At 36.3% G+C, this 233,729-nt stretch overlaps 6 protein-coding genes, 1 long non-coding RNA gene and 2 other non-coding genes across 12 annotated transcripts; 6 read left to right on the top strand and 3 right to left on the bottom strand.

The window, feature by feature from the left end:
* Positions 1–2,903: 2,903 nt before the first annotated feature.
* LOC148672997 (lipoxygenase homology domain-containing protein 1-like) lies at positions 2,904–93,785 on the bottom strand. Of its 3 annotated transcripts, none has more exons than XM_088629119.1 (47): positions 93,658–93,785; positions 89,817–89,925; positions 86,680–86,838; positions 85,786–85,937; positions 84,860–84,997; positions 84,494–84,667; positions 83,486–83,684; positions 66,827–66,941; positions 62,195–62,275; positions 60,465–60,649; positions 58,715–58,813; positions 57,850–57,998; positions 54,986–55,109; positions 54,120–54,370; positions 53,556–53,691; positions 52,895–53,055; positions 52,676–52,762; positions 50,807–50,942; positions 49,705–49,859; positions 48,694–48,854; positions 48,397–48,473; positions 47,923–48,119; positions 46,900–47,092; positions 46,588–46,748; positions 45,436–45,745; positions 44,485–44,636; positions 43,480–43,613; positions 40,082–40,230; positions 39,209–39,313; positions 38,686–38,814; positions 37,851–38,015; positions 36,637–36,818; positions 35,938–36,054; positions 34,632–34,794; positions 33,990–34,144; positions 32,062–32,271; positions 30,536–30,680; positions 28,947–29,155; positions 26,583–26,768; positions 23,748–23,875; positions 22,958–23,075; positions 19,292–19,469; positions 10,372–10,557; positions 9,577–9,747; positions 8,698–8,836; positions 8,173–8,334; positions 2,904–7,048 (listed from the first exon to the last, which is right to left on the bottom strand). In XM_088629119.1, exons 2-47 carry the CDS (start codon positions 89,914–89,916, stop codon positions 6,568–6,570), a joined length of 7,464 nt encoding a protein of 2,487 aa, XP_088485245.1. In that variant the 5' UTR covers positions 89,917–89,925; positions 93,658–93,785; the 3' UTR covers positions 2,904–6,567. The 3 variants fall into 3 exon arrangements, with proteins under 3 accessions (XP_088485245.1, XP_088485247.1, XP_088485248.1); XM_088629121.1 differs by having other exon boundaries at positions 37,851–38,003; XM_088629122.1 differs by lacking the exons at positions 83,486–83,684; positions 84,494–84,667; positions 84,860–84,997; ... (2 more) ...; positions 89,817–89,925; positions 93,658–93,785 and adding an exon at positions 72,658–73,406.
* On the top strand, positions 78,186–87,985 carry LOC148672998 (uncharacterized). The gene is made up of 3 exons (XR_015935906.1): positions 78,186–78,343; positions 87,207–87,373; positions 87,835–87,985. It is a non-coding gene; the product is annotated as an uncharacterized LOC148672998 (long non-coding RNA).
* A 7,329-nt stretch (positions 93,786–101,114) lies between the features above and the next one.
* On the bottom strand, positions 101,115–132,205 carry st8sia5 (ST8 alpha-N-acetyl-neuraminide alpha-2,8-sialyltransferase 5). 2 transcript variants are annotated; one of them, XM_088629117.1, is made up of 8 exons: positions 131,380–132,203; positions 122,874–122,981; positions 116,278–116,370; positions 115,739–115,825; positions 113,634–113,778; positions 111,943–112,055; positions 111,394–111,486; positions 101,115–102,067 (listed from the first exon to the last, which is right to left on the bottom strand). In XM_088629117.1, the coding sequence occupies exons 1-8, from the start codon at positions 131,544–131,546 to the stop codon at positions 101,605–101,607; spliced, it is 1,269 nt and encodes a 422-aa protein (XP_088485243.1). In that variant the 5' UTR covers positions 131,547–132,203; the 3' UTR covers positions 101,115–101,604. The 2 variants fall into 2 exon arrangements, with proteins under 2 accessions (XP_088485243.1, XP_088485244.1); XM_088629118.1 differs by lacking the exon at positions 122,874–122,981 and having other exon boundaries at positions 131,380–132,205.
* An 8,250-nt stretch (positions 132,206–140,455) lies between these two features.
* Positions 140,456–144,779, top strand: rpl37 (ribosomal protein L37). The gene is made up of 4 exons (XM_088629116.1): positions 140,456–140,612; positions 141,430–141,565; positions 142,715–142,799; positions 144,673–144,779. Exons 1-4 carry the CDS (start codon positions 140,610–140,612, stop codon positions 144,740–144,742), a joined length of 294 nt encoding a protein of 97 aa, XP_088485242.1. The 5' UTR covers positions 140,456–140,609; the 3' UTR covers positions 144,743–144,779.
* On the top strand, positions 141,261–141,342 carry LOC148672995 (small nucleolar RNA SNORD72). Its single transcript, XR_015936244.1, has one exon. It is a non-coding gene; the product is annotated as a small nucleolar RNA SNORD72 (small nucleolar RNA).
* LOC148672994 (small nucleolar RNA SNORD72) lies at positions 143,894–143,971 on the top strand. The gene has a single exon (XR_015936243.1). It is a non-coding gene; the product is annotated as a small nucleolar RNA SNORD72 (small nucleolar RNA).
* Positions 144,780–147,267: 2,488 nt separating the features above from the next.
* On the top strand, positions 147,268–169,468 carry prkaa1 (protein kinase, AMP-activated, alpha 1 catalytic subunit). Its single transcript, XM_088629115.1, has 9 exons — positions 147,268–147,425; positions 155,350–155,491; positions 156,093–156,186; positions 157,242–157,386; positions 158,661–158,748; positions 159,249–159,473; positions 159,698–160,193; positions 165,767–165,893; positions 166,708–169,468. The coding sequence occupies exons 1-9, from the start codon at positions 147,329–147,331 to the stop codon at positions 166,971–166,973; spliced, it is 1,680 nt and encodes a 559-aa protein (XP_088485241.1). The 5' UTR covers positions 147,268–147,328; the 3' UTR covers positions 166,974–169,468.
* Positions 169,469–173,463: 3,995 nt separating this feature from the next.
* Positions 173,464–214,530, top strand: ttc33 (tetratricopeptide repeat domain 33). The gene is made up of 5 exons (XM_088629114.1): positions 173,464–173,735; positions 175,380–175,595; positions 200,560–200,641; positions 205,661–205,792; positions 214,064–214,530. Exons 2-5 carry the CDS (start codon positions 175,381–175,383, stop codon positions 214,427–214,429), a joined length of 795 nt encoding a protein of 264 aa, XP_088485240.1. The 5' UTR covers positions 173,464–173,735; position 175,380; the 3' UTR covers positions 214,430–214,530.
* Positions 214,531–226,988: 12,458 nt separating this feature from the next.
* On the bottom strand, positions 226,989–233,008 carry LOC148672990 (prostaglandin E2 receptor EP4 subtype-like). The gene is made up of 2 exons (XM_088629113.1): positions 231,735–233,008; positions 226,989–228,860 (listed from the first exon to the last, which is right to left on the bottom strand). Exons 1-2 carry the CDS (start codon positions 232,518–232,520, stop codon positions 228,267–228,269), a joined length of 1,380 nt encoding a protein of 459 aa, XP_088485239.1. The 5' UTR covers positions 232,521–233,008; the 3' UTR covers positions 226,989–228,266.
* Positions 233,009–233,729: the final 721 nt, after the last annotated feature.

Below are 233,729 nucleotides of genomic sequence, written 5' to 3'. Positions count from 1 at the left end.
TGGTGATTAACGTGTCATCAACAGGTTTGATTAATGTTTTTTTTTGTCACGTGCCAGTTCACTGGTCTCGGAGCTATAAATGCCACATGTCATTCCAGGTCATAGCACAAGTGTTGTATGGGCCTAAGGTCTGTAGGGTACCTACAGCATGATAATCCTATTCTTATCTGATAGGAAACCAGTTGCTACATGATCGGAGGACATGCTGCTGCTGCTGAAATGTTGTAATTTCAGGATTTGCTTGCAGGAAGGACAGCAGATCAGGTTCCAGCACTTGATCAAAGTGATGATGTGGGGTCAGGCTGCCATCAATCACCTTGAAGTTGAGATCTTTTCGTCTGTCGTAGACAACAGTTAGCACATGTTTTTGTACATTTGTGTCACACTCACTAATGTCCATCAGGGAGGTCTACACACCATGATTGATCTGAGGACTGTTCAGTTCCCCACTTAAGGTGGTGCTTTAACAAGCCCACTATAAAAAGCAAGACATATCTATTCCTTTCTGCTTTTTTTATCTTGATTTTCAATTACTTGACATTCTTCAAGCTAAATTGCCTTATCACCTGTGCCCAGTCAGCTCTGTCACCAATGATTTAGTGCTTGAGTATATCATAGTATTGAATGCCTTAAATGATCAATTAATAAAATGAAGCATTTAACTTATCCAAATTTCACATATTTAATTTTTTTTAAAGCAGACATAGTGCAACACGTTTATTTTAAAGTTCAGTATATTGCAACATACAGTACAATATATTTCAATGTTGTATGTTCAATAAACCTCTTACCTGTACATGTGGGAATTGAACACTGCCTTTCTAAGTGTAAAGGGGAACTGCAACACTATTTTTATATTTTGGGGTTTGAAAGATTGAAAGCCAGCATTGATGAGTCCATTTCAAACCACAATAAAAGTAAAATGTACACATTAACTTGTAAAACATCCAATTTAAATCATAAAATAGATTAGATTTCCAGGCATGCACAGTGCCACATTGTGAGATTCAGAATGAGGCAACAAGACGTCTGGTGACATGTTGCAGCCTTATTACATTATAAACAAGCGGGCTTGTGAATACATTGCTTTTAATCCAATAGAAATATTGATTTAGATTTTGAGACATTTTGCTGACTGTTACGTCCCAGTGTGTGGTCTGTGTGTTTTTTTATGTTCCACACTGCTGACCCTTGATTGTTCTCCCTTCCCCATTGGCCCACCATTACACCACACTTTCTGTATGACATTGTGATCAATTAGCTTATCAGCCAATCAGAGTGCATCTTATTCAGGATATAACATGGAGGTTTTCTGAAGGAAAGAGCCTTTCGTTTGACTTCGGTCCTACAGTACTTGGTTTTGGTTATTGCTTCGCTTTGCTTTTGGTTATTGCTTCGGCTTTGTTGGTTTGTTGTTTTGCTTTGTGTGTGTGTGTGTGTGTGTGTGTGTGTGTATTTTTGTATAGCTTCAGCTTTGTTTTTTTTTATTGGTTTCTGTTAGTTTCTTTGTACTCTTGTTTGTTTGTGTGTTCATCCTTGTTTTGCCATTACCTTGCTCTAACGTGTTACATGTTCAACTTTTGTGTTCTTTGTACCCTGTTCCTGTTGATTACACTCGTTTTCCCTTATTTGTATTCCTAATTCACTTGTGTTTTTGTGTGAACTTGTGTATAAGGTTAGTTTAGGTAGTTGGGTACATTCTACACACTTAGTTGATTTTGTGTTAGTAACACTAGTTTAGTACGGGTGAGTGCTGTTTGTCTTGTATCGTTTTGGGTAGTCAGTGGAGGTTAGCTAGGGTGTTGAAGACGCCGAAGACTGTGTGTTTCGGGTTTTCTTTTGTAGTCAGGTTAGCTTTCCCTCACCTTCTTAGCCAGCTCCATTTTGTTTGTTATTTTCTTTTCTTTGGCACCACTCTAGTTCCTTACCCTTGTTATCACGCTTCCTAGTCCCTCACCAGAACCCATCTGCTTCCAAAAGAATTATCCTTAATGTTACACCCCTTTACCCCTAGACACTTGGGGTCGTAACACTGACAAATACTTACTTGTTAAATCTGTATGTAAGATCATGTTGGAACATTTCCGCGGTGAAATGTCTGCTGCACCACCTACAGTATACGTATTCGCCTGTACATTACATTACAGTGACTAGTGAGCAGGAAGGGCCACATAACAATCTGTTGAACTTGAATGCGAGTTTGTAACAACATGGTGATTTACAGTACTTTCACAAAGTTCACGATTTTGTGCTTCATTGGAAATTCGTAAAATATTTCTATATTGTCACTGAATTTGTTTCATTACCTACTGTAGATTGAATAACTGGTCTGAGAAATTGGGACTGCAGTTCCCCTTTAACAACCATTCAAGTGATCCAGGTTTGGTCCCTGTCCCAAATTCTTTCCCCTAAAAGATTATTTTTAGTCTTAGTCTGAATTAATTGGGAACACTGAAAGTGAAACAATGTTTACTGTTCAAAAATGCAAAACCTTGTATATACATGTCTGTTTGATTGAAATGTGTCTTCTAATTTATTTTAAGCTTAACTGAGAAGTGAAAATGTATTTAGCAAACAACATTTAACTTTAAAGTTTTATTTTTTAAAAGAATATGATTAAGATATTAAAAAGCACCTGAATAGAGTTAACTAGAAGTATTACAAGTACAACCCCATTTCAGGGTTTGTACAGGATACAGGTCTTGTTTGACTTTTCAGGACTACCATTAAGTTGGCGGATACTTTCACTCAAAAGCACTCCTGGTTATTCAAAACATTGCAGCTACAAATATACTGTATATATTAATATGAACTTATTATTTTGACGTGCTATTCTCTTTGATATATGATATAATACAATATAAGCCTCTATAAGGTGAAAAAAAAACCACAAACACCCCTGGTCTCTAAATAATTTGATAATAATTTTAATTATACTTGGCAAGCTAACATTTTGGCAGCTCTATCAACAGTCACAAAAACATCTACTGCTTTTAATTATAAATAAGTAAAATGGATGATATGGCAACAAGACAGCACAATTTAAAGTTTTTCCATGCAAGTCTAGACAATGAATTTGCAACAGAAAAAAGACGATGTCATGTTTTAAATATATTCCTAAAATGAGAGACTACTCAATTTTTTAATCTGGGTTTCTCTTTTGTAGTATTTCATTACACAACAAAATATGTTTTTTCACACTTTTTCCCAGACCAAAAACGGTAACAAAAAAGAATACTTGGCATCTCGTACATGTCTGCATTTAGTGTGATAATGCAAACTAAAAACAACAAAAGCCCAGGGGTACATTTTATGCATGACAAATCACTTTTGCCCCAGCTCATCTAAATCATAATCAATGTCATTTTCCGAAATCTACACACACCATAAACAAACCTCTCTTGTCACATCTAACATATCCTTCCTCCACCCCATCTCTGGCTTTGCTACCTCTTGGTTAGCTCTTCACCATGAAGGGAGGTCTGAGCCTCAAACACATCTAATTCTTGAATCATGTATTTCTTAAGAAATGCTACAGTATTTGTGCATGAATGTTGTGACAGAATCCAGATGTCAATTAATGTCTTTTCAATAAACTCTGTAAAAAAACTTTGGTTCAGTAATATCCACACTGAGAAGCTTCATCCCACATAATGTCTGCTCCTACTTTCTCTTACAGCCATGTCTTTCTTATCACCAAAATCACCATGGTACAATGCAGAGTATCCCGTAAATTCTTTCTTTTTTCTTTTTTAAGTTAGTTTTTTCCCACTTGCTTAACACAGTTTAGGTTCTCTCACATGTTTTATGAACCAGGATTGGTTGCCTTCACAGCAACTGCCTTTAGATGCCTTTCCAGTCATCAAAAAGATAAAACTGCAAAAATGTTATTCATGTTTTTGTTTTTATTGTTAACCAGTCTCGGAGTTTAAAGGAGGGTTTTAACATTTGGAATTACCAAGTGTTTTTCCTTGGATTTGCCAACAGTCAACCTACTAAGCTAAGGTAGCAACCCTTGGAATGATACGTAAGGCATGACGACTGTGCTGGTTGTTCTCTGAAACACACTGTTGGCACCTTCCCCTTCTCATTCGCACTGCGAGCTCACAGAAGGAACTGCAGAGTTTGCACTGTCTGGAGGAGTGATGTGACTCTCATGAAAACCCCTGCAAGCTAACGGCACTGTAAGTCACACTCAGAACCTGTGATGAATGGAGTATAGGGCATAGCCTGTCCTCCAAAAGGAAATGAATTGCTTCATCTTATACAGGAAAATACATAGATTATAAGAGTACTTCTCAAGTTTTTAATGAGAGAATAACACTGTGGGGCAAACAAACCTGGAGGATCTTAGCAGCAGATTATAAAAGAGAAAATGGAAATGCAGGTACCTTTAGGCCTCTAGACTTTAACTTTTCTATTCTGAACTGTCAGACAATATAGAAATTTCCATTATTATCATTAATTCATTTCTACACATTCATTTAAGCTTTTGTTTTATATATGTTATTTCATCTTAGACTTTGAAACCAACGGCAAATAACTGAAAAGTTTCACATCAGAAAGTGATTTTTTTCAGTTCATCTTTCATTTTAAGGGAAACAATATTGAATCAAGAAATAATATTGATTTACAGCAGAACAGACTTATGGTGACAGTCTGCAGACTAATTCTCCAGAGCTTGTTAAATTGTGGTAAAAAAACAAATACAGTGTTTAGGAAAACATGCCAGTTGAAAATGTATCTTATGACTGTATGTCATGTGGTTGGTTTAAAAGTTATGAGTGCTTTTGTTTAAAAATCGTATTTCAGCCATATTCCAATGGCACTGTCTTCAGAGACAAGTGTGCAGTCCACATTTTACAGTCTATGAATGTATACCATTTTATACAGTATATTGTCAGATTACCATTAAAGTAACTTGAAAGTAACTGTTGACTCTGCCTTCAAACATGCCTTTAAATAATTGCTTAGCTGCCTCCCCAGTGTAAAAAACATACAAAAGCATGAAGCAGTAAAATCTAATATAAAATTTAAAAGCAAATTTCTATTCATGATATGCAGTTACAAAACGTAGCTGAGTTATTCTGTCTTTTTTCAAGTATCAGGGTTCAACAGGGTCTTGCAGAAAAATATTAATATTTAATACAAAATATCTTGAAGCCCTTAAGAATTGTATTAAGTATAATAAATAATTTTAATTCTGTATCATTCTTCAACCATTTCAAAATACGTGCCATCACTGTCTTTATGTGGCATAATGTCAATAAAACTATTGTTTTTCAATGGAATTAAACCTAATTTATTATTAAATCCTGATAATGATATAAAAGCACAGTAGCAGTAACCCCCTGATGAATATTTTAGGAAGGAGTCATACATACTACACGTGGTGGCACAACAGAGTGTATAGGAGTGTAGAACAGAGTGTATAACAGGCAAACCATTAGTTTAAATTTTTATAGATCCCTCTGAGACAGTCATTGAAAAACTAATGAGAACATAAAACATAAGAAGGATTACTAGTGACAGGCTATTTGTCCCATATACCTTGGTTAGTTAATTGTAGGTAATTGATCTCTCATATTTCTTTAAAGAAGCCAAATTGTACAACATAAAATGCCTTAACTGCCATATTATTGCTATTTTAATATCTATGATTCTATCCATTTTTCAGAAGGCTGTCAGATTCATACTGTAATTTTTTTTAAAAGAAAAGGCTCTAAGACTTTCTATCCCGTTGATTTCATTAGACATTGGAGTAAAACAAGCTTTAGGCCTTTGTATGGGAAAATCCAGAATGCATCTGAGAAAATTGTAAAGGAAACAATCAAAGGGATTTTAGTCATATATAATAAATAATAAAAAACTATTAAAGGTCAACATGAGCCTTGAGCTACTGTATATACATTTAGCTTTGATGGAAGTGGGCATTTTCATGTCTATATTCATAGCTATGTCCTACCAAATTATATTAGTGCCCTGATGGCACTGATTTTCAATAATTAATAATAAATTAAAAATAATTAATTTTCAGTCAACACTATATAACAAAAGATGATGGTTTTCGGTAGTTTCTCTTAACATGATGTTATAATAATGTACAGTTAAACAAGAAGTACTGGTAGAAATGCACGCTTAGATTGTACTTATAAAAGATGGGTTACAATTGCCTTGGAAAGGCTTTCATGATTAATTTCACAAAATGCTAAGGTCTTCATGTAGTTTTTGACATCAAGCACAAACCAGACCAGACACAAACACATACTGTGTACTGTACAGTATATCCAGCAACATGACCCTGAGAATCAGGCAGACATTTATGGCAAAGATGTGAAAGTTCCACTTTTTGTGATTGCCCTTTTCATTCTCTTGTTCAACATCATATTAAAATAAGTGCTCCCCAAAAGAAATGACACCGTCTTTTTTGAAGTGCTCCTGACAATCTGCCTTGCATTTGCAAAAGAGGAGGTGAGAAAAGAGAAAGATATATTTTGAGTATTCCTGACTAAAAGGGTGTGCTTAGCGTTATCATAGAAACAGAAGAAAAATATTAAAATAACCTCTTCAGTATTTGGGATAAATCACTTTATAAGTCTGCCTGTCCGCCCTTTTGGTGTCCAGCCACTTTCCACATAGGAAGATGGTGGTGACACCATTGGCAGTGTTTGTAATCTCCACACGATCCAGCAACCAGCCGGGATTCAAACCAGTATTGTCATGCTCCATTTTCACTTTCAGGAGCTCGCCCAAGTCAAGCATCTCCAGTAGAAAGCGGTCAGTGCGTCCACGCTCAAACAGGTTCCTGAACTTTTGCTTGAGTGCTCGTTTGCCTGAGTCCCCGTTTGAACCATAAATGGTGATGAAGACATTGGCATCAGTCCCTGCATCCTTCTCATCTGCTGTGATCACAATTATCTCATATTTAACAGGTACCAGGCTCCGGGCTTTGCTGGCAAAGCTTTCCATTACTTTCGAACACTCGAAGGTTTTGAAATCATCCCTTTTGGATGAGAGTGGGATTTGTGCATTGCACCGGAACACATACCTAAAGAGTACAATAAAAAAGAGAGAAAATAACAGCATGATATTTAAATAATTCACAAAAATAACATAATCCTGACCTAATTATACATAAGCACATGTAAAGTCTAGACTTTGCTGATTCAGTGTTTGACTATCTTTTATTTTTCCCTTCCTATTCTCTCACAGCACATTAAGGCTGTGGTTAAAAATATGTCTAAATGCAACACACTGTCTGAGTCAATGAGGACCTCTCACCTTTTGGTGTAATAATGGATTGCCTCCTGGGCATTGACTCAACAGAGTCTAGTAAATCCAGCTATTTCTAGTTTTTTTTTTGGCAATTTTGTGGTTTTGAATTTGCAGTGCCTTGAAAAACTGTTTAACTGTCCTGCAAAGTTTTCAGGTATTATTGACATCTGAACTTGTAATCATGACACTTTCAAATAAGACTTTCTATTCAGAACATTTGTAATCGAGTCAAAACTAATAAAGCTAAAAGTGCAGAATAAAGCAGAATTTAGACGATTTCTAACATAAGCAGTTAACCACTTTGCTACAGGGACATCAAGCCAGAGGGATCATTCACCCCTCATTGTTTTCTATGAACTAATCCTTAATCCAAACCATAGTGTCCCAGATGTCTTCAGACATTTGCTTAGGTTTTTCCAGCTGTCCTGATCACATTGTGCTGTACTGACATCACTGACATGATTAAAAAACAATAAAATAACTATCTGGGTGGACACTGTAGCCAAATGATGGTACATCTCAGTATTCACCACTCCAAGATGCCAATATATCTTTTCTGTGAATGACTGAATTCACCAATGCCTTGTTTTCATAGGGGTTAGGATGCACACAATGCATGTGTATCACAATATCCTTTTTCACACAACAAGACAAGTTAATTTCTTAATACCTCTAAGAGCTATTAAAAGTTAATATAAATCGATTTTACCATTTGATGATAATATTAATAGTTATTATTATTGTTGTTGTTATTGTTTATTAAAAGTTATTTTTCAGGTGTTGAAAGCTATTTGAGGATTTACTGGATGATCTATATAAAGATAGCATCATTACATTTGCCTCTCAGCATAGAAAATACACATTTCTTCCCTGACTGCTCAGATCAGGTAAACTCACTTGTTTTGAAGCTCCTTTTCTGTGACAACAATCTCCTGCACGTGCCAGAAAACTTCATTTTTGGATGAAACTTTTCGGCCATCTTTTGGACAGTGCCCAACACAGATGGTGGCAACGTCACCGATTGTTTTAGAAGGAAAATCAAATCTGTCAGTTGCTCCCCTGAAAGAACAATAACATGCAATGAATACAATAACAGTTAATAGAAAAATCAAATATTTTTTGGAATTTGTACAATTTATTTTTCGTCACAATAAAACCACTACAAAAGGCTTGCAGATTACGTGAAGGGTTGCAAATAACATCTGCTAATAATAAGCAAGAAAGGTAACAAAAAAAAACTAAAAAGCTCAAATGCTGAAAAAAAAAAGACATAAGATAATACCCTGTGGATAGGGCTAAAGTTGGAAAACCCTTTGATTCAGCTTTTACCCTTTCTGTGTAATTTCATTTGAAAACTGCCAACATTATTTTTTAGTGAGGAATGAAAAAGGCACAGAAAAGTTAGGTTTTCATTAAAAATACCGTTGAAATTTCTTTTTCTTTGAAGAGTTCTCCAGGAGGAATTCTTTAGAACGTCCCTTCTTTCCTTCAAGCACAATCCACACATTATCTTTCGTTTCGGCGTCATCTGTGTCACAGGTTGTTGTAACAATTTCATATCCTTTCAAAGAAATACAGAATTTATTACTCAGTAAATTAACGGTAACATCTATCCATTTTTTTTAAATCATGCTTAGGTTGTTGATTCTGTTGTCCAAGAAGAATCTTAAACAGATATTTTGTGGCTATTAAAATATAACTGAGAACTTAAATGTTGCTCCTCCATTATTTATAACATAATACAGTTTTCATTAACATTATAGTAAATTGTAGTTAAAAACATCTAGCATTTTGATCACCTGAAGAATATTTCCAGTAACCTAACAAGGACAAGCATACAGTATTTGTTCTGAATAATAAAATCATACCTATTCAATATACTGTAACTGAATGAAATCCATAAAATTAAAATTCTTTCATGCACCTTCAAGGATCCATCAGGTGTTTTTTAGAGTTCACAAATATTCCTGAAAGAAATTCCTGCCTTATGATAAGAGCAGGATTAAAACCCTTGCATTAAAGCTATCAAGCCTAGCCTTCATATCTGTGGATGTGGAAGCAAACATAAACTCCACATAGACAGTTTTCCAAGCCTGGAATTGAACCCAGGTTCTTCTTGTTGTGAGGCCGCAGTACTAACCACCAAACCACTATACAAGTTTAAAATTGCTTTTTTGCTTATAAAGTAGCTTAATTAAGCTTAATAATATAAAGTAGGTGTAACTTCACATTTACAAGGCAGAGCATTACCTTTATCTGACTTGCAACATTAACAATTGAAGGGGAAAACAAGGGACTTACGAGTTCGTTCGTTGAGGTCTAAAGTGTCGTTATTTGCACAGGCAAGATCCCGAATAACCTGGCCATCATCCTCATCCTTTGCCAGCCAGCGATCACAGGGGAAGCGGAATGTTTTATTCATGACTTCATCTTGTACATCTATGAACTCCAAATGCCAGCCTGCACCAGCACCTGATTGTGATACACAATTTGAAAGAATGTTGTGAAAGCCACTTTTATGTTCTTGAAATAAATTTTCTTGGTAATAACATGAGTTTTTATACATCTTGAAATGTATATATAACATACAAATTGAACATACAAATTGAAAAAAAAATGTGTCTACACAGGGGGTGAATACTTTTTTAAGGCACAGTGTATAATGTCTTTTGTGTAATTGATTTGTGTCCTAACTGATTTATACATAAGAGGGGACTCTCTTCAATCAGTGCTGAAGTGTAATACCCGGGAACCGAGGTAGCCCAGATTGTGCAAGTTCAGAATGGAATTGTACTTAGGAGAGATAATGTTACCACACAATTTTAACTAATCAAAAACATTTGCATTCACTTAAACAGCATATGATTGATAGCTCGCTCAATCACGTGTCGAAAAAGGCGCTCAGTTGACTGATACATTTTTTTCAAAAAATAAGTTTAAACATGTGGTATGTTTTTTTTGTCTCAATAGAAAAAAAATAAGAAGTTTGATTGAAAACAAAACATTGTATAAAAAATAAAAATGTGAGTTTAGGTTTCATTTTAAGTCTACACTAGCCATTGTTCTTAGCAAGGGGCTGTACTGACTTAGTTTTACCTTTATTATCATGCCATACTCTGATTTTGGATAACTCTCCCAGACTCAGCATGTCAGGAAACTTGAACACGTCCGTTTGCTTGCGCTCAAACTTGTTGCGCTTATTGCTCTCTTTCAGAGCGATAGTTCCTGTGTCCCCATTCTCTCCAAATATGATGAGGAAGACATTAGCGTCAGTACCAGCCCCTACAAGCCAAATTGGAAACATTAAACAAATACATTCAAACATTCCCACAAATATTTTTTTTTCTATTGCAGAGGTCCATCTTGTTACCTTTCCAGGCTCATACTGTCTGCATTAAGAGAGTTCTGAAATTGGTAACAACAAATTCCATTTAATGTTGAAAGAACTGAAAAACAAATGTAAATACATGTAGCAATCAAAAAACTGAAATGAATGAGCCTGTGATTAACAACATTAGCAACTGGAGAAAAAACTCAGAGAGATCCCCCAGGGACTGGGCTGAGAACCAGTGGTCTAAACATGCCCAGTCCTGGATCTGCATGGGCCTCTTGTGGAAAACCTGTCACAGTTATCTTAGGACACGGCTCGGGTTCAAAACAGGTTGCAAAATAGGGCTCAATGTACATTCAGAATCTTCAAAAAACCTTATAGTGTTTGTGGGGTGCTTTTGATCTGATTCCTAAACAGTGTTCTCTAGCATGAAGAATGACCAAAATTATCTGTTTCATCTCTACAAAGCTTTCCTCTCTGCTTCACTGATTAGGTAGCTCCATAGTGACCTGAAATGCACAGTACTGTGAGTCTGATTGATGCTAAATAATGAAGATGTTTACTGTGAGTGACAGGCCACAGTGGAGTAATTACCAGAGATGGTGCTTGTACTGTACGTTTCCCTTTACTAAATGACCTGTTCATAGGAGTGCACATGGTACCTTCCTCTGTTGTGTTGTAGTCAGAGAGAAATGATTTGTAAACTAATTTTTGAGTGCTCTAAACTCAAAACTCAAAAATTTTTGAGTGCTCAAAATTAAGAACTATAATGTTGATGCATGGATGGAATCCAATTACTTTTTAAAAACAATATAGCTGTTCATAATTTTAGAAGAGCCTTTGCTGAAAAGTGTCATTATGACCATTTCTCTCTGATAGATAGCTCACACGCCAATACATGCCTCTCTATTCAAAAATGTGTAATTGGTAGTTTTCCCACTCTAAAACACATACTTTTTAAAAGTGCTACTTACATGCAATATTAAAATGCTTTTTCAATTCCCCCTGTGTGATTTTAAGTGCTCCCTATAGACTGCAATAAGGATACACCACTCTGTCAGCTGACACCCCCACACATCTACCATTATGGACACTTTCTACCTCCTACACAGAGACAGTCTGAAAAGTGTTTGACAGCTCACATATACATGAACAGATGCAGTGTCTAACAAGGAGATATTTCTCATGAAATTAGCCTTTTATTTCTGCAAGGTCAAAGATTACAAGGATGAAAACTACTGTATGTTTCAGTTTCCTACACTGACTACACCAATACTTATGCTATTCTTGTTTGTTGATGATTTACCTTTCTTCCTTTCTCTCAGAAAGGCTTCTTAGGTCCATCTGGCTTAAATTAAAACTATGATTGATTCCACATTATAGAGTAACAGATAGCAATGATGGCTGCCTATGTTAGTAAGGGATGGGCATTGTCTGTCTATGGCATGGAGCAATGAATGAAAATGTAAATTTGCTTGACCGCGTCCTGTATAACCTCTTTACAAATCTGTGCACTCCATACTACATTAATTAATAAAAGGAGGAATCAATAGCCAGTCCTATAAACCCTTGGAATCTGTATAGAAATAAAATGTAAGATGGACTTTATCACTGTCATCATAAGCATGCTTTGTGCATGGATGAGTAATATTATTGCAATAATTTTATATGATGCTGATCCTACTGACTTTTTTCTTGCTTTGGAACTGAACAGCCATACAGTATCTGCCACTTCAGGCACAGACACTGCTTTTCCTCTGTGGTGCTTGATATAACTGTTCATTTAACACCTGCTCACACAGTGAGGATCTGTTTATGCAAATCTGCTTTGGAGGTGCTTTACAAATCGGTCTCTACCTTTAAGTTCATAGTTTCTTCCAGAAGGAAAAATACAATATATTGGGTAACAGTAAAGTTAAAACAAATCGCAAGATATTGTGTATGATTATTATTCACTATTGGAAAACAGAGAGAAATTTGCACATAATGCAATAAGAACACAATCCAAAGGTTTTCAACACACCAACAGAAAAAAATATGCTTCATCGTGTCACAAAATGTTCTGGAAAAATTTAGCGAAAGCATTAGACTAAATCATGTACTTGATGTAGTTTTCGTAGCATTGATTAATTTCAAATGGAACACTGAAATGCTTTGTTTGATTTTATTTGCATGAGATCAGATACTTAAAAATGGTGAAAGAAAATCTCGACAGACAGAGGCAAAGAAATTGCTTGAGCTAACAGCTTCTACTCTTATAAAATTCATATTAAGCAAATACTTTATGAGGTCTGAGTCATTGAAACCTCAGTTTCATAAAAACACATTAGACCTATTCTTACCTTGAGGCTCATTAATTCAATTATAGTGTTCACACCATATTTTTTCAGTTTAACTTCCTGGATTGGGATTTCTTCCTATATTATACCTACCTTTTCTATGTTTAGCTTGTTATTAAATCCATTAACAAAAACACTTCAACCAGCACTTAAATTATAGCACTTAATTAATGCCAGTGATGAGAGCATGATTACATAATTGTTGTTTTAGCCGGTGTCTATATTTGTATGTATTCATGTACTTTTTTTTTCTGTCTACAGTAAATTAAATTCAAACCCATGTACATGTTGCAATAAATTAATGATTTATTAATGTTTTAAGGCTTTAATTTGATACATCCATGATAGGAATAGCATGATGGAACAGAAAAATGCAATGAGTTAATGAGCAAAGAAACATAAAAATTAGCATAGGTTGCTACACTTGTGAAATGAGTGCCAGCACTGAAAGTATAATGGAAGAGACATGGATTCAAAGAGCCTAAGACAAGGATCCACAGAGGGACCTTAGAGAGGTCTTACTGCAACAGCTGGGTGACAAGAGCTGATGACAATGATGAGGACGGCTTAAACAGGTATGGAACGCTCCAATCCTGTTGAGTCCAATCTTCATGAATTTGATATTGTTCCCACATTGGAAACTGGACTTACTGGTTATTGCTAACATGTATGAATAAAGAACCACTAACCATATTTCTTGGTTCCTATGTGTGGGTTCTGCAATGGCCTCAAATTTCACCCATGCCTTACGGTAAACATAATCCATCTACCTGCTTTTAAAGAAACAACATTGCACATATAATGTTGTTGCTCTTGCAGTTAAGAACCAGACCCCTGCCATGGTGTGGCCAGTCACTGGATACAAACCATATTTGAGACATATGGACATTTTTGATTAAATCCTGCTAAAATGGACCCCAGTATATTGCCATTCATGTTTTCACAGATTTAATAGCAGTAATGGTCCCTTTTACATGCTAATTTATTTGAATTCTGTCAAAGCTCAATTGTTTACATGAAGCTGTCATTTTTTTCAATCAAATCTCACTATACTTACTGCTTTTACGACTGAAAACTGTCAAAGTGATATTTTCAAGGTTTCACTGTCACATTAGAACTTAAAACTAAATGAATCAAGAAGCTCCAGATCTTTTGCTTTCAGAGCCATTCACAAACCTCACTGATTTGCTTTAAGGCTGCAAACAACCAGCCGCTTTCCCCACTTATTTTTTCCAGATAATAATTATCACTTTCTGAACATAACAGATTACAAATAACATGAAAAACATGGTGCTCTTAACTTGGAAAGCTGTAGTAATTAATCAGACTCCCTAATCTAAACTGCAGTGTCACAGGGTGTTGGCATTCATACATATATACAGTAAATGTTGCCATTAATTGAATATTAATATGGATTCTACATTTGATTTTGTGGTGCAATTTTCATTGTTACAATAACTTTTAGTTTTGATTAAAATGTATCTGAAAGTAAATACAAAAGCTATTCAGTTGCTTTTTTGTTTTTTATTTGATTGCTAATTCTGCTGCTTTTGTATCTTTTTTCTTGAATTTCCCGAATAATGTAGAATAATGATCACAACTTTATGGTATTTTGATCAGTCAAATATTTAATTACATCACATATATGATGACATCTTGCCCATCTGTTGCTAGGGTTTATAAACACTTTCTTTGTTCTTCTCTAGTGACCAACATTTGAAAAAGAAAGTGCTTTTATTATTTTGTTTGTATCATACCACACGCCGATCCATTGAAATCCTGCAGACAAGCCAGGAGAAGAAATTCCCTTCTTGTTTTTGTCTATTTTCCTCATACTAAACAGGCAGATATTTCCCTGTCTGCAGCATTTTGGTGGTGAAACCCTGACAATAAGCCCTTGTTTTTTTATTATCTCCAATGAAACTAAATGGATGAGTCCCCATTTGCACATCTCCTGGCTCAACTAAGGGAACTGTAAGCATATCAGGCTACCCTGGGGGAAAGTAGCCTGATGTGCTTGGTCAAAAAAGTGGTTCACTCCCAGGTTGTTGTCAGGAAGGTGCAACTCCATCATCTTTGAAAATATCCATGGTGTTACTAATATTTTTGATGCACAAACAGCAGTTGTTAAATATGGTGATATTGACTCTAGACGTTAATAGAGCCAGTGTGAAATGCCAGTAACTGCAAGATATATGCTGACTGCATGCAGGACCATGCGTCTTCCATCCCACCCAATTTTCTTCCAAACCTGACTGTCCTGAGACTGAGTTGACTTGGTTTGAGTCAATCACAGAACAAGAGCTATGGATGCAAGGACAAGATGCTTTTGCCACTAACATACTCAGTGCATGTACTGTAGCTTCTGTCTTTCACAAGTCAATGACATAATTGTAGTGATAACAATGGTGAAGATTTCAGCCTCACAATGCCACATTTTGCTGGCACTCTATCATTTCTTGCTCAGTAACTGCCTAAACAGACAGGAGCTCTAACATTTAATACAATCTCTCTCATATAATGTTCATAACAGGTTAATGTTACATCATTAACAATGGGGAGTGAAAATGCGCTGTTTTTAAAAGTGCTGCAGATTTGACTAATTACTAAACTAAAAGTGCCTTAAGTGTAACAGACAATTCTGTGAGATAAAGGCTGTTTTCTACAGATTAGTAATTTCCCCAAACCTCGGTGAAAATTCAAAGCCTTATCCCTCTCCCAGCAGTCTGGATGAAAGCAAAGCCTATCTCATACCCAGTAGCTCCTTAGAGGAGGGGCTCCAAGTTTTGTACTTCACCTCCCCAGAATCCACAATATAAACATATTCAGTAAAGACGGCTGCAGTCAAGAAGTACCAGAAACGTTTTCAGCTACACATAGGAAATCAACAGAGTATTCAGCCAAACTGGTTCAATGAAAAGCTCTTATAATTAAAATGTAAAGTTTTTTAGTCATTATTTTATTTATATTTTTTAATTGTATTTTTTTGTGGTTTTTGACTCCTATTGACCCTTATTTTCTGTGAGGCCATCCATTGTGCTAGTACTAACAAATGGAGAGACTCGGATGTTTGATGCACTGTTAAACTGAAATGGAATTATATGTATTCCTGCTGGGGAGGAGATAAGATGAATAAGGACATCATAAGGAGTGAATGGGCTATAACCTAATAACCTAATATTTACAGTTATAGCTTCTATTTTCTATTCTTATTAATAATAGAATACTGTATATTGTAATATTTTATTCTATATTGCAAAGAAGTTTCAATGTGAAATACCAAAGCTCCTCAAGATCAAATATTCTCTTTTTATTCCTCCTTTCTAGCCTTTACCTAACTTACAAAATTAATTCTGATCTACAGAACACTGCAAGGCAACACTAGATGAGGAATGTTATACCACTGCAAAGACATTAAAATGAATACATGAATCACTTACTAACCAAAATGCAATTTACTGACGATTACGAAACACCCAAACATTTTCCAGCCTGATATAATTATTATCAAATCATTGGTAAAACCCTATAATTGTAATAAAAGTATCTTTATTCAGTACTTTTAATTATTTACAATCTCTGCCATATCAAAAGAGAAATAAATTAACTTTGATCTCCTGTTTCTTATAGTTGATATTAGAACACTGTTCAAGATGGGGTGTTAAATCCCTGTTAACACCCCATGGGTCCTGTTAAATGGGGTGAGGGAGACACTTCACTGTATGCTGCATTTTAAGATTCTGTACATTCCCTGAGCTACCAATTAGCCCCAAAACAAGTAAACTGACAGTTACCTAGTTACTGATCATTTTTACTTATTCACTCTTTGACTGTCATGTATTATGCTCTTGGTGTTTTAGAAAACTATACTGGGTTTTTAGCATGGCTCTCGGCACAAGGAGAAAATGTTTTTTCTGGGATTTTCTAATTACACGTCTGCATTGCAGGATGTACCTGCAAAGCATTTTTAATGCTTCAGATGACAACTGATTAGCATCTCTACCGACTGATGAGAAATTGCAGAAGGCAACTTCTTTAATTATATAATCAGGGGCGGCTCGTGGGTATATAAATTGGTGGGACACAAATGAGGATGAGAGGATTGATGTATGTTTTCTTTTTTTCTTGGTGATGAATAATTTGTCATAGAAGAATAAAGGTGCAAGCTTTTTTTAGTATTCACCTTTGACAAACTCAGGTATAACAATAGAATCATGTCAAAACAAGCTATATTCCCCTAGGAATGCTTGAATGTTTATTGCATTATTATTTGTCAACATGGATAACTTACAGCAACATCACATGTCACTGCTTTTTCATGTAAGAAAGGCATTTTTGGAAGACATCCATGGCAACTACAAAAAGTACTAAACTAATTAACAAGTGGAATAATTTATTCAGGAACCATGCATAAAGGCAAAAGCCATTGTGTTTAAAGTACAATTGGGGATGTGGAGCTTTTGTACTCTGGAGAATTTCTTACTCTTCGGAGAATGAATTACTAGCAGTTAGATGTTGTCTTTTAAAGATGAATTAAAAGACACAGCAGAAACATTCAAATTAAGAAATCTTATCTAAGATGGCAAAAAAAAATCCAAGCCCTTAAAAATGGATACATGAGAATAAGTAAAACTGCAATAAGATGGTTAGGCTTATCTTTTTTCTTAAGAATGGTCAAATACTTTTCATGATACACCTATCCTGGTATTGTATAAGCCTGTGGAGTCATGACTTTAGGTTATGGCTTCATGTCCTTACTGCAGACACTGCAGTTGGTACCCCTATTTACCCAGATTGCTCAAGTCGACCCATCTTTATGAATAGGAAAACACATTAAAGGGGTTGTGCTCTTTAGGTAGTTTAATGGTACTGAAATCAGGATGAGCTCTGGTATGGTTTTTCCTTTTGAAGAACTGTATACATCCAGCCAATGAGGAAGTGCAGACTGGCTCTTTGTCCCACATACCCACTGAGCTGGTCATCTTTTAACATCCTATAAGCTAAGTGCTAACATATTGTATAAGATGCCAGAGCTGTAGTCACCTGGTATTTCCTAGGACTCAAGAGAGCCCTAACTGACAAATCCCAACCCTACCGCCAGCGCTGAACCAATTGTGAGTCACTTCTAGGAGAATTCCAGTCATGTAGTGACTAGAGCTGCACCGATGTCACAAACCGGTTTTTGAACAACAGCTGTCCGGGGCTTTACTGTTCACATTGGAAAACCAGGTTGAGAAATCAAAGAAAAATGAATATGAGCATCCTCACTCCCCTGGAAACTAACCTGCTAGCACGTATGATGTCTCCGTAATGTGCAGTAACACATTAGACAAAGACCCTAGTGCAAGGGGCTCCTTTAGTCCCAAGCTGAAGAAATAAGGCACATGAATGAGTGTTAATAACTGCTGTGCTAATGCCATTACTTCAATGCAGTGTTTAGGAGACAGACTCTGTCACCCAGTGGTGTGCAAGTAGAGGAGTGCATGGTTGTGTGTCTGATTGTGTACTCATAGCTAGTTTTCCTATGAAACTGTCTGAAATACAATTTGAAGATGATGTTTAGCATCTTTAAAAGGGGCAAGATCTTTGTTGTTGTCTTTTGCGATTTCATTCTACATTTTCTTTCACTTTTGTCTGTAGTGGGGCAATGAGCTGCCCCTCCATACGATCATCTACAGTAAGGGCTGAGAGGACAGTTTGGATGTAGTGCAAGAAGACTAAAAAAAAAATCCTGAAATTGTTAGGAACACCTGAATCTCATTAAATACATAGAAAAAAAAAGCTTTTACCAATGCTAGGAAAACATTCTCAGGCTTAATTGTATTGCATGTGGAGGAACACAGATGATAGTTGACAGGTGTTTTTTCTTTGCAGGGAAAACAAAGTGGTGCAACAAATCTGTGTGATAAGAAAGGCAGCAAGGAAAACTTACCATTTACTTAACATTTAACATTTAACAAACTTAACATTTTTATCCCTGATAAGTTTCATTCTTAACTGCCTCAACTTTAGCACTACCTTCTAAATATCGTCCTGAAATCAGGTCAGTACATACAATTTGCATTTAAAACCCCTAAAAACAGAAGGAAATGGATGTGTGCTCGCGCTCTTCAGATGAAATTGAAAGGAGGACACCACCAAAAATAATCTGTGACCCACTGTTATCTCTTCCCCGTTTTTAAATCTTTCTCTAAACCTGTAAATTTATTGCATTTCATCACAGATGCTTCCGAGATAAATCTGCAGGAGTCTGTTACTGCAAATTAATTATCTTTTTTATCACAGAATACAGCGCAGTTTAATTATTTGCAGTAAGGGATACTTGTCAGGAGATTGAAAGTCCTACCTGATACATCACTGGTTTTCACTTGTATGGTGTAGGTTGTTTTCTCCACTAATTGCTCTTCATCCACCACAGCTGCTAGCTCACATACAGTCGTCCTCTTAGGTCCCTTTGTCTTGGAGAGCCACTCATTGTAGGTGAAAACTGACACTTCCTCTGTGCTCATATTCCGCAAAATGATCTGCAGAACAGCCAGAATTAAGTCAAACTTACTGTGAACCCCACCCTTGACATCCATTTAGTCTCAGCAGCCTAAAGAGTTTGCCTGTGAAGAGAGGTGTGCCACATTATTTATAATGAGCTGATTTAAAAAGTTTAAACATTCCACAATCATTTTCTTTTTAAAAACATTTCTTATTGGACCAGAAAGTAAAGTGAACTGTTGTAAACTGCAAACCACAAATCAAGGTACATATAAGCAGCAAAAAACAAGCTCTGTAAGATAAAATACATTTTTTGTTGTTGATTTTTTAATGTGTAAATATGTATTATAATATTTTCTCAGTCTGTGTTATACAAATGATTTTCTCCCCTATATGCCATTAAAATCACAGCCTTTTAGTAAGCCTTTTTAAAAAAGGAAAGGATTTGAAAAAAACATATTAGAATGGTAAGGACATACAGTAGGGGTGTAAGATGTTCTGGAACCCACTGGTGAGGCTGTGTGCTTTTTGTGCCACAACAATCAGATGCTTTCCTATTTACATTACCCATTACTGGTTTTCACACACATTTCAAATAAATTTTTAATTTTTAAGGGCTATTTAAAAAATAAATTACTTAATGTATTTTCATGCCATGAAGAGGTTAGTACTTTAAATCTCTATCTACATACAAGATTCTGCTGCTACTGCTATGAGAAGTTAAGCAAATAGATCTGAAAAAAACAACAACACTGTTGTGCCAACATGATTGGAATCTTAATGATCACAGAAGCTTCAGTTTGAGATCTCCATGTGTATTACAAGGGCTGAAAGGAAATGAATGACCACCCTGAGCACCCTGTTGTACTGTGATGATAAACGTCTGACTTTCAGTCTCATGTTAACTGTCAAATGACAGTTTTTATGTTTCAATAAAAGTCTTGTGGTCTAAATGATTAAAAGATCAGTTGTTGCAGGTTGTCTGTGTGCTTCCATTTCTCTCTTCACAAAGAGCCTTTGTCTGAAATGTCCTGCAACATATTTTAATCATTTAAACTTTGTGTACAAAACATTTTCGGTCTTTTATTTTGTATACAACAGCTCAGCCTTCTCTTAATCCAAGAGACTGTGATATAAAAAAATGGTTCAGAAAGGATTTGATGGAAAATCTGGAACAAATGGTTAATTAGAGGGCTGATGGCTTAATCCAGTCTCCGGTCTTATCCTCTGTGTTTACTTAGGACCATCTGTTCAGATATCCTCTATTGTAATTGTTGATGAAAATATGCAGTATCTAAATTAAAATGGAAATAATTTTGTGTTGTGGAAGTAATTCTGTACAAACGTTTAGACTGCAAAAGCTGAACACAGTGTTTAAAGCATAGTATTATGTTTACCATATAGTATGTGTTGATACTGGAAACTTTACAAGCCACATGAAATAATCCATGAAAAACCTAAACTAGTAAATCCACTGCCAGCTGAAGGTGTCTTCTTTATCCCCTTCAACAGTCTACCTTTGTAAATAAGCTATAAGAGTATCTATAGCACATCTTGCCTCTAGAGCCACAGACTATACCACTATAGACCACTATACATTAGGTTCATTCATTCATCCCTGTCTTGCCCCTCCTAGACAATCTGTCACCGTCTGCTGAGAACAATGGATTAATTCCAATTAGTGGTTTGAAATACACAAAAAAATAGTTGTCCAGATGCATTGATCACACTGTTAGACTATGAGATGGTTCACTTCACAGAACATGAATGTCTTTTTAGAGTTGTGCAATAATAAACACAGCCAGGATGGACCCCAACAACATTTTAGGTGTTTCTGTTTTTTATTTTCTTTAAAATTCTACTTGTTTTTTTGCGATGAATAATGAACATAAGGTTTAAGAAATCAACCCGGCTAAAACACATCAAACCATAAGCACACACAAATGCTGGGGAGCTGAGTCTCTTGAGCTCCATTAAGTCAGATCAATAGTCTGGTTTAAAGGAAAATGAATTACCAGCTTAGACCTGGAAAACTAGAACTAGTACAGTATGTTACTAATATTATTAATGAATTTTCAATAACATTGATAATTACATTTATTCTGCTACATAATCCTTTCCACTGAGTAATTTAATAAATACTGTAAACCTTAAGTCATTAGACATTAGGGGGTAGGTTAATTGCTAAATGTGACTTTAGAGAGCAATTTTATTACCAAATTAAGATTACAATTTTCACTAAAGAAGTATGACCTATTAGATCTTCTTTATTTCACAATGACAAAATCAATTTGTAATGACTACCTAATGTAAAGAAAACCAGAAAAATCTTTCCCTATGGACTCTTAAAGGAAGGTCCTTTTTATTGTGCATCTTGAGCTGACAAAATATCTGTGCTTTGGATAAACTGAATTTATATAAATAACTGTACTTACGACTGTACCAGAAAGAAAAGCAAAAAAAAAGTCCTGGAATACTATAAAATGATTTTTTTAACAGGAGGTGCTTTTCCACAGTGTCAGTTTCAAATGGGTCAGATTTGGTTAGTTCTATTTGAAATGAGGTGAAATGAGGAATCTGGATCACTTACAGTAGATACAACTCCAAAATTAATTTATTTGGTTTTTATCCTCCTGTCTAGACTCTAGTTATTCATAACACATTACTCTCTAGACCTAGGTTATTCATAAAAAAAATTCAGATGAGGTTAGATACTAGATCTTGAGAAAATTAAACATGTACTCAAACAATTAGCTGCATAATGTGTAGGTAATTTGGCAGACATAAATATTAAGCTTTTATATTTAGCCTTTTAAAAATATTGCTATTTACTGACCACTGCTTCGCACAAATCAATCTGGAACAGTTTAGGAGAGTAGGGCTTAAGAGAGATATAGATTGTGGGAGAGTATTTTTGCTGTAATCTAGTGATGCACAGGCACTAAGGGATTTGCAATTTGAATATTACTAAACCACAGACACTTTATTTTTCTGGGCTTTGCTTTCTGGGATCTTCATCTTCTACTATGTGATGCAGTGAACAGTTCAGTCCACATGTTTGAGTGGCAGCTTTTGAGCACATGTTGTTAACAAAGCGGGTGAATGCAATCTTCCCAGCAGACTTTGTTATACAATTTGGCACCCCAAATATATAAAAATATGTTGAACACAGCAATGATTGTTTTACTTTTTCTCAAAGTCTGATTTGACCTATCTGACTATCTGATTTTGTTTTAAATAAAAGTAAACGTGTTGTTGCAGATAACAATATTAAGTAAGGGAACAAGTAATACTGTAGGTTTATTTCACACTGAAAAGAGAAGAGAGAAAACACAACGTTTCGGCTGTGAAGCCTTTTTCAGGTGTGTCAATACTGTCAATACTTAATGGTATTAAGTACTTCCATTCAGCAATAATTTTGTTGTTGCAAAGTCTTTTGGAGTATATAGAATAACCAATAGCATGAAGCCTTCACTAGTTAATGTGACAGTGCTCAAATGTTCATGAAAAAGATATCAGTGACAACCTTATCCAAGAACCAGTCTGGACGACTTCCACTGCCATCAGTGCGAACCCTGATTTTTTTTATGGGTGCAATGTCATCTATTTCCACATTGAAGACATCTTCTTGACCTCTCTCAAACCTAGAAAATACCAATGTGTTAACATACTAATATACTGTATATCATATAGCACAAAATGTAATAGAAAAACGTCTTCTATTAAAAGTATTTTGAGTATATTTCTTTGATTCATCTTTTGATATTACTTTGAGTTACTGTATATGGAATGTACTGTATAGATTTTATACATAACATAGATAATATCCATCCATTTTCTAATTCCTTCTTCCAGTTTAGGGTTGTGGGCAGCCTATCCCAGCACGCAATGGGGACAAGACAGGATACACCCTGGACAGGACAGCAGTTCATTGCAGGGCACACACAGACACAACACACACACCTACACCAGGACAAGTTTTCTCAGAAGCCAGTTAACCTACTAGAATGCCTTTGGACTGTGGGAGGAAACCCATGCGGAGAACATACAAACTCTATACAGATAGCACCCCAGGTCAGGAATTGATCCCTGGGCTTCATGTGGGATAACTACTATGCCACTGTGCTGCCCCATAGACAATATCTAGTATATATAATAAATAAACTGTTTGAAACCATGCCCAGAATTTGAATTTAAAATGAATATAAAATGTAATAGCTGATTTTCCAAAAGGAAATATTTTGTGGTGAGGATAATGATATTTGTGGCATTAACATGCAAACACTTGTTGCAATATTGAAATAAAAAGGAGACACCTGTCTTCATTCTTCTGTAAGAGCATCTCTTCTGTGCTTCCACTGGCCCCAAAAACTGCCATGAAAATGTTGGCATCAGTCCCTGCATTCTGAGTGTCTCCAGTGACAACTGTTACTTCATATAAAACCTGGAAAACAGAAAGAATTATAAACCATGTCTCACTCATAATGATTTAATTCATTTAATACAATGTTGTTCCTCAGCGAACATCCTGAGGCTGACCCAAGAAAGAAACTGTGCATGGAGTATTAGAACATAAGAATGTTTTTAGGAGTTAATTATTTCTTACAAGTAGTAATGGTATTGTCTTTGACAACATACAGTAGTTGTGTATCTTGTTACAGCTAAAACGTACTTCCTGTTTTGAGTTATAAATCCATTTTTTGTCTGTATGTATTGTTTCTGAAGTTATGATTTTAAAGAGGGTTGGGTTTACTTTACTGATTTTTAATGGGGACTTGTTGCATTTTAAGGCTTACATCCAAATAAATCAAATTAATGTTGGATGAAAAATTCCTACACCTCTCCAAGTTTCCAGATCGTGGTCCCTATAACATCACACAAGGGGTGTACAGTGCCTTGCGAAAGTATTCGGCCCCCTTGAACTTTTCAACCTTTTGCCACATTTCAGGCTTCAAACATAAAGATATAAATTTTTTATTTTATGTGAAGAATCACCAACAAGTGGGACACAATTGTGAAGTGGAACGAAATCTATTGGACTTTTGAAACTTTTTTAACTAATAAAAAAATGAAAAGTGGGGCGTGCAAAATTATTCGGCCCCCTTGCGTTAATACTTTGTAGAGCCACCTTTTGCTGCGATTACAGCTGCAAGTCGCTTGGGGTATGTCTCTATCAGTTTTGCACATCGAGAGACTGAAATTCTTGCCCATTCTTCCTTGCAAAACAGCTCGAGCTCAGTGAGGTTGGATGGAGAGCGTTTGTGAACAGCAGTTTTCAGCTCTTTCCACAGATTCTCGATTGGATTCAGGTCTGGACTTTGACTTGGCCATTCAAACACCTGGATACGTTTATTTGTGAACCATTCCTTTGTAGATTTTGCTGTATGTTTGGGATCATTGTCTTGTTGGAAGATAAATCTCCGTCCCAGTTTCAGGTCTTTTGCAGACTCCAACAGGTTTTCATCCAGAATGGTCCTGTATTTGGCTGCATCCATCTTCCCCGCAATTTTAACCATCTTCCCTGTCCCTGCTGAAGAAAAGCAGGCCCAAACCATGATGCTGCCACCACCATGTTTGACAGTGGGGATGGTGTGTTGAGGGTGATGAGCTGTGTTGCTTTTACGCCAAACATATCGTTTTGCATTGTGGCCAAAAAGTTCGATTTTGGTTTCATCTGACCAGAGCACCTTCTTCCACATGTTTGGGGTGTCTCCCAGGTGGCTTGTGGCAAACTTAAGACGAGACTTTTTATGGATATCTTTGAGAAATGGCTTTCTTCTTGCCACTCTTCCATAAAGGCCAGATTTGTGCAGTGTAAGACTGATTGTTGTCCTATGGACAGACTCTCCCACCTCAGCTGTAGTTCTCTGCAGTTCATCCAGAGTGATCATGGGCCTCTTGGCTGCATCTCTGATCAGTCTTCTCCTTGTCTGAGCTGAAAGTTTAGAGGGACGGCCAGGTCTTGGTAGATTTGCAGTGGTCTGATACTCCTTCCATTTCAAGATGATCGCTTGCACAGTGCTCCTTGGAATGTTTGAAGCTTGGGAAATCTTTTTGTATCCAAATCCGGCTTTAAACTTCTCCACAACAGTATTACGGACCTGCCTGGTGTGTTCCTTGGTCTTCATGATGCTCTCTGCGCTTTCAACAGAACCTTGAGACTATCACAGAGCAGGTGCATTTATACAGAGACTTGATTACACACAGGTGGATTCTATTTATCACCATCAGTCATTTAGGACAACATTGGATCATTCAGAGATCCTCGCTGAACTTCTGGAGTGAGTTTGCTGCACTGAAAGTAAAGGGGCCGAATAATTTTGCACGCCCCACTTTTCATTTTTTTATTAGTTAAAAAAGTTTCAAAAGTCCAATAGATTTCGTTCCACTTCACAATTGTGTCCCACTTGTTGGTGATTCTTCACATAAAATAAAAAATTTATATCTTTATGTTTGAAGCCTGAAATGTGGCAAAAGGTTGAAAAGTTCAAGGGGGCCGAATACTTTCGCAAGGCACTGTAAGTGCATATCAAAGTCACATGAAAATGTCAGGCTGGAATACTTTTTTTTGTCATTAAATTTGTGAAAAAATGTATGAATGCAGTAGAATTTGGAAATTACAATTATTCTTACACAGTTTCTTTTGAGTCAATTTAGCGTGAAAAGCAAAACCAAAAACCACACCAAAAAGAAACTCAAAAAACAACTTGCTGTTTGTTTTTAATCTAGGTTCTTTATGTAAGTGGGAATAGTAATGTCATCCATGTGATATGGAGAGCAAATATCTCCCAGTGAAAGATCTCTGTGACCACATGACCTCTTCTCTGGGAAATCTTAGTGCTGTTCTTGACAACCCTTGGCTTTAAAATATTTCCCATCTGAGAGAGGGTTTTTGTACATTTGGAATTTTGAAGAGTGGCAGTGCAAAGGATGCCAGCAATTTAGTTTCATTTTAGAAGATTGTGGACAGAAACATGGCCTGAGTCATGCCTCCTGTTCTCTGATGGGTTTTTAAAATGGACTTTTGGAGAAAAGAAGGTGCTTTTCTTTCTTTCTAGGTCTTCATATGTCTGAATCTTGGAGGGATAAACCATATTTCATGCCTAAGGCTCATAGTGGGAAGACTTTGAATACATCTGCAAGCAGCTGACCTTGTGGGAAATGTTGATGCTTTCTGCGTCGAGAACGCTGAAGATGCGGGCTGTAAGACCGTCTCCTCTATCTTTCGCAAGCCAGCATTTGCACGGGAAAATGTACATGATGCCTTTTGTCGGCACAGCAATGGATAGCTCGTCCACCAGCCAGCAGCTTTCTGGAGTGGCCCCGTCATGACCCAGCTGTGATCAGAAATGAAGAGGAAAATTTGTGCATAAATCACAGGTTGTTCTACTTCCTTATGGAAAAAGCTTTGTTGTGCAAAATACTTCTAACAAGTTGAAATACGATACTCTACTGTCTGCTCTAGAACACGTCAAGCAAGTAGAATATAATATAGAGCTATAGAACACATCAATAAAACCATTATGATTGGGTACCTAATTCTCAGAGCCCTTTAGCTTCAAATGTTTCATACATAGTCTTGTTAGAGCTAGTGTATTATACATTTTCTGTACATTGATAAAGAGATCTAAAAGTATTTTCTCTTTGAAACATCTTATAGAGCTGGAAGACATTGATGGTTTCAAAACACATTAATTTCTTGTGTTTTGATAACTAGGCCTAAGTGTTGTTAAGACTGTGATGTATTTCATAATCTGAGCCCTTCTTCAATAGTTAAATGTGTGTAGATTCATACAAAGCAGAATAAATAAATAAAAAAATAAATAAAAAACACCAATCAGCTTTATTCAAAGAGTTGTGAAATGCTCACAGCTGAAAGCCAGAATGTGAAAAAGAATTGGTAGTTCTAAAATAAAAAAATAAAATATGGAAATAGAGTTTTTTATCCATGGCCATAATACAGTAGTTACTCTATACATTAAGCCATCAAATGTTTAATTTGGTATTGGTTGGTGTTGGTGCATCTGACGTAAACTGTGACTTGAGTGTGCTATCAAGCTGTCAAGCACTTTATAAACCTTCTTAACATTCTTTCAAAGCCTGACACAATTACCCTCCTATACCAGCTCCGGTACTGATATGCTCTTTAACTTGCCATCGACAAGAAACTGAATTGTCCTTTTGAAATAAATGCAAACATCACAACACAATTTTAAAATGGAAAGATGAGGGGACAAATAAGTAGGGCACATTCTGCCATACCCATATCTCATGATTTATTTATTTATTCCCATAACTGTCACTTCACACGGTTATTTCACATCAACGCTGTCTAATGAGACACTGATCTGTCTTCTGCATTGCTAGCAGTCAGAGAAGGCTCTATTCATTTGCTAGAGACAGAGGAAAAAAGCAAAAGAAATGCAGCCTTTCCTGTTTTTTTGCTGATCAAATCCCTGTCAACTGACAGATACTCCCCTCCCTTTAGGTCTGCATATGACGTGCAGTGGTGGCAGGAATGTGTTTCAAACTCTACAGCTATATGGCTGCTCAGATGCAACTCAGTATAATGGCAGTAAATCACTGTGCCTCAGTCACAGCGAATTACTCCAGCTATGGAAGTTTCTTGCAGGTATATCGATTTGTCTTCTTGAGTGGATTTATGAACTGATGACATTTCTGACCATCGAGCACCGTGTGGCAGGCTTGGGCTCCGTAATTCCTTTACTTTCAAATCATGCTCATTTCTTAATTTTGGAATTATCATTTATGAAGTAGGAAATATTCTAGTCTTCTTGGTGACTATTTAGAGGTAACTGATATTAAAACCACTGCACACTCAGAAAAATATCTAACTTACATTACATTAGGTTGTAATGGCGACATGTCTTGCACATAACCATGCTTTGTGAAGAGTATCAGTAAAATTACCCACCACTATATGTAAACCCTATCATATATATGGTTCTCACTACAGATAAAGATGCAGTTCAAAATGGTAAATTCACAAAAGACACCTTCTTTAAAACTATCAGACTTTTACAAGAACAAACACTACAAGCCTTTGATTGTTGCCATTGTTTCATCTCCCACTGACTGATTGACATGGTTGAAGATCAGTCTTTTCCTGCAGTAGCCAAATGGATCGGATTGTGGCTAAATAAAGCGTGTGAATTCAAAATCAATTTCTGAAACACTCAAAATCAGACAATAGTGTTCCTCAGGACAACATCACGGGGCACTACCCCAGCCACCAGTTGTGACCATCATGGCTCGTATGCATGAAACAGAGCTGCATGAAGCTGATCAGAATCCTCTGTCAATGAACACAGCAAAATATGTCCCATAGACCCACAATCAATCACTCAACACTTCACAGTTCTCAGAAGAGCTCAATACACATTAGAAACATACCGTGAAACTTCCATTCTTAGAGGCAATGTTAATGTCTCTCAGCACATGTAGGTAACATTCCGATCTTGTGTTTAAAAGCCCTGCCAAACTCAATTCCATACCTCAACCTTTGTGATTTCCCCCACATCGCTTCCTTGCACCTCGAATTTCTCCATGGTCCCTGCAGCGAAGCACTTTTTGCCGTCAGAGAGATCGAGCCAAATGCGTGCGGTTTTAGCCTGCTGGGGGCCCATGATGATAATATAGGCCCGGCTGGTGGTGCTGGCATCCCGCTCTGTTCCAGTCGAGATGGTTATGTGGTAAGGGATAGCTGAAAAGAAGAGCACAACAGCTGGATTCTTTAGTATTGAACTACACTTTTAAAAGGGACAAGAAGCCATCTAACTACTTTCCAGACTTTTCAAACTAGAGAGGAATGTGCTATTATCTTTTATAAATTTGCCTACTAGGCAAGCTGGTGTCAGGTCTAATTTTCTGACTTGAATATTTAGCCTTATTTATTTCTTGTCTTTCTGTCCATGATTTATTACAATTGGCACTTGAACTCAACCACCCTTCATAAGAATGATGAATAAATAAAATTGTGGTGACTGATTTAGGCAATACATTGCAGAAAGCAACTTGATCTCATCTTATATCTAAACCCTGGAGCATTAAATCTGCTGCACGTCACACTTTCATCATGCTTTTTATCTCTTGGGCTGGAAAATGATTCCTTCCCTCCCTCCTCTTCTTCCTCATAACAATGTTTAAGAGTCTCTTAAATTAAGAGTCTCTGATGTCAGTTAAGACATGTTAACCTTATATATAACCTTATATGTGAAGAAAAAAGAAAGGGCTGACATTTTACAAATCTTTAAATTGCTAAATCCTATCTTAAAACAGTGTACCACATGATGGAAATTCTGGTGGAGAAATGGGCCCCTCTAGTACCCCGAACATAAATATTTAGTTATGTATTAATATCTTTGGCTCTTAAGTGTCTTTAAAATGTTAAATAATAAAGTAAATGATCGGTTTACAATTACTATTTATGTATACACTGCTAAACTCACCACTGTGTTTTTGCATTATGTTATAAAATAAAACAAAATATTTTTAACACAGTCTGCATTCTGATGTATCAATATCACAGTGTGGTGTATTTCTGTGCACCCAAAATGACGTTGTGAGCTGTTTTGTAAATGCTTTGTCTAAATTAACTACTATTATTTTATTATTGCATCTTATGTTTTCTGTACCCATATTAATGTACTTGCATCATGTTGGCTATCTATACAGTATTTTAGAATGAAGAATGGAGATCCAACATTTAATTAATGCAAAATATCACTATGCATTAAAGGTTGAGACTGCTATTTGTTTCCAGCCTAAAGTGTTTCTACATGAATGCTTTAGTACATCCACAGATACATGCATCAGAAAGTATCAATACAGGTCCCTTTCCTTGAACTGGCAGAAAAAATGTATTTCTGTGGCTCAGTAGAAACTAAATGCTGAGAAATATTTTTAATATTGACAATGTGACTTATATTTTTATATACTTATAAAAAGCATTCTGAATTGCAGCTTGGTATTGCTTATGCTTGATTTTGGTTTTGCTCTGGATTTGCCCTTCAATTTCAGTTTCATAAACCTTTATAATCTCATTACATTCTTTATTTTGCAGAAGATAACACAAATCCCTTACTTGGCCCCTCCTCAAAGGACTCATCTAGGGAGCTCTTCCCCTTGTTTTTCTTGTTCATGTTGCTATCCAGACTCTTCATACTGACTGAGGAACCTTTCAGACTCTTCTTTGAGCTGTGAAGACTGGTTCTTTCCCCATCATAGCCCTGCAAGTAAGCCAATATTGAGTTCAGTCCATTGTAAGTTAAATTTAAAAAGTACTACCATTATAATAAGACAGAAAATATCAAGCATGAGAAACCCACTCAGGCTGACCATGACATTAATGTAACCTTGGAAATGATGCACACAATAATCGATTTAAAGTTACATAGCAATGGGATACAAGTCACAATTTAACCACATTTTAATTTTATGCTAAACAGTAGTGATTTACAGAAGTGGTCTCAGACTGCCTGTATGTGTTATGTTCAACAGGGCTCATTCGTACTGTGCCTGTTACAGGAGGTGACATCATTCCCTTGGAGCAGAAAGTGCTGAATTTTCCTATGGTGAAGACTGCACTTATCCCATACGACTTTCTAACAAGATTAGGAGACACAGAGATACTTGACAAATGTAATTTTTAGTAACTGCCTTCATTGTCTCATGTAAGATGTCCTGTTAATGTTCTGGATTCCATACTCGTGGAATAAAATGTAATTGTAATACTTTAATTGAACTACAAAATCACCTTTCTCTACATAAGTGCAACATTACATACTTATTACTAATATAATAGACTTCTGTAAAATAATAATAATCCTGGACACTCCATTCAAAGTGCTTTACAGGTAATGGTGACTCCTCTCCACCACCAATTTGTAGCCCCCACCTGGATGATGCAATGCCAGCCAAAGTGCACCAGTTCAACACCACACATCAACTAGCAGTCAGGAGGAAAACAGGGTGATGAAGCCGATTCAGGATGGGGAATTTTAGGAGGTCATGATTGGTAAAGGCCAATGAGAAATTTGGCCTGGACACTGGGATAACACTCCTACTTTTTTCCAGAAGTGCCCTAGGATTTTTAACGACCACAGTGAGTCAAGACCTCGGCTTTACGTCTCATCTGAAGGACGGTGTGTTTTTACAGTACAGTGTCCCCATCACTACATTGAGGCATAAGGACCCACAAAGACTGCAGGGTGAGCGCCCCCCGCTGGCCCCACTAACACCTCTTCCAGTAGCAACCTTAGTTTTTCCCAGGAGGTCTCTCATCCAGGTACTGACCAGGCTCATATCTGCTTAGGTTCAGTGGGTTACAAGTTGTGAGCTGCATGGTGATATACTGTAGCTGATTAAACTATATCATACAAAAAAAAGAATAAAAGAATATTTAAATCTCCTCAAATATACTAAATCACTTACAAATTATGTACTTAACAGCCACTAAACTAAAATACTTATTTCTAATTACAACTCAGAGGGGGCTTATATTTTTCATTAGTTGAAATGTGTTTTATGAAGTCTAAATGACAAATTTAGCATGTAAACTCTCCATGCAATACAAAAAGAATGACTGTCATGTCCAAAACCATCTGGTACCTTCACATAGAAAGTTCTTTCTATGCGTTTGTCTTCCTTTTTCTTGGAGAGCCACCTTTCACAGAGAAATAAATATGTTTCTTCCGTGTCTACATCCACAATCTCCACCTGCTCCAGGTACCAGTCAGCATTCATCATGGTGTTGTCATGGCGGATTTTTATTTTATAGACCTGGCCCAGGTCCACTGCTTCAATCGTGAACTTATCAACCTGGAAGTCAGAGTGAACCCATTATATATCAAGAAGAAGGGCATCCTGCAAATTCGCAACAGAACAAGCAGAAGCCCAATCAATTTACAGAGGCGGGGCTGTAAGTCAATTTATGCTACCTAATTCATAGTTGTAAGTGATTGTGTATGATCAAAAGTGTATTTCAAAGTCTGCGTTTACATATACATAGAAAAATATACTGTCATCAGTTGTTTAACATTTTGATTCTCTTTTGATAAATAAATAATTGATTTTACTTTGTAGATTATTTATAATATAAGGCATCATTAACTTTAGTAACATAACTTAAAAAATAACAGAAGGACATTTAGTCTCTATTATGTAAATTTACTGAATTTGACGGCGGGTAAAAAGGATGTCATTATTTTTATCTGTTCTGGGCCACATTATCAAACTGTGCTCTGGATAATTCAGATATGTGTCCCATAATCTGAAAAATGCTACAGCAGATTTTCAATATGCTGTAGGATTGCTATTGTGTTTAGAGTCGAGTCACATGTGTGCCTTAAAAGTAACCAGTTTAATATCCCCAGGGATAGTCACAGCTGTTTAACGGTTGTCTTTATTGAGTCATAAGGGAAAGACAACTGCAGTCAAACTGAAATGAATCTTGTCACAGTCTTACAATAGCATGTAGTAAAATAATTAATTTGTTACAGCACCACAACACAATTTGACTGCAGTACTTGCACTACAGCACAGCTACTTTTTTAATATATTGAACTAACCAACAATGTATTTTACTCTGGGCACAATCTGAACACTACAATTGCAACAGTTAAACGGATAAAAAGGAGAAAAAAAACAATTACTGCATATGTTAAGCAGTACATAACATATAGGAGAAAGAATGAAAAAAGGCATGGTATGATACTTGATTGGATCACACTAAGGTCTTGTTACATGGACAGTTTGATCAAAGGAACTCAGATATAAAAAGCATTATCTTCTGAATTATTTAAAATGCATTGGTGACTCTGGATATTTCAAGTATATTACACTGAATGCAACCATTCAGAAAACAGAATGGTAAAATACAGCATTAATTGAATAATGGAATAAAATAATGATTTGAGAAACTATTTGGAGATATATAGTTAACAGCCACTAAAATAAATCATTTTACAGCTTAAGCCATGTGTTAATCCTTTATTAGACTGCTAATATGGTTAACACATGATAGATAACCACTGTAGGAAGCCCAGCTAGGTAATTAAACCTTAGTGTCAGTAAGAATAAATCATGCATCCCCTACATGTTTCACTATTAAGGCGTGTACTGCACATGTATCCGTTATTTAACATTACCCAACAAGCTGTATTTCAATGCTAAAGTAGTAATAAATGTCTTACTTAATATTTAATAATACAGTGACTGCATAAAACAAATTCTAATGACATTTGAACTGTAGCATCAATTTAATTTAATTACAGGCATTAGTGATTCATGTATTCAAATGTATTTGCAATGTTAATTCTGATAATTCCAATGTATTTAAGGTATACACACTCTCATAAGACTCTGTGATAAAGTCCAATATATGCTAATCAGGGTTTACCTCGAAAGGGCAGCTCCAATATTTTGAAGGACATCTACAATTGTCTTTGGCTTCAGCTCATACTTTCTGAATTGTTTGAGTCGGAAATGTTGTCACTGTGCCGGAAATGTGAGTGTACAACAGTACTCCTTCAACGTACCTGACCTCTTTCGAACTTGTTTGAGTTTGACTCAGACTTGCTGAGCTTCCGCTCTCCAGTGTCTCCCAAGTCTCCGTAGATGGTGAGGAAAACATTGGCATCTGTTCCAGCCCCATACACATCGCCCGTGATCACAGTCACCTTGTATGTGTGAGCTGAGGACCAGACATTGACATACTATCATCCAGGCGCCTGCCTTTCATTTGTAAGGTACACGATGGGAAATGTCTTGAGACTTTTGTATATGTTATTGGCATTTCTTAGAAATTTTATGTATTGCAAGACAAAAAAAATGTCAGGTCTTCAACACATTATAGACACCCTCTATAATTATAAGAAACAGGATTAATATTCAGATCATCAATTCGGTTCGTCAATCCCTTGAAAGGTCTCTTTGTTCTTCTGTCAGTCATGTATTAGCCACTGCGAAGCTCACAGACCTGAGCTCATGAGTCTACCTGAGACTCAAAGCTGAGTTTCTTATATTTTAAATATTATATTGCAGGTGCTGTTTAAGCCTCCAGTATACTCAAGAAGTGAAAGGAAAGGAATTACATTTGTTCTGATTTAGTTGTTTGTGCTGTTAGGGGACAATTCCAATTTTCAAAGATTTTATTTTTCATGTGTGAAAATGGCACATACTTTCCAGGGCGTCTTCTACCGTAGTCTCCATGGTTTTTAGCGTTCCATCCCTCTGGAGCTTCTCCTGGATGATATCTGACGGCACCAGCTCCCGCACGGTCTCCCCGTCATCCTCGGACTTTGCCAGCCAGCGCTCACAGGGGAAGATGACTGTTTCTGAGCCCTTCCGTGGAGAAACACAACAAACAAAAGAGAGAGTTCCCCTTACTTGGAAAGGAAACGTCTGTCCTGCACAAAAATCACCAAAAATCCGAAGCTCCGTCAGATTTTATGCAAGATGTCTAGCCGTAGACAAAAGTACCATGAAGTGGTTGTTAGTGGTGCTGTATTATCTTACCACCTTGCTTCACCAACTGTTCTGAGACCTGATAGAAAATTTAAAGAGGCTGTTATAGAAGTAGGGGCAGCTTGGTGGTTCAGTGATTAGAATTGCTGCCTTGTAGTTGCAACCCTGGGTTCAATTCTGGACAATTCAATTAAAAAACACACTTGTAGGTTCATTGGTTTTTGGGATAATTGGTCCGGTGTGCGTGTGTGTGTTTGTGGACTGGGGTCCCACCCAGGGTGTAGCGTGCCTTGAATAGGCTCTGGCTCCCCAGCAACCCTGAATTGGATGAGGTTAGAAAATGAACGGATGGGTAGATGTTACACATATTAATTAACTAATCAATTTAACACTTACTGTAATTGAGGTGATAATTTCTATGACAAAAATGAGAAAACATTAGAGTATAGCGTTTTTTATGTACAATGATGGTTGGAACAGCTTGTCATTGAAAACTGCTGGGTGTCATGAACTTTCTCACTATGTGAATATTAGGTATTAACACTGCAGCAACTGATAACCTTGCTTCTTTTTTTAAATATAATTTGGGTAATTGTCTTCGTATGTGTATTATCTGTGTTATCATACTGATTAATGCCAGCAGCTGTGAGGAGAAGGCTTTGAGAATTGTTTTTTATTGCTTGCTGTTTTGCAAGTGTATGAATAATGAATGATAATGGATGTGTTTGTGAGGTCTTATTAATTTCCATAACAAAGACTCCCAAAAACACGGTTCTTGTTTTTACTGAATGTACTGAATAAAGGAATATGTTATTTATACTAGGTTAGAACATTAGGCAAACAATTAAAAATATGGCAGGTATATTAGTTTGTGGCTCCTTTAATCAAAGTAAGACATGACATTCCCAGTCATGCTAGTTCTCTATTAATCCAGAATTAGAGGAGTTATCAGTCATCCAAAGTCTGATCTGTCTCTGTGTATGGGAGAACATTGTACATAGAAATGCTAATATGAGATACCTTTCCTTTTCGCAGAAGCCTCCTGATTTCCACTCTGTCCAAGTGCCACCCAGAGTTTATTCCCTTGTCATTATGTCCAATTCGGATCTTCTCAATAACATCGCCAATATCTTCAAGCTGCAATTACAATGAATACAATCAAGTTGCCATATACTCCCAACATATACTGATGCCTTAATTATTTATTTTAAAGTCAAGAAATGTATAAAGTCTTCTTTAAGCACTTTCGTCTGCAATATAATTTTTTCTACTCATATGGTTTGGTATGACACATCATAAAAAACCCAAAAAAGGGTTTTGAACCTGAATCAATAATGAGGAAAATTAGCAGCTATAGTGAACAGTAACACAAAAGTGAAGGATTGAAATACAACCAAAATTATTTAAAACTGTGTAAACCATCAAAACAAATCACTACACAATTTGGTTATTGAAAAGAAAGACAAAAAACAACAGCACCATCTATAGTTAACAACAGAATCCTTCTCATTGGAAGTGATAGCAGCTTCATTTCACATCATTCTACTGCAGTAACTTTCCCTCATAAAGAATAGTTTCAAACAAACTGAGAAGTGCAAAGCACAAAGGGAGGTTAGCATGAGAAACAAGCTGAGTCTGTGCCACTCAACCACAATAGCTCGTAGGTTGACACTCTTAAAAACAGGAGCACAAAATTCTAAGATGTAAGGCTGAGTTTACCTCAACAATAAATTTGTCAGCAGAATCTCTCTCAAAGTACATTCGCCTTTCTCTCTTATTGACGCAGAGAGATTTTTGCTGAGTACAGACACCATCTCTCCCATAGAGAACAATGAAGACATCGGCATCAGTACCAGCTCCAAAGATGTCACTTGTAAATGTTGTAATCTCATAAGGCACAACTGAAAATAACAAAAAAAACTATTACTGCATATCACGATGCGAAACCCTGCAAACATCAAAATGTACAGCTTGTACAAGTGCTTACATACTGTATACAGTACAGTATGTGCGCCACATGTTTCCTTTTAATTAATTCTGTGTTAAGTCCTTTTCTAATAGGGCATTTATGAAAACACAGAGAATTGTGTTGTCTCTGAAATATAAAAGCATGGAAAGGTGGTCTGTGCTTGAAAGCTGAGGGAAGTAGACAACGTTGGTCTACTATAATAAACGCTGAACTGCTCTGTGACTTCTTGCATCCCTGCCGTGCATGAGTTGGCTGATCACAGAATAAGGCAAAACAATAAGGTACTGTACCATAGGTATATTCACAAGCAATCAAAATTATGATGTATTTTAAAATGGCCTATTAGAAATTGTATTGAATAGCAGAGTGCCTCGACTCTGTTATTTATTAAATCTAAAAGGCTTTGAATTACATTTTGGCAAAGTTATTTTCCTAGATGTAGAGCAGGGATTTGCAGCCCCGATCCTAGGGAATTCCCATCTAAGACATTTTTTATATCACCATTAAATCCGTTATTTAGATTATATATCAGCTAATTAATCCAATATAATTAATATAGAGAATTTTTCCATTTTGTTTAATTTAATGGGCAATTTGTTATATTAAACAATGTAAAGGTCATTCAGGACTAATACCTAAGCACTCCTTAGAACTCCTGTAAGACTGGTATGGGGTTATGAAGGAACATGGATGGAGATCTGATGAATTCTCCAGTTTTGAAAAACATTTTCAGCAAGAAAATAGTGGTATTTTCTTAGTGGTTACTAACGTTTTTCATCATTTACTGTATCTTTTTTCTAACAAAGCAGCATCTTATATGCCAGCATGATATCAGGAAGGGGAACTGGAGAAGGTGTCAACAATATTAGTTATTAGTTATGTTTACCACTGAAAGTCATAAACTCGCAAGCCTTATATGTTAAAAATAGTTGGCCTAGACAGTCAGACTGTGTTCGGGCCTTACAGGGGACGTATTCCTCTGTCTGAAGGTCAGCTGGATAGAGGTCTCTTTCAATCGCCCCATCATCCTCTGATTTGTCCAGCCAGCGGCCACAAGGGAACCGCAGCCTCTGACCAAGGGAAGGAGCGTCAATTTCCACCCAGTCCAGGAACCAACCTGCGGAGCCCCCTGTACCAGTGAGGGTACCAGGGGGTTGGAAACAGACAGACAGACAGCCCAGGGAGACATTACACCTAAAACAGAGTCACAGAACTGGCAATACACACTCGCATCATGGAGTCACAGACTGCCAGCAAGGGTTTAAATTACGAACAACATGTAGACTTTGATGGACTAGACAGATTTTAGATGGGCAGAAAGACAAAAACAGGATACAAACAGATGACACAAATGGAGCAACACTGAATAGATACATAATAATACAAACAAATAAATGAAATAAGAATCTATAGGTAACACAAGCTGCCAATATGAAGGGATATAACTGTTAATCCTTCACGTTTGCCAGTCATTAACATTATTTGGTCCCCTCTGCATATCCAAAAATCTAAAAAGGTGATGTTTTTGTATAACAAAATACAGGTCTATCAGAATTAACTAGAATTTTAAATCAAAACGGCTACAAGGTCAGTAGACAATAGCCACAGGAATGTGTTTCTGCAAATAGACTGAAAACAGTAGAGTGCCGCAATCCATACAGCTTTGTACACTGAAGTGGGTTTTAAGAACAATGCCCTGAACATATGTACAATGAGAGAGTCACATAAAAACAAGTTTATTTTATTTTTCTGTAGATTGATTATTTGTGTATTGAAATTGATTGTATTGTTCACCCTACCTGAATTGTCATGACCAATTCTCAGTTTTTTCAACATTCCAATATCCACCGCCTCCACAGTAAACTCATCAATCTGTCCTTTTTCAAACTTATTCTTGTGAGTCTTAGAGGCTTTGAGGTTTATTATTCCTGTTAAAGAAATTGTTTTTAAAAGAGAGTAAAAATATTAGTCTTCAGTATTGCTGTTTTGGATTCCCGATGTAAAGGTAGGGACTGAGGAAATAAATAAATACCTCATGTTTTCAAATATAAAATTCCTAAAGAAAATTCTCCAGCAGCATTAAATTGCAAACTGACACTGAGGAAGGTCATGAAAAGACTTAGTCACAAAGGTAATAAAACTGTTCAAAAAGTCCTTTCTTGTAAGAATTAAAAAAATAAGCAGAAGTAAAATGCACTGTATATTTCTGTTGTTATTAAGATATAGCTACAAGCTAGTATTATTTTATACTCAAGCAAGATTTCTAAGGGCTCTGCACATTTGGTATAATGTGTTTACAGAGATTGCACTGTAAATGCCTACCTGTGTCATCCTTTTCTCCATACAGTATAACAAAGACATTGGCATCTGTTCCAGCATGTTTCTTCTCCCCAGTTTTAACTCTTATGGTGTAAGTAGTAGACTGAGCTGAAAAATAAAATAACAAATCAACCGGGACCTTCGAATTAAAAAATACTAGTTTTTTAACACTTTTCTAAACACAAACTCATAATATTCTGGTAGAAAATCAATCTTTTGTCTGTGTCAGTAGATGCAGTAAAAAAACATACCACTGCAAATAGGACGGTGAATTTGGTCTCAAAATGGGAGATAGAACTAAACGTTTTGAGTCTTGAACAGGGAATATTAGGAGTGGTCCTTATACTAGTATTCAGCATCTTCAAAGGCATTGACAAAATCAAACCAGCACACTTTGAAGTGAACCATGTACTGTAACACAGGTGGACCCTATGTGGAAGTTAATTAAAACCAAGAACAGAAAGCACTTCTTCATCCAAAAGGTTATGGGAGTACGGAACAAGCTACCCAGGCGTGCTCTAGAAGGTGATACCCAGGCTTTTCTCAAGAAGCTACTGGGTGAGATCCGTGGCTTAATTAACCACTAAGAAAAAAAATAGTGAGACAAGCCAAATGGCCTCCTGCCATATGTAAACCGTTTTGAGTTTTAATCTCATTTGTTCTTACTGTATATATGTTTTCTTAACTGAGTGATCAGCAACATTTGTAAACAAATTGCTTACTAAGTAAAGCAATTTCCTTCCTTTCTGCAAAGGAACAGGTAAAGGTTCATTCCATGCTGAGAGGTAAAGAAAATAAATAAAACCTCTATTTTTGGCCTGGGGAGCCTTCTTTAGGTGTGCTCCTTTCATTACTCTATGTTAACTTAGGACCTACCTTTCTGTTCCAGTCCCAGTGTGGCCTGAGACTGCTCATCGCTGTCTGAATTCTTCTTCATAAACGCTTCATCCACTGGCACCAGCTCACGAGCTATTTGACCGTCATCTTCGTCAATTGCCAGCCAACGCTGACACGGAAAGTAGTATCTGTGGTCAAATCAATACAAACCGTAGGATCATTCAAACCTGTCTTCTGTCAGATGAGGCTACTGTACGTCCTGTTACGACTTTGGTTTTCAAATTGCATTCACATAAAGCAAGCACAAAGTGAATGTCTCTTTCACTACAGATGGTAATTTAGAATTCCACAAGGGAAAGTACATAGAAATGTTTTTGAAAGCAATGTGTATTTTTACCAGTCATTATTAATTATATTACCCACATAAACTGTGTGAACAGAACATTAATGGAACATATTATCCTTCTCGTAAAAATGTTAGTTTCGATCCCATTTAGCACTTTCTGCTACCTCACAAGTATGAAATTGTGAAACGGAGTGATGATATATGCAGGGTGATCTGTGAATTGCTTAACTGAGCTATAGGAAATCCCTCAGTTTGATGTGCAATGTCCGTGCCAGTCTCGCCTTCTTTAATGCATGAGCTGAGGAAGGACACAGGAGGTATGGATCATTTCCATGCAGGCTCCTGACTGTATATAACTTAATGAAATTCTAATTCAAATAGTTTCCCAAGTGATGAAATGTTATTACTTCCAAAACCAATCTGTAAACCTTAGATTTAATTTGTTTCTCAAAATTAATTAATATTAATATTTTTTGTATTTAATTTACAAGATATACTTTACATTAATTTAATCATTTCAAACAAAAGATAAATAAATCCATACTATTTTGAGAGACAATAAAATTCCAATTATTCAAGAGTCTGAAGATTAAAGCTTCTCTGTTCTGGAAGGTGGCTACTTGTTTTAATAGTTCAGGTGGGTAGCTGCGTCAGCATGCGTAGGCTGCAAAGGAACAAGTAATAGGTTTATTCCATGCTGAAAAAAAGAAAAAAGAGAACCGCGGAGCCTTCTTCAGGTGTGATCACCTGATCACCTTCAGGTGTGATCACGTTCAGGTTGTCACACCTGAAGAAGGCTCCACGGCCGAAACGGCCGAAACGTTGTGTTCTCTTTCTTCTTTTTTTCAGCATGGAATAAACCTATTACGTGTTCCTTTGCTACTTGTTTTAATGGTTATGATGGACATTTTCACTTAACCAAAACTGTATTCTGCTAAAGAAAGGTAGTACATTAGGGACCCCATAGGTGAATCTCCCTGTCATTGTGAACTGTTTAATCCAACTCATACCCCAAGTAATAGAACATGCAAATAAAATAGTGTTTATATAAGCAATTCAGGAGGTTTAAATCAAAGTACGTTTATTACTCTTTTGAAACAGTTAGGAAACGACTTTCCTGGGTTTTACATCTTGAATAATCCAACTCCAATATGTACACTTAATCTAATTCAGACATATTGCATTTCAACGGCAAGATCTGCAGTTATCACCTTTTGCCACCAGAGGACGCCGTAAGACTGAGCATTACCATTGACGCAATCCAGGTGTTTTCACCTCAATGTAACATCTTTTTACAGCAATCGCATTTCATATGCATTGTTTTTTGCATTCCATATGCCATGTTTAATAGTTTCACAGCTCTTTAACTGTTGCTCACAGAATGGAGAAACAATACATTTGTTACAATTCTTATTATCAAAAATGTTTTTTTTTCAGATTAGAAAATGTTTTTTGTAAATAAATAAAATGGTAATGCAAAAAGGAATAAGGCTTTAAGGCTTCTTCAATGTCTTTTATGCATTTTCTGAATCCACTAGAACATTCCTATACAGATGCCAAACTGTACCATAAGAGTCATGCAAGACTAACAGGCCTGCTCAAAGGTTGCTATGAGACACTCAGTAGAAACCTCATGGCATTTTCAAGGGGAATTATGTCTGACAAGCTTCTCTGAACTGTCACAGATTTGCTGTGCTACTCTTTGATCTGAAGAGATCTGTGATGATGAAAAATGTAAGAGCTGAATTGTTGTTTTCATCTCTGCATATACATGTTCTTGCTTCTCCATAGCTAATGTGGGTTGCAGAATCTAAAGAGAAAGTTACTCTACAAAGAGCATCTGTAAGTGACACAATCAAGAAATAATCAACAATTGATATTACGAACAGAAGCAGTTAAATTGGGCGATCTATGAGGTCTTTACTTGAATGGCTAAAAAAGATGGATTGATATATCGACCAAACATGCTTTTTAACAAACAAAAGATGTACTCATCTGAGGGAGGCATCTTCTTCAAGCTGAGTAGTAGACACATAAATGTACAGTAGTTTAATAACTCAAGCCTTGATAACTCTGTCATTTGATGGACTGCTTCATTCAGGTCTTGGACAGAACAGACACATTTCTTCTAGGAATTCTACCTATCGGCAGTGACTGAGTGACTGATGAATTTGTTATCTTCCCAAATTTAGAGTCTTGGTCCTCTGTCATAATGAGGCATGAAAAAGGCTGAAAATCCAGGTATAAAATATAACATTTTACCTTAATTAGCAGAAAATGCTTAGAAGCCTTTGACTGTCCACACACCCTGTATCTGTCAAGATTATGTGTCATGATGCAGCATTATAGCCAAAGCAAGGGACAGACCACATTCCCCCACAAAATATATCAAATACATGTCAGATACATAAACCCGGAACAATTTCACTGGGGTGAAAGAAGTGTGAATGAAAAATTAAAAAAAGAAAACTGAACCATTAGCATTCAAAAATATGAGTTTTTCTCTGCCAAGCTGATTGTGTAACAGGAGCAGAAAAAACATGATGTCAGTCATCTTGTCTGAGGTACACAAGAACTTTGAGCTTGCATTTGACTGTCAGGAAACTCAGAAAGTAGTATCAAGTTGAAGACAGTCAAGAAACTAATTTTCATTGCATCGCCAAGATTGTTAATGTACTGTAGGGCTCCACCATTGAGTTATAGCACTGGAAGCCTCCCTTGGTACAATTCAAGAACATTTATCCTGTAGTCCAATTGATGGGGGGAAGGAAAGCTTCTATAGGGTATTACCATTCTCACCTATGGAAAGAGACATGATCCAAGGTGGCAGTGAGCTATCTTAAGATGACTGCCCCCAGAAAAGAAATTGTTCTATGATCTGTTCTATGATGGTTCTGGCAACCCCTAAAATACACCCTCATAACATTTGCTTTTACTGTTATTAAATCTTCCTGCCTATCTACAAAATTGTCCTGAGGCTTTGCAGATACATGACAGTGAAACTGTTGAGTACTTCTTCAGTCTCTTATCAAGGTATGGTTAGATCTCCCTTAACTATAGCAGTTCTCAGACGTGGGCCTGCAGTACTCACGTTGTGTCATCCTTGCAGTCTGTGATTTCAACTCGGTCCAAAAACCAGGCGGAATGAGCCTGCGAATTGTCGTGGCGAATTCGCAACTTCTTCAGTGGACCCATATCAATCGCACTGATTGAAAATATATCCTCCTGTAGGTTACAAACAGGAGTGGCCATCAAGCACAGCTTAGGTACGCAGTGTCCTGCAAGTGGTTCGCTTAGAATTGTGCTTTAATTTCCATATGAAGCAGGGAACATTGATAGAGGAAATTGGAACCAGTGATCCTTTATTTAATGCAGCTAGGCAAACCTTCCTATTAATGGACTGAAGTACTATAGAGCTGAAAAAACAATTTAAACAGCAAGCAATACAGTAATAAAAAACAATCTTTAAAAAGGGTTTTGTAAACACATTTTGCTCTGCCATTTACAGTACATTACACATTCATCTTACATCATGCTTGTTGATAAATAAAATGCAGAGATGTCAATGAGATTCACTGTGTAAAAACAGGATGTATCCATTAATCCATTAAATTCATACAAGAACCTTCTTTTCTCCAAGCCTGAAATGGGTTAAACTACTATGTAATGGAAGTCTTCTTTGCCTGGAGTGTGCCTGCAGGTGTATTTAAATATATACAACAAAAGTGAATGCAGCAACAGACATACAAATCTCTACATCATGTAAGATTTCATAGCTCCAAAAAGAGCTTTTTAAGTAAAATCACCCAAATAAAGTTTCCACAGTATTTAGTATGGCCCAACAAATCTAGGTCTGCTTAGAAAACACTTCATTATTAATGTACAGGGAACACCAATGAGTAACAGTACACAAGGCAGAAATAGAATTCCTAAGAATCACTGGAGATGAACTACCTCATTGTCAGGCTTCCTTCTCTTTTTTGCAAGCCCAGCCACTTACCTGACACAGGAAATAAAAAAACACTTTGGCACAGCTATTGACATGTGTTACAATACTTTGTGGGAAATGTAAACCACAGGAGGAGTCCGTTCTTACCTGTCCTTTCTCAAACTTATTGAGGTTATTCGACTTTTTCAGGTGACGTTCTCCTGTGTCTCCCATTTCTCCATAAATATTTATGTAAACATTGGAATCTGTCCCAGCGCCCCACATGTTCCCAGTGAAGACATGCACTTCATAGGTGTTCTCTGTTAAAAAAGATAATAGCCCAGCGTGTTCTGCCACAATCAATTTAAAAACTGCGGTCCAGTCCAGTTTCAAACACAACTAAGTTGTACTAGACTTTCTTTCTTCAGCTTGTGAATATGTGGACGTGCAATCAAATGTTTGAAAGAAGACATAATGAGGATATGGACGCCACAGTGCGGCCTTGTAGTGCTGGGACCCTGGGTTAAATTTGGAGTTTGTCTGTTCTTCATGCATGTTTTCCATCTGGGTACTCCGGTTCCCATAGTCTAAAAACATACTGGTAGGTTAACTGGCTTCTGGGAAAATTGGCCCTAGTAGAAGTGTGTGCATGTCTTTGTGTATGTCTGTGTGTGCCCTGTGACAGACTGGCATTCTGTCATGGCTGAACCCCATCTTGAACCCATTGCTTGTTGAGATAGGATCTAGTTCTCCTGTGGCCCAGAATTCAATGAAGTGGTGAGAAAATGGATGGATAATGATATAATATATAATGAGGGTAATGAGGGTGCTTGCACTCTCCATTTCAAACATTTTGTGTTCTGTACCACTTGTATGATTTCATTGTGTTTCATTTTCGAATTACCTTGGAAAAGCATGCCAACCCTGCAGTCCGATCCATGAAGGTTTCACAACTTTAAGAATCACTTTTTAGGAAATGGGGCAAAACATTTAGCTGAATTCAGCAGATACTATTAGATAGATTAGGATTACTGTTAGTGCGAACTCCAAAAAAAAAAAAAAATCTCTCTCGTAGAAGTGGAGTTCAACAGCCACAATGATTGACGAGAGACTATTTACCTTCCAGGTTTCCATCATCGTCTGGTAACAGCTCCACCACAAGTTGCCCATCTTCCTCACTCCTGGCCAGCCAGCGCTGGCAGGTGAAGATGTAGGTCTCCACCACTTCCTCTGGGATGGCCTCCTCTTCTTCCTCTTCCTCCCCCTTCTTCTTTTTCTTTTTCTTTTTGTCCTTTTTGTCCTCCTTCGGCACTGTAGACATGGTGAGCCTCTTGATGACAACAGATTCCAGGTACCAACCATCTCCAATGCCAGTGCCATCGTGGCCAATACGGATTTTGAAGATCTTTCCTACCTCAAAAGCCTCAATCTACAGTAGAAACAAGAGTTACAAAAGGTGTTTTTTCACTGGATGTAAAATTCTGTCTTGCATATTTCAGTATAAAGACAACAAGTCTTTGAGCATCACTACTTCAACTAAAGACACATTCAAAATAAAATCCCAAAATATGAACTTGAAAATTTGAAAGTAATCTTAAGAGATTTACTACTAAATATTTATGTTGTCCATATGCTAGCGAGGTGAAACTACTTCTTCTGTTTATGGGTAATTGGCTAATGGGTCTTTAAGTTAACAAAGCTTTTATTAAAACCACTAAAGAAAAGGTCTACAAAATACTTTCTTTACTGTGTCCAAAGTTAAAACTCATGATCGAGACTCCTCGTGTTTTATTGCTGTGATGCACTCTGAAGTCTAAGAGTGACTTAACAATACAACAGACCTTGTTGTTAGGCTTCTATTCAATGCTCCTTTCTACTTTACTATATCTTACATTGCATTAGACAATTATTTTTATTCTGGACTTGGGGTAACCATACTTCTCCAATATGCTGCAACTGCAGTGTGGAATGGCTAAAAGCCTTCGGTTTCAATTTTCTTTTGTTCTTGGTGTGTGAAGTAATACATTTGAACAGGCTAGTCTTAATTAGTTATTTTTTAATCCTCCAATTAATCATCTTATTAATGGGTTGTAACACAAAAAACTATGAAGTGTCCTACAGATGTGACCTCAAAATATATTTTGATTCCAGCATGCTAACACCCAGAATTAGACAGAGGCTTTTTAAATAATAAAAGGAAACATTTTACAAGAAAATAAAAAATGAGTGCAAAGATGTATTGTAAGAAGGAAACTGAAGGACCACAAGCACCTTAAATATCTCGGTTGTACCCCTTTCAAAGTTATTAGATCTGCTTTTGAGGTAGATGAGCTCCGTCTTTCCACTGTCCCCATACATCTGGATGAAGACGTTGGCATTAGTGCCAGCAGCAAATTTGTCACCAGTGAGCACCTTTATTTCATAATTAATCACTACAGAACAAAAACAGAAATGCAAGGATGTTATTTGGTAAGACAAAATAGAAAAGCTTAGACATTTCCATATCACATCTCAAGTATTGTTTTTTACTTCTTCAACATAAGGAGTTAAAGTGCAAACATGAGTTAAAAGGTTCCTCTGTACATTTTTCAATGTCCATAATCTCGCTGGGGTAGATCTCTATCTCCACTTTCCCATCTGCCTCATCCTTGCAGAGCCAGCGGTGACTGGGGAACATGTACTGCTTGCCATGGGCTGGCACCTTGATCTGAACACTGTCCAGGAACCAGCCAGCTCGCAGACCTTCATTGTTGTGTCCAATGAGGAGTCGGTTGATCTGTTAACAGATAAAGAATTATTTAACTGCTGAGGTAATGGTCAAGCCAAGTTATTTTCTTAAAAGGTTCAAAGGTTAATACTGCTGGGGCAAATGTATCATACTAAAAGTAAAGTTAAAAAAGTATTTTCTGACAGCAAATGAGATTTAATTATTGAGGACCCAACTAAAATATGTTTTTAAGGTTGGATTTAATTGAAATGGACTGGATTTTAATCCTTTAAGTTATTTACCATGAATTGCTGCATTTTGGATTGTTTTGTATTGTAATCTGGAGCTGCCACCTACTGTTGCAAATCAGTTTCAATAAAATCATCAGCAAAATAAACAAATGACCACATTGGTGCTTAAGTGATATCCATTTTGAATACTATTTTATGATGCAAGTCATTTATCCATTTATCCATCCTTCCATCCATTTTGTAACCATTTCATCCAATTCATGGTGGCGGGGGAGCCAGAGCAAGCCATGAGCGCAAGGCAGGATATAACCAGAATGGGATGCCAGTCCATCACATTGCACACACAAACAAGCCAGTTTTCTCAGATGTCAATTATCAGTGAGAAGAAAACCCAAGCACCCCACCAAGAGGTTACCCACATAAACACAGGAAGAACATACAAACTCCAAGCAGATAGCACACCAGGTCCAGAACTGAACCCAGGACCACACAGCTGCAAGGCAGCAATGCTAATTATTGTGCCACCATGCCATCTGTAAGTCAGCATATTGTCATTGGAATGTTGAAATTCTTATGAATTTAGGAATTACTGATTGATGTATAAAAATGCATGTTCTATTATGAATTAAAAAAACAAAAATGCCTTACTCTTCCAATATCAAATGTCTCAATAGTGAAAACATCAACTCGTCCAGTTTCGAAATAATTTTGTAGGTTGTTGTCGGAAACCTCCAGGACCATTTTGCTTGTATCTCCCTTCTCACCATACAGCTTGACGTAGACCTTTGAGTCTGAGCTGGCACCACTGATATTGCCTGTCTTCACAGCAATGTGGTAACTGATGTCTGAAAATAGTAAAAACCAAAGCAAAGTAAATGACTTCCTTACTGCATGGTGATTATCAGTGTGTATCTCCGGAAGAATAACAGTCTTCAGAAAACAAATCCTATCATTATGTTTGTGAAACAACAAACAGTTCCCCAGGTACAGTAGGAGTGGTTAAGAAATGACAGCCTTTCTGAAAATGTATTAGCACATTTCTCAGCATCAAAACTGTGGTGCATCATTAAATAAACAACCTTTCCTGACTGTTCATTGGAAAATAAGGTCATGGTGACTCACTGTGAAGCATCTTTGCATCTCCAGATGGTACTAACTCACGCACTATCTGACCATCATCTTCATTCCTGTCAAGCCACCTGAAAAATCAAATGGTGCATTTAGTGTATTTTTCTTGCAGAAAAAGAACAGGACACCTTATATGACACATTTTAACAATATTTTACATTTCAGAAAAAAAACCTAAGGACTGAAATTTGTATTAATTGCATGCAATACCAAAACAAAACCTAAACTATGTTATTGCTATTGTGGAGATTCCACAGTATTAACTTTTAATTAGTGTTAATTTTGTCTTGCCTGTAGCAGGGAAATTCAGTGGCTTCTGTCTCTGGTTTCCCCTCCTCCCTCACCACCACTTTGTCCAGGAACCAGCCACAGCCTCCTCCTCTGCCATCATGACCAATCCTCACCCTCCTCACACGCTTCAAGGACACTGCCTCTATCAGAAACTCATCTGCCTGTGAAGGACACCCAGAATGTCGAACAAGAGGACATATCAAACACCCAGTCCACTTCAGGGTGCTTCTGTTAGAGATGGGGTGAGGGAGGTGTTTGGTAAAAGTTCCAATGTTGAAATTTGAGCTGCATTATTAGCTGCTTTTATTAGAATTTGTAACCACTGTTGGGGTGTTTTATCTGTGATTCTCAGGAACATTAGTGTATCTTCACTGGGGGATTTTTATCACATTTGATTCTTCTTCCTAAGAGTAATTAATTTTGCAACACCAAAAGGGTAGTGCCGAATATACCATTGGGGTCTCACTGATTAAGAGGCACAAGTACAGAGGATATCATCACTTTGACAGGGCTGAATTGCATTAATAATTAAAAAAATAAATAAAACAGAATACAACCCAGGCCTAAATCTGACTACAATTCTAGATGGTCCAGAGTGATAGGAACCTATGTCACTACTCTAAAAATGCATCACTAACCTGGAGAGAACATCTCTAACCTGGGGATTCCTTATAAAGTAGATCATAATTTCCTAAAATAACAGAATGGTAAAATGACTGAACTGTCTTAGTTCTGTCAATCAAATAATTAACACCCAGGGAGTCTATTTACATTTATTAAAGGCCCTTTAGCCTCTGACACCAGGTCAGTTGCTAGTGCAGTCCCTTCAGAGACCAGCCTACCACTGATGTTTTCTGGATTCTGAGTAGATTCCACATCTGCTCATACCAAGTGAACAACCTGAAGCGAGACTCACAGTGAAGCAGGAAATTTCACTTGTAAGAAAACAGCTTTGCAAAAGCATCTTAAAATGACTTTGCCACAAGTTGAAATAAGAGTTCTCATACTCACATTTCCCTTCTCAAACTTATTGACGTTGTTCTTGCTGGTGTACAACACCCGTTCTCCAGTGTCTCCAAGTTCCCCCAATAGGCATAGGAAGACACTGGCGTCGGTGCCACTCCCGCTGACATTCCCCGTGCAGATTGTGATTCTGTACTTAACAACTAGGAAACAAGACATGGTCTGTTCAATAAAAGGACTTAATCCCCATGAAGAACTCAGGAGGCCCTAATACGCGGTATTTATCCAATCTAAACAATACCTCTTAATATGTCTAAGATGAGGGTGGTTTTGCTGTTAAATGTTTCCTTTTTATTCTTTTACAAAGAAAAGGTCATGACATTCATTGTAGCAGTTTTAGAGTTTGGATTGTAGACATGATGCTAAAACAAATGTTATGACTTTTTTGCACACGTTATGTCATTTGCACATGTGACTAAATCATTATGAATCAGCATCATGAAATTGATTATAATGTTTTGTGTAGCTGTTATGAAGGAGTTATGAATCCATTATGCAGGAATATTCAAATAAGTTACTTGATGTTTTGTACAAATACAGTTGTAATCTACACCAGGGTTTTCCAGTTCTGAATGACTACACATGGGCTGGTTTTAATTCCATCCAAGCTTAATTACCTAATCAAAGCCTTATTAGAGCTTACAAGTTTCTTGAATGGAATATTTGTAAGTTCTATTTTCTACTTTGGAATTTAATTTGAATGATGAAATGCAAGTTCTTGGTGATCTCCAACATGTTTGAAAACAGTTCCAGAATTCAGATGAATTCTACTAAAAATTGCGCAACTGAGACCTTAACTGGAACACAAACCAGCAGGTATGTTACAGTATATCCTCCAGGCCCAGGATTTGGATCCTCTGGTCCATATCACAAAATACATTTTCACCTCATAACAGGTTGATTTTGGAAGAAAAGTACCGTGATACATTGATTAAATAATCAATTTGAAAATTTGAAATTTGAGAATTTGAAAAATTCTGTTGCCGGTAGACTTCACTTTCTCACTATAGAGTATGTCCAATACCTAAACCCTTCTATGACTGAAAGAATTCAAAATACAAATAAATAAAATACATTCTTGTTCTCTTACTTGAAAGAGGATCTTTGACGATTTCACCCTGAGCAGGCAGCTCTCTGATTATCTCATTGTCGTCTTCATTGACGTCCAGCCAGCGGCCACAGTTAAATGTGTACTTCTCCTTTGTCAACGTCTTCATTAATGTGACCTTTATTAAAACACAATTCATTGCAATTTGCACTGATATGCACTATATGACTATCAGTCCTCCTTCACATGAACACTATCAAAGGGTGAAATGCCCACTGCTATTTTCTAAGTTCCTTATGCAGTACATGGTTGCGGGGGAGCCTAAACCACCGAGCAACAAGCACAAGGTATGACACACCCTGGAGAGGATGTCAGTCCATGTACATGTGAACACAGTGAAAACATATGAAAATTCCAAAATCCCAGTGTCTTTTTACAGTATGCAGTATGCAGTCTTTTATAAGGTTGACATGTAGGACTAGTGTGAACTGGAATGGAAGAATGCTGGACACAAGGGCTATTGTGTTATTCTATACTAACATATACAGAATATACAGTGTTATACATGAATGAGTGTGACAAAACTAAGTAAACTAACCAATACCAATTGTATTAAAAAAGTGATCTTTGGCAAATAGGGAAGAGGAAGATGAGCGTGATCCTGGAATGCTGCCAATCTGAATAGACAGGGAAGCGTGGTACTGTAGATAACAGAAAATATTTAAGGAGTGTTCTGGTTTAATCGCTTTGAGAAAAATACACAGAGCATCTCCTTATGTTTCACTCCCATGCATGTGAAATAAATACTTCTTTTAACTTCTGAGATGGACACTGAATGTCTTTTAAGGGGAAGTAGGAAAATTCCTCCAACACCAGGAATGGAGTGCAGGAGTACAGTGCAGGGGGGCCCAGCACTGTAAGACAGTCATTAATAACCACTGAGCCACCATGCCAGCCAGTCCCATTTCAATAACAACCTAATTAAACCAAGACAACACCTACAAGAAATGTTTTGCTCTAATGTTATGTATCAATTTAATATTTTCAATTATATTCTGTATATTTGAGTTAGGAATTAAAGGTAATGTAAATTGATCTTAATTTGGAGAAGCATAATGAGAAAAAAGTTAATTTTATACTTCAATATCTTAGAAAGTGAAGTAAAATGCAACATCTTAAGAAAGTAATTTATTCTCTGTTATACAGGGTCAACGCATTTCAACAATAAAACTTAATAGTGTCACGATCGCGACCCCTCCTCTTAAGGGCGCTCCAGCCCTTCCTTGTTTGTTTCATCTCCCGCACCTGCTGCCTGTTCCAGCCCCTTTTCAGTTCCCCCTTAAAAGCCAGACGCTGACGCTATTCAAGGCTCTGCATTGGTTCCCGCATCATGCGAGCCCGGGACCTGGATGCGCCTGGCCCTGTTAAGGTTTTAGTTTCTGTTCCTGTTCCTGTTCCCGTTCCCCCTGCTGGTCCCGACCCGGTTCTGGTTTATAATCATCTGTCTCGGATGGATCGCCTGGCCTTGGACTTTTGCCCTGTTTGACTCATCCCTGGATTGTTTGCCTCGGCCACACCTCCCCCGACCACCAGCACTCCATGGACACGCCCCCCATTTTCATTCCCGTATCCTGCATGCCTTTTTCCCAGTGTTTCCTCACTCTTCCCTGGATTGTGTCGTCTGCATAGGGTCAGGAAAGAACTCTCCCTGACAGAATGCAGAGCTGAAACCCGGACCCCGCAGACGCCACTCTGGCAGCCTGATTTTTACTTTTAGGGTCCAGAAAGAACTCTCCCTGACAAATAGTGTGTAGTAATATTGAAAAGTAGTGAAATTGATGATTTAACAGTTTATTTTCACATTGTGTTGCTCGCAATGTTTAAAATACATGGCATAATATTTTTTCCTACCTTGCTCAGATGCCAACCAGCAAATGGGTGTCGTTTCTCGTGCCAAATTCTAATTTTAAACAAAGTTCCTAAATCAGGTAGCTCAATCTGCAAGACAGTAATTTGACAGTTCGGTAACCAACAAAGAGGATACATACTCTAATCCCCAGAAAATATAAAAAAAAACATGTTATGAAAGGGATTTCCTCATTAAAAATTTAAATGTGTTACTGAACTTACCATAAATTTATCGACTTGTCCAGCTTCAAAGTTGTCTGAATTATTATCTAGTCTCATTTCATCGGACTTCCCCTTTTCTCCATAAATCTGCAGGAAGACGTTGGCATCTGTTCCTGCACCTTTCAGATCACTGGTCCAGATCCACAGGGACCAGGGGTGTTCTTCACCGGTCAAAGAAAAGATCGAGATATTCTATCAGAGGAGGGAACACTGCTCTAAGAGAGATTCACTTTATTATCTAGGTTCCAGAACGTTTTAGGATTTAACTGCACTTTGGAAAGCCAGTGATGCAATCTAATGCTTTTAAAATTAAAAGACTTGAAATGCACCCACAATGGCAAAATAAAACTTAATCTTTTCAGAATATAATCTGTTTCTAGTTCTGTAAAAAAAAATCACATGAATGTGTAAGGCAAAAAAGTCAACCTTACTTTCCTTTGCATTCTGATGTCTTATACAGGAGAATAGGAATCATTACATATATTTATTATATTACATCGCAAGTGTTCCTTGTGATATTATAAGCAATCAGTGCTCCTCCTAAGACTTATCGAATTTGGTAGTATTTACTGTATGATGAAAAATTGGCTGGTTAACTTTTGATAAGTACAGTAAGATCCCTCTTCATGTCTCTGTATGAAAGCCATAGAAATAGACATACTTTTCTGCCTCTTTTGACGAAGTGACACCATTTCATAAAGCTCCCTCTCAATCAGCCCATCTCCCTCCTCTTCATCCAGCCATTTGCTGCAAGGAAATGTCTGCTCGACACCAGTAAAGGGACAGTATACCACCACCTGTAACATCATATGGCATACAGGAAAATGACTTGTGGTTTCAGACAAGTAAGCAGTTAAGTAACAATTGCAAGCGATTGTTTAAGGCATCTCAGAAACTTTCCAGAATGGTGTTCTGATGAACAAACAATGTTCTGCTTTTCAATCTGATTGGAATATTTGGAAAACAACGAAATCCTCCTAACTTAATGAAAATACAAGGTACAAAAATATTAGTATAAAAAAATCTGTTTCTGCCTTTAATGACTCCTTTTAAAAAAATGACAATTATTGAAAATAATCAATTTCCAATTACGTTAAAGACAGATGACACTCTAAAGTGTTAAGACTAGAGATGTTCATAGAGCACCATGTTAGCACTGTGCACCTGAACCTGAATATTAGGGGAAAAAAGAAATAAAATAAACAAATAATCTGTCATCTCCCACCTTTTCGCAGTACCACCCTGCGCTGACCCCACAGTTGTCATGGCCAATGGTTACCCTGCTGAGCGGACTGAGGAGAGCAGCGATCTCAACGTTGAAAATGTCTGTGAGCCCCCGTTCAAACTGGCCCCCCTCCAGGAATATCTTGCCACTGTTCTTCAGTCCCTTGGAGCCATGTAGGATAATATGAACCTTGGAGTTTGTGCCAGCACCTCTGACATTCCCAGTCACCACAGAGACATTGTAGACAATACCTACAGGATCCAGTTACCAAGCACAGTCAGATTCATTTCTGTGAGAGTGTTCATATCAGTGCAACACTCTAGCCTTGATTCAAGGCCGCAGGATCTTTTTCACTTAATAGAACATACAGTAGATTACTAAAATATAACTTGATTTGTTATACAACTCCTTAAAAGGGTAAGTTCCCCAACTAGTAAAAATCCTCTGTACAGTACATACACAGATACACCTAATGTTTTTCTTCTTAATCTGATGACAAGATTAAAAATATTAGTTTAATTTTCCATTTGATATTTAATATCCAATCTAGTTGAACATGCAGTATTTTCCATTACAACTACAGTATTTATGTTGGGTCTCCCAAAAATCTACAGCTACCTAGACAAGCACATTCTTAGTATATTTAGTTAGTGTCTTAGTATTTTAACTCAACAAGTTCATGTTCAGGCTGGCAATGTCTTTGATAACGAGTCCATGTATAACTTAAAACGGTTTCAATTTAATTTCCTCCTAATTCTTAAAATACACTGTATTACAGGACTCAACAAAGGTAGTCATTATTTCATTTTTTTAAAAAATTTGTATATCTCAATGCAGGACAAATTAAGAGGAGGTGTCATTTATACCTGTGGGTTGTGTGCCTCCCACTAAAATGTCTCTTTGGATTTTCCCATCATCCTCATCTATTGCAAACCAGCGGTTCACTGGGAACTCATACACTGCCTTATTTCCCAGGTCATCCACTATCACCTGAAGAAAAAGTGTTAGATCTAAAAATATTAAATTCCAAGACATGAAGAAAGTGGTCAATCAAACTATCATTATCTTGTGAATCACCGCACCAACTGATTTCAAACTACCATGATAGGGTTTAATCAATTTGGACCTGCTTTTGTCTCTAAAACAATTTTAAGGACATAAGAATGTAAGGTTCCAAATGAGAGGCATATCTAACCCATTTGGTTGCTAGTAGCTTATTAATTTGATTCATCCAGAATTGAAAACTTAAGCTATCATTATCTTGAAAACTAGGGACAATACAATTGCTATACAGTAAAAGAAGCATTCTGTATAACCCATTCTGGTCACTGTGCTACCTTTGTGTTCTCTTCTCGACATGCTTCCCTTACCTTCAACTACAAAACAACTGTTTTGGCAATAAAGTAATGAATAAGTGGCAACAGACCTGATTGGAATCCTTGAAACCTGCTGGCAATTTTCTAGTTAACTATTATTGTTGCCATACTTTTTATCCATCATCTGGTACCAATTTGATTTCTAACCTCTGTTTGATACTGTACCCTGGAATTATATAGTATTCCAGGGTATTCCATTTGGTTGACTGTTTAAATATCAAGTACTATCAATATCAAGTAATCTCCAAAATCCTCAGAGGTCCCAGTTCATATTATAACATGTTCATAACAGAGAGATATCAAAACTCTTAAGCCATAACAGTCTCTAGAAACACCTTGATCCAAAAAATACCACAGATGTCTTCTGTGTATGAACGAGTAGTACCGTATGTGCACAGTGCCTGTCTATAATGGCCTTCTGTTGTACCTACTCCAAATACACACCAAATAATAATTAATAATTCCTTATATAGCACTTTTCTGGATACTACACTCTTTGACAGCCCATCTTGTCTAGTATCTGTGGTACAGAGAGAAGAGTGCCCCCTACTGGTCCACCAATCCTACGTCTTGCAGCAACTAGATTTTCCTTAGGGATCTTACATTCAAGCACTAATCATACCAAGGTTTGTTTAGTTTCTGAGTTCTAAACAAGTAACCATTTATCTGAACTAAAACTGCATTAACTTCTGAAAATCAACTGAAACCTATGATATCATCTGCTGCAGTGGGAGTAATACTAAATTAGTAAAAGCTGCCAACAAGGTGTTGTTTGTGTAGCATTCCTACTATTTAATTTCACTTACGTTTATTAACATTTATGACAGCGTGCTAAGGTGGTAAGCAAAGGCCTGTTGGAAGATTTGTGTGAAAATAAAGATGAAGATTTTGAAATGAGCCATTTTGCAGACTACCAATTCCTCTCTACCACCATCTTTACTACTGACAAAATAATAGTCAATAAATCACAAAGTAGCAGTATCCTCATCAAGATCAACCTATGGTTTTATTTCAAAGAACTATTTTTCCAGCAGCATTTAAGCACATTGATATGTACAAAAATGTACAAAAGCATTAAGATAACTCTGACGGTGGATTAGGTTGTAATAATCAACTCACACAACTCCTACAGGGAGATTTTCACACATTTATTCTCTACTTGTCATGGCTTAATGCTTAATTCATGTGAGCTTCATTAATAAGGAACAAGGTCATAAGATACCAAGAGTTAAAGAGCAAGAATAGGCTAGAGGAAAACTGAGTCCCTGACTGGGTGCACATGAGGATGAAATATTATACTGTTGCTAAGAACATAAAAATAGTTACAAACTAGACACCATTTGTCTCATCCAGCCTGATTTCATAGTTAGTGGCTTATTGATCCAAGGATTTTATTTAGCTATTTCTTGAAAAAGCCCATGGTAAAGGTTTCAATGGTTTGACAACTTTCAAATTCCCAAGGAAAATTCAAGAAACAGCAGATACTTCTATAAATAAGCTAGTATCACCCAAACACGTGGAATTACCTCCTCTCATTTGTAACCTTCTCATGCTTTGTGATAAAGGGCTGTATGAAATGAACAGGTATGAAATGAACCAGACTTTTGTCATCCTACAAGTATGACATACATACTGTACAGTATTACATAAACAGTAAGCAGAGAGTGGCATGAGATGGTGCATTCTGACATCTCTTCATGTCTGAGGATATTGCACTGGAAAAGGCACACTCATACTGTACATGACCAGGACTGTGCAATTCCATCCAGTTCATCATACCTTCCAAAATAACAGTGCGGTTAGTGGGTGCTCACAGTTTTTGAAGTTTCCAAATATCCCAGGGCATGTCAGCAAAATGAATTCCAAATTCAGACCTCAGGTAAAGCATTGGCCACCCTTAAAAGCAACTGTATCTTCCTCAACTACAAGTTCTTTAGATCCCAGAGACATAGAGAATATCCAATACATTTATTCTGTATTGCCTGCTTAGTTGTATCACAGCACTTACTTACGAAAACCTACCTACAGTATGAGCTATGATAAAGTGGAGCAACATAAAACAATATCAGTACCAGATTTTCCAAATTAGTTAAATAAATTGAAAGCTATACAAGTCATGATGGATTCTGTCACACAATTAAACTAGCCTAAAAGGCACCTGATACATTATCAAAATCAGACATTATAATAAGAATGCAAAGAATATCAAGGAGAAGGTGTGTGATGAGTGTGATGAGGAGGAGGAGAAGAACAGGGGTTAATTTTGAAAAGATAATCCATTAATACAAAACCAAACAAAACAACATAAGGTAGCACTTAACTGATATTGTTATGCCAATTAGAAAACGTCATACCTTATCAAGACACCAGCCAGCAGAGGAGCCTTTGTTGTTGTGGCCAATGGTAATCTTCCTCAGACGACCCAGATTAGGGGCTTCAATGGTGAATTTGTCCTCACTTCCCCTTTCAAAGTTGTCTTTGTCATTGTCAAGCCTTCTTTCACCTTGACATAATTAATTCACAACAAAATTATTAATGCACATACACTATATCACTGGATTCCCAGTATACGGTATACTTCAAGAGAACAAAATACAGAGTTAGAGGCCAAGATAACAAAATACAATACCTGTTACTTGCATTTATTTTATACTCAGTTAATTCAACCAGATTAAGTGGGCTAGATGGCCTTGTTTCCTTGTAACCTTTCTTATTTTCACTAAATAAGTCCCTAGTTCACATGCTTAATTCATAGCTAAACAATGTATGGCTTTTTTAAGACTTCGGTTTTCAGATGATTCAAAACAATACACAGGTTACTTATCTCGCCATATATTTACAGATCGATGCATTCCACATTTCCAATGGAACGTGATGTACAAATACAGATCACTTTGCCCCCCTTTTCATAATCCCTACCTATTTTTTTTCTTTCATCCTCCCCACCACTTCATACAGTATTTTGTCTGTCTCTCTCTTCCACACACCAGAAAAAGTGTAGAAGTAGACTAGAACTAACTATACTTGTTCAACACAGTAACTACAAACTATAACATTACAGTTGTAAAGTCTTTTCTGACAGGTTTTGAGACACAAATTGGATGAATTCAGGATTCATTATCCATCTCGTTTAACAAACTAAGTCATGCTTAGCTGCCCATTGATGTAAACAACTTTTTCAATGCTTTAAAAGAAATAAAATTAGTAATAAATGGTTACCTGTATCTCCATTCTCCCCAAAAATATTAATGAAGACATCTGCATCAGTTCCACTGCCCTTCACATCTGCAGTGAATACGCTGACAATATATTTGTTAACTGAAATTTCAAAAGAGAAATTCTATATCACTTTAACTGAATAAGTAATGATGGTGACATTGCATGCATGTTGAATTGTAGTGATAAAGGCAAAATAACAATTGTTAATATAATTAACATAGACATAAGTGTGATTCTAAAAGCTTAATTTCTCCTTTGTTCTGTGTTGGAAAATTGACAGTGCCTTTGTTTTGTGTAGTAAACTGCTGGGAGTCTGTAGCTATCGATTTTTAAATTATCTTTAGCTATCTAATGAGTAAACAATACCATGTTCCTAAATCATCAAAAGGCTTCTTGCTCCAAAAGTTCAGAATATGTACATTATGTATAACTAAAAACTTTTTCAATTGACTAAAAAAATTATTGCACAGTACAAACACAATAGTCCATGAATCATTACAGCTTGAATCTCACCTGTTCTGGCTCTTTAAGAAATACTAACCTACATGTATTAGTGTACAAGCTCCACTGCACCCAATCATTATGAAATACACAACATTTTGAACAGCTGTTGTTAAATTATTTCTTAATTTGCTCTGCATTTGCCAGTTAAATTCAAATTCTCCAAGCAGTGTTTTAAATTGCAGTGCATTGAGAAAAACATTAGAATAACGGAATAAAAGTTAGAAAGGTCTTTCACTCCTGAAAGATGATACACTTGTCTTGTAATTAATTGTTAAGACGTAAGTTTACACTACCGCGAGTGACTGCTCTTTTGTCACTGAGAATCTTGTGTACTATTGTTGTGTACTATTGTTGCTATGATACAAGTGACATGTGTCATCAGTATTTGTTCAGGGTGTCTGTGACAACATGATCAGTGCTGATACAAGTGTTCAACTTATGGCGAAGTAAAAAGTATTTAGAACTTGAATAAAAGAAAGGTACTGCACTTTAAAATCAGTCTGCCCGTTTTAATTGAAAGGTGATTTGTAATTAAAAAGATGAATGTAGCCAATATTTACTTTTGATTTGGAGGCAGATCTGTTGAAAATTCAGCCATCAGAACTTACTTGCCACTTCTGTTTCCCCAGGTCTACTGGTGCAAGTAAAGCTACAACAATTTTGAAAACTATGAGTGGATTAAAACAGGCCATTTTTAGCCTCTACATACATATTATGAACAATTATCCAATAGTGATGATCACAAGCAGAAAAAAAGATTCTGGCTGTACAAATAGGAACTGGACATATTGAATTATTTCTGTGATCATTACAATTGCAGTGCACAGCTGCAGAACTGATAGGTTTTTGATATGTTGTATGGTATCCCTGTGGAAGGCTAATTTGGCAGCATATGCTAGAATCTCCATTTTTTAAATGGCCAGTCAATAAGATACGTTGCTTTAATTCATTCACTTTAAAAAACAAGTTAAGATATTTGTTAGACTTTGAGAGATGTAACTATTATGTAAGAAGATATTATGTGAACCCTATTTTGCCTTTGGCCATTGATACTGTTAATGCTATATCCATAATTGAAAATCAATTATATAGCACTTACAAACTTATAAATAAAAAAAATAACATGCATGCTAATAGGTCACTTTGAGTCAACTTGAGTAACACACCACACATTACACAACTGCAATACAATTTGTCTCTTAAATGTGAAGGATTTGCACAACAGAACATGAAAGAATAAACCTACGTTTTGGTACATCCATAGGGTTCAGGCTGCCCAACAGATCTCGTACAAAAAGCCCATCTCCCTCCTCTCTGCTGAGCCAGTTGTTGCAGGCAAAGTAAAAGCGCAGGTGGGGTCTGTTCATATCGGTGACCACCACCCTGTCCAGGAACCAGCTAGCGTTCATTCCAGTGTTGTCATGCTCAATCCTGCCAGAGACAGTTCCATTTTCATTACAGCCTCACAGGCAATGTGTGCAAGAGGAGTTAATAAAGTCAATAAATACAGTATGTACATTTAACTGGGACAAAAATATAATTGCCTAGACATAAATACATATGAACTGTCATTTTCACATGCATTATAAAATTCTTGACTATAAAAACATGCACAGATGTCTACTTTAGTGCTTTGTGCTGTGATATCTAAATAAAGACCAGTTACTTTATTTTTTTGTGTTTTATGGGTTGAAGATATTTGGCAAAAAAATAACTGTTTCCATTATGTGAGGTTTTGAGTTGAGCACACAATTTATACACTGAAGATCACCTGACTTTGAACAGATGGTGGTTATATCTAGGTGACTTGATGTAACAGAGGATATGGAGTAAAATGTACATTTGGAAGCTCTCATCAGAATGATGACTAAATATTTATTTTTAAGACAGGCTTTTCTGCTTAATTTTGGTTTTATACTGTAGCATATAAAATTCAATTCATTTTCCACATCAAATAAATTTCTAAAATATGGTTTAAGCCAGTTTGCAGTAGAAAAACATAATATTAAAAACTAGAGTTTCCTTAGTATTCTGGGTATTTCACATTACAATACTCAATCATAATGTGATACCAATAAATATGTTTTAAACAATCATAACAATAGTTCTGACCTATTCATTGCATTTAAAGATTTTACAAAACACATAAATGTGGTCTTGTGCAATATTGTACAAGTTATACCAAATCATAGAATGCTACAATGAAAATCCTAGCTTCCATACATGCATACTGTAATAAAGTACTCTCATACAGTGTATGTGTACAGGTATATATGCTTTCTGTTTGTTAATGTTTAATGCTGTGTGTCTTGAGTCCCAAAAAGAGATGACCCATCCAAAACCGATTTTGAAAAGCGCCGATGTTTAAGAAATGTTTTTAGCAAACAATAAAACTGCCATCCCATAAACATTTTATTTTATTAAGCATAATTCTGTACAGAGAAAATAAAGAAATACCCATGAGCACATGCATATGGTACTTGATGAAGGCTTGATTACCACAGTGTACATGCTCATGTATAGTATATTTATCCATTATAAGAAGATCCCTTATTCGTGGCAAGGGTCACAGCAAATCAGATCCTATCCAAGACAGATAGGGGGCATGGTGGGACCATATCTTTTAAGAGTTGCCAGTGCATGACAGGATATACTGTACATACACAGACACACGGGGACAATCAGGAGACACCAATTAACTTACCCAACATGTCTGGGAGGAAACCAAAACACCCAGCTGCAACAACCCATACTGATCTATACTTTATACGAACCATAAAAATGAAAAAAAAAATGCTATAGCTGTCTTAGCCTTTTTCTTTGTCTTGGGTTTTTACCTTACGGATAATATGTAATATATTAAGATGATACTAGTCGCCCTTCAGCCACAGTCCAGAATTAGTGCTCAGTACTTTTTTATTTCTAATTTATTTCACATCTGTGAGAGTGCTGTTGATTTTGTTTTTAATGGAATACCTTAATTTTTTTATAGGCCCAACATTATTGGTTTTGATTCTGAAAACATCAGTTTTGTTCTTCTCAAAAGCTGTCCTGCTCCTGTAAAAGAAATAAAGACACTACATCTTATTTCAGGTGAATACACAGTTTTAAAACCAATTACAAAGCACACAGAACTGACAAGACCATTTGAGCTGAAAGCTATCGTAGACGCAGTATATATGAAACCTGAGGGAGCTACTTGGGACATGTGAATACCATACCAGGCTCTTCCAAGGTAGCAAAGCCTTGAACAATTCTATGGCCAAAGCTGTAGGTATAGACAATGATTCTCTTCTTTAGAAGGGAATTCCTGTCTGCTGAGAATTAGTTATGCTGTTACAACAATGGGTGATGGGCTATCCGTTGACATTGAGCAAGATACATGATGAGGCCTTGGAAGACAAGGACATTTAATACTGAATCCCAACTGTCAATGCTGCAGCATCATTAAAACAAAGTCCATTTTATTTCACATACAGTATATATAGTTATTATTGTTGTATAGTTTGTAAGCTGCCCTGGATAAGGGAGTCAGTTGAACAAATAATAAAGGGTGTGATGTATTCCAAAAGAATAAGGATTTAATCTATTCCATCTACACAAATAATAAAGCACATAATATATTCCAAACAAATACAAAAAAGTACATAAACACAATTACAAATATTGAAATCTGCTGGAAACCAACGTGCAAACTTTGGAAATAATGCAACTTAAACACGTTTTTTTTAAAATTGCATTTAAATTCCAAAATGTTGCATTTTTTCCAATTGCCATCCAGAGTGAACGCATCAAGAAAAACAATACAGGCCTGGACTTACCTGGTCCTCTATACTAGTCTTCAGTCATGGAAGCATGAATTTACATGTAGTTTTAAAAGCTACTGTATGTACCCCATTTAACTGAGAGAGACAGAACTCTTCCAGAAAGCCCATCAGTTCAGAAGTGTTTGCTTTATCTCTGTTCTGTTATTACACAGAGTCATTACCCAGCTAATAAGAATATAATACAGCATCTGACAATCTTTCAGGAAAATGTCTTTTTAATATAAAACATAATGTAATTACTAAATGACTGTATGTACAAAATCAAAATACCATAGCAACATAATTCTTACCCTTCCCATGTTTATTGAAGTTTGCATTATTTATTTTTTTGCCTATTTCATAATTTGTTTTTGAAGTTAGATTTTTTATACTGAGAACATCAAACCCCAACAACTGCAGTACTGTACGTACGGAATACCAATACCATGTGTTGTATGTTAATGTCTCTCAGTATAACATTAAATATTAATTTGTGTTAAGTATAAACAGGGAACGAGTAGAAAGCATTTAAAGACGTCATTTATTACTCAAAAAATATTTTCAAAGGCTTTCCAAAATAATTCTGATGCAAAGGTACTGTATGTCTGTATCTAAAATGCAAAATTGGTTAATATGACTTCCTGTAGTGTACAATGTCCTCACAGGCAATTCACTTTTGTGTTGTCTGAAAAGAAAATGAAAATGAAAATGAAAATGAAAGCTCTAAACTGTTTAGAACATGGAATAGGGAAAATGTTATCTTGTCAAAACATTTTGATTTTGGAGTATTTGTTTAGAGGCATGTTCTACACTTTGGCTCCTATATCTTTATTGTACAGATGTGATAATGCTGAATTTATATATTTTATGTCTTAGTGGTATAAAAATTAAATTAAGATTTTTATTATTAATGCAGCCTTCTGATATAAAGCTTCTTAAAGACACACAGCATATGTACTGCATATGTGTGTGCTTCAAAGCTACATTTGGAAATTAATATTTTTTCAATTTCTGTAATATCATTCCGCAAAACAGTAAAATTATTATTAATTGCCTGAAATGTGATGGTAAACACAAAAAGTAGCTTAAACTCAAAAACAATCCAAATTATGGAAAATTCACAATTACATTACAAAAACAATTTTGCATTTAATCTCTATTCCTAACATACTGTACATTATGTTGATCTGGAAGAGTTTTGTCAACAGAAATTTATTTTGTATGTATACATAAAGCTGTAAATTATTCTACAGCACCTACTGTACCATTTCACAAAACAAAACCATTCACAAGAAACCAGTTTGGAGTGTAACATTTTAACCAAATACATGAAATTTTATCCTTTTTATCATGGAAACAAATTGATTTTTGTCAATTCTCTATTAAAGAAAACATACTGTATACAGTAGTGCAAATGGTTAAGAACAATTTGTACCACAGTACTGAGAAGGGTCTTGCAATTCCTTATAGATGTTATCTCATTTAGCTAAAATTACACTGAAAAATGGGGACTGTTTCTGTAGTAAATTGGTAATTAATCCTTTCCAGAAGATGTCTAAAAAGTACTGTATAAAACAAACTAGGATCTAAAAACAAACGGAATTTTGCCTTTGCAGCATTATGCAACATTTATTCTTAATATTTACTTAACTATTTGATGACAGAATTTAGCAATTGTGTTGCATGAAAAAGAACTGTTCCATGGTAGTAATCAAGGATATATTTTGATTCTATTCAGTGGCCAGAAATGAAGCCCACTTGTACCTTTTTTTGTCTTACAGCTATAATATGATAAACTGGTATAAAAATTCATGTATTTTCAATTCTTGAGAGTACACATGGCATTTTATCCTCTTATCCATGATACTAACTACATGGAAACAGGTATAAAATGCCATGCATGACAAATTCATTGAAGGCTTTAATTTCTCAAGAAACAAACCCAAGTGTTTGAAAATTGCATAATGTTAGTCTTTTTTTTCATTTCTTTTAAATGAAAAAAAAAACAGACTTAAAACACTATGAATTTCCAGACTACTTAAGTACTGTATATTAAATCTGTTCATCATCGGTACATAACTGCATACATGCTATTCTATTCTTTTACCATGTACACAATTGGAATATCGTGCATTTAGAATACATGTACTGTACACGCTCTTATCATTGCTGCTATTCTAACAAACTGATACAATATCTGTATATATGTTAGTTAAGTATTTTCATTAATACCATTATTTCTTATAGTACACCAGGCACAACATATGCGTTTACAGAATGTTTAAATCAAGCTTGACTAAAGACATAGGGAGAGAGAAGGTAAGAAAAAAATATACTGTAAATACTACTGTAGGTTTAAGTATTTAAAACCTATTTCAATAATTATTTTGAAGTCTACATATAGTATATATACAACATAAGACATGATGCTTTCAAAAATTGCAAAGGAATCAAATATGTTTTTGATCATGTTTAAATAATGTTGAAATTACTTTTCATTCTTTGAAACCATAAAAAAGCTTTAGTAAGCTACTTAATTGCGTCATCTTCTGAAATTGTCTCGAAATGGAGAATTCTTTTAAGAAAGATAGATTATATCACTGAAAGCAAAGTACTTAGGATTATAAGAATAATAATGATAATGACAGTGATGATCATTATTTTAGAAATGTTAATCACCATTTTCCTGACTCACCACTACACATCTACACTAACCTGGGAGAGATTAAGACAACAGAGAGTGCCACAAGCACAATAATTATCTTCAATGGAAGAAACATTTACACACAAAAATGTTTTGGTCTTGGTTCTGCTTTGTTTCTAGTGTTACCTGACTAACACGTTGTACTCCTATAATTAGTGCATGGTAAAAGATTCTAGAATAACATGCAATTCTAATATACAATATCATTTCAACTTGGCAACACAAGACATTACGTAGTCCTACATCAACTCCCTTTTCACTTCCACCATATACAGACCAATATAAGAATACCTCTTTTCTGTGCTGTAGGTTTGGAGAGAAATAAAAAGATTAACTGTTATAATTTCATAATATACATTAAAAAAGGTTTTAGAAAACAATATTGTAATCCAAAATGTTTTATAAAACATAAACATGTAACAAACATGTTTAGAAAGTTATTCTAAGTTGATTCAATCCAAAAATTAAGACTCAAAAATGTTATTGAAAAAAAACATAATATTAAGAGAAGATGGAAAACAATTAAGTATTACATTTAACATTCAACTAAAATATTTTCTTAGCTGGAAAACTAAGTGTTACTGATTTCTCCTGTACACTTTTGAAGATATGTTATTTAAAAACAAGAAATCATATAATCATAATCACATTTTCAGAGTGACATTTTAATTGCTAGAAAATTTCTGAAGCTAAATAAAATGTTTTTCACTCATACCTCTCTATTTTCACATCCTGTCTGGGCCTTTTTTAAAAACTACACTAGGATAATTTTTAAGATATGAGAAGTTTAAAGTTGGAAAATGTTTTTTTCAGTTCCTGTCCTGAATTCAAGAATAGAAGTCTGATTAAATTGATTAAAAATATTTAAAAATAGCTGACATGCTGTACAGCTGCCTGTAAACAATATCATAACAACATGACTGTCTAATTAAAAAATATTTTTCCCCTTTATTTGAGAAATTTCTCACAGATGCAAAATTGATCACATGATGGGTTTTGTATTTGTATTGATTGCTTCTCATTAAATGAGAAAACTCAGAAATAACATCACAATTCCTGAAACATTTTATAGTGGCAAAATAATGACAGATCACTTACTTGCTGGCAAGGTGGACTTTAGGAGTAATACCATACTCTCCAAATAGAGTGACAAATACATTGGCATCAGTTCCTGCTCCTCTGACATCTCCAGTGACTGTGACGACTTCATAAACTGTATAGGGAGAAAGAGACAGTGTGTAGAAAATGTCTTTATCTAAAACTGAGGACTGCACACCTGGCAGATAAAATGAGTGTGCTTCAAATGAAACCCACTAAAACTATTACAGGTATGTTATTCTGTATTCCATCTGAAATGCTTTTTGATTATACTGGAATCTATCCATTTTCAATAACTGTCGCGGCCTGTAGAGGAATGTAGTCTAACTTGGCTCAAGGAAGTATACACCCTGTATACCAGTGTCCATTGCACAACAAACACAGTCATTGATGGACAATTTAGATGTACCAGTTAACCCAGATCACATAAATGTGCACTGTAAGAAAAAAACTGAACACCTGGTAAAAAATCATGGGACCACAATGAGAACCACAAGGAGAACATGCAAACTCTACACATAAAGCACTCTAGCTAGAATTGATCTCAGCACCCAAGAGCCCTGAAAAAGCAATGCTTACTGCCATGCCACTATACTGCCCTATACTGGAATCATATATATTGTAATGACAATTCTAGAAATAATGTGGATTACAGAAGTTAAAGTCCCTATTTACCGTAAAAAACATTTTTCTCAAAAATATCTCCTTTTAAATTGCTTCATTTTCAACAGTCTTCACCTAGAGTGTTGATAAAGTTATTAACTTGGGTAATTCATTCATGTTCTTATGTACTGTTTCTGCAGCACTTTACTTTTAAGTGTTGTTTTTTTTATTTTGAGATATGTATGTAGGAAAACATACTGTAGATCTCTTCTGTCTTTTGAACAGATTACATACAGCATGTAGTATTTTTCAGGTGATTTTGGAGATCAACACAGAATTAAGCTTAACATGCAAAACCCCAGCTCTATTTAATAGAAGGCATGGATCTGATTGAAACTACAATAAATTCAGCAGCAACAACTACTGTAAAATATGGCTTGGTAACGTGGTAGTTACATAATGCATTTAAGATGAAGTATGACTCCCACTGAAGTTTCTTTACCTGACATGAAGTGTTTTATTGTCATATACTGTACAGTATCTCCACCATAATTACTTAATATAAAGCATGGAGCACCATGCATCTTTAAATCCCAGGTCATACTCCTAATGGTGTGACTTTGAAAGTATTGTATATGGTGATGTGAGAGAAGCAAACTCTTATTTCTTTATGATGAAGTCTTGTAAAATAGGAAAAACATCATAACAGTATAGTGATTTGTTCAACCCTTATTTATTCATCCATTTATTTATCATGATTTTCCAAAACAAATAACAATGTCCTGTTGGAACACTAGCCTGGTCCAGTAAGTGTGATGATATATAAAATGTGCAGATCAGACTGAAATACATCATTTTTTACACAGCAATAAAAAATGAACATATTTATATCAGACATAAATGAATATCAAAGTATAGATAAATGAAAACTCATTAGAATATGAAACTATGTAGTCTCATGAAGGACAAAATGCTTTCAAGCAGACAAAATATTGACAATTTATGGGATTGTATGCCACATATACTGCATGCTCACAATAAATGTTAAATTTGCTGTTAAATTTCAGTGCCATTAAAGTCAATTATGCTCACTATATGATGCTGTCAGACGTTGACGCTAAACTACAAACACTTCTCAGTGTGCTGTTGACCTCTGTCCATTCAGTCAGGGTTGTGGCTGCACACTGTATGATTCTTTAGCCATTTAAGATTAATCAGTTATACAGTAGGCACAGATCAATGTTATGCAGGAAAGATCATCTGCTGTGTGCTAGTCTCCAGGTCAAGTGAAGGACATGAATCCTCAGTTATCATTATTATTTAAAGATTAGATCCTAGGTTCTACTGATTAGCAGGTTAGTCAGATTGGGACATTTTAATTATTGCTATGAAAAGCAGAGAATGTCATTTCATATAACAAAGGTTTCTCTGAAGCAGTTTCCAAAATGGTACCAGTACCAGCAATAGTACTAGCAAAATGGTCACAGTCTAGCTGACACCATGGAGTCTCAATATTAAGGTTACTTCTGTAAAATGTAATGAGATGACCATGACTGGTGTTCTCTAATGGTCGACTCAGGACATTAAGTGCCAAACACTGCCAGAGCTGGCAAGAGTTATTTTGGCTTGCTGCCTTATAGAGACCTACTGTATGACTCCTGTAACATGCAGGACAATCATTAGCTTTCACTACCATTTCACCACACGTCAGTCCTCCAATAGATCTGCTGTTGGCCTTTTGAGCTCACAGTGCGAAGAGATGTTAGTGGGCAGACTGGACACAATTGGAAAGACACGGGCACATGTCTTCCTCCCTCCCATACTCACTTATGGGTTACAGGAGTGAACAGAGATGACTGAGATGATGAGGTGTCAGTACCAGAAGTAAAGTGTGGGGAAAAAATAGTTGGTAATTTTGATTTTTTCCTTTCGAAGCAAACTCTTTTACAGCTCTGTTTTTTTAAATGGTAGTGATCTGATAAAAATTCAAATAATCATAATGCCCTTAACAGAATTAACTGTGTTCCATTCTTACAGAAAATACATTGTAATAAAGCAATATATTTTAAATATATGGACATGGTGTTAGAATACATTCTAAATGACATAAAAGCAGTTGTGATGCTACTGAAAACTTTTCAAAGCAATGCAGCACAAACACATTAGCTAAATTACCCTGATTGCTTGTTTCAGTATTCTATAAGGTCTAAAACATATTGTAACACTCCGGGGTTCACATGGGCTCCCTCGCCACTGCCGCCTCAGGTCGGCCCCCCACCGTCGGGGACTCAAGTCAGGCCTCCGGCATCACTCAACAGGGAGCCAGCCAGTTGAGCTAAAGGGAAATCTCCCATCAGCCCGGCGGCTGCGGTCCCTGCTATTCATAGGGAAGGGCGGTGACGTCACCACGCAGGTAAGCCGGCTCTCGCAAGCAATGGAGGCCGTATGCATTACAATATTAAAAACCATATAATGCATCAACAACAAATTCAAATAAATCGGTTCTATCAAACACCACCTACTTGATGTACAAAGTAAAATATTCTTTCTTTCAAATGTATAATTTGCATGACAATGTGAATGAACTATGATGTCCTGTAGATGCAAATTTGAAACAATTGAATGTAGTTTATTGTTAGTGTCGATATTAGGTATATTTGGTAGTTATTGGTAGTGTCCCTTGTGTAATATAGGGCACAACATCAATATATATGCCAAATAAATAATGTAGCCATCTCCTTTGACTTAAGACTGACTAGGAGTCAACACTTGATAGGCAGCTTTGCAACTGTGGAACACAAGACTCACATTCACCAAGATATAATCTGTTGCATTATTGAAACTAAATCTAGATTCACCTCATTATATGGCATGGTATCCCTTACAAAATAAGAGCAGGTATGCTGCAACCATTTCCATTCTTAGTAAGCTTATTTTATTGCAGGCTTATGTAATTTTACTGTACGAAATGACCATGCTCATACTAACAGTAATATACAGTAGCACTGTATTGCAGAGAAGCTCCAGCTAATCCATGTATATCAGTTGCAACAGCCTGCTGTCATCCCTGTACAGTTTCAAGAGTTCTTCCTTATAAAACAACCCCCTTTTGCTTTATTGACAATGGTGTTCACTTGCTCTGCAGGAACAGTCATTTCCCATGGTGAAGTACTATGCAAAAGGAATATTTTAGCAGTTTGACAACTAGATACTATCAAGAACTATTAAATGTTGCTTTCGACTGCTGGAAAGTATTGCGTTGAAGAATCAAACATTTCTACACATCTTGTAACCTAGCGATGTGTAACAAATGTTGATGCAGGGTGAGTAGGTTCTTTGGTGTCACGACCAGTTTCATTTTAAGATATTGAATTACTGCTTCTGCACCAATGTCATCTCCTCTGAACACCAGGACCTGCATTTCAAGGCTGTAGCTCTATAATTAGCAACATTGCTCTGGTTATTTGTGTTCATAACTAAACAATATTCAGTCACTTCAGGGGTGTAAGCCCTTCCTGCAAACACTTCTCATACAGATGACAATACAACACAACATAAAACATTTTTTATCCATAATTATTGTTATAAGTAATGATTGTATTTTGAACACTAAAGTATTAACTAGATTTACTACATAAATGCTCTATATATATTTCAAGAAACTATACAGACAGAATTTTTCTTTAATGAAATAAAGCTTTCTATTTTTCCCAATGTAATCTAAGATTAATACTGTATATAGTACATAGGTTGAAAGTACTATATATTTACAAGATGACATTGTGTGTTTTTCTCTCTGAAGTTTAAATTCTTGTACAATTCTTTTAAAAATATTTTTTTGCAATACTTCACCCAGATATAGCACAATCCTAAAGGAGTCTTTTCTGAATTTTTTAATTGAATTGCTTGTTTGATAGATAAAATTATGCACATCTAATTATATATTATATCTAGTTATTTATTATACTTATATTATCGTATATTAAAATAACATATATTATATCATTTAATATAATAGTAACGTATTTCATTCACATTTTTCAGATTCATGTTGAAATTGACATCCATCAACACTCTGAAGCCTACTGCTATGCAATAATTCACTTTCAGTAAATATCAGGAAAACAACTATCCCCCTTAATAACTTTTCTCTCTCTGTAATTAGTTTTTTGCACATTATTTCATTGGTAATAATTAAAAGGGAAACAAAAGTCATAAACAGAAATATGAAAGAATGAAAACATATATCAGTAAACAATCTAAGACTACAAAGAAAAAGAAAGGTAGCAAAAAGAAAATGTACATTAATTACTCCTTTAACTAACTTTAGAAAAGGGGACTACTATCTATTATTAAACATCTGTATTAGACGTACTTTTAAATATGAGAAATAGAAATTTGAAATTCATACCACAAACAGAAACAAAAATTAAACATCCCATTCTCATTCTCTGAAACATTGCATTTTGTGGAGACTATCAACAGTGAAAATAATGTTTTTTCCTGCAAATTTCTGATTCAATTGTTTCCACTGTTATACAGCCCTTACATCATAATGCTGGAAGCTATAAAATAGCATTAGAGCATTTATTTTCCCTTAAAAATAATAACATACAACAGCAAACTGCCTAGAGCACTTTGGTTTATGCATTTTTTGTTTTTGCATTTATGTAGAGTGTGTCTTTTTATCATTAGAAAAAAAACATTTAAATCCGCTCTAAAATTACATGGGTGAAAAAAAATGAAAAAATATGAATTTATAGATGTTATAAATGAACAAAATTAAGTACAAAAGCAATAATTCGTTGTTGTTCATGGAATACATTTGCAACAAGGCATACAATTATATACAGCATCAACCAGATAAAAGGTGTTCTGAAGTTCAACTTCCTAGAACATGAAATGAGTATCTACCCCAACAATACTACTTATTTGCAATTCAACTGACATAAGATGTGACAAGATGTTAAGTCATGTTTTTACATTCCACTGATCATTTTAAAGTTTGCCAAAGAGTACAGAAAAGACAGTATAAGAAAACGTTTAAGCACAGATTTCAGCTGGCCTGTGAAATTCCTTCCAGCACCTTCATTCACTGTAGCCTTTGTGGTGGGCTACCCATGTGGAACATATGAAGGTATTATTCAAATGCAGTCATACAAGCTCATCCAGGCTTACTCTGAGTATACAAAGGGAACCCATGCATTCATAAATTAGTGCAGCTTTACCTTTTTTCTTGTGGTACTCATCTTCATACCCATCAGAGGATTCTGTGTGGTAGTTTTTCAACTCATTTTCATAGATCTCATTATAATCAATCTGCTTTTTGGACTTTTTGCCTTTCCCTTTCTTTTTATCGGCCTTCTCTTCATCACTGTCTGCTGAGCCTTTCTTGGATTTCTTGCCCTTTTTCTTCTTTTTGGAATCCTCCTCCTCCTCCTCCTCCTCCTCTGGTATTGCCTCTTCATCTTCTGCTTCCTTCTTCTTGTGCTTCTTGCCACCTTCCTTGGACTTCTTGTCTTTGGCTCCCATGTCTTTTTTATCCCTGGAGGATGACTTTGTCTTCTTCTCTTTGCCTTCTTTTATCTCTTCTTTTTCACTGGACCGGACGGAATGTTTTGTTTTCTTCTTCTTATCTTTTGCCTTTGTATCATTGTTGTTCTTCTCTTTTCGACTCTTGATTCCATTGTCTACCACACTGCCATCGTCTTCTGGGTCTTCCTTGGACTTCTTCTTTTCCTTCAATTTTCCATTAACCTCAGCCTTTTTCCGGGACTTGATCTCATCTGCTGCTGTTGTGTCGAGACCCTCTTTACTCTTGGACTTCTTCCCCTCTGTGGCTTCGCCGTTGGCGGTAGTTTTACCTTTGCTTTTCGGTTTGGCTTGCGCTTCCTCTAAATCATCATCCCCTTCTTCAGTTTCCTCTGTTCTCTGGGTTTTTTTCTTTTTGGGGGACATCTTTTATTTATTTACTTCCTTGACCTCTTGATCTTTCTCCGTTTCGTAACCGATTCCCCTGTTTCCAACGTAAGACAATTCATTTGACCTACGACACCAAAGCCACCTGCAACAACGAAGGAGCAAACTGATGTACATGGGCCTTGGCTTGTGCCATGTTACGACAGGGCAGATTGGACAGTCGAGGCTTCTGTCTCATGTGCTTTCCTCCCATAGCTGTGGGAGCCAACAGGGACCTCATGAAAAATTACTATGCTTGCCAGGGTCACATGACCAGAAGAGAAAGCCGAGTGAAAAAGGAGACTTGCCAGGTTAACTTATCTTACAGCCTTTGCAGTCCTTCATTATTAATGGTGTTAGGATCGCTTTACAGACAAGGGAAGTCTCAGTTTTACCTGTATATTCTGGCCAATCCACATAATATGAAAACAATGCCCAGTCTTGATAACAGACACTTCACTAGATCTGTAGCAATACATTGATTATATCCCAGCTGAAAGAGTCATACTAATTCCTTTCTTTAAAAAACCTTACCTTCATAAAACTGTTGATAGTGTTCAGATTTACAGAGTTCTGTTGCGTACATGACACAATCATTTATGACCTCCTGTGAAGACCTTCTTGTCGCGGGCATTTTTTTAGTAGCAATTAAGAAAATTAAAATGAGATAGTAAATAGGTTCATGTAACAATGTCCAATCTGTTAATTTGTTTACACAAAATAAGTTACATTTACTCGAGCTAGCTATACTTTATTTCAAAGTGTGTAATTATCAGTATCCAAAATGGGTGCCGCAATAAAGCTTTTTAATAAAATAAAAACAGAATAAAAACTAGTTTTTTATTCAAATTTCATTGTGATCAATATGTCCATGTTCAGAACACCTTTGCAGAAATTAAGCTGTCAGCATAAGCAGGATGAAGGCTTCAGAAAACACCTTGAAATAGTTTTTTATCATACAGGAAAAAAACTGCATAATTAAAATACACACTGGATACTTTGTATTAGAAATCACTGAATCAATAAATTATATTTTTCAGTGCAGCTCTGCATAAAGAGGTAGCAAAAATATTCTTGTTTTGAACTCATTATTTAGTGAGCCTGAAGGGTTTGAACATGGTGACATCTACTGTTAGATTTCAGACAAACCATCCCTGGATGTTTGTGAAAGACTATGACACCTACTGATCTCAACCAACAGGTGATCCTAAGGAAACCATGAGAAAATCCTCACATTTGTATACATTAAGCCTGAATCAAGATGTTTGGTTTTCCAGTGGGCACTTTATCAAAATATTTTTTTTCTGATTTTCCTAATCACTGCTGTAATGCTCTGAACCTCCAAAGATGTTTGATTTCAGAATCCGCCACAGTTTTCTAAAAGCATTCCAAAACTGCAAAAAGGAATTATTCGGGCTCTTAAAGGGGAACTGCAATGTTATTTTCAGCATTATTTGGGGGTTAGAAAGAATCAGCATTGATGAGTGCATTTCAAACCCCAATAAAAGTAAAATGTACACAGTCATTTGTAAACCCTCCAATTTACTGTACATCACAAAATACTTAAGCGCAATGATCCGGAATTCAGAACGAGGCAACAAAACTTCCAGTGACAAGGTGCGGCCTTATCACATTGTAACAAACAAGCTTGTGAATGCTTCTCTTTTAATCCAATAGAAATATTGATGTCAATTTCTAGATGGATTTGCCTACAAAGAAATCTCCAATGTTTGGAAAATATTATTCCTCTGATGTTTTGGAGCAGTTTTTATTACATAAAGTACTGGGACTGCTTGTATGGAATGGCAGTCTGGAATGGCTGGTTAATGTGAATCCTACTATAAAACTCAACTATATCATTCAAGCAATTTCAAGCAAGTTAGATTTCTAAAGGTGTAAAATATGCAGCCTGGCTCTATAGCAGACTGGGTAAGTATGGATCTCCAGGTATGCTCAGCCCAGTTATGGACTATTAAAACTAAGAAAATATTTTTAAAAAATAAAAAAGTGTTTCATTTACTTCTAGATAAATAGATCATCATGAGGAGTCTTGGCACCACATTAACACATTTACAAAAAGTTTCAATAGCCATGATGTATCTGAGTGGGGTTCAAATTTCCAAGAAATATAATACAAACACTTCCTTTCATATGCAAATATTATTGAGAGAAAACAGTTGCAGCAATCTGATATAAGCTTGTACATGGAAATGCGGTTTCAGGTTCTGTGTTTTAATTAGAAGGGGCAAGAACAATAACCTCTGCAAAGACCTCTGTAAACTTGTCTGCAGTCCAGGCGTAATCCTCCACTGTTTTAGGGAAGACAGTTAATTAAACACATGGGGATGACTGAAATCGCCCTCTTTCATAATAGTTGTGGCACTTGAGAAGCCAGGCAGAATTTCTAAGCCTGGTTTCTCAAGGGATGGCTAACAATCATAAACAGCAGCAAAATCACAATGCTTTCAAAAAGCATGAAGGGTCACTGCAGAATAATATAGCTTGCCCTGGCCATTAAATAGCTCATGGGCTGTTCAATTCTTGCATTGCAACACTGACATTGCAACACTGTGTCAACAGAGAAAGCTGGCAGAAAACTACGATTTGAAAAATCTCCTTTGCCAAGGAGCTCTTGAAACTAAAAGATCCAAACAACTGCAATGTAATAACAACTACTGTATGTTCAATGGAGAGAGAGAAAAAACTCTTCATTTGTAACAGGAATGACTTTTTCATGAGAATGAGGGCATAGTAAAACCACCAAAAAACACAATCTGTAGCTGGGTTTCTTAAAACAATATGTACTGACAATCGCACTCCTGTTTGAAGCCTAAAAAGAGGGGCCACAGTGCTTGTCGGGGCTGCAGAACCCTGCTATCTACTATCTACTGCCTGTCATAGAGAAAACAAATTCTCTGGTACCTCCAAGGTGATGACCAGGTGATGACATTCTGGCTCTGGCTGGGTCAACCCAGGTGACATGATCGTGGAACATCACTGCTTTTTGAGGAAAGGTTTGAGAAATGTGGCCTACTGCACCAGTGAGCAGCATGTTTACATTGTGGCCTGAAACGTGCAATTATTAGACAGGCGGACAAATACTGCAAGGCTGCCATCGCAGGTTCAGGGCTCAGGCAGTGCTGGCACAGGTTGTGTGTGTCTTTGGCTGGAAATTTATATATGAAAGAATATGGCTGAGGTACCATATTCAGGTGTGGATGGTCTGAGAAGGTGGTGGTTGGAGCCTCATTCCATTCCCATCATCTAGTTGGAACTGGGCTCCAGCCATGGCAAACAGTTCCAAAGAACAGGGCATAAGCACTCATTCAGTGTCGCCACTAGAGGGCACAAGAAACCCAGCAGCTGAATAGGAGGGGTGGGGGGGTGTCATGGTCTGATTCCACAGGAGCAGAGCTGCCACCATCTGTTAACTGGGGGCTAAGACAGACCTCCAATTTCACAGTGGGATAGTACAAGGCTAGCAAATATCTTCAGACACATCCTGGGAGAGCCCCTCAAGGTAGAGATCCATATTAAGACTTTCAAAATCGGCAGCAGAACCCTCAGTGTCAGGGGAGAGAATTGTCAAGCAAAAAAAGATTACAAGAAAACAGTCACATGAAACTCTTTTCAGTTTGATGTTTTGGGAGTATAGGGTTGTTGGAGACTGGAAAAAGCTACTCAGACGCTGTTGAAACTGATACTTTAAAACTGCTTCATTTGTTTTTGTAGATTAAACAAAATGAGTGGGCTTTAAAACCTATCAGGTATTATTATATTATATTATTAGATTATTATATGTTCTTGTGACTAATTATTTGCCCATAATAATAATAATAATTTAAAAACTTAAAATCAGGTGGCAACACAATACGTTGCAGGACAGTTAACAAACTACGATAACAGAGATGGAATTACAACTATAAAAGCTTACAATGGTATAACATTTTATTAATATTATTTTGTACAGTGCAAACAATTGTTTAAAAAGTTATTGTATTATTAAAGTTTAAAGTTATTAAATTATTTGAGGTTAAATAGCATTAGCCAACTGCCTCTTATTACAATCCTGTCTCCAATTATTTTAATAAGCATACTCACAAGTATAAAGATACAATCTCAGAGTCAGAATTGTAGAAACACAAGAAACATTATCATCAACCATGTATTTAAAAGGGAAAAAAGTGTTTAAATACAGGTATTTCAGTGGAATCTCTTAAATATCTTTAGATCTTTCCAGGTACTTTAAATAAACTGTATAAAATTAATCACGTCTAAAAAGATTTTATAAAAGTTAGAGACCAAAATCTGAAAACAAGTGAAAATGTTTCCTTAGCGCAAACATACAGTTCAAAGCATCCCTTAATTCATGTATAAATTGGAAATAAAAAATGCAAGAATACAGTATAGAAAGCTTTTAAAAGCCAACAGCTCAATCTCATAGTTGGCTAGTCAAACATCCTCTAGTAAAAAATATATATACATTCTTAGTATTAATAGTGCATATTTTATTTACTGCTTATGGAATTTTGAAACCTACCAGTATGAGAACTTGTTATCTTGAAACTTCTTCTCCAGCACATTTTAGTCAGTTTTTCTTGCTTGTTGCTCTATAGTGTTAAGTTAAGCCTTCTTTAGAGCCGTGCGTCTCTTTCTAACACCAGACAGCGATCTTAAAACTTGAATATTATAGCCTGAGCCACGCAACTGTCTGTGACGTACCAATTACCTCATGGGAAAGACAAGAGAAGTAAATACTAGATGGAGGGCACAGCACCTTTGCTCTTTTACAGTTACGGTCAGGCAATGAAGAACCTTCTGTTTGCAATCAGGCCTGTTTAAAAAATGATGAGTGCTGTGAAGGAACATGAAGTTAACTTGAAAGGAAAGAAAAAGTGAAGACAGAGCTACAGTATGTAAGCACAACTGTGATCAAAGCACCAAAAGCTGCAATACGTAAGTTTGATTCTAAAACCAATTTTGCTATTTTAATCCTTGGATTCTTCAAGGATTCAGTTGGAATTCCCAGAGTTATAAATGATACAGAAAATGTAAATGATATACTGTAAATAAGAAATAATACAGTAAATGTAAATGTTGTATACACAAATATATGTATTATTTTTTTTAATTAAAAGACCATGGTTATACTTTAAAATTGTTATTAGATTTTTCTACACCCTTTTCTTCAAATTAATATAATTGTTGTTAATTTAAACTAAAGATGCCACCTTTATATAAAATTATTAAAACATTGTTCTTTAAATCGAATGGTAATTAAAAGAAAAGTAGAGTACTTTGGGTATAGCTGGGATACCCAGCATAGTAAAGAGGAATTATCTGTAATAACATATGTTTATAGAACTGGAAAATAGTTAAATATATGAATATAGTTTTCTGATGTTGCAATCTATTTCTGTTGTCTACACATATCTATCATTTTTAATTGTTATATTTTGATTTATCATCACAGTGGTAAATTGTTTCATTATTATTATAGTAAATAATTAAACCTGAAGAGATAACAAATACCTGAGCAAGTATTTTTGGAAGAAATGCTCCTATCCCAGCATTCTTGATCAAAAGGATCAATACACTATGATGCAGTATCTTTGGAAAGCATCTCGAGCAACACTGGAAACCTACAGCAGGTTTAGTAAGCACGCAGCTGAAAAATACGTACCTATTTATAGAGCTGAGTATCATGTTGTACAGACAATCAGATTGCCCCACACTGACTAGATTAGTATTGGTTTAAGTTCTGTCAGGAAGCCCCTTGCTGTAATGCAACACTACTGAGGGATACCATCTCGTCAGGAGTCAAATTTTCCATTTATGCCGTAACACATCAATCAACTGTCATGTCCTTTTGTGGTTGTGAATCCAAGTGTTCCATTTTCTAGAATGATGTAATGCTGCACAGGAATCTCCAAGACAGGCACACCAGATTGAAAACTCACTCAATTCATTTGAGCACTTGAAAAGAATAAGATAATACCTTCAATACTAATGTGTTAGTAAATGAAAAAATATGTCAGCTTTGGTTTTTAAAAGTTCAGAACATGGGCAATTAATGAATTTTGTAAAGTGGTTCTAAGGTAATCGAAGAGGAATGACAATGAAAACCAAAAGTATGTCATTCATGAGTAATAAAACACACACAATTATAATGAGCTCTTTAAAATATAGGGTACTTTGCTATACTATGCTGTATATCATCATGAATTTCTCTTTGCATGTGCAATACACTCTTATTATTGATGTTGGCTAGGTTATGAGTATAACCAATTTACCTAATGGTTCCACTACTGTTTTCTACTTTTATTACAATTTTGATAATAAACATAGTTCAGATTGGGTGACAAGAAACCAAACTTGTCACATCAATCAGAATTTTCAAAAACTTGATCAAAAACCCATGTTGCAGTAGCTGCTTCATTACCTTTACCACATTGTAAGGTTTATCTCATCATTGATATAATTTGCTCCACTCTAAAAGAGGACTACAAAACACATATCTACCATATTTGTAATAGTCATGAGTGTAAACGTAAACAGCTAATACAATATGTCAGTAAAAGCCTACAGTACCTTACATTTTTTCTTTATAAAGAGGGAAAATATTGAGTGAGAACAGTTGAATAATGTCAGCAGTATATGCCATTGATTTAATTGCATTCCATATGTTGACATCTCTGAAAATTGAATAAGCACACAAATCTGCAGCTGATTTTTACAAACATTGTTCTCTTTAGCACATTAGGTGAAATTGCATATTTCCTTTTTTAAAAGATATTTGCACATACAGTAGAACATGGAATGCTCATAACATTACATGTTCAGCAAGGAACTATATATTGTATTTTTGCTGTATTGTCAGTTATAATTGTTTGGTGTAGACATCTATAATTGTTCATATGCTTGCATAATTCAAGTTCAAGTTCATTCAAGTAAATATATCTGTTCACTTGTCTCAGAGCAAGCCATCATTTTAATGTTTCTGTTGTAGCCTTTACTTTCATTCTGTTTCCATGGGGTTTGTTGTGCTTTTTGTTATTGGTTCCATGATGCCAGAAGGCTGTACATTTGACAGACAGGAATGCTCAGAAACCAGCTTCTCTTATGAACGCTTGTGTCTTGCTGACTCATATCTCTTCAGAAATTCAGAAGGAGGTCAAATTGTAATCTTGTACTTCTCCCCTCTGACATACAAATTCTCTGTGCCCACGACTCTGCATCAATCTTTTCTAACACTTGGCGTTGGTCTTGTCTTGTCGAAGACAGACGGTCCTTGCATTCAGTGTTGCCAGGCTTGTCTTTGCACATTCGTGTTCTCCAAGCCAGGGCTTGATTTGCTTTCTCGCCACTTCTGGTATAAGCAGCTCTACAACATCAAATTCTCCACCTGAAACAACTGGTTCTCTTCACATGCCAGGCTGTCTGCTCTTTTCTTTCATTACACCTTATGTTGTCAACCCTCCCTGGAACTCAGGAGCTACTACTGTATGTCTTCTCCATAGGTCCCTTCTGCCATTGCTGGATCACAAGAATATTCATGTGAATCTCAAGTTCTTGCATTTCCACATGTTGACAAATGCATCTTCTCTTCCATTGTGAACAGAATGGGGACTGTTTTTTTGTCCATTGACCTCAAGGACACACACTTCTTCATCTCCACTGCATAGAGACACTATTTTCCACTGCACCAAGGACAGTTGTGGCTTTCAGTATTGTGTCCTGCTAATTCAGGCACTCTTTAATGCCCAGATGTCTTGCAAAATGCATGCAGCAATCTTGCCCCTCTCTTCTTGAAGAGCCTGTGAATCGTCAACTCTATGTCCAGTCTTAAATGATAGCACATCCTCCATCAGTTGATGGAATTTGGCTGTACTGTATGTTCGAAGATCTCCATTTAGAAATAACACAGACTTCACCCTACACACCTGTCTGCTTCTAGTTTGTGAATGTTATGATATGTGCTAAAGTTTCTGTTCACAAAAGCTGGGGCATGCTGCATTCCCAAGAGGTAATGACTTCATTACAACTGAAAGGAAACAAGACTATCCTAACCCCGGAACTTTCGAAAGAAATGTAGTCATTACTCTTCTATGTTGCTGACATTAGGTTATTTGTTGTCAAAAAGTCAAGATGAGTTTTTCCTGTTAGTCTAGCAGGGAGAGGGTAAGGGAGGAGTATGATGACATTTCAGGGTCCAAATGGACAACTCTGTCATACAGCCAGATGTTCAGGATGGAGAGCAGTTATGAAATAGTTTTAAACTAGGGTTATGAAATGTAATTTAAGACTGTTAAGTCATTTCTAGATCCTAAGTAGGAAAATATATTTTCATTGTAATATTGTTTATTACAGTTTAGATTTTATTTAAACCTGGTGAAAGTTTATCAAAGCTGTACAATGTTGCCAAAGTGCTGAACAGTAGTGTTATTACAGGTTAATATGGATGTTATTTTATAGTATTTATTTAAAATAATTAGTGTTGGATACTCATTGTTCAAATGCCATAGCAGTTGGCAAATGTTGCAAAAAGTGTTTCTTAGTATCTGTTAAAGGTAATGATAAAAATTAGATGCTGTCAAGTACTAGCATAAGCATGATATGATGGTAAATATAAGAGAACTGAAGAGATCATTGGACATTTTTTTCAGATGTAACATGACACCTATCATAGGGGTAAACTTAGTAAGAGTATAATTAATGTAAATAAGGAAACCACGCTCTGTGTACGAGACACGGAACATCTTCAAATGACTGGTGAATTTAAATGAAGTATTCACAGAGGTGTAGCTTTTCTAAAGATCAGAGGTTAGTCGCAGTCAAGCTCTACAGTCAAGTACAATACTGGAAAGTGGTTTCAGTTTTCTGAGGTGTATTCCTTCAGACACAATCACTAAGAAAGCTGATACAATGTGAACCAACAAGGCAAATATAAAGTCATTCTCTCCAGTATTTACATTCCACCCTACAAATTGCCATTTCACTTAATCTGTAATCTCATAATGAATCATACAGGACTATATTATTTTATTATTTATAGAAATATGAAATACAATTTTATTGTTCAAAGAATTGTGAAACTGGTGAAATAAAATGGCAGATTATTGTTATACACAAGTGGAAATTCAACTAAAAGACAGAATGGAAATCTATAGAGCATTTGCAAATTATCTACTCATTTTCAATACTCAAGTTATTCACGTGAGGTGGCCTGCAAATTCCCATCACAAATTTCCATTTGTACAGATAATGATCAATATGCATTTTACTATAAAAGCAAGAAAATTCTATAAAAATAAAATATAGAATTGGGGCTTCTTCTGTTTATTTTAAGCTTTGTTTTTTGACTGGTTAAGTGCATTACAGTATTTTATGTTCAGAAAATTTAAAATGCCATAGTAAACTGGCTACTCTCGGCATGAGATACAAAATGCTGCACTCCTGGAAACAGGTCCCAAAACAAGCCTCTGCAGCTTGCAATTGCTAAAAATGTACTTATATTAGAAATGCCAAAATTAAACCTTTTGAGAACATTCAAGTCTAAAGCTCAGCCAGATGTCAATCAGTTCCCTACAATCGTGTGTGCTAGCATCATAGCAGCACACGCGACTGAGAGAGTGGCAATAAAATCCACATCATACTAAAAATACATATAAAAATACATATACTGACAATATTGACTACAAGTCTCAATATTGCAATAATGGTCATAAGAGTGATGCACACAAGACATTAAGTTAATGGCTTTTAACTTATATACAACAAATATACCCATAGGTACATTATGAATACTCATTTTAACAGCACAGTGGTTTCTCCTGCATCTGTTGGTGTGAGGAAAGTGGTAATGTGACTGCAAGAGTGGAACTCCATGAAATGGGCAGGGCAAACAGTGCCACTACTGAATAAATAAAGAGGTATTTCATCTATAAATACCTATAATCCGAAATAAAGTATGAATCCAAAAATCTGCTAAATGTCTGGATGCATGTACCACAATGAATTGAGAGCACATTAGAAAGAGAAAAAGGAGGGAGACATGGCACTGGGAAGAAGTGCTGGAAGCTGGAAGTGTTAGCTGACCTGTGCGCTTGGGATGGGGGTGCGGTGGCAGATCCAGGTCTCTGCTGCCCGCTGGAGTAAAGATTCGGCCCAGCTGGCAGTCCGTGTGAAACAGGGACAGCCAGCTCTGGCAGGGGAAACTCCAGCTCTTGTCTCTCACTGTGTTGGTGACAGACACCTCCTCCACAAACCAAGCCTGATCCTTCTGCAGGCCATCATGCTTAAAGAAAGAGGAGAATTTGTGTTCATGATACTATTTTGGCCCATAAAACAAATACTGGACCACTCCAGGATATTGTATGTATCCATACAATAGGTTTTAGTAACCTATTGTATGGATACAGGTATGAGGCAACAGTACACATTTATTAGTCTTTCACACTTATTCTGTTGTAGTATTTTCACACCGCAGTCCTCTGTTTTAATTACGTCAACATTCAGAACTTCAGTAGAAATCAGTTCTAGAAGAGGGTGGGAGAAGGTTTTTTAATTTTGAAATTGGGAATATGTTTTGTGTTTATGTTTTTATAGTATCGTTAAGATTTGTTCTCATAAAATAATTTAAAAATTATAAATGTTTTTAATTAAGCAGACAGGCATAAAAGGGTTTCCAGTAGAGAAAACTGGAATAAACATTGGTTGGAATGAATGCACTACAAATTGTACTGGGAAACAGTGCATAGACAGCTGTTCATCCATTCAGTTTCTATGAATACAAACTAATAAAACCAGCTAATTCAGTGAATGTGCAATACTCCCTTGACACATTTTAATGCACAGGAAATGTGATCGTTTCTATAGTAACACATCAATAGTGAGCACAGACTATTACATAAATTGACAACAGATTCATAAACATATTTGCTTGCTTCTAACCAACAAGTAAAAACTGCAGCATTTGAATAAAACAGGGAGTAAAATAAACAGCACTGGAGTTTTTCTCTGGAGTTGCTAAAATGATAGCAGCTTAAAAGCTGTGACCTCTTACTGTATATAGATGCATGAATGAGAAATAATTTATTCAATTACCTCCAGAAAAATGCTCTTGATATCTCCAATGTCTGGCCCAAACAAATTGAACGTGTGGCAGGATCCCGCAGCGAACTGGAAAGAGCTGGTGTGACTAGATTTGTTGGAGCCAGAGTGTTTAAAAAGTCTCTTCTTATTGAATTTACCTTTGGAGCCTTTCATACGTATATATACCTAAAAGGTAAAGCAAGAGACATTTTGAAGCATTTGATTTTTTACACATATTTTTTTGTAAGTAATTTATTCATAACTATTTTTGTGTCAAAAATCCTAACAAAAAATCGTAAAAAACACAAGGAGCAGATTTCATTTCATAGGAAACAAAGGTGAGAGCTGTTTATCGCAGCTTCGGCCTCTTGGCATTACCCGGGCATCTGTGCTGGCATGTTTCATGTCCGCAGTCTTCACTGTTACTTTGTAAAGCACTTTGCCCTCCTTGGTGGACCCTGAACTGGAGCTGCCATGCCGATAGTTTGGTACAGGTGCGCTCTTTGGGCGCCTGGCCTGCAAGACAAACACCAGCTGAAGTCTGAATGCCCATGTTAGTTTATGAAGTGATCACCAAAACTGCTTTCTACCAAAACTATTTATTTAAATGTTGCCTCAGGGGAAAAAAAAATTCTCCTGTCCGCACTTTTCAAGAGATCACAGATTGTCATTAGAGGTCTGGATCGTGAAATCACAATCTTAGTTCACAGCCATAGAAAATATGAAAATTTCGTTCAATACCTGTCTTGAGGTCCATGAATTACTTTAATACTCCTTTACAATTTTTACATTATACTATATAATGTTTTTTTTTAATCTGAAAAAAGACAAATATAGTCTTGAAGACTACTTGGCACTTCTATGTGTCTGAATTTGAATGGTTACTATTATTAATATACCCTGTGAAATAATATATGTTTGATTGCTTTGTATAACAAGTCTAATTGAGATTCATTTGAAGAGATTCATCTGACAGGTTTTCCTGATCTCCTCAATTTGATTATGAGGCCGACCATACAGTGATAATTATTTACTGTTACATTATAACGAATAGTATAATTAATTAAATGTATTTTTGTTCATTCTGAGGGCTTATTGGTGCATCTCCATTTTAACGTTGTACAATATTCTGTATTGTAAAATGTAAAGTTGAGATATACAGTATTCAGTATGTATAGTTGTGAACAGATAGGGAATTTGTGTAATCATTTAATTCAATCATTTAATTAGCCCAACTCTTCAACTAGTTGAATTAGAACAAATGTTAATCATTGGTAACATTAAAGGAAAACTATAATACTTACAGAAAGAGGAGGTCTAGGAGCAAGCTCAAAGCCAAACTTCCGAGCATAGTAATTAAAAAGATGAGGATCACTGAAAGAACTGTACTGGGGCAGAATGTCCATTTGTCCAATTTTTTTATTGTACCCACTGAAACCTGCACTCATTGTTCGTTCTGGTGAAAGAAAGGCCACACAACTGAAGTGAATATGCTAGTAAATCAGAAACAGAGTAATATGTGTAACTATCACACAGCAGAACTACAAATCATCTTGGAAATCACATGCATTTTCTGCATGATAAAGGAGTGTCAACCTGAAAAATGCAATGGTCATTTTTCTAAAAGGACATCTCTGGTAAGGGTCAAGAAAAAGCTCACCCCAGTATAGCACAGGACACAAGAAGGAATTAAGAACATAAACTATTCTCCCTTTGGATGGAACATCCTACACAGAATTCCCTGCAGGGCCTTGGAGGGTAGCCAATCAAATCTAGCCAGAATTAGACTGGGAAGTGAGAGAAAACTAGAGAAAACCAACATGAATATGTGGGGGGCATGCACACTCCACACAAGACATACTGCATACTTAAAACCAAACTCAAACCTGGGAATCTGGAAATGTGAGGCAACAGTACTGCCATACTGTACACTGTAACTCATTTTCCAAATGTGTCCCTTTAATGAGTGGAAACTACTTTCTTCCTTATCTCATGAACAAGCTTACCGCATGTCCAATCCACGAGGCTTAATCCAGCAAAACGGCAGTAATTCAGTACAAGTAGGATTGTGAAGAGACTTAAAAAGAATCTGCATGCTGTTAAATGATAGCTTTGCCCCACTGGTAGGTGGAAAGCAGCCGCAGGGCGTATTCTTACTACTCATTTCTGCTGCAGCATACGCAGCAAATCACACTCACCAGCAAAAGGAGCCCTCCTGCTCAACAAGGACGGCTTTGGCCTGGGATTCAGGCTCACTCTAAACTTCCTATGGGGCTTCGACCAAGCTTCCATTTTCACCCGAGGATCATTCCAGCCTGGCTTCCCACTCGGCGCTGAGACATCTCTGAAGTGGAAGCCTTAATGATATCAAGACAAGCAAATACAGCTTTGAACTCTGTCAGGTATTTAAAGCTTGACAAGGCAGTTCTGAGTATATCTAATTCAAAACCGGTTTACAATGGCAACTTTCAAGATCGAAGAAGAATCTGACAGTTTTAAAGCAATATGCGCTTGGAAGGTTCATTCTAAATAAAGAACTTTAGATTTAAGACGTCTTCTCTTACAGTATTTGTATTTGTAGTGTCTGTTCTTTAGACTGTTCACTGCGGTGGACTCCACATCTGGATATACACTTCTGCCAGCACTTAGGTTTTATTGGAGTCTTGAATCAGCATGTGAAGATCACATTATTCTTTAACCTAAAATTGATTTAATTCTTCAACAGAGCACAGCTGGAACGAAATCAAGAAGATCCCATGGCTCTCCAGGACCAGGATTGGAGTCTATGGCTTTATTTTTCCTGCATCAGTAACCTTTAACTGAAGAGTAAATACTGTGGATAAAGAGGAAATGCTGGGGATTCGCCCGATGGCAGAATGTGAAACTTGGAGGGTGGGTGGTGTTATCAATACTGAGAGAAAATAAGAATAGAAAAAAAAAGTTCTATACAGTTGTTAAGAGTCAAAAACATTTAAAGTAAAATAAAATGTCTTCTATTACTGTAGAAAGCAAAATCATTAGTAGATCTCTTTTGTCTATAATGTTGCGAGAAAAACTGTATTAGAATAACAATAAACCAATTCAAAGTTATACATCATTTAGCCATATGTGACTGTGTATTAACTATTAACTGGTATCAAGTGCTTGCTATTGCAAAGAAAATATCTGAACAAAATGGTTATGTTAGTTAGATATCTGTATGTTGTTAATTATTCTTTGAGAAAGCATTTATTTACATGTATAAGATTATATTTGCCTAACTGACTTTGAATAAGGCTGGAAATGTACTGTATTCTGCACAACATAGAAAAATGCTTCTGTTTGAAATTACTTTTTGTTTCCTATTTTTGTAGGGAATATTTTTCCAATTACAATTTCGGAAGCTGGATAATTATAAGTATCAAGAACGACACAGGGGTATGGTTAAAAAAAAGGAAAAAAAATGTAATGTTTGGTAATAACAAAGTTTACCTGGAGGAAGAAAAATGTTGAGAAAATTTTGCACAGGAGAAAAAAAGGCTTTTGGAGTTACCATGTTAAAAGCACACATATTTTAAAAACATTTTTTTTCTTTTTCACTCTTGAATGATTCTTCATATTTTATGTATACAGTAGCACAAAACCTCGATGCTTCATGGTACTAAAACCATCTCACAAAGTTCTCATCTATTTTAAACCTAATGACTTTCACCATAGCAACATGCAATTTCTGTGAAACAGTCATTCCATCCAGAATAGTAAATGCTGCTGTAATATCACAGAATTATTGCGCGTTAAGGGATAAAAGCATTGAGATACAATGTGAAGATAGAGGAAGTATAAATTTGTATGAATAATGTGAGTGTTTTTATGATCAATTTTAGAATCCAGGATTGTTACCCAACTGCATTACATCTTCCTGCAGAATGGCCATTGCTCACCAATCTTTGGCTGATAAGTAAGGCCATCAGGGATCAAACATATAGGGAAAAATCAATATGAAGGGTAATTCTTGTCATTAATAGTGCAGTGTGTAGTAGAAATTGTGTTACTGAAGCAGTCAAAGTCATTTGTTCACAACATAGTAGCACAAACTAAAATGCTGTACATAGATGGTTGACCCACCATTGGAGATCATCCTTATATAACAGTGACTAATCAATAACATTCGTCTTTGAGTTTTTGTTTAGTCGTTAAGGTGTCAACTCATGTGGTTGGAGAATGACTGAAGTATAATACAAATTTATTTAATACAAAATGTTATGTGTAAACTGTACAAATGGTACAGTATAAAAAGTGATGGACAAGTGTGTTGGGCAGTTAACAAAAGTCTGGGCAACTGAGGACATTCTGGCCAGGACTGATGGATGGGTACACGAAGACCATGCAACAGTAGACTATATAGACAAGAAGCAAGTAATAGGTTTATTCCATGCTGAAAAGAGAAGAAAGAAAACACAATGTTTCTGCCGTGGAGACTCCACTGCCAAAACATTGTGTCTTCTTTCTTCTCCTTTCAGCATGGGATAAACCTATTACTTGTTCCTTTGCAGCCTACACATGCTGACGCAGCTACCCACCTGAACTATATAGACAAGATACCTGCTCTCACAAGATGATGAGAATATTCCGGGACTTGAAACTTAAAAGGTGTGACAGCGCATGCCCACACACAGTGAGCACTTTAACATTGCGCATTTTAACATCTTGATTTTGATTTGTTACCCCACCCACATTCTACAGTACAGATTTTGTGTCATCAGATTTTCATTTTTGGCCCAGAAAATCAGCAGTGATGATAATGTGGAGGTGCAGGCCTAGCTCGGGGCCCAAGCAACTTTCACCTAGCTTGTGAAGTGATAGAAGAAGGTAGTGTGAAGGTGTGCAAGGGGCACAGTTAAAAACATGAAGCATAGTTGGTGGATATTTTGAATGGTTTTACTTTTTGACCTTTTACAGTGCCATCTTTGATTCTGAATAATTAACACAAGCTGAAGATGGCAATCAGCAGAAAATTACCATTTTTCTCCAGTCAAGAAAATAAATATACTGTTAAAAATAACCTATTTTAATTATCTATTGTAGTGACAGTATTGCAATCTGATACTCTAGACAGGAGATAAAGTATTGACAAAGTTGGCATTTATATTTCTGCTGATAGCAATGCTGGTTTAACATGAAGAATAGTGTAATAAACACAGTACACAGCAGAATTGTGTAATGTAGGTTCACATCTGTCAGCGTGTTTTGTGAAGTCAACTGTAGAATACACGTTATAAAAATAAATTTGTTAAAACATACAAGCGATAAAGATATCATGAGAAATTTCAGCAGCCAGCCAATGTTACTTACTAACCTGTTGCAGGGCCAATGCGTGGCACAGATAACTGAGAATTCTGATGGTGAAGAATTCCACTCATTAACTGGGAGTTATGGTGGTTACACTGTGTCAGCATTTTAAACTTCTATAAAACAGAAAAAAAGACATTATTATACCAAGGCACTGCTGAAAATGCATAATCCATACACATTACTTTATATTTGCAGAGTAGTGCCCTGTTCTGTGTGGCATGGTTGTACTATGGTTCAGTTCCCTAGGTGCTATCCTGGTGTGGTGTTTGTATGTTCTCCCTGTGTTCATGTGGAGTGTGGGGTGTTCCAATTTTCTCCTACAGTCCAAAAACCTTACCGGTAGTTTAAATGCCCTCTAGGAAAAATTACCCTACATGTGAGTGTGTGAGAATGACATGGGGCATTAAAATCATGTACACCCTGTGTAAGCCTTCAGTCCTGAAAGGATTGCCATTAGCTTGGATACAGCATTCAAATGGCATGACACAGGCTACAGCTGCCAAATCCTGGTCCAGGAACTCTGAGTTTCTAGGGCCTTTCTTTCATTTTGAGCAATGAAGCAAGTGATTTGGTCGATTAAGCAGTTTAGATATGCTTCGAAATGAAAATAGCAGCTCACTGTAATGCTTAAGACCCACAGTTGGCTATTCTTGACTTAATTAGACTAATTTATAAATTGATCAAAGCTCATATATGTTCCAAATTATGATTTAAAGCATGGCATTTAAGACTTGCTTAAACAAAGCATTTGTGGCCGCCCCTGGCAAAGGTTGGCAGGGACATTGCACAGAGATCGCAGGTTTGCTCCTCTATCCACTTCTGTAAGGGGCAAAAATGAAGACACTGAAGCTGAAGATATTCTGTTTTTGTTAATGCACTTTGCAAAGCTACCATGCTTCTAAGATATTGCAACACACTATGAAAACACTAGTTAATTTAATAGTTGATACTCTATCTTACTATAGGCTGCCATTCTCATATTTTCTCTCTAGCAATGTGGATTCTGAACACCCATGGCTTAAGCCCTTCTGCATCTAATCTGGTTTGTGTAAAGACATACAGTACATAGAACTGTGACTGAATGACAATGAAAACGTAAAATGAACTACCCACTAAAAAACAACAAATGTATTTATCAGGCCAAATAATGAGGGCAGTGTAATCAGATTGTTGCCTATAGAGGCAAGGCATTTAGGGAGTTGACATTGCTTTAAGAATCTGATTGCTATTTAAAGTTATTTCAGTGGTAGCATGAGCAGCATTCTGGAAATGTTTACTGACAAAGCATTAAAGAATATTTTTGATTTTGTTGAGATCAGAGCTTACTATACCTAAGCAATCCTATAGAACATGAACACAATAGATCACAAACATCTAGCATCAAGAAATAAGCAATAGTCCAATGCACTTTCTTTTAAAAACATGCAAACACCGAGAGGTAGAGGAAATGTTACTTTCCTGTTTTGATTATCTAGACAAATAACAATAAAATACAACAATGCAACAAATACAATGTGAGCATCATAATATATGGAGTGATTCGGTTGCGTAACAATAATTAAATTTTCCTCTCCTGTGATCCCTTGATTATCAGCCTTTCATACTCAATAAATAGGTAAACGTCCCCTTTGCAGAATACTGTACAATACAAACATTTACAATACTTCAAATGTTTTAAAGCTTTGGGATATAACAACAAAGGGCCTTGTCAACCATCAAGTGTAAATGAAGAGTGGGGACATAAAGTTAAGAGCAAAGAATGGAAGAGAGTAAACCAATAACCTTAGAGTATGGTATTGAATATGGTATTGAATGAAAGCAGAAGGATTTTAAAATCAACTTCAAATCTGAGAGGAAGCCAGTAAAAGGACTCCAAAGCAGGAATGAAGTGATCACTGTGTACAACCTAGTCAGGATTCTAGGTACTGAATTCTGAACATACAGTACTGTATTGTGTCTTGTTAAGATTGTTCATTGCTGTATTGTGATATTGAAATTATTTGAAAAAATATTATAACTATAAATACTATTACCCCTCATTCTATCTTTTGAGCAGTATTAAAGTGAAAAATGTACATTTGACACTTGAATGCCCAGCCTTGGTATTGACACTGTCATCAGAAAGTAACATCAGTAAATTTTTACATAACGCTTACATTTCTGAAATACCCCATTCTCAACAAACAGATTTCAAAACCTTATATTTGGGAACTGAATGTAACTCTGTAAGACGTATGTTTCCAAAAATCCATTAAAAAACTGCAGAATTATGAACATGAAGTAGAAGTTGCAAAAATGAAACTAAATTAAAGTCACTCCCAAACACTCCCAAAAGGTTGTGGAAATCAAGAACAAGCAATAGTATGCAGCCATGTTGCTGAAGCCAAGAATAAGGCTTCTTTCAAGAAACTGCTGGATGACAATTCACAACCAAGTGGGCTAGATGGCCCATACTGTATGTTCCACTCTGGTTTGTAGCCTTTCTAATGTTTTGATGTTCACCCTTCTCCCTCAAATTCACTGTCCTAGGGCTCCCTAGTAACTCAACCAGTAAATAAACGTTCAACTTCAAAAGACGTTGATAACTAAGACTCAGATATCCTCAGATCGTGTCTGGGTCTGGTTTAATGTAACTGGGTGTCTCTGACCAGGAGTTCCAAAAGTTCAACTGCTTTAGTAACACTGCTAGGGGTAAGGCTATGAGCTCTGCTCATAGTAAATCAGCCTTCCATGAGACTTCCCAGGAGCCTCAGTGATCAGGCTCTCAAGCTCTCAGTGATGTCAGTAAGGGATCAGCCTCTCCTCTTGCACTGAATCACCTGTACATCACTGTGGAGCTTGACAATGTGTCAAAAGACAGAAGGCTGAAGCCATTAGGTAAAGATACAATTAGTGGTTTCAAATTGAGAAGCAACAGAATTGACATTGTTGATTTTTATTTTATTTAAAAGGCTAAAAAAATCATCATAGTCCTTACAAAGCCTTTCATGTTCTACTTATGGGACAGATAAATGTCAGGATCCCTCTTTTTGTGATAACAAAAGTGCTTATGAATGCTCTTTAAACATGTACATCAGTACTGGACACGTCGGCATACAGTATTCCTTGCAATTAATCTGACGTGATTCCTGCAAAACTAAGGAGTGAAACGTCTACTGGAAAATAACCAGTTTGCTAGTGTGTCAGAAGTTTTGATTGTCAAAGTTTACTGTAGCTAAATGGCTACAATACCTATCAAGGCACTAGCCACTGTGGATAATAATCCATATGGGACAATGATTATATTGCACAAGGAAAAATGGCAGCAGCACAGAGACTGCTGCTAAACACCCAGACCACTGCTGATGTTCTGAGCATGTAAATTGTCCAGAAATCATGAAGAACAATGTGATTATTATACTGTTTGTTTTTTTGTAAGTTAGATTTAAACCAAATTAAAAATATATTCTGTACACAAAATCTGTTTGTTAATGAAAAGATTCTGAAGTCTTGATAATTAAACGCCTACAAAATAAACCCAAAAAAAGTAATCATACTGTATGCACTGCCACAACAAATACAGACACGATGAACTACACTCAGATATAAAATTTAACAGAGAAATCATATTATGGAATCTATTGGGGTTTTTTTTCTGTATCTAACCACATGTGTCATGGGCAGACGCTTTATATTTTACAGAACTTTTAATTCTCCCCAGTTTTCCAGTTTAAGATACTGCACCAACTCAAATGATTCAAGCGCTATCTACAGTACACGTGTAATTGAAACCTTACTGCGATTCGTTCTGTCTTCTGGAACATTGAAGTAAATACTAAATAATTATCCAACATCTTACGACTTACCTAAAATAATTATTCCACTGTTGTAGATATTATTTCCCTAGATAGCAAAGGAATTGGTTATTTATCCATTTAAAAGGTCATCTAAATTAGAAGCCGAAGATTGCCGGTCTGTAATGTTTGTATTCCACGCCTGCGGTTGTTCAGGACGCTTTCTGTTTCTATGTGAGCTGGGCGTGGAAGCTTTATGATATTATTAGTTTAACAATGAGATTTAAATATAGGTCGGATTCACAGAAACCTGCTGTAGTCATAGAGCCGTATTATTTGTGAAATGTAATCTTTGTTATTATTTTGTTTCTCTCCCTTCGATTTCTCATTTCGTATACTATCTACTGTACTGTATACAGTATAAAGTAAATTATAAGCGAGATAAAATCGAAAGTGCTGTGTTTAGATCTATTATCAAAACCTAATTCCTGGTGGATGAGGGTTGCAACAAACGGCTGGACTACAGTATATCAAGCATGTTATGAAGTCTCCCTCAATGCACACATACACAATTCAGAGGCACCCACAAAATTTACACGTCTTATGGAAGAGGGAGGGAAAGGAGAGCAATTGAGGTAAGCACGGTTGAGCACGAGAATTTTCACACGGATTTTACCCTGGTACAAATATTTAACCAAGGAGTCGAGAGTGATGAGCGATCAACGCACCCGAGCTACTTTATTAAAAGTAAAAAACGAAAAAAGACCTTAAAAGAAAACTAATATTTACGTTTACAGCTTAAAGGTTTCCAGATTAGTTGATTAGCCTTCTCCAAAAATACTTGTCTGCTATTTTTCTGCTTGTTAAACGGACAAAACCTGGCACTTGTATAGAACATTGCACTGACCGGTTACAAAGTAGAGAGTGAAATGTTCTATTATCTCTAGTATTTTATCGGATGCTTAGACAAACTGAATAACAGATACCGTGTAAAGAAAAAGAACTGTATTTACCAGTATCAACAGATAAAAAACAAACAAACAAACAAACAAACAAACATAGTTTTGGATCTTAGTTGAAGCACAAAGTACAGTATTTTAAAATAATTCTGGTTCAGTAATTTTCTTCTTTTACATTTCTTCAGGAATGACTGGTGCTTTTGTGATCAGTTGTAAGCTTAATTACACACCCTAACATTTAAACGTTCAATAACAATCACGAAACATATCAGGAGATTCTACTTGTGATGCCGTACAGATAACGTACTGTACATCAGCCCTAGTCTACAGTATATTTATAGAATATGATAATGTCTTGTCCTCTTTAGATACAAAGAACAGAAGTACCTCACAACCCAAAATTACTTCAGGGTATTCAGAATGTCTGTTTTAGATTGCATTATGAAGTCGGAGTTCAATTGCCATAGTCGTGCATGCTTCTGCGACAATCGCAGGTTTACTCTTGTGTGGTGGATTTTCGATCACGGTCGCTTCGGGGTTCACTACTGTACAACCCCACTCCTGAGACACCCACGAAGGCTACCGCACCAACATTTCTGCAGGAGGTCGACGATGTGTAGCAATGGGGGATGATCACATTTCTGTTACGCGCTCTGAGCCCTCTACACATTAAAAGCTTTGAGGGTAATAAAATGAGCGAGAAATACTAAGTACAAATGACTAATCTATCCTTTAAACAGTTTTCCACTCTGTTCATTTTGTTAATCCCTGTTCCCGAAGATACACTGCAACCATTCAATTATTTCCAGTCATAATTTGCTTTGATAAGCTTCAAGAAAAAAAAATGAACTGAATTCACTTTGAGGACATAGCTCATCGAATTAATTCGCTGCATAGATGACAATTCGAGTGTAATGGGAAATGAGGACTTTTCATCCATGATCATAACTACACTTATTCCTGATAAGTGTCATAGCAACCCATAGTCAATCCCAAAACTATAGAATTTTACGGGACCATCATCCAACCACCAGGGGGCGTCGAATCGACAGGCACCTACCTCAGTTAGGCAGGGAAGATTCAGACTACCTACTGTAGACCTCGTCAACCAATCTCAGCACCTCTTCACTACCACGCCTCCCCTTCCCAACCTACTTAAGCCAAGCTCTCTGTCCCTTCCCTGTTCACTATTAGTGAGAGTTGTAGTCTTTGCTTCCCTTTTTGCCTTTGGATTCTAGCCTTGCTTTTGACCATGACTTTTGGAATCTCACTCAGGTTATTATTGCTTTAAGACGTCTTGGCTATTGACTTACTACTTGTTTTGAGTTTGTTTTTGGATATCCCCTGTTTAACTCTGTTTTCCTCCGCTGGAGTTCCCTGGATCTGCATAGGGTCCATTCCTTACTATTTCCCTAACATAGAATGCTAGTAGGGACAGCACCCCTTAGTTGCAAGCTAGTCCATAGCAGAGTACACACACATGCACTTAGATACCAGAGACCCATTAACCTAGCTGACATGTCTTTCAGTTGTCCTAAATAAGGATCAAAATGTCTCATTTTAAACAATGCATGTTTCTTCAACCACCTGGTGATGTTACAAAATGTGTATGTAGAATTGCATGCCAAGAAAATAAACTTATAAATAACCTACCTTGATTCATGAATCTATATGCATGTCTATATTAAAAATATCAAACAAGCACATCACTGTGTAGCAGAAGATGACTTTTTTTTATGAAAATGGTCTGTTTATAATCTCACCAGAGTTAATCCTTTTATTGTTACCATTGAAATGGAGTATAAGAGACAACAAATAAAGATTCCAGATACTGAGGACAGACATCTGGCATCCAAACGCACATCCATGCACCCAGAGACATTTTAGAAACCCCAGTTTGACTAATCAGCATATGTTTGGAAAGTGGGAGTAACTGAAGCACCCAGAAAAATGGGCTAACTGTTCATTTGTCAAAATGGCTAGGACATGCAAACTCCACACAAACAGAGCTCCAGTCCAGAATCAAACCCCCGGAGCAACATCACCTGTCACAACACCAAACTGCCAGAAATGAAACGTGCCAGCCTTAATTTGTTTTATTTTCGTGCATTGATGATACTCAACAAACCACTCTATGGGCAGAATATCTTAAATAACCCTTATTTATTCAGCCAGAAGACTGTGAGGCAAGTTGCTGGTGTTTTGCATACAGAGTATGTAATTGCTTAATATATTTTCAAATAAAAGAAGCAAAGAAAATCAGGTTGCATAAAAATGAAAGTTATTTGGAGTTTAATAATGATTATGGAAACAAATGAATGGCAAGCATAATTGTAATTATCCTTGTTCACACATTGATAATTTCTAACATTGACAGCAAGTACCTGTAAAGGAATGAAGGAAAAATATGAATCAGGAGCCAATGCACAGCTGAATACCAGTGAATCCAAAACTGGTATATAGTCACCAAAAGTTTTGACTTATTACGCTTCCAAAAAAGATAAAAGAACATCCTTACATAATTGCAATGTTTGTTTACAGTTGTGTATTTGTGAATGCATGTGTATCAGAAACGTCAGGACTACATAGATCCTTGAGTATGATACACAAAGGTCTGTTATAATAATATGACTCTTTTTACTAGAGAAACTGAATAGTAAAACCATTATTATAATTGAGTTATTACTGTATATGGACAGGGTATACATACTGTTGAAAAACTTTCGTGATATGTCTCTATAAAAATAAGAGAATCGCTGTACTAATCCAAAAAAGAAGGAGAAAAGAGGTCCCAAAATTTAAAAGTTTATTTGCATATACGTCATCAAGATTTAATTTGGATTTATATTATACAACCAGATCTTGTACTTTACTGACCACACTGTACTGTGGCACTTTCCTATACATTCAGCACAGCACAACTACACAAACACAGACTTCACAGATTCAGACAGCATAAGTTGAGTGAGAACAACTACAAACAGAATTACATTATAAGTATTAAACCTTTCTACAAGGAAACCTAGGGCATATTATATACTATATATGGGAATCACTGGAGTGTATAGGTATCTTTGTAAAATAAAAGATGCAAGTATACACACATTTCGTATATTTAAAATGTTGCTACATTATCTAAAAACACATAGAAGTGTTAAAAAAATGACAGTGAGTAATCTGCCCTGCAAAAAATCCTGCATGTTTATGTAACAGACTATTTGAATAGATATCAGGCCATTTTCTAGACAGTATTAAAATCTAACCATGAGAAAAGGATTTGTGAGTATGGAAACATTTTTGCTGTCTCTGGAGAAAACATTTGTGGTAATTTTTAAGTGTCTTTAAGTGTTTCCTCTAGAGCTCACCATATGATATGCTCATCATTATACAAACATGTCAATATACACTTAAAAGTCACATCTTTCCTTAATGCATGTCAATTCTTAGGGCATTCCCCCTAATTTACAAAAATGAACTCAACTTTTTACAACTCAGTAGTGGTTTTGAGCATAATCACAGATGATTATATTAACTGACTGCAACAGAGAGCCTTTATCCAGTGTACAATTCCACTGCTACATCCACTTGTTAGTCATTATATACTTGAAATAACATTAAAATTCATCCCTGAGTCCAAATAATGCTGCTGTGCATATACTGTGTTCAAATATTTTTAACCAATTATATATTGAATCTAATTACCATATGAATGAAACATAATTTGCTGTAATATATTATACTGTACATACTGTAGGATGTCAGTGTAGCAAATTGTCTACACATGTAGAATAATAATAATATTTCTTCCTTTTTTTGTGTATTTTTCTATGGAGTTTAGGCTGAATATTAGACACCCAACATGTTGGTGCTTTATATGAAAATAGAAGAATATTGAACCCCACTTTACAGTGAGAAGGTCAGAAATGCTTCTTATTGTAGTCCAGACTTGTCAGTGGCTTCTATCTGACAATCTTAGGCAAGAAGGAAGTGAACATTTCTTCAAACTGGTCATGTGCCTGTGCTTTTCAAATAATTAGAAACACTTGTTAGGAAAGTGTCTGATCCGTACTACTACAATATATAGAAAGCTGAGGAAAGGACATTTTTTAAGTCAATTCAAAAATAAAAAATAAAGATCTTATAGAATATGAATTAATAAACAATTATTGAACAGATGTTGCTAGATCTTTTTCCTTAAGATGGTAACTTTTTACCATACAGTATATTTTTGTGTGCATTCTTAATGACTTAGAATTAAGCTTGGCAAGGGCAGAATTAAAAAAGAGTATTCTCCAAAATGGCTTACAGCAGTAATTGTTTCAGAGGTCAGTGCATGATCAGCAGTGGACATTATAAGGTAAAATAATATCATTAAAAATACAAATACTTCCATTGGGAGAGGCAGAAAAGGATCAATTGATAAAATTAATACAAAAATAAATAAAAATATACATTTTCAGAGCTTGAAACCTTCTTTAAAAAATTTGGGTAACTGTTTAATGATTTAAGTACATTTGTAAAGCACAATTGATGCACAACTTCATTGAAAGCAAAAATACCCACAACCCTTTCTCTTCTTTAACATAATATGATAGTAATTTACGCTGAATAATAAATCAATTAAGTGACCTTAACTTTATAATTTATATATGCAGGCTGGGAAAACTATATCATTTTCACACCTGTCATTGCTGTGTCCATAATATTTATTATTGACCTTTCATTTCAAGATGCAAAGTTGGGACTTCCAGCATTATGCACAGTTTTTCCATTAAGCTTGTGTAGATAGATCTATTTTGCAGTCCTAGTTTAAAGCTTTAAGCACTGGTATTTGATACTGGAGGGGTAGCCTCCAAGGAACAAATGTGGATAATGGCCTTCATGAGATGCTGCCCCACAAAAAAACTTTAATCATACATTTTCTAAATATGATGAGTGTCTTACTCTTAAGTAAATTGATATTGCCAGTTCCTGTCTCCACTCTGTTGTTAAAAACAAAATTACAAAACTGATAGAATACTCAGAATTGACACAGAGATTTAATTGTACAGGCAATATCTGTTGAAGAACAAAAAACATTTCAAAGCTGATCAAATCTAACAAGGATAAATTTTAGCATAGCTTTAGAAAAAAAAATTAAGCATTTTTGAATACTTAGTGCACTGAAAATGTGCCCAATACTTTAAAAATCAAAAGATAATTCAAATTATTATTTGAATATTAATATTTTTACTTTGTTGTGCAAGCAATTTACTCTTAAAGTAAATAAGTTAAAGTGATCATTTATTTATATATAAATAGATATTAAAACATTATACTGAAATGTAATATTTTCAAAGTATATACAAAAGTATGATTTTTCACAAATGTATTGAAATATATACTGTATGTAATTCAGAGAGTAGCCCTTTCTAAGACATGACCACCTTTCTTTTTATTTTGAATCATATTCAATTTTATACATGTTAGTTTATAACCTGAGTTTCAGGTTCAGTTATCGGTTTATTATAGTTTGCTTAGACATTAGTTCATTTACAATGAGTACATAAAAGTATAAGTACAATAACACAATAAATCAATACCCTAAAACTATTTATGGACAGAACAAGTGTCTTAGATTATTAAAGAACATGTGTTTCAAAATAAAAGCTTGCTTTTACATGCATTAAATAATATCAGTTGCAGAAGTGTGCTGGTAGTTTGCTTTTAGTCCCTTGTTTTGGAAAAGTACAGAGAAGTTGACAGAGAGACTGCTGATCAAACCACATATGTATCATTTTCTTTTCCAGTTTTTAAAGAAATGCTTATTATTCATGTTTCCTGTATGTAGTCATATCACAGTAAGAATTGCATTGATTTAATATTTCATATCTATGCAATTAAAGCATCACAGGTGTATATATTAAATGATTCAATTCAATTTCCAGCAATAAAAATAGTAATTGAAAATCAATTTGTGTGTAGTTTTAAATCCTTATTCTCTGTCTGATTATAAACATTACTCAGCCTCTCAGATTACTAAAAAGCCCTTGGTGAAGCAGTAGTAATCCTTTTGCTAACAATGAAAGTCTGTTTTAGTTGGGCAAGTATTTTGTGCTATTTTTCCATCTGTGACTTCTTAAATAAAATAACATGCAGTAGAAATATTTATAGAAAATCCAATGTTATTATTATATTTCTGTGTAATCATTTGTGTAATATTTAGCACTTACAGTTTTGTTGTTTCACAGAGCAAGTAGAATGGATATAATGTTATTGTTTCTTCTTAGAACACCAAATGATTATTTTGGATTAGGTTTTCATGAATGTCTGCCAATGTACTTCTTAAAAATATCTATGTTTACACACACATAATGAACTTCATTACTTATGTGTTTTTGACTTGCTGCACACACTGTATGAAATCAAATTTTTTAATTGAACATTTTTAAATTCTGTGCATGAAAAAGTGCTGATTAACTTAATTTTTGGATGGTCTTAATTGTTCTTAATTTGTTATTATTCATGTAAAGATGAATATTGAGAAAATGGGTCTCAGAACTGTGATGGAAGTCATCAATGTAGCAAGTAGCATTTTATTCTGTTATTTTGTTGCAGGTAATGGCTGTTTGAGAAAATCATTTTCTAAGAAGATAATCAGCCTCAAAAGTCTATGATCTGAGATTTGATTTGAGTGTCATGTAAGGTGAGTTTACAGTAAAGTCAGTGCTTTCTTGTGTGTAGGGTTTGATAAATGACAACTCTTGCAATATTCTAAAATGTGCACAGTAATTCTTACAAATGTTTGTCTGCACAGAAAAGTGTGTGTGCATACATAGATAAATCGGTCATATATTTAAGACATTTGACATTTCACTCAAAATATCCAATTATAGGTACGCAAACACAATTATTGTGCTCTATTTTTAAAAATAGAAGATATCTGCAGAGTCACGTTTTGAGGAATACAGCCTCACGCTGCTGTCGAAAAATTATCTTCCTTGAACACTGATTAAAGAAAGTCTTGATATTTGACCTAAAATACAGAAAGGAAACATCAACAAAGGCGAGCAACACGACATCACCTGCAGGGGCTGGTGTGTACCTGCAGGATGCCCCTGCTGTGCAGATGCAGGAAGCTAAAGATCTCATTGGGCATGGAATGGAACCCAGGCCGAGGCTTGACATTGTCATAGTAATGGTGAGTGATGAAGATTCCGGAAGGGTTCATGGGGAAGGCCCAGAAGCCGTAGAGGTGCACCTCCTCGCAGAGCTCCAAGGCTGCTGTGACCAGCATCAGTCCACTGCTTAGCCGCTTTGCACGCACCCCCTGCATCATCCAGAAACGCTGCACATTGATGAGGTACTGGGGGTGGAAGTAGAACACGGACTTCTGGGAGTCGAAATCGTCTAGGACGTACTTGACCCGGAAGGAGACGTCTGTATTGCGAGTATTATAAAAGGCTGGCAGCACTATAGATGCATTCTCATAAGCTTGCAGCACTTCGTAGAAGGGTCTCCTCCATTTCTCCAGCTTCTGAAACCTGACAAAGAGTGCAAGACAAAGTTTAATATAGCAACTTTGGACTTTTCAACATTTGACATGCTATAAAATGTGATGCAGAATAACCATGACTGTTTTTTATTTTCCGGATTTATGTACAGTACATAACATGCAGCACACCAATAAAGCAGTTTTATACATATGTTTATTGCATATGATTTCCTATTTAGTGTGTAAAACAGCCAATGGTTTTTAATAAGCCATTTTCATTAGATTTGCCCCTTCAGTAAGTCGATAAATTGCATACATCCATGAAAATTGAGCAGAATTTGAATACATGAATAGCAAAACACTTTGTATTATAAACTATACTGTAGCTGCATCTTGAAGTTTTAATTACACAGATGTCTGGGCTCCACATAATCATGCTGAAAAGAATCTCTTCAGTGAATGCATGCACAGGCCCAGACTATAGCTTTTATGCTTCCATCAGATTAAAATTTGCTAGATTTTATAAATCTGCATTTTTATAACTGTTACTTTGTTAATAGCAAACCAGTGTACCGTTTTTAAAGATAGGCAGAGAAGAGGCTTTTCTTTTTAATCAAGCTGTCATGGAAATCATTGTAATTCAGTTTATTTGGTTTGCTAATTTTACTAGTTTAGTTAATTTTAGGGAAAACAAAGACTATAATTTAAAGAATGGTCCACTTATATGGCCTTGTGGAAAAATACTGTGGTAATATTGATAGAATATTTATAGAAATGCATGACTGGGATATTTTTTGATATACTGTATACCCATAGTTTTTAATTTTAATTATAAAGAAGATCCATTCCCATACATACAAAAAAGTTTAAGCCAACACTTTCATTGACAAAACTATTACTAAACTCTTGGTAGGTTAAGTTTTAGTAGCTTGAAATTTAAAATAAGTATAATTAATCATATATTGTTGTAAATACAATACGCAGCTAAGTACTGACAGATTATTTAATTCAACCTGTGTTTCACAACATGCATTTAAAACAGTTTTGGGGGTTAGGGGGTTGTTTTAGTGACAGTCTCCAATCTGTTTTATTTTTCCTGAATCATCATTCATCAAACCATATTTCTAAGTAAATAACAAGAGATTAATAATGAGAGCTTTTTAACAAGCTCTTCACATTTTGTCAATATCTAATGTGAGAAGAAGCAAGAAGCCTACATTTTGGTAAACTGTAGAACACGTACGGTAGCTTTGGTCCTAGCCAAAAGCCAACACGATCTGTCTGTATTTTAGCTGTAAACCAGTTTTTATGCGTGTAAATTACATATTTCAATCAACAATCAGTTTAACTTCCACAAGGATAAACATGATTGACCTGAACATGATTTCTGTATAATGCAATAATGTTCTACAATCCACCAAACGCCCTTTCATTGTAAAAAGGTTTTTGCTTTCAGAATAGGTCAAACTGAAAACACTGAGCATCAAACATAGCTCATGTAAAGGGAAGTTATGTTTTTCCAATTATAGACCAAGTCCATCACTTTGATTTTAAGTCAGTTTCAATCAAATCAATCAGACAAGAACAGCAAATGTGACGAGCAGGAGTTGAACTCCAAGGTGTTTGGAGGCATGCTTAAAAATACCTACTTGAAGATAAGGCTTTTAAATCATAATAGACAATTCAGATGTTTATATAAACATATGTACTATTAATGCATGAAACAATTTTATATTAAAAAACAAACTATCTTTTGTTGTGTTTTTTCCTTTATTCCAGAAGAAGCCTTGAAAATAATCCACCAGAGCCATCTGTGAGTCAAATCTTCTATTTGAACATTTCTGTCTGAAGCATTCTGTCTGAAATGATAAACCACGAGGTCTTATGTGGTACAACACTGTAAAAGCAGACTTTTTGATGCCACTAGTAGTGCTAGTGCTAGCTAAATATGAACTCAATGTATCTTAAAATATACAGAAAACCTTAAAACAATATACTGTATGAGACTACACCAACAGAAAGACATCAAACAGAGACATCTCAGAAATTCTTCCTCTACTATGTCTTGATTAAATTACTCCCACAGATACAATACTTTAATAATAATGCTGATTTACAACAGAGTTATCTCTGTCTGAAAACAAAAGGTATTTATATCTGGCAAGGATAGTGATGAGATAGCCTCTAAGACATGATAGTATGTATAACGTATTTACTGTGAGAGCCACTAAAAGGGTTGAAAGGGTGTGATCAATTCAGTATGTTATTGACATTGATTGGGATTTCATTCACAGTGTCTGTTACTGTTTAATTATAGTCTATCCCTACACTTAACTGGTTTCTGCTATGTCGTCAGTCCTCAGTCCTAGATTGTGTTTCTTTTTTCTCTGGCTGCCATTCCAATGACATAACCACGAAGGTCAGCTCAGCTCAAGACAAGCTTTTTGTGTGAGCTTGACAATTACCCCAAGGTAAAACCACTGAAGTACACCATCGGATCAAAGTAGGAATAAGCTCAAAATGCCATGTATATGTTTGTTCAAAAATATTTTTTTGCTATTTCAAATTCAGTACTCTTATTAAATAATTGAACACAAATTTCAGCTACACGATGTTCTTACAGTATGCTTAGAAATTTAGATTCCACATTACATGTATGGAAATTATGTGGATTTGATTTTTATGTCCCAGACATAAATGTATCACAATACACCAATTTATTCTCATATCACTACTTTTTAACTTCACAATATGATTTTTCCAGGTAATATTCTTTACTCTAAGGTCCACTTTTGTAGTCCATTATGTAAAAACTGATTTTTGTGGCAATGTAAAATTTTACTGATGAATTTGGAGAGAAGGTAGTCAGATGTATGGCTTAGTCAGTCCAAGATTTTAAAGAAAACTGGAGTTATAAAAGTTATAAACAGGAACACTAAAAAGGTAGGATGAAAATGTTTTTGTCAATCTGAAATATGTTGCTTGGCATATACCATCTTGTCACAAACACTGTGTCAAAGCAGATCTTTATTGTCCTGAGAAACTGTAATAAAAGGCATAAACTTTCCTTATAGATCCTTCAGCATTTTGTACAGTTTTACTGCATAAGTTATGTGATAACATCAGATGCTTTAGTACTGTTACATAACAGTTGAGCCAATAGATGAGAAACAAACTGAATAACAGCCAGACCATCAACACTAGGCACAATGAGTGCCAGCATTATGTGAATGATGGTGGCCATAACAGTATATTTGCAGAATTGCATTTATTTGATGATATGCCACAACCAGCCATATACAATATCAGTTTTGGTACCTCGATTTATGAGGAAACACAAATTAATAACTACTATAAATAAAAATAATCTACAGTATATTTAGTACTGGAACTAAAGAAGAATAGTGCTTCAAAATATAGGTTTTTGTATGGGTAGCTAACTATTCTTGAAAAAGTTAAAGCAGACTTTGACAGTATATTAATTAGGGGATAGCAGTACTCTAATTCTGCAGATTGAACATTTTCACTTGTAAAAGAATAGAATGGTAAAACAGAGTACACACAAGCATGAAATTGTAATGTCCAGTGTTCTGAGACTCTGAGTTTCCCCAATCAGCAACAATTTGATTGAGAAATGTTTCTTGTCTAATTTGTCCTTTTCAAGCTGTGAAGTGTTGGGATAGTAGTTTCTAATTACAATTATGATAATGGGAATTAAAATAGATACACTGCCTTGCTTGTGTAGCGGCGAGGCTTATTAATAAGAAAGAATTAAGTGTTTCTGAGCTTTCCCAAATTAGGCCCCATTTCTTTGTTCATCTCTGTGGTGCATCCACAGAGAAACTATTCATGCATGCAGGCTGATTTAAGGTTTGATAAGGACAGCTCCCAAAGGGGGATGCACTTAGCTAAGCCTGGCTATCATGATCAATGGTCATCCATTGGCGCCTATCTGTCTAGGGAGTGCCAGTTGGACATCTGGACTGCATTCCTAAGTGTCAGGAGTAAGTGACTCATATCTCACCTTGATCAACCAATCAGGGACTGGTAGGGCCGAGTAACCCACGTGGGACTCTGATGCCCATGGAACTTTCAGCCAATCAATGAGCTGAAGTTCCTCCAGGTAAAAACAGGCAACACAGAGAGCCTGAGAGATTCAGTAAGATTCAGAAGAGATTCTGGAGAGGATTCTGTGGACTGTTCTAAAGGGAATTCAAAGGAGAATTCCAGGGCAGGACGGCCCAGGAGTAGAAGGCTCCCAAGGGCAGGACATTCTCGCAGCGCGCCTCCTGACCATCCTGAGACTCAGCCCGGACAACCACGGAACGGCCAGTGTGTCCGAGTGCCAGAACTTTCCTTTGTTCTAAGAGTCTAGAGTGGAGGTTGCCAGAGAGTAACCAGCAGCAGGCCTCGTGAACAGGTCGGAACTGTGGACAGCTGAATCACTATTCAGAACAAGCTCTTAATCAGGAACGAACCGGTCCTCTTCCTGACTTGCTGGGACCCACAGTCATCTTTTCTCCTGTGCACAAACTTTGCTAGTTAAAGCCAACAGTGAGCATCAGCAGCGCACCGTCGCAAGCCGCACAGCACAACCTGGCACCGAGCCAGAGAGCGCGGATTGGACAGCAACAGCCTGCAACTGTTTCTTTGTGCCCGCAGGAGATCTGAATCCCCAGAAATTGGATGAGTATTTAACTTCAATGCATTACAGCTCGAGAATTCAATTGTTATCCCAACCAGTTGATATCAATTTAATTCCTAAGAGTTATGTACTTGTTTTGAGTATCTAATGTAGAAGTTGTAACCAAGTTCACTTTACGAAACGGTCTAAATGAATGATATACTGAACGTATGTCCTCTTGATATGTGTAACACTTCGTAACTGATTGAATATATATCTTTTGTATTCTGATAACCCTCTCGATAAGATCTGTTAGTTTAAGGCATATTCTATGTATTAATAAATGTATCCTCGTGTATTAGTACCTGTGTGTGTGCGTTGTTTGAGTTATGTCGCATGGTTGGACTCTAAAGCCATCAAAAGAATCAACTTTGTGATTTACTGCTACAATTAATAATTGTCTCAGTAAATGCCCAAACCCTACAGAACTGGTGCCTTCAGAGAGCCACTAACATTACATATTTGGCGTCCCTGAACGGCTATGAATCACTACACTTGTAAGGAAAATTATTAGGTCATTATTAGGGCTAAAAGTAATTTCAAGGATAGACTGACCTGCGTGTTACAGTAGAAGCTTTATTCTGCATCTGCAAATACAAAGAAAACATCCACTGGGACTTTCTAAACCCTTAAGACAGTCCCCCTGGGCATATTTCCATGTTAAATAACAAGTACAGAAACTAAAATCCAATTAACTTTATCAGTATACTGTAAGATAATCATTTCTATTGTATTATATTTTAATATTTTACATAAAATATCTCCATGTTCCTGAAGAAAATACTGGTCTATAATCATAAAGAGATCTACCCTTTGCTTCTTATTAGCACACTTCTTCTTAACTCACTCACTATCTCCTGGGATAGTGCATCATTGGTTATGCTTGTTTTTTTTTAGAAAAATACATTTGTCTATTGCCTTAACATGCGTCATTTTCTTTGCTTTCATTACCATTATATTTTCTAATATACTTTATAAAAGGCTGTTCTACAGAATAGCATCATAATCACAAATAGGGAACTCAAGCATGGTAAAAGCTCAATATAGCACAGTTGGGTTGTTTTAAGATCAGAATTGTAATTTTGCTAACAGATGTGGCAGCAGGAGCTCAACAGGGTGCAGAATGAGAGAGATGGAGTGTCTCCAATCTACAAGCACTGTGACTACGAACAGATGTCCCCAAATATCCCAAATATGTCTGAGGAATCCTTTTGTGTTAGACAGCAGTCAAGAAATAACTACAAAGTAAATCACCATATGCAGTAAACAACCATTACACACATTCCAGACAACTATATTTTCTATTGTAGGGGGAGGTATTTATGGTATTGAAAAATTGAAGGAATATTAAAAATGATACAACACCAAAGTAAGGTTGTGGTGAAGAATTACACGGTCTCAAGCTTTTAGAATAGAGTTTAAATACCCTTGCTCAATCTACTTCATCTATCTAGTTTTCTTTACAGAATTGGCAGCGGGAATGTGGATCACGCTGCCCAGCCATGTTGTTGAACCTGACACCCTGGAGGAAATCATTTCATCAGAAAAAAACACACAAATGAGCTGGATGACAAGAATTCCACTCTCTTCTTTGCAACTATTAATTTGTTATGATATTTTAGACATTGTAAATCCCTTTGTATGAAAATTAAAATGAATATGATTGAGAAAATATCCAATATGTTTTTACCATAGAATTATAGAATTATCATACAGTATAGAACTTGACCAGGCATTTCACTGGGAGAGAACACCCCACAGCCTGTTTCTTTGATACAGAAATAGATAACTGCTTAATCAAGCATGAGTAGGACATACACATACTGCTGTCTTGGCTGCAGATATGCCTCACAATGTTAATTAATGTATAGTGGGGCATTAGAACGCTAAGGAAACGGACACATTTCAAACTTATGGCAAATTCTAATAATATTTGTTACATAAACCCTTTCATGATCCATTATATAAAGGCATGTTGAAACAAAGGAGGCAAATATACACCAATTAACAGAGTATATAATACAAAATTAATAGCTAGAAAAGTGAGTGCAGGTTCTGATAAGGGTTAGGAGACTATTCCACAGCTTTGGAGCAAAATAATAAAATTATAGGGAGTTAACAGTTGATGTAGTCAGGAGCTAAACCAGCCACGTGGCAAAGGCTGAGAAGGAGTAGTTCGAATTTTATTAACAACCCAGTGCAAGGAAGCTGCAATGGCTCATGCAGTATATTTTAGTTATAGGTAATATCTGAGCAGCTACATTCTCCGCACATATTGAACTTTTCTGCCTCAGATTGGGATAGATGTAGATATGGACATTGTTACAAAAAGTATACAGTACAGTACCTTCACAACATTCTTAACTTCCTGACTTCTGACATTAGAACTTGAAAATAAATTTGGGCGTCATCAATCATCAGCATGGAAATGAAAATTCATACCATACTTCTTGGCCCTGTGGGGCACCTGACATGATCACATTTGTTACAGAGGAACAATGACCACTAATCTATTCAGCAAGAAAGAATGATCAACAGTTTCACACGCAGCACTGATGTCCAGTAGGGCAAGAATGTGAGTAAAAACAGAGTCAGCAACAGATCATTATTATCCCCAACAAGAGCTGACAGTGTCCTGTGCATCGATCTGAACTGTAAACTGTAAGGTGAAGTGACTCATACAGCTAATTTGCAAATGAGTGATCTTGTAATTAAACAGCAATAGCTCTTTTTAGAACCTTTGCCAAAAATTGTTAGCTATTGGTCTTTAACCGCTTAGTATGCTGAAGTTCCGCTTTTTAAAAAGAAGAATAATAATTGCAAGATCTGAGGGGTACATTCCCAAGTGTTAAAAATTCCTTGATAATATGTCTGTCAATGGAACAAAAAATTGCAAAATATGAACACGGCAAAACACAGACAATAAGATGAACTGAACATGTGGTGGCTTTCATTTTAGTGACAGTTTCTGCTTTTTTCAACTTTGAGTGTCAGTATTTATCGATTTAACAATGTCCTCAAATATGAGAATTCAGCTATAATTCGGGCATCTCAGTCATAAAGAACTTAAAGAACGTTCCCACACTTCCAAGTGCTGGTGCAAAACATGATTCTTGGAATCAAATGGACGCTTCAAAACTAATGAACTGATACAAAACTGGAAAAACTGTAAATGTATTTTATGTTCAAATTCACCATACAAACCTGCCTTGAAATGTTCTAATTCAGTTACCATAGAAACATTGTAGGTTAATCTCTAACCTACAAGATCATACAGTCTGAATAATAAATATGAGATGGAAAGAGATATAAATTTTATATTCATCTTCATTTCAGATTCTTTTTTGACTTGAGGCTGAGTGACAAATAAAAAAGAGGGAAGAGAGAATCAGTACTGAAGTTAACAGTGTTTTCCAGGTGATGCACCTCCATATCATTCAAAAGTGAATGTAAGATACATTATTCTTTTGTCCTACTTGTATGGCTAACTACGTATTAAAAAACAGGTGCAAGTACTACACTTTAAACCAAAGAGTTTTATGCTTTAATCTGGAATTGATCTATTGATGACTCATATTTTTATGGAACCACATGTGTTCTACTGAGCTATAAATATTATTTTTTTAAACATCTACATACATTTTAAACTTGAAATAGTTCATGATAATTGAATGACCCTCAGTGTACTGTGCCTTTCACATACACTATTTACCTGAAATCACCATAGAGACACTCTTTTAGTGAAGGAGCACACATTTTGCTGAATTTTGTTACCTCTCTCAGCTCCAAAGCCAAGTAATCATAGTCTGCAGTTTAACTGAACCTTAGTGATTGTACAACCCTTTCCATATCCTAGAAATTAAATATATCCACATGCATTAAAAAAAATATTCCCTTTCACACCACCATCAAGTATTAAACATCACTTGCTGTTTTTACCCATTAGAGAGAAAAAAAAAATGTAAATCTGAGATAGTAGGGGCACTTGTTCAGCATTCAAGTTCAGTTCTACAGTCTGGGCTGTCATTTGCTGATGGTCCATAACTGGCCAAAGATTCGACATTTTTTAGCCAGTGGTGTAAAAATCTTTAGGGATATAAGCATTTGCAGAATTATTAAACCAGACAAACATCCTGCACAAGATAAAAAGTTTAGAACCGTTTTACTGTGCTTTTGACATGTGCAAGACTTTTCATAGAAGGATACCTTCAAAAGAAGAATTGAACTGGAACTGGAACTGGAAGAGGTGTTAGTGGGGCCAACGGGGGGTACTCACCCTGTGGTCCATGTGGGTCCTAATGCCCCAATATAGTGACGGGGACACTATACTGTAAACAGGCGCTGTCCTTCGGATGAGATGTAAAACCGAGGTCCACTCTGTGGTAATTAAAAATCCCAGGGAGTTTCTCCAAAAGAGTAGGGGTGTAACCCTGGCGTCCTGGCCAAATTTCCCATTGGCCCTTACCAATCATGGCCTCCTAATAATCCCCATCTATGAACTGCCTTCATCAATCTGTTCTCCTCCCCACTAATAGCTGATGTGTGGTGAGCGTTCTGGCAACCCATGGCTGCCTTCGCATCATCCAGGTGGATGCTGCACATTGGTGTTGGTGGAGGGGAGTCCCCATTACCTGTGCTTTGAGTGGAGTGCCCAGAAAAGTGTTATTAATTAATTATTATTAATTATTTACCTTTCAGTGATTATGCTTGGGTTTATTGTCACAATGCCTGTCTTGTACCCAACATCCACTGCATATTTCTCTGAGATGGGTGGTATGTTGCACCTTTGAAAGAAAAGATAGAGAAACCATTCTCATTTGAACTGAACACCTATCACATGAATGCAGCACTGGTAAGGAAATGTGGTAATACTGTAACTGGCTGCAGTTCACTACAAAGAAACCTATATTAGACATACCTGTATGATTTCTCCTTTCATGAGTAAGAATAAATAAAAAAAGAATAAGATGCAATTCGCATGAAACCCATTCCTGTTAAACATGCATTTATTACAGATGTATACTTACTATTATTATTATTATTATTATTATTATTATTATTATTATTATTATTATTATTATATCATTATTTATTATTATTATATTACTATTTCTTATCTCTGTTGAATTAATTCTGTTTCTCCCTCTTGGATATCATGTGTCATTAAATACAGTAAAATAATATTCTACTCTGATAAGGCTTTGATCTTAAGAACAGCAATTCAAATTAATTTAAATTACCTAAAGACAAAGTCTGCTGAATCAATCTCTTTCCCACACTTGCTGTTCTTTATGATTCCCCCATTACCAATCACTGCACATCGCTTGAACTGGGATTTTGTGTATGGCATATCCTATAGGAGAAAAATGAAAAAAAGAACAGCTTTACTTCTATAGTTTTAAAATTTCATGCACACCCCACTCCATCGCCAGTGTAGAGCAGCAGTAAGAGTTCTCGATTTCTGCCTGCGAGGTTATGGGCTCATACCTGGGGTAGAGACTCTGTTGCTGCACCACTACTCTGAACATATTCCTCCAGAAAACACAGCTATACTGAACAATGACAGTGCACAGCTCTTAAGCTGCACCAGAGTTAGCTAAAAAACTCACATCCATACTATAAAGTGGTGCTGATTTTTTTTACTTAAATATGCTAAACAAATAAAACTATGAAGCTGTAGGAGCCACTTACTGTATTTATTAATGCACTGGAATTTATTTCCATCTTGCCTAGATATGTAAATCCATTAATCCATTTCAACCTCCAACGAAATAGGATCAAATAATGTGCTTTGGTTTTTAGTTGCTATGTCTGTCAGAAAGAGATGAGGACCACACATTCACATCCCCCAGGACTTCTTTTCATAATAGCAACTGAATTCTAATATCAAGTTCAAGTACCAGCACTTGGTACAGCAGGTGTAAAGTGCAATAAAGAGTTTTCTGCATTGTGTTGACTTGGGGCTCCACAGATGACTCAGCATGGCTTAATTACTACTGTTTGTGGCACATAGAATGGCTTGGATTTCCATTATCAGTTAGTGGGCTTCAGCACTTTAGACTGAACCTTTTACAAGATGAACCGCATTGATGCCCTTGACAATTGGGCATTTTTCTGCTATTTACAAAAGTATGTATAGAGTTTGACATACTGTAAATGGGCAAAGACATGCTTTGGTATAAGCAGTCTAGCAATTTTTCAATCTTACATATAAGTTCAGTTCAGAAGTTAATGTAGATTACTGCTGTTCTGGACACTGAAGAGGAATGCATATCAAAGAAATCAAGAGTACTGCATGCAGTACCAGTAAAGATTTGCCGTCCCTTAAAAATCTGAAAAAGACGAATCAGCCTAGCTTGAATGATCTTGGATTAGATCAGAAGTAATGAAATTTCACACCAGCCAATGAAGTCCCAGCAAATGTTTCATTAATGTCAGAAGTCACTCATTCCTGGGTAAAACCTCAGTATAACTCCAACAGTACACAGTAATACTCCACAATAAAGTCCACCATAATTAAGCATGCTTTTAATATCTATTAATATCTAATAATATGTCCTCAACATACAGATAGGTTTGAAGGTAAAAAAAAAACATTTTAAATTGGAGCAAACTCATATTGTTATACTTATGAATAAATCAATGTTTTTTTACCAGTCTTGAAGGGATTATTTCCTTTGAGTTGAATGGACTTCCAAGCTTCTGATTTACGTCTACCTACTGTCTCATTAAACAAAAGCAATGAATACTTCAGACATTGCACTAACAAACAAAAAGAGCTGGTCATGCAAGCCTAGGTGATGGATTGCATGTCAAATGACAGTAGTCTATTTTACTGGTTCTAATAAAAATAAAACTTGCACTTATGTGATGCTATTAACACAAAAAAAGGTTTCTGGGTTTAGTATTTTTGTGTAGGGAAGCCACTTACGTTTGGAAACATTTTGAATATCTCTGAGCTGATGTGTAAGATTCCGCTGGTGTCCACCTCGTACCGAAGCTTGGTTCCTGAGGGGGTGTTTCGCTTGGTAGTAAACAGAAAGGAAGGAGCATTGCAGCAACGAGACAGGGAAGTCCTGCGAAGGAAAAAGAAACCTAAACTAATAGAGCAAGGACCATTTCAAATGACTATGCCGTAACACTGATCAGTGATTAGATTAGGAATCAGTGTCATTGAAAGTCTACTATAATGATGACTATTAATCCACCCACTTTCTAACTGCTTTATCCAATAAAGGGTAGAGGACGAGACTCGGCCTCAATGCAGGATACAGCCTGGACAGAATGCCAGTCCATTGTAGGGCATAGACACAAAAAAGCACACATTCACAGCAGGGCCAATTTTACCCAAAAGCCAAAGAAACTACCAGTATGTTTTTTGACTGTGGGAGAAAACCAAACTAAACACAGTTCTAAAGGAGAACTTAAAAACGCCACGCAGGCAGCACCCCAGGAAGTGAACCCAGTGCTGCGGGATCCACTACCGAAGAGCCCCGCATCGGATCCCAATACTCCGCAGTCAGCCCATCTCTGACACATCTGGTACCACTGGTATAGCATCAGAAACATTGCAGACATTTGATATAGAAATTAAAAACAGATTAGCTGAAGAAGATTAGAGAAGAAGGTCATACAGAAGAGACCCTTTGTACTGACTGTTGAAATATTTTGGTCAGCCACTGGGTGAGAATGATATTAAAACGACAACGTGGAGGTGCAACAGTCCGAGTTGAATGCGAGATCCAGAAAATAATGGTAAAGGAACACAGATCATACTGTTCAAATAAATGGCAGGAAACCCAAGTTTTTTATAGATTCCCATGCAATGAAATATCTGATTGACATTTTCCAGAATACAAAAGAGGGGGTATAGTTCATCAGAATCTTCAAGTTTTCCAAAACCTTGTTAATTCATGACATATTACTAATTAATTACATAGACAATTTGTTTAAATCCAGTATTTTTATATCTGAGTTTAATACCCATACTGGCCTACAGCATTATAATGGGTCTTTGCCTCTTTATGAAAAGCTGTATAAAAAAGACAGTTCACAAAAAGAGTTAAATAAGAGTTAAAGAGTTAACCTACTCACAACCTGCCAGTAACAGCTCAAGCAGAACACCACCTAAACTAGGACATCCCTGCTTCTGTGTAAATTGAGCATCTGCTTTTATCTCTTTTATAGTTACAGTATATGACCAACTCAAAGCTCAGCTTTTTTAGAGTTCAGCTGACGCAATAACAGTTAATGTGTCCATGACTGTACCAAAAACAGATGTATAGCAGTATAATAGAAATGTCTTGGCAAACCTAAATTAACTGTACAGGTTTATTATATGTATTTCCCTTGATCCACTCAAACAGAAGCCAAATAGTTGGGTTTCAGTCTTAATGAAAATAGCCTACTTGGGCATTCAGCGTGTCTATAGTAGAAATGTTTTGTCCAGTGGGATATAGGAATTCTGGACTAATACTGGTAACAATTTTAAATTCACTTTTCACATTAGCCAGCTCTTTACTAATTTGGAAGTTATATATTGTGATTTATATTTTTTGCAAATACAGTATTGCAGTTTCAAACCAAATAATCCTCTTGTGTTTTTTGTCCACATTAGAAATACAGTACAATCAGCATACGAGCTCATTACAAAACATTTAGTAACCCCACATAATGAATTAAGAGTCATTTCAGGATTATTGCTAATCTCAAAATAATCTTCCCAAATCTCTCAGAGGTGCTTTAAAAAGTCTTAATTCTGACATAAGAAAAAAGTTAAAAAGGCAGCAAATGATTCCTGGAATGAAGTCACATGAGTACAGAATCAGGCATGATATTAGTCAAAAGTAAAATAACTCATAATGTAATCTACTGTCACAGTGATCAGCAAAATCAAGCCTAAATAAGGAACCTACACTGACCCCACGGCCAGAAAGTACAGTAATTATAGCCAACAATAAACCAATCTGATTTCCTATTTGCAAAGTGATTACTGTATTAGGCAAGCTAATGAGTCTGCTGCTTAGAGATACTTACTTAAAAGCATTGGCCTCTGTTTTGTTAAGCTCCCATTTACACACCTGTAGACTCCTCCATCTATCAAACAGCTCAGATGTCTTCACCCTGATTGATAAAGGAATGATGCAATAGACAGTAGATTTTGTTACAAATGAATGTACAGTAATTCATTCACAGTGGTTAGTTACACCAGAATCTTGGATTGTTTATCCCTCAGAGAAAGAGTGGAAACCAAACAGGACAGAGGAGAATGAATGCATTAAGATAAGAATTGTCTGATGACTGAGAGAAGAGTTTACCTGGTAATCAAATATGATGTTTTTTTTTACTTTAATATTCTCTGATAATCTCTGCTACAATTTTAAGTTTTAACAGCTTCTATACTTTAAGATAAATCACACATATTTTTCTTGATGTAAATATGTGCTTTATACAGTATGTATGTAGGAAAGCATGATGTATTAGTGTGCATGTATTGAAAGTTTTTACTTTGGTAAAACATTGACAATTTTAATTCAATGTCATTTAGTCTGCATGCATATTTGGTAAATACTCACATAGAAAGAACCTTCACATTAATGATCTCCTGCCTGAGCTCCCTGCACGTTGTGGAGTTAAAATCATAAGGGCCTTCGTAAAACTCAAAGTACCTGCACAAAAAAAGAACAAGAAATGCCCAACTTTTAAGATATTAAAAACAATTGATAATACTTCACCACAGTTCTCTTAATGATTCCAAACATGAGCCCAATGAAGATATTTAGATTTTTCATTTCTAATACTACAGCAGATTATTTTCTACATTGATTCTCAACACTTCCATTTTTTTATTTTAGCAATTTCGCCAATTCTACAAATGCAACATCAAATAAATTCAAGATTCAAAACATTAGACAGAATAAAGTTAAATTCAGTCAGAAACAGAGGGAATTTTCCATTTTACACCCTCTTTACAAGCTTGGTTTGTAGTAACTGATTATTTCTCAACTCAGCTTTTAATGCTATAGCAGTTCTTGTTCCATATGGGGCAAATATGGACCTGTGATGTACTCTCTAGTATATCCACTTATTTCAGCCTTTCATTGTCTAACTCACTGTGAGCTCCACACTGCCTTATGGGAGATATACTGGAGCAGTGATAACGGAAGCAGCAAGTTTTCAACTTACCTTACTGTATGTTTTCAAGAGAGTGGCAAGACCTAGGAAAGTGTGTTTAAATTTCAAGGAAACCTTGGTCAAACTGAGGAAAGCCCTCTCCCTGGAAAATCCTAGCCACAACTAATGGCAAGGTCCAGGCATAAACAGGTGACAATTGGACCCCAGGGTTCAGAATGTGCTCCAGGAAAAATCTCTTTACTAGTTGATCCACTCAGGGATACACATTTCATCTTTCTTAAAGATGTTTCTGCACAGACTAACAAAGTTACATGAGACACTGAACTATGCAAATAGTCTGCTGCAAAGTGGCAGAGATGTTGTAAATGATGACTAAAGAGTGTTACTCAGTTCAATCTGTAAAATAACTGGCACGTCCGTTTCACTAATTCATGGAAGATGATGATGACTGTGAAAAGATCTGGTGATACAATAAATGCCTTTGAACCCAGGATGATGCAAATAGTCTTGAATGAAGCTTGTCATGTGTGGGTGAACGAAATTGCATGGAAATATGATGGAATTATGAAGTTGAGGTTTGTGTTACAATACAAATGTGTATATGTATTAATATAATGTTATGAAGTGAGATTATAATTGACAGCTCTCACTGTGCACTGTGCAACACCACTACAAAACCAGTGTCATTCCTTTCCAGAGTTCTGATCAAAGATTTTGAGCTTCTCTTGTATGCACATACAGTATGTTATATGAGACACAGAATGTGAAACACCTCCATTTACCAGTATCTAGGAGACTGTTGTAAACATTGATGAGAAAACATTCATGCAGCAAAGCTATGATAAGTTTTTAAACAAGAGGGTGCTTTATGTCTGTAATCAGGTTGCTGGATCTTCCTGATGCCCAACGGTGCTAGCAGCCGTAGAGGTTGATGTGCAGCTTAATACCTGAGCCCGTCACACACTTGTCATCGAATTGATACACATGGATAAAAGTGCATGGATTTGTTAATGAATACTTCCTATCAGATGGCAGCATTGCTTTAGTATTGTTATGATGGATGGGATAAATGCCCTTGCAAATTCTTGTTGAATGTCTCAACATTCTTCGATTGAAATGTGGGATGGTTGTGGTTGAAAATGGTTGTATATTTTATACAATTTGCATAACACCTTTCCATGTGAAGACTCAAAAGAACATAACATTTGTTTTTGAACATTTCATAATAAAGTACAAACAGGTGACATAAGGCCGACTGTTTTCTTCAGGTATATCACATAGTCTAACATATTAACTGTTTAGCATTGTCCAATAGGGATGAAGACATGCTAAGTCCCTTAAGTGTTTCAGAAGCATACTTTACATATACTGTATATACACAGCTATTATAATGTCACCTATTTTAACAGTTTAACTCAAACAGGCAAACATAGTTTTCATATTCTATACTGCATATATTTTACACTGTAAGCTGTGCCCACTTGTTCACTTCTGTTTTACAGCAGCCAAAACTGACATTCTTGTTCCTGAACAATGAATGGCACAGAACGTTATGCAAAGATTTGACAAACATATTTCTCTTGCTTTTTTTCTGCAGCTATATGGTTTTCAGATTCAAGTGTCTCTTGAATAAATAACAAAACACGTGTCTTTATATTATTAAGTTATAAAACCTCAAAATAATGCACCCCCTTGCCCATAAATGTATCCTAAAAAGATAATCCATTTAATTTGCCTTACAAAAATCCTCTGGTAACCCATAAGCCATTAATTGTACATCTTCATTTAAATCTAACTAAAGTAAAAAAAGAAATGTAACATGTCTCCCTTTAATAATAAATCAGGTAATAGTATGTCTTCTGAAAAACAAGTAAAGTTCTGTGGATACCAGACATTTTCCCATAGTGCTGTGAGAGATTTTTATGTCAAATAAAAAATAGCCTTTTCCCTAGACACAAAACGTACATATTAAAACATATTGAAATCTTAATCTGAAATCTCAAATGAATGATTGCATGTAAAGTGTAAATTTACACTGTCAGAACATCATTTTACTGTTGAAGAAGGACTCATTGTGTTCAATGACTCACTGGATGTTTCCCTGCATTGCATTTTTTTCCCCTGGCTCAGAGGCCAGCTCCTCTCACATGTGTGCTGAGGAAGCCTCATTTGTCCATCCATCCATTTTTTGACCGTTTCATCCAATTCAGGGCTGCAGGGGAGCCAGAGCAAGCAATGGAGTTCACAAGGCGGGGTTCACAAGTCCATCACAGGACAGACACAAACACAGACAGGTATACATTGGCACCCCAGGGCCAATTTTCCCAAAAGTCAATTAACCTACCAGTATGTCTTTGGACTGTGGGAGGAAACCAGAGCACCCAGAGAAAGCCAACAAGAACACAGGAAGAACATACAAACTCCACACAGACAGCACCCCAGGTCTGGAATTGAATCCAGGGCCTCAATACTACAGGGCAGCAATGCTAACCACTGCACCACCATGATACCTGGGAATTCCCATTTATATCAAGTCATTTTCCTCAAAACTTACACTGATTTTTCATAGAAAATAGTGACAAAATTACTGGCATTCCCATTGTAAATACGCAAAGTATTTAGCAATAGGTGTTTTTCTCTAGAAATGATTCCATGTGCTCGTTTCTAAGAAATAACAGCCGTTCAAACCTACAATATTTCTTTTTAAAAGTGTCTAGTAAAAATGACACCTGAATGAAAAAACAGCATGAAAATGAATAGCTGTGTAACCATATAAATTTTATGTGACTGCTGCAATATTTAAATGGGTTTGTAATGGATAATAGTATCGATCCTTTCTGGCTGTAGAAAATGCCTGGCTCACTGACATACACTGTGTGAAGGGTTGCAATGCAGATGTACTGAACAAGGTAATGGTTTCAGAGGAGATAAAGAAGCACTGATATTCAGCTTCAGATGTACATTCTGGGGATTAAATTTCAGGTTATTGCCACTTCATCCCATCATAATTGAAGGCGTGGGTCTTTTCTGTTGAACTATATACAAAGGTAAAGAGTTCTGTCTAGAATAAAAATAACTCTTTATTTCTACATAGAACATGGGTCTCTACATTTGCAATGATTGTTGGCCTTAAACACAAACAGCCTAAATATAATTTAGAATGGAACAACTACCTCCTATTTGTTAGCATTCAAATGTTGGACATCATAATATTACTAAAACTGTTCTTAGTAATGAAAGATACAAACTTAGAAATGTTAATGCTTTTTCTTTAAAAAGCTTGTACCTCTGAAGAACAACAGTATGTAAAATTTACTGAATCAAGTTTCCTTTCAGAAATGTACTGTAGTACAAATGATGTAAAACATTCAAGCTAGTCTATTAAATTGTGTCTCTTACAATAGCAGACACATTGTTGATGTGATTTACTGAGTTTAATTAACTATTGGGCAAAGTACACTGTACTGTACATACAAATTTATTTTCATGTTTAATTATGTCATTTGTAACTATGCTTAAATAATAAATACACAACCCTGTTGCTATAGAGAAAGGAAATCCTAAACACCTAAACAAATATTAATACAGGTAATAAGAACTTTAATATTTATTATGTTATTCATTTTGAGAGGATTCTGAGAGGATCTTTGTGCCGGCCCTTGTTTATTGGAAAGGAACACACTGTTTCAAATGCTGCACATACAGTACTATTATTTATGTTGATACTACTTATTTTTCATAACACATACTGTGTATAAATGTGTATTTTATATTTGCTTCTACTCCAATAGAACTGTCTAGATTCCCGATTTTATCAGAGTAGCTGTTTATGATGTTTATGAAGCACAATGTTCTAGGACTAAGTCGAGATACTGTAACTACGGTACACGGTATATTGCTCCTGCAAATAATGAAGTGGTGGCATTGTGGTTGCCGGTTCAAATCTCATGGCCAGCAGAGGAATCCTACTCCGTTGGACCCCTGAGAAAGGCCCTTAACCCCAGCTGCCATATAAATGGCTGACCCTGCACTCTGACCCCAAAAAGCTTCTCTCTCCCTGACTGTCTGCCTGTGTGTCTCATGGAGAGCAAGCTGGGGTATGTGAAAAGACAAATTCGTAATGCAAGAAATTGTATATGGCTAATAAAGTGATCTTATCTTATAAGGATCCCCTAAGAAAAAAAATAAACATTACACATGGTCCGCCGAGCTTTCTAAAGTCTGTGTCATTAATACAACAGTGCTTATACACAGTCACAGCTTCTTCTGCCTATTGATATGATGTAACTAGTGAGTTGTAAGACTGAAGAATGTTTCCTGGAACACTTGAATGTAAGTGAACATGGTGAACTGCAGTTTTATAGTAGACATTCTCTTTCTAGTTATTAGAAATTCAAAATACAGTATACAGACCATTCCTGTTCTAGGATCAACCTATTCCTCTGTCACATCAAACAATTGTCATTACACATTGGTAATTAGCTGGAGGAAGGCTACGCAGGCAAATGTCAATAGCAACGATCAGGCCTATAGCCCTGAATCCACAAGTTGTCCAAGGTCTGTCTGCAGAACCTCAGTAGTGCAGTCTTCAAAACTGACCATGTCCTAGGAAGAGTATTCAAGATCCTACTCTGGTACTTCTGTAGCAGTGGCCCCTGACTGAGACGACAAAATCGCAAGTTTCCTATCAGAAAGCCATTCCAATGTACAGCAAATACTTGCATTTGGTTTCTTTCTATCATTTCAGTTACTAAAGGATGTTCCTTTAAAATTACATATAATTTTAAGATCTCTTTATCTCCAGCTTTCAGAGGCTAAGAAAAGGGCAACAGTCAAAACCTCAATAAATTATTACCATTCTACTGAATGGGTGTCCATGCTCTATTTGCAAATTTGCAAAGCATGAAATTCACAGCTTTGAAATTCCATCTTTCTTCACAAATGCTTGCTATCCTAACACAAGATGCAAAACTGTATGTTTATTAAGGGGGAAAGTCCAGTTTAGATAGGCATTTTCATCTTTTTCTTAATCTTTCTCCATCCTCCACTTTCAGGAAGAATACAATTAACTGCAAAAGTAAATGAACGCTCAATTGCTTAGATGACTCCCAGGTACATAAGTTTAACCTGCTTTGTACAGAAAAGCAATATGAGGTGAGCTTTAAATGGAGGAATGAATGGCAGTGAGAGACAGAAAGAAGAATTCATATAGAAAAATATTTTTTATTTTTTTTAGTTCTTCAAAAAATGAAGAACAAATTAAGAAGGGAATCAGGGGCTTTAATAATAAGATAATAAATGTTACTTTATTATCTCACTATATTATATTATCTCACTTAATAGTGAGAAAATATACAGTATAGTGCAACTACCTCTAACAACAGGGTAACAGAACAGATTCAGAAATTCTCCCTGATATAAAGCATAAAAACTCCTTAATTTGAAAAGTATCGCAATGGACTAATGTTGTCCCAAAGACTGCATGCTTGCCTATGTGTATTTGTTGTTGGGGTTTTTTTGTACATTGAGAGCTCAGTGTGGAGAGTTAGTACAAGAACTCTGGTTTTTCTCTCTATTATTAAATGTGAGCACTCCAGCTCTCTTAAGACAGTGACACTTCTTTGGCTGGTTAAGGTGATATGTGGTTTCAGTATCCTCTGTATCTGTTGTGAGGGGGACAGAAGTCAGTGGAGTGTGTAGTGCTATTGCTACAAATAAAATATCTAAGCCTTGTGCTGAGAAACCAGAACTTGCAATAACAACAATGTTATTTTAATTATTCTGTGGACATTTGTCTTCCAACTGGAATCATTTGTGAACACTAATTGTGATGCTCATTGAACTGCTTGCTAAGCTGATATTCCAATCATAAATATATGACATTGAGTATTATGCAATTGAATTTAACTATTGATACTCTAAAAGGGAAAGGGGAGGAGTGGAAGAACTTCAATAACACATGCAAGGTGCCCATAGCTCTTCTCTCTCTCAATCACTCTCTTTTTCAAAAGTACAGTCATTTAATTTGGAAAGGTACCTTTTTTTTCCATTTCTGGCAGGCTTCTGTGCTCCTTCATCCGTGAAATTAATGGTCCCGGTCCAATTTGTCGATTCGTCTCCATTGTGCCGGCTAAACTGTAGCCCACTAATAAGAAAATGAGTCAGTTGGTATTTGATTTATTTACGTTTATGTTTTTAAAAACCCCCATACATACAGTGATTCATTTTTTTTAAATGTAAAGATTTCTTCTCCATCTTATTTGACATGTTTAAATTGGTTTTTAAAAACGTATTTTCAGATATGAAGGTGAGAGCTTTCAAAAACACATTTAAAAAATGGAAAGCTATCCGTATTTCTATCGCGCAATACATTTGTGTCAACCCAAACAAAATGACAGCAGAAACTGCTGCACAATCGTTGGCAATTCAAATAGTTACAAATAACAAAAATCATAAATTGGAGGTTTTTTGTATGTATTTTCAAACATTTTATGGCAGCACTGAAGCTCCCTTGGAAATGATGGGAGATCTGAGTGAAGACAGAAGGACAGACTGACCAGAAAAGAGAAAGATCAAGAGAATCAGAGATGAGATGGACTTCATGTACCAGAGCATGTGTGACTCAAAATACAAACAGGACATGGACAACACAGGCACCATAGCTGAAATAATTGTTCTATGTAATACATCTGGAATTTTAAAATAGAAGGCTATGACTGTATTTAGAGATGATGCTCTGCTGCTTTAGTAATTACTGTAACTCATCAATATTTTGTTTTTTTGAATTCTTACAATTCTGGGATCCACAATCAAGCACTACAAAGAGATTGCATATGTCTGCATACTTCTACTTTATGGACTTTTGCCCAACAAGTCTCCAAACAAAAAATCATGACATTACTCAACCTGAGTAAAAACAATGCTTTAATTTTGAGATGCTTTGTAGGAATGTGATATGTGTCTGGGCCATGGTCACAAGGGGAAAAAAAAGGATTTCTGGTAAGAGAAAAAATTGGCAGATGTCTGTTACAATTATGAATTGAATATGATCAAATCCCATATGTAAAGATTTATATAAGTACATAAAGATTCGTATTGTTCCACAACGCATGATTACCTATGATATAGTTTCATTAATTTCATCCTGTTTAGCTCAATTTTTACTTTTGACAAGTTACAACCTACAGTATACATCATGATGACCTTATACACTGTAGGTTTCAGAATTATTATTTAGAGAGTGCTGTAATGATGACAAAAAATACCATGTAAAGACTAAAGAAAATAGCTTTTAGATGACGCAGGTTTTTTTCTTTACCTTCTCTGATAGTGAATTTGCTGATGACATTTATTGCCAGTAATGTACTACATATCTTCACCTAACATCTTAAAGCATTTGGTCCATATGCAGTTCAAATTTAATTAGAAATGTACATTTATCCATAGATTCCTCAAACCATTATGTCAATAGGCAGAAACAGCCTGGTATAATTTGAAATTTCACATTAAGCAATTTCTGAAACATTTTCGTATAATTTAGGATGCAATTTTCTAAATCACCAACAACTGATCTTTAAACAACTGAGTTAAATTAAGTAGAACAGTTGTATTTCTTGAGTGCTATTTTGTTAGAGAAAAAAAGCACGTACAGTATGCTGTCAACAAATCAACATGGTTTAAATGAATTATTAACAGGCTTGCTTTTCGTACATTATGTTACAACTGCAGAGAGAACGCAAAATGCTTCAGAAACAGTAGTAAAGAAAATATGCTGTTCTGGAACAGGTAAAGGTTTATTCTATGCTGAAAAGAAAACAAAATTTCAGCTTTGGAGCCGTCTTCAGGTTTCTTAAAAAAAATGTTGTGTCTATTTTCTTTTCCTTTCAGTGTGGAATAAATCTTTACTTGTTCCTTTGCAGCCTACACATGCTACCTACTTGAATATACTCAGTAAAATACATTACTGATATTCTGTAATTCTAGAATTTAAATATTGCACATTTTTAAAAGTATCCATAAAATACCCAAGAATCTGAAAGAGTAAACTTAGATGAGTCAATGCTTTTTGGAAGTCTAAATATAGGTTGTATATGTAAAGGAACAGGTAGAGGGTTATTTCAGGCTGAAAGGAAAAGAAAAGAAACACATTTCAGTTGTGGAGCCTTCTTTGGGTGTCTTTAAAAAATGTTTCTTTTTTAGCGTGTAATAAACCTTTATGTTACTTTACAGCCTATGCAGGCTGATTCAGCTACTGTACCTATATAAAATACCTGAATATGCACTGTTTTACTTTTTACTGTACTGTTTTACATTACTGCTGTTACTTGTTTAAAGAACTTATCTTTATGTCTGTTTAAAGTAAGTTATATAGAACCTACCTTTTATTAAAGCATGAAACTTAAACAAATGACTCCTAAAATGTAAGAATAAATGAGAGGAAATGTATACAGTATGTATTTCAGACAGTAAAGCTCAGTTGAGCTCATTATTCACTTGCTTTATTGGTCACCTACACCCCATCTTAAACTACACCAGATGCGAAGGGAGTTTATAGTGCAATGGTCAATCTGACAGTTTTTAAAGATCATCTACAGTTTTTATGTGTCTCATCAATATCATGACTCTGCAGTATGGAGTTATGAGAGAGCTTTGCGTTTGACATTTCAGAGATGTCAGATCTCATAGGATGGTAATTTTTGGACAGATCATATATACTAAATTCCTATACTGTATGTGATTAAAAGGAATAGTTCTCGGTTCTGGTCCTGGGTGACCACTCCGTCTGCTGTATTTTGGTCCTACTGGGCTCTTAGTCATCAGTGCTAACAGATGCATGTAATTAAACTGCTGGCTTATTTACACTTTTTTTCTGCACTCAGTCCTTAGCTTTAAAAAAAACCTAGTTAAAGTACTATAATACTTCCAACAACTTCAGCAAAGAGAGATTTATGCTGTATCCCCTCAACTTGCTAATTAAGAATTTGTTCCATTATTTCTGACTTAATACCTCTAAGCAGATAATCAGTTTATGATTAACAGACACAACTGAAGACGAAAATGTATCAAACTTTTCCACTGTGTCTTTCTGCTGTCCACTTGGTTACATTTCAGCTAAATTAAATTCTGAGTTCTGAAACTAACTACTTGGTAGCTGAAATGTGACAGATTGAAGAGCAGAAGATGAAACAGATACTCACAGTTGGAGGTTTTGATCTCATCATCTTCACCAGGGAAGATTCTCTAATTTTTCAATTGTATGGACTTTTCATAAATTTTTCAGAATACAAAAATGAAAACTATAGGTATATAATAAATTAATTGCTTATCCTTCTAAATATCTATAGATAATACATTGCTTTTGACTCTAATATAAACCATTTTAAGAAAAATATGTTTTTTGAGACAGGCATAAATGCCAAAAGGTATGTTGGCAACTTGCTTATTGATTTGTACCTTGCTACTGAAAGAATGTTATAAATGTTATAAAAGCTAACAAACTGCTTGTCTTTTAGCTTCCTAACTGCTTATAACCCTGGCAAGAGGAAACATACAGTACCAGGGGGCATCTATAGGTCAGTGGAAAAGTACAGCTCATGTCTTAAATGTAGTAAAAAGGGAAGTCGAATGTCTTGTTTTGCGAATGTAAGCAATAATGAAAGTTTTAACAAGAAGTTGTTTTCCGCTACCCAAGCTTGACTAAAAAACTAATGGTTCGTTTTAGGGATTAGGTAATCTATGTTAAAGGTAGGAAGCTTCTCTGTTACTGTGTATAAAAAGCGCTGGGTAACGTCTTTCAGAGAGATTAGCTTTTGCAGGCTGATCTCCCGTATGCATACAAATAAACAGCTCTTCTTTCACCAACAATTGGACTCTGACATTTTAATGTTTCTTCAGTAAATTTTGATTATTCTAACATTTTCCAACAGACATATTTTATAATAATAAACAACAATTAAGCATTCAATGGATAGATCTTTATTATTTCAATATAGAACATAAAATGAGCATATTTGCCTCTCTCTCCTCAACCTGTATTGGTTAAATATTGCATATATTGATAATTGTTTATATATATTTTTCTATGAGCAATACTTTTATCATATTTGAATAAAACACTGTTTATAATACAAAGGAACAAGTAATAGGTTTATTCCATGCTGAAAAAAAGAAGAAAGAGAACACAACGTTTCGGCCATGGAGCCTTCTTCACCATGTTTTGTATTTTTCGAAATTAAACTGAATGATGGTTAATGTGACAATCACTCCACACTGCAGAAACTACACTTTAATTTGAACAAATCAATTTTCAAATCTGGAACACTTCAATATCCAGGCAATCCAGGAGCTTGAGTTCATGCTGACTTTACCAAATTACCACCTACAGATGAATTTAATTCATGGTTAACGTGTTTATTGCAAACACATAGATATCATTAGAAGTTATTTGTCCAGAGAAAAGGACAAATTTCTGCATGGTTGGAGTATATTTTGCATTTTAATGCACTGAAAGTACAAAAGATTTCATTTTAAACAAATACAACAAAGACTAACAAATATGTATTCTGAAGCTCATACATATGCAGAAGTAAGATGAATACTAATCTTTCTACATCTTAAATTTCGTAAACATCCATTCATCCATTTTCTAACAATTTCTTGAGCCCATCCCAGCATGCAACTGGCACAAGGCAGGATACACTCTGGATGGGCCACCAGACCACCATAAGGCAGAGACATGCACACACTCACTCCTTGGGCCAATTTTCCCAGAAGCAAATTAGCCTAGCAGTTTATCAACAAAGGGAGAACATACAAAGTCTGCAAAGATAGCACCCCCAGATTTAGAATTGAACCCAGGGCCCCAGTGCTGCTAGCCAGCAATGCTAAACAGTGTGCCACCATGCCACCATTTCATAAACATGTTAAATAATAATATTAGTGGCATTATGAGAAAGCAGATCTATGGTGGTCAAAGTCATTTTTTTATTCATGTTTCAAATGTACCTTGAACATATAGTTTTAGATAATACAATCTAATGGTAGACTCCGTTGAGCAGAGAAGATTGATAAGAGAACACAGAAAACATGCCTACACATGGTTTTTCTATACTAGCCAAAGCTCTTGTTTGGTTTATTCCAATAAAACACATCTATTATAAAGTCAATTTGCATATATGAAAAAATTGAGTCTGGCACTTGCTACAAGAGAGAAAGACAGAGACACAGAGACAGACACAGATAACAGTTGTGATGCAGCTGCCAAAAAAATAAAATTATCTGTAATTTCAAATGATTCTTGGCATTTGTTCTTGTTCAATTAGATAACATTTTAAAACATGATACAGCACTTAAGTACATATAATAAACAGCAAACTGTCTTTCTTCTTGAATGGTTCTTTTAATTTAAACACTTTCATACATACAGTAAAATGAATAGACCTGCAGGTTGTTAAGAGCCAGAGAAGCCAATTCTTCTAACCAGTGCAATATTCTTCCCTGTTGTACCACTTAACAAACTGAGTCAAGGTCGTAGAAATCACAGTTGCTGCCTAACCCCCCTGGGAGAATATTAGATTTACAGAGAAATCTAACATTAAGCAAGCACTTAAGAATAATACAGTACAGTACGTGTGAGAAACAGATTATAGTTTTCATTCTCATAAAAACATTCTAAGGTATATCACTATTCAAAGACCTACAGTTCATTATCTCACCCCTGAATCTCATTGACTGAATTTGTGACATTGGCAGTTATGTGTTCAGTTCCTTACTAAACATCGACTTGTACATCAAAGAGATGTTATTGAGATGCCCTTGTCAGCTTTCTGTGGAAAATGATACAGTATATCCACCTTTGCTACCAATATATAACTGGCTGTTTAAGTGGGGCTCTGTAGTGCCATCACCTCTTAAAGAGGAGACAAAATGAGTAGAAAAGCCTGCATTACATGTTCTAAGCAAAAGCTTCCTAATTAGCTCAAACAAACATATCTTCCTCGGTGGCTTAATGTGGCAAATGATTTGTTCATTTGTAAATTAATTTTAAGCTGCAGTTTCCTTCTTAAACATACAAATGCACACACTGTGCACCTATTTCAAAAGGCTAAGTATCTCAAAATGGAATGAAGCCCAGTAAATATTATACTGAGAAATGCATCCCATAAACACAGATTGATTCCCTTCCTACATTGTTAGAGTCACCAATTAAATTAATACTGTACTATCAGGGCCTTTTTGAAAGAAAAAAAACCACTATGCAGTATAACCTTTATTTAATGAAGATTTCAAGCTGTTCTTTGACACACACTTTTAAAATACAGTATAATGACAACACACATACTCTAAGAGATATCTTCAACATAATTTGTCCTACAAAGCAAGCCTACAAGGAGCTTATGAGAATCAATAAGATATCCACTCAACATTAAAACTGTGAAAGACAAATACTATAATCTACAGTTGTCTGAGAGAACATTCTCTTATTAGCATCTGTGACAATAGAAACAGTTAATATGAAAACAAGGCAATTCATTGTTCAGTAAACAAAGTCAAATTTCTATCAGATTATCATCCCACAAACCACAAAAATACTTTTTATTCTGTGAACAGAATATTCACTAGTCTAATGGATGGTAAATCACTATAAACATTCATGACCATTGTCTTACAGAATGAGGTCCTGTGCAGAAAGCAGTCAATGAGGATGACTATTTACTCCACAATCTCAAAAGAAAAAACTTGAGCCTATTACCACAAACCTACCGGAAAAAAGTAACACCTTCATAATAAATTGTCTCCTTTATATTAAGAAATCCCTGCTGAAATTATGTAATTTGAAGCATTAACTCTGCAGTTCCTGTACAGTAGATCAAAGCCCAAAAGGAATTAGAAATTGTGTCCTTGAGAGACTTGTGGTAAAATAAATGTGCTGATTGTTAGTGTTAAAGTTCAGGATAGAAAACTGAGTAGTGTCAATGCCAGGAATGGTCAACCCTATTCCTGGAAAGCCATAATCTAGCCATCTTTATACTGTAGGTTAGTCTAACTTTAATCTTCTAATCTTCAATTTCCATATACTGTACTTGAAACACTTTTATTTTAACCACTTAACCAGGTGATTTGTTAGGTAGTTTAGAGATGTAATCACACTATTGTGATCACAATGATTACGTTTGACTTACTAGAACCAATGTATTTACAAAACATCCATTTGTTCCAAGTCCTTACAAATGTGTTATAAGTTTGACACGTAACCCCTGCTAGATAGCGCCTATAGATCTAGTGTTGACCAACCCTGACCTACGGTATGTCTTACTTTTCTAACCTTTCTCCCACCATCCAAAGTATGTTGAAGAATTGCAGGACTCTTTTTTAACTGAACCTTTTAGTTACCAAATGAGCAAGTTTTAATCATCTGAAAAAAGGAGGAAGAATGCCTAAATGTTTTCATAATAACAATTTTCAACAATGAGACAAATAGCCGGCACTCATATTTATATGAAAAGTATAAAAAGAATCCATGGCTAGGACTATAAGACTGACATTTTTTCATTTCAACCTATCATATGACATGGAAGGCAGTAACAACATAGTACATAATTTTGTGTGAATCACAAAATATTAACAGAAATTTTCCTGTATTATTAAAACTCCCTAGCCAATTTTTAAATAACAATGAAAGAAAATTACCAACATTCCAAGGGCTCAGTGTATCAATGCTTCATTTATAAATACGTGCTACTGTTCAAGCGATTTAAAATACCACAAATAACAAAAATAAAATAATCATTGAAATAAACCAGAGGAAATTAACCTCTGCTCATCTGATACAAATTAGGGTGTCCAAACGGAAAATAATCCGTTATAGACATGCTTTTCCGCTTTCTTTCAAGGAATATCTTGGTAAACTCCTTGATGCATAAACCATCTTTACTATACACTATATTAGCCAAATGGCACACATGTGTCACTGATAACAAGAAGAATTCAAGAATAAGATTTTTATTTTAACTCCTTTTTATTTTATTAATTCGACTGCTGATGTTTCTAACTTAAATTAATATAAAACCCAAAATCGAAAATATTTTTCTTTTACTTATGGCTACCCAATCTTAAATGAAATTACATAAACTGTAATCGCACACTGTATTAAAAAAAATCAAAGAAATCAAAGGAATAAACGTTATGATACTGTAGATCACAGGATATCATATCCTGTGTAAACCTATATACTTACTAATTAGTATTCTATTTTCTACAATATTTTTTATACCAAATATATTTATTTTAATAATAATACATGTGTTTAACCAATTATATGTTCAAAGACGGATTTAAACCAGTCCATGTAAAACAAATGTATACATATGTTTATTATTATCTAACCTTAATACTGTGGATGTTTAAGAATACACTGATACACATTGTAATTTGAAATTTAATTCTCCCCCCAAAATAAAGTTTAATATCGTTTCGGGATGTCTTTTTTCGCGTCATTTCGATCAAACCTGGCTAACTTTTAAAAAAGGATAGGCTCAACGTACCTCTTTAAGTAGTTTTTCCCATAAATGATCTGTTGTAATAAAGTAACCAGTCCAAATGCACAAATAAAAATAAAACAAAGCGATCTGTTTCCTAGCAAATCTCTCCCGGAAGGGTCCGAGTATCCCATTGTTTCCTCTGGAATCCAGTGATTTAAGATAACAACCATAAAATAAGCGTCTATTTTATGTGACCCAAACGCGACACAATCAGACTTGGTCACTCATATTTGCCCAGTGTAGCGTTCAGGACGGCATTGCCTTAACTTCACTATACTGTACGTCAACAGCAAATGTGCTTACTGGCCACAATAAGCAATTATTGCTGTTTTCTATGTATATCTTCCGAAGCGCTCGTAGTGAGACCAAAAAAATCCGTCCCCATTGAGACAGCAAACCAAAGAAATTGAAATCTCGTTACATTAGGTTCTCAAATAAAGCCCCACTCATCTTGTACACTGTCAAATGATGTCTGGTAGGTAGGCAAATGCAAAGGAGAACCTCGGCTCGATCACTGCATTACAGCTTCTCCCAGCAGTCTGCGAGAGGAACGCAGCCAGTTCCAATTTTGTTCAGTGATCCAAACAGAAGGTATTGGCTTCCAGACGTGACTGGGATTCACTATTGCGAGTCAAAGAAGACCGTGTGGGTTGCATCTAATAAGCAAGCGCCTTTTTACCGCATTTCATTGTACATTTACACGAACATAACTATTAGCTCTCTGTAGTAAGATAGGAATGACGATAGTTTTGGATAGGATGAGTGTTTTTGAAGACAGCACAGTTCATTTAGCCTGCTCCTCAAGTCATCGGTGAAAACAAGGTCACAATTGCATCCGTTCAAGGACAGCTGGTAGCTCCGCCTGCATACTGATTTACTGCACACAATACATACAGTATATACTGTACTGTATATAGGCAACAATAAGTAATCGCTATTCTTTTCAATGTATTTAATTTTTGATTTTGTTAAATAATTTTTTTTCAGATGAAATTACAAAAGCTAAAAACAAATTACCTTGTGAAATATGAAATATTTAACAATTTCTTACGAAAACAAAATTATAACGCTGCCCTCACCAAGTGAGAAAGGTGTGACAACAGAATCAGGAATAGATGCCCTACAAACTCAGGAAGACAGTTAAGATATTCCCAAAAACCTTGAACCAAAAAAGGCTTTGGTAATATACAACAGCTTTTTAAAGCATCAATGTCACATCTCATTATTCCCAATTCACAGTGTTATTGAGTTCAATAAGTATTCTATTTTCAGACTAAAGTACTTTGTCCAATCTCCAGGGGTACAAGGAATTGTCCTATTTTGGTTAATCTAATGTCGTTTTGCAGATGATGAACATTTTGGCCTCTTTGTACATCCTTGAATGTCCAATTTAATTTTGCCCTTTTTTCCTGTTCTCCATTTGTTACATGCTGTAAAGCTCTGTATGTGTATTTATTTGCAGCTTTTCAATGACACAACTTTGTAGCATGTTTGCTTGTTTTATTACCTCTGTAACATTTACACAGATGGCAATTGTAAAGCCGTCCAAGCTATGCATCTTGAATCTACAGTATCTTCTGTTTCATTGGCAGAATTAACCAGCTCCTGTGAAGAGACATTCTTCTTCTTTACTCTGAATTCTTCATTTTGGGATTCTTATTTTTATTTTTACATTCTTATTTTTATACTACATTTTTATATTCAATGACTATGAATATGAATAAATTATAAAAGCTTCATGGTGATTCATATTTTTATCAGGTGTGCCGAAGTGTAGCAGGCACCTCGTTCATCTGTCAAATCTTCTATTTTAAAATCTTTTTAAATCCCTTCATCCCTAAGATATTATTTGAGTTCTTAGCATTTAATGAAATTAAAGGTGTTTATTTTTCAGTGAGTCCAAAATTGTCTTTCTAATATTGCAAAGCTGATTTGTACTGCATTGTATATTTTCTGATATGGACATGCATACAGTATAAAACGTGAAAGGAACATTTTAGCAACAGTTATTTGAAAGACTTGAAAGGGTGCATATAAAAGGTATAAATTCACTTATTTTCATTGATCTTTATGTGAGACTATGTGAGACACAACATTTTTTTAAACTAGCTACATTGTACAGTATATATAATTTATTAGGAACAAGTAATAGATTTATTCCATGCTGAAAAGAGAAGAAATAAAACCCTGAAGAAGGCTCCACGGCTGAAACATTTTGTTTTCTTTCTTCTCTTTTCAGCATGGAATAGACCTATTACTTGTTCCTTTGCAGTCTACACATGCTAAAGCAGTTACCCACCTGAACTATATAAATTATTGCTTAATATGTTTACATCTAGTAATGTATTAGTTAATTTGCTACTGTATGTTATTGCCATTTTATTATGTTTTCAGAAAAATGACTTATAATAACATGCATCGATCAAAATATCCTAGGTTGAATGAGTGTGGTGTTGGATGTATATTTGCAGGTGATACAGCGAGCTCTGTTGCAAGGGAAAGTGCCTGGTGTGGATGGTTACTGAGGGCGGTCAAGGGAGCTGTGAACTAGAAGGTTGCGCAGATTAGGTGCTTGGCGATATGAGATGATGGGGCGGTCACAAAAGAGGGCCCCAATGGAGGGATCATCCTGTAGGATGGAAAAGCTGTCGTTAATAGTCCTAGGGATAGGAAGTGTGTTAGGGTGGTAGGGAAGCACCAAAGGAATGCGGTTGTTACGGCGGGAGTTCCTGATTGGGTTGATGGTCCGAGGGGTGTTTTTGGCTCGGGCAAGGGCCCTGTCAATAACTCTGCTGGGGTATCCTCTGTTGATGAAAAAGGAGTACATTTTGAGGGCTTGGTTCTCGAAGTCGATGTCATCGCTGCATAATCGTCGTAGCCGAAGGAACTGTGAAAAAGGGAGAGAGGTTTTAGTGTGTTTGGGGTGAAATAACCTATACATGAGATAGCCGTGGGTTTGTAATAAACCGAAGTGGAGAGACGGGGGTAGCTGATGGAGAAGTTGATGTCTAGAAACGGAAGAGCAGTGGAAGATATGTTAACCGTATATTTGAGGGACAGGTGGAAGTTGGTGAAATGGTGCAGGAAGCACTCAAGCTGATTGTTGGAGCATGTGGTGGCACCGACGCAGTCATCAATATAACGCTTGTAGAGGTCAGGGACATAGCCAGTGTAGGAAGCGAAGAAGCGTTCTTCTACCCAGCTGACAAAAATATTGGCATAGCTGGGTCCCATTCTGGTGCCCATGGCAACTCCACTCACCTGTTGGTAAAAAGGATTATTGAAAGTGAATGCGTTCAGTGTGAGGACCAATTCTGCAAGGCGTACCAGGGTGTGGGTGGGTGGATCAAGCATTGTGCGTTTGTCCAGCGTGTGCTTGAGGGCTGTAAGGCCGTCATTATGGGGAATGACGGTGTAAAGATATGTGATGTCCATGGTAAAAATGTAGCATTCGGTGCCCTGAAACTGGAAATTATTAAAAAGTTGGAGCGCATGCTTGGTGTCTTACAACCACCTACACCTACAATCAACAATTCTTTTATTATCCTTTGGCCAGAGTCAAATCGAAACTTCAGCATATTCACTGATCGCCAACAGAAAATGTATTGCCTGATACATTTCTGAAACTTTCTTTGTGCCAAATGTTTTTGCATTTATACTTTATGAAATGTAAAATCACAAAATTGTGGGTCTGAAATTGAGATTGGCAGATGTGCCAAAGGTTCAGAAACGCTTCATTTATCTTGGTCTATCTAAGTAAAAATGTAATACACATTGTGTTAGAAGCAGAACCCCTGATGGACAAATGAATTACTCTAATATAAAAACCTTTCTCAAATTAAGGAAGACATTCATTTTACTGCCTTAGTTTTCAGTACTATATAACTGTACTATAGTATTTAAAAAAAAAAATAAATGACACATTCTCACAAGCACATTAGTTTTATTAATTTCTGTTTATATGTAATCAGGGCCAGCCCCAGCTTTTTGGGGGCCCTGTGCAAGATCTTGAAAATGTTGACCCTCCACATTGCAATTTGCGCATTCACTACTATTCACTACTATCAGCTCCCACCCCAACCTTATTTTACTATGCACTGTAGAATAATTAAATAAATGAATCACATAACTAGAAAACTAATATTAACCTCCTTTGGAGAACATATAATAAATAACTTACAAACAAGAAGAAAAAGCACACATTTTACAAACATGATGCCTTTTAATATTAAAAGTAATAACGTGAAACATAAATCTGTTAACTTTCTAGTAAAACACCTCAGTATTTCTACATGTCGAGCTAGAAAATGTGGCTTGTTTACTGTTCACTACTTACATGGATCTGATCGACTTAAAACCAAATGCAATACAAAAACATTATTACAATGACTTGATTTGGCATGCCTCAGTTTTGACATCACTTATCCTGCTCTTCTTTTCTCAGTGCTGGATAGGCACATCCTTTTGCAGGACAATGTGCGTTTACCAGTTGCAACGACCTGATTTTAATTCAAGACTATAACAACATTCTGTAGTTTGCAACACTAGGAAAAGGTCACTAGTAATGTTTCATTACACGTTAGATGCAAAGAAAGAGTAATTAAACTAATCATAAGATTTTCTACTTTCTGAAATTTAACAAACAGCATTTGGTGTAGCAGCAGCTGAAATCACACTGATTGTCAGTTTACAGAGAAGAAGACGGTGAAATAAACCACTACAGTACATTCACAATAATATTATCATTTATAACTGTATTTTACAGCCTAGATTAGCACAGCGGCAACAGAAAGAGCCACTGGAGGGGATATTTTCGCTCCAGTTTGTGAATGTGCTGATGAAAAAAAACTGTTCTGTTGCACGTTCAAGTGGCCCCTGGTGTCTGTGGGGCCCCAGGCAGTTGCCTTGTTCTCCTAAGCCAAGGGCCAGCCCTGAATATATTTAAACCAGTGTGAACTCTCTGAATGAGCATGCCTGTTCATGGTCTTTTTACAATTGGCACAGCTTAAACATAATCATCTTAAACAAATTCAGGTGATGCCCCTACTTGTAATTATTACAGGAATTTTTGAGCCACATGATGCATTCTCACAGCAGACAACTTGTGCATTTCTAACAGTGGCCAAAAATCAATCTTAAATGCAATCAGAAGAATACAAAAATGCATGTTTCACATTACATTAACAGGAGTGCAAATTAACTTGACATTTGAGTCTGAACTATTCAGAATTTGTAGCAGTGTAAACTGGCACTGTAAATTACTGTATCCCCACCACACAAACATGCATGTGTGTCTCCATTTATTTCAAACATTTGTACTAAACGGTACAACAAAATTTAGGCTACATAACATTTAAATCATGCTTGACTTCATTACAGAATATCCAATACAATATTTATGTATGAAACATCTATTCTATAATTTTATGCAATTCAAACTTTCAATCTGCAGTTAGAAAAAAAAATGATAACATGCCTTTTTACTTTTCTTACTTTCTCTTTTCACAAGCATCATGTTTTTCATAGGAGATAAAACTAGCTTCTTTTAACCGGAGTATCCAATATGTACAGTAAACCTTATTAAGCCAAGGCTGCTTCATAGTCTTTACTAAAGGCAGATCATGTGTCTGTTTCTTTGCACATTAACTCTCTCCGGGGGTAGAATGTTCCTGACAATGATATTTCTAAAAGGTTTATTGCTACTATACTCTTTTTCTTTAGGAGAAACAACCCTTCTGTTTCCGCCTCTTTCCGTTTGCTGTGCTCAAATTTGAGGTTATAAATCAGTGTTTAATTTAGTTTACAAATATGTTTTATAAATCAATAAAGATAGCTTTAAATGAATGTATGTATACAGTATATAATAGCATAATTAGCCATTTGAACCTTACATATTCTTGCAACTGTATGTACAATTCTTCTTCTGTCTAAAAATTGTATTGGTATATAAAGAACGGTTTACCTTTAGAAAACATAATGATGATATTTTTATATACCGCATGCAAGAAAAATACAAAGTCCCTTCTCATTACTAAATCTACACATGCTTTCATTAATCCAATCACTGATTATAACCTCTGCTCTCAGGTCCTTTCACTACTGCTTCATCACTTTGCCCACAAGATATATTTAATGTAAAAGCTGCAGCTCTCTGGAAACAAGAAGGGAGGCAAAATATTCTAAACTGATATAAGCATATCGCTTAAAATGTAAGTTTAGGGCTTATTACTTTCATACTTATTCATACATTATTATGACTAATTCTGTCAGTATTTGGATAAATAAAAAAACTTTATTTTTTCCAAACCAAAATCATAACAAAATGATATGTCTCCACTCCGGATACCTGTTTATGTGATACTATGCACATGTTTCAATAAAAAATAAAAAAATAAAAAAAGGATTTCATATGAAGATACACAGGGTGTATTTGTACGAATTCACATTTGTGTTCTCAGTGAATCTGTTATTCATGTCTCAAAATGGGACCTTTGAGGGTTATACTGGAGATGTTGTCTTCTTACATAAAAGAGCAACACCTCTATATCTCTGCAGGGCTGTGCTATGCTTCTCTTTGTGCTGAACCTCAGTGACTCATTTGGCAAAGAGGTTTGCTACAAGCTTGTATTCAATCTAGTCCTACTGACTTTGTGCATTAAAACACAAGCCATGTACAAAAGCAGTGCCAGTGAAAGTAAATACACATTGGAGCAAAGTGGCAGCCATGACATGAATTGTGACCTTGGCTGCTTCAGTGAAATGGCTTAAAGTTTTCTGAGACTGAAAGTTTGTAAGAATTTCAGACTGTTAGATGCCAAGTTCTGAATTGTCTGCAATACAATTATGTGCAAAGGGCTTGTATTTTGAGTTACTGTTTTAAACAACTTATACAGGTATGTGCATTGTTTTTGCAGGTTAACTAACTGGGCTAAGGGGACCTGTTTGGGGGAAGGGAAAGGAAAATTAAAGGGTCCACAAAAATATTGCATGCAAATGAGAAGACTTTGCTGCAGCTTTAAAAGCTGAAAGAATGAGCAAATTCTAGAGGTACTGTATGTGAGGATTGTTGGTTTATTTCTGAATAAAAGTATTTTTTGGAAATCAACCTTGTCTAATCAACTCACAGTACAATATTATGGTATGAAGGAGCAGTCTTTTTAAAAATACACTCATATACAGTATATATATATTACTCTATAATCTTTCTCTTAATTTTCTAGGCAGCCATGCATATTTCAACAATTTTATTATTAAGTTGGCTGATGTATAATTGTGTATTTAAAGAAATATGTATACAATGTGTGAAAGCACTTTATTAGGAAGCAATTTATTCTTACTCCTGTATTGGTATTGGGCCACACAGTTGTCATTGCACTCAGGAGTGATACTTTGCAGATCCATGGCCCTTGGTTCAATTCTGACAACGGGAAACTGTCTGTGTGGAGCTGGTGTATTCTCCAGGTGCCCAGGTTCAGTCCACCTCCCACACACAAGCTGGCTAAGATCGATTGGCCATGCTTAACTGTTCCTGAGTTAGGGTCCTGTGACTAGGGTCCCATGTGCATTTAATTCTGCCTTGGACCCCGCATCAACCCTGCATCTGGCATGCTGCAACCCTCACCAGGAAAGGTGTCTTACCAACAATGATGGATGGATGATTGGACATGGTGCTTAATAAGCAGTTCTAGAGAAGATACAATAAGCTTGACAGTGCCCTAGTTAAGCTAGAACTGGGGCATTACATTACATATTCTGTGCTCCATGCCTCAGAAAGCATTTCCTTTTTGATGCCTCATAAAAGGTCTCCAGAAGGGCAACTGGTGCTAAAGGGCTTGTAGAAGGACAAAAAACAGAATTAACTAGATCTGTACAGACACTAGCAACAGGACCTGAGGGAAGACGTGGCTGACCTCCAGCTATTATGTGTTGAACAATGGTCAGTGCTGGAAATATGGATTAATTAATTTTATATCTGACACAAAGTTTATTTATTACAAAGAAACAAAGTACATAAGCTCTGAGGTAATCTTGAATAATGTGATTTAGCGGATGTTAATGTTGGTGTATGTACAAAAGAGAAGGTGCTGGCTTAGAAATTGTCTTAGAGGGAATTGTAGCCAGCTATCTTTTAGCAATGGACACTGCCATCTGGAGGAACTTTACTGTATATTAATTTCACTTGCATATAGAACAGTTACAAATGAGAGGAGACCATTTGACCCATCTAGTCCTTTTAGATGTTAAAATCCAGCACTTCCTTGAAAGAAACTAGGGCATCAGCTAGGTAACTTGTTCCATACTCCCACAAACTTTAGGGTGAAGAAGTACCTCCTGTTTTCAGTTGTAAAAGCACTTCCACTTTTCTTTCCACTTGTGAACTTCTTTTTCATGTTTCGCTGGTCATGCAGAAGAAGTCTGCTGGGACTTGTCTTCAGTTGTGTCTTGGTTTGGCACTGCTATGTTATGTCTTTGAGGATTTTGGACTCCTTGTATTAGGTCCCCTCGTAGTTTTCTCTGTTCAAGATGAAACAAGATCATGTCCTTCATCAAGTCAATTTAGCACATTAATTTCCTCAATCTGTTTTCTCTATTGTGGTCACTCTTAACATTTCTAATATGTCCTTTTTATCAGTGCTTGCAATTCATAGTACTTCTTTTAAATAAATTTGCTGTTTCCTAATCATTTTATAAAGTGCTTTATTTTATTAAGTGAACTATGGAACCTGTTGGGATACCATTTTTATCTTGATTTACTTTTTTGGATAAGTTTGTTCAGTACTTCAAATCCCATTAAACTATTCACATCCATTCTATACAGAATCAATATTAATTATATCCCATTTAATTCGTTTCATTTCTTCGAAGTCTGCTTTCATGGAACTGTGAACTTTGGAGCCAAGCGCAAGATAAGTATGCTTTCCCCATTGGCAAGACGTAAGGGTATATATCTGCTCAGAAAGCCTGACCTGCTGTTAAATTCTTAATGTTGGTATAGTTTTGGTCATGTGTCTATTAAAAATAGACTTTAATGTGTAATTAATATAGATCAAAAGTACGTTATGCAAAGTTTTAAACAAACGCTTTTCTTACAAATATCTAACATTAATAGCACCGAATAGTAAAAAACAGACTTGAAAAAGGTGGTTCCGAGTTTCCACCGGAAGAAAACGGAATTGATTTAGTGGAACACCAGACTCTTTTCCGGTCTCTATCGTGTCAGCCTCTGGAGGAAGATGGTGAGTGTTTCACGGCTGCCTTATAAAGGATCTTATAACATCGAGAATTTGGGTTGTTGTTTGTCTCTGAAATTGTAACAATGTGCTAGTGTAAGACGCATATATGCATTTTTAAGTAAAATTTCGTAGGATGATGTCGAATTTACATTTTTAAGCCTTTCTTCTTGAACATGTTTTTTATAGTGTTTTCACTGGCTTTCAATAAAACGAACAAAATTGCAACCGTTTAGAATGTATTTTAATTACATTGCCAAAGCGCTCAATTTATATCTATTATATAATACACATACAAATGAAGCGAAAACGTGAAGTGGTAGCGTGATGTAAAAAGTTCCAATGGGGTTGGCTCCGTAGGCCTTGATGCATGTCTTAATTATGAAAGATCTTAATCATAAACTTAATACGTTGTGGAATGTAAACGTTATTACACTGTGGTGGCATTTAATAGTACTGATTTCGTGTATATTTTGAAAATGTAATGCCAGTGGCTAATATTTCATTGTGAGCTGCATTATTGTGCTTTGGAAATGTTTCGGAAAAGTGTGCAGATAATCAATATACGAAACAGTCGCGATGTGTAATAACACTTCTGTACATTTTCTTCGGGGAACGTTTTCTGACAAAAAGAACTTGATTGAAGCGCGAAGTGTCTTGTCAGTGATGTTTTTTTTTAAAAAAATGTCTGAACTTATGAAAATACACTGATTCTACGTCTTACCTGAGACGAGACCTTCACTCTTCAGGAGGTGATTTTTTATGCTACAGTCCCAAGTGGAACTGACATGGTTTTTTTTGTATTTGGCTTTTTGCTTTGTAGACGAAGGGAACATCGTCATTCGGGAAGCGTCGCAACAAGACGCACACACTGTGTCGCCGGTGTGGCTCCAAGGCCTATCACCTCCAGAAGTCCACTTGCGGAAAATGTGGATACCCAGCCAAGCGCAAGAGAAAGTGTAAGTGTGCTTGCCCCCATTGGCAAGAAGCAAGGGCGGTATTTCTGTCCGGAAAGCCTGTATTGCAAGAACATGGCTGGAAGTGCATGTTTCCAACCCATTCCTGTTAATCAGTTTTATGGTTGTATAATATACGTCTTTCACTCGAGAGCATTCTCAAGGCAGTGATGTACAAAAATGTCAAACGTGAAATTAAAAGAAACCTGATCGAAATTGACGGCCGTTAAGAACGAGTAAGTTCTGAGACGAGGTTTAAAAACATCAGCAGAGGATGTGTTTTAAACATGAAGTGTAAAGCACTTGTAATACAGCTACTACTGAAAAGGCTCAGGCCCCCTCAGCATGCTTGAGCGTGTAGTCTTTGGAACGTTCAGGAGCCTGGAGCCAGCAGAATAGAGTGAGGGAACTGGGAGCTGTGGAGATAGTAACTTTTCAAGGTGCACAGGAGACACATTCGTGTAGTGCCTGGTAGATCAACGAGATAATTTTAAAGTCAATCCCGTAAAGAGGCTGGTAAACACTGCAGGTTTTTCAGCACCGAAGGAATATGTTTGTCTTTTCTAAGCTTGGTCAGCACTGATGCAGCACAGTTCTGGACATATAGTTCCTCAAATATTTTTTTAGGTGATCCAGCTAGCAAAGCTTTGCAGTAGTCTAGTCTTGAGATGAAAGCATTAAGTGCTTTTTTTACCCTATTCCACCTAAACAATGCTCACACTGCAGGTGGTTGAGCATCTATACCTGGTGAGCCACTTGGGAAGTCTAGTCCAGATTCCCTTCTAAGCTGTTGGAAATCTGTAGGGCTGATTCTTTTTTAATACATTAATAATTTGACATAAATCAGCGGTAATCTTTCATGTATCACCCTGTTTGAGTCTAGCAAGAGAACCAGTTATCCAGCCTCTGTAAAACCATTCTGGATTCTCTTTGTCCCTTTTGCACAACTGCCATTTGACAGGATAGTTCGTCGGTTGCTGGTGATGGGAACGCCACCTTAATCAAAGCTGGCTGTACAGCTCATTTGAAGAGACGGACGCTGGAAAGGAGTACATTGTCTTCACATTGTCCTACATTGTATCTTGAAAAGATTGTTTCATGGGGTTAGGAGTAGATATTAAGACCTTTGGAAAATGTCCTCCTATCTTGCAGACAACTGGAGTGCCAAGGCCAAGAGGCGCAATACCACTGGAACAGGACGCATGAGGCATCTGAAGGTTGTATACCGCAGGTTCAGGTGAGAATTGTTTGCTTTTAAAATGAGAACAAGGGTGACATCAAGCACAGAGTGGTTCCGATGAAGCATGTTCTGCAAAATGTCTAAGTGGGTCATGTTAATTGTTCACATAATAACTGAGTAGCTATCAGGAATTTTAACACGGAAATTTAACATGGTAGTTAATTTGTAAATGTAGTTCCGTTAGAAGTAGCCTTGTAATCTGCACTTTGCTAGATGGTTTAAAACGACAATCATCTGCTGGAGCTGATATTTTAAATACTAAATCTAGCTTTTAAGTCCAGTTTAAAAGAAATACTTCTCACATCCAGTAGTGTTTTCATATTATCCATACTAGCTATATCCATACTAGCTATGGATAAACTGGAAAAATAGCAGACAGTTACTGTTAATCGAGGCATCTAGGGCTTTGTTGATGGTAAGGCATCTAATTTGCTTATCACTTAATTTCTTAAGTGTGAGTTGCAAACTAAACATTTAAGAAGACCTGTGGAGTTGCATAGGTTTCATTTTGTGAGAAATTAGTTTATCTTGCATAACAAGTGATTATGCTGTAGATAGAAAGTAAGAGCTTGCTGTAGGTTTGTGACATCTTGGATGTCAAGCTTCTGCTGTCAAGAAAAGAGCAGGATAAGAATGAAACAAATGTAAGTCAGTATACAGAATTGCAGAGCAGCCATTCATTTCCATCACTGATGATTGTTGATCACTGGCCTATTTTAATGCATAGATTTTACTTTTTGGTGGCATCATGTTTTATGCCTTAGTCAATTTAATGTAGGAAATGTAACAATTAGAAGTTGCAAGATTTTATGCATTCACTTAGACTTAAGGGTCAGTTTTAAAGCATGATGGATATGCATGTAGAATCTTGACCCTTTTTCTGTTCTTTTGCCAATCAGATGCAAACTTTTTATGACGTGTAGCTTAAAAGCTATAAGTGGTTGAGTAACATTTTACCATTTTTATCGCACTAGTACTAAACATACTAGTACTCTTTTACGAACATGATACTGATGACATTTCATGTGCATACCTGTCCCATGACTTTTTTTTGCAAACAAAATACTTTTAAGACCGCTGCAGTACTAAACAGCTTATCAATGATGTCCAAAAATAAATGTCTGAACAAATGACTTTACTGTGATTTCAAATTTTTACTGAGGTAAGCTGTAATAGTCTGCATGTGTAATCACATTGGCTTGTTGAGACTTGGCCACAGCTCTTGTCTTTAAGAGCGGTCGGCTACTGGGTTTAAGGCCGGGGACATGCACATTGCTCCACCTGGTGTCACTTTGTAATGTGACACGGTTCTCTGAGACACTGGAGCAGCACCTTTCTTCACATCTAAGTGGCACTTCTGATTTCTTGCAAAGAAATATCTCAAGCACTGCTGGATAAGCTTATAACCCTATATATACATAAAGCCATTATTTCACATCTAGTAATACTTAATTCCCTGTTGTAACTGTTGAGGTTAATACTTAAAAAAAAATACTTTCATGTTAATTCAGCTCTTCCATTATGTTTTGATATTTGCTTCATGATAGTAAAAAATCTTTTGTTGGTTAGTTTCTGATTCAGTGTACAGTCATGTTTCTCTTCTAGGAGAATACGTACAATTGAAGGTTGAAAAAGTAGGTTTTCCTCTAGAAAGGAACTTGATGTCTGGATTTTGGTTAAAGTGTTGCTGTACATCTCAAGGAGCAGAGTGCAGCAATACCCTTAGAAGTTACAAAATATGAGGAATAAAGTAAATTAGGTTTTCATCATAAGAGAAAGTCATAGAACACTAAAGGTCTTGAGGATTTTTGCAGTGATGCTAATGTGTGCCAACTTTGTAGTGACATTATGCTGTGCTGTTTTCTTTCAGAAACGGATTCCGCGAGGGAACAACCCCAAAACCTAAAAGAGCTGCAGTAGCAGCTTCCAGCTCCAGTTAGACAGACTGTTTAAAATAAATATGCTGTTTAAAAGTGATTGTGTTGTTTTTTTCTTCTCTGGTTACAAAGGGGAAACTCAATGGGGATTCATGATTATCAGTAACTATTATGAGTAAATTCGGCTATAGATCTTGAAAATCTTGAATTTGTAAATAGCCCTCTTTATGAATGTCCTTAAGGAGTAGGCAACAATGAATGATTCTCTGATAACGGTTACTATATTGTGCCATGGTGTAGGCAAAAATGACACTGAGATGAGTGTCCAGAAACAAGCTTTGCAAGTGTGAGGAATTATTACGATATACAAAGGCATCGATTAGACAATAATTCAGCTTTCCAATCAACAAATTTCAAGTCTATTACTTCTGATTGGATTGATAAAAATGTGGTTTTCTATTGGATGCATTGAAGATTCCTTAAGGAAAAAGAGCAGCAGAACCCAGGTGCATTTTGTGACGCATTTGGTTTTGGGCCAGATTGAGCCTGTAACTGAGGGAGTATTCAAACTGTTAAGGCAATTGGCTGTTGCAAGATCATCAGTGAAGCATATCCTGGACCACAAAAGGAAACGCATCCAAGGTTCAGGCTAGGAGGTACATCATAATTGGTTGTTAAGACTTGTTTGGCTGTGATGGTGAATCTGACGACAACATTCTTAAAACTAGGAGTTTCTGGGAACTACTAGCAGTTAAAGCTGGAGGAGGGAAATGTCTTCATGTTTTGTGTAGTTTCTGTTCTTGAAGGAACAAAGACATTTCCTGGACTGGTAATGAGGGTTTTAAAATTTTATAAAGGTCTGACCTCACTAATACTTATAAAATAGTTTCCATCTTTAACCCATTTTTCTTATGAAAAGCAAAGAAAAATGGGTGAAGGGGAGACAAAAATTTGCTTTCAAAGCTTCTGCATGAGCAAAGTATGATCTACCCATACATAAAACACATTTCTGCAAATAATTACATCTAAGTGTGATTTAATACTGTATCAGTCTTCACCTACCTGATTATTTTGGCTGCAGGTAGACCTATGAATGTCACACTTGAAGATTGCTAGTGGTTTGGAAATTTTCATTAAGAAGGGGAAGTCCTGAACAGCTCTGCACCAGTTGTTTCTGAAAGTACATAAAAATAGGGTTCCCATGGTCATGGAAATCCTGGATACGTTATGGAAAATGACATTTTATTTTCCACGCCTGGAAAAATTTTGAAAAATGATAAGTTTTGGAAAAGTCAAGGATTTTTTTAAATTGACCCAATATGATCATGGCTGTATCATATAATTTTGTTCACAAGTTAGCACACTTTTAAAAAGAGGATGTGGCGTTGCTGTTGCTAACATTATGCATTATAGTGTTGCATCAGACCCTCTCGCAGGATTTTTATAGTTAAAAGTTAAACAATTAAAACCAAAAATATAAAGCCATCTTATTTACAGAAATCGTATATACAGAAATGTTTTTCCACACGGTGGAAATTTTGTCTTTCACTGGAAGAAAGGTGAATTTCAATATTACCTAACTGATCCAAACACAAATATGAGAAAATGTGTTTTCAGTGATCTCTGGTTAGCAGATGAAAAATACAAGATATGGCTCCACAAAGATGAAGACCCAGGATGTGCGAGATGTAAATTATGCAGAAAAAAAGTCAATGAAAAGTTTTGGAACTTTGTTGGTAAAAATGAGTGGGAACCCTGATAAAACCACTGTCGCACTCTTATAAGGTAGGAGATGCACCCAGAATTGCAGGAGCAAGGTGTCACCCTTAAAGGTGACATCACAGAAAATGCAGAGGGTGGGTTAGCATCAGATCCTGCATGGAGTGCAGCTCGTTGTCATCTGTCACAAAGGCTTAAAGTCTGTAGCTATCACGTCTTGTTAAACAGGCCGGGACATATTTCTGAGTTGCCTTTTATTCAAAAACTTGAACACTGTGGCAGTTCAGATACAACATCATCTTTCTCTCTGTACCTTTAACATACAGTGGTCCAGCGCCATGTCTGTGGAGCTCATTGATTAAACCATCAGACTGCGACAGTCAGCGTTTTCAAATTTCTCTTAAAGCTAATCTTTTCACAAAAGCTTCTGATGTGTAATTCAGTCTTATTCTTCCTTTCACTAAATTAATTTGCTGTGCTTTTTCTTTTTCACTTTCTTCTTCTGTTCTAGTTTGTTGTACAGCGCTTTCAGAGTCCTAATAAGCAGTCAAAATACTGAATTAAAAAAATACATGTATATATATGTCCCTCCTCAATTAAGAAAACGTGCAAACGATTAAAGATTCACTTCTCATTTATATAAATTCGTACAATTATACTTATATATAAGAAAACAAATATTGTATATATTTGAGTATTGTAATATGAAATGTCTGCTCTGTTCTCAGTGCAGGTGCTCTCAAAACTGTTAAACACCAACACAAAAGTGTTGCCCAACTTCAAGCCACTTGAAATTCGAGGGCTATGTAAAAAACTAACACCATTGCGTCTCTTCTACGTCACTTCCGACGTCGTGCACTTCCGTTTTCCTGTTTATGCAGCGTCATGTCCGTCTGCCTGCAGCAGCGCAGGTAGGGCTTCTGCGGGAAGATGGCGACGGATAAACAGAAGCATGAAGGGAGAGTGAAGATTGGACACTACATTCTTGGGGATACGCTTGGTGTAGGAACCTTTGGAAAAGTTAAAAGTAAGTGTGATGATGTGATGGTCAGGATATCTGGATGGGAAAGGCGGTTAAAACAGGAAGGCAGTAGTCAGCTGTCCTATGTGCACTGAGAAGAGTTGCTGAACAACATTGCATGTTGCAATTTGCAGTATCTGTTGCTGTGCATGTTCACTTCAAACTCCCAGAAGAAAATAGCACCGTTTTCATGTGCATGTTGGCTGAGTTGTGTGTTGATTGATTACTGCTCTTTTTGCCTGTCCTCTAATGAAATGTTAGCTTGCTAAGTGGCTGATGTCTCAGCCTTGTGAAGTCAGTAATGGCTAATTTATGTCATTTTTAGTCGAACGTTCCCAATCGTTAAAACAGTGTCAGCTACAAAACTAAGCTGTGATTGTAAGCCACGCCACTCCTCAAGTTAAAACTGTTTTTAGTTTTGTCTAGATGCGTAACTTAAATTTAATAAACTTTTGAACCCTTTTAATTTCTGTAGGTGTTTTAGAGGTTGTTAATTTCATGTTCTCTTAAAAATAATCAAAATGTGGTGTGGGCAATTGCGGTAGCATCTTCGTGTCACTCTGTAACGGAAAATATTGATTTCTAACGGAAAATACAGGTGCAGAAGCCGAAGAAGAAGTTTGACATCTAACGCGGTTTTTAATGATTTTTTTACAGACGGTGTAGACTGTTATAACCTCTTTAATTTTTGCAGTCTAAATCAAAGATAAGTATGATTAAACTAGCACTGCATAGGGTATTCACATTAGACTTGATTATAATTCGTGGTTATTTGCAAGTTGATGAAAATTTCAAAGAATACCGTTTTAAAGTCTACTTTGGATTCCAGCATTCACTTTTGATGTTAAGTTTTATGCCAAATAATAAGGAGTTGGAATATTGATGGTTCTTGAAATGTTTAAGTGACATGACCATCTCTGGTTCAATAGGTTATTAAAAGTTTAATTGAAAAATATATTAAAGATAATCTTTACTTTTATTAATATAGACAAACTATTAAAGGATAACATTACAGGAGCGTCTAGTTGATATTTACAATCTTGAATTTCCATGAAAGCTTTAAAAAACTACACGAGAGGTCTAAATGAATAAATGTTCTTTGAATGAAGATTTCATATATGACAATGCTAAGGCTAATGAAATAAAAATCAGTCTGGAACTTTCAGTCTTATGCAATGTAAGTTTTCTCAGTTCATTTACTATTAAAACTTAATATAAATAGAATATGAGTCACTCTCTTCTGAAAGGTTTATAACCAAGTCTTTGCTTTCTGCAATGGTGGAGCAGTTGCATTTTCTGTTGTTTGTAGACCTCATTTGTGCCAACATTACATTCTATAAAACCAACTCTCAATTTACATATAACAAATTTGAGTATTTCAAGTGAATATTGTCAGGACCACCCAAAGCTTTTTTAGGTTATGCTGTTACAGTTGGGGTCTATAGACCTGGTTTTTATTTAATGTAAATCTTGATTATGAATTGAGCTGGACATGGGTACATTATTGAGCAAAAAGTCAGTTTTTATGTTCAGTTATTAAATTCTCTATACATGTCCTTGACAGCAAAAGGTTTCTATTTTCAAGTAACTGAGATGGCAAAATGTACTCAGCACTTAAAATACTTATCTTAGTGAAGGCCTGTGTGTTATGTATGCAGCAAGCATTGAATTCCTCTGCAGTGCGTTGACTTACTACCTGTCCAGTATAGTTGTCCAGTGAACTGGAACGCTTTGTTGATTCTCTCTTATTTATGTATGACTTTGGGGGCTACATCTAATGTTTCCAAGGCAACCCTGAGCCATTGGCAGTTCCATGGCTACCCTGAGACATTGTTAATCACAACTTTATCTGTTAGTTTCAGTGGTTATGTCTCACGGCTCGTAAAAGGTATCTTTTCTTCTAGTTTATGTGTTGAGAACTGTAGTTGCATGTGGGGTTGTTCAAATTGTAGAAACCGAGTCTTTGTCCTGTATTTGTTTCAGTGAAGTCTATTTTTATTTTACCCCAGAGCACAACCCTGCAGAATATTACTTACTTTCAAAATTAGGCTTAAATGTGTGACAGTTAATTTTCAGTGTTTTTTTTTTACAAATTATTATGACTTAATCATTAAAACTGGTAGATTTGAAAGAATGAAATGAGGCTAGGCTAATGGGTTGTTTTCAGGAAAGATAGCCTTCGGTTTTTCTGCCTGTGTTCTACTGGCAGTTTTTGCATCCTTATGTCATATAGTTTTAGATATTTAAGACCAAGTCTTACTTATATTTTTATTTTTCCTGTACGCTGTTTTGAAGAGGCAACATTACTGTGCGATGTTAGCAGTTATTCAAACAGCAGAAATGGAAGGCCACCCAACATAACGAACAGAGAAGCATTAACTTGTGCTGCTGATGATGATTTGTGAAAACTAAGGTGCTCTTTAATCCCAAGTAGCCTACTGGCTTTGGTTTAAAAGCAGTCGGCCTGAATACTAGAACATTCTCATTACGTAAAACTTTCTCAAGCACTTATATTAAACACGTTAATTAGCATATAACAAGCAACTTAATTATAATTTAGGGTGGGAAACCTAAGTAGAGCTTAGTCATAATGAATATGCACTGTGTTTCAAAATGTTTTATACTGTATATAGCCTATGTTTTTGGAGAATTACATATTGCATTCCCCTACTCTGCTCACACTATCACTTGAATCCTTATGAATTGTGCGCATTAACCTAAATGATTAATCCAAGGAAGATTTATCATGGTCTTGGAGATTGCATCATCACCTAGTCATTATTAAAAAGTAATCACAATAGGGTTTTTGTATTCCTTTAAAGAATATCTGTTTTGCTTACCAAGGAGAGCTGAAAGACTGAAGATAATGCTTCTGACTGTTTTTTATGCTGTAAGTTGTGGTGTACAACGTACTACTACAGTTAGCTTGTGCTACAGCATTAAGATTTACAAAGGGACTTTTAACAAAAGTTTTTGGACAGGATAATTGGTTTCTGGGAAAATTGATATGAGTGTGTGCATCTGTGTCTGGTCTGCGATGGACTGGTGTCCCGTCCAGGGTAGATTCAGCCTCCTGCCTGTTGATTGTGGATGGATCCAAGTGTTAGGCAGTTTAGTAGGGCATTATCCAACAACATGAAAGAGTCCAACACCTTTTTTACCACAGAATAGTAATGATCAACCTGACTGCTTTGTAACCTGTACTCAAAGGTTACAGTAGACGTTTTTGTCTTTTGCAATCTCCATGGCTCCATGACAAACCTCTGGACATCTTTGGGTATTGGCCTGTGTATGGTAGGTTGTGTATTAGTTTACTTCCACATTAGGGTGAAAAACGTGTTTGTTTTTACTTTTTGTCCAGACAGGAAATCTGCTTTGCGGGCAGATAACAGACAATACAAAACACACAATAGATTTAACACAACATTAACCCATTTACTAATAAGAATTGTACATGTATGATGATAAAGGAAAAAGAAATATAAATATACAATCAGTTGTCCAAATTAAGTAGGTTAATAGCTGTGGGAATAAAGGATAACTGTTGCATTACTTTTAATCTAAATGGACACCCAGATGAAAGGAGCTCGGATGCATTGTTGTAAGGGGTGGTCATGACGATGATTATATTGGCCTTCTGCACTGTTTGTTTGACGTAGATGTCTGACAGCTCTAGCTGTTGTGCACCAGTGATTTTGCTGGCTCCTTTCACAATCCTGCTCAGTCTGTTTTTATTGCGTGCATTAAGGTTACCAAAGCAGGGTTCCGCAGTGAATGTTAGAACAACATGCATTAAGCAATACCTTAGTATTACTGAGACCTTCACATTGCATAAGGTGTTATGTTTTAACAATGAACTAGATTAACAGTGGACCAAATTAACTGCTGCTGTAGTCAGTGTAAAACTCTTTAAAGTGACAGTATTTAAGATATGACATCCACCTCCTTCCTAAGTAGACTGCATAGGCTTGTGGTAACCATCACATCAACCAAGTAACTAGCACTGTCTTTGTTAATACATTTTTTACATGTAAAAATGTATTTCTGCAGAAGAGTATTGGTAATTGGCTTAGTTTACTTGTGGAGATGTTGTCTACAAGAAGACAGTTGTTTTCTGATTATATTTCTCATTTAATATTTTGTGTTGCACCCATAATGGCCTGACATCGCTATGCACTTTACAGTAGAGATTACAAATCAGCAGAAGCATTGGTAGACGGAACATGTTGAGGCACAGAAAGTAAAAAGTGGTTGTATAGGAAACACTAGCTTGAAATGTTTCTAAATTGTTTTGAAGACCTTGAATGGAGAGAGATTATCAGTTAGGCTATTGCACAGTTTTGGTGTGTTTGTGTTGAAAAGTCCTATAGCCCAGTGTGGTGGCTTGTCATGGGGACATTCAGCGAGCAGAGCTCTTGAGAGTGTAGATCAGGAAGTCTTTAAGGTAGAAAGAAGTGATTGTTTTAATACTTTTTGTTAATTAGGAGCCAAAGCAGAAAGGTGAGAGCAGGAGTGATATTAATGTGAAACCTATCTGGCTAAGATTCCAGAGACTGGGTTTTGAACATAATGAAGTCTAATAGTGCCCTTGGAAGCACTAGCAGGATGTGCATTGCAGTAGGTCTGATAACCCACTTTGCTTGCTGTTTAAGCATTTAAAGCTCAGCATACACAAGAAGATGTGTTTTCAGTTTTATGCTGAATTGTTCCTCTGTAATCCTGCTGTTTTTGTGGTTTTACGTCTTCTGCTTTGACAGATGTTTTGCTTTTGGACGATCAGGAGAGACTGAGTGCGAGTTCATCAGTCACGTGACAAGATGGTTATTTCTTCACAAGATGTCATGATTTGGGATCCGGTTCCATTTTGTGTTTTTAGTTCAAATGGTATTGAACAAAATACAAGCGCATAGTACAGCTTACCGCAGTAAGGATTTAATCTGCTCTGAAGGATGCTGCAGGAATGTTAATATCGGTTGAAATTTCTCAGTGACATTTTCTGCAATTTTGTTTTTTGACGAGATGGGTTTCCAGAGTTGTGTTGTGTCATGTATATGCTAGGTTTACAAATGAACTTCATGCTCATTAAAATGCTCATTTCACTCTGTTGTGGAGCAAATTGAAATGAGTGTCGTCGATCAATCTCTGTTGGTTTCATGTATTGCAGTATTCACACCTATCCAGCGGCAGTTGTGGAAAAAGTTAAAAAGGCTGCAATGCTGAGTCATAGATGTTCTGGACTGATTTGGTTTTTTTTTGTTGTTTTATAGGAGCCACTAAAACCTAAACTACAGTGCAATTTTTTTTTCACTTGCAGCAGCACCAGTTGTGCTGTTGCAGGGCACAAAAACAAACGAGGGCAGGGATGTGAATACACAGTACATTTAAAAGAATTTATTGGCTAACTGAAAGCACTTATGTTTTTTGACTAGGCTTTACCTCGGCATTCTTTCACTCTTTATGGAGTTTCTCTTTAGAATCATTCAGCATACAAAGACAATATAAACAGTTTCAAGCTTTCTCTAAACTATTTTCCTGAAGTTCTTTTTTTTACATTATCTAATAAGGAGATATAAAATGTAATTACTGAATAGAACAGTAAAACATAGGTATTTAAATTTTCATTTGAGACTTTCCTCTCAAGTTAAGAATGCAAGAACGTCATAGGTGGATTTATCCAGCTCCTTTGGTTTTTCAATATCTTTGAATCTCATCCAGCCCTTTCTTGAGATCAACCAAGATATCGGCTTCAACAGTATGGCCGGGCAGCCTGTACTTCCAGAATGATGTGTAAGAGAGCTTAGTGTTTTCTGAAATTCAAGAAAAGCAAGCAGTCTGATATTTCTAGGACACTGACTTCTTGTTCTAAAATGAACATTCTTGAATGAAATGAAAGTACTTTTATTCAATCAAAAGTGCTTCAATAATTAACTAGTTTTTGAGGTGAAGAAAATGTACTTTTAATACTTCATTTAATTTTGGTTATTTGAGAAACCTGTAAATACTTATTAAATAACTTAATTAAAAGTGAATTAATTGATCTATAATCATGATTGTTAATGGTTTAATTTTTTAATTTATGCATAGAGTGAGTTTGGTCTTCAGGTAAAGATTCTGCTTTAAAAGCTCGTTTTAAAAATGGAAAATTATGAATTATATGCTTTCTGCTACCTAGCAGATTCTGGTTATATGCTGCTTGGCAGCACACTGCTGTGTTGGTAGAATTCTGCTTGTGTTGAACCGCTTGAATCATTAGAGCCTGTTGAGTGCCATATGCTTTGTCTTAGACAATGTAGGATTGGAAAATTGTAAACAAAGCCTCTTCAATTGCATGCTTAGATGAGCACAGACTGGAATACAGATTTAGCCAACATGTTTTCCTGTTACTTGATTTGTTGTATTCTTTTTGGATTATTGTGTTAAGTGCAAGCACTCTGTTTAAAATTTTAGTTTGTTTCTCGTGTGGCTGTTTTTTGGGGTCTCTGAAGTATGTTAGATTGCCAATCTTGAGGAGCACATGAATCGGCAATGATGAGCTTTTTTGGTTAACAGGTGAATTTCCATGGCTGTTTGACAAATGTCCATTGTACACTAGTTTTCAAGTGTGGAGCCGTGTCAGTGTGTGCTGGCTATAAAAGGATACAGCTGAAGAAGACTCCACAACCGAAACGTTGTTCCTTCTTTCTTAATGGAATTAACCCTTACTTGTTCCTGTGGTGTTCTAATGCCAGAACACTGTATCGATATATTTTACTGCAACTGCTGTCCATGATTTGGACCTTAAAGAAAAGAACACTGTTGCCAGAGGAGGTTAACTTTGTAAGTAATTAAAATACCCTAGAACTAGAAACTTTTTTTTCTGCGCTAGTTTTTAATTTTGAAATCTGATCCAAGTTTCTGGTTGCATAGATTGCCAAAGAAGGGTTATTTTATTGTGAATTGTTCAGTTACAGTGATTTACATGATTAAAACTGGTGATACTTGTTTTACAGTACTTGTCTCTGGTGTGGCACGTGTCACTTTGCTCTGTTATCAGTAAATTCTGTATCTGATCTTCCCCAATGCTAGGATAGGGGTCACAGTGGTGAGTTGGGTATTGTGATTAGCCCTTCCATGTTATTAGTGAAGGAGGAATAACTGCAAATTCTGTTGACCAAAAACATTTTTCTTGTTCATCTCGGAAGCAAATATTAACTTTTGTTTTCAATTTGGTTATGTAATCCGAGTCCTCACCTGAGGTGAGTGAACCATAATAAATGCCGCTTTCTGAACGTTTGCAGAATTTTAGTGCCAGTTAATGTATATTTGAATACTGCTGATGAGGGCACATATTATGAATTTGGAATCCCCCTTGTTTGGACTTGAAGTTGGCGTGAGGTTGTTTCCTTGTTTAGCCTATAAGCAAAGTTCTAGGCAAGTCCTGCTAGATTCAGCATCTCAGTCAGAAGAGGTCACCTTTTGTGGAAATGCCTGGACTGCTTCCTTCCACAGAGCTAAGATCCATTTATCCATTTTCTTACCACTTCTTCCAATACACATTCGTGGTGAAGCTGTAGCCTATCCCAGCAAGCAATGGATGGAACACCAGTCCATTGCAGGGCAGACACACAGACATTTACACCTGGGGCGAGTTTTCACAGAAACCAATTAACTTACCAGTGTGTTTTTGTAATGTGGGGTTGCCAAACCCCACACTCGGGATCCCAGAACTGCAAGGGAGCACTGCTAACCACTGCACCACTGTGTGGCCGCTGAGCTAAGACTTCTTTTTTCTATTTTTTCTTCTTTTTTTCTGATCACAGAGATGTTTTTTTAACCACAACACTTAGTGTTGTACTCAAAAACATGAAACAAAAACAGATTTTGTATAAATACATGTATAGTTAGAGGTTTATGTTTGATCACCCAGTGATCCTTTTTTTCCCCCTCTCAGTTGGACAGCATGAACTGACAAAGCACCAAGTGGCTGTAAAGATTCTCAACCGGCAGAAAATCCGTAGCCTGGATGTTGTGGGAAAGATTCGAAGGGAAATCCAGAATCTCAAGCTATTCAGACATCCGCATATAATTAAACTGTAAGTCCTGCATTGTATTACCTAATCATTAGCTAAAACAATGTTTAACATCGTGAGAGTGGTTTTTCAGTTTCTACTTAAAATAGTTTGCTTGTGAGATCTTTTTTATTGAGTTACAGTTAATGTAAACCAAAATGAGTTTCATTAAACTAGCTTTTCCCTGGTTATTCCTTCTCAGGTGACTAGATTCCAAAGTTGTTTTTAACAGAGAAAACAGAAATTCTCACAAATTAAAAGCGGTTTATGATAAAACAAGTAACTGAATTTACAAAAGACACTCTTACAGCTACCCAAACAAACTCTGCTTCTTTTTCCATTCTGTCTTAAGTTATGTTTGAATTGGTTTGTACTATATTTTTTCATTTGGTTTATACCTCACCTGATGAAAATTAACTTCACTTTCAATGTTAATGAATTAACTCTGTAGGGTTTAGTGTAATAAACGTTCTTTTGGTGTATTCATAACTGTATACTATAGTATTAGGCAAATGTTTTGCTTTTTCAAATACTTCCTATCTACTGTAGTACACTATAAAGTTTTAAAATTGTGAATATTATATGTGAAGTCAGTGTAAAAAGTAGAAAACCTTTAATGTTACAGGTATCAGGTAATTAGCACACCAACAGATATTTTCATGGTGATGGAATATGTTTCTGGTGGAGAGCTGTTTGACTACATCTGTAAAAATGGGAAGGTAAGAGAAATCACACCACATATCATTTTCTGTATGATATATTGCCATGAAATACTCTTTGTGAGGCCTTTATTATGTGACTTTTTAAACTTTTAACATAGACATGTGTATATATATATATTTGCTGCATGGCTTGTGGTATAATTTCTAGAATGTACTATACCATCAGGTACTAATGTTGATGTAATAAATTTTATGTTAAGATTTGAAGTTACAATGACTTTATTTCATTATAAGCTATTTGGAGCCCTGTATTTTACAATCTGAACTAAACTTTAAAAAATCACACCTTTCATTTACATTTTTGCATCATTGCATCCCTAAGAGTGTTTCTTACCCTTTTCCCAATCTCAGTACACTTGCTTTAGTACGTTGTAATGTATTCCACTCCCCACATCTATTATCATTTAAATAAAATATAGATGTGCATGTATTTCTTAAGAGATCCCTTCACATATAATGCTTTCCAGTTCACAAGGCCTTAAAAACAGCATTGCCAACTTATCAAGCACACTAAGAAAAGAAAACAAGGAACTACATGTAGTCTTTAAGTTTATATCTTTGATGATGCTAAGGATGTTGCTGATATATTAAGTGACAATTTCATTTGGGTGTTCACAAAAGAAGGAATAGACAACATGTTGGCTAAGAAAAGACACTTCCATGTTAATTAATTTTAAGTTGAAGCACAGAATAAATTTATCCAAAAAGAGTAATATTGATTCTACTATTCTATTCTCTGGCATATTTGAGAAAAGAATATGCGATTAAAAATTGTGGTATAGAATTAAAGTAAAAATCACATTTTAACACAATTGGTCAAGTACTTTAGACATGTTTGGAGTGAAGTGTTTTTTTCTACTTGTCCAGTGTAACACCTGCTGCACTAATTCAGAATACTAAAACAGTCTTGGATGTTTTCTCTACAGGTGAAAAAGTTACCATTTTGTTAGTCTTTATCAGCACAAGTATATTTAGATATTTTAGTATGATTTTCAATCTAATTGGGAGACTGTATAATTTGTGGTTCCCAATCTTGTTACTTGTGATCGTAGCTTGATGAGAAGGAGAGCAGACGGCTCTTTCAGCAGATCATCTCTGCAGTGGATTACTGCCATAGACACATGGTGGTGCACAGAGACCTCAAACCAGAGAATGTGTTGCTGGACGCACAAATGAATGCAAAAATCGCAGATTTTGGTAAGCAGCCAGAACCTTTGCTGAGAATCCGAGATAGCACTATTTCCTGTAATGTTAATGCTGTCCTTTACAAGAAGATATTTTTTTACCCCTGTTGTCTGTTATTTGTAATATTTCTTAGATTTTTCTAAGATTTCTAAGATACGCCTGTTGATCTACGTAAACAAGTTCAAAAGAATGTAGAAGCAATGCTTTTCAAAAGTATTGTCCAAGCAAACTGTTGATAGGACTTCTATGTACTGAATTGTATCAAAGCAAATAATTTCATTCCTCTAGATTTTCAACATTTAAACATTTAAACCTAAATGCTCAGTTTTCAAGCATGTTTAAAATTAAACTTTGCAATGAGGTCAAGTGAGGTAGCCCACTTTAATGTATTAATCTGTGTAACCCAATGGGAAGCTGGAATATCTGAGAACAGATCAATATGTCACCTAGTACAGTATTTGACAGTACTTAACAATGCTCTGTGTTCTGTTATATTACAAATTAGTGCTCCATGAACACTTTTTAGGTTCATCTAGCAAATACTTTATCATCTATGGAGTTTACTTATTTCACTGAGGACTTTGGCTGTACCTGTACAATATTCATATGCCATTAAGTGTGCAGCAGACAGAGCATACTTATGGGAAAATAAAGCAAAATAGAGGATGAGATACAGGGACACAACCCCTTGAGTAAGCAGCTGGTTTAGTCGGTTTCCATTGCTTTTTCCTTATGAAACTGCATGTACTAAAATCTTTTGTGCACAGTTGCCAAATCTGGTTGCACAATGAAAACCAAGTATGCTCAAATTCTGTGGTTGCCAAATTAGTGGTTACTGTACAACATACAGCTATTTTAGAATCCAGTTTTCTTCCCTACATATTTTATGTTTTGTTAATGGTTTTGACATGTTATATTCTAATTATTTGTCACTCATTCAAGGCAACCTTTTAACTTATTTTTATTATCTTTTATTAAATACAGGTCATTTCCTTGTAGAAAATGTAGTGTAAAAAGAGAAATGTTAGTGGAGAATTGACACTTTTGTGGAATGATTTTATTTAAATTGCACAATTTAAGTGTTAAGAACAAAGTTACATAAAGAAGTTTGAAGATTTTATTTTGTTGTTGCAAGGCTCTTCATATAATGTAGATTTGTCACCTCTTTTTTCATTGGTTTAAAATGTTATACAGTTTATAGAATGCTGTATACAATTAAATTAGGGTGTTTGTATGTGAATTGTCGTAGTTTATTATTTTCTTCTTCCTGGTGTTTGCGCTTGCAGGTCTGTCAAACATGATGTCTGATGGTGAATTTTTGAGAACTAGCTGTGGTTCTCCTAACTATGCTGCTCCAGAAGTCATTTCAGGAAGGTATTACTCAAGTTTCTTTGTTATTTCTGTGGTGTAAATAGATTTTGGCAGAAGAACTCGATCCCTACATGGAAAGAACACAAATATAAAATTAACTTAAGGATGAAGCAAGGAGGAAAGTGTTCGTGAATTTCCATTTCACCATTTATGGCTTGTGGTCTTTGTTTTTGTGTGCATCTTAAATTGTTTCAGCTGGTTCCACTTTTTTGATTAGTGGCAAATTGCTGGAATAAAAAACGGGTCTACATAGTACAAAAGCATTACTTTGAGTGAATTGGGACAGGGCTCTTTGGTTTCATTCAGTGTGATTAATAAAGCTTAAGTAATGGAAGGTAATGTGTGCTATAACCATGTTGCATTTCAAACTGTTATGCGTTTGTACTGCAGATTGATTCGATTTAATTATTTGAAGTCTGTTTTTTGTACATAACTGTTTTTGATATATCCTAGCAGAGGAATACATATGGAAGCAACATATAGCAATAATCATCCCCTTTCAGGTTGTATGCTGGTCCAGAGGTAGATATCTGGAGCAGTGGTGTAATTCTTTACGCCCTGCTCTGTGGGACACTCCCATTCGATGATGATCACGTGCCAACGTTGTTCAAGAAGATCTGCGATGGCATCTTCTACACGCCACAGTACTTGAACCCCTCTGTAATCAGCCTTCTGAAGCACATGTTGCAAGTGGATCCAATGAAAAGGGCAACCATTAAGGACATTCGGTAAGTACATTATGAATGCTGGAGTGTCACTGTGCAACAGTTGTCCATTGAGATGCAGGGTTATTCATTGAGAAGAACCTTAATGTCATGCTAAGTAGGGATTTTTTTTAGTTTAATCAAATGTGTTACGAGTTTTTCTAATTAGTTGTCATCATATATAAAAGCCAAGGTTCACATTACCACTAAAAATATTTTAAAAAACTTTTCTATCTCCTGTCTTGCAGCGAAGATGAATGGTTCAAACAGGACCTACCTAAATACTTGTTTCCTGAAGACCCGGCCTATAGCAACACCATGATTGATGATGAGGCTCTGAAGGAGGTCTGTGAGAAATTTGAATGTGCTGAAGAGGAGGTTCTGAGCTGTTTGTACAGTCGGAATCACCAGGACCCTCTGGCTGTGGCCTATCACCTCATTATAGACAATCGCAGGATCATGGATGAGGCCAAGGACTTCTACTTGGCCAGTAGTCCTCCTGACTCATTCCTGGATGAGCACCACTTAGCAGCAGCAAAGCCTCACCCAGAACGAGTACCTTTCTTGGTTGCAGAAGTGCCACCGAGGTCACGCCACACACTGGATGAGCTAAACCCACAGAAGTCAAAGCACCAGGGTGTGCGCAGAGCTAAATGGCATCTGGGTATCAGAAGTCAGAGCCGGCCCACTGACATCATGGCAGAAGTTTGCAGAGCAATGAAGCAACTAGACTACGAGTGGAAGGTATATGATAGAAATGCAGCTCTACACACTTACTAGTCCTTTGGTGTTTTATTTGCCAATCCAGCTTTACATCCTTTCTAAAACATTAACAAGATTTCTTCAGTATTTAATTTGATAAAAAAAGCTGGTATTTGTTTTAAATGAGTTTGCCTTTTTCATTGCAGAATTTAATGGGTTTTTTTATCTAGACCATAATGAAAATTAAATAGTATTCATTAAGAAAATATTGTTGAAAACACTGAACAGTGATGTTTTACTATTCTTTAAAATTTAGAAATTAACACAATGGCAACAAAGTGTTTGTGTGTATGTCAGATTTTGATGCATTTAAAATGTCACTAATATAGACTTCATAAAGTCAGTTGAACTGGAACATATTTAAAGGGAATACTTTTAATCGAAACACTCGAACTGACAACTTCTATAGATGAAAGAACACAAATCTTAATCAGAAGCGGTTAAGAAAAATCTAAAACTAAAATGTTGATTGCTCATCCCCTTTACTGTGGCATTCAATTGAATGTCATTCAGTCAGAAAGTGAATTTCAAACAAAGATTCAACCACAAACAACAGGAGCTTTTAAAAATATGCGAGACATAAAACTGTAGAAAAGCGCAGATCAGGAGAAGGGGCATTAAAAAAAAAAGACACTGGATATCTCTGAGCACGGTGAAGTCGATCATGTAATGGAAGGAGTATAGATAGCCTAGATAAGGATATCCCTCCAGATGTTCAGCCAGGTGGGGAGGAAACTGGAGGAATCTTGCCAATAAGGTCAATAGTCATTGTGAAAGAGGTGAGAGAAAACATCCATGAGTCAGCGATTTCTCAGTCACTCTGCAAAGATGCCTGTATGGCAGACTGGAATCTCAAATCCCACATGGAATTTGAATTTTTCAACAAAACATATAAGTGATACAAATATGTGGCAAAGGTTTTTGTAGTCAGAGGAAACAAAATTAGAACATTTTGGTTTAAATGCAAAACGTACTACCTCACTCGGTTGACAATACACTGTCATGCATAGTGGTGGCAGCGGAAGTAGCATTATTAGTCAAAGTCACCAACGATCTCCTAATAGCTTCTGATTCTGGTTCTCTTTCCATACTCATCCTTCTTGATCTCAGTGCTGCCTTTGACACTGTTGACCATAACATCTTGCTTTCTCGTCTCGAGACTGTGTTTGGAGTCTCTGACACTGCCCTCAAATGGTTTAAGTCTTACCTCACTGATCGCTGTCACTTTGTCTCTCTCAATGGGTACAGGTCTGAAATTGGTCTTGTCAAGTCTGGTGTCCCTCAGGGCTCAATACTGGGCCCCTTGCTCTTCAGCATTTACATGTTCCCATTTGGTCAGCTTTTAAGATCACATGGCCTCAGCTTTCATTTTTACGCTGACGATACTCAAATATACATCCATACCAAACCCGACACTGATGTGGCTGTCTCTATTCTATCTAATTGCATCTCTGACATAAAAATTTGGATGACTCAAAACTTCCTTCATCTTAACTGTGACAAGACTGAAGTCATGCTTATTGGTACCCCCCATCAACTTCGTAAAGCCAGTCCTGTAACCCTGTCTGTAGATGGCTCTGTACTTGAGCTCCAATCAAAATTGAAAAACCTTGGGGTTATATTCGATTCTGGCTTAACATTCGACCCACATGTACAGCATACTGTCAAAACATCTTTTTTTCACCTTAGAAATATCGCAAGACTACGCCCTATGCTATCATTAACTGTGGCTGAAAAGCTGATCAACATATTTGTATTCTCTCGAATTGACTACTGCAATGCTCTGCTCCCTGGGGTATCTAAATCTACTCTGAACAAGCTGCAGTATGTCCAAAATTCAGCAGCCAGAATCCTGACCAGATCTAGTGCAAGTGTTCACATTACTCCTATCCTGGAGTCCTTGCACTGGCTTCCGGTCAAATTCCGCGTAGACTTTAAAATCCTCATGCTCACCTACAAGGCTTTACATGGCTTGGCACCTCAATACCTGTCTGAACTTTTATCGCCCTACTCCCCACCTCGCAACCTCCGCTCTTCAAATTCTGCCCTCCTTACTGTCCCCCAAGCCCGTCTACATTGTATGGGCGACAGGGCCTTCTCCTGCTATGCCCCCAAGCTCTGGAACTCCTTGCCCAAGGATATTAGAGAGTCACCTTCTCTAAACTCCTTCAAATCCAGACTCAAAACCCTCCTTTTCAGAAAATCCTTTACTTAACTGGTTCCATTCTTCACCCCTCTGCTCTTCTTAATACCATCTTCCACGGTCTCCTCTATTGTTATTGTTGTAATTATAATTGTGTCCTGTCTTGTGAAATTTTCTTATTTATTGTTGTAGTCTTCTTATTTATTGTTATTGTCATCCTGTAAAGCGCTTTGAGAAGCCACCTTTAAAGGCGCTATATAAAATAAAGTTTATTATTATTATTATTATTATTATTATTATTATTATTATATAGTTCTGCTACTTGTCACTATGGGCTGGGAAGCATGTCAAAATGAAGGGAGAAATGAATGGATCAAAGTAGGGGAAAATCTGCTTCAGTCTGCTAAAAAAATCACCTTTTAGCAGGACCCAAACCATTATACTGGAGTAGCTTAAGAAGGGAATTTCCTTGAGTGACCCAGTTAAAGTCCTGGTTTGAAACTGATAGAAGGTCTGTGGCAAGATTTGAAAGTTATTATCCAACAATGATTGCCAACTGTACAGTCCCCAGAAGAGGGGGACTGACATTGCTTGCTGACATTTAACTTCATTTCAATCTAAAAATTGAGCTTTCAGGTTTTGATTAAAAATATACAATTTAAAATGGTTTTATCTCATTTGAAATGCAACAAAATGGGAGATCATTAAGCGGGAGTGAATACTTCTGCAAGGCATTGAGAGGCATTAATACAATAAGCATTAAAGCCATTCTAACAGGTTTTTATCATACTCTTTGCTAAATGAGCACATTACAATTGTTCACTCTTTTGTAATAGGCAGTAGCCATATCACCCTGCAACATACAACTGGCAACACACTGGAGCTCAGCAGGTGTGAGCTTGGTCAGTAACTGGATGTGAGACCTCCTGGGAAAAACTAAGGTTGCTGCTGGAAGAGGTGTTAGTGGGGGCATCAGGGGGTGTTCACCCTGCGGTCTATGTGGGTCCTAATGCTCCAGTATAGTGACTGTCCTTCGGATGAGACATAAAACCGAGTTCCTGACTCTCTGTGGTCATTAGAAATCCCAGGGTGTTTCTCTTTAAGAGTAGGAGTGTAAGCCCGGCGTCCTGGCCAAATTCCCCATTGGCCTTTACCAATCATGGCCTCCTGATAACCCCCGTATATGAATTGGCTTTATTACTTTGTTCTCCTCCCCACTGATAGCTGATGTGTGGTGAGTGTTCTGGTGCACTATGGCTGCCGTTGCATCATCCAGGTGGATGCTGCACATTGGTGGTGGTGGTGGAGGGGAGTCCCCATTACCTGTAAAGCGCTTTGAGTGGAGTGTCCAGAAAAGCACTATATAAGTGTCAGCACTTCATTAATTAATTAATAACAAATGAAAGTCCAGTGTAATTGTTGCGTTTTGCAGTGTGGAGCCAAGATGTGGGTCAGTTAACTGTGATCTATATTGGGATTTGTTGCAATTGAACAGTTTAAATATTTGGAGATTGAATGAGAGCCAGCTGTGATTCTTCTGGGTCTTTATCATAGTGAATGACAGTGGCTGTAACACAAGAACCAGTGTGATCTCTGTCTCTTTGTAGTTGGAGAACTGAGGCTAAATTTCACTCGCAGGGTGCTCCTCTATTTGTTGTACTTGTCAGCCTCCTTTTCCACTACCTCCAAGTATCTGTGCATGGGGATATGATCAAACACTTTGCTCTTCTTTTGATCTGGACACAGACTTTGAAAGTTTTGACATTCCATAATAGTTTTGTACCAGCATGTTTAAGTTTCGGGAAATAATTTTGGGAAATAATTCCCTGTCCCCTGCATTTCCAGAAAATGCTGACTTACCTGCCACACTAGCTGCAACACCGAACCAAAGGACATTTGCCAAGTATACCCTGGTGCTTGGTGTCAGGGTCTTCAAGAAGAGAAATGAATTGTTGATTATTAAGACTCCTCACTGTTATGAAGTTCACTATTTTCACTACAGTGTGAGCAGTACCAGTGTTGTCCAGGGCCTCTTTGTCAGTGATCTTGAAAGCCAGAACATAACTTGTCCTTGAAGTTGTTTCTTGAACATAAAAACATTTTGCTGGGCTTTACGTTAGTTTCTTTGCTTTCTTTCCTCAGCTGTTATGTTGCCGTTATAAATAAGATGTTGTAAAATCATTAAGACTTTACTCTTTGAACACTGCAATGTTCAAATAAGTCTGTCTTTGCATCTGATTTGTCACAAAGTATTTTTTGGTTATTCTTTGTTAAAGCCCAACACTTGCTATCCACTTTGTTTTTGCTGTCCTCATTTTTCTCACATGTAGGTAATTCATGCCTTTATGATTATATATAATATTGTCCTAGGGCCAATGTTTTCTCACTCCTGATTTGATTTCTAGTCTAAAATATCCCTTCAGAAGTGCCAGAAACTCTTAAACTACAGGAGGCGGCCTGTGAGTGTAACCAGTATTGCAGCTAGATTTATACAATACTAGTTACAGGACTGTGGATCAATGTAACTTGTATCTTCTGGACTTAGTTATTCATGACAAATACGACTTTGCTCAGTGCAATGCTATTAAGGTTAATGTGTGCCTTTTTTTTCCCTCTGGAAACATAGTTCAATCTGTAAGTCTTTTATGTGATGTTTTTGTTCCAATTTCTTGTGGGAAATGAATAAATCTGGAGGGCACTGTATAATTATATATTGAGAACCAATAACGTGTATCAAGGAAACATTCCCTAGTTCAGAATTATATTGACTTGCTACATCTTATGATGGGTTGCAGGATAACAAATGACAGTGCCATGTACCAAGACATGTCAGAGTTTTAAACATGAGTTAAACACTGGCTTTTGGGAATGAAATCTCGCTTAAGATCATGGAGTTCAAAATTCTGCTAGATTGCAACCCAACTTCACATTTCACCCACTGTTATATGTAGGACTCTGTGAAAAGTTAATTAACTGTTGCTGTTGTTAATTGTGGGGTTTGTGGAAGAAACTCCAGTCTGTCCAAAGCTGTTGTCAAGCTCCTTTTTATTGTTACCAGCAAAGGTTTCTGAGAAGCTATATGTCCATTGGGAACATTGTGTGCTATGTGCATCTTACTGTTCTTGCAATGTTAACACCTGCACTTGCAGCAAGGTTATTTACAAGATTTCTACTGCAGAGAGCTTATTCTGAGGAATGTACAGTTTTTTTCCTTGTCAGCACAGCAGTATCTTGAATACCTAGGTGAAACTTGATATCAATCACCAGTAAGAGTAATCTACAGTGTACTAAAAATTACATTTTGTTGGCTGCTGTTAAGTACTACATTAACATTCTAGGCATCATCTGAATCTATTAGTCTCAAAGTGAAGGTACCGATATCTCATGCACTCTTTTCCTTATTACACCCTAGGTTGTGAACCCATATTATCTTCGTGTGCGAAGAAAGAACCCAGTGACGGGAATGTATACCAAGATGAGTCTTCAGCTCTACCAGGTTGATAGCAGGACCTACCTCCTAGACTTCCGTAGCATCGATGGTATGTGAATAGCAGCAGGGAGGTTTTTTATTACAATTATCTGCAGTGTTTAATATACATTTTAAGATGCGTCTGAAGACTTTTTTTTGTTTTCAGCATGACTCAGGCAAACGCTTCTATCTAGTACGTTTTCGGTTTAACGCTACATAACATGAGAAGATGTTGACCTTGTGTAGGCACATTTTAAAAATATTGCCAAATGAAGAAAACATTAAAAAGAGTAGTTATTGTTCATCAACATTAAGATTTTCTCGGAAAAGGTTCAGGAAGAAGAAAGTTTCAAAGATAGTTGAAGGTCTTGGTGGAGGTGACCTGGACAGATTCCGTAGCTAGGGTGAGGATATTAATGTTGGCGCAGTTATTAACTGTTAACATTCTTAGTCATGGACTTGTTGCTTTATATATATTTATGACATTGTTTGTAAAAGAACTGTGAACATGCAATAGGCAATGGAGTTCTCAATTTTCCCCTGAGGTTTAGTAGTCTTCACTTGCCAACTTGTCTGTGGACGGTTGTCGGCACTTCACCATGACTGAGTACATGCAAGAAAACCTATGTCAAGTGTGTGAGCAACAGTTGCTTTTTTAGTAATCTAAATGTGCCAATCTCCTTAACAAATGTATGAGTGGAAAAATATATATTTCTTGTTCTACAACATCCTTTATCATAATGTGGACGTGGGAGGCATCACCTGGAATAAGGCTCACTTTCTACATAGATCTCTTCCTGTTGCTACTTGGAATAAAAATATTTGTCCTCGAAAACCGGGTTAATAAGCAATTCTAAACTCTCCTGTCATCCTTCCCGTGTTAGATGAAGTGACAGAGGTGAAATCTGGGACAGCTACCCCTCACCGCTCAGGCTCTGTCGGGAACTACCGGACGTCTCTGAAGAATGAGGTGGAGGGGGACTCTCTCTCTAAGGGGGACCCACCTGCCCGAGGCTCTGATGGCTCTCTGGCATCATCGCTGACATCATCAGCCGACTCCACAAGTGGGGACACTGTTCCAAGACCAGGGAGCCATACCATAGAGTTTTTTGAGATGTGTGCTAATCTCATAAAAATACTTGCACGATAATTTTTGGCATTAGCCTTTGAGTGTCTTTATAGCAATAAGCATGCAATGATTCATGGCTTAATGCTTCCCACATGGATGGAGACCTTTAATGGAACTTAATGAAGTTAGCTCCTGTGAAAGGGCTTGCTTGGGGAGGGAACATTAACAGTGATTGCTAAGCCACTTTATAGTAAATTAGGAGTTTTTAAAATTAATTTTCATTCTTGTTGTTCATTTAGTTGAATTGTGTAACCCCCAAATTCATTTGACTTTTTCCACCCTTGCATTGGCACAATGAGGAGCATAATCTGACTGTACTGTGTTCAGTGATGTTAAATCCCTGGTTATTTTATAAAATAATTTGCCTGCAGGAGCTCTAGAATTAAATGCAGGAAGCAAATTTGCACACGTTCCTACCTGCTGCTCTAGTATCTCAATTGGAAGACTAGAATACCAGTGCTCAACTTGCACAATGTGCTGTATGCATTTTGCAGAAAAATGCATAAAATAGAATTTCACTGGGGAAGAACACAATTGTGCAATTCTCCACAAAACATTTATTTTGCTCTGGTATAACTTCAGGACTGATTTTTAAAAATTCAACTTTATTCATTCTTTGCCATTTTGTAATAGATGTTTCTTAATTTGCATATGTATGTCCCCAATTTTTTTAAATATGATGAATGCAAATTTGAATCTGGATATATTTATCACTGCTTTATGTGGGGATCCTAGATACTGTTGAAATTATGGATTATAGTGTATATGGACTTTGGAATTGTGATTTTTTTTTAAATTTAGCATATTTTTAATTATATAGCTGGATTTCCCATTTTAATCCATTTACTTTTTTGTTTGAAAGTCTTCACTTTTTATTTCAGTCTTATACAAATTTTTGGTCAGCTTTTTTTCATTAGGGTAAAATCAAAGGATATACCAATGTGAGCATTAAAAAAGGTTGGTTATTTTACCCAATATTCCATGTTTCATAATATTGTTAAAATGTCATTCTGTACAGTGGAGTTTGACAAGTATTTGCTAAATTCAGGCATGGCTAAATCATTTTTATAGACTGCTTCCAAGAAGTTAAATTTGAGAAAGATCAATTAAGCCATTTTTGCTTGAATTGTAAAATGTGTTACTATCAGGTTTAAATATTGATGCCCATTTATCTAGTTTATTTTACCTTAGGTTTAATCATTAAAGATTTGGATTGATATGAGCATTTGAACTATATTACTTATTGGTATTTACAACATTTTCAGGCAAACTGATATATAACTTCAGCATTCTGTAGGTTTTCTTACCTTGGGTAGCCCAGACTTCACTTTTGGGAAATTCAGAGTTTCGTTTTACTTTCTTTCACTTTTTTAGTTTCAATTCTGGAAGAAAAGACATTGAAAGATGCTGTGGTTCAGACTGCCTGTGCTTCCAGTGTGCCAATCTTCTAGCATTGAACTGAACTACCATTATCCGTCATAGAAAGGCTATAGATGGTAGCTTCACAGAAGAACATTTCTTCTTAAAAGAAAATGCACTGAATACAGGCTTAACAGTTTTGTTAATGGAACAATTTTAAAACAAGCGATACTGATATTGTCTCTGAGTGCTCCTACCTAAAGATAGATTTTATGATGGCAGGAGAAGGAACCAATGATGTAACATGCCCACTCTTAAGCTTAGTAGCACTTGATTTAGAGTTCAGTAACAACTGTGCACGCATTGTCTTCTAATTAAACTGATGCCAAAAACACGTTTTTAGAAATTGATCATTCAGATTTGTGTTTTTTAAACATTTTGTTTTACTATCCACTAAATTCATTAGGTGTCTAAGGTGCATATAAAGTGAAAGTGTTTTATTGGCTCTCCTGCAGTGGTGAGAAAGCAGCAGCTACTTAGGACAGCCATTTAATAATTACAGGTCTGCATAGCAGCTGCCTTATTGTTAATACAAACTGTTGATCAGATATGTATCAATGGAAGGGGAAGTAAAGTGTTCATTCCCAGAATTCAATGGGGCTGAAAGTGATCTATATTAATTCTTACATCCAGAAATGGCCACAGGTACTCAATTGGTATAAGTTTTCTTGCTTTAAGTTTTTGTTATATATCCACCGTAATTTAAATATTTGAGAGATTTTTTTAAACATTTGGTTACTTCAAAATACAGAGCATTGATAATTCTCCCCGACTTTACATTTTTTAATTTAAAAGGATTTTGTTTTTTTAAAGGTATAACTTCCCCTCTTAAGAGAACTACTTGATTTGAATTGAATTTCTTTACAGCATGGTATTTTCCCTTTTTACCTTTGTACGATGGCAGTGTTTTAAATGGATTAATTCAGAAAGGGGACCAGTTACATAAGCATTATCTTGACTCTGTATGTGTCTTAATTGCTTTCATGAATTTTAATGTAAAGGGTCCCTACATGTTTGCCCAATGTAAGTTTTACTTTACAGTGTTTAAAATCATATGTACAAAAACTGCCTAATAAACATAAATTGCACAAACCTTCCACAGTTGGTTTTCTTGTTTTCTTCATTCAAATAATTTAAATATGTAGCTTCAGTTAATGTAGGTACCCAAACTCCGTTCGGAAGAGGTTTTTAGTGTCCAAAAAGAATACATTGAAAACAAAGCACTACTAGATTTTTCTTTAAAATGATGTCATAAATCCTGAGTGACTATTAGTAATTTTATGTTTTAACTTTGGTTTTGAACCAGTGTTCCTCTCTTATAATGAAGTTGCCATTATTTGCAATTCTATTATTGTTTTATTGTGTTTTAAGCATAAAAAATATTTAAATATCCAGAAATGTAACACCCACCATATCAGTTCACATGGTTTCTGTTGTTTTCTGGACCTGGATCGCTATTCACATTACAGTTGCAGTCCGAAATTTGGAGAGAAAAAAAACACGTTCTAAATGCTAACCTCTTCCATTTTGTTTCTAAAAGAAACCGATAATAAGTGAATCCAAAGGGTAATTTAATTTTAATCCTAACCCTAAAAATCACACTTTTTCCCCAACAGAACGTTTTAAATGAAAATTGTCAAACAAAAATTGTAAGAGCGGATACATTTGCAGTACTTTAAGCTTCAACTTTATTGGATTACAGTCTTTTTTTGATTCACTTAAGCAATTTTCTATTCGTTTACTGGGAGGTTTTGAGATGACGACCCTGAAAAGCCAAAGTTTAACACAAGCCTGACGTTTTATTCGCCAGTATTTTATTCGCTTTTTTCGTTCCACCTTAAATGCTGATGCAGTGATGTTATGTCGTCTTTTGCCTGTGGATGGCTCTCTTCGGTTAGTACTAATCCGGATGGAATACTGTAGACATCCTCAGTGAAAGGGAATATCCAAATAAGTAGTGACTGTCCAGATTGTATTTTTGTATGGAATATGTTTCAGAAAATCGCAAACCAATTTTAAAAACTCACAATTACACGAACTTGCACTGAGAAAAGGTGATTGGAGGAGATGCAAGTCGATGCCTCCATGACCTCGTGGATCACTGACTACCTGACGGGCAGACCACAGTCTGTGAGACTTCAGAACTGTGTGTCTGAACTGGTAGTGAGTAACACAGGGGCACCTCAAGGGACAGTTCTTTCTCCATTCCTCTTCACCCTCTATACTTCGGACTTTAAGTACAACTCAAAGTCATGCCACCTGCAAAAGTTCTCAGATGACTCTGCAATTGTGGGATGTATCAAGGGTGAGCAGGAGGAGGAGTACAGAGGACTGGTCAGCAGCTTTGTGGAGTGGTGTGGGGTGAACCACTTGGAACTGAATGTTACAAAGACAAAGGAACTGGTGGTAGATTTCAGGAGGAAAAAGGTCAAACCTACTCCTGTCTACATCCATGGGAGTGGCGTGGAGATGGTGGACTCGTACAAGTACCTGGGAGTGCACATCGACGATAGACTGGAATGGTCTAAGAACATCGAGGCCATCTATAAGAACGGACAGAGCCGACTTTACTTCTTGAGGAGGCTCAGGTCCTTCAATGTGTGTAGTAAGATGCTACACATGTTTTATCAGTCGGTGGTAGCGAGTGCCATTTTCTACGCAGTGGTGTGCTGGGGCTCTGGGATTAGAGCAGTAGATTCCAAAAGGCTGAGCAAGCTCTGTCATTGGGTCTGACCTGGACCCCTTGGAGGTAGTGGCTGAGAGGAGAATGATGTCCAAACTAGAGGCCATCATGGACAACTTCTCCCATCCCCTCTATGACAGGCTTGCAGGAATGAAGAGCACGTTCAGCAATAGACTGATTCATCCACGGTGCGACAGGGAGCGCTACAGGAGGTCATTCTTGCCGTCTGCCATAAGACTGTACAACGCATCCACCTTGCGTCTTGGCAGAGGCAACAGCGACAGTGACCTGTTTCTGGACTAAACGCATATACACATCTACTGCTACATCTGTTCTCTTTCTTTTTCTTTTTCTTTTTCCCGTTACAACCACTTTTGTGCAATATATGCCAGGGACCTGTGCAATACATTTATATTTATATTTATATCTATGGTTACATCTATATTTATATTCATACGTGTGATACGATTTTCTGTGTACTGTTCTGTTCTAGTTTGTTCTTGTGTGTCCGGACTGTGAGTAACTCTTGTATTGTATTGTATGTATTGTACTATTATTATATAATTCGTTACACTGTGGCTGTGTTGTGTGTGTTAAGCTGCTGTTGCACTGCAATTTCCCTCACAGGATCAATAAAGTATCTATCTATCTATTGCACTTTCTGCTTATTATATTACTATGGCCCTCCCCCCGGTTATAAAAACGTCTCACAATTCTGACACCGAGGTGAGAGCGACAATGTACAGCACTGTCAAAATCCTGAAGTACAAGAAAATTTACTGTACCATTTTTAAATATGACCCTCTGAACATGGCATGTGAGGATTTATAGTCAACAAAATAACGCACTTTCTGCTTATTTGCTTTGTCCCTCCTCATTCCCAAAACATTTTAATATTCTGTCACTAAGGTAAAAGAGACACTCATCATGTACATTTGTAATTACAACACTGTTGTGACATTCTGAACATGGCATGTTCAAATCGAGATCAGGACAAGCTAATTGCAGTTCATAGTGATTTGTCATTGTCTTTCTGAATGGAAAAAAAATCTTTTTTCAGTGATTATGACACTTTAGTATGACATAAAATATGCTTCAATGTCAGAATAAACAATCATAGAAAATATGCCCACAGTGGACATTCATAATTGTGATTATAGGAATGTTATAGATCAGCTGGGTAGCTGCGTCAGCATGCGTATGCTGCAAAGGAACAAATCAAGTTTATTCCAAGCTGAAACTTTCAGTGAAAGGAGAAAGGAAACGCAACGTTTCGGCTGTGGAGCCTTCTTCAGGTGTAAGATAGGGCAGCAGAAGGTGCGCTATTTAGTTGACTATAAATCCTCCCATGCCATGTTCAGAGGGTCATATTTAAAAAATGTTACAGTAAATTTTCTTGTAGATCACGATTTTCATAGTCTGTTATATTGTCTCATACCTCAGTGTCAGAATTGTGAGACGTTTTTATAATCAGGAGGGAGGGCCATAGCAAAACATCAGAAAGTGCAATCGCCGTTTGCCAATGTATTCTCTAATGCCATGTTCAGAGGAACATATTTTAAAAATGGTACAGTAAAGGTTCCTGAAGTTAGGATTTTGATAGTCGGTTCCACTGTCTCTCACATCTCAGTGTCAGAATTCTTAGACGTTTTTATAACCAGGAGGTTGGTTCATAGCAATAAGTAGACAGTGCAATCACCCTTTGCTCATCCTCGGTTAACCATATATTCTCATATGCCATGTTCTAAATGTCCTATTTAAAACTACTATATTGAAATTTATTGTAAAACGCAAGATTTTTAGACTTTTAATGATCTGAAGGCAAGGTCGTGTTAAATATGTAGAAAGTGTCAGGAATTCACGTGCTGCCTTATTAGTCGTTGACTAACATGCCAGTTTGTGTTGTTGTGAGTTTTTTTTTAATTGGTTTTCGATTTTCTGAAATGTGTTTCATACAAAAATGCAATTTGGACATTCACTATTTACTTACATATTCCCCTTTATTGAGTAGTCCATCCGGATTAGTATATTTAAACTGTAGACATCTATCTATAGGTGAAAGGCGACATAACATCAAAACAGCAGCATTTAAGGTGGAACGAAATACGCGAATAAACCAACTTCAGCCTCGTACATTTTACCTGCGTTTGAGTGAGGGTTAGTTTTCCTGCAAAACACAGATATTGAATGATCACGATAAAATATTTTAGGGTGAATTTGAAATGTATGAAAAGTGATGTTTTGCTGTTACTTTAAATTTTATTTCGGACCTAAATTGCTATTTACACTGCATTTTTTAACGGTAGTTGCACTGTAGTAGATTTAGCGGTGTGCACGTAGCTGTGGTATAAACTCGGTCTGTGGCTCGCAGCCAGAGGGGGGCAGAGTGGAACTTCCAGTTCCATGACGGACGTTATCTTGGGCCTGAAACCTGGACTAAAGAGCATTTTGCCGAGAGGCGTTTTCTGCAGTAATAACATTAACCATCAGGCTGAGGATGGTTTATTGTACGAACACAAAATTACTGTTAAACAACCCATTTATTCGCACCCTTTGCTTTCTTATGTATTCTAAGACCTAAAAAGAAATGATCCCTTTAAGAAGGTTTCACACTAGGTAGTACTGCCGGGGTAAAAGGGAAAAGTTCAGAGTTCAGGAAACAAAACATCCCTATAATTTTTGTGAGTATTTTTGTGTAATTACATTCATTTGAATCCAGGTTTTATTTGCAGTTAAAACGGTGTCACGGTTTCTGCTTTTTTAATAGAGTAACAACCATTTGACTCGTAAAATACAGCTTTTAGATACGTAATGAGTTTTCCATTCCTTTTGTTCTAACAATATCACATTTGTGACTGAGATCATACGGTGTTTTTGTTGTTACAGTTTAAGCCCAATATGGTTTGTTTAGAACTTTATTACTTAATTGCAGCGCTGTGGGGAATTATATGTGGTTTTAACAGAATAAAACGCGATCTAATGTTTTTCGACATTATTAGCACACTATCATTTTATCAATTAAATGTGAATTCACCAGATATTAGTTTTTAAAAATACCGTCTTTAATTTAAGGAAGATCACATGGCGAATACATTTCAAGCAATAGGAAGCTTTCACAATCTGGCGTCTCTAAATTTCCTACTTGTCTCAACTGGTTAAGCAGTTTCTGACTTCTCCTGGCGCAGAATGGCTGTCATGTCGCCTTGGTGTAGATAAAGTGGGCTTCACACATTATGTAGAGAGTTCAGGGATTTTCAAATGCAAGGAGTATAAATAATGACTAGAACAATCCGACTATGTTGGAATTATCCACCTTCATGTCTGAGTGTATTTTCCGTCGGACACTAGTTAACACTGTCACTGTCCAGCTATGTTATTTGCATTTTATATAGTGTTCGTATTGTTTGTCTTCTTACAACCTTGATGTAAGGATATTGGCAGGGTCATCACATTAAATATTCTTAAAATGCCAAATTGTAAATGTTCACTTGATGTTCTTAAGTGACTTCTGATTTAAAAAATATTGCTAGTAGCTCCTAATGTGTTAGCTGACAAAAGTATCACTATGCTTTTAACCTAAACCTAATGCCATGTTTTTCACTCTAAAAATCACAGAGGGTCTGATTTCCACTTCTTTTCTTATTACACTTCATAAATTAATTAACACTGTTTACATTTTCAGGATGGAATGATGCATGTAGTCCTATTTCCACAGTGAAGAGAGAAAACAAGTTAACTGTAAAATGCCCCTGGTTTTGACTTTTGCAGCAATAGCATGTTCTTTTGGTATGTCCATTAGGGCTCACAAGCAGTAGTTTGTGTCAAAGTTGTGGAATCATGCACATAGAGGCTGCAATAAAATTATCGGTTTAACTGACATCGTGTGTTGAATGAGTGAAGTCTACTAAATGACACCCCTAAACCCTGCAAGGCACTAGTCCAGTCCTTAAAGCCTGCTTAATACCTCCTTGACTTTTGCCTACCCATAATCCCTTGGACATCATAATTCCATGAGCTCTCTTCACCACTATTTGATGTGTACTGGAGTGTACTCCGCACCAAGCTGTTGAGCTGGTGATTGTGTCATGAGACTTAGAAAACTCTACAATAATTCAACAACACAGCAATAATGCCACAATAATTCTGTCTATTGCCTTTTCATTTTAAAATCTGTGTTTTTAATTGAAAATATAGGACTGTTAAGGAATTGAAGCAACATAAGGATGAGAGCCTGCAATTTACCGTCCTGTGGAAACGGTTGAGATCCGCTTTGAGTTTGAATTCAAGTTGTTGAGGGAATGCTGAGGTACTTGTTGTCCTGACAGAATGGCTTCTTTTGGCTGGAAGAGGAAAGCTGGCGAGAAGGTGTCCAAGGCGGCTGTCCAGCTCTTCGAAGCTGAGGCCCCCGAAGAGGTGAGCGTTGATACCGGGGTGGACTGGCTCCATGCCATCAAACGACGTCGCGAAGTCCTGCTGGAGGACTGTGCCGCCAAGAGCAAGAGGCTGAAGGACGAAGGAGCCCTCTTGGCTGAGCAAGGCAGGTTAGTCTCCATCAAGGATTGTAAGTGCAGCCTCAGTGAGTGCGTTTACAGTTTGAAAGAAAACCTCAAACTACAGTGTGAAAACGTCCAACATTACATCATCTTACTCTTTTAAAAAGTTAAAATGCTCTGGTGACCCCTGAAACATCAACCAAAACCATTACAAATAAGGGTTAAAAGATTGATTCCATTGCTCATTGCTACACAAAACTCTGATATTAAGTTGGTTAACAGAAGACTAATATCCACTTGTAATTAAGCTGATATTAATCTGCTGATACGTGATGATCCAGCAAAGGTATGTATACAATGTGGTATTTAATCATGATTTGCAAAATACAGATTTTTAGCTTTTTGTCATAGTTTTTTAAATTTGGGCCAAGGTTACAGATTATGGAGCTAGAATGAAAAAATATAATAGCCTTTTAATTTTCAAGTGTCTTATGATGTAGTTATGTGGACTGTTTTATTAAGAATGGGATTTTAATTTAAAATTTCACAATCGTGTACTGCATTACTTCCGTTTTTGAAGGTTGTGGAGCAGTTGTTTCTTTTACCAGTGACAGACCCCAGTGTGTCTCCCAGTATCTTCAGGATCCAACAAATTATACACTCAAAACATATCCAATGCAATTTGTCAAGTTCGGTGGTTTATACCACTTTTTTTTTGTGAACAAGTGGTTCATGAAGGCTTTGAAAAACTTAAATGATGTCTTTTTTGGCGAGAAAGGAGACTTGGAAGAATCTCAAGGCTTAATTAGCAGGATGACCGTAAGTGATTTAGGATCTCATGAATGCAGTAACTGAAGCTTGTAAAACCTTTTACAAGATATGTTTACTGTAAGTCTGTGGTTGAGATGAAGTGGTTGCTTCATCACATTAATAACCCGAGTTTGACTTGGTCAGGACCACAGAATAAAGCAATACAATTTAGGAAGGCTTTTGATCTGATTTCATTGTTTGTCTGGAACAGTTATAACATATAAGACTGTTAAATGATTCCTCCCTTGGAGCTGAGAAATGATCACATGAATGGCCATCAGAGGTCAAGAGTACTCATGGTTTTTGGACACATTGCAACCAGCTGGTAGGTACTAAAGATGTACAGAGCCATGCAAACGTATTCACCACTTTGTAGTGATTTTCCATTTTGTTGAATTACAAACAGTGTATACATATTGTTAAAGTGAATATTTAAATCCAAACTAGACTCTTCAAACTGCACACTTTTATAGGTGAAAACATTATAAGGAATAAAGGATATAAGGAAAACCGTGAAGAAAATTGCATGACATGATTTTAGAATTCATTTGCAGTCTTAATGAAAATACAGTACTTTGAAAGATATGTGTACACCATAGTTTTCTGATACCCTTCTGATACATCATAGATTCTGAGACCCTTGATTCTACTCTAAATGTCTGATCCTCAGTGTTCTTTTATTACGCATACAGTAGTGCTCCACTTCTCTGTCTTTCCTATCTCTGAGAAACAGTATATATCCAGGCTGCAGTCATCTCCAATTTCATTACCTCCTGAAGTAGAAGCTTCTATCTCACATTTTGTTTCTAGATCTCCTGGCATTATATTTATAATATATACAGTTAATTTCATGGTTCTTTGCTTTTCCCTTGGCTTCTCTTCTTGAAATATGTCTGCATTTTTTGTGGTCTGGATGGTCAAGGAAAACAACATAGAAGTATAACTAGCTGCAAGTATAACACCTCACATGAACAGTATTGATTTAATTACCTGGAGTGGCCAAAAAGTGTCAGTGCAGATTGAGTTTAACAAGCAGTTTATCAGGTAAATAATCAAGACAGTTTAAGAGATGTTTAATTAATAATAATAATTGCTTACACTTACTGTATATAGCGCTTTTCTGGAAGCTCCACTCAAAGCGCTTTACAGATAATGGGGACTCCCCTCCACCACCACCAATGTGCAGCATCCACCTGGTGATGTCCGATGTTTGATGATGCCTAGATTGTTATTCCTGTCTACCTTCTTACCATGAATGTTCACAGACCTTTGAATATGTCTTACTAATGAGCAGTTAATTAAACTGCAAAAGTGGTGTGTTGACATCTTGTAATTTAGTTTCAAAATACAACATCGTAAATCATTGTAAAATTGAGATTTCATGCCTTTCGAGCTTTTTATAATATGTCTTAATCATAACTGTAGCCTTTTTATTAGACCTCAGTTTAGAGGAATTGGAAAACTGTGATTCATGTACTTTAAAGTGTTTATTTCAAGCCTTTTCAAGCTATTAAAATAGTTTACTCTACACCAAGTAAGATGATTGCTTAATGTACTGTATTCACATGGTCTGCACATTTATAGTTGCTGGAATGCAGTAGTCATTTTTATTTATATTATCGCAAAACTCTTGCCTGTAAATGTTTGAGAAACTGCACTGTACTAATGTGTATTATGTTTGATTATAAAACCAGTGTTTTTCATTCATGTGCCAGCTCTGTAGTGTTACACTTACCTTAATATTCCTCAGATGCATTTTTGGTTAGGATTTACTATAGTTTGTTTTGTAAATATAAATTTGTATTTAAATTTGTAGTCACAGCCTGCAAAGTTATTGGCGCAATGTATCATACTTCCAACAGAGGGAGACATTGTTCAGCCTAATACACACCTAATATAAATTGGTAAAAAATATGCCATCTTGAAAAATCGAAATCAAAAGGTATTGACAGGTGAGGGCAGATCTGTGCATTACTTTTCAAAAATGATTTTATGTTATCAGTGCATATTTTTGTTTTTGCATTTGCAATTATGATCAAATTATTTTTGGTTACTTTATTTAGTCATACATCATACTTAGAAGCCTGAAGTTATTATCCCTAAGGCTAAAGGGGATGAGCACTATATTAGTGTAAACAGATTTTAAAGAAGAAACAGACTTAATTAAAGGATAAAGGTAGCCAGAAAAGGATGTGAAGTGGGGAAGGCATTTGAGTGAATACATAAGTGTTTGTTTGGAGATTGCGAAGTGAATGTTTAGAAACTGTTCAGCTCTTGCACTAAAAGTTTGTATTATAAGTCTTGTTGTTGTGTGGTGCAGTTTGTAATTGTTGAATGCCAACATTTTGGGGTTGTGATTAATATCAAGCATTTTCTATTAAAAAAAAGAGAATTGTTGCTTTGATTGTAAGGTTTTGTCCATCTTTTAATATTTATCATGGTGATTCACTGGCAAACAGGTTACAAGTGAAATGATCTAACTCAGAAATTCAAGCTGTGACTTAGAGATTGGAGATGGGATCTATGTAAGCATGTGAGCTGCAAAAGAACAATTTCAGGTTAATTCCACGCTGATAAGGTTAAAGACGCAAGAAAGAATCTGTAAGGGTCTCCTTACCAACTCTCTTTGCATCATACTCCTGTTCTCCCCTTTATATGCCTTATACTGGAACAGGACTCCACAGATAAAAACATTTTCTTCTTATTTTTTCACGTTTTCAGCATAAATTTAGCTATCACTACTTATCAAGGACTGAATATGGAGATATTCAAATATGGAAAATGAATGCTTTCTTGAATTGTTATTTTGTTTTCATATATACAGTTGGGTTTTGACATTTCTGAGAGTTCAGTGCAGAGAACTCTTAAAAATAGCCCAATTCACATATAATCATGTGCACCATCATACCCTCACATTTGTTGGGGGGTAGGCTCTGTGACAGACTGGTATCCCATCCAGATGGGGGAGTCTTGTGCTCCCCCTTCACTTAACCCTGTTGAAACCTGCATAAGTTCTGGGTGATGGGCCATAGTGGCTGAGATGTTGAACTATTTACAGTATCAGCAGTACAAAACAGTGTTATATGGATATTTCTTTTCACGTGTGAAACAGTAGATACGCTGAAGAGTATTACAGTATGTGCACACCAGGATTTCTTGTTTAAGATTCTCCAAGTGATTGTTCATTTTCACACGTTCGTCAGAAGGGACATAGATAAAAGAAAGGCCTGACACTTGTGACATTGCAATACAGTGCATCATTAATTCTCTCACATGGTTAATATAACGGTTCCATTCAGAGTAACACTGTGACTACATCACCCCATAGGCAGATAAAATGGTGTGAGTACAGAAATTCACAATAACTACACAGTGGATAATAGTATCTTGTTTGATGTCTGTGTTTGACAAAAGTGAGTTGTCAGTGACCTACTGCATGCTCCACTGCTTGCCTCTGTGTGTGTAGACTGTGTGAATATCTATTACAGCAAATATTGTAAGCTTTCAAAGTAAACTGCATGTTTATTTGTGTTAATCATATAAAATTTACTACTTTTCCTAGTTTTGTGTTACTTTCATTTGTAAACACCTCCGCATTGTCATCATAGAATTGTCAGGTGTCTGCTGGTTTATCTTGAAGGAATACTACTAAACTGAATGTTTTCCTGTAGTCAGTAGGTCATATTTTAACTCAAGTCCAATAATTCATGCTTCTATAAGCTGATAAAGTTCTTATAGGTTGAAGCATGCAAATTGAATTATTCAAAACAGAATGGTGCTGCAACACAATACTGTAACTGCTTTAATACTCATACTGTTGTAGCTCAGTGCTCACTTACATTCTCAGATAACAGTTGAATTTCACAGCATGTGGCCAGAAACTATCCATACTGGAAGTGTTTCATCACCAGCGTGGTTGTTTCCCGATGTAGTATCATAGTCAAATCTGGTGCCCAGTCTGTTTTGTGTAAAAATGTATATAATTACTCCTTACTAGTTACCTACATCTGGAAAAAAATGTGAATTTTCTTTAAAAAAAAATATTGTAGTGAGATATTTAATTGGTGTAAACACTAAATTCATACCAATCATGTGTGTTTTAGAGTCTGAAAATTATAATAATAAACATTATTTTATATAGTGCCACAAGCAAAAGATCCTACAAGGATTGCCTGTCTTTCCTGTCTTTTACTTTAATGTTTCCGGAAGCTAAGATGCCAAGAACTAAGATCGGGTGTGTACTTTGCAGGGGCTGGCATAGTGAAATCAGATGATAAAAAAGATTGTTGCGTAAAACCTGACAAATGAATCACTTGTTTTTATCAGAGCACACAGGTGTGCTTTGTAGGAGTGGCTCTTATATACAGTTCTGCCTGTGAGAGAAACTTATCACTTAGAGATGCAATAAATTCAAGTTATTATCAGGAAAATTATGTTTTTGAGCAGGTGCACTGACTTTTTAATGCTGATTAACAGTGGGCTATCCTTGTAATGCCCAAAACCTTTTTGATTTCTTGATTCACAAGTAACTTTCACACAATTTTTAATCTGAACTAGACCAGTTAGAAACTGAGATGGATTTAGATCTCAAATTTTGTGTGTGCACGCATTGCTTAAAATAGAGCAGCATATAACAATATGACATATTAGTACTTCTTAGAATACAAAAGAGATATGATGGATAGTGTACAGTAGGTCTCTCTTCAGAATCTTTTAAATGAAAGCAGTTCCTTTGAACATCTTATAACCTTATAAAAAGCTTTCAGAAAACTTTATATACAGTGCCTTGCGAAAGTATTTGGCCCCCTTGAACTTTTCAACCTTTTTCCACATTTCAGGCTTCAAACATAAAGATATAAATTTTTTATTTTATGTGAAGAATCACCAACAAGTGGGACACAATTGTGAAGTGGAACGAAATCTATTGGATTTTTGAAACTTTTTTAACTAATAAAAAAAATGAAAAGTGGGGCGTGCAAAATTATTCGGCCCCCTTGCGTTAATACTTTGTAGAGCCACCTTTTGCTGCGATTACAGCTGCAAGTCGCTTGGGGTATGTCTCTATCAGTTTTGCACATCGAGAGACTGAAATTCTTGCCCATTCTTCCTTGCAAAACAGCTCGAGCTCAGTGAGGTTGGATGGAGAGCGTTTGTGAACAGCAGTTTTCAGCTCTTTCCACAGATTCTCGATTGGATTCAGGTCTGGACTTTGACTTGGCCATTCAAACACCTGGATACGTTTATTTGTGAACCATTCCTTTGTAGATTTTGCTGTATGTTTGGGATCATTGTCTTGTTGGAAGATAAATCTCCGTCCCAGTTTCAGGTCTTTTGCAGACTCCAACAGGTTTTCATCCAGAATGGTCCTGTATTTGGCTGCATCCATCTTCCCCTCAATTTTAACCATCTTCCCTGTCCCTGCTGAAGAAAAGCAGGCCCAAACCATGATGCTGCCACCACCATGTTTGACAGTGGGGATGGTGTGTTGAGGGTGATGAGCTGTGTTGCTTTTATGCCAAACATATCGTTTTGCATTGTGGCCAAAAAGTTCGATTTTGGTTTCATCTGACCAGAGCACCTTCTTCCACATGTTTGGGGTGTCTCCCAGGTGGCTTGTGGCAAACTTTAGACGAGACTTTTTATGGATATCTTTGAGAAATGGGTTTCTTCTTGCCACTCTTCCATAAAGGCCAGATTTGTGTAGTGTAAGACTGATTGTTGTCCTATGGACAGACTCTCCCACCTCAGCTGTAGTTCTCTGCAGTTCATCCAGAGTGATCATGGGCCTCTTGGCTGCATCTCTGATCAGTCTTCTCCTTGTCTGAGCTGAAAGTTTAGAGGGACGGCCAGGTCTTGGTAGATTTGCAGTGGTCTGATACTCCTTCCATTTCAAGATGATCGCTTGCACAGTGCTCCTTGGGATGTTTGAAGCTTGGGAAATCTTTTTGTATCCAAATCCGGCTTTAAACTTCTCCACAACAGTATTACGGACCTGCCTGGTGTGTTCCTTGGTCTTCATGATGCTCTCTGCGCTTTCAACAGAACCTTGAGACTATCACAGAGCAGGTGCATTTATACAGAGACTTGATTACACACAGGTGGATTCTATTTATCACCATCAGTCATTTAGGACAACATTGGATCATTCAGAGATCCTCGCTGAACTTCTGGAGTGAGTTTGCTGCACTGAAAGTAAAGGGGCCGAATAATTTTGCACGCCCCACTTTTCATTTTTTTATTAGTTAAAAAAGTTTCAAAAATCCAATAGATTTCGTTCCACTTCACAATTGTGTCCCACTTGTTGGTGATTCTTCACATAAAATAAAAAATTTATATCTTTATGTTTGAAGCCTGAAATGTGGCAAAAGGTTGAAAAGTTCAAGGGGGCCGAATACTTTCGCAAGGCACTGTATCATGTCATCTGTTTGTGTTATCAGGTATTCTTATTGCCTATTGAAAGAATTCTAGTAGCATAGTTAATCTTTAATTTCCCAATTTCAGTTTGTCTGTTTCTGAAAATGCTATAATTTTCGTATTATGTATTAGCCCAACCCTTTCCTTAATTTCACCGGTAACAAGCAAAAAGTATTGATTTACAGTTTCCTACAGTAGTTGTAGCAGCAATACTACGCCTATGCTTAGAATTCAGTGTTTGGAAAGATTATAATAATCTTTTTCCTGACGTGAATGGAAAATAAACCCGGGAATTGCTTAACTCCTTGGAATCAGATTCATGGCCATACTGCTGAGATGAAGACTCTGACAGAATGTCCAACTTTTCAATGCCAAACCAGAACACCGTAAATTGGGCCCACCCTGACATGTCCAATCATGTAGTGCCTAAATTGACATCCGCCAGTCACACCCGCCCAAGAGGGAGACAAAAGCTGGGCTCAGACCCCTACCAGAGATCACCTGTTATAAATTCACTGACAGGCCCAGAGTGATCCTGCAGTCAGGAGCGTGCCATGTGGGGATGCCCACCAAAAGTAATGGTGTCACGACCAATCACCACCTACCCGTGATGACCCAAGCCTTAAAGGTGCTGCACAAGCGGTTGTGATGCTCTCCTAGATCCTGGCAGATTGACAACGAACTAATGACGTGACTGAGACCACCACAGTCGGAACAGCAAGAAACGGAGCCAAAAGCAAAAGACTTCCATGGCAACCAGAGAAGTTTTGTGCTGCTATAATTTGTCCCTAAATAATATGGTTGGTCATTTGTCAACACCAATGAATAGCATCGAATATTCAGCATAGTAGCTATGAAATACAGGTGAATGGATTTTTCTAAAACTAGTAGAAATTTCCTAACACATTAGGTGCATCACTGATGTTTTCTGTTGTAAAAGCCTGCATGAAATATTTATTTACTTTAGGTACTATTTTCTTTTCTTCTTCTATTATTTATTCCATGTGCTGTTCACTTCTACTTCACACTTCGGCCTCTGTTTCATTCGTCTCTGACTTATTTCTTCAGTTTCTTTTTCTATAATTATAAACCCAAATTTTAGACTTAGACATCGGATATTTAAACTGTACATCAGATTACTGTAATTATATCCTGGTGATTCTATCTTAGCTTTTCCTCAAGCAGTGGTTATTTGAAAAGAATGAAGAGCATCCTCTCTAGTAGTTGCTTTTGCAAAGTGGGTTAAGAAATTATAATAATTATTAACCATTTCAGCCTTATCAGTTTCAATGTCTGTCCCATTCCCAGTAATCTAAAGTTGCTTTTGCTGCCAATCATCCTGGTATCATCATACAGTTAAGTTACTTGTATCTATGTTTCCATTAGGCTGTCTATACCTTTAGTTAAACCCTTAGAATTTTCATTTTAGAGTTTAATCCGTATAGATTCTGCTTATGCCATCTTATGTCTTGTCCTCTGGAATTTTTCCTTTTACTTTTAACATTGAGGTAGGAATGGATGTTTTTGTTTTAAGTTTATTCTTTGAGTTATGCTGTGCTTTCCTGATTCTGTTAGAATTGGTGTGTTGTGAGCACTCTGCCCCCTCAGTTCCCTAATCTAAATACCCCTCAAGTATGAGCTTTCTCAAAATGTACAGTAGGCTACCCTCCATTCCATTGTAACTCACAATGCTTAAAAATGGCAGTGTGTAGTGAATGCAGAAAGAAAACCTGTACTTAAAGTTAAGAATTAAATATAAGGTGGAAATATTTTACCATACATAGGTGGTACATGTATACACTACTGCTTTTAGTATGGAGAATTCAGATGTGGTTTTGTCTTGTGCCACTGAGCTTCAAAAAGGTTATGAGAAAGTTCTTGTATCCAAAATCCAGTGTTGTTTTTAAAATATTTGTGAATGGAAAGTCGTTCCGAAGATATTCTTACCAATAAAAAGGCATGCTATTCCATATCAGGTAAAAGTAGGATTAATACAATATTGAATTTAAGATTTTAAACACTTTAGTTAAAAATAAGCACTTTCTGACTGTGGATTTTGATAGTTTTGTTCACCTCAAATCTTCTGAAATTATTTTAGTAACTTTTTAAACCTTTCCCTGTGTTTTGAGTTAATTGCTGTTTGTTTTTTAACATTAATGACTATTTAATGTTATACTCTTATAACAAACTTTAAAAAGGTACTATTAGGACTATTATAAGTGAACATGAATTAACGGTCTAACTTACTGTATAATTAATTCAGCATTCATTTTTGTTGTTGCCTATAATATCTACAAATGTACTTACAGATAACATGCTGCCCTTCTAATTTAGGTGCTAGTATTTTTTTACATTTTAACTTAGTGATTTAAGATTAGAGATAATTAATCAAGTATTCTCAGAAACAAGAAATTGTTTTCATAGTTAAAGGAAGCAAAACGCATGTCATTATATTTTTAAATGTGTATTAATTAGAGTCAGTATTGTTTCATTACATCTAAATTATACTGGCCACTGTTTCTAGCCCTTCTTCCACAACTAGTGGTGCTAAACCGGAATGAGATTTGTGATACAGGCGCATTTACTGACAGAAATACACTGGATACCTGCTATAATTGATTGATTTAAGAAAAACAATGGGGTTAAAGCAAACGCAAGTGGTCTTTTTTTCATTTTGCTAAGACCAGGGAGATTTTACACATCATAATGCCGATGGCCATATTGCCTTGGAAATCTGGGGTGAGGGTCAGTGTTTTGGAATTCCATGGCAGTTAATGAGACAGTGTGAATAAATATCATTTCATAGTTTCCTCTTGTAATTATTAGCAAAAATGATTATTCTTGAATTTCTCTTCATGGGCCTAGAATGGATCAAACCTTCACACACCAGTTGGAAACAGCAGATGTGCCATTTAAATGCAGTTTCCTGTTGTGTGAGCTTTCTTTTTGTTTACCCGATCAATTATTGTCTACAATTCGCAATTGATCTTCAGTCAATGCTTTTATTTAACCAGGTCTGCCTTATTTTTGCCGGGCTGGAAGGTAGCATGCGAATTGTCCCCGACTTACATTTCAAAATGTTATTTTATTTTATTTTTTTATTTTTAGTTCAGCCTTTTAGTTTTAAAGTGTACTGTTTTTTTAGGTCAGTGATTTGAAATGACAAAAGCTGACAACTGCGAAAAATGTCATTTTGTCGTTTTAAACTGGTTCGATTTCTTATGCACTTTCTTCTATTTTTTTTTAATAATTCAAGGAAAAGCAAAGCACACCATGGTTTAAATATGATTCTGTTTGGAGTTTGGAAGGAGAGTTGTAAATATTTTCAAGCTTTTCAGTTTATTTCTATACTATTAGTTTGATAAGAATTAAGGGAAATCTTGAATTACAGTCGCTGCACTACTTAAGATCAAATACCATTACATGGCTTTATCAATAATTTCCTTTACTTCCCACTTTGCCTAAATATCAACTCTTGTTTAGATGTAGCAATTGAATATAGTGGAAGATTTATTTTATTAAATATTATTCTAGACTTTCTGTAACTTTATGTATATACTTTAATGCTTAAATGAGTAACTGACACTTTATAGTATTGCCATAAAGTCAGAGATCGTCAGTAGTTTTACTCAACAATGTAAAGTCCAGTGAGCAGGTACATACAGTACTGTTTTTAAACATAATGAGTGAGCTCTTTCTAGTAAAAGTGCAGATAGTTAATTCTTCCATGTTCATAAAATCACACTGACCTTCAGAATATAGACCATAAATCTATCAGGAATTGCCTAAAACAAATTGCCTTCCTTCATCTGCAGGAAGTTTATGAAGAACTAATTTGACTTTTACCCTGACACTGTTAATATTTAATTGATCAATAAATCTTGCTAATACACATTTTTGTTATTTTTCTAGATTACAAATGAATGTTGCACACCACATCTATAAAATGTTTTTAACATCTGAAGACATCCTACAGTAATGGTATCCACTTACTGATTTGCTAGTACCCAAATATATGATAAAAACCAGCCACTCTCTTAATAGTGTAATATTGACATAATGCTATTAATGACATTCTTCCTTCCCATAACAAAATTAAATTACTGAGCCATTGGAGTGCTTATCGTGACCATATGATCCATATTCATGCATAATAAAAATGATTGTCAACATTGACACATCTAAAACAAAATATAATCTTAGAGGTTCACGACCGTGGCCTAGGGGAACAAGTGTGTCTTCTGTTTTCTTTTCTCCACCTGAGTTCTCAATCGCAAGCTTTTGATTTTTTTATTCAGAATGCATTTTAAACGTGCTTTAAGCTCTTTAGAGATCAGATAATTTATATGAACCTTTTACCACTTTTTGAGTTTCATTCAGGTGTGACAGCTAAAATGTGATGAACTTAACCTGTACAGATGGCAAGAAAAAGCTCATTGTGGGACCCTCTTGTGTTGTGCTACAATATAGCCTTCTTGTGTTAGATACATTGCCATTCCTACCTATGGAAATTAATCCGTTGGCACCGGAGATTAAGAGTTCAGCAGGAAAAAAAATCAGCAGAAATCAGGTTGATTGAGAGCCATTTTCTTAAAAGTACATGCATAAGAAACCTATGTGCAAAAAAAAATATTGGAAAGGAAATAGAACCAGACAAATAAAAGTGAATTGTGATTATGCATTTAAACCACAAAACAATTATGTATGTCTAGAGGATTAAATAGAGTGAATTGTTAAAAAGTGATGTCTTAAATTAAGTATTTTGGCAAGAGGAGGTTGGTAACAGAGATCCAGCATGTGAGAGAAACTTTTACAGCTGCAGTACATACAGTATCTAATTTGACTTCATAGTCATAATTTTGTGACTGATTCGTAATGTCAGAAACACTAATATTTCTTGGTGCAGTTCTGTGTAAGGACATTCATTTTTTTATGTTTGTTTTTCCAATATAACTTGGAAGACAGAAGAGTGAGTTGTCCCCCATCCCATTTTGGTCTTTCCACATATAAGTAATTGGTTCTGCTTGCTTTAATTTTTTTTACATAAGGCACAGGGACATTTGGCACCACTTTGCTGAAGGAAGTCATTAATAGATCATTGGCTTAATCTGTTAATGTCCAGTTACTGGTATATGCATTTATATCATTAGTGCTTCCAGCTGGTGAACTTTCAACTTGTCTCAGCCCACTCATTACCCATGGACAGGAGTGCCAGTGCCTGATGAATGAGAGATTTAAAGGAGTTTAAACTGTCATGTTTAAAATAGCTTGTCAATTTCATGATCATATTCCTGCAATTAAAGTGAAATTGTGAAGTGATTGTCTTGCTATTTAAAGTCATGACAAAGAGCAAAAGCAACATTGTCAACAAAACCACGTTGAATGGAAAATGTTATGATGTTTTTGTATTTTATTAACAATTTACTATTTCAATTATTTTACCTCTTTAGAGGAAAGCCATATGATAAACATACCATGTTATAATAAACACAGACCTAAAATGGCACTATACAATGAATATCTCTACCATGTAAAAGGATAGTTTGGGTATTTTAATTTACTTTTGGAGGAACTTTGTAATTGTGAGGAAAACTGAAAAAGAGTACTGTGGAGAATTCCCCCCCCTAACCATTTTTGTTCCTGAAAATTTATTAAGTTCAAGTTTAAAAATCTTTTTAAGACTAAACTAAACCACAAGTTGCAAGTGACAGAAGCTCCTTTAGGGTGACAGTTTTGGAAATATAGTAGTAATTATTTGCTTACAGATTCTAAATACATTTTGTTTACTTGTTTACTTATCCTGTTAAGCTTACTGTTTTATACCAAATGGTTGTTTTTTATATACAGCATAAAGTGTTTTAGGGAAGGCTTCTGAAGATTCTTTGCAAAACTGAGTACAGTTTTGGTTGCCAAGTTACAAAGGAAGAGCTGCATCTGCACAACCTCATACAAATATAATTTTAGACAGCCATATCACCCTGCAGCTCACAACTGGCAACCCACTGAAGCTAAGCAGGTGTGAGCCTGGTCAGTACCTGGATGGGAGACCTCCTGGGAAAAACTAAGGTTGCTGCTGGAAGAGGTATTAGTGGGGCCAGCAGGGGGCGCTCACCCTGTGGTCCACGTGGGTCCTAATGCCCCAGTATAGTGATGGGGACACTATAGTGTAAACAGGTGCCGTCCTTCGGATGAGACGTAAAACCGAGGTCCTGACTCTCTGTGGTCATTAAAAATCCCAGGGCGCTTCTCGAAAGGAGTAGGGGTATAACCCCGGCGTCCTGGCCAAATTTCCCATTGGCCCTTACCAATCATGGCTTCCTAATAATCCCCATCTATGAATTGGCTTCATTACTCTCTGCTCTCCTCCCCACTGCTAGCTGATGTGTGGGGAGCGTTCTGGCGCACTATGGCTGCCGTCGCATCATCCAGGTGGATGCTGCACATTGGTGGTGGTGGAGGGGAGTCCCCATTACCTGTAAAGCGCTTTGAGTGGAGTGTCCAGAAAAGCGCTATATAAGTGTAAGCAATTATTATTATTATTATTATTATTATTATTTATTTTTTACATAAACGGTATCCATCTTCAGTTCCCACTTTGTGTGAATTATGGTCTAGATTTAGTACTGTCACTCTCAGCAAGTGTTGCTATCAGAATTAGAAAGGAAACTGACAATATTTTCATACATTTTGATTTGAAGGACATATTCCTTTTGTAGTTTTCTTTTTTTAGATACACTTCCTATCATTTGCATTTATAGCAACTGTGCTGTTTCACATCAATTACCAATTCATATTTTTGCCATGAAAAATAACTGTCTTCACTTTCAGTTTTGACTAAATGCTCTGTCTTGGTTTAGATTTAGCAGTAAGCATCCATCCATTTTCGAACCACTTCTTCTAATTCAGGGTTGTGGGGGAGCCAGAGCCTATCCCGGCAAGCAGCGGGCACAAGGCAGGGTACACCCTGGATGGGACGCAAGTCTGTCGCAGGACACACACAGACACAGACATGCACAGACTCACACCAAGGCCAGTTTTTCCAGAAGCCAGTTACGCTAACAGTATGTCTATGGACTGTGGGAGGAAACCGGAACCCAGAGGAAACCCAGACTACACAGAAAGAACACACACAAACCCCAGAACGGAACCCAGGTTCCCAGCACTAAAGGCAGCATTGCTAACCACTTCCACCTATTTACAGTGGTCCTAGAAAGAATTTTCTTAATTTCGGCCTAAATTTGACCTAAAATAATAATAATGCTCCTGGGGAGAGTAACAATGATGTTCAGTTTTCTCCATTTGTACCCTATCTGCCTTACAGTGGATTGGTGAAGCCCAAAGTCTTTTGAAATCATTTTGTAACCTTTTCCAGCCTCACCAACTCTTTTTCTGAGGTCCTCAGAAGTGTCTTTTGAACAAGGCATGTCATGCATTCACAAACCTATGTGGTAAAGACCAGACTTTGATAGTGAAGACTCAGGTTATATTTTTTAAATAGGGCAGGGCCACCCAAACTCACACCTCATTGTCATCCCATTGATTGACACTCCTGACTCTAATTATCCCCTTAACTGAACTGATAATCCTAGAGGTTCACATGCTTTTTCCAACAAAGACATTTAAGGTTGGATCATTTTGATCAATAAATGAATGAAAAAAAGTATATCCCTTTGTGTGTTATTTGTTTAATTGGGTTCTTCTTATCTATTTTTATGACTTAGATGAAGATCTGATCACATTTTAGGTCAAAGTTATGCAGAAATTCAGAAAGTTCTAAAGGGTTCACAAACTTTCTAGCACTTTCTATTGTAAGCAATATCTTTCTAAACAGCTAAAATTGAATAAATGCTGTAAAAACAGCTTGTCTCAGAGAGTTGTAAAGATGTGTAGACATAAAAACCTGCGGTACTTCCTTAACTCTCCTTACAGCGTGGGATTTGGGAGAATATTGACCACTATCAAATGGGCTAAGTGGGCCAAATGGCCTTTCGTTTATATCCTAATGCCCTTATGTTCTTTCTAACAGATGTAACTGGGAATCCTGACAAAACTCCTACTCCAGCAACCAACTCACTCTTACTCTTTATTTATAGACCATCCTGGGAGTGTTGTAAAAGATGAGGTTAGGGGCATTTTTTTGTTGGTGGGAGCCAGTGCCAAATATCTGCCAACAGAGTCTTTATTTCTTCAAAGAAGCATCCCTTTTGTTACCCCCCACGCACAAAAAAAATACCCAGTCCCAAAATCTCAGTGGCCTGGCCTCATTGTGCAGTCGCAGAAATATTTTCAGTTTCATTTACATAAATTCCTAGAAACAGAAACTCATCACTGACTTGGGATTCTAAGTAGTGGTGGATGTTACAAAAATATATTGCTGCTCTCAAATCATTTTAAAGGAAATTAATTAGATTAGGGGTTGTTGGTTTTTAGAGTGAGCTACCCTTATGGATTGAAGTAGTCTGTGATCTGTATCATTTTACTGCAGTTTTATGTTTTTTTCCTCAGCCGCTGATAAAGCATTGGCAGATCAGGTTGTTGGAAGTTAAGTGTTTCCGCAGGGATTGTATAGTATGTACATGCCCAGCGCCTGATTGGGCAAGAGTCAGTCCACATTTCTTTTGCATAAGTAAAATTTTTACAAGAAGCAGGAGTCTGTTTTGATGATATTTATATGGAAAGTTGGCAGTGTTGGTTTGCACAGGAGGTTTGAAACAATTTTACAAATTGAAAAAAAATGAACGCTATACAATATGTATAATCTCTGTGTAAAACTATTCGGGCAGTTTAAGAAAAAAACTGCGCAAACTGAAATTAAACAAAATGTTCCTTTAAAGGCAAAAATAAAAGCAAATGATTTTGATGCAATCATTGCTCCTTCTATAATTGATATAGGGTCACCGCCTTCGAGAGAAAAAAAAGCAAGCTTAAACCATGACATAACCTTTAACATATTAACACAAATGGATTTTTGATTTTTGAAATATGACATGAGCTAACTACTCATTATCTAGCAATTATTGTACAGCACTGATGTAGGTCAGTTTGCTTTATTGTACTAGAGATTAGATAAACAATAGGAAAAAATGGGAAAAAATAATGTAGAAAAAATATATCTACATATTAATAGAGTATAATCTGTGTAAAGATCTGTATAAACCTATGCACATTTTTCACATATTCTATTGTTTTTTACAGTGACTATGATCATCATATTTTGCACACACCTATGTATTTATTTTTATTATTTATTTTATATTTATTTGTATAATTTTTCAGCAATTCTGATGTCTGTTTTTGCTTGTCTTCGGCTGGACTGCTGTAACACATCAGTTTCCCTTGGGATCAATAAAGTCTTATCTATCTAAATCTTTTACATTGCCATTATACATGTTCGGCCAGTCAAAACTGAGATATTTGTGCACTGTCTGCACATACAAAGGTCATTATTTGCCTTAGTCAAACGAACAATAAAGTGACACACCAACTGTTTAAACACTGTTGTGGAAGATTAGAGCAGCAGTTCTGTGCTCATGAGCTTTCCTTTTTTGTACAGCAGATTGTTTTTCTGTTTAACTGCTTTACAAGAGTAATGCATTTTCTTATTTACTTGACGTGAGCTTAGTTAAAGCCTCCATGTGTCTGCCTGTTCTTCAGCCTTGAAAATAAATTTATGAACACCACTGTAACCGTTTGTTGAATTATATTTCTGTTTTTGATACAGATAGGAATTTCCTTATGGTAACTCTTCAGATTTACAGCACCCAAAACACTGTGATGTAATTCCTCGTTCAACTTAGCAATTAAAATTCAGTACATAATAGTTTATCTTGTCTCAAGGCTGTGATTTATGAATACTCTCTTCTGTGTGTAAGCTAGCCCCAGTACTAAAAACATATTCATTATTGAAACAAAATGCAAGAAAACATAAAAAGCCACAAAATAAAGATATACCAATTCATTGGTTTCAAGTACTTCCTTGATTTAAGGAGAAAAATTGCAAAACAAATGTCAGTAAAGTTATGAATCATATAGCAAGAACATCAAGGTTTAAATTTGGAAATGACTTCAATCTGGTATAATCAGCACGTTTGTATAGCAATATTCACACATCTACTGAAGCAAGAACACTGTGTCTGAAATGGCATTTCCGGTCCTTGTTTTGACGAGACAGTACAAATTAATGGTGAGTTCACTGCGTTCACTTTGAATCTTTACAGGAAAGACTCGAAAGGGTTTGTACTAGAACAGTTAATATCACTTTATTAGGAGCTGATTATAATCTCATGGCCTGTGATATGTTAGACAAATGTTGACAGAGGAAGAGGGTGGAGAGAGTTATTGTGCCATAAAAACTAATTAGAATGGCCTTTTCTTTTATTAATCTATTGTTCTTTATGTAGGTGTGGGAATTGATTAGCCATTAACGTGGGTTAGTGTGTTTCCAAATGTGTGTTTAAACTTTTTATCTAATTTGAATTGTTTGCTTTTTTTACGTTGATTTCAGTACATTTTATTTTTCAAAAAGAACAAAATACAAAAGTCAAGAAAACCATGGCTAATACACTGTATGTTTGTATGCAGTAATTATCTCTATATTACACTAAGTATAAGTAAATACACAACCACAATCTTAAAGAATATTTTGGATATATCTAGAAAACATATTTCGTATCTAAATATTTAACTAATTTAAAAACAAGTTGGGGTTCCACCTTAATCAATATCAATATCAATACCTTAATCAAAGAGACAGCCAATGGACCTGTAGCTCATTCTAGGCAAAACCATTATATGGGGGAAAAGGGTTTTGGTTGGAAACTTTCATAGAGGATTGGTTGATGAAGTACATCTTCATATTTTTAACATTCAATTGGGCTCATGTCAGGAAATTGGCTTTGCTTCCTTTTTGTTTATGTGATGTGTGTACTAAGATGGCACTCCTTGAATGGATGTGTAGTTCCTCTGTAGGTTTCTGATGAGCAAAGGACACCATAACCATATAATGGCCCAAAACTTGCTCCATGAAAAAGAGTCAGAGCATCAGAACTCTCCTTGGACTAGGCTGTGCAATTAAAATGAAGCCATTTCAGCACACACAGGCTTGACTATTCTTTGTGAAAGCATTCCAATGAAACCTGTTCTTGGAACATATTTGTTCTGCACTGGAAATGGGTTGCAATCCTGAAGACCAGCAATATCCAGACAATACGTAAGCATGGTTTTCTTCGTAATGCAATAATTTAACCCTTTCTTTGTCCTACAAGAAATATCTGTGCCAGCCATTCATGGTTTTTGCTATAATGCAGTTATTCCAATTATTAATATATACATACTGATCACAAACTAAAACAGCTTATTTTAAACATTAACATTAAGGACATGTTAATTCATTGGATTTTATAGTAGAATTTATATTTAGATTTTCTTCTTATCAGCCTAGATAATGCAAATAAACCAGCATATCACATCAAAAATGTAGACGTAAGATTAGATAAGGGCCTCATTGTTTCAGATGGGTTTGGTTGTTGAAGTGACTTTGTTCAGCCTCTGGATATTTGTTTTCCATGAGATTATTTAATAATGAATCAAAGCTGAGTAAGACCAGCTGTGAGGATTCAGTGGAACAGTTTTGAAGCTAATTTCATACTTGGCATATTCCATTCTGGGAAGAGTGATAGCTGAAAACAAGAACTGTGTTACTCTAGATTAAAAACAGGTATCGCTTAGTAAGAAGGGTTAATCGCACGGTCATTGTCTTTGCATTTGGAGTCCAAGTAATGATCATGTTGAATATCTTTCTCTCTCACTAGAGCTGACTAACAGACTTCAAGGAAAAGCAATTGGGTAATAATTATCCTCAAAGTATAAAAACATGTGCCTTAAACAGCATTATACAGTGTTTATTATAGTGCTAGTTGATTATCTAAATCGAAATATTTCTGATACCCCTGTATTTTAAGAGGTACAACACAACAAAAAAACACATTTCAGTGCTTTCTAACCAAATCTATGTTGATGTTCTTTTATTTTATACTTTTCAATCAGTTTTAGTGAAATGCTTAAAATATGCGCTAAAGGACACAATTGTAGAATGTGTCGCAGATCAGAAGATCAAACATTTGTAAAAAAAAACTCTGAAAGGCATTAAGCATAGTACATATGAGGTTATACAAAAAAACTAACCAAGCTTTAGCATGTTTTACAGCTGTTGACTGTGACTTCACAACAGTACTTTTAGAATCATTGCTGTTCCCTGTTGACCTTGGTTTATTACATATTTAAAGTAGTATACTTTTTTCTTATGAATATATTTTGCAATATGACCCATTTTTCTAAGATAAAGGATTTTTCCTTTTTTAAACCTTTGTTTTCCTTCCCTGTGACAACTGTTTCAATACAAATGAAAACCAGTGTCTTCAGGGCAGTAACACACAATCTTTCAAAGGTTGATTTTCCTGTTCATTCATTTATTTTTATCATTTTGTGCAGCACCTAAAAGTGTAATTGTAATATTCATTTGGGGATCTTTTTCAACGCTATCCTCATAACACTAAGAATTTGGTATTAGAATTGTTGCAAAATAAAAATTCTGAGGCATGCAAAATATTCCTAACAGCAAATGATTTCCATTTTAGGATTTTTTATTAAACAATTAGGAAATGATGTAATTATCTAGAGAGATTTGAAACAATATATTGTGCAGGCTCCATCAAAAAGCTAGGAAATTCAACCCTACACCCCTTCAACATAATTTATTTTCCATCTTTTTTGGCAAAAGGAAAATACATCAACATGTTTCTGCAATCAAGCCTTCATCAGTACAACTAGTTATAATAAGAAAAAAAAGTCCCAGTCCTGGTCTTGAAGCACCACACATACCTGCTTGTTTTCCAGCCAAGCTTAATTACCTAACATCTTAATTGACCTAACAAGTTGCTTGGTTGTAATACTTGCAAATTTATTTTTTAACTCATATATTTGGAATTTTATTTTACATATGAAATACAGTAGTTAAAAGGAAATCTGAAACATTATAGAGCTGAAAACACTCAAACAGTTCAAATTAATCCTATTATTATGAAGGGTTCAATTGTGTAGCTGAGAGTTGACTGGAAGAAAAAACTGCAGGTGTGTAGTTTGGATGTGATTGAGAACTCCTGGCTTGGACTGCACAGAAAGTGTGACCCTTTCTGCTTACTCAAGGTTGAAAAGACCTTTTCAGTGTAACACTGCAACAGACTGCAACAAACTGCTTTATCAGAATGATCTTTGAAAAAGTCTCTGTGGAGTTTCTCTACAAAGTTGTGGAAACCACAGCAGAATGCATGAATCATAAAGTTAATAAACGACTTTTAATTGTTATTTTTGTGCATCGAAAATTAACATTTTTGCTCTCCAAACTCATTCCATGGGAATGTTACTGCAGTAAATAGTATATATATATATTTCTGAATAAGGCTCCACAGCCGAAGGTTGTGTTTTCTTTCTTCTTTTTTCAGCTTGGAATAAACCTATTACTTGTTCCTATATATATTTCTTAAATATACTATGGCAAACCTGGCCAGTTTACACTATAGCCAAGAAAATTTTATTTCCCTTTGGTATAGATATGTAATTAATCAATGGCAATACCGTATATATATACAGTATTGCAATGTATATATACATGAATCATGTATGAGCTCCTTTTTTTAAAGAGAAATATAATTTGTATTCATTTTTTATTTTAAATCTGGGGGACTATCCATCTCAAAACCCTCTACACTGCACAAGAACCCCCTCAGGACCCTCAGAAATGCGAATTCATCTCATTTGTGGATCTCTGGTCTTCCACTTCTACTCCAGAAAAAACTCCTGTAAAAGAAAACTGCATTGCTGTTACGGGTTATGCTTTTTTTCTCCTGGTACTGTTTGAATCATCTGGAGCCTTTGATTTTCAGAACATTGATTCCAGTTGGCTTCAGATTAGGAATGTTGGTTTGGAAAACTGCATTGTGTTGGTTCAACACATTTTTTATTGTATTGATCATATTGAGCGTTTCTCTTTCATCTGGGACAGAGTTCCTGGTCTTCATTACGAAATTAGTTTTACGGTAAATTATAGGAGTGTTGGAACTGACTATCAAATGGAGTGGACAGATCTGCCACTAGAAGGGAGTGGGATGACAAGCTGTCTAGCTAGTAAAAATGATTATGCGTTTTATTTTTGTTTGTTAATGGTGGTTGCTTGTCAACATGAGTTGCATGAACATCGGGATTTGTATTTCCTGCTGCACTGGGTAGCACTTGAAAGCCAATTGGGATTACAACATAATTGGAAACTTTCCTACCTTCTGAAAAAAACAAACACTTGTCTTTATGCGTCATAATAAAACTAAAAGCCACACAGACATGAGTCAGGGCAGCGTACTTGGTGAAGGATATGATCATTATTACATCCCTGATCAGATGTGTAGGAGTCAAAATGGTGCCACCCAGTAGTCCTGAGAAGCTCACCTGAAAACATTGCCAATTAGTTTATGAAACAGTCTGATGCTGATTAAACAAATCCCTAATTTTGAACTCAGATTGCTCAACTTGTGTAACTCTTATTCGTGCATCGCATATAGAAATTAAAAGGTTCTGGGGATCAGTCTTGCCTTTGCAGTTAATTAAACTGAAAATTCAAGTGACATAAGATAAGAAACACAGGATAAGCTTTTTATCAAGTCTGTACTAGACATGGACAGTGTTAATCCTTCTAAAGATCTGCAGTGGTTATGTGAATATTATAAACACATAAAACATTGTATATCCAGAACTGTTAGAGTAATTTGTGTCATTTTGTATTTCATAACAAGAATGACAGTCATATATAAATTTACCTGAAATAATTAAAAATGTTATTGTTTGCCAAATTCTGGAGAACCTCATATAAACAAGCAACCTATGTTGGAGTAGTCCCTAGTCTTTAAAAGCACGTGTAACATTCTTGAAACATTAATGTTCCAGGGATTGTAAATTTTATAAAAATATACCAGCAGATTTTGCACTGACCATGATTGTTTGAAAGGTAAATTCAGAATATAAGTGTCATTTATTGTATGTTATATGACAACAAGATTACAGGGTCATTCCATATGAAATCTATAAATATGTCTGTTTTTGACATCTCCCCCTTTGCTTTTATAAAAAAAAAATCCAGAAATGTTTGCCTAAGGGGGAATAATTGGACTATTATTTCTGGATCCAAATGATTAACCATTCAGAAAACAGAGGTGTACAAAGGTGACCCATTTTGGACTCACACCTTACTATCAGACATCCTTATCCTCATCACTGGTAAACATAGACAGCTGATTTTGGTATTGTTTTAAAGCTTATGAACAGAGTTGTCAAACCCATGTGTAATTCATGTTTAAATATAGTCACGAAAATATTGCCCTAAATGACTTGTTCACGTCTGCAATCGTATGAATTTGCAGAGGTTATTATAATAGTTGTTTATGTAGATTTATATTAGATTTGTAAAAACAGATGTAGGATTCATTATTCAAATTTCCTTTTAAGCTCTTCATTTTCATGTTTACAAACAAGGTAAATTCAGAACATTTATGTTAACTATTCTAGTGAATCCAACATCAGATTTTCTGAAGATGTAATTTTCCTTGGTATTTTTGGTAATATTCAGTAATTGTATAGTACATAATTATAAGGGTAAGGAATTACTTAGTGCATGTACCTTCTGTTGTGGTTTTACAAACATCTACAAATCACAGGTGATGCTCACCAGAAAAGTGTGTTTTGTGAAAAGGAACTTCACTTGGAGTTGATAGTTTGAAGTAATTCTACAGATCTGTGGTTTGATTTCATTTGTAGCACACACAAAATGTTGATTTAAGGTCTCATTGCTTTCACTCTAGCTGATAATAACTGATTTTTATTGACAGGAAGTTATGTTCGGTGATAAGAACCAGAATAAAGAGTGTTGTGCGTCAGATGCATCTAATTTTCCAAGTCTGTGTTAAGCAAATTTAATAAATAGGCCATGATGGGGGAAAAACAATGTTCAAAATATTTGTGTACATTCAAAACATCTGGTTTATTACAAAATATGAGTCACCCTGTGATAGCTGCCGGATAGCAAAAATGTGACAATTTTACTTATTTAGCATGTTAAACCTTTAATTTCACAGGTGGTTTTAAATTTTTGTTGCATCTTGTTGGTTTCAAACTTAGTTCCTTTTCTAAGTTTGTCCATTTCTGTTTTTGTTTTTGTATGTTTTTACTAAAATATTATCGCTGTCTGTGAAACCAGCTCATAATGCTGTAATTTAGTTTAATCTAAAAATCTGTAAAAATAAAAAAATAATGGAAAACCTTTTTTAGCATTGGGTGTTTTCTGGCATTGCATTGCATTTTTGTGTTTTTTTTTAATTATTTGTCTCCTCTTGAAATAAGGGGATAAATAAATAATTTTCCAAAGTGCTTGCAATAATACAACATATTTCCTTTCACATACCATCAGACTGGTTGTGTATTTGGAAACTTAAAAAAAACAGTGGCAGCAAAGGATTTTTATTGTGAATTGGCCAGATCCTTTCAGTCAAACTTGCAGCTTGTATGTTGGCTGTCTACACCAGGAGATTTCCTGGAAAATATTTTTTTCATGGTGAATCTTGTGAAGCACTTTGCTATCAAGATGTACAGTAGCTCTCCATATTCAATACCTTATAAGTATCCTTCTATGATAAGTGCTTCTTAATGATTTTGTCAAGAACTTTCTTTAAGATCACTGTAAAATAAAACCCATTTCAAAACTCACAATGGCCATTTTTTCTTTCTATAAAGGCAAATGAGTTGTGTGTAAATCAAACATTGTTTAAATCCATGCTGAAAGTGGGTGGCTTAGCAAACTTCGTAATTCAAGGGGCGATGGTGAGATTTTCTTTTGTTTTCCACAGAACTGTTAAACAAAATTAGCTCATGAGTACAAATTTAGACACACATGAAGACGGTGGTGGCTGATTGTTTCTTAAGGATTCAATCAGATTTGTGTGTGTAATACAACTAAACAAGTACAATAAATACCATCAGTACCTTCAAATTGAAAGTTTGTCAGAACAATTTTTAGAAAATTATCAAAATTCCCTATACCTTGGAGCAAACATTGACAAGCACACATTAATAACAAAATACTTAAGAGTATTGTTTGAAATAATGTAGAGGTACTGTATGTAGGGTTTTTCTACATTAACACCTACTTATTTACGATTTAAGAATGTAATTAAAAACACACATTTTTTATTGGGTGAATTCCATTACCACAATGCCACTTACATCCATGAATACAGGGAAGAGGCTGGAATGCAGGTAGCTGTTCCCTCATAATCAGTATATTAGTTTACATTGGCATGTGTGTTTAAAATTGGAAGTTGAAAGTTTATCTTCCTCTTTTAAAATAATAATGCCCTTTTTTATGAGCTTCCCCTCTATTTGCAGCTGTTTCCCATCATTCTTCATTTTTTAAACTACTACCATGTCTAGGTGATTAATGTGGTAATTGATTAAAAACAATTCAATTTTCTCTTAGTGTTTCATTGCATGTACTGCATCTTATACTAAATATCAAGTTTCCTTAAGTTCCTAAGGTACTTTCTGATAGACAGTGACATGTGTCTGTGTTGTAAAATTCATCACTATAGCAAAAGCTTCAGATCATTTCAAATAAGGGTCACTTTTCAATGTTCTGGAGGGAAAGTGGCCTGTGTACTGTATTGTGAATATCTGTTTTTTTATCCCAATGCAGGCACTGGGAAGCAATCAGAAGGTGGGAGGAAGCAATCCAGTTAACCCCAGAAGATGCTTGTCTTTATGAGATGAAATCACAGGTATATTTTTTAACAAGTAGACCAAGACTTACAGTCATACATCTCTAAAACTGATTGGCTCACTTCTTTTAGACGCTTCTCCAGAGCTCCTATCTTACTGTCTTGCTGACAGTCGTCTTTGTTTCCAGTCTTATTTTCTTTTGTTCACCCTACTCCTTCAGCGTTTTAGTCCATTTGGTGCACTATTGAAACAATCTGTCCTTCTCAGCTTTGGGTGGTAGTCCAACCGTTGTCCTGGGGATATAATAATAATAATAATAATAATAATAATAATAATAATAATAATAATTGCTTACACTTATATAGCCCTTTTCTTGACACTCCACTCAAAGCGCTTAACAGGTAATGGGGATCCCCTCCACCACCACCAATGTGCAGCATATGCCCATCATACTTATTACTCATACTCATACCACAGGAGCTTATTCCTGTTTTTGCATGGCTGAGGTTTGCAAAACCACCTGAATAAACCAGAGGATTTCTGGAATAATGTCCACTGAACAAATGAGACCAAAGTGGAGTTGTTTGGCCATAATGCAAAATGACATGTTTGGCAAAACCAAACACTGCATATCACCACATAAGAACCGTCAAGCGTGGTGGTGGAGGGGTGATGATTTGGGCCTACCCTGTAGCCACAGGACCTGGACACTTTACAATCATTGCGCCTACTGTGAATTCTTCTCTATACCAGGGCATTTTAGAGGAAAATGTGAGACTATCTGTCTAACAGCTAAAGCTTACCTTCGAAAGTGGATCATGCTACAGGACAATAGTCCAAAACACACCAGTAAATTTATAACTGAATGGCTGAAAAAGAAAAGGATCAGGATTTTGGAATGGCCAAATCAAAGTCCAGACCTTAACCCCATTCAGATGCTGTGTGGGGATCTAAAGAGAACTGTGCATAAACAAATGTCCTTAAACATCACCAATCTGAAGCAGTTTTGTAAGGACAAGTGGGCCTGAATTCTTCCTAGGCAATGTGAGAGACAGATAAACTATTGCAGGAAATGTTTACTTCAAGTTATTGCTGCTAAAGGGAGTTCCACATGTTACTGAATCATGGGGTGGACCTACTTTTTCACACAAGACTACTGAATGTTAGTTTTTCTTTGTTTAATAAATAATGACAAAGTAAAATTTGTGTGTTATCTGTCACTTGAGATTAGATTTATCTACTGTTCATGCTTCTTCAGGTGTGAAGAAGGCTCCACAGCCGAAACGTTGTGTTTCCTTTCTTCTCTTTTCAGCATGGAATAAACCTTTACTTTTTCCTTTGCAGACTGCGTGTGCTGACGCAGCTACCTAATTGAACTGCTATATATATATGTAGGTCAGTTTAATTAAATAAAGGTTTAGAGTAGGACTGTCTGGTTTCCTGTTCCTTATTGCCTTTATTGTAAATCAGAGCTCTTTCATAGTGATGCTTGCTTCAATTTATTTTTAGAATACATTAAAATGTTCTTCTGCGTAACTTTAAATACTGTACATATTGTAAATTTCACAATAAGTGTTTAGCTTGCAGTCCAAAACCGTAGTCTCATGCCGAGTTCTTCATTTCATTCCTGAGGACATAACAAAACTTGAGGAGTGTGCTGTTTTATTTTAAACAAACATGCTTAGAACAACATTGTTATGACGTGTTCAGACAAGTGAAGTTAAGAGCATGTGCATCATTTTGAAAAATACCAACAAGCAGACAACCCAGCTGAAGTAAAATAGTGCATTCATAATCACACTAAGATTTGCCGCAATTTGAAGTATCTTGTAAGAATAATAATACTACAAACAAATTTTGTGCTCAGCCATTTATCTGACAGATTCAAACAAATAAGTGAGTTTCAGAATGAGAATTGTTTTACCTCTTCCTTTAGAGATACAGTAAGTCAGTTATACATTTCTAATATCCTAACAACAGGAAATGCAGACCCTAAGCTCAGTGTTCAGCACTGATGCTACTTAAGCAGTCTGACTGCAACAGCAGTCTAGTTTAGTAATTTCTCTGTTATTTGCTGTCTAAAGTGAAACCAGATAGAGATTTGAGCATTTGATTTAGAGAGGTATTGGTATGTCGCTTTGAGAAAAGAAAAATACCAGACTTTAGCATTAATCATAATATAAGTGTCATTTATATAGCAATAAAGTGATCTTGTATACTAGTAGCAGTGTAATAAAAGTTGTTTACTTATTGCAGTTATTTAATCTGTAGTATAAAATTCATTATATTGTTTTTTAATGGCACCAGTTGGTGTCAGATCTGTAGAATTTGGGAACAGTATGTAGTTGTCATAGTCCCTCTTTTACCACACACGTTTACTAAAAGAACACTTTATCACTATGGACAAGAGAACATTAGTGAGGTAAAACCCTGTCTGGAATGGTGTATTGCAGGGCAGGATCACATTTTATGGAGAGTCAAGAATATGGACAAACCATATAAGGACAGGAAGAGGGTTATAGCCAAATACGCAGTCTATTAGCAGGAGGTATGCCAGACCTTGCTTTTGTTGAAATTAAACGAGACGGATGAATCAGTAACAGTTGTAAATGCCAGCTGAATTGATGGACTTTAGCATATGGCAGTTCTTGGTTGCATTCTGAAACTGTATCTTTCTAGTGCTGTTTCCCGTTCATTACCTACATTTTGGGAAATGTCAGAACAGACTGTACAGAACACTTTGGTCCGTTGTTTTAATTCTCTTCAGATTCCAAACAATAAAAGGAAGTTAAGATCTCTTTAAGTGACTGGATTTTTAAAGCAGTTGTGGCTAATTGTTAACATTGAAATGGCTGTCGGTATGAACTACTGTAAACATACATGCATTGTGCTTGGTGTTATGCAAGGTTTTAGTGCCCTTCTGCACAAAAGGTTGATATCAGAATTATTTACTTAGAATCCATGGTAAAAATGAACCACTAAACAGAGCTGTGAGAAAGTATTTGTCTGATTTTCTGCATTATTGCATATTTTTTACAGTGAATGTTATCAGATCTTCAACTTAAAACTATTAGACCCTAAGTGAACAAAAACCACAAAATTTTGATAGTTATTGGCTTTAATTATTAAAGGACATTATGCAGCACCCAGTACTCTGTGTGAAAAAGTAATTACTGGACTCAGTAACTGGTTACGCCACCTTAAGCAGCAATAACTACAGTCAGACATTTCCTGTAGTTATAGATCAGTCTCTCACAGAGCTGTGGAGGATTTGTGGCCCACTCCTCCATGCAGAACTGCTTCAGCTCGTGACATTTGTGGGTTGTGGAACATGAACTGCTCTTTTCAGGTGCAGCCACAACATCTCAATAGGGTTTATGCCTGGACTTTGACTAGGCCATTCCAAAACTAAGTTTCCTGTTCTTCAACCATTCTGATGTAGAATTCTCTGATCCAGGGCAGAATTCATGGTTCCTTCAATGATGGCGAGTAGTAAGGATGCCCCACAGCATCCTTAAACCATGATGCTACCACCACCATGCTTGACTATTGGTATGAGGTTCTTATTGTGGAATGCAGTGTTTGGCTTCTGCCAGTCATGAGAGGGCCCATGTCAGCCAAAAAGTTTGACTCATTTGTACATAGAACATTGTTCCAGAACTCTCGAGGATCATTCAGATGCCTTTTGGCAAACCTGAGGTGAGCACTTATGATCTTTGGATGGGATGCTGTAAGGTTCTTTTTGACTTCCTGGACAATTGCTTTTGGAGAGAATTGGGCAGGATGGACACTCCGGGGAAGATTCACTACTGTCCCAAACTTTCTCCATTTGAACCATTTGGCTCTGGCTGTGCCTTAGAAATGGATCTGTAACCCTTTCTAGACTGATAGACATCAACAGCTTTTTTTCTGGAGGCTTTCGGGCATTTCATTTGATCGTGGCATGATGTGCGCTTAGAACCTGTGTGCTGACCTTCATTCTGATGCTAAGGGTCAAAGTTAATCAGATTTATAGTGGGCGGGGCTGGCATAAAACAGGCCTGATTGTTAACCAAAGTATTCAAACAGCTGACCCTAACTATTTCTTTAATTGGGTGGAGTTCACTTGGGGGCAGTAATGTTTTCACTATTGAAGATTGCATGTTTGATTACCTTGCACACCAAACAGATGAAAGAAGCGTGAAACTGTGGTGTCATTTTCTCCTGGACTGTTTTTTATTTCACTATAACCCACAAAAACATCTGACTACATTCACTAGGAAAAATGTGCAAATACGCAGAAAATCAGACAGTGGGCAAATACCTTTTCACTGCATTGTATTGTATAAATCAGGATTTCATTTGAGAAACTTTTTTAAATTTTCATTATACTTGATCATTCTTTTTAATACGGTATACAATAACTGCAGAGTATTTTGATTTCAGGTATTGCTTTCATGTCTTCATTGAAAATACAATATTTAGGATTGTATTTCATGGCTACGATTCCATGCTAACACTACAATATAAAGAATGCGTTAAACCACTGCTTGTGAAAAAAGAATAAAATGTAGGGCGGTATATAGACTAGCGATGATAATTATTTTTTAACTTTATTTTTCCTCCTTAACACTGATAATGTGATGACTGCAGGTGTCATTACTGAGGAAAAAAAAACATGTGTTAATTGCTTTTTTTTCCCTCATACTTCATGTGGAAGAGTTTACATTCCTCTAAATTCACAATGTTTTGCTTGAGAAACTAAAAAACAAACAAACAAAAAAACTTATATTACACAACAGCCAGCCTAGAAATATCTGGAAAAAGCAATACATTTGTACCTATATCTGATTTCAAAGATTTTTACATATAAATTATATAAATGAATACATATTCATTTTCCCTGATTGAGACTGTACCCAACCTCAATTTCCCGTTAATGGTTATGATTTTGAAAATAAGCTCAGTTGTCAATCTGCAGATAGTGGAGACCAAAGCAGTACTGCCAGACTAATGTTTCTGTTTTAAAGCCTCTTTCCTCATAGTGGGAAGTGTGAGCTGTTGTTCAGATCTTTTCTTGTGCACACTCTCTCCTCCAGGTGCTGACCTTCTTAAAGGAAGTGTTCCCTGCGGTACAGGCAGCAGAGATGGCCGTACGCCTCAGCCCCCGCTGGTGGGAGTCCTGGCAGACTCTGGGACGGGCACAGCTCAGTCTGGGAGAAGTGGATCTGGTGAGCTCATGTTGGAATCTTAAAGCTACACCATCAGATTAGCATTGATTAACATTGAACATATCAAAAAGTAGGTATTTGCGAGGCGAATTTCTGAGTGCATGCCCAGATTTATTTCAGCAGTGAAGTCCCGATTTCCCAGACTCATAGTGTCAGATTTTTAATAACAATAATAATAATAATAATAATAATAATAATAATAATAATAATAATAATAATAATAATTGCTTACACTTATATAAAGATTTTCTGAACACTCCACTCAAAGCACTTTACAGGTAATGGGGACTCCCCTCCACCAATGTGCAGCATCCACCTGGATGATGGGACGGCAGCCATAGTGCACCAGAACGCTCACCACACATCAGCTATCAGTGGGGAGGAGAGCAGAGTAATGAAGCCAATTCATAGATGGGGATTATTAGGAGGCCATGATTGGTAAGGGCCAATGGGAAATTTGCCGGGGTTACACCCCTACTCTTTTCGAGAAACGCCCTGGGATTTTTAATGACCACAGAGATTCAGAACCTCGGTTTTACGTCTCATCCGAAGGACGGCGACTGTATACAGTATAGTGTCCCCGTCACTATACTGGGGCATTAGGACCCACCTGGACTGCAGGGTGAGCGACCCCTGCTGGCCCCACTGAACCATGTCTCTGAGTTATGTGGTATTAGTATAACAAGCTCAGAAGAGAGGTGATGGGTTAAAAAGCGAGACAAGAACACATCGATTAAAAAAAAACTGTCAGGAGTCTGTGACCCTGGGAAATATCAATTCCCAAACCACCTAGAATTATACCAGAAATAATTTGTCTTATTTGAGCTGTCTGTTTCATTAGAAGCACAGTTAAAAAAACAGCAGAATGCCTAGTAATTCAAATTCACATCTAAGTTTTTGTTACCTATGAAATATGGCAGGTTTGAAAAAATGTACAAGCACATACTGTAAACATACAAGACTAATGAGGCACTGGAAGCCAGGAGATGTGTGATTGTTTTAGGCTATTATTAATTATAGCCTGTTCACTGAAATACATAATATCTTTGCATAGTTTTCTCCATGTAATTACCATATGTTTCTAGCTTTGTTCCAAACTTTGCATTACAGTGAATATCTCCCTCACAAACCAGTGCTTTAAAGTCTCCGACCCTTAAATATTAATTTAAAAAGAGTTTAAAAAGTTAGCTAACATCTCGAAATGAACTAGCCAAGGAGACTAGAAAGTGAATAAATCCAAAGATGACGACAAAAATTAACACAGTTTAAGCTGTTTTCTCCATATATAGGGACCACGAGCTAAAAACTGTGCTGAATGCAACAAACTCCATTACCAATATGAGATAACAAAATTAGGAGATCCCTGAAATAACACATTATGGGGAAAAAACTGCCAATTAATTTATATTAGAATACTGTAAGGTTTTCCAAATTGACCCATTTCAAATAGCATTGAAATCCCAGCTGCCTTGGACTGCACATCTAAGACACATGGATTTATTTGACTTTCAAAAAAAACCTCAGAGCAAATTAGGGCAATAGACATTTCACAGTTCTAAATCTGCTGCACTCTGAAAAAAGTCAAGGTACATCTAGCACTACAGTACATCTGCACCTGAAGTTCATTTGCTATAAACCATTCATATATCTAATGGAGATTGTTACAAAATCAGATGAATAAAATAAATGATTAGTCCAGATAAGCAGGTATTATAGAGAGCTTAACTAAGAGTATGTTCTACATTCTAGAGTGACAGCATTGTTTTGCTGTCTTTTTGAGAGATACTTTGTAATATTTTATCATAATCAAGTACTGACAATCGTGCATTTTGTTATGCAGGACCTTTTTTCTTTGTTTTCAGTATTGTCTTCCTTGGAAGTTGCAGTTCATTGAAACGCACAGCATGAAAACAAGATCCAAAGATAACTTAAAGCACGTTGCTTATCTTTTAGTCTTTTAGAGTGCAGTCATGTAATTCAGTTCATTAAGCAATTCTTCGAATATTCACCAAAATAACCCATGTGCGGTAGTGTTCTGAATCACGGCTTTTACACTGATACTTCTACTCTTCTTTTAGAGCCAACAGTCTTCAGTTCCTGTTAAGCACATTGAGATAAGCAAAATGAAAAAGAGTTTTATAAATATGTATTAGTCAAACACTTTTGTAACCTTAGATTTTAATAACAGAGCTTCAGTCCACATCTGTAATAAAGTCGAGAGATTTTTGTAAAATTGTGTTTTGCCAGCATATTATATAATGTGATATCTGACCTAGTTAACTGATACCTAACTACTTACTGAAAATTCCTGGAATCTTGTTCTAAAAGTAATTAGTAGCATTGTCTTCTGTGGAAATGAGTACATGTGAAATGGATATGTATTTCAACAGTGGTAACAGGTTGACCTTTTCCAGCACAGAAGCTCACACTGGCTTGTAAAATAAGCACACAGGTCAGATCTCAGTCAGCACTTGCTTCTCTTGAGATTGCCTGAGAACTTCACAGTCCACAGCTGAAGGTTCCCATTGCAACTCTAGTTAAAATATTCCATGAGCCACCATTAAAAAAAGAATACCTAGATTCTCCATGGGGTTGTGTAATTAAATGTAAGTGTAAGTAAATGGCTGACTCTTACCTTAATGCTTTTTCCTTTTCTCAGTAACAACTCTTGAATCATCTTCTAATGAATTCCAACTGATGTACTTTCTTAATCTGATTGAATGCATCTCCTTAATGACATTCAACTTGACATGCTTTTACTTTTTATCATCTTCTTCATGCCATATTTGTTTTTTTATTATGCATGTATTTTCAGTAACAGTGTTATACTTATAGAATCCAGAGAGCCAGATTAACCTCATTGGCACAAGGCAGAACTACTCCCTGCAAGGGATGCCAGACCATGTCAGGACAGTGTTTGGTTATTTATTTGTACAAGAAAAAAAGTGCAAGCAATGGAAAATATGGTTAACGTATATTTTCTGGAACTGTGTTTTGACCATAATTATTAAAAAAGGCCAAATTTGTGCCCATGAATGAGAAGACACTCAATTCAAGGTTTTATGCATTATGATGAGTAATGCATCATAAAAATATTAAAATATGACATGTGTATCATATTATTTGCATAATTATCTCGATGTGTCGAAACAGACCTACTGTCAAGAGAAATATTGTTGTGAGTAATGGGACCTGTAGGTTATTGCACCTCTTCTGGGCGGAGCGGTGGCTCTGTGGCTAAGGATCTGCGCCTGTGACCGGAAGGTTGCCGGTTCAAATCCCGTGGCTGGCAGAGGAATCCTACTCCGTTGGGCCCTGAGCAAGGCCCTTAACCCCAACTGCTCCAGGGGCGCTGTACAATGGCAGACCCTGCGCTCTGACCCCAAGCTTCTCTCCCTGTCTCTGTGTCTGTGTCTCCCTGGAGAAAAGCTGGGGTATGCGAAAAGACACATTCCTAATGCAAGAAATTGTATAGGGCTAATAAAGAAACATTATTATTATTATTATTATTTATTCCTGATAATTCAGTATTTTGTTGTGCAGGAGTTTTCAAATAGTTTTGAGTGTCATTTTAAATAAACCATTTTGCAGTGGCTAAGTGTCATCCTCAGTACAGTTGCCTACATTTACCCTTATGTCTTTTTGAAACACATATTTCTTCCTGCATGAGCTACAGTATACATCTCTTTTTAAGAGCACAACTGCTCCTAGCTTTTTTTTTGGGACTCAGGGTGGCTTTCTATTGCTTTATAGTATGAAATTTAATATTTTGTGGCTATATCACAATACTCATGTCTGCTTAATTATCTTAAGCAAGCTAATACATATTTTTTCCAGGACACAGCTAACCATATTATATGGTTATTTCATCATAGCCATACGGCATTCTTCAAAATTGTCATTTTCAGTAATAAAGTATGCAGCAGTGCATATTGACGTAACTGTCTTGGCATGACTCTAGATTTTCTGATTTTTATTAGACTAAAGTATTTGCCCAAACGGTTTAGTGTTTTGAAAGAGATATTGCTTGTATAAATGTTTATTGCCATAACTGTCAGTGAGTTTTACCAATCTGTGAATTTACTTAGAATTTACTCTCGCCAAATGAGAAAAAGTAATTTGGCCCGTCTGGTTAATTGATCTGAGGATCTCAACCAGCTGCTTCTTGAATGAAGCCAGGCTGTCAGATTAGACGATATTCTGTTGATTCCCCACACTGTCTAGAAAATCTACATAAAACAACTAAGTCTTTTTCAAAGATAGCTTATGGAAGCAAAATGTTTCCATTAAATGCCGTCTGTCATGTGTTTGCCCAGTTGTGAATCCTGTCAAAATATATTTTTCCGTTTCCATTACAGTGTTTACTAATCCTCCTATTTTGGCATCATCTGCAAATTTGACTAGTTTACTAGCCATCACAAACTTGGGATCATTCCTTTGAATAAGAAAGAGCAGTGTTCCTAATACAGATCCCCGTGGTCCTCCAGTAACGTTGCTACATAATGGCTTCATAATCCGTTCATAACTGCTACACAAATGCTATAAATGATGCTAAAGAAAATGTCATGACCTCTTATGCACGTTGTGTCATTTGCACATGTCCTTATACGCAATATGCATGTGATTATAACGTCTTGTGTAGCAGTTCCGAAGGGATTATGCTGCAGCATTCAACGGAAGCATTTGCTCTGCTGAGCTTCCAGATTTTTGCATGGAAGTAACTGCTTTGGCGATGTGATGTTAGGTGGTGCTGTAAAAACACTCTGTCTCTGTTGACAGCCTGAGAGAAGCTCCTTTCTCTCTCAATGTTCCCTATGTTAGAACATTGGTGATTAGCGGTGTGAACCTCTATTAATATGAGATTAGCTAGTTCCTTCAACTCATCTGTGATGGAGTGCTCTGTTTGTTCCTGAGGATTTAGATTTCATAGCAGGTTTTACAAATACAGTCAAGAACTATATGTTCATATCCAGTCTGGCTCTCCACCTGTTATTCATATATAATCTTTTCTCACCTTTAGCACACAATGGCTTCCACTGGGTCTCCAGTACTGAAATAAAATTGTACATGAAAGTGATTCTGACTCTTTGGACCTTTACTTCAGTTCTGCTTCCTGCTAAAATGCTGATTTTTTATTTTCCTATTTTGTTTTGTAAAACAACATGTCCTTTGAAGAGTCTGTGTAACACTAATCCAAGTTTTAAAAGTGCCACAAATAAATATATAAAAATAAATATTCCTCTCCCCTAATGATAGGGATGCTTTAATTGTTTCTGTGTAACTACTCAAAGACGTTCTGAGAACTTTATACAAAGATCTGCCATATTTAGGTACACCAGTGTAGTGTAGACCCAGTCTGGGTGAAACTGGTACAATTTGATTTCAAGGTGTGTCAGCAGTTTATGCCATCATTTTATAAAGTTTTATGAATTTTATAAATTCATTTTCACGATTTAGCACAACCTTTACATACATTTTTATCATTTTTATTTGATGCATAATGAAAATCATTTTGTAGTCTTCTTCTTTGGCAACTGCTGTTAGCTGAAATGAAAGGTATTAGGAGCCCATTCAGGACCAAACCTTTTCTGCACAGCTGTTAATATTTTAATTTTTTGTAGGTTTTTATTACAGCTTGTGCTGTTAAAATCCAAGGTGAAAACGGGTGTGTGTATTTAACTCCTTGCCTTTCCTGGTTGACAATTTCTGTTGCGAACAAGGTGTTAGAAAATGTAACCAAAACAACTGTCTGCAATAAATGAAGACCAGGTCTAGTCACATTTTGGCCTATGAGGCTGTTGTGGCAAAACTGCTTCTGAGATTTATAAGAAACACCATAGCTTTGATAGGAATTAACAAGCAGGCATACGCTGCAGTCCTCGAGATCTGAGTCTGTCTACAATTGCTCTGACAATTTTTTTTTAGTTTGCGGACAGGCAAAACCGAAAAAAGCTTTTGAGCTTTTTGTAGTGTATGATTAATTTCTGAATGATTTCAGTCTATTGCTGAACACTGTGATAATGACAATTGCAGTGTGATGCTGCTTCAGCAAAAGATAATGTTCTGTGTTGTTTTTTTAAGTAAAATAACTGCAGTGTAACCGGGTTGTTTCACTTCTAAAATTCTGAACAAACCACTCTCGCACTACAATGCACATATAGTGTGTCACATAAGTCTTACATTTCTACACAGCTTAGAAATCACTTTCTGTTTAAACATTAATTTGTTTTTCCTTTTAAAAAAAAAGTCTTGAAATTTACCTTACAATACTAGAAGATGATTAATAAATAATGCCTTAAGCAATTTGCAAAGGAATTTTATTTGGTTCTTTGTTCATCTTTGGTTGCTAATATCAGGATCTGCCTTGAATATGATTTAAAAATGTTATTTGTGCTTATTCAGCTTTTGGCTGACACTTATGGCTGGGGGCAGTTTGTATAAAGTCTGCTCCTGTTGCATCTTGTTCATATCTAATGCATCTCGATGTGGTTTAAAAGTATTTTCCCAGTAACTTTTTGGCAATCATTGCGTGCTGTTTTCCATCGACATAATGAACATACATTTCAAAATCTAAAAGGTGTAAAATCACTCAAGTTTTAAAAATGTAAATTTTTTTATTGAAAATGGGTAGACATATAAATTTTACACAATTATCCTCACTTAAATTGAACAGTGTGTGATAATCCTTGATGGAGCTTTAGTTATTCTCTAATGGAAAGGTAAGTTAGACATGGTTGAACTTATTTTTGAAAAGTATTTATCTGCTCTGTGAATTACAGGTTTAAAATGCCATTTTAACCTATTTAAAACTTTATAAAAGAAGACAGCCTGTTTCGTTAAGTGTACACCACAAATATGTACTGAATTTTAATTTTATACTCCTCTCCAGTTACCACAAATGTTCATCCAATAGCCATGCGGGTATCTTGGAAGCCAGATAAGATCTTGCAGTTGTTTTTCAGTATTGTTTTTCTTTTTTTGGTTTTATGCTTCCTAGATCAGCAAAGCTGTAACTTGGACACTTTACAGTTTTAAATATTTTTCTTTACACAAAGCCATTTTGCTCTGCCGTTTAAAAAAAAAAAGACAGACTTACATTTTAAGTATCTCTTGCTACCCAAACCTTTATGGCTTCCAAACAATACATTTCATTAAGCTAAATTTTTTTCTGTAAAACATCTGAATTTCTGTCGAGAAACAGAACATATAAGGAACTAAACCATGCTAGAAAATAATTTTTTATCTTTCAGGGAATGCTTCAAAAAGTGCAGAAGCTCACTTCAGGAAGACCTTTAGGCACCACTTAAGTTCTTCTAATGCTATTATGTTTGTCCTGTACTTGTACTGTGATATTAAAAATGCTGTCATCCAAACACGTAACTGGGCCGTCATATGCATATGACTTTGTGATACTTTCATCTGCCTTTGAGACAATGAGTTTTAGCCATGGTTGTAGATGCATACAGTAGATGCACAAACACACATGTACACTGTGTTTGGGTTATTTTACTTCAGCATTTTTCCAACCGTTTGTTTGATAATGTGGCCTCATTGACTGTACAGCAATGGATTAAAAAATAACTTTAATATTTTGTTTGAAATACTAAAAAACTGAATGTTTTTCTCACAGAACCATGAATTTGCTGTCTTAAATGTACTACTGTACTGTATGTGCTCATCCAAATCTGATTGAGCGATCAGTTCTGTTGATATATTGGAAATTGGCCTTGGAAACAATGCATGCATACAGTCTTTCTCATAGATGTTATCAAAAGTTATCTTTTTGTGTTTTTTCCTTTAACATAAGTGGTTTTTGTTATTAGAAAACCACCCTGCATACCTATTTCCAGTCTGTCATGACTGCTTTCAACTTCCATACTGAGCTCTCTTTTAGTACTGGATGTATAAATTGATCCTTTTCTGCAGGTAATTAGTTTAGACGCCACTGTAATAGTAACTCAAATGCTCTCAAATGCTATGCTTGGAAAAGCAGTGAACCTATTATTAAAAGCAATTCATTATTTAACTTCAGAAATATTTGGTATGGGATTTCCTAAGAATGAGATCATTTTAGCTCTCATGACTCAGGTACATAAAGATTTGATAACTTTTTAATATTGAGCGACAAGTTAAGAATGCACAAATCCCGATGTTTGCTGCATTAACTTTTAATTACACTCTAATGTGTAGGTTTAAGTATGTTGTTCTTGCTGATTTTGAGAAGTACTTAACAACTGAAATGACAGGTGAGGGGTGTCTCCCACCACACAGGCAGTGAAGAGCTTCCAGGTCGCGATTCACCTCTTTCCTACGGACCGCTCCCTCTGGGAAGAGGACCTGTCCTGGGCCATGAAGCTCCAGAAGCAGCGCAGAGCCATCGAGGAGCAGGCCAGGCTGGAAGAGGAGACTGCCAAGCAGTTGCTTGCTGCTCCAGAACTTATCCCAGACTACGATTTTGAGAGCGAGGAGGTGGTGGCTGCCTGTGCTGCCGTAGCTGAGAGGCAAAAGGAGTATGAGAAACTCAAGAACAAAACTGTCTTTGTTTCCGAGTCTGGCACTGTTGAAACTGTCTGTGAGAGTAAGGACAGTAGTACAGTGCCTTCTCATCAGCTGTTTGTCAAAGCACGTGGACTGTGACCTCTTTTATCCTGGTCAAAAGGATTAACTGTATTGATTGTAATGATTTACTTTTTTCTTAATATTAAGTTTTATTAAATTGTTGGAAATTAATGTTGTAATTTATGCATACTTCTCGTGATTTTGAACTGCTGACAGGAATAGTCCAGTTATATTTGAGGTGTTTTTAAAGAAGGTTTTCACATATATGTTCTTATTTCCCCGGGATTGAAAGAAGTATAGAAGAGCTGGCTAAAGCAGGCGAAGGTAGCCTCATTATGGGACTGAAAAGGGAAAGTTTTGTGTTGTCCGTTGATTCAACTTTCTTTTTAGTTGCTTCTTAATCTATGCCCCAAATTTGGTGTCCCCAGTTGCTGTTCGGCTTGACTCATCAAATTCATTTTTGTTCAGAAAGGAGGAATCCAAACTATCACATACTCGCTCTGAGAACCGTTGTTAAGAAAGTCCCTTTTTTTTGCTGTCTGGTCCTAGGGTGAGTAAAGCAGAAATTTTGTACCAGCTAGAGGTCAAACACAGATGCAACAGACAGCTCTGAATCTAAGAGATATCAAGCTGGAAAAGGAATTAATATTTCACAGCAAAGTGAAGATTCTCCTGATGACCCTACTCCAGCAGCCATGACAACACTCAGTGACACACTGTTTTGCATCATCACTAAAGCGTGATGCTACTCAGGTAGTTCCAGTTTAGGACTCATCTTGTTCTCCAACAAGGCCACTTACTTGCCACTCAGAAGCTAACTATTAATTTTGATTTCCAAAATTTGAATTGTACTATGATTTTTATTTTTCAAAAACTCAAAAAAGCCTATATGTGTATTATGCTTAGCTGACTATATCACATATCTTTTGTATCGGTCTGTTTCGTAATAATTCACTGTGCTTATATCATGAAAATCAGGTATCATGGTGCTGCTACAATGGTTTCTCTAACCAGGACTGTTCATCATATTGTATTTTGTTTTAAGATAATTAAAACATAGATAATTTGCTTTTACTTGTTCCTAAAGAGAAATGTCTCAGCAGCTGAAAAGTCAGCAAACTTTGATGATCACACTGTTTTTAACTAGGCAGAAACTTGTAATGCAAAAAACACAATATAGGATTTAAAACGGATTGTTGATTTTTCTATATGAAAACAAGTTAATTTCAATAAATATGAAAAATTTTGATTTTGATTGTTTCACAGACTTGTGTTCATAAGCTAGACATTTTGAATACCCTTCACAGAAGAATACCTTCTTCAGATGCTAATCGGTATGATTTTTTTTACTCATTTGAAATACAGTCAGTTTTCAGTTTCATCAATGTGAGCAAGAAATTTCAGGTCCCTGGCACATCTGCTTAGTGTATCAGTTGCAGATGGAAACATCTGATTTATATCAGTGCAGAAAAACATTTATTTTTTCTATTTCTGTATTTAAGACCATCTGATAATAATGTTTCTTTATTAGCCCTATACAATTTCTTGCATTAGGAATTCATCTTTTCACATACCCCAGCTTTTCACATACCCTTGTCACATTTCTCCATTGAGACACAGAGAGAAGCTTGGGGTCAGAGCACAGCGTCTGCCATTGTACGGCACCCCTGGAGCAGTTGGGGTTAAGGGCCCAATGGAGTAGGATTCCTCTGCCGGCCATGGGATTTGAACCGGCAACCTTCCAGTCACAGGCGCAGATCCTTAGCCACAGAGCCACTGCTCCGCCCATATCTGTATATATGAGGTGGGTAGCTGCATCAGCATACGTAGGCTGCAAAGGAACAAGTAATAGGTTTATTCCATGATGAAAAAAAGAAGAAAAAGAACACAACGTTTCGGCCGTGGAGCCTTCTTCAGGTTGTGTTCTCTTTCTTCTTTTTTTCAGCATGGAATATACCTATTACTTGTTCCTCTGTATATATGAGTTAATATTTCAAGACTTTGACATAAGATAAGATCACTTTATTAACCATATACAATTTCTTGCATTAACAATTTGTCTTTTCACATATCCCAGCTTGCTCTCTGTGAGACACACAGACAGGGACAGAGAAGCTTGGGGTCAAAGAGTTGGAGCTTTAACTCTGTTGTCTTGACTAAGTTCCAGTCTTGTACAATCTGTCCTCCCTAAGAAGTTCTTCCTTAATTCAATAGTTAAAACAGTTTCTCACTTCTCTACCAGATCTGGTATGTAGTGGGGCTGTTGGTGATCATATGTAATATGGTTGCTGCACATCACATAGGTGGCTGCTACACGTCAGAGGTTATTACATAGAGTATAGTGTTACATACATTATAGGGTTCATTGCCTACACGTAAAGTACTATGATATTTGACAATATTACCTAATAACAGTAGTAACTCTGCTTTAATGCTCTTTTAGAAATCAGATTCTGAACTTCTTAGAAACGTTTGTTTTCGGAATAGGTTGGCTGTGAACTAGATGTCTCTAATAACATGTTTGAATTGTGGGTTTTAATACTCTCCAAAAATCACTTTTGATGTAATTACCCTCCGAACAATTTGGTCTGCATACTTTAAGGGTTGGAACAGTTTGGCTCAGGCTACATCAGTGAACTGTTAACCCCATATACGCCTACACATTGTGCTCTTTAGACTCCTGACTCCAGGTTCTGAGAACTGGGGAACCAGGAGTTTTGCTCTGATATGTTCCTCATCATATACTTATAAAGCACCATGGAAGGTGCTCTATAAATAAAGATTATTATTAGTTTCTCATTTTTAGAAGGTTAGGTTTTGTGGTTTGCAAATAACTTGGAGAAAATAAGGAAGATTTATGTTGTACAAAATCTAAAACAATGTTATGTATATATGGTTAAACCAACAGAAGACATCCATCAAAAAAGCTAAATGCTGAATGCTTGGGAAGAATACAGTATACACAGTAATAAAATGCAGTATTGTGGCGCACAAGATATCATGAGGATTGAACAGTGTGCCAGCAGTATGCAGTTGCAGCCAGAATGTTAACTGAAGACAAGTTTTGTTTTTCTTCATTGAAATATGCCATTTAACATCCAGATAACATCCAGTACTGAGACAGGAACAAGTCTTTAAGATGTACTTAAAAAAAAAAATATTTGTCACATTGACCCTCACAATTTAGGTCTAGTTAAAACCGTCAGACATTTTATTTGGCCATGCACAAAAAACAATACTAACATTTTTATTTGAAACACTATATCTAAGAGATGTTATACTTGGAAGGACCGAGAGGAATGAATCAGCTAATCCATTTTCTTCAAACTCATGTTATTCGCTTTCAGATTATGGATGATAACCCTGCTGTGGGGACTGCTGGTGCATAATGGCTGCTGTGCTGTAACAAAGGTCAGTGTTTCCTGTGGATCCTGCTGGATGAGAAGCACTGTACAAATGTAATTAATTTATTATTATTTCTTGTGAAGCCACTCAGAAGTCCAGTCATTGAGTTCCATTGGCCATTATGAAGCCAGTCATCTAGAAATGTGTGGATTTTCCAGAGGGCAGTGTGTCTTTTCCATGTTCTGCCAATGTCCTCCACCTTCTTACCTCTTAAATACAGCAAGATACATCTGTAGTTGTACCATCTGTACCACGCTGAAAAGAGAAGAGAGTAAACACAATGTTGTGGCTGTGAAGCCTTCTTCAGGTGTGAGAAAGACAAGGCAGACAGCAAAGATTAAATAGCACAGAAGAACAAAAGTTGGGAGAGGGGAGGAGGCAGAGAGGCCACTCAGGAAGTGCAAAGTGGAGAGGGTTGAAGAAAGGAGTAAAGTCAAAACCTGCATGAGAATAGAGAAGATTACACGAAAATAAGTTGGTCACTGAGAGAAGGGGAATGGTGTGAATGAGTTTCGTTTCTGTTGTTCTTCTGCTATGGGAGTTGAGAAACCCTTCTTTGAGAACAGACAGAGAGATCAGTGTGATCATGGCCATCTGAGGTGAAATGAGAAACTATGGGCTTGGAGAAATCTTAAATCTTATATAAAAATAATATATATAAAAATAAAGTATATAAAAGTATATAAAAATAAACCTTATATATTTAAATATATTTATCATGTGGTCAATTGTACTAGCTGATGAAGGTAGCAGCCATATCACCCTGCAACTCAACAACAGGCAACCCACTGAAGCTAAGCAGGTGTGAGCCTGGTCAGTACCTGGATGGGAGACCTCCTGGGAAAAACTAAGCTTGCTGCTGGAAGAGGTGTTAGTGGGGCCAGCAGGGGGCGCTCACCCTGCAGTCCATGTGGGTCTTAATGCCCCAGTATAGTGACGGGGACACTATACTGTAAACAGGCGCCGTCCTTCAGATGAGGCGTAAAACCGAGGTCCTGACTCTCTGTGGTCATAAAAAATCCCAGGGCGTCTCTCGAAAGGAGTAGGGGTGTAACCCCGGTGTCCTGGCCAAATTTCCCATCGGCCCTTACCAATCATGGCCTCCTAATAATCCCCCACTATGAATTGGCTTCATTACTCTACTCTCCTCCCCACTGATAGCTGATGTGTGGTGAGCGTTCTGGTGCACTATGGCTGCCGTCGCGTCATCCAGGTGGATGCTGCACATTGGTGGTGGAAGGGAGTCCCCATTACCTGTAAAGCGCTTTGAGTGGAGTGTCCAGAAAAGCTATATAAGTCTAAGCAATTATAATTATTATTATTAAGGTTTCTGTAAGAAATGTAGTGTTTTAGAATCTATATTTTAGTAGTTCTGTGTTATGATAAAACGATAATGATCATTTATTACACACATTTATATTAAATGTAATAAGTAATGCACATTTTTAGGAGAATTCAGTACACAAAGCTATTGAACAAGGTTCTTAACCTTTTACAATCAAAGTAACCACAGAGCAGTCAACTTATCATTCAAACCATCTTTTCCTGATGGTGTGATATAGTTTTGTTGCAAAGCATCAAAACTCGATTCTCACAGCATGAGATCTTATATAGTGCATGTGTGTCATGCCCAGGCTGTTTATTTAGAAATGTGGTGAAAGTGCTCTTGCACTTGAAAAATTCCATCATATTGATCACAGTGAAGTTGTCTTGATTTTCATTATAATCATTGGTAAAGCTTTGGAATAGGAGAACTCAGGAAGGCATGTATTACTATTTTACTATTGAAACACAGCTAACTGAGTTCTTATTAATATGTAAAACACACCTTGTTAGAGATACATAAATGAAGAGTTAGTTATATACTGTGGGTGAAAGGTCCAAAGTACCTAACCAGCCTTCAGTTTCTCCATCATGTGTTAAATGCTAGTATATTCAGGGATGACTAACACATCACTTTTATGGTACTCCTATGTTAATATACAGTTGTCAGACCTTGATGGATGCTAATCATTCGGTTGGAAACAATGAGGCTTGTGCACATTTTCCTCCAAAAATTGCTATTTTGCTTCATATTCATGCTCCAAAACCAAACTACAGCTCATCATGTGCAGTGACGTTGCCATTTGGAAAGAATGATGTGGCTTTCTCTGACAGTCCTTCCAGGTAGCTCACCACGGCAGCCGTTTTGCAGCAAGATGTGGCTGCACTGACCAGTAAACCTCAGCGATGCTTAAAATTTCTGCTCTCAACTAATGACTTGAACTAGTTTCAACTCTGTCACCACAACTTGAGTGACAGAGTGTGACCCATCTTGCTGGGTGTCCCTTCCAACTAGTGATATGAAGTTGGCGTCTTACAGTTACAGGGTGAACAATAATCATTCTTCAGACAGTGGGAACAGTCCTGATTGTTTTTTTGTTCTTTTTCTAGTTTTCTACAATGTAGAATTTGACATTCTAGGCTGCTTTGCAGGTTCAAATATAATGTAACAGCTGAGTGTGTTTCTACACATGTTGTATATCTGCAATGTCCCAGTGATGACTAGAGCATGGCTTCTTATGTTTTGTTGTTTTACTGGAGTGCCAAGCTGGAATGCACATTTATAAATACTCACATGTACCTATTTTAATCAAATGTATCAACTAATTGTTGAGAGCAGCACGGTGCTGCAGTGATTAGCATTGCTGCCTTGCAATCCTGGGGCCCTGGGTTCAAATCATGGGGTGCTATCTGTGTGGAGTTGTTATGTTCTCCCCACGTTTGTGTGGATTTCTTCTGGGTGTTATAATTTCCTCCCACAGTCCAAAGACATGCTGGTAGGTTAACTGGCTTCTGGGAAAATTGGCCCTGGAGTGTTTATGTCTGTGTCTGTGTGTCTGCCTTGCGATGGATTGGTGTCATCTCCAGAGTGTTTCCTGCCTTACATCCAGGGCCAGATTTTGGTGTTCGTAGGATGTGATTGATGGAGCGAGTCGAGTGACCATAACTTCGATACTTCTAGTTTCTAGATAGCTAGATAGCGTATGATTATTGATTTGGAGCACCTAGAGTCGATTGCAAGCATGTTGTTTCAGCTTGTTTTTTGTTAGTCACTAGTGTTTTCCTCCTTTCGTAGGCCCTAGGCACTTTGCCTACAGTGTCTAATGGGAAATCTGGCACTGCTTACATCCGTTGCTTTCCAGGATAAGTTCTAGCTCCCCCACTACCCAGAATTATACGAAGTAGGTAGAAAATTGGTGGATGGAATTGATTGTTAATTAAAATGCTGAATAAAACCAGTGGGTATCATTAAAGTTATTAATGAGTACAAAGAATTTTTAGACATCTAGACATTCAGTGACTGTATAAATCTAAACATTTTCATGGAATGCTCTTGTACTGTACAATATACAGTATTATATTATAATCGAAAAAGCAAATCTTTTGCTATCAACCAATCTGAACATGGGATATTTTCAATCTTTAATTTCTGTTCCTGGAGCTCCTGAAGGAGGATTTATTGACCCTAACACTGTACAGTACATGAACGAAGAAGATGTTGCTGCATTTGTATTCAAGAAGCAAGTAGAACGGTTAATAAAAAAGTACAAACTGTTCAGTCCTGCATTATTAAGTATAATTCCAAGGACCATTAACTTGACATCTGATGCTGCAAAACGTTTTTTCAGAGCTCTTCTTAATTTAACAATATATTGTAAAAGTAAAGAGCAAAAAAGTAAATATGTACACTCTATTACAATAAATTGTTGCATCTCTGAGTTGTGGGCCATTTAAAAAATAACTCAAACCTACTTTTTGCCTCAGAACTCCTTCCTATTATATAAGAAATATGCCCATATACAGTATATTAATTTTGTTTTTATACTGAAAATGTTTTTTTTTATTTTAAAACCTTTCAAACAACATTTGTAATTATAAGAAACTGATACATATTGCCTTTTAGTCAACACATTTTTATTATCTTTATGTATATTTGCTTGGGTTTTAAACATTTGGTTATCCCATCATGGACTAGATGTCTGTACATGTCTCAGTTCATTAAACAAATGTCCAACACTCAGAATTAATTGCCAGTTTGAAATGGAATGCATTACCTTCCATTAACAGAATATTTCCTGGCATTGTGACTTCCTTTGCTACCATCCATGCAGATATTAATCAACAGACTCGCATCTTATTTCCTGTACAAATAGCTAATTGTACACATGGACCTTTTGCTTTGCTTAGGCAATCTGTATGTTCTTTTTATGAAGCATGAACATCACTGTTTGTAGGTGTCACATTCAATCTCCTATACACTTCAAAACTACAGAAATGTGTAAATTCTACAGCTGGTGAATTCGTTGGTGTGTATCTTTCTGTGGCTTTGCTGTTGCCATCATCTGTGTAACCATTCAGTTTCATTACTGTTAGTTTTGGGGCAAAACTACTGCTCTAGCAATTATTGAATACAGCTGCACCTAATTGTTAACTACAGTTTATTGTTGACTACAGTATATTTACATGTTACTCACAAGTCATGAAACTATAATATCCATGTTGTTTTTTCTCACAATCTTCTGTTGATCTACCACTTATCATTTTAAAATAGTATGTTTAAGGTAAAAAAAAAAAATTAAAGGGCTTTCATTTTATGTGAATAACACAGAGCCTGGACATACAGTAAACCCAGTGAAACATAGTTGTGGACCTGTGTTGATTAAATTGTAATTGTTCCACTGATATGACCACCCTGAAGGAAGAACCTACACTGTTAGGTTTTTCCTACTATAATGTGTAAACCACAAGTATGTGTGATTTGGAATGTTTTGTTCTATCTGCCAACTACTGTATATACAGTACCTAAAATACATAAAATGTGATGTATGGATCATTCAATCCAGTACAAAAGGAGGCCGCCAAAGTGCAGATAACCACATTTAAGCTTGAAAAAGCAAAACTATATTCATTGTAATCAAGAGCAAAGTGTTACAACAGCAGTTATATTTCTCTTTGTACAGTGTTGGAAATAATTAACAATGGGATTGCACAATAAAATGGTGAGTTATACTTGCAAACCACATGAGTAGTGGCTTAGTTTCAAGTTCTGATCCACTGTGCTTTCCATAAAAATCCCCCTGGGGCAGCTTGGCTGGGATGTCACGTGGGAATGAGATTTTTCTCACAACATATCTTGATAAAGTTACACTGCAATACACTGAACATGAAAATATGTCTTAGCTTTGTGGATTGCGGGCACTGAATCTTTGTTCTGGTATGTCTCTCTGGCAATAATCATATTACCAAATACAACAGCTGGTAACCTACAATACACCTTCGTTGAGCAATACAAAGCACAAAATGTGTCTCTAAAATCCAAACCAAGATCGACTAGAATATTCATAAGAGTATATTCTAGACATTTTTTGTCACCACATTGCTTGAAATATTTCCATCCTTTTTTTAGTATTTAATAAGTTGGTCATTAACATCTGTTCTAATGTCTTACTCATCCATCTACAGAGTATCATTGTAGTTTTTTTTTTTGTGGCTTAGGAACTACGTGATTATTATGTGACTGGAATTGTCCCTTTTGGTCTCAAGAAATTGAATATCAGTATAAAAACACTAGAAAAGTCCCAATCAAGACAAGGGTATTCCTCTTATCTGGCTTGTTTTATTGTTGGTAGCTCATCGATCAGAGGATCACATTCGTCAGCTTCTTGAAAGAAGCCAGAGTGTTGTCTTCAACAACATGACTGGATAGCTTTTGCCATACACCCACAACCCTTTGTTTAACAAAAGTGACTCCTGTTCTCAATTCTAAATGCCTTTCTGCATAATTTCCACTATTTCCTGTGGTTTGTGAGGTAAACATTCTAGAGATGTCACTAGTACACACCAATAGCTTCTACCCACAAGCAGTGCGATTGTCGAACACATTTGGCCATGCCCCTCAGACCACACCTACACCATCTAACTCATTATGATTTCTTATTTATTGCAGTCCCTGTTAACATCTGCATTGTTTACATTCAAACTGTTTACTTTTTTACTTGTACATTGTCTACTGTTTGTCTGTATATTGTCTTGATGCACTGTCTGCACTTTGTGTTTTTACACTTTTTTAACAATCGAGAGACTTTCTGTAAGTAAGAATTCCATTGTACCAATACATGTACCATTACATATGGCAATAAAGTTCAAGTTCAAGTTCGTTTTGTTCTGTCACTAGGCGATTGTGACCAAGATTCCCCAAACAGCAGTACACACCTGACTAAGAGTTGGTACGAGTCACCAGGGTCATCTTTACTTTCTGGTGAATTAACAGCTCCCGTTATTTGCTAGGCACCTGTGATGACATCAGCACCATTGTTCCAATCACTGCAAACTCTCATGTTGGGCACTATGGAGCTTGTAGCATGCCAAATGACAAAATGGCTCTGCAGGTCTATGTATCCCACATATCTATGTGTCCCACTGTGCCAATCCAAACTGGGTGGATATATAATAAAATGATTTTTGTCAATTTGTTTTTAAGAAAAAGAGAAACAATTTTTCTGGAAATCAAATAGCAATTTTATTTCCCAGTTTTTAAATTTATTTAAAATATCCCAGCTATTTTGCTCATGTTACCAAAACAACCAGGTTGCAGTGTCAACCACCTCTTTTGTATGGGCGACAGGGCCTTCTCCTGCTATGCCCCCAAGCTCTGGAACTCTTTGCCCAAGGATATCAGAGAGTCACTTTCTCTAAACTCCTTCAAATCCAGACTCAAAACCTTCTTCTTCAGAAAAGCCTTTACTTAACTGGTTCCATTCTTCACCCCTCTGCTCTTCTTAATACCACCTTCCACAGTCTCCTCTATTGTTATTGTTGTATTGTTGTAATTATAATTGTGTCCTGTCTTGTGAAATCTTCTTATTTATTGTTGTAGTCTTCTTATTTATTGTTATTGTCATCCTGTAAAGCGCTTTGAGAAGCCACCTTTAAAGGCGCTATATAAAATAAAGTTTATTATTATTATTATTATTATTATTATTATTATTATTTTCACACTGCAATGTGAAAGAGTGGTATGCCCAAAGACGCTAACGAGGCTGCAACTTTTGAATGAATTATTTCTCAACTGCCACTGTAATTACCTTAGTTTTCAAATTATGGTGAAGCAGTGATGTTCATCAGAAAAAACAAAAAGGAGAATGGGCATGATCACAGCTAGTCCTGCGCACTTTCACAGCTGTTCTAGACAGCACAGGCTTTACACTACAGCCAGCAGCCAAGAGAAGGATTACCCAGAGGAATTATTCGATTTTGATACCTAACACTGCTAGTGCTGACAGAGCCCTTGGCTAAATAACCTTTGTGCATTTCCGTCCATCTATTTTCTAACAGTTTTATTCAATAAAGGGGCACCTGGAATCAGGAACCTTTCTCTCTGTGCAAGCAGCAAGCACAAGGCAGAAGATACCCTAGTCATTCACAGGACACGCATAGACACAAACATGCACACACCCACACTAGGGCCCACTTTCCCAGAAGCCAATTGACCTACCAGTATGTCTTTGGAATGTGGGAGGAAACCAAAGTACCCAGAGGCAATCAACATGAACAACAAGAGAAACAAAAGAAAATACAAACATCACACGTACAGTATTGCACCCCAGAAACTATACCTTGTGGTACGAGGCAGCGGCAGTAACCACTGTGCCAACTTGCCACCTATTTTTTGTTTTTATTTGCTGATCTTGCAAACTGAATTATGTTTATAGTAGCTACTCTAATGTATGCCCCATGGCATACATTTTCTAGGCTTCTACAAAGATTCTTATACGTAAATCAAAGATGGGAACTCTGTATTTTTCTACATTTTCTTAGACAATGCACAGTATACCAACATGCAATGCAAAGTGACAATATTCTCTTGAAGGCAATCATCTAATAAGTACTTATGTCATTTTAGTCACCAATCTGAATTAATAAACACTCATACAAGAATATCCTGACGTAAGAAAAAATGTTATGTTACTATTGTTTCTGAATTTGTGACACTAGCATAGTTAGCACAACTGTATGGATTTCATGGAATGACATATCATGGTGCAAGAGCTTTGTGCACGTCCCAGCCCTATACAAACTGCACTTTAATGAGTTGTATGTGCAAGTTCATCTTGTACAAATTAAAGTTGAGCTTTAATGAGTTGTACATGCAAGATGCCACTACTGACCGTGGAAAAGAAACCACGCACTTGGGATGGGGAATACTGGAATGTCAAACTCTACTCCCACAAATACAGAGAGAACAGTCATTTTTTTTTTACAGAAACACTTTATCTTCTATACACATTTATTATTCTGATATGCTCTAATGCTAATGCTAATTGTTTTCATCCTCATGGTTCTCTAACGCTGTACCTTTATTGTATCATTATCACTCATAATTGTTCCCAGGAACCACAAAATTCAAGCCATGGATTTAATTTTGGTTTTTGTAATGTCTGCAAAATCCCAAGAAAGCTCAGGTGCTTTCTTGTAAGATTGTCTCCCCAACAAAGCTCAGGTGTAACAAGAGGTAAAACATTAACAATTGCTATTACTTCGTGCTGTACACAGTACTGTTTATGTAACTTGCTGTGGTTGAAATAAAGTTGATTAAAACCCTGAAATTGCTACAGGTTGCTAGAAGGTAGAGCAGGCCCGATTCTGATGGGTTGATCTATTTACATTTATGGGAGTTGGGTCATTTTGTTTGACAGCATCATCCTCAAACATAGAGATGTTTCAGGTCTTGTAGCATCATGGGGCAGCTCCCGAGTATTTGTGAGACATCTGTTTCATAGACTTACATCATCTACCACTGTGCAAGGTGATGGTCATTCCTGTCACTTGATGCCAGTAACCCCCTCATGACTTCATGGCTTCAGTTAGGCCACAGCCAATTCATACCAGTGTGGACTAGTTTAGTTTAGTGTACCAGTTAATTGTTGCTGATTGAATTCATGAACTGAGTAAATCATTTGCCTAAAGAACCTTCATGCACTATTTAAATGTTTCACCAACAGAACTGTGCATCTTTCACAAATAAAAACTAACAGAGCTTCTCACACACCCAACGTTTGGGAAGCTAAATTAAAATTGTAAACAGGTAGCAGACAGAGTCTCTGCTTATCTCCTGCTAAATCTTAAAATCACTGTTTCAAGGAAATGCTAAAAATCACTAGTGAGAAATGAAAAGCATGTTTATGACACATTTTCGTTTCTTTCACGTATTTTTATTAATTTCAAAAATATGTTATAGTTAACTGTACATCAATAAATTTTATGACTTAATATAAGCAAGGCAGCAATGACTTTAATAAAAATACAGAAATCCTTGAAGAAATATGTACAAAACTCAAAATAGCTTCAAACACTCTAAATAGTTAAATGGCCACCCCTTTCTGGTTTGAATGAAATCATGCACCAGGATTGCAGTATTGATAAAAAACAACTTCTGCTCAGCCTTGAAGACTTTCACAAGACATGATACCATAAGTCACATTGAAATAGCAGACTGCTAAATCTTTTCAGATGATTAGTTCATTTAGTTAGAGAAGATATTCTTAGGATGCTTTTTTTATATGTGTTGTCCACCAATTTGAATACTGTTTTGTTTGGCTTTTTGTCTTACTATTTGGTTTCCATAAATTTAGTACTAAAATCACAATTAAAATTGCAATTTTCCTTTCTGATTTTTGATATCGTTACATGAAGTATTTGATTGGCAATGGAAAATGAAATAATGAACTGTGATTACTTCATATTTGAAAGCATTGCACTTTTATTAAAAGCCTTACTTAAACCTTCTCACAGAGAAGAGATTTTCTTGCACCTTGACTAAAATAAATTAAAAAAAAAATGAAAAAAATCACATTTTTGTTTCCAATACGACACACATTTCTTTACATCAAATGGCATGCGGTGGAAGCCAGAGGTGAACAGTTTAAGTGGAATTTAAAAAACATGTGCTGAACATTGTTAAAAAAATAAATTCCTTACTCAGGTACACATGCTTAAAGTGAGGGTGTGATAAAGTTTTTTTTTCCACAAATGACATTTTCTAAGTGCTGTTTTTACTGCGTTAACTAGTATGTTTGCAGTTTTTTGGCATTCAACATAAACACTAACCCAAAAAAACTTCTGTATTACACAAGGAACTCTGAATACGTTGAATCTTAGACATACCAGACAAGATTTAGAGTGAATAATTCTGTGCTCTTCATCACTCAGGCTCAATCTCGTACACAAACTTTCATTTGCACTGAATCTCAGTTCGAGCTGTGTTTTTGTATTCATAACAAATTCAGTTATGTATTACTTGAAATTATATTCACATTTTAAATCTTAACAGCCACAAAGAAATGGGATCCCTTAACAGCTCTTCATAAAGGCCATTTTGTGACAGTTTTGTGCAGGAGAGCGCCATAATCACATCTTCATCAAAAGCTGCCTAAAAGTAATCTTAGGATGGAATATGAAATTCATGGAGCTATATACATTTTTCCTGCAAATTTAATGTTTCATCTGTAAAAGTCACATGCAGAGCCTGGTCCTTTTGATACGTAGGTGACCGGTTCATATTCGAAGGGCTCAAGCAGCCAGATTGCTTTACTAAATTGCTGCATTCTAAATCCTGCTCAGGTGAAGAATCGGAGCTCCGCAAGTTTCTAAAAGAAGACCGGTCGACAGAGTTGCCTGAGTCCAACCTTCCTTGTCCTGTCCTAAAACTCCCAATGAAGTTCTCTCCATTTTCTGGGAGGTACAATAAAGTTTGGGAAGTACTGCTGACTTCCCTTAGTTCCCGAGACACAAGGGATGGTGAATCACGGGAGAGCACTGATGACCTCTGTCCATCTATGCAGTGGAAGTTGCCTCCTGTCCGCCTTCTTCGCCCACCAATCCTACAGAACAGGCACTTGATCTTCTCAATGAGCTTCAGGACAACAGCTTTGCGCAACAGAATGTAGATCCAGGGATCCAAGATGGGATTCACCGATGCAATGCGAATTGCTTGGAGATCGAGATTGTTTTCAATCTTCGTTTCCACTTGAGGCTGGTACAGCTGGTTAATAAACACTTGCACCTGCAACACACAAATGAATAATTCTGATTTAGTCCATGTCAGCACAGGTTACAGAGAGTCACTAATTACCAAAGCTAAAATAATCCATCTATCCACTTTGAAACTGCCTCTTCCAATTCAGGGTCTTGGGCGAGCCGGAGACTCTCCAAGCAAGAAACAGGTACAAGCCTGCATACAACCTAGGACAGGAAGCCAGTCCATCGTAGGACACACACAGACAAAGACATGAGCGCACTCACACCTAGGGCCAATTTCCCCAGAAGCAAATTAACCTGCCAGTATGTTTATGGACTATGGGAGGAAACCTACGTAAACAGAAGGAAAACGTATAAACTCCGTGCAGAAATCAACCCGGGCCCCAGTGCTGTGAGGCAGCAATGCAAACCACTAGTGTGACCGTCGCGGTTCCGCCCGGTCTCGTGCCCTCCGCAGCTCCACCCCTCCGATTCGTCCGACAACACCTAGGGCACAAACCCGGGTCTCCGGCCTAACGCAACAGGGAGCCAGCCGCATGAGCTAAAGGAGACCTCAATCAGCCCAGGCAGCTGAGGTCCCTGCTACGCGCAGGGAGGACAGTGACGTCACCCGCCCAGCCTAGCTCCACTACACTGTGCCACCCAGCTAAAACAATGCATTTTAATTCCCTGCAACTTAATTGTTATAATTTCAAGAGAGGATACAACTGGAACTTTAAGGACAGGAATGGAAGCTACACGGAAGTGTATTTAATCCTGAGAACAGATGGCACATCATTTACACAATGCGGAAGACTGTGGAAGTCTGGATCAAGCTGCCTAGTCATGTTGTTGAAGCTGATACCCTCGCTTGACCCTGAAACAACTGGAAGAGATTTTTGGATCTTGAAAACAAACAAGTTAGATGGGCCAAATGGCCTCCTCTCATAACTGTTTGTTATTTAATTATTTTTCATTTATTGTGTAAGTTTATGTTACAAAACTACAATCACTACAATATACATACATATCCTCCATTCTGATATAATGCAGATATTAACGGTGTGAATAAATAATTTTACATTGCAAAAGAATCTGCAAAATAATATTTTTGAATGCTGTTAATAATGTCATTTTCCCCCACAGAATTTGTTATTTGCCTTCTATCTTTGATCTGCAAAATAATATTTTTGAATGCTGTTAATAATGTCATTTTCCCCCACAGAATTTGTTATTTGCCTTCTATCTTTGATCAACAAAAATATGTAATTCACAAAGGCGGGTAAAGAGACACTATAAAGAGAACATGCCCTTTATTGCTGTCTGCATTTACATATACTGTAGGAACAATTAATGACATCCCAAGAAGCTGGGTAGCACACAGGAAACCCTTTTCTGTCCATCCATCCATTTTTTAATTGCTTCTTCCAACTGGGTCATGGGGGAGGCAGAGTCTATCCTAGCAAGCAATGGGCACAAGACAGGTTACACCCTGGATGGGATGCCCTTCCTTCGAATACAAGTAAAACCTTTAGATGTACTTCTGTCAATGATTTATCTGTGACTCACATGCTCACTAGAAAAAAAAAAATTCCAACCGTATTATCTTCACCTAAGAATCAAATACAGAGGCAGGAGTACCAAATGCTAATGACAAGGGAGAGCAGTTTGTTACTCTCTGTGATGTCTTTACCCTTTTCAGGGGACAGGCATTGAAAGCACGAGAAGATTAGTCACGACCACAATTAGTTCGGTTTCTATGACGCATTTCTCTAGGCATTTTACGTATTAAGAGTTTCCAAATTTGAAACTAGCGAAGACCTCATTAGATTGTCCTGTAGGTGGCAGACCTAATCAATCATTCAAAGATAGCTATGCTGCATACTTCAACCTTGATCTACTTGATTTTAAAATAGTATGCAGTATGTACGGTATATAGGTTCCGCAAATAAACTGTAAATGCAATGACACGATTGAATTGTTTACAATTACGCAAGACAGCGCTATCGACAAGGGGTTCATTAGGTTACCGTCTTTACCAATCGAATATCGTTTTATGGAAAACATCTAATTCTGTATTATTATATAAAATGTACACCAGTATATAATTTATGTTACTGAGGTGCATCTATTAATAAACTACATACCTTACACCCTTGCACATACTGTACTTTGTGCACGTTTGTCCATCAAATGCTGGCATTGCAGTCCGAATGTGGACTTGTTCAGTTATTTCAATTCCAAGCATCTAGACTTTGTTACAACGCACCAAACGACATGGCGCTTGAAATCAAGTTTATGACAAACGAATACATATGAACAGTGATTATTGATTATCACTCTAATCGGTTATTTCTAAATAATTGAAATATTTCCAAAAACAATAAGACGATTTTTTTTAGACTTACTGAGTCACTAAATCAATAGATCCGTACAATACCTTTTGCCCTTAAAGGAGTTGTGCTCCATGAAAGAATAGAGCGAATAGCAATGGATGTTTAGGAATTATTGCACTATAATCATTGTACAACTACAGCTTTTCTTGTTTAACGATTCAGCTGTTGCTGCACAATGTTATCTCGCAAACTCATGAGTGATTATGATAAAATTTACAGGTAGGTATCCGGATATTGCACTTGTATTACACACAAAAACCTATAACCCAGGTTACAGGTTAAAGAACGGACGTTTTAAAAGACACATAGTCTCCCACCACTACAGATAAAAAAGTATCAGCTTTATATCGTTCTTTGTGTAGGTTAAAAAGATGGTTATGACTAAAACAGAAGAAGGTGAAGACTACAAAAAATACGCACTCTATCCCTAAACAAAGTTTCGGATGTCTCAGTCATAATAATTGAGAAATCGTTTATCTCTTGCATGCTAAACAGTTAAATAGAAAACTACCATGGGAACTTACAACCAGCGGTATCGAACAGATGAGGATTACCACAGATGTGGCTATAAGCAAGATGACCATTTGGATTTCTGCTCCAGCCAAACGCCCAAAACTCCTTCTCCTCCGAAGGTCTGCAATCCTGCCTTGATCCGTGCCAAGCGATGTCCTCCTAACAAACTTTCTGTGCATCCTGATAAGGGCTCCGCACACCAGGATATTACAGACCACCGTGGCCAAGATGAGAAAAGAACTGTATCCCGCGTACATGTACGAGAACGCTGCGTGTATGCTCTTATTACTTCTCCAGTCAATGAAGCACCAGGTGCAGGGGTACTGCATCTTTACGTGTCCCAAGCCCATGCTGGGCAAGGCGCAAAACAGGATGTTCGAAAAATAAATGGCAAAGAGAGTTAAGCCTGCGAGTTTTTTGTCCACATAATGGTTATAGAAGTACGCATGGTTGATAGCCATGTACCTTTCAATCGACATGGCACAGATTATGCTGAGACCTGACAGCGAAAAGAAGAGCAGAATGAACCCGGAGTACTGGCATAGAGGGTCACCACCCGGCCAGGATCCTTTCACGTATGTGGCAATGGTGACAGGGCTAACGAGCATTGTCCCCAGGAGGTCAGTCACAGCCAGACCACAGACTAGCGTGTAGAAAGTTGTCTCTTTCTGCTCCTTGCGGGATTTGCAAAGCACGACGATTGCGATCACATTCCCCACGACCCCAAAAATAAACATTATAGCAGGGATTGTTGGGTCCTTGGGGAAAGTTTTCGGACATTCGCTGCTGCCATTCATCCTTTCTTTTTTTGCGGAAAAAATAATTAAAAAGAAAAATCCCGGAATTTCCAATTCAAGCTAAAGGGAAAGTGTTATTTTGTAAAAATCCTCCGTTTTAATTCACATGCGTTATCTTCCAACATCTCCCTCGGCTGAAGACACAATGAAAGAAGTTTCCTTTTTAATTTAATTAAAGCGTTGTTTTCACCAGATTTCACCTTTCGTCGTTAAACGTCATTTGTCTTTGGAGTCGAAGTTCTGCACAATTAAGCTCCGCAGCACTCTGTATCTCAGGATCACTTGATTTCAGTGCGATGACTCATTCCCCCCACTGTTTATGTCAAAGTGGGTTTATTAATTTTATAAAAAAATATATATTTATTTACCCTCCGGTGTATCCGCGTCTTCCAAACATGTGGCTCACTGATATACAATAAAAAATTGAGCTCTTCAAAGTTCCCCTTTGGAGCTCGAGTTGTGTGTGACTCCGCCTTTTTGTACTTTTGTGAACCAGTAATATTTCCGCACTTTTCACTCACTGTACAATCCCTCGAGATAAGCGTTTACAAGTCATAAATTACAGTAATGATAAAGTCTATCTGCTAGGTGAGCTGAGACATACGGGCTCAAAGTTTGAAGGAAAAACATGGTTAGAGTGGCGCTGTGTCAGACCGCAGGCTGTCAAGAAAGAAATAGAGCTAGTTGAAAAGTAGGAAGAGTACAAAGTTATCGTCTCTCAATGTGTCACACTTGAAGACCGCAGTAAAACATTGTGTTCTTTCTACTTGTCGGCGTGGACCAGATCCTCTGCTTGTCCATATTGTAAAAAGACAGTTTTTAACATGTGCGCTTAGCGTACGAATTCGTGCTAACGAATGGTACAGTATTACATAGGACTATAATAATGAGAGAGAATAATCGTTTAAGAGCGCAGAAAATCCTTAACAACAGAAAGTTCTGCTTGCATAAAACACCGCCTTTAGATACTTTGAGTTGAGTTAAATGTGATCTATGAAAAAGTGTCGAGAATTACAGATAATCTCAGAGCCTGGTATGAAACATGACGTGTAAACAGAGAAATAGACTGCAGATTCTTTAAAAAGAGTAATAACAAATTATATTTATTTCTGGTATTTTTGGAAGCAACGTTCTCTTTTTCCAAAAATATAAAGCTTTCTTTGTTAAAAAAATACTCATAACACCCTCTTCAGGTTTCAAAATGAGATA

This window comes from Lepisosteus platostomus, chromosome 4 (assembly GCF_059453375.1).
Source record: "Lepisosteus platostomus isolate fLepPlt1 chromosome 4, fLepPlt1.hap1, whole genome shotgun sequence".
In the NCBI taxonomy this organism is placed as follows: Eukaryota; Metazoa; Chordata; class Actinopteri; order Semionotiformes; family Lepisosteidae; genus Lepisosteus; species Lepisosteus platostomus.
The sequence above is the reverse complement of the archived record's forward strand: the minus strand, read 5'-3'. Positions and strand labels throughout refer to the sequence as shown.

Excerpts from the sequence above, each read along its gene's own strand:
- st8sia5 (XM_088629117.1), bottom strand. The coding sequence starts at position 131,546 with ATGGTTGTTATCTTAAATCACTGGATTCCAGAGGAAACAATGGGATAC. Across the intron at positions 112,056-113,633 it reads TATTCAAAATGTTTCCAAAC|GATATGCCATACACAAAATC; the intron begins GTAAGTGGCTTC and ends TTTCTCCTATAG. Across the intron at positions 102,068-111,393 it reads CCAAGCATAATCACTGAAAG|GTTTCAGAAGCTGGAGAAAT; the intron begins GTAAATAATTAA and ends ACTCTTTGTCAG.
- prkaa1 (XM_088629115.1), top strand. The coding sequence starts at position 147,329 with ATGGCGACGGATAAACAGAAGCATGAAGGGAGAGTGAAGATTGGACAC. Across the intron at positions 147,426-155,349 it reads AACCTTTGGAAAAGTTAAAA|TTGGACAGCATGAACTGACA; the intron begins GTAAGTGTGATG and ends TCCCCCTCTCAG. Across the intron at positions 157,387-158,660 it reads TGCAAAAATCGCAGATTTTG|GTCTGTCAAACATGATGTCT; the intron begins GTAAGCAGCCAG and ends TTGCGCTTGCAG.
- ttc33 (XM_088629114.1), top strand. The coding sequence starts at position 175,381 with ATGGCTTCTTTTGGCTGGAAGAGGAAAGCTGGCGAGAAGGTGTCCAAG. Across the intron at positions 175,596-200,559 it reads CTCTTGGCTGAGCAAGGCAG|GCACTGGGAAGCAATCAGAA; the intron begins GTTAGTCTCCAT and ends ATCCCAATGCAG. Across the intron at positions 205,793-214,063 it reads GTCTGGGAGAAGTGGATCTG|GCAGTGAAGAGCTTCCAGGT; the intron begins GTGAGCTCATGT and ends CCCACCACACAG.
- LOC148672997 (XM_088629119.1), bottom strand. The coding sequence starts at position 89,916 with ATGCTGACACAGTGTAACCACCATAACTCCCAGTTAATGAGTGGAATT. Across the intron at positions 45,746-46,587 it reads GTACAACCGAGATATTTAAG|ATTGAGGCTTTTGAGGTAGG; the intron begins GTGCTTGTGGTC and ends TTTCTACTGTAG. Across the intron at positions 38,016-38,685 it reads AATTGGTCATGACAATTCAG|GGGGCTCCGCAGGTTGGTTC; the intron begins GTAGGGTGAACA and ends TCACTGGTACAG.
- LOC148672990 (XM_088629113.1), bottom strand. The coding sequence starts at position 232,520 with ATGAATGGCAGCAGCGAATGTCCGAAAACTTTCCCCAAGGACCCAACA. Across the intron at positions 228,861-231,734 it reads TCTGTTCGATACCGCTGGTT|GTGCAAGTGTTTATTAACCA; the intron begins GTAAGTTCCCAT and ends TGTGTGTTGCAG.
- rpl37 (XM_088629116.1), top strand. Across the intron at positions 141,566-142,714 it reads AGCCAAGCGCAAGAGAAAGT|ACAACTGGAGTGCCAAGGCC; the intron begins GTAAGTGTGCTT and ends CCTATCTTGCAG. Across the intron at positions 142,800-144,672 it reads GTTGTATACCGCAGGTTCAG|AAACGGATTCCGCGAGGGAA; the intron begins GTGAGAATTGTT and ends GTTTTCTTTCAG.